Consider the following 278,018-nt stretch of genomic DNA (forward strand, 5'->3'; position numbering starts at 1 on the left):
CTTACTCCAGCAGCTTGTAATATTTCACTTTCTCTATTTGAAACAAAATGTCTTCCACAATTACTTTGACTGCAGACATATCTTCTGCATTTTCTCTCATATGAAAACTTTCCCCCTTTTCTTCTCAGTGAAAAGCACTGCAAAATTGCTTAATTGTCTCTGATTTTTGCCTAATCACTAGTTGGCCATGCAGAGCCCCTAGCAAGATTTTTCTCCAGACATTTTTGATGAAGTACTTACTAGTTTTGATTTCTTTAGCTAGTTCTCCTCAAACTCTTTTAGGATTTTTGCTTTTAGTCTGCCTGACAACACTATTCTTTTAATTTTATTGGTTTGGATACAATAGACATCTTTTTGGAAATTGCCTTTTTACTGCTAATAAACTTGATTACTTGGCTGTTCCTATGTGCTGGCCTCCTTTAATCCATTCTCCGGCCTTTCTCAATAGGTCATACACAGTGGTGTTACGCTTCCAGTCTGGTGTTCTTCAGAAGTTTCCATGCTGTTTGCTAGGATTTCTCTTTGCTGACCTTTCTAGATTTTTTTTTAACAAGCTCCCTCATTCCTGCATAGCTTTTCTTGAAGCAGAGGACAATGGCACTGGTGTATTTGGCCTGCAGTGTTCCTCTAGAGCTGGTGAAGCTGAACCCTCTGTGGTCGCTGTCACAGAATGGAGCTTCCATTAGAAGGGTTAGAGCCACAAAGCTGAGGATTGCCTTTGCTCCTGTGGGCTCAGACCAGATGGTCCATGGAATAATTGCTCACAGAGCCCAAAAACGTCATCTCTCTTTCATCTGCTGGTATGACATTTGTCAGTCTATAGGAGGGCTGTTGATGTCTCCCATTGCTACTGTTTTTCCTGCTTCTCTGATTTCTCACAGTGCATTAGATTCAAGGCATTTTGCTATCCTGGGTCAGTAACATTATCTATCATAACAGTAATCCTCCATTTTAGGCCTGGAATTTCAACCAGCACAGACTTCATGTAACTTAAGATGGTGAACTTGTAAATTTATTTTGATGATGAGCCTTCAATAAGGTGGAACAATACTCTGCCTCCTGAGCAGTTTATCTCTGCATTTTATATCCTGTATTTAGTGTCCCTTTGATAGTCTTCTTTGATGCAGGTTTCCAGTACATGTGGTTGATCAGTGTCTGCACTTTGTATCAAGCATTCTGCTTCCCTATCTCCTTTTTGAGATTTCAAATGTTATGTAGAAGTGAGTGTACCACTGCTTTGGTTCTTTTATGGGCACCTTGTATAAAGTTCATTATGTTTGTTTTCCTTTGCCTGCTGGATTACTTGCACCTTCTGGATTGTGATTTCCTTGAGGATTCAGAACTTTCCCATTCTTTATCTCATAAAGATACTCATGCTGAGCTTGGCCTTTTCCACACCTATCAGCTTACTCCGACTACCTGGGTTTTCCAGCCTGTTGGGGAATATTTTAATTTCAAAATTACTGTCTGGGGCCTTCATTTTGCTAAGAATGTCTGAGAATGTTTTCAATTTACTGCAAGACCAAGCAATATCATGAAAGAGACTTAGATGTGTTGGACGTTTTCAAATCAGCTGGACTTGATGAAATTCCTGCTAGGATACTAGGAAGATTGTCTGAAGCAATGCCAGCACTATTAGCTGCTATCTTTGAGGAATCTTGAGGTACAGAGATAAATGTGTTGCCTCTTATATATTTTTTTCAATAATGAGGGGGCAGGGGAAGCAATAGTTGAGCCTCCAGAAGTCAACGACAAGGTGAGTGGCAACCAGGGTGCATTTATTAAGAACAAATTATACCAAACCCATGTAATATGTTCCTGTGATGGGATTTGTGGCTAGGGAAGAGGAGCAGAAAGACTATTTTAACTTTAGTGAGGCTTGGAATGTTGTCTCATATGAGCTTCTTAGAAGCAAGCTAAGGAACTACTGTCTGTGTACAATTTTCAGCAGCTGAGAGCAATACTGTCAGAAAAATATAATCAGAGAGTAGTCCTTGATATTCAGACTTAACTCAGTGGGTGAGATCTCTTATTGCTAACTTTTAAATTGATCAAGTAGCATGGAAAAAAACCATAACACAGAATATATTTGAAGGGTTTGAAATTACTTTAAATGATCTTGACGACCTAGAGAAATAATCTGGAAAACTTAGCGTGCAGTTTTGTAAGGAAAACAACATTTTCTGCCTTTAGCTTTTGATCACCAGCTGTTCATGAGCTGGACAGCAGCATTGCAGGGAGGAATCCAGAGGTTGCAGTGTGTCCCAAGCTGAAAGCTTCATGCAAAGCTGCTGCAAAACAGAGAAACCCCTCAGTGGAATGTTGCCACAGATCAGTGGGCAAACAGGGCCACAGTGCCTCAGCTCAGCTGCTTCCCCACTCTCAGAGTCCGTGTCATCCAGAAGAATGCTTCTGCAGGGGGCTGGTGGGGATTGGGGCAGCCTCTGATCTCATATTGTGGCCTCTTGAGAGAAAATTCTCTACTTTCAAGAGAGACTGAAGCTCTGCTAGGAGTCTAAACATTAGCAATAGTTTACAAGCCAACTTCCAAAACACCAGTGGAGGTTTGCTTTCCTGAAGGCAATCAGTTCTAGTGTTCCAGAGCCCTAGGCTCAGCTTAAGCACTAATTCAGTCTCAAGGGCAAAAGTAGCCACTCATTTGTACTTTTGAAACCACAGCTGCATTAACACTGAGATTCATTAAAATCTCCTTTATTTTCTGCCCTTCTACCACGATGATATCTCAAGGCTGAGGTGGATCTTTCATGATAGAGATTGTTCTTGACACTGTTGTTCAAAGGCCTCCTTTATATCGTGTCAGTTTTCTCTGACTCTTTTTCTCTGAGCTGAGTTCCTGGATGTATTAGGGTGTCTCTGTCATGTATTTGGGATGGAGTCTTTTTACATCATCTGCCACCTCTCATTATTTTTAGCAAAAAATGAAAGTTCTTCACTAGGTGGTTGATCTCTCAGATTTGAGACTTCCATTGCGCTTAGCCTGACTCTTATCTGAGCTGAAGAAGAGATGAGTCTACTTCTTTGTTTGGAAGAGATGAACAAAAGTGTTTGTCTCCTTTCTTCATCTCAGGATGGAATGGAACATCTGAAAAAATAAGTAAGGAACATGCTGCTGAGTAATGAACACAAAAATACTATTTATCATCACAGCTGAATCAAGTAGTATTGGCAAAATCTGTCTCCTTTGTCTCATTTGAGGGCCAGGAAAGGACTCAGCTGAAAGATCATGTCCAGTTCTTGGTTCTTTAATTAAGGGAGGCTGTTGAACAGCTGCAGAGTCAGAGGACAGAACTTGGGATGACCAGAAATCTAGAAAAGATAGCTTATGATGAAAAGTCAAAGGAATTTGCATAACTTGGTTTAGAAAAGAGACAATAGAGGGGATGACCCATCAATGAACTTTAAATATTTTAAAAACAGACATAAAGAGAAAGGGAATGATGTGCCTATTATGGGTTGAAAATAACTGGAATTACAGGAAGGGACATCCAGATGAAACATCTGTAAATTTTCCTTGTATAATCAATCGATGAAAATGGTTTTCTTTGGAGGAAGGGGCATCTCCATGAGTTGAGACTGGCATGGGTGTAGCTAATTCTGAGTTCAGGAACTGGAGTGGACTAGATGGCTTCTCCTCTCCAGCCTACTTTTCTGTTCTTCTGTGAATGTCATTCAGTGGGTTTGAAGATTTAGTCCTCACTGATTCCCAAACAGTGCTGCTGATAGCAGGATCACTCCCTCTGCAAGTAGAAGCTACTAGGACTTTTTCCAGCTGATAAAATGGAAGGGGCACATCAAGTGCTGAGTACTCTTTGACACAGATAGGGGCAGGTCCAAGGTAGCTCGTTTCTGTTTTTACTGTCCTCTGTGGATCTGAGGGAGCTATGACTTTCACTGCCAGCACCACAGTACTTTAAAAACAAGACAAAGAAGGAAGGCCACAGCTACACAGCCTAGCTGGCCCAGCAGGCCAAAATGGACAAAATAATACATAGCTAAACCTGCATTAGGGTATATCATGATTAATGTCATATCCATCTGCCTCTGACTCCCTGGCTTCAAGAGGGACAGCTGTCCATGGAAATTAAGGTGAAAACCCCAAGATGAGTCATATCTGAGCTCCTCTGTCCTCCACCCTGTGTGAGCTCAGTGTCTTCAGAGACAGCTTTGGCAGCAGCTGGTGACAACAAAAGGGGGTTCTGGGAAACAACTTCTGTAGACCTTCCTCCTCAGTTCTGTTCTTGCTCACCTCACACTTTATCCCTATAAAGTTGTACTTACTATACTTACCTACTTACTATATAGTAAGTATACTTACTATAAGTTGTACTTACTTGTGGAGTTCTTTGTCTGACAGTAGCCTTAGATATGTGCCTGAGGGGTGCTGTATGTTTTCATACTGAGAATATACAGTCATTGTCCTCCCTCCTTCAGCATTTCCCAACAATATTTCAATGACTCTGCATCTGCTCTCTGAAATCCATTTTTCAGATGTTTTGTTATGGTCTGCTCAGCCTGTGACTCCACTTGCACACACCTTCCCTGCCACCTGCAAGTCATCACCCCTCACGTGACCCAACTGGGTCTCCTACATCAGACATTGATGTGATCTGTCCTCCCAGCCTATTTGACTTACCCATGCATTGCTGTTGTCAGAGTTTACAGCTCCAAGTTTTTATGAAGGGGGGTAACCAGGGGAAAGGACTGCATTATTTCTCTTCAATTCCACACAGCACTCCAGATCTTCCTCATCTGAAGAAATACGATGGAACAGGCTTCCATAGTAGGACACAGAAGCATGCTCCTGAATTCCTCTGGGTTTTTTTTTTGGGGGGGGTAGGGAAAGGAGGAATGAAAAAGAAAATTTTAAGGATGAGATGAAAGGAAGGATACCACAAAAAAATTCAGATGAATGCTGAGCATAAATCAAGTTCTCTTCTGGTTTATGGAGGCAGAGGTTTTTGCAGAAAGAACTGTCAAATGCTTGGTAGTCTCCTAGAATACTAGAAAAGTGTGTCACAGGCTGTCCCCTTCTGCCTTTTTCCCAAATTTATCCCCTTCTCTTGATACTTCTACCCTCCTGAAACCCTGCCATCCCAGGATATTCCTTCCTGTTTTGCTCCCACCTGCTCTGTCTATGACCTTGTTGCCTCTGCATATCCCTTCCTGCATGTCACAGGATGCTGTCCTGTAGGTCCTTTTTTGAGCCATTATTTCTCTCTTCCTCCTCCCCTTCAGTGCTCCTTAAAGTTGCATCCAACTCTGGTGGCACAGGGTGAGGGAGAGTGGGGCACAGGCAGCTCTCTGCCCTCTGCTCATATTTGGGGCTGAGCTCCTACGGCAGAAGCATGCTCTGCACCAGGCAAGTCTTCAACAAAGATAACATCTGGATTTCAGACACGCTCTGCAGACCATGTGCAAGTGGAAAGCAGTGATTTACAGCTAGGTCAGATCTGACAGGATTTTCATATGGCCACCAAGTACAGGCTGATGTCTCCAGGGATCAACCCCCACTAATTTCAAGCCCCTGCATGAATCACTGAACTGCAGTGAAACCACTGTAAGATATTTTCAGCATGGGCCAACCATATTTTTCACTAACCTCATTCTTGGAAGTTGCTGACCGACTTTCAGTGAAATCCCAAAATAAGATTCAGCCCAGCACAGAGAAAAAGGATGGAAAATTTCAGCCTAGAATGATTAAAATATGAAAAAATTAAAAGCTACCAAACCACAGATCTTATAATCAAAACCGTTAGGCAATGTTAAGTATAAGATTTGTTGCCCTCTCCACCTGTAACAGAGGCATGGCCATTTAAGTATTCGATTTGGGAAACATTTTCTTGCATGACTGACATGCAAGGAGAAAGCATTTTCTTTCCAAACATGAGGCGTAGGCCCAAGAAAGACATTTGATAAGGAGAAACAGTGGTGACTCTATGCAAACTGTTATGTGATCTGAATTATTTACATTTACATTATTTACATTATTTACATTATTTACATTATTTACATTGCTTGGAGTTCACCAGATTATTCACCAAAGTGTTTTAAAGCCCCAGAGTGAACTGAGCACTAGTGGATGCTTCAGGGAGAGAGATGTCAGCTTGACCCATGGTGATTTGCCATCTGTGAAAAGCAAACAAATAGGACCAACTGGAGGAAGGAGCATTGTGACTGTAATAGGAACTGGAGCACAGATTTACAGAGGATCTTTGTGTTTGGACTCACGAGCCTTTGACTATGTTAGCATTGAAAAGTAAGCTGCTGCAAAAGCCCATCTACACAGATCTGTGCAAAAATTAAGCTTTGGCTGTTGGCTGCTTGACATTCTACCTGCAAGGGTGGAGGCCAGATGTGTAATTATTTCCTACACTATTTTCTTTAGTTTTCAAAAGGAGACAGCTAGGTTTCCAGCAAAGTTTTTAGAGAGTCTTTTTAAGATTTTTACTGTTCTCCAATGAATAAGCTACAGGATTTTAAAATTTGTCTACTTTTTTTCAAGTATATACAAGGGTGTCGATAAAAGATATCTCTGTGGCAAATTTTGACTTTCTCAGATTACAGCTTCACAGCTAAATCAGGAGTATTATTGGTATCAGAGAAAATAGCACTTTTGGAACAAGAAGTCGCTGCTACTTTGATTTGAGTCCATTGCTGAAAGAAGAAAATATATGTAGATGCAAAGTACAGCCTCTTAAAAGCCACAGCATAAACATAGAGATTTTTTTCCCCTCTCCTGATCCAAAATACAGTAGTCACAGACTATTTTTAATTCATGTAAAATGATGATAATCATGAAAGCATAAACTTTATGGTTTGCTGAATTGGCTGAAATGTGCATCCCCAAAGTAGGGAAGTACTGAGATCAGCATAAGGAGAAATATGACAGAGAACCCTGCAGATAACTTGTAGGCTGAAACAAAGATCAGGCCAGACCAGATGTAGCTACATTTATTGCTGTGCTGTGCACCAGAAAATGTTAAAAATAAGGCACAGGGAGTGAAGATTTCCAAACATATTAGCAGTACTCTGGTGATGTGATCCTAGCGGTTTTAAGGCCATAGTGCCTTGAAGGCCAGCAAGTACTGGGTGCTTTTCACTGCTTTTACCAGCCTAGATTGATATGTGTGACCCAAACCTGACATCTAGTGGAAGAAGAACGAGGGCAGGCTTTTCCTTGCCTTCCCAGGGATGCTCTGGGCTGAGCTCGCAGAGAAAGCAATTTGGTCTTCTCCTCGTGAGTGACCTGAAGACCATCTGCTGCACGGCTCATCCTGGGCAGGGAAGCAAACCAAGGAGCTTGTGGGCACTCCAGCTAATTGTGCACACCTTGTCTTCATGACACCTGTATCCACAGCTATCCATGCCAGAAGCCAGTTCCACAGCGCTGTCAGCAGATAATGAGCTCTGAAGGCCGAATTGAAAGGAGTTTCAAAAGACAGGAGTAGAGATGACCATGTCTGGTTGAATTCGGCCAGGGTCTTGTGAATGCATCTAACAGAAAGAATAGGTGTTCACTACAGCTGCACAGATGGCATCAGTGACCTGCAATTTCTGATGTCACGAATGTCACATCTGCACTCCTGGACCAGACCAGCCAGTTCAACACTAGGTCATGAGGCTGCAGCTCTGTTTAGCTTCCAGCTTTTTCCCAGCACAGAAGTTCATTCACCGCCCCATCTGGACTGTTGAGCTGGGAGGCCATCAGTCCTTGGGGAAAGTTTTAACAAGTTTCTGCCTTGTCCTCTGCACCTGCCACCGTAATATCTCATTTCTCAGTTAGCAATTGTACTAGCAATTTCTCAGTTAGGCTTTTATACTTGCATGGAAATGTTGAAGGCATGAACCCTAAAGGCTAAAAGAAGCCAAAACCCAAATAAAACAGTCCAGTGTTTATTTTTCATATCTTGCAAATCAATTTAATCAATATCATAAACTCATTGGTACCTCAGTCCTGATGAGAGCACTTACAGGCCATTAAAAATGGCAGAAGACAGAGAGTATTTTAGTTGTTTATGCACTGCAGGAAGCAAAAAACATCTCCCATATGCTAGTAAAGAGTCCAGGCTTTCTATCTGGGAGTTGTAACTACCCACACTGTCTGTGAATCATCATTTTGGGTGGATGAAGCAGCAAGTTACCAACAGTTTAGAGATTCATTAAAACCCCTGAAGTACTGTTACTTGCCTAAATGAATGCACAGCCATCAGTCACTGCCAAAGATCTCGGCCACAGGGCTCTGTCCCAAGCAATCACAATGCTGACAAGGTGATGCATGTTTTTAGGAGGGATTTTCAATCTCCTGGTAGCAAAACAAAGTTAGTGTTACACAAACAGTACAAAGTTTACCGCAGGATTGAGCTTTAATCCCTGGTGGTTGCTTATTGACTGCAGAAGAAACAGAAGCTACTCATTGGAAAGACTTCCTCAAAATCCTTTTTGCAGGCAAACTTGAAGGAGAGGCTCTCACCCCCTGCAGCTTTCCCTGAAACCCAAAAGTAAGTCTGAACTGAGGTCTGAATTGGAAGACAGGACTGGGCCTGGATTGCTTAAAATTCCTGTTTATTCTGCCATGAGAGGACTTGGTTTGTCATATTGTACTTGATGATTTTAACCTTTCTAAAAGTTAGAAAAGCAGAAGTGGTGATAGATGGTTTAAAGAACGTCACAGTGTATAAATGAAGACTTGTGCTATCAGCACAGTTCTTGAAGTCAGAGAAAGCAGGCTTGGCATACTTGCAACCCCTGCTACCTAATGCCTGTCAGAGCAGACAGAACGACACTGAACAAATCAGTTGCATTTCTTCTTCCTCTTCCAATGAGTTCCTTGTCTTGGGCTCTTTACTAGCAGAAAATTGTGAGTCCTGATTTTCAAATGCAAACACAAGTACTTCAGTCAGTGAGAAGCAGGATACCTGCAGTTTAACAGCTTGCTTCTGTACAACCTGTGTGTACACAACATGTACACAACCTGTGTGTTTATCTTTGCCAAAAGTGACCAACGTGGGACACGTGGGGCTGATTTTGGTGAAGTTTGAAACCCTTGCTAATCTGCAGTGGGAGGCTAATCCTGAAAATTAGGATATTTACTTCTTGTGCATTTTTTAGACAAGTCAGACTGAGCCGCAGCTGTTTTAAAATTTCATGTTTCCACATACCTTGCTAAATACCTATTTTAATCAGGACTGCATAAGTAATTGCAACAAACAATTTAGAAAATTGACTTTGTCTGTGTTTTGTACATGTTTCTGCACACATAGGCATGGTTTGCTAAAACATTAATTTGCATAGCTTTCAGTTCTTGCTACTTCAAAAGTATGTAAGTGCAAGCATTTTCTGGGCAGCATTTATGTTGGTTTGATTAGACATCTGGGTCACACAATTTCACTTCCATTCCCTGAAAGGCTGAGGTTAGTTCTCAGAAACATGTTTCATATTGTGGAATTTGTTTTTTGCCAGTGTTTTCTCATGGTTTGTCCAAATTCTGTATGTTCCTTTTATATTATACATCAGTGCTCCAGCACATAATGCAAACATCCAGAAGATACTTATTACAGAAGAGAAAGTAAGATTTGTAGAAAATGCTTTTTTTTCCCCACAGCCCTGGCCTTGACAGTGACTTGCTGTCAGGGTCTGGACTTAGTTTTACAGTGTTTTCATGCTGGAGCAGGTTAGACGTAGACTCTGTATTTACTTGTTTCCAGATTTCATGATCTTGAATTCCATCACTGTTCTCCATAACTAATTGCTCAGTCACGGAGCCGTCCTTAGGGGTGATCTAACAAATGATGTTCTGGGACAACCTTTGAGCACAATTAGTGGAACAAATAATGCAGTTTGTTTTAAGATAGAACTTATGACAGAATTACACAACTGAAATAGCAGAGGACCTAATATGTCCTCTTCAGGAAGCTGTTTAAAACAGAATGAAGAGAGGCACAGAGATGCAAACTTCCTCCTACTCTCATGTCTGCATGTGCAAGATTTCTTCATACTGCAGTAGAGGATTCATAGACCAATGTGCAAGATAGACTGAGACAACTCTCAGAATCTCTTCTATAAAACAGATGCCTCCAAGTTTTGCATTCAGTCACATTAGAGCCACTGGAAGAGAGAATGACTGTTCAGGGGTCTAATTTCTGCTCCATGTTATTCTTTTCTTCCAGGTTCCCTACACCTCTCTCAGCAATGGCTATGGTGTGTCTGTCTGACTTTGAAGCTTATGCGAAGAAGTATTTACCCAAGACCGCTTGGGATTATTTTGCAGCTGGGGCAGACGACTGTACCACACGAGATGAAAACATCCTGGCATATAAAAGGTAATGTGAGAAGGAAATGAAGGGGGGGGGGGGGGGGGGGTGTACTGGGACCTTTAAAACTGTTTTTGTGCAAGTGTTTGGACTTGACAAGCAAAGACACCTAAAAACCTTGTACTTTCCAGGGGACCCCAAGCTAAATGCAAAACCTGGGTGACATGCACCACATGCTCTGATGCCAGACTGAGTATGACACAGGTTGTATGAGGCTTTAGGGATGCTGAGGGTACAGACAGGTGCTAGGGTAGGATAGGGTACAGTGTGCTATGGTGTGTGGCATTACAGGAAAGGCCATGGGTAGCTCTAATAGAATGAGATGCAACAGGGAGCTCTTGGTGAACAGGAAGCAGGAAGCCTATGTGCAAGTAGGGTGGGATTTGGGGAACATGCTGCAAAGCCTGAGGGCAGGAACACTGTGCAGTGAAGACAGACACAAATGGTGAAGTGGAAGGACCCAGCCTGGCTGCAAGTAGAAGGAAACTGGGGGAGGACAGTGGCAGAACAGGACATGGTGAGCTGAGGCAGGAGATGCAGAAATTATGTACTGTGGCCAGTAAAGCAGGATTAATGAAAAGTGGAAGTGACTGAACTGCTGGCTGAATTGACCTCTCAAAGCAAACAGAAAGGACAAAGAGTCTTTGTTATATTTTCTTTGATTATAATTTTATTATTTGCTGTTTTCTTCATTGGCTCAGATTCCTGCTTTGCAATTGGTGAATGAAGACCTGGTTTCCATGAAACTTCAGAAAACTCACTGAACATCTACTATTCTGAAGGGGTTTTTTTGCCTTACAGAATTCGTTTTCGGCCACGTATGCTGCGGGATGTATCTGTGATGGACATTAGGACTAAAATCCTGGGTTCTGAAATCAGCTTTCCTGTAGGAATCGCCCCTACAGGCTTCCACCAGCTAGCGTGGCCTGATGGAGAGAAAAGCACAGCCAGAGGTACTCTTCTGCTCTGGCACCACGTTGCAAAAAGGGGGTTGTAGAAGAGCCCCAAGAAGCTGACACTGAGAAAAATGTTCAGGCGTGAGGGGGCCAACTCCATTCCCACTTTCTGACACCCTGCATAGGAATCTGTATAGAGGTTGCTCTTCTCTGGCTACCGCCGTACAAAATCAATCCCATGGAGTCTGCTGCAAACTAAAGACAAGGGCAGTGGACACATTTCTCACTCACACCAAAAACCACATGAGTTTTTCAGCCCTGGGAACTCTAAATGGGTTGTAGAAGTGTTGGATGGGACTCTGACTGTGAATTCCTTGTTACTGGTTAAGAAATATCTCCCTTGGAGAAAAGGATATCCCCTTTTCACAAACTGTGTGGTGAGTTTGGAGACCTGACCCCCAGAAATTATTTTTCTTCTGTGTACACTGAGTAGATTTAACAGTACATTCCTGAGAGGATTCAGTCATAAAGATAAAATTCATGCTTTTTCTAAAAATGTAGCTGCAAAATGAAAGCACAACTTGGTTAGGTACCTCTCCCTTTTCTGCTTTCTTAACCATGGGCTAACAAGAGTGCATGGTAAATGCACTCACTGTTTATCCTGGGACATAGATGCCTTGTGCTTTGTAGGATACACATGAAATCAGGAGTTGAGATGGTCTCTAAAAGCAGTGTGTGGTTTTGCATCTGATGTCTGCTAAGACCCTTCCAATGCCTTCATTTCTGATTCCTTTCCAATGCCTCCCAAGCGGCCAGAGCAATGAACACCTGCTACATTGCCAGCACCTACTCCACCTGCACACTGGAGGAGATCTCTGCGGCCGCACCTGGTGGCCTCCGCTGGTTCCAGCTCTACATCCACCGCAACAGAGCAGCTTCCCAGCAGCTGGTCCAACGGGCGGAGGCCTTGGGCTTCCAGGGCCTCGTCCTCACCGCGGATCTGCCCTACACAGGCAAGAGACGCGACGACGTCCGCAATGGTTTCCGCCTTCCTCCCCACATGAAAGTGAAGAACTTGGAACGAGCCTTTGAGGTTTGTAAAATGAGCCTGTCCTTTCATTCACTGTGCTGGCATGCACCACATGAGACAAAAACCACTGGGTAACTGCTGCCTTGGCATTTGTTGTACCAGGGCGTATCTTCTCCCCTGCTGGTTCTGCAGCATCCTGGCTCGACTTCCTGCCAGACTGGGTTCTGTCTTCAAAATCCCCATCCAGCTGCCTTAGAGACACTGATCTCCACCCTCTGATCTCCACTGACTCCTCCAGAGACATGTGACATTTCTGGAACATGTCTGTTGGCAGCTTTGATTAATCTGTTCTAGGGCAAGGAAAGACACCAAGGGACCTATGTATTGTTGCAGCTTGGATGAGTTTTCCTTTTCCTGTTTCATTTTGGCTGTAGGGAGATGACTGGTCTGAGTACGGACTGCCGCCCAACAGCTTGGACCCTTCGGTCACCTGGAATGACATCTACTGGCTGCGGAGCCTGACACGCCTGCCCATCATCATCAAAGGCATCTTGACAAGAGAAGATGCAGAGCTGGCAGTGAGACACGGAGTTCAGGGAATTATTGTGTCCAATCATGGTGGAAGGCAACTGGATGAAGGACCTGCCACTGTAAGTGAGGAAATGGACATCCCACATTTTCCCTGTTTACTGTCTGCACGCTTGCATTAGCCTCAGTATCTCTATGGCCAGGTTTGTGTGTACACTACTGGTGGGCTTGAGTTTGTCCAGCAGCCAAGGATGTGTGCAGATATAGTTTAGCTTTAAACTGGTGAGATCCATGCCTTGGCATGGGGGATACTCACTGAAGTATTTCCTCAGCTTCTAGGGAGGGCTCTGTAAGTACCACAGAACCCACCTAAGTGCAGATAAACTACTGGCCTAAGTCAGGAAGAATTCCTGCCTGTGCCTCCATTAGTTGGTGCAGCTCACTCAAACTCTTTGCGCACTGCAGCAAAAAGAAAACAAAGCTCTGGAACCAAAATTGTACAAATGAGAGCATAATGTATTCTCATTGTTCACATCTGTCAAAACATGCAAAACAATGCAGCTAGATTTAGTGAGAGGTCTGCTTGCATAATTTACAGGCTTAAGTCTAAACGGGAATTTATTGACTTACATGAGCCAGAAAAAGGATAACTTATCTGGAGAAAAATTCCCCTACTTTTTAATTTGTACAAAGAAATAATGAATTGTTTGGACATCTGTGTATTTCACTGGCTTAATTTGGCATCTGTCAGTTTTTCCAATTGCTCTTATTTTACAGTTCTGCATTGCACAGTATCTTATGAAGTTTCTTTTCTCGGTTCTCTTTTGTTAAATAAAAATAAGTACCAGGGAATTCTCTTGTATTTGACGTCAAGGCTGACAACAATGAATTAAAAAAAAGTTAATAAACTCAATGCAAAAGGCATAATAACAGAAATGGCATCCACCTTTAGCTGTTCTTCTACCTTAAAAGTTGTTTCACATACACAGACAAGGCAGTAGATACCTAGTTGGCTCTACTATTCTTCTGGTGCCAAACCCGGCTCTTGCTGAGCTAGTCCTAGAAAATTTCAGCCTGAAGGTTTTCAGTTTGAAATTCAGAAAAAAAAAAAGGGGTAAAAAGGTATAAGGCACTGCAGAAAAGCGCCTTTTGGGTTTGCTCTGGAAGAGAGTCAGTTATGTCCAGTGCAATGTCCTGCCCCTGGTTGTACTGCCTTGGGTCCAGAGCCAGCATCTCTGTGTGGTGCCGACCTGCAATAATATCAGGGGATCTACTCCATGCTGAGCTCCACAGAAAAGCTCTTAGGGAATCAGGAGGCTTGACCTGGAGGAAATGATGGACTGTACTGCATTGCAAATGAAACCCTCCACAAATGCTTTAGAGGGAGGCACTCAGCAAGCGGTCACCAGGATTAAACTGAAATGCAAGGTTAGGTAGTTTAAGCAGTAGAAGTTTGACATCAGCCTTTTTAGCAAACAGCTGTAGGATTCATCATTGTCTCAAATGAAAGTAAAATATTGATGACAGTTTTTCCCATTGAAGTTTATACTGAAAATCTTTCATAAATCTAGTGAAAATGTTACTTTTTCATTAATCAAAAGTGATAGCAAAGAATATCAGGGTAAGCAAACTACTGGAACATGGCATTAAGTATCTGGAAAACAGAACAGGGAGCTGCACATTATTCTGCAGCTCCTGGTGCTGTTCTGTTTCTGATGCATTGTCACATTTCATTTCAAGAAAGTATCCTACTAAAGCACTGCATCCCTGCCTGTCTCTTTGGAATATATCCTCCTTCTCTTGGAATCAAAAGCTGCCCACAAGGTGAGACTGGCTTCTTCTTTGCAGATTGATGCTCTGGTTGAGGTTGTGGAGGCAGTACGAGGCAGAGTCGAAGTTTACGTAGATGGTGGAATTCGAAAAGGAAGCGACGTGTTAAAAGCACTGGCACTGGGAGCAAAATGTGTCTTTATTGGAAGACCAGCTTTGTGGGGCCTGGCTTACAGGGTGAGTAAGGAGCTCTGCACTCCTGTGCCTTCTTCTTACACTCTCCAGCAGCCCTGCAACTGAAGTGACAGAGTTTTCACTGGTGGAGAATATATTTTTAAATGTTATTTTGCTCAATTTGAAGTGGAATCACCCCAAATTGAATGAAACCCTGACATTTCCTCCGATTTAAAAATATCACTGAATTTCACAATTTCCTGTGATTTTGAACGATGGGATTTTGAAGGTGATAGGATTATTTTGTGGGACCTGATTTCTTGCTGTTGCAGTTTGGTGCTAAAATACTTTAGGACTCAGGACCATCAGTGCTTTTGAAAACTGGAGCTGGGCTTGTTTGCCAGGAGGATGAGTCTCACAATTTTATTTGCTTTCAGCAAATACTTGGGAACAATACATGGTTTTGGTAGAACAGTTTCACAGCAGTGCTATGAATTCTTCAGAAATACATATAGAACTCCATCCCACAGATAGCTGAAACATTTTGAACAAGGCTGAGCAAAACTGTGTCCTGGGGGTGCCTGGACTTTCCACTCTCATTTCAGTTTCAGCTTTGCTGCTTCTCAACTTTGGGCATATTTCTATGATCCAGAGTCATGAATTAGGCCTCTGATGCAGGAGGTAAACAGAATATAATTAAAATTAAAATATTATTATACCAGATGGAGATTTTGTTAATTTTTTTCCTTTTTACACTATGGATGGAATCTTTCAAAACTTTAGCAGAAAAGATACATTTTTTAATGGCCCAGATATATTCCCTTTCTCTTAAATGGCACTCTTGTACGGTGTTGTGGATTCCAATAGCAAGGCTTTGAACAAGAAATCACCTGAATCTCCTGAAAAAGCCTGTAAGAGTTGGCAGTACTGTTTCTTTTGGCAGTAAATATCAAAAAAGGGCCTAGGATGATGAAGATGTTCCTGTGAGTTGCCTGCACTTTCTCCACAATGGAAACAGAAAGGAGATGAGATTTTGGGGGGGTTCAATTGTGCTTTGGTACTATTATTACATGGAATATTCTTAAAGATGTATCTCAGTGGCATTACCAAAGCATAAAATAGAGGAAGGGCATAAACAAGTGCTAACATCGTTTGCACCCAAAGCATTAATTATTGCAAGACATAAAAAGAAGATTTAAGAGAAAAAAAAATTAAATCCTCCCAGTATTTTATAGGAAGATAAAAATCTTCTATACATTTTACTGGCTTTTGAGCTTCTTGGCGTCAATTACACAGAGAAAAACACATAGTCTATTATTTGTAAAGATTCAGTCCAGTATTTGAGTAAACTACAGTTTCTGGAGTGGTAACATATATAAAACTCTCATTACTTCATTAAAACCTGTCAGCATCGTAAGGCTTGACATTTTAAACAGCAAGCCCATTGGTGGGGGAAATCTGAAAGCTAAGAAAAAAGAACTGGCTACAAAATGTCAGAAGTGAAAAACAGCTTTGTTTTCTTTCCCTGTTCAGATGTATCCCAAAAGGAAAAGCATCTAAATTAATCTGTGATGAACTGAGCACATCCATCATATCCTTTAATCATTCATCTGCATGAGAGACTGGAATTGGCACGGACTTAAGGGACTATCCCTGCTCTCAGGGTGCAGGCATCCTGCAGCACTGCTCTGTGCCAGTGCTTCTTTTACCCTTTCTCTGTTGGTGCAGGGTGAAGAAGGTCTTCAGGATGTCCTGAGAATTCTGCAGGATGAGTTTCGCTTGTCTATGGCCTTAGCTGGTGAGTATTTTTTTTGTGATGGGCGTTACAGATGTTTCTGCATGCATGCCCTACAAAATCAGGAGTGTGATGAATGGGTCACAAAAAGGGAGTCCACAGGAGCTGTGATAGTTCTAGTTGCTGTAGTTGAAATTCTCTGCTTCCTGTGAAACCACCTGACATTCCAGGCATCAAAGCAATGAAGTTTGCATGGAGGGAGTAGGTTAGAGCAGCTTTGTGACCCAAGTAAAGAGATGAAAAACTGCTAAGTACAGTCAAGCAAAACTTGGAATGTCTGCTCTCCTGGGAAAGGCAGCATATATTTTTCAGTATTTAATTAGTGTTTACCAAGGTAAAAGGCAACTGGTTTTTTTTCTGCATGAAGAGTTCATTAAACTCTTAGGATATAGAATATAGATATGGATATAGAATTTTTCTCTCTGTGTTACAGAATACAGTCTGTAGGTGATTACAACATGTTTTTAAAGCCTTTGTGTCTCCTCTCAGCTTTTGGTTTCACTCTGCATTTCTCACTCCTTCTCCTAGCTGTAGCTGCCCTGTTTGACCCCTCCACCAAACAACAAATTTGCAGAGCCCAGTGCAAGTTCCAGTTTTCCTCTTCTTGAACAAGAGGTTTATGGGCACTGAAACAGGGTCTCCAGGGTTGTGGTCAAAGCACCAAGCATGATGAAGTTCCAGAAGTATTTGTACAGTGCTTTCAGGCACAGGGTGTGATTCTTGGGGTGTCCTGTGCAGGGCCAGGAGTTGGACTTGATGATCTTTGTGGGTTCCTTCCAATGCAGGATATTCTATACATTATGACATGTAGAACTCAAGTGGATAGCAGCACTGACTGAGAGACGGGAGGTGAAACCCTGTCTATGAACTGGCCATAGTTACTTTTTCATGAGTTACTTTTTTAACCAGTAAAGATTCCTGGGTCCTTTCCCCAGCAGACTTTTACAGTTCTTTACATGCAAAAGGGCCCAGGATTCAGCAAGACTAGAAAGTTGGGATCCTTTTGCTGTGGCTGTGAAATTCAGTGAATCATACAATCTTTTAGGTTGGAAAAGGACTTTAAGATCATCAGGTCCAACTGTTAACCCAGCACTGCCAATTCCACCATGAAACCATGGTGCCATATCTACATTTCTTTTAAACACATTGAGAGCTGGTGACTCAACCATTTCCTTGGCTGCTTATTCCAGTGCTTGATAACAATTTATGTGAAGAAATTTCTCCTAATATCCAATCTGAACATTGCCTGAACAGAGGATTCAAGGTGCAGCCCCACCAGTGCCCAGTACAGGGGGACAGTCGCTGACCTAGTCCTGCTGCCCACACCATTGTTGACACAGGCTGGGATGCCTGTATCACACCTGGGTACACAGCTGGCTCATGTTCAGCCACCTGTCAACCAGCAGCTCTATTCCACCCGTATTTGTCCAAATGAAATGGCAATGCAAGTCTTCATCTCTGGCCATTTGGCACACAGCAACCCCTGTCTTTTCTCTGTTCTGCTGACTTGGCTGGATCAGATTGCACCCTGCTCAGCTTGCTATAAAGTTGGGGTTTTTTTCACGTTTCTAACTCTTCTTGTGGGGGGACTCCAGTGCTGAACCTTGAGGCTGAGGATGCCACTGAAGAGTGGAGATATAGAAGTACCAAGCTATCCCAACCTGGCTCATACAAGACCGTGGTCCTGAGCAGGGGAGCTTCCAAGCTTCACCCGCAGACCTTTCTCTCTCACCAGTGTTTCATTTATTGCAGGCTGTGCCAGCGTCTCAGAGATTGGCCAACACCTGGTTCAGTTCTCAAAGCTGTGATCAGCCTCCTGCCGTGCCCACCAAACAGAGGCAGGTGAAACTAAGGTCCCAGCCAGGCTGAAGATGAAAAAGGAGGTGCAATAATTATCTCATAAGGCCTTCTGGAAACTTCTGAAGAGATTATGAAAGGCTCTGTATTAGCAAAGGCTGCACTCTGCTTTCTTTGAGACCAATGAATTCCTTAACAGTTTGGGAAATTGTTACTTGCCTAAATAGATTTGCTTTAAACTGGCTGTTCCACGGCATTACCTATGTTGGGTCTTCCTCCAAAGTTCCACTACACTGGAAAGCCAGCATGTTCCTTGCTGTTCCTCTTGTCCTACCAAGTCCTACTGCAACCCAAGCCACACAACTCTCCTGCTCTGGGACAGTAAGTGTTGCAGCTGCTATCTTCCATAGATTTGGCTTTTCCTGGATGTATTCATTACAGATATAGAAACAAGATGAATCAGCTACCAGGCACCCCAGCTACCCTTTGAAGTTGGGGGGCAGTTCTTGCCCACTGCTTCTAAATGCAAAGCAGTGAAGGGGTGGAGCAGAGTACCACTTGTGGGGCAAAGAACCAGCTCTCAGTGGTGCACACCCCCTGCCTCACCCTGCTTTGGAGCTGCCAGATACCTGGATACCCATTTCCCTGGTGTGTACAGGTACATGCTACCAAAAGGTGACCTTTTGCATAAAGCCTACTTCAGATTGGCCCAAAGGAGGCAGAAGGAAGAAGCTAACCCAGTTTAGAAGCTCATTGTGTTTAGACTTTAATTTCTCTCAGAGATAACAGTGTCTGCAATGATCTTCCAGAGGCCTTCACACGGAGGCCTTCCTCTCTGTTCCAGTAACAATAAACCTTGTCAGCAGACTGACAGCCCGGCAGATAAGATTTGGGAATCACACCACATCACCCATGTTGATGCATTTCAAGGATGCACAAGAAGAGAACGAGACAACTGAGAGAGCTCAGCCCCACAAAGGCTAAATGCAGGGGGAGGGGAGATGCCATCACTGCCTTTTAGTACTCATTTGGAGGAGATCCAGTCCAGCTTCTTGGAAGTGTGCTGTAAAAGGGTGGAAGGCCATGGGCACAAGTTGCAATGAGGAGAATTGCAAATAGAAATCAGTGGGGGGAAAAAAATCACCATGAGGTCAGTCAGACACTGCAAACACTGGGTTTGTGAAACCTGCATTGTTAGAGATATTCAGAGCTTGCCTGGGTAAGGTCTGGACAACACTTCTCAACTGCTGTGAGAAGAGGTTGGCACAGAGATCTCCAGAGGCTGCCTTTAATCTGAATTGTAGGAGGATGTCACAGAATCATAAAATAAGAGCTGCACAAGAGATCTGTACCTTGCCATACCACTCTGCTGCCATGACCAACTACATGGAGCTGCAGAGGCAAAACATATATCTCTGTGAAAGGCTGCAAGAAAGCATTTTCTGAGTGAAAAACAAAGGTATTTGGTGAGTGAACCTAAAGTGAGAGGGTTCAATCAGGATGAGAGTCTATCAAGCCCAGTTTTCCCAGACACTGAAAGTTTTCTATGATCTGGATTAGGCCTAAGCCAATGCATACCAAAATTTCATGCCCCACTGTCTGCACCCAGTTCTGCTTTACGTACTTGCTTGTTATATCTCTGATGCACATTCAAGCAAGGTTAAATCTTACAAATAAACTGTCCTCAAAGACTGTAAACATGTAGGTTAAGGACTAATCAAACCCTGCTGCTTCCCAGCATCCCTGGAGGATGGAACAGAGAATCAGTCTACTTACAAGGCTAGCTTATCTACAAAATGGATCCAAACATAAACATTTTTATTTGGCATATGATGCAAACTTCTCAAGCCTCTAAATATATGAGTTGGTCATAAATTTCAGCTTAGGAAATAGAGTTCTTCCTGAAACTAAAGGGAGAAGGAGACTAAAAGTTTCTAGTTTGTTTCTAGTTAATTGCCCAACTCATGTGCTGTCTTATTTAGCAAAGACTACTACAAGAAGGCCTTTTTGATCTTGGACATAATGTCAGAAATGTTTACAATCACCTTCTCTGTTCTACTGAAAGAATTTTGGTATTACTGAAATAGGAGATATTTGTCAGGTTTGACGACACAGAAACACTGAGGCCTCTTAAGGTGGTTTTCTTCATACCTTGATTAAAGTGATTAAAGTGTCTTAGAACTCTTCTCCACTATGAGAAGTTGCATTTATTCAGAGTCTGCCACAGGACAGTTGCCCAGAAGTTAATTATTTAAATATTTTTTTTCCTCTTGTCAATGTGTAACTAGAAGAAAGGGAAATGTTTCCAGGAGGGAACAGTGCCTCCCACCTTGAAGGGCAGAAGTTTTCCTTGTGTAAATCTACATCTCAAAGTCCAGCCTCTCTCCCAGAGCTGCCAGCATGTAGGCATTTTGAGCTTACAGGCATACGGTGGTAAAAAGATCTTTAATTTTTCACATGAGAAGAAACATGGAATATGTGTGTGTGTGTATGTGTGTGTGTGTGCGCGCGGGTTTGTCTTTTTTGTCACAATTGCTCTACATTTAGAAATCAAAAGTTCCAGTTAAATAATGAGTATGCTTTTGCTTTTCCCTGCTTCAGTTCTCATTGGTCTGGGCAAGAGGCCAGACTTCAGAAACCCCTTTCCTGAATTAAAATTCTTTCTGGAAAAATAGAACTGTTCTTCCTTTCTTAATTTTGGATACCCTGATTGATAATAAAATCAGTTAACCTGATTCCATAATTAAACAGCATTGCCCACTGTAAAAGTACATTTTATCTTACCAAACGTCCGTGCCCTGCAATGTTATTGCACATAATCATTCCAGTACCATGATACAGCTTTTTCCTAATGCTGCTGGGAATTTTCCCTTCATTATTTCTCTTTCTGTATTCTCAACGCCACTACACTCTTTCCCATTTTGCCTCTTGTGACAAGGCTAAGAAAATACATTCTCTAACACTTGCCAGTCATTGCTTCAAAGTATCTGTCACAGTAAACATCAGTAAAATCCAGGAGCAACAGTTCCTGGGCCAGCAAATCAGGGGCATGGCTGGAATGGGACATGGTGCATTCCACACATACTAAGCTATCCACTTAGCCCATGTATAACATTTCTCCAACACTCGTCAAAATGTGCAAGCTCTGATTTTCTAAATGATGCTCTTAGTCATGCCGCCCATTCTACAGCAAAATATCAGATTGTGGTGGCTTCATTTTACCATGATGTCAAAGAGAAGGAAGACATCAACATAGTTAAAAAATGTCTATGCCTTGACACAGCATGCAGAGTTGGTAAACTTTTCAAATGCTGCTCAATTATGTTTTAGTCTGCAAGTCCCCTACCTGTGCAATAACTGAATTTCATCAAGTTGTTCCTGGTGGTCGGGGGTCTGGTGGACTTTGGCCTTGCTGCTCATTGGCACCGTTCTGAGGTGTACAGCCCATTCCAGCATCTGCCTCCATGTCCTTTGGGGAACACCAGAGCTGGTCTTGTCTGCACAGGAGGAGCTGTCATGCCACTCAGCAACCCCAGCAGCAATGTCAACAAGAGACAAGAGGTGAAAATATTGTCTGTAGGTGAGACTGCAGGAAGCCCCAGTAGGTCCAAGCTGGAACTGAGCAAATTGCTGCTCAGTTAGTCTGAGCAGCTAGCCTGTCAGTCTGAACACTGACATTCACACAGAGAAGTTCAGAAGAAGGCTGCTGTACAGTGGTGTATAAAATTCCCTCAGACTAAGCCAAGCATTTGTCCGAGTGGTACCTAAGAGGACAAAGCGCAGCAGCAGTAAATCTCCCTGCAGTCCCCTGTGAAGCTTTCATATTCTCATATAAGCACTACCCCTGCTAAGCTTGGTCATTCTGATAGGCAAGCTTGGTATACAAGACTGTTTTCTACCCTAAGAGGCTATGTGGTATTGTCTGGTTTTACAATGTCTCTTTAAAGCGTTTTATTTCCTTTTTGAAAGCAAAAAGGAAGCCCTGTTACAGAGAATGCCACTTGGAGCAGCAGGGTTTGGCCAGTTATTTTTCCTTGCAAAGTGAACAAAATTAATTTGCAGTAACTTCTGATAAGAATGTACAATGTCAAGGTTCTGACTGTGAAAAGCCAAGGAAAGAAGCACTGATAACATTTTTTTAAAGCTTTGTTGGGGTAAGGAACAGATTTTCAAGGATGCTGGGATTGAAATAGTTGCCAAAGCTTTGTCATCTGTGTCAGCTAGAAACCTTCCTCCTCCAACAGAAATGGTTTTGTTTTCCTCCTGTTTTCCTCCTGTCACATGCAAGACCAGTTTTGCTCTAAAAAAGTAGCAGTGTGGGGATGCTGCTTCTGCAACTTTTCACCAGGGCTCTCTTTAATGAGAGAACAAAACCCATGATAAAATTATAAAAATAAATAAATTTTTAAAAAAGGCTTAGCAGTTAGTGGCACGAATGGCAACAAAGCACTTTTAAAGATCCATTCCAGCTACACCCCAAATCAGGGATCTGTTTTCCAGTGATTTCAGCCTAATTAATTGTGTTGCTGGACTTCTTTGTAACCTCCTTTTTGCCCAAGGCAGCTCCCTATTTATCATCCTGCTTCAGTGGGGATGTCAGCCTATCCTTGTGTGAGAGAGACAGGGAGAAAATACAGCTGCATCCAGCGTGTTATGACAGATCCAGGAGGGCAGTGCTGGCATCAGGAGGTTCAGGCTAGTGCTCTGCCCTGAGCTCACACTACAGAACAGCTTTGCTAGAACTGGAGTAAAACTCTCCAGGAGAAACACCCGGGCATTTTCCCTGCATGTTGTAATGTAAAGCAGTAACGACACAGATCACTGCAGAGGCACAAACAACCTTACTTTAAATAGGTACTCTTGCACAAGACATTTCCAGGGGTGAGTCTTTCCCTCCTGCAGCTTGAATTTAACTTTGATGGTACATTAAACAATTTCATCACTTCAAATGCCTGTAGCACACTGAACAAACACAAAATCCCTGGGATTAGTTTCTGATCTTGCACAGAGTGAGAAAGGCACGTTATAATGGGGGAGCCCAGTATCCAGAAAATATACAGCAGTGGAGTCCAGTCCTCAAACCACTCTAAAGAGCCTGTCCTGCTACTTACATTTCATTTAAATGCTCCTTACCTTCAATACTGGCAGAATATTGGCACTGTGTTACACAAGCAAGTGCATCTAGACAGAATAATGAACGTGAGGGTTTATTCTCTGGGGCTTTAGGGATGCAGGACGACATCTAGGCTCAGACCTCACTGCATCCAGAGCCTTCCTCTTTGGTGGGAGTGGTGTGGAAGCATCACATTCTTTTACAGAAAAGGAGGCACTCAAGAGGGAGGGGAGCAAAATGACCGAGGTGGTACCCTGCAGGATATAAATACAGGCAAAGCTCCCCCACAGTCGTCTGAGTGCTAGAGGGGTGGAACCGAGACTCAAGGCAGACTTTTGCAGGGTTTGTTTGGCATTGAAGTTGATTTTGAGCATTTTCAGATTTGCTAATTGAATTGATTTGTAGGAATGTTTTCTTTGCATGGAAAAAAATATGTAGACAACTTCTGAATAGGAATAGCTAGCAAAAGTAAGACATGCTTAAAAACTTGTTTGATGTAGAGATTGAATTTTATTTTCCAGGAGTCTCTCCTTTTGGTAACACCCTTTGATTTGTAAAGCCTCCAGAGGTTGATGTCATATGTTCATTCCCTCAGGCAGGAGGAGAACCAAGCTAAAGAGACAGTGAATTCACCACTGAGGAACAACCCAGAGCAATGTCCCTGGCTGGGGTAAGCTGCCTGGTGACCGGAGCAGGAGGATTTCTTGGCCAGAGGATTGTGTGCTTGCTGCTGGAAGAAGAGGAGGCGCTGGCTGAGATCCGGCTGCTGGACAAAGCCTTCAGTGATGAAGCGCTCAGGAGGTTTGAAAGTAAGTGCCATTTCATGAGCACTGCCTGTTGCAGCTATAGGTGTTGTTGTCCCACATGGGAAGCTTGGAAGCCTTTACCTCTCATCTCATCCAGCTTTGCAGACAGAGGTTTTATCTCAAGGAAGCCTTGCTTTATCCCTCCCTCTCCCTCCAGCACAGAAATCAGATGTAAAATGTGAAAACAAGAGAGTTTTTTTGTCAGGCCCTGAGGCTTCTATATACTGTTCATGCAGTAAATAGGCTGTCTTCAGGCCGGCTTGAAGACAAACAAAACCCACAGAGCAAAATTAGTGCAAAAAATCTCACACTACTTCTTGGGGGAAAGGAAAATTCAAGCATTGCTATACTGGGTGGGAGGGCAGAGATATCAGAGCATACTGGTCTGGGCTCTGGTATGCGAGACAGTGAAGGCAGTGACAAAGTTGTGGGTGCAAATTCTAATGGTTTTCTTCAGCCTGTGATTAATTTGATTAATAGTGATTGTCTGGCTGAGATGTGGTGAGGTACTTTTAAAACTGCTTTTGTTAATAACATTATTGCAGTTTCCTGTTTAAGCAAATGCTGAACAGAAAAGACAGAACCATTTGCAAAGTGTAAGGCAGAGCCCTGGCTTCTTGAATGAAGACAGCGCAAGTGAGTGATGTGCCCAGTGTCAGAAGCAGTCTGTGGCAGGGAATGCAGCTCAGAGTGCTTTATTTTAAATGTCCTATTAATTGAAATACTGAGCACATCTATAAAAAGGTACATTGGGTTCCTAAATTCAGTCAGATTCCTAAGTCCTTGCATTATATTTACTTAACAATAATTTCCTCATCACATTTTCACTGCAAGACTCCTCTTCCTCTATGCAGAAACTATGTGGGAACCCTTGAGGAATATCTCCATATGATTTGCTGAAGAGCCTCAATCACTCTGTAGAGCATTAAAGTGTCATCAATGAATAGCAACTGTTCACAATAAACCTGGAATATATTGCACAAGCCTTTATCGTGGTTTTACACAATTCAAACTTCTTCTCCATTAAATTGACTCAGCATCTCACTGAGGATTTCTAAATGCCCTTGAGCCTTGTAGCAGCCCTTCCTGCTCTGGTTTCCAGAGAGTTTCCACAGAAACAAGCCCAAAACCTGCAACTACAGTAGAGGCTGGAGCAGCAGGAGTGTGTGTGGTTTAGCACTCCTGCAGCAGTGCAGAGGCTTCTACACTGCTTTGGGCCAGGAGAGCTTTGTGGGGATGATGGAGCATCCTAGGGAGTGAAAACAATTGTTTGTGTGGACACAGTCTTGGCTGAGCTGCAGCAAATGTTTTGATGCTTTAATTTTTTGTTAATAGGCAAGCTCTATGCCCTCTTTCCTTATCCTCCCTTCTTCTTCCACAGACCACTGCACACAAACTCTCTCTCCTATTCTTTTAACATTCCTTCTGCCTATCTGAGCAGCACAGGAGGGAGGGAAAAGTCAGATACCAAAGCCTTTTCTTCCCCATAAACAGCTAGTAGGGACCATAGGCTGACATTCCAGATGCATTTAAACAGATTTGAACCCCTGAACTTTGACTGCAGCTCCTCTGACTTGTGTCTACATCTCTTCTAGTGTCCTGCCAGTCCCTGTGCTCAGGACTACCCAAAATATTTCCCTGCTGTTCTCTTTCCAGCCCTTCTCTAACACAGTGACTCCTATTCCAAGTGCAGGGCTGCTACAAAACCTGTGGGTGGGGCTGGAGCCTTCTGACCTACATTATTTTTGCTACAGGGATTTTTACTTGCTAGCAGATGTTATCTGGATTTCTGGAACAGTCAGGAGCAGAGCTGAGTGAGTTTTATACTCACTAGCAAAGGAAGCACCTTGCATTTACAATATCTTTGCAGAGTCAGGGCTGTGGGTAGTAAGACAGAAAAGTGTGTTCAAGTCACAGGCCTTTGTGCCAGAAGGCATTCAGGGGCACTCCTCTTTCATCCAAGCGACTTTCCTGCTGAGGGCTTGACCATCACATTCAGTCTGCTTAGGACAGTGTCATTTGTGGTCTTCCACAGCCCCAGGGATGATCCAGTTAATGTCGAGTGCTGTGAATTGGAGTCTACTCAGTTACATTGTGTGGTTGAGAATGGACATCATGTTGAACATGGTGCTTTGGTGTCCTGAGTTTCTTACCTCCCATCTCCATGTCAAACTCATCTTTCTGCCTTTCCTGTGTTTCCACTTACACAATTCTTTTTTTTTTTTTTTTTTTTTTGTTATTCACTATTGCATTGGCACTTCTGGAGAAATCAAAACTCATATGTTGTTCTCAAGTTTAGGGCAAATAGTCTGACTGTACTGCTGAGTCAAAAACTGCTCACAATGGGACACTGAACTTTATTGAGAAATCATTGCATTTTCAAGCAAAAAATACCCCATAGTAAGCAGGGAATTTACTTACAACTCAGAGGACACAGAAACCACTGGTGAAGAAGAACAAGTTTTCGAAGTGAGTAGGTACTTTGTCATAATCCCTTTATGCAAAAATGAAGAGCTGAGTTGAATTTATTCTGTTCCTCTATCTCTGACCAACCCACAAGTGTTCTTTTGATGCTTGGGCAATGGTTTATGTAGATGGAAATCAAGTTTCTCTCTGCTGGCCATCTCATACTGAAACCACTCCTTGTCAGTCATTTCTTTCCTCTTTTTTTCCAAGCTCATCTGTAGTTTTTCTCTTCACCCAGAGCAAAACAAGATAAATCTGCTGATTCCCAACACGCAGCTGATGCTGTTAAAGTGAGCAAGGCCCATATTGTACTTACCATGGCAACTTCTGCCAGACAAAATGGGATAGAGGAGCAGACTTCCTGATTCATATCATACACACACCAACTGCAAGCCCAAACAAGGCACAAAGCACCTAGACAGCAGATTTCTTGTGATCAGCTTTAAAAGGGACAGGTTTCTTTTGTACTTTTCCCAAAATTTTGATTTGCATGTGTAAAACTTCCATTTTCCTAACCCTTTCCCAGGCACTGTGATAACTTTGAAGGGGTCACATGTCAGAATTTATGTTGTGAATTCTATTTCTGTCTGTTCTTGGGATTATTACAATCCCACAAAGCCTTATTCATGGAGAACATCAACCTAAGGGCAGTACAAAAACTAATATTTATTAGAGCAAATCTAACTACCAGGTGCCTGACAAAAAAGCCCAGCCCCAGTCTGACACTGTTGCAACCATGCAAGTGGAGCTCAGCATGAAGCTTCTGGAGATGGAATCCGAGGAAATTAATGAAGTCTGTAAAATAAAGGAGCAGAAGAGAACAATGACTGTGCTGGGAGGGCAGCAACTCTAGATTTAGTAACAGTTTTGCAAATGTTTCACAAATCTTAAATCTCAAACCAACTGTCTGTGGTGGAAATAAAAAAGCTCCTTAAGGCTGTTGCATCAAAATAATTGTTAAACTGATACAAGGTTACATTCTTAGCATGCTATAGAGAAAATGAGATAAAACAATTTTAAAATATATCCGCACTCAGTTCCAGATCCAACAGCTCTCAGTGTTTCATATTAAAGTCATGGGATGAAATACTGCATGCTTTGGAGCTGGTGACAAAGCACTAGGATACACAAGATTTCAATCATGGCTGAAGATAAAAGCTGTACAAATTAATTAGGTTCTTCTCTTATCTAAAAGGCACATTTGATTATGCTGGAAGAAGACAGAGGCTCTGCCTGTGCTGCAGAGTCCCTGCCCAGTAGCTGTGCCTGGGGAGCCATCTAGTGCAGCCACAGCAGAGGCTCCCGGAGGACTTGGTGCAATGCCACCAACTCCTTACAAGTTGTGGGTCATGCTGAGAAAGCCCCCTCCTCTCCCGTGGCATGGCTGCAGCCAGGCCAGCTGATTTCCCTGGAGAGCATCATTGCCATGGACTGCACATTTTTCTGAGCGATCATCTGGTGCTGGCTCATGTTTGTGTAACTCTGGGTGGCAGAAAGAATCCTTCTGCCCAGTACAGCTTAGGGAAGGATGGCTCTGAGACCTAGAGCTCCTCTGGGGTCACACACTGCAGCTACTGTGGAGGGAGAGGGCTTAAAAAGCAGGATTTAATCAAGCTGAGCTGAGGTAGCTCAGGAGAACAGTCTTGAGAGTTCAGATAAAAACCAGAAAGAGGTGCAGGCTAAAAATTATCCCACAGCACAGACACTGATACGGGGCCAGAGCAGGAGTTGGAAAAGGTACTGTAAGTCCTGGCCAAGGTACAAGAAAAAGATGTCAGAACTGTATGTAATTTATTAGAAGAGATGAAATAGAGGCAAGGTAAAGGAGCAGAAAGTAGGTATGAACATATCCCTGTGCTCACATGCACTGGGTAGAGAGAGATCATTCATCAGCTTGGAGTCAGGAACATGCAGTGCCTGTTCAGTACGCTTGGGTTAACACATCTATAGCCAGCCAGGCACCAGAACATGCTCTGCTAAAGCTACTCCTCTGTGAACTTTGAACACAGTCACAACTCAAGGAAGCTCACTCACCGTGGAAAAGATTTCTCTTTAAAAAATAAATAGAAATAAACCTGTCGAATATTGGCTCCAGGTCTATGGTAAGTAAGGCAAAATAAACCTCTACAGCACTATAGTTAGCATTTGACAATAGAGTCCTGGAGAAATGCCTTCTGTTTCACAGCTTTAAAATATCCCTGCTGTTCCTGGACAGTCAGCACCTGCCAGGCAGGGTCAGCCCTTCACCACACCTTCCAGTGCTCTTCTTAGGCTGCCTGTAAGGTCTTGTGCTCTGCTTTCTGCTTCTCCTACAGAGTTCAAGGGTAAGACTGCAGTGAAAATCCTGGAAGGGGACATCCGAGATGTGACATTCCTGCACCGTGCCTGCCAGGGGGTGTCCCTCGTCATCCACACGGCTTCCCTCATTGACACCCTGGGCCTCATCGAGAAGAAGCTGCTCTGGGAAGTCAATGTAACAGGTGAGCAGGTGTAGCACATCTCTCTCAAACCCTGATCTCTGTCCTGGTCACTGTCTGCTCAGGAAAGGGAGCACCTGACCTGTGTTTGTTTTGAGCCAGGTTAACTGGGTTGTTCTGCATCTTGCACAGACATACCTAGGGGTGCAAACCCCGTGTCTGTGCAGCTCCAAGAAGCTCTGGGCCTGTCCACACCCAGTCTTCCACCTCAGGGCAGTGCAGGATCACTCATTCTTGTCAACACTTATGTATGCTCACGCTGAGATCTGCACAGACTTCTGCCTTCAGTGATGATAGTCATAAACCTATGCTCCTCTCTGAAATCCCAATGCTCACGTCAGAAATTGGTTCTTAATCTCCCACCCCACATGGCATCCCTGCCATGTACATTTTTCAAATTTTACAAATAATGCAGACTTTGGCTGCAGTTACAGAAATGTTGCATTGATAACATCCCAGAGCCTGTGGCTCTCTCCTTGCTATTCTTTTTCTTCTTCTTCTCCTTTTCCTTCCTTTGCCATTAAGTCTGCATGTGCAGGAAAGCAATTGAGAGGAACAAGTGCTCTCCCACCTTGAGCTTATAATTTAAAATTCCCCAGCAAATTCAGAGCTATGGGAGGGAGAGGTTTCATTGACTCAGTGATGGGATTTCCCTGTCCACTAAGGAACCCCCATTCTTCATGAAAGATCAGATGAAGGGAGAAGGTTTAGACTCAGGAATGGCCTATGTAGCATGACCTACCAGGAAGTTTAAATGTATTTCCTAAAAGAATAATTTCACCCCCTGTCTGTGATGCCAAAACCCTCAGTGCCATTCAGAGAACTGGTACTGCCTAACCTGCATGCACACTGGCCTCCCTGGCTGTGTTGCTTCAACAGCTTGGGGGAAGATTTGGGGAAGATGTTCTTATTTACACAAACAGTTTTCCCAGTTCTTTGTTCCTCTCTGCCACAGACACAGGGTTTCTTCACAGAAAAAATAAGGAACATACCTGTACAGGCATCACTTTCACAAATATTGGCAGCTCACCAGTGTTCAGAGGAAGAAAGAATTCTTTGCAGCCGAGTTGTTTCTTACATGTACCTTAAAAACAGTGGGATGGCATTTTAGCATGTTGTTTATAGTTGTTTTAGCATGGCTCATGGCCTGTACATTAGCTTCCAGACCCTTTCATTTCTGCTCAATCAAAGCCACAAATTGTCAGTGATCAAAACATGACCCCCAGTGAGCAGCCTCTTAGGCCCCTGTCAAGAGGGAAGAGTGGAAAGGCAAGTTCCTGGAAACCTGTGAATTGGGTAATATGAAAACATACATGGTTGGTAGTTCAGAAAGAGGATTTGTAAAGCTCTGTCTCCATGACTGTACTCCCACTGCGATCTGCAGCAGAATGTGCTGCTTAAACACATTTTTCCATGGGCAAAATAAAAAAATAATAATATCAGAACCAAACAAAAAGCCCACAAAACAAAACAAAAACAAACAAAAAAACCCCAAACCAAAACAACAACAAAAAAAACCAACCAAACAAAAAACCCCACCAAACCAAGAATAAGCAACAACAACAACAAAAAAAAATAAATTAAAAAAAAAATTAAAATGTCCCAAACCCAGAAAGCTCTTTAGCTCTGACTCCCCAGTACTCACTCCCCTGCCAGCAGTGTCTGCCTAAAAAAGCCCACTGGGTGGTGAGGATTAGCTGATAACATTTGCTAGAATGAAATAACATCCTCAGTCCTTCTCTCCTGCCCCCAGAGCCAACTGGTCATAAGGTCAGTCAGTGAATACTGCTACCCTCTCTTCCCTGTTTCCTTCCATTTCCATTCTGATGCTCTTCTGCTTTTCTGACCAGTCAGGGCACTGCTATGTAATTCTTTGGCTTGCAGGGTGAAAGTTTTTTTTCTCCTAGAAATCAGAGCTTGTGTAATATAAATGTTTTAAGAATGAGATCTGGATGTTCACGAACCAGGACAGAAGCGAACAAGTTAAACTTGCCATGATGAAGGGCTTTCCTCCATTGCCACACAAGATCTCAGAGAAAAAATATCTTTTTAGGAAGGAAGGGAAGCAAATTTTTGAAAGGATGTGATTTGAGAAAATAATTAATTATAATCTAAACAAAATACCTTCTGTGAACCAGGTCTTCAGCCAGAAGGGAATGCAAATCGTGGGGGCCCACTCATTGAATAAAGCATGTAATATGGTAATAGTTTATTTTATTACATGCTGTATGAAAGAGACTCAGATTCCCATTACTGGAGGACTCTTTAAACTTTTGCATACAATTCTGTTTTGTAAATAAACCACATTTTATTTGGGTGAAATTCATCTTGAACAGATACCAACTCTCAAGATAATTTTGTTTGCTTTTTTCTAAAGCTTGCTATCTCATTTGATTTCATCAAGACCTTCTGCTTTTGATTACTCTCCCTTATTTTCTAAACAGTATAGACAGAAGAAATTAAGCTTTAATTTTAAAACTAATATAATAAATGAATTATTTTCCAGATGACCCAGACTTGTATGTCATCTAAAGAGGATGACTTGTATGAAACCATTTTTCCCATTAATTTATTTCTGCCTGCATAACTTTTTTCAGTGCACTTCCTTCATATTTCTGAAAGCTTCATCCAGATATGCTTTCCATTTGTTTCAATTTATTTCTTTTTCTTGTTCAAGCTTGAAAAGAGGAATGTTGATGCCCTAACAATATTCAGCTCAATAATTCTTCCTAATTTTCACTCAATGAGTCCATATTTTGCTGCCAATATTCCTGGCTCTTCTGAACCTCTTTAATTCATTATATTAGTTTCAGTCACACTAGTCTGGTCTGCATTGTGCTGCCTTTAGTTGTTGCTGTAATAGACTGAGCAGACTTGGAAGATCTTTAATGTGTCTCACTGCTGGTGTTTGATTTTTATCCCCTGGATTTTAGGCTACACTCTTCTGATATCATATCAGACATTTTAATTTAATGCTCCTTTGCCAGAGATGTTTCCAAATGTCATTGAGCTGTGTCTCCTCTTCTGAAGTCACTGGCCTTTTTACACTCAATTTCTCTCATTATACTATGCACAACAAATAAGGTCATTTCTGCCTCAAAGCTGGGGAGAAAAAGAAGATTCTAATTGCAACCATAACAGCACAACTTATAAAAGTATTTATTTCCCCCTTCATTGTGCTTTCCTCGTTAAACTTTCTTGGCTATTTAAAAGACTTTGAACAGCTGACCTCTGCTGCCCCTGATGAAAGCATTAAAGGATATTAAATGTAAGAAATCCTGTACTCCTGTACTACTGCAAGGAACAGCCGGAATATGCCAGAAAAGGATGCATACATATGCAAGCCTCTTTTTTCTCATTGCACTTTATGATCTTTGAGTATGTGTAATCAGGCCTTGCTTCACCATGTTTCTCTTCAAGCCCTTCTCTTTAGTCAATCGAATGCTGGACAGATTTGCACTGGGTGTGAGTGCCCTGATTTTGGAGCAAACCTTCAGGTCCCATAATAATTCTGTCAATTCTTATCAATCACCCAAGACCATCCTCAAGCCTGAAAAACATGGGCTTCACCATAGAGCATGGATGATACCTAAGGAGAGGGGCAGCTTCTGAAAGGTTCTCTGCCTAAAGCCAACTCAATCCAACCAAGAGGCAAAAGTCCCTGAATCTGTGGTCAGATTCATTCGGACCCATGCTAAGTTAAGGAAGGCAAAAATTTGATTCTTGGCATAAAAAACATCCCACAATATACAGTTAGGACCAAATATTCACCCTTGTTTAACTCTGGAAGGCGCACTGATACAACTTAAATACAGATTCAGAGCAGGCTCATCATCACTGAATACACTTCCCTGTTCAGGACAGGATTCTTCCAGCTGCAGGAAGGGAGATCTGGCTAAGCTTGGGCCAGAGATGCTGTTTCTGATCTGAAACCCCCACTTTTTCCTGGTAAGGAGGCCCTAGACTGCCTTTCATGGTTTTTTTTTCTTTTTTTTCTGAAGGTACTCAGTTGCTGCTGGATGCGTGTGTCCGCTGTAACGTCCAGCACTTCATATACACCAGTACCATAGAAGTGACAGGCCCAAACTGTAAGGGTGACCCCATTTTCAATGGTGATGAAGATACTGCTTATGAGAGCACATCCAAATTTCCTTATGCCCAAAGCAAGAGACAGGCAGAGGATTCTGTGCTGAAAGCAGACGGCCAAGTGCTGAAGGATGGTGGCACACTGATGACCTGTGCCCTGAGGTCCATGTACATTTTTGGGGAAGGCTGCCCGTTTCTCCAAGGCCATCTGGATAAGTGCCTGTTGAACAAGAACGTCTACCTGCGCTTCTCCAGGAAGGAGGCTCTGGTGAACCCTGTGTACGTGGGGAACATCGCCTGGGCACACGTGCAGGCAGCCAAAGCCCTCCGAGCCCCGCAGAAAGCCCAGCACATCAGGGGCAAGTTCTACTACATCTCGGATGACACTCCTCACATGAGCTATGCTGATCTGAATTACGAGCTGACCAAGGACCTGGGGTTTGGAATTGAGCCCCAGCTCCCCATGCCCCTGACAGTGCTCTATTACTTCTCGCTGCTGCTGGAGATAGTGAGCTTCTTGCTGCGGCCCTTTGTCAGATACATCCCCTCCACCAACCGGCACCTGGTCACGCTGCTGAACACCCCCTTCACCTTTTCTTATAGAAAAGCACAGCAGGATTTTGGCTACGTGCCTCGCTACTCTTGGGAAGAGGCCAAGCAGGGCACTGGTGAGTGGATTGCCTCTGTGATCCCCCAGAGAAGGTTGTACTTGCAAAGCAGCACTGCCTAAGCCTGAGAGGAGCTGAAACCCAGCTAAGAAAAAAGGCCCTTGAGCCAGAAGAGAGCTGGGTGAGCAGCAGCAGCAGCAGCAAATGACAAAGCATTTAAATGAATTCTTCGTGTAAGAGCCCACTCAAACCCCTCACCCCCAAGCTCAGAATAAATAAAAGTGAAATGTTCATTTGTTTGTTGAGTATGGGCTGATGAAGGTAACTGTTCTGCATAGTTCACACCCACACCTACATCTCTGCAACATAAAGAATTATTTTAGTAAGACTCCACACAACCATGCTGTGAACACTTCAGCCCTTCTTTCACTCCACGCCACCTCCAAGGCTTTTGTAAAACACAACTTGCCCTAGAAATATGATTGCACTTTACAAATGTGCACCACTCAGCTATACCCTATTCACTCAGTGTTTGCCAACCTCACCAAACTGGCAGCAGGCAGAAGCCACCTGATGGCAAAAGCTGTAACAAATCTTGTTCACATTTTCAAGGGTGTTGTGCATTTCATGTTCACCTGACAGTAAAACTTTGAGCACTGTAAGCATTGTGAAATCAAAAGTATACAGGTACACATGTGCTTCCCCTGTGCTTCTCTGACGGCCACGTGAGTTTCTGCAGAATGTGTAACTGGACTTGTGGGCAAAAATACAGATCTTGTCTGAACAAACAGATGTGATCCAGTGTTTGTTTCTTAAACATACATCTCACATGCTGAAAACAACTCTAAAAGATGTGAATTACTCTGTTCTGCTATGGATGGTGTGAACAGAAACATTTTACCTGACACAGTACTAATGTAAGCGAATCACATTTTCAGGGATGCTGACAGCTTGAAGTCTGTGCTGAGTTTAATTATTCAGTGCCCTAGACATTAGACAGCTTCCTTCTTCTCCATCCCCTTCCATGGACACTCTTCCCTCCCCTGCATGCACACTCTTATTTTATTTATTCCACTCTCTGCACACCCTTAGAAAAGAAAAAAATATGTTTAACACAGTAACACCCATAGTTTTTCCAGGCTAATGATATTTCATCCTAATGCTCAGTGAGTGCCAAGCAATGAGTGCAGCCACAGCTGCTCTGTGACTGAAGTAGGAGTAGGAAGGGCAATCCAGGCACAGGGAAACAAGAGCAGGAAAGGAAGAGGGAGAACAACAGCAGCAAAGACGCTATTTAACGGGGGGGAGGGGGGGGGGGAGGGGACACACCTCACACATCAAAGGGCTGAGGTATTAAATATACCAGAAAACTGGGACATCTTCCACAGGTTTAACAGAGGTCCTAAAATATCCACAGATGCTGCCAGAGAGAAAAAAGGACAATTTTTCTTCCACAGTTCAGTGACTTGATTCCCAAGTGCAAGCTCCCATTGTCAGAGCTTTCTTTGCCATTTTTGTTTTCACAGGAAGACAGTGGAATCTTTTCATTTCTCCAAGAGCCTTGCTCCCAACAGTCAGATTTCCCAGTGCCAAACTCCTCCTTTGTTGAAATTTCTCCCTGTGTCTTGCTACCACATACCTTCCTTCAATCCCCATGACAAGCCATTCCCGCTTGCAGGAAGCTTATTTGCCACTTCTGTCCCTCCCTGAGCACCCTTGGGTTGGCATCTGTGATGTCTTTTGCTTCAGGTGGCTGTCCAAAATAGTGGAGTGCCTGCAATAAAACATCCTGGAAGCCCAAGGGAGTGGCTACCTGAAACATTTATCCTGGCGCTCAGAGGCACTGGAGGTGTTGTGTGCTGTTACCCAGTAACAAACACAAGCCAATAAGGATATTCCAAGGACACCAAGAGGGAGAAGGGGCAGACTTACTGCAGAGGGTTGGTTTGCTGCAAGTTTGCACTCCGGTCTACTTTGCAGTAGCTTGTTTCTGTACTCTTGGCAGTTTAGCAAAATGGCCACAAAATGTACTTGATCAGGACGAGCCTTATTGTTTTTACATCAGCTGACCGGGACCATTCTTCTGATTTAATTAGTTTGTCTGGCAATCAGTAAAGCAAACTATTGGTTATCAATGAAGTTCTGCTGTCAACAGGACACAGCCAGTAAGAAGAACTTTACTTCTGTATAAACAATGGAAAAGAAAAAAGCCCAAAACATTAAGGCTGCTTTTCTGGAAAAGTGTTTATTTACCCTTCAGACATGCAGAAAAGGAAGAAATAGCAAATATATATCAGTGATACTTACATGTTACAGGCAAATTAATGACTTCTGGTTCCAGCAGGTACGAAACCTATGTTTATAAAGACCACCATTTGCTGTTAAATATTTTGTCACTGGAGAGGAGCAGAGTTTCGCATGCTAAAAGGGACCAGGAACTATAATAATGCACATTTTGAATACATTTAGGAATAAAGAAGCTCCAGAGGAACAGAAGCCAAAGTGGCTATCATGTCAATACCAGAAATCCATGCCTGGAATTGGTATCATTAATATAGGATACAATCAGTGGAGGACAGGTGGATAGTTAATGCCAATGAGCATGTTTTTGTGAAAAATACTTTTTATGAGACAAACATGACACTGATATTCTGAGTGCATTGCAGACTTTAAATAACAAGAAAATATTTTTACATTATAAAGTTAATGAATTAATACAGACTAAATGATAAAATCACAAAATTAATGTTAACTTTCTCAATTACCATCTTTAAAGCTCTAGTATTTTAAAGCTTTAGCTCAATTCATAGGCTTTGGAAAGAATAACCATGTGAAAAGTTATGTACAGCCCCTGTTACATAGGAAACTAATAGTAACAATTGTTTCATGACCTGAAAAATCTGTCACTTATACATGTAGATATAATAGATTATAGTGGCTGTAAAGCTAATTTGGGAAGTGGGAGTACAGACAGGTACATACCAAAAGAACAATTTCACCACTCCTTGTCATGACCCCTGTAGTCCCATGTAATACTCCTCTCCCTCCTGCAAGCTCTCTATCTGCATCTTCATCTCAGTTCAAAAACCACTGGATAACTGGAATTCATGTATGGCTATGCAATGGATTTCTTGCTCAGACCAATGATTTCTATTTCTAGACATTCCTCATTCATATAACTAAACCTGTCTCATTTCTTAAATAAGATGTGTCTCTCCAGTGCTGGCAGTATCAAGTAGCTCAGGACTAATCTGCAAAAGGGAAAATAACATTAATAAAAAAAAATATTAAATCTCCAGCTTGATCCTATAACAGGTGCCACTCAAAATGCTTAACATGCATCGTGGAAGACCATTGAGATGGAGAAAGACTGAGATATTTTGCTGCCTAAAATGTGGAAACACAGCCTAGAAAGTTAAAAGGAAGCAAAATACATGTGGGCAAAAAACTGCTTTGAAGGTACTGATATACTCTGTAACCATCTCATCCTTTCTTTTTTTTTTTTTTGTAAAAAGAATATAAATTACAGGAATGAAGCATCTTCAGCTTCTTTATTTTCCTTTTCAAATATTCCTGCACCTCAAAATTTTCAATGTGGTGATTTCATCAGAAGCCAGATGTATATATTTTATGATAATCCCACGTGCAATTTTAGCTACAGATTTAGGTTTAATTTATCTAGACCAAAAGCACATTGGATTTTTTTACATACACTTGGGCTATCTACATGCTTTATTTGCAAGTGCTGATGACATAAGGAATGCTGCACACTCACCTCTGAGTCCAAGAACGTTCACTTTCAATGGGGGGGAGGGGGGAGAGGGTTTCTTTTGGTCTGTCTTGGAATTGATATTTCTTGTCTACAGGGCTCTTGAAATAAACTCTGGCACACAGGTATTGCTGCAGCCATGTTCTCTCTGGCCGGTGTTAGGGGTTGGTTCTTTCCCTTTTCCCTCTGTGGAATTTTCCCCATTGTCATGCTAAGATACCTGTTGACAGGGCCCTGATGGCAAGGGGGAGAGAGAGGAGGGAAACCCCTCGATATCCAAACATCCAGAAGAGGAAACAGAAGGCTCTGGCTCATTGCATTTTCCCCCGTGGAGTTCGGACGAGAAGGACGATCACCGCCTCAGTTCAACCTCTGCCATCCCAGCGCCAGGAGCCATCCTCACTGCTGTTGGACCCTGCCCTGCTCCCTTCTCGCTGTAACCTGCCACCATCCAGCACTCTGCTGAGCACCAGGACCCACACCGTGAGCGGAGAGCTCTCTCACCATCTCTCTATCTCTCCCTGGGACAGCGCTGCCATCACCCCCAGCCCTCCTGCGGCTCTGCGGGACCCGCCCGCCCCCAGCACCGGGAACTGCAGCTCAGGGAAAAGGTGCCTGCAGCCAAAAAACACTGGGACTGAGTTACCGTTCTGTTCGTGGGTAATTTCATAGCTGTTGTTGTTCTTGTTTGCCTTGTTAGATATACTAGTAAAGAACTTATTCCTACCCCCATATCTTTGCCTGAGAGCTCCCTTAATTTCAAAATCATAATAATCTGTAGGAAGGAAGGATCACATTTTTCAGTCCAAAGGGAGGCTTCTGCTTTCCTTAGCAAACACCTGTTTTTCAAATCAGGACAGCTGGCCAGGAGGAATAATCAGGAGACGAGAAGTGTTTGATCCCGAACATGGCATGGTAGGTTCTGCCTGTACAAAGTGCTTGAGGCGGTCGTTCTGCAGCGTTCCACTTTTCCTGCCTCTCTAGGAACTTTCCCTCAGCCCCCTTAAGTGTACTGGCAATGTATTTACAGAGAGGAAGTGGATACTTTTACAATGGTCTCATTTAATTTGAACTCTCTGTTCCTGGCATTGCTATAAATGAGGGAAAGGAACCAGGACGACTTCACAGCAGGAGCTGGATCACCTCTTGCATCAGTCTCAGTGATTTACTGCAAACTGAGCGGGAACTCCTGCAGGATACAGATCCCAGCTGGAATCTCCCGCCCGTCTGTGCCTCGTCCTGGGCTGTGGGAGACCCTGGGAGCTCTGGAAGCCAAACTGGGCATCGGGGTGCTGGGGGCAGAGGGCAAAGCTCCCTGATTTACTGGAAAGGCGGGTGGGAAGTGGCCACGGACATATCTGGGAGACGTCCTAGAGTAGGGACCAGATTCGCACTCGGATCTCGCCATCCTTTCACAGGGAAAGCTGTTTTGGGCAAGGGATGTCCTGGAGCGGCCGCTGGGTGGGGTGAGTGCAGTGTAAACCTGGGATTTTCCCTGTGTGTCCCCTCCCCGCAGCCCCTGAGCCAAGGACACAGCGGGCAGAGCGGGATCGGAGCCCGGGAGCAGGACTTGCTTCTCGGTGGCATCTTTTTCTCGGGAAGGGAGGAGTGCATGATCAGCTGTTCGGTGGGACTGACGCTTTGCTCCAAACACAGTTCAGGTCTGCTGGCTCTGCTGGTCTGCGCCTATTACTGCCACAAGATGGTATCTTCAGCGACGGCTTCTCCTCACTTGCTCTGCAAAGCCCAACTTAATATTCCGACTGCGGAGTTTCTGTCTTCACAAAGTCTGCACTTCTATCACCAAAAAAAAAAAAAAAAAAACCAAAAAACCCACAAAAAAAAAAAAAAAACACAAAAAAACCCAAACACAGTGCAAGGTTGCGGGCGCAGGCTGCCTGCTGCTGGGTACGGGGGATCCGGACAAACAGAGACAAATGATCAACCCCGATACATCACAGAGGTTAAGTAGTCACCCCACCTCCTCTCCTGCTAACATTCTTGAGTGCTTTGCAACCCAAGACAACTCCTCTTTCAAGTCAAAATTTCAAAACGTCGCTTAAAGGGAATGGCTTGATACATATATTTCAAGAAAAGGTCTCAGGTTCATCCTCTGAACACTGCTCCAGTGGGAGTGATGCCATGCTTAGCTGTGACAACACAAGAACTACAGCACAGCTGAGATAGTGTCTGGAAGAAGCTCCTGAAACAAGAGTGTCACTGTCTAGCTTTTTGTTCCTGTCTGAGGATAAATTGGTTAATACACTGGAAGTCTGCTGTGTCTCTGTACAAGCAGATAAGTAGCAAAGGATTAAAAAATCCCTCAAATTTCTCCCTTGTTTCCTCCCTCCAGCACTCCTGCAGGAAATGATGGAAGAACCACAGGTGACAGAGTCAAGGTCAAGTGTATGAATCCCATTTATTATTCACTTTGGTGTGGAAAAATTATTCTGTCCCTATAAAGATCAGTGCAATAATCCAAAAGTATTGTGGGGCTCACATTTACATCACAGGGACATTTTACTTGGATGTCCTGGTTTTGAGTGTTATGATTTGTACTTGGTTACTGTGAGCCATCACATTAAAACCAGGATGTTACCAACTGTTTGAACCAGAACAGTCAACATGATAAATTGTGTGGTATGCCCACAGAATGAAGATCTATGTCTGCTTCACATATAAGTTGTAAAAAATCAAAATATTGTGTTTTCTGAAAAGTAAGTTGCCCTTAAGTATTTGTAGCAATGCTCAGGGTGAGCTTAATGCAGCAGTGTCCACTCTTGATAATTCCATGATGCTGGAACTAATGCCAGATTGGAAGATGAACCAAGTTTTACTTTTCCTTTATTTTTAAGGGTGATTGTCACCATTCTGAATAAATAAATAAATAAATAAACAAGCCAGGGCTTGGAAATATTAAACTATGAGTGACACAAAAGCTTGAGATTAAAAAAAAAAATAATCCCACAACTGCAGACATGGAAAAAGATCCTCAAACTCATTATTTAGAAGCAATCTCATAATTCTTGCAGCCTGACTCATCAGTTTTTGGACAATCAGGCTTGTCAAGCAGCTGAAGTACAGCCTTTTCTCAACAGGAGCCAGTTAAAATCTTATGGCACCCGCAGAGGCTACAGACCCTCCACATCAGGTGATTTTTTTTTTCCTCTCCACAGGGAAGGCTCCTCACAGTCACAGTTCATGTCTCACATCACAAATGCATTTTCATCCTTTGTATTGATTTTCTGATCTGTTCAGGGCAGACTGCTGTGCCCCTTGTGCCTGGCTGGCTCTGCTCAGCCTCACTGTCTCCTCAGACTGGGAACTTTGCACATCCTGGTGAGTTACACACACAAGAGGTGGGCAAAGGCTGTCCAGCATTTGGGAGACACTGCATGTGTTTGACACGTGAACCTTATAGTTCAAATGTCACCATTCTGATGGTGACAGATATCAGTCTGATACTATTACTGGAAACAAATCATGACTTACAGATTGTGAGCTGACCTGAACCAGATCACACCCAGCCACATTCTTGCCCGTTCCCAACAGCTCGAGCTGGCAAGAAGTTTCTACTGCAGGGCTAAAAAAAGGACAGATGTGGGCAGAGCATCTTCCTGATGCAGTTAACCAGTGTCTGGCACTGAACATAACCTGTTCAGAGAGAACATCTCCAGGGCTACACACTGTGTTCTGTGAAGGGATGGATGTGTTTTACCCACAGACTTCTATTAAGAAATAACATGAGCAGGATCTGGAGGAAATTTGACGCAGTATATTGAAAGGTTTTCTGAGGGGACACACTTGAAAAAGCAGCATTTGTGTATTATTTAAGCTAATAAAAAATCAATGTAACGATGTCACCTGGATGTGGCAGTGAATTTTTCACCATTGTCACTGAACTCATCAAAGCCTGCTTCGCAGTGAAGCAATTAATTCCACAAGTTGATGGCTAGTGGGTATTCAAAGATTCAGAGGACCCTTTTCCCGTGGAAAATTTCCACTTCAATTGCACAATATCTAATGAGAACCTGAAAACCTAACCTTGCTGCGCTACAAGTAGAAGTACAGTGTGGGAGCTTGGCATAAGGTTCAGCAGACTGTAGTACTGGACATAAATGGTTGTTCCAAGTTACACTGGTTTGATTTGCGCACACTAACTGCAAGAATCTATTGATTCTGTGAAATTATGTGCCCGGCTAAAGCATACAAAGTGCATGACCATGTATCAGTGCAGAGCTAAGAGAACACCTGCATAAATGCCAGAGAACTCTTAGGGAAATCCCTTGATGTGAATATTAATTAGTGTAAAAATAGCCCAGAGGCATAAAGCACCTCAAGTAATAATGGGATGTGCACCCAAATAAAGGACAAGAAGAGCCATCTAGAACTGGGGGCAAAAAGAATTTAAATGCATGCAACAGAGAGTATCTTCAGAGATTCTCTCTTGAGGGTTCTGATGATCTTCACTGATTTTGCTGTGTAAGAATCACTGCATAAAGAACTCTATTTGCAAGCTGTACCACTCGTTTGTTTTAATGTAATATTCTTAGTTACCTGGGTTTTGTTCAGTAACAAACTTAAGATCAAAAGAAATTGGTGTCCCTATGTTGTTAACACTGAGCTCCAACATGCTGCAATCTGTTTCTGACTTCTCCACAGCAAATCCAGTGGTGAAAGGTCATTGGATAACCGTGTTAGAAAACTTAATAGTAAGTATTTTGGTGAATTTCTATCCATCATTACTCAAACAGCATAGCAAATGAGAATGAATAACTCCCATCCATAAAATTATGAAAGGCTTTTTACTTCCTGATTCAATGGCAATTTACACTTGTCCTGCCCTAGAAACAGTTAACAGAGAAAAGGCAAGAGCTTTTGTAAATCCAGCCCTAGATTTAAGCGATCCCACGGGAGCTCTGGAATGCAGGACAGGAAAGGACCTCCTACATCCTTGATTCAGGTGCATGAAACTGCAGGCAAGCACAAAACATCATCCTTTTATTCAGCAGATAAACATGCTTTCTACTCCTAGGACCTCATTGTCAGAAATGATTCAGCCATTGCAGGTACCAGTTTGCGTGGGGCTTTTGTGCAAGATTTGTCCTCCAGGGAAAAGTGCTTTTTTCTCTCCCAGGCTGACCAAGCACTTGATAGATAGTGGACAGCAGTTATTACCTTTTTCAACCTTCCACTTTGCCAGGCTGAACTTCTCTCAGCTCTCCTGATGCCATCTCTCCATTCCCTGGTAAGCCTCAATACTCCTGTCTCCACTGAGACAAGCACTCCAGAATACAGGTGACTAGAACCACACACCAGATCTCAGCACTGTTCACCCATCTCTGCATGGCACTGACACGCTTTCTGTTTCATCAGAAACACCCTCTCAGTGCATGGATGTCTTGCCAGCACCACGAGGCTCTCTGGCAGAGCTTGCTCTGCTCCCTGACAGCCACTATTGATTCAATAAGTGACTGGATCAATTCCAAAGATCAGCCCCGCCTCCATGGATGTCAAGGCCTATTAAATACCAAGATAACCACCTATGGCTCAGGAAGCTGCAGATCACTTCAGGGTACATTTGTGAAGTATCAAAATTCATTTACCTGCTCTTCTGTTGGAATTTGCTCTTGATCAGAGTTGAGTCAAGACATGAGGTCAGACAGACCTTAGTTTTGACTCAGCACAACATTTTTATTTTCACTTGCTTTTTCCACCCTGCATTTGTGATCTCTGTATTATGGCTGACTGTATGTTCCGTTTTCTCTATTACTGATTTCAGATTGAAAACATCAATCAGACGTTAGGGAAAGGTATAGATTATAGTGAAAGGTTTTGCTCCTCGTCCCAGGAGGAACACATTTGGATTTTGACTTTTTAAATTTAATCTTCTGCTCTTCCAGGCCTCAGCATTATCTGATCCTTCATGCTCTCTACTGACAATTCTTTCTAGATTTTTCTACAAATTCTTCTTAATATTACAGACAGACATCATACCTGTCACCTGTGACTACTCATACAATGGAAGCAGTCTAAGAAAGCAAACAGTGACACTGTCGGTACACAAGAACACACGATGCTTTTTCCCTTCCTCCCAAATTCTTCCCTGATTTTTTACCTGCGAGTAAGTTTGGCTATATGAGTGACTGCTCTTTCTCAAACCATTTCTCATGGGAGTTGGCTCAGCCTGAAATATTGTCAAAAAGACTCTTGCTCTTCATATTAAAAACAAAAAAAGCACGCCATCACCAGCCTTCACACATCCCACACGTGAACCAGCACAGAGAGAGTTACACTTCCTTTCCACAGCCCACAGAAAGCCTATGACTTTGCACTGAGAGAAGCCAGCTCCCAGAGCTACAAGACAAAGGCTAAAAATAACCCATTAAAGTATTAATTTCAGGATTTTTAAATACAGCTAATTAATATGCATAGGAAAGGCACATGGTCTCCAGGAAGGAGCACACACAATCACAGTCTTCAAGGGAAGGGAGGGGGAGCGGGTGACATGCAGGCAGAGAGCCAACAGAGAGATAAAAGAAGATATTCCCTATATATATCCCTTGGGCAGAGAACATGCAAAGGAACGTCTGCCTCAGACAAGGTGGAAGCAGAGAGGTGAAGCACTTCACTGTTGAAGAGGCAGAGACAATGCAATGCAGCCACAAAGGACAGGACAGACCTTGATACACCAAGGCAACTCCAGTGAGGCACCTCAGGGGCTGAGGACATCACAGGGACATCAGTGGATGCAAAAGCTGCTGCTTTGGAAGCGACACTGCAGTTGGAAGCTGGGTACAGTGTGAATGTGCCTGTGCAAAAAGCTATAGAGCAACAGCTGGATGAAAAACTGGATCTCAAGGTGGATAGCAGGCAGTACAGTAGTACAGCAACCATGTACTGCACTCAATTATGGCACTTCAGAGGCAATTTCCTCTTACGATCATTACATCCTGGGGTTGAAGCACCCTGGGAAGGTTGGGCATCGGATATAAAGCAAGACACAAGGGCTGGCAGTCATGGCACAAAAATAAGGTACCACGAATGAGCAACATGAGCGATGTCAGACAGAAAGGATTATCTACAGTAATATGAATCAGAAAGCAAACCCGGTTATTCAAAAGCTGTACCGCAAAAAATAGAACTGTAGCAGCAATTCCAGGGAATTTTAAGGTGCATGGGGAAAACAAGCCAAATTGAGGCCATTTCCTCATACCAGTTTCTCTGGGAATAAAACTTAAACAACTGGGGACTTTTTCTATTTCCCAGACAGCAGAGGAATGGATGGACAGACTTTATTACCCAACTCACTGGCTACTTAAGTCTCAAGAAAAGCTGGGGGTTTAACCTGGTGGCTTAATTATTTAATATTACTGCTTGTCTGCCTGTCCCTTTACCCTCATCTAAAAGGATCTTCGAACCTTGTAGCCACTTTCACACAATTTGACTAATGGGGAGAAATATCAAACTTTTGTGAGGTTTGGTGGCTTTCACAATGGCACCCAGGAACAGCCTCAAAGTGTTGTCCATGAAGGGGCATCCTGAGAGCCATCTGAGCACTACAGGGACCTTTTAGAAGCAAGTACAGGGTACAGGGGTTTAATTTTGTAGGTCTGGATAAATGTTTGACAAAGTCCTCCGTAGGGCTGCAGGGGAAAGAAAAGTTGCAGCACTACCAAGCCTTTGGAATAGGGTCAATCAGCACTACAGGATGCTGCTTTTGGAGGCAAAGGACAAAAAACACACCCTTTTCACTTAAAGACATTCTTTATTCAATCTTTTTTATATACAATATTATTTTTTAATCTGTAAAAAGTACATATGCAGGATTCCAGGTCAGAGGCAGAAGGTTTCCACATCAGAAGATAGACTTTTGCCCTTTTATTATTTTGGAGGAAAAAATAATCTGTCAGTTTTAGACAAAGCAAGAATAAAGGCAGAATGCAAATCCAACTTCCACCAAGCAATTAGGATAAAAGGCAACAATTCACTGTAACAGGTCAGGCTGTCTCCTCCGACTTTGGTGGTTCCCAACTTTCCTGGGCAATTACAGAGCAGTTTGTTAGAAGGTGCTGACAGCTGAAGCAGCTCGTGCTTATCATCTCTGCTACAGTTTTACGCACACAACTTGCAAAAGAGCCTGGGCTTCCTCTTTGTATGGCAACTCAAACTCTTGAGTCAAAAGACTGTTATCTCAAAATTCAAGGAGTGAAAGAGGGATGTCTTAGTCAGGGTGAACTGATCTCCCAACTACAGTATGGGTCAAGAGCTTGCTTTCATTATTCTCCGGTATCAAGAAGCCTGTTTCTTATTTGTCCCCTTATAAACATGGGCTAGGCTTTGTAGTGTAAATACCAACAGGGCTTGCTTAGGGGGTGCACCTCTAGCCTTGAAGGATGGCATTACATTTAATTATTGTCACCTTTCAGAACCCAGGCAATGTTCAAATCTTGTAAAATCCCATGGGGGGGAATATATCAGTGTTTGGGAGTTAGAACATGGTGATCAACAAATTTGGAGCAGGAAGCTGAAGGAACACCAAAGGTGTGATGGGCACATGGAACTTCTTGCTCTTCCTTCTACTCCAGGGCACTTGCTACTTTTTATACTTTCCTTGAACATTCAGTTTCAAGGACTAGCTTGTGCAGCAAAATTAACACTCACAATATCATTCAAGGGCTTTGTTTTTATTTAGAGGACAAAGCTAAGAAGTTGACTTCTTGACTGCAGGACATGTATAGCTCCAGGGTTGTTAATGCAAACTGCAGAAATATGGCCTCTTTGAAAAGTCAACTTGCAATTTTTAGAAAAAAAATTTCCGCTGGCAGATCCTGACCAAGAGGAAAGTTTGAGGCTTGGATTAGGAAAAGAACCATACATCCTTGTTTTGACTGCATGCAAACAGGAAATAGACAATTCTGGGATTTCCAGGCTCTTGCCCAAATCCAGTGTGCCAAAAATGCACGATTTTTTGTTTTTCATTTAATTCTGTAAGGGGAGAGGTATTGTAGAAATTGTAAAATTGGACAGCTACCTAGAGAAAATGAGGATTTTTCTTGTTAGAGAGTACAGTGCAAGACTCAGAAACAGCTAGGACTAAAATGTCATTTTTGTGCTTAAATTTACACTCTTATCTTCAAGAAAGTAAGACAGCAGCAACAGAATGAAAATGGCAACATTCTACTGTACCTTATGTACCCAGAGGGAAAACAGTCTGAGCTTTGGGTTGTGCATAATGCCATTTTGCAGATCAGAACCTACTTTTCTGTGAAGGAATCAGAACGAGGGCACATGACTTCAGTCAGAAGTTCCAGTATCTGTGGTGCTTGGTAATTAAGCATGTACCTCAGACAGAACCCATTGCCTCCAAACTCTGCTTGATCTAGGAAATCTCAGGATGAGATTTATGAAAGACACAGCAATTAGTCCTCAAAATGCACTATTTTTGACAGACTCTGCATATCATTAGCTTCCGGAGGAAAAGGACAGTTGGTATTTTAAAGAGTGATGGAGAATAAACTGACTGCTGTCGGGGTAATGAGAAACAAGTGTCCTTAATTTGGTACCTGCTGCTTATTTGCACAAAGAAATAGCAGTACTTTGAGGAGAACACCATCCCATAACATGAAATGGCTTAGTCCTCAATTCAGACATTCTTGTGGCAGTAAGTTAAACCACTGGGATTCACAGAGAAATTAAATTTGAAGGGTTCCTCTTTAATTCACAAGAGGGGGATGGAGGAGGAGAAGCAATGATAAGAAGTTTGCTGTTTCTGGGACTCCAAAATTCTGTCCTTGACCTTTCTCTGAACAGACTGGCAGCCATTCTACACCTCTATTTATCAGGAGGAGTACAGGGATGGGTCTATGGGGCAGAAAGTGCTTTTATTATTTTTTTATTTTTTAAACAGAAGGGCCTGCCTTTCCTCTTTCTCCTGTATACCCAGAAACATGTAGGAGAACAAGGCAATTGAGCACAGTTTTAAACTAATAACAGTTCTCATAGATTCAGAAAAACAGTTTGAAAATACAACATATCTGAACTTGGGAAAATGAAAAATTGCTAGTTCTTCAGTAAGTCACTGAATAATAATTAAAAAAATTAAATTAATGTGGGGCCAGTAGAATAATCCATGTATTAAGCTACTTCTAATTTTAAATAAAGAATTACTGAAATAAGTATTATTTACTGTATCAATTACTTTTTAAGTTCTCAAATTATTTTTAGGATACTGCTGCATATTACACTAACAAAGTAACTGGTATTAAGGTACAAACATTGAGACTGAAACTTTTCCCAAGATCCATGTTTTCTCCCTCTTAAACTAAAGTAACTGTCTGGAAAAAAGCATCTGATAGCATTTTTGCTTAGATCGTATGATGATTTCTATGTCTAAGTTAGTGACAAAGACCAACGAAGAATAATTTTGGGGGGAAACTCTAAAGTCAGATATGTTATAATATGATAAGGAGAAAAGTTTTTTCATAAAAAACTTCATATAAAAGCTTTACTGGGGAGGGAAAATAGCACTCACTCCCTTTAAATCTGATGCTGTACCACTAGAGTTCACGGAAGAGTTCTTCTACTTGCTTCAGTACAAAAGCATCATCAAGATTTTTTAAAGACTCAACCTGTGCACTAATTAGGAAGGAAACCAGCACCTAAAGGCTGTTTTTCAGCAAAGGGGCCAGTCACCATGGCAAAAAGATTTGAGAGCTATATAGCAGAATAAAAAGAATAATTTGAGCTGTAAGGGTTCTGAACAACAGTAAAAAGAGATTGAAAAAGACAGAATTGGGAAGACAAAAAATCTGGAAAGATGAAATTTTTTTAACAAATAAATGAAGACTGAAAAAAAGCTCCTTAAGTGATACTATCCAGCCCAGTCATGAAGTACTTGAAAAAACCCCATGCAGTTAGCAGCATCAGAAATTAATGAAAGAAGAGGCTCTTCAGTTTCTTTTCCCAGTCACATGTGAGAGATGTTAGCCTGTTTCCAAAGATCATGTTGGATTTGTACTGGAGCACCCAGAAGAAAGGCAAATTTTGTAAAGTAAATAAAAGGCAGTTTTAGGCTTCTGTCAGACACATATATACCTGCAAATAAGGTTCTGTGAATAGAATCCAAAGAATGAAAAGTAACAGATTGTGTACAAAAATACAGAGCAGCAAACTCCCACTGCTTAGCTCAAGGGGAGCTTCTTTTAGTTCCATATACTGGATCCTCCTACATAAATCACGAAACAGTTATGCTCATGTTGTCATCTCTGTTTATTTAGCTAAAAGAACCAGGACTATAAAGAGAATGGTTTGTTTTATGTGACATAATTTGTGAGGAAGGGAAATTTAGGCTCCTTCCTACTCCTACTTCCCACTCCTGTGATATGCTCCAGACTCTGATGGAGCCTGCCAAATAAACTAAGCCCACTCTGATGACAGTGAACCACAAACCAAATGCTTACGAATTGTTTTTTCTTTTTGGATATAAGCATTATTTTGAAAAGGGAAAATGAGGAGGCAATACTTTTTGTACTTTAGAGTTTAGCTCTAACAGATTAGAGGCTCTGAGAATGGCTGCCAGTCTGCACAAACAAATGCTCCTTAGAAAATTCAGTCAGGTACAGAAAGAAATTCAAATCCTGATGCTGCTGGTGCAGTGGTGTTGCTTTTTGTTGTTGCTTTGTTCATGCCATCATAAAAAAAAAAAAAACAGAAAAAAAAGAAAGAAAGGAAAAAAAGAAACCCTAGATATTTGGAACCCACCCAGTCAGAAGAAGTGACTGTGTGTTGTTCCTTGCAGCAGCAAGCAGCAAGTTCCTCACCCTGGAAGGGAAAGCCTCTTCCTTGTGCTGCTGCATTTGTATTATCTGTAGATTCCATGTCTTGCCAGGGTTCAAAGCACGTGAAGTCTCCATCCTGCAAAAATCACACTCACGTGTTTTGGTCATGTATAAAACAGAACTTAAAACTTATTTATATGTTGAAGAGCTTCGTTTCCCATGCCAATACTTGCTTGACTCGGGGGTCTAGGTTTACCAAGTGTCTGTCTGTCCATCTCCCCTCCTGCTAAAGTCTCAAGTGGTCCATGTAAACAAAACAGAGCCGAAAACAGTCTCTCTTCCTCTTCATAGAGCTGTTTTTATCGATATGCAGGATTTCCTGACAGTGTGGTGTTGGCTAAATGTAAAACAGGCAGAGGATGAGCTTCTGTGTTAAAAACCCAATTGTCTAATGGTAGAAGATCATCATTGGAGAAAAGCAGATACAAATACCTGGATACCAAGACAGAGATGAAAAACGTTAGTATTAAAGCAGAGCACAGGCTTGCAGGGGCAACAGAGCAGCTCCAGGCCCCACAGTTCAGCAGCTACAGCTCTAAACAAACTACTTGCTTTCAATCTTTGTACAACACACAACCTTCCCTATTACAACGATCTGAAGTAATTTTTATTATGATCAAGCCCTTCAATGCAAAGTAGTTATAAAGACAGCATTTTAGTCTTTCCAAGAAACTTTTGGTTTTTGAGTCTCCCTTCAAAGACTTGGGAGTGCAAAACAAACACCAAGACACCAACCACAAGTATCTGGGGCGCAGGAGAGCAGAGAAGAAGTCAAAAAGCTTTTCTTAATGGAGTAAACCCACTCGGAAATTACTAATCCTCTTTAATCCAAACCAAAGATTTCATGGCAGCACAAGAGAAGCTACTAAACCATGGCAGGTATCTGATTTGCCATCACCATTCTGGAAGCTGGTTCAGCTTCTGGTGAGAGGAAATGGGACAATAGACTGTACACAGGTTTTCACAGATGTCGTACATTATAATACAATGCAGAGGACATGAAGCATAGAACAAAATAAGGGTTACTGGGCATATGCAGAAGAAAGTGTTTATTGTTCCTTTTTTCTTAAAGCACACTTTAGAATGTGGTTGTGCTATAACTGTGTAGGACAAACTGGTAGTAGGGATCTGTCAAAGTTTCCTAACACAACTGCTAAAACTCAAAGGGCATTTCTGTTGTTACAGAAAACCTGGCTGCGTGAGTGCGAGCACAACAGCGGGGCTGCACAGGATCTCCCGGCTCCTGCTTGCTTTCCTGCTATCCAGAAAAAGACAGATCTTGCTGCACTTGACAAGGGTGTCATTCCCATTGGTAGACTCTGCCACATCCAGAATGTGCACACTTGTTCTGCTGTTCCTTCACTCTCTCTCCATCAAACACTGGGAGTGTCTGCTGCTTTCAGCCTTGTTTCACTGCCTGATCAATTCTTCTGCTGCCTTTATTTGCCAGCTCTATCCACAATCCAGTCAGTGGAGCCCTACTTTTCCTTTCCTTCCGCATCTGTTTACTGTTTACAGATAAAAATTAATTGCAGAGATGATTCAGTTTTGTCACACATATCTCATCTCCTCCACACTCTTCATTTGTCTTTAAAGCATCAGGCCCTTCCATTCCTCAATACTTCTGCCTTGCTCTCTCCTGCTGCAGCTCTCCAAGCTCTTTCTCACCACAGCAGCAACATTTCATCTTACTCAAACTCACCTTCCTCATTTGATTCACACTTTTCCTTTGAATAACTTAAGCAACCTATTTCTCTATCTTGGTCTTTCCCACTCAACAGGTACCTTCATGCCAGGTACTGCTCAAAACTCTCAAATTTGCTCTGTATTTCCAATGAACTGAAGTATTCAGGCAGCAACAAAGCATATTTGGGACAGTTACCAAATTAGAATTTGAGAGGAATGAATATGCAGAAGTAATCATAAAAAGCAGAAAAGATTACAGCAAGTATTGCTTAAGACATATTCTATGTCCATCTTCTGAGTAAAATCTTCATTTTCTTCATGACATCATACCCAACCCTTCTGTCTTTATTTTCATTTGGGCTATCTTGCTTGACCTTATGTTCTCTGCTTTATCTCAATGTGAAACCAGTTTCTGGTTTGGGCTATGCCAATTGCATCAATGTCCAAAACATCAAATATCCAGCTCTTCAAAAAACCTGTTTTGTTCCACAAGCAGGAAATGCTCCAAACCAAATGTCAGTAAAAATTTCTGAGTTCCTTCCTAGAAAGAAAGAAATTCCACTGTCTGCAATACGTGTGCTATAGTATATCCAGTTACTGAATGATGCATCAGTGAATTTTCAGATCTCCTTGTGATTATTTAAGATGCAGAGAAGATTCTGGTGATACATCAAAAGTCAGCCTTGCCACCACGAAAGTCCCTTAGGAGCAGATTTCATTCTCTCATTTGGCTTTTACAGGCAGATCAATCATACACCATCAGCTCCTGGAGAGGCACTGTTTCTCTGACCTGACCTGTTTGAAACTACTGCCTCTCTCTTTGGGATCACTACTTTTAGTCTCCAGAAAATGAAATTGAAGGAGTAAGTGAAATAAAATTAAAGAAGACAACAGAGGAGAAATCACTGTCTGACTCTCTTTTTATAATGGTAACATGGGTCAACGAAGTATTGTGATTAGGTAGAGGATTCTGGTATGGAGCCAGCAGAAGGATAAAATAACTGCATTATCCCCTTACACATGATGAACTTGGAGGCCCATTTTCCCAGTGAAACATGCTGTGATGCCTGAATTAGGCACAAGAAATGCCATTTTCAGGACCTGCTTCCTCCCTGTTCCATTTTGTGCACCTAACACTCAAAATCAGTCTTTGTCTCCATTAGATACCTGTGGAGCCACTACATTTTTCTAGAATTTAGATGTGAGCTTTTACAGAAAGATGCAGGAGTGAAAAGGACTTACTTCAAAGTTTCAGCAAGGAAAAAGCTCTGCTGTACATCGTCATATGTAGGAGATGAGGAATAGACATCCTTGACACCAGAAAAGCCACCACTAACTCGGCAATACTTGTCAATCGCCTGTAAAAAGAAAGGGAAAAGACACAGAGAATTTAACTGCAGAATAATACTTGGAAACTTTAAAGCATCAAGCTTGATCAACAAAGGTGGTTCTTTTTGTGCTACATTTTTCTGCTGTGAATCTCTTTGTTGAAGAATGCTCTGGACACTAACAGTTTATACTGAAAAATGAGAAACAGAGACTGGACACATACAGAAGTAGCATCCTTCCAGGGTTATTAGTGACACCACATTTGGCAAACTGCTACATGCTAAGAAAGTATTCTGGGGAAGAACACTTCCTTTCCTGGGTATTTACTGTTGGCTGATACTGATTACAAGACAAGGACTCCGTAGACTTTTTCTCTGAGCTCATGCAGTTCCTCATTGGTGACACTGAGTACAACATCCATCAGTCAAATAAATGCAATAAATGCTGTGAAGTGCACAGGAAGGTAACCAAATATCCTGGTTTTTGGAACTGGAAGAGTCTGAAGCATTATAGGAATTCTTTGACTGGCAGCTAGTCATGGAGACTTACTGAACGAAGAAATAAAATACTGTACTCATTTTTATGGACTGTTTATTTCATCCTGTAAACTCTTCTAGCTGCTGCTTTCTCCCCTCATCTCCTTCTCCTACAGATGATATTCTCAGTTTCCCCTTTATACAACTGAAACTCAAGTCAGCTTGTGTGCTGGACTGCAGCAGAGCTCTTTACCTTTAAAGCATGGAGTTTAAATCCATACATATTCCTTGAAGGAAGGGGCCAATGGTTTCCCCCCCCCCCGCCCCCCCAGCTCCAACACAGTACTGTGAAAAGCACAATGGAAGAGGAGGAGACTGGAAAGAAAGTGTTAGTAGCTCAGAGCACCTCTCACCTACACTTTCATTATTCCATTTGCACACATGACCTTAAGCACACAAGGGTATCAGCCATTAAAACTGGCTCTGAAAAAATTACTCTGAAATGATTCACAGCTTATTTGTGCTTCCCTGCTGCTTTGACTGTGCTTCCTCAGCAGACACCAACTCTTTTAACAGATTCATGCAGGGACAGAAAAGAAGCAGAGATGAAGGAAAATGTTTGTCTTGGGATGTCTGTCATTACCAATGACTGAACATAGCTACCTGTAGATCAGTAATCTATGATTCAGCCTGATAGCCTTGTGTGAAGCTCCTCTCCACATGGTGCTTTAGGCCCACATTTTTGTTAATTCTGATTTTTGCTAGTTATACTCAGCAGAAGCTGAGGGGAGCCAAGGCAGGGGAGCAAATAAGTTTTGAATGATGCCCTTTTTATGCAAAGAAAACAGATTCAATCAAAACTAACTCTTCAAGGATCTCAGTATTGCCTTTGCATACGAGAAATACTGGGGGACAAAGAGGAATTTTCCACTGGCCAAAGAATGGCAGCAGATGCTGTCACTGAAATTAGAAAGAAAAGTTGAGCAGGATACCCAGGACAGTAACTCACAGCACAGCAGGTACTACAGCTGACCTCCTCCTAGAATACACTCTTACCCCATGGAAATCAGACTGTTCATGGACCAAAGAATAATCCAGACTATACAAAGTTCTTTCAGATTTCCAAAAAGCAAGGTTTTTAGAAAAGCAAGTGGAGAGACTGGCAAAAGGATGTTATTGGAATGGCTGTAGCTCTAAAGCCTGAACTTAAGCCAAGAAAGGTACAGTCTTTCTTGGCAAAATCTAATGCTTGCTGTAATTCCTTATTTCAAGCACAGCTTTCTCCAACTTTGGATGAAAACGCTCCATTTTTTTGCTGGAACTTGAGTCTAAAAGGAGAAAGTGTCAGGATGAATTATTTTCAAATTTCATTATTGGTGCAGGCTAGGGCTACACTGAGACTACTCACATGCTAACATCTGGGTTGACCAGATTTTCTCTGCAGTGAAGAAAAAGGTGTATGTGACACATCTAATCCAACAGCACCAAATGCATGGCAATCTCTTTGTCTGCACGCTCTTGCACAATGAAAGTGATGTTAGCAACCACATGGCAGCCAAACAACAACATCAACAAAACAAACCAAACACCACTCTCTCCACACAAAATCAAACCAGACCAATCAACCAACCAACAAAAAGAAAAAAAATAATTGCTTAGCTTCTGAAGAAATAATGCACACACTGTTTACAGAACTATTTGCATATTTCTCCCCAAAACTCCTACAGTCACCAGGCAGGCATTACACAAATAAACACGAGCCAAAGCACTTTTGCTTTTTAGGCAGAAAATGAAGTGCCTGCTCTTGCCACTATCCCCTTTTATAATAGCACAGAACATGACCTTGTGTCTGCTCTGAAGCATGGCAAGATGGAGGAGGAAGCCCCAGTGATTACACCTCTGCCAGAATTCCCAGCATACAGACTGATCAGGAGAGAGTTTCTCTGGTCAACCAGTCAGCAAACCTGATGCTGTGTGCCACAGCCTGTACAGGAGAAACCTGCTAGTGACCATGGCAAAATGAAAATAAGGAATACATAGTACCACTGTTAGGACACCATCTCCGTCCTCCGGAAGAATTAAACCCCCAAGTGAGTGGACCAGACCAAATTTGCTTATTTTGGAAACTGTAGCTAATGGATAGCACTGAGATCTTGCTCTGTGCTGTAGAGGTCTCACACTTGGGTAACTAACCACAACACTGGTGGGACCAGCAGGCCTACAAGCCCGGAGAAAGAAAATGAACTATGAATGTATGAACTATATCAACTTTCTTCCTCCTTAAGGTTACCAAGTTACCTTGTATCTTCAGAAATTTCTCCTTGGGAAGGCAGACTCATGTTCAGAATAGGCGAAGGATTTACCCTAGCTGATTATAGAGTTCTATATAATACAGGTAGTGATTAACTGTACAGGAAAAAAGCCTCTGAAAGATTGCTTTCCAAGAAAGCCATCCAAATAGAAAATTTTAAAACACGAACAAATAATTTGTCCTTGATTCACAGCTGTACAGAACTTCAGGACACTGGCTGAAAAGCCTGGTGCCACAGACAAGCTGCTTAAATGCCACTTGAAATTTTCAGTGTTCTGTCAGCACACAGACATCAGAGTACTTGGTGTAGTGGCTCTGATTTGCCACCCAGATACACTTTTACTCCAGAGCTGAAGACCAGTCTCCCTCATAAAACAATGCTTAATTTTTTGCACCCCAGAATACAGGAAAGCTCCAAGATGACTGGAAGGGTACTGAGGTAACACTGCTACCATTACAAGACATTGGCAGACTGAATAATTTTAGGATGGCATATCTGATGTTAGTTCCAATCATCCATTACAGAGACACATGGATACATGTGTATGTATATGTATATATAAAAATTAGAGGACAACCAATCAGCATGGTTTTATAGAAAACTGTCTTGGTCACAATCTTGATTTCATTCTTTGAGAGCTACAATTTTGACAAATAAAGGTAACTGCAGAGCTGTAATAAATTGAAAAGCTTCTGAGGCAATTGACATGGTACTTTAAGATGTTACAGGAAGACAAGGCAGCACTATACCATATCAGTATAATTCAATTTAAAACTGACTGACAGCGCTCTAAGAAAGAACTGGCAATGCAAAATCATCACAAAATAGAGCTGCTTCTCATAGAGATCCACAAGGAGCAGTCTGATGTTTTATCAGTCACTGTAACACTGCTGCTGGCTAAAATGATATACGTAAACAACAGCAGACAGTGTAACCTGCTGGTAACTGGGTGCCAAACAAAATGAGTTTCATAAAACCAGGCACATAATCCTAAATCTAGTCATCAAGCCTGTGTAACTGCAGACCCAGGCTAGCCTGGAAGGTAGAAACAAACTCTGGAACGCAGAGACACTTCAAAGACTTCCACAGCCACGTAAGACAATTCAGTCTGTGTTCCTGCTGGTACATTGTGGCAGATGCACACAGGGACAGTAAATAGGGAGACAGCAGCAGGGACATAGTGCTATTTTTGCACTGGCTAAACTTTTTTTTTCACTGATGTCAAAACTGGAATATGCAATTCTAAAATTCATTTTTACAGAAGGATGATGAACTAATGTAGATGCAGGCATTCAGAGAAAATGTTTTACAGTGAGAGACAATGCAATTTGTTTAGCATCTTCAGTAGAGTCAGCACTAAGCATATTACATTCTATAAAAATTCTTTGGAAAGAAAGGACATTTTTAAATGGCACAGGAAGTCATAGGAAAACCCAGTGATTGAGAGCTGAAACTAGGCAAATTAAAACGGGAAATAAAACATGTTTTTTTAACAGCAAGAATAAATAAATAATGGAACAAACTACCAGAAGTAGTGGATTTTCTAGTTTCCTTTATTCAAATACAGAATAGAACAGGAGAATATTCAACAGTACACTCCTGCCAAATACACGTGTCTTGACTCAAAAGTGACACAAAGTGGAACTTCTGTGTCTGTAACATACAGGGAGGTCAACATGAACCTAAGGTCTTTGGAAATAAAATTTGATGTACCTCTAGATTGGACCCCAGCTCCCTCAAGTTTCTCTGAGGGTGTTTTTTGTGGCATATGTGACTTTTCTTGACTGTGCCAAGAACATGCCCATAAAAATGTGCCAGATTCTTCACCAGCTGTCGCATTGACAGTTTCTAACCCATGAAACTGTGAAACCATATTTCTTTTACCTCCAACCTATGTCTGGCTCTTTTCTGTCTACTCTTCTTCACGAAGTAGAACCACAGAATGGCTTGGGCTGGACAGGACCTCAAAGATCATCTAGTTCCAACCTCACTGCTGTGGGTAGGAATGCTACTCACTAGAAATAGGATGCTCGGGGCTCCATCCAACCTGACCTTGAACACTTATATCCACAGCTTCTCTGGGCAACTAGTTCCAGTGACTCACAGCTCTCTCAGTAAAGAACTTCCTTCTAACACCTAATATGAATCTGTCTTCTCTCAGTTTAAAACCATTACCTTTTGTCCTGTCACTATCTGCCCATATAAAAACACCATCTTGCTTCTTTTAATAAGTTTCCTTCAGGTACTAAAAGGCTACAATGAGGTGTGCCTGGAGTCTTCCCTTCCCCAAGCTGAACAACCCCAGCTCTCTCAGCCAGTCTTTGTACAAGAGGTGCTCCCACCCTTGGATCATATCCATGTCCCTTCCTGGAACCTGCTCTAACAGGTCCATGTCTTTCTTCTGAGGACCCCAGATCTGGGTGCAACTGAGGTCTCATGAGGGCAGAGAGCTATAGGTCTTTCCACTCCATCTTACTATCAATCCTTAATTTGCCTGAAGTGAACCCAAGCTTCAGGTCTTGTCTATTTATTTTCACTGTTAGTAGAAGCTCTGATGAATTCAGCAGCCTCTGTGGTGCAATCCTACTTAGTGAGACACACAAGTCCACAACTCTTAATTGAACCCTTCATTCACACAGCTCAGATTTGTAATTGGCTTTACATGCCTATTATGAAGTGGTGGTTCTTATTGCTTTCAAATAATTAGCCTGAAAAGGAATTTAGTCATTTTCTGTACTTACCCTGAGTATCTTGCATGCATATTTCTGTAATATTTCAGCCAGCCCCCCAGCATCATCCAATTTGACTGGCCCAATACAATTGAGATGAATGTTGTCTCTAGTGCTAAGTACAGTATTAGGGAGAATTAGCCTTTTTTTATTGTGAAGGAGATAGAGACCCTGTCACAGGAATGTATGATCACTGAGGGAATGTGAGATTGAACTTCCTGTTATTTCCCCCCACAGACACTGGATTTGGAGAGATGTAGCAAAACAGGCCTTGGACAAAGCATAGGATTTGCACTAAAGTGTATAAGTTTTGTCAAAAAAATATAGATAATAAATCTAAGTATGCTTCAGAGGTTGGAAAGCAAAAGGAAGACAAATTCAGACAGTGCTGTACAATAGCAGTAAGCCAACTGCTCTGCGTGTCACACCATATTCTTTGCTATTTATAAACGATAGAATAAACACAGCCAGAGCTGTGTGTGATAGGGAAGAAGAAAAAGTAGTGAGTAGGTGTGAGGAATAAACACAAGAACTTATTATCTCTATGCAATGAACAGAAAATCCTGGGGAACAAAAAGCTTCAAGCTTCTGTGTCAGTATGATAGTGGGGTAAAAGAATTCCTAACTGTGGGAAGGAGGGGTTTGCAAAACCCATTAAACCATTTATAAAGAAGTCAGAAATATTTATGGCTATGTTCGATAAAGAAATCTTCTGTCAAGGAAACAAGCAGAAGAAGGCAGTCTGTAAGGACAGAGGCAATTAAACATACAGGCTGCTTGATTTACAACTTCGATGGAGGTTTACAGAAGGATAAAATCAAATCCTACCCCGCACACAGAGAAAATTGGAGGCAGGGGAGGAGGAAGGGAGAGTTTGTTTTGAAAACATTAATGGGGACCAAGATAATGGAGAAAGGAAATGGAAAAAACTGAACAAAATGCAATTAAAAAACATGCTTTGCAGTGTGCTTAAGAGACTGGTCCTGGCCTGAAAACCTTTAAATCTGTAAGTTCTTTAACCTATTATAAAGGACCCCACCTCAGCTTGGATCATCCGGCCATAGCTTCTGAAAGGAGCGGGTGTTAGACCAGCAAGAATTTGTAGTATCTACACAGGCAAGGAGCAGGTTATTGACTTTGTCATATTAGAAATATGCTAGTTTAGGCAGCAGGGATGATGAGATGCAATGTTTGATGTTTCAGAGACACCAACAACGTATTCTGGAATACAAATGCTACAAATGTGGCACCTGTCTCTAGAATAGCATAATTCTAGTTGGAACAAAACAGACTAAAAGGCAAAACCACATTAAGACACAACTGCAAAATACCTGGCCTTTTCTAGGTGTTGCAGCTGTGCTGAAGGATGGATAGTAATGATCGTGGCTAAATATTCTGGAATACAGGCATCTCAACAGATCTCTTCCCACCTTTTCTTGATCTCTTGCTTCTGGAGCAAAATTGGGTTTCAGCCACAGAATAAACTTATCCAGTCTCCTGGTGTGTCTCTTCCTTTGCTTTTCCTTCATCTCCTTTGGCAAAATATTTCATTACTAACTTGTCATCTTTAATGTTTATTCTCATCTCTGAAACTGACTTTGAGCTGTTTCCAAAGACTGCTGGAGCAATAGCAGGGAAGTAGAGAAACTCTCAGACTGTGCACTACTGACAACAGTAGGAGTCATGACTAGGAGGTTCTGTTTCCACGCCTAAAACTCATGAGCTGTATAATGCTGAATGCACCTCTCACCTGAGCATCTGACTCAGCAGATGCAAAACAGCAATAACTGCGTGCACTCTCACGTATGCCCGGGTTTACAGGAACCTGTGAAAATCAATTACCACTCAAAGTGTTTCAGTACCATGAGACTGAAGTGGCCTCAAAGGGCAAATAGACAAAACTAAATTACTAACAGATAATTAATATAGTTACCTGTGTTGCCTCCCAGCCCCACTGCCTGTACTTGGGATCGTGGGTGAATCTCCACATATACCAATAGGTCTCAATCACCTCTGGCCTTAGGATGTAATACTTCTCATTCTGCCGTACTGCCACCGCTTCCACGCCACCATCAAATTTGAATGCTTCTGGGCCCAGCTTCAGTGCTGCAGAGGAAACAAACAACCAAAAAAAAAAGCAAGAAAAAATTTGTTCCATACCTATCTTGGCAGGAAGAACGGGGAAGAGACTGCTATATACCAAGCTTGTGAAAAAGATCAGAACCTAGCTAGTCTTTAAGCAGTCTCATAAATATTTCCTACTGTTGAGGCCTATAATTTTTCTTATGAATAATTTATCCAATTCCTGTGAGAAAACTACCATTTTGACAGGACTACAGTAATCCTCTTGAAAACTAATGAAACGCTAAGAATATAAACACACTAACACATTCAATTATAGGATAAAATTGAAGTGACCGACATCAGTTCTTTACAAGACAAAGCAAAAAGAAAAAAGGGTCAACACAGGTTTTGATGTCCTTTGATCCTCCCCAGCACATCAGGAAAAGATCTTGGAACTACACCAAGTAGCATCATGCCAGATAATCTGTATCTTTATGCAAACTGCAACTGATGTGCTGTGATCTTCAAGTAAAGGGTTTACAACTGGGCAATGAAGTCTTAAGTACACCTGAAAATATCTCTGTGAACTAAGAGATTCACTATTTAAGCCCTTAAAGGAACCTGTAAAGGCCTTGTGCCAGCACCTGGAACAACACACCTACAGAAAAACTTTCTATAATATGAAGTTGTAATTAGACATATTATGTATTAGACAGCTGCACATTGGTCCTCAAATTTAACATTAATAATGTACTCTTATCTACAGCTGCACCCCACCATTTGTTTTGGCAGAGAATTTTTAAGGCACAGAACTCTGAAGCTGCACTCAAGCTTTCAAAATTATCAAAGCAATTAATCATGTAATTCCTATGGGCCAGAGATTCAAATTAACCATGATTTCATGAGTCTGAAAGGGGAACCTTTGAAAACTATAATGAAAAATACGAGCAACTCTCAGTGTATGTCCCAGCAGAAAATCTTCAAAAGAAGTTCCTTAATCTTTCTGTTTCAAGGGACTATGGCTTTGGATGCCAAAAGAAAAAGCATCACTCTGCTTTAGCCACATGAACGATGAGGGAAACTCCATCAAGAAATGTTTATTCCACTTCTTTCAAAATGGACCACTTTATCAGTTTCACTTAAAAAATTAAATAAATCTCACTATAAAATGGAGGAAATAAGATCCAAAGTTCTACCTATCCAAAATTCTGCATATAAGGATGGTCATACTGGACCAGATGGAATTCTGTCCACACCAGTATCACATCTCCAACAACAGCCAAAATCAGACATCGATGGGGAAATGGAAGCAACCATCAAGTATATGAGATACCTTTTTCCATCTTTTTTACCAGCCTCTACATTTTTGAGCTCAAGACTTCTCCCAAGAGAGACATACTTTTTTAGGTGGTTAGTAGTTCTTAATAGATTTATTTCCAAAGTACTAATCTGGTGCTTCCTTAAATCTGTGTAAGCCTTGGGCATCCAAAGCAACACCTGCTAAGGAGTTCCATGTCTTTAATATATATTTGATGCAGAACCACTTTCCAATGTGATTTTGCAAATCTGCTGAATCCCACCCAGAAGGTCCCTTTTCCACCCTGAATAATACTATCCAATTGGCTTGAATGGAAACTGTTCCATGCCTTTAGTTAATCTTCTTGTCCTTCTCTGTAACTCTTCCAGTTCTACTATATCCTTTGTAAAATGAGAGAGGACCAGCAAATACAGAAAAAAAAGTGCAGATGAGATTAACACAGTGACATAATGATATTTTCTATTTTGCTCTTTCTCATTTTGTTTTTCCTGAGTGCTACTGAGTTGACATTTTCATAATCTCAGAAGCAATTTCCTGAATTACAATGGTCAGCTAACACTTGTAATTTAATATGTGAGGTTAGAAATAATTTTTTCATATGTGCCTCACTCTACATTTAACTACACTGGATTTAATTTAGCGATCTATTATGCAGTTATTCAACCTCAAAAGGTTCTTGTGTAGTGTTTTCTTTTGCTGTTACCAGCACACTTATCTTACTGTACCTGCCCTTTTCTGATCATTTATATATGTGTATGTTTTATTTATATATAATACATATTAAAATATAAAATGTAAATATACTATACACTTATAATGTGTACAAATATAGTATACATTTCACACACCTGTACACACATGTGCAAATATATATCAAATATATCAGAGTACTGGTGGTTAATCAGCATTCATCTACTGCAAGAGTGGACTATTTATCCTGTTTTCTATATTATGCAATTTTCTTCCACCATGCAGGTACTTGCTGCTTACTTAATGTCCCTTACAGGCCTTAGTAAAACACTTGTTAAAAAGCCTTCAGGAAATCAGGGAAACATGACAGCTATGTTAGTCTTATCCACCAAAGAAGCTTGATTTCAGGCAGTTCTGGTGATCCACCATCTACAGAAGCTGTGATGTCTTCTCTTGCTTTGGAGCCTGCTCATGCATCAAATCTTTAACTATTTAATCACACCTACTCATAATGCCATTGTGCACTACAAGAAACTAAACTACCCAAGGATGGGTGACCTCTGCATATTGTGATGATTTCACAGAATTCTTATCTGAAATTAAAGATGTAAGATTAATCACAGCACTTCTAATAGCTGACTAAAGAAAAGAAGCTGTTATGGGCACAGTACCTTTCAGGGGCCATCCTTCTAAGCCAAGAAAAATCTAAAGCCATTTTACAATGCTACAGTGGTCACAGAATAATCAAAATATTTTCACATTAACAGCGTGGTAGACTATAGTCTAGGCAGGGAGAGCAGATGAGAAACAACTTCATGCCAAAGCAAAACTGCAAAGCTGAACAAGCACCATTTAAAAAGATTTTAACTGATATAAAGTTGATTCAATGAGAGCTGTATTTAGTACTGCCAAAAAAAGAAAGGGCAAATCCTTATACTTTTAGATAAATGTATTTCTAATTTTAGAAATACTTTTGCAAATATTGTTGTATGTTTTGTATGTTCCTTTAAGACTACAATCAATCTAGCAATAAATTTCCTTAAAGTAAGAAAGGATTCATTAATTATAATAATACTTGCTAGGCTCTAACTCATGCAAAATTGGAGGAAGATAACAGTCAAGATGCTTCTGTTTGAGACACTGAATGATTCCATCAAAACTCATTGCTATTTCATATGTCTCACAAAAACATGTTATTCTCATTTCTTCAGCTTTGTCTGTTTAGCTGAGAGTCCCAAGGCTGAGAGTCTTGGGACAGAGACAGCATCAACTCATATCCTTGCATATGTCTCAACTGAAATCTCAATCATCTGGCTTATTCTGCACTAGAATTGTCACACATAAAAACCAGCTAAAGCTGTACTGCGATTTTGAGGACAGCTCTTGTCAAGAAACTTTAAAGAAGTGCAAAAAATTTCATCCTAAAATAAGCTCTCTGTAGTCAGTCAATACTTTACACACTATCAGCTAATGGCTAGGAAAATTCTTACGCGTAAGGGATGGTATAGCGTACTAAAAATATTGTGTGCTACAGATCAGCACACAGTGCTGTCTATACAGATAATTTTGCTTAGTTATTTAACCTCTTCAATACCTACGAAAGCTGATTATTCAGGCTGCTCTGTTAGTGATCCTTCCATTATTTTGATTTGACTTCTTTGTTGTTGCCATCTACAGATTTTGCATTGCCGATTATTTTATGCCTGTGCCATGTTTCACAGTTGTGCACATTAAGCAAACAAAGAACTAATAAACAAAGAACTAACCCTCAGAAACTGGAACACCTCAAGATGTGCACATGTATCACATAAGCTTAAACATCAAGAAACCTAGTACCATGAGCTGTATTTCTGTAGCCTTACCAATGCCCGTGGACAGCATTATGATTTCTTCTGCTGGTAAGTGGGCATACAGATCAGAACATGCCTCCTATCTTTGTTTTTCTCAATCTTCTCTCCAAACTGAGAGCACAAGGGATCACAGGAAAATCCTGAAATCTCCTCTCACAGGATGGGAGATTTAGGATGGCTGCAGCATTAATCTATTGATAGTTTATGGTACAAAAAATAGTAGAGTTGGTAGGAAGCAGAGTCATGTGTAGACTATATATCATAAGACTATTCTGGTTACAGTTAAGTTTTCTCATTAAGCATCAATAAGCCTCTTCAAATCCTCGGTGTTTCTAAGGGGTGCCACATGCATTCACAATTTCCAGAAGAGGGGAAGAGCCTTGGAGGTGGCTCTCATGCTGCCATATTCAACAGATCCTGGAAACACAAACCCCTTGCTCAGAGGCAGACCAGAACCACGACTACACCCCGTGCCTTCACCTTCCAAAGACCATCAGGCTCCTCCAGCTGCTGAATTAGAAATGCATTCTTTGAGGAGTGCTACAGGAGACTGATCCTCATCTTAAGCAGAATCTACAAGGATTTGCACAGAGCCATGGCAAGGGCCCAAGCTTCCCACAACATACCTAGTCACTTCTCCAGCCTGACTCTGGAGTCTAAGGTCTTCTCTCAGATATTCCTGGGGAACATTGATACACCTATCACTGATAGGTGTATCATTGATACACACTATCATTGATACACCTATCAGTGAGACTATGTCCCTGCATAAACTTCTCGATTACATGGCAGTGATGCCAGCTGCCACTGGGACATAATGCCCAAGAAAATACATCAGGAATAGTTTCAAGGACTTTCTAGCTTCTCTGTACTAGTCAGCACTGAAATAACCAGCTTTTGGAAATACCATTTTTTTTCAACAGGCTTTCAAACCTGCAATATGTGCAACAGGTTGATGACAGTTAGCAATATAATGCCCTCATTTTCCAGAAATGCTTTTATTCTGTGAAATTCTTTTCAGATTTTGCTGATACTCAAGCTCAGCTATGGAAATTTGGGTTGCTTCATAAAGTAGTATTTTCATACTAAAGTATCACATCACCAGGTACATACTGCAGTTTATTGCAAGCAGCTATGGGATGACACAAGGAAAGGGCAGCTCTGCTGGTTTATCTAAAGAAGGAGCTGCCTATTCCCTGCACACAGTCTCTGCATCCTTCTCTCTTCTGAGGATGCCAAATGGGGCAAGTTCTCTCCCAAGTCCATAGGAGAGAGAAATCAGGCAATCCCCTTTGCCTGCTGAACCATAAACCTGTTAGCTGAACCAGGATGACTGTCTGCCCTTTTAAAGATGCTTTTTCTGCCATCAGCCAGTTCTGCCATTAAAGTGTACAATGATGCTCAAATTCTGCTATTAAAACGTAACGAAGAAGTTGACATTTTGCACGTATAAGCTCTTAATTTTCTTTGAAAAATTGGTCCAGAAAATTAAAACTAAAACATTCAAACAAACAATCCACATTCCTGAGACTGCATGACTGAACAAAAGAAAACAAGGGCATTGCAAATTTATAGCTGTCTGTACAGTTTTCAGTTTTTCTTGCTCATGGGTTCTTGTACAGTCATTAAATATGTAATCAAAACTTTTATCTCCCTCATCTTTTGACTCATTTAGGGTACAGAATAAACATCTGAAGGAATAAAATTAGGTCTGCTCAAACAGCTGTAAATTTAATATTGCTTATTTTAAAATGTCAAATTAAACATTTAAATGCAATTTTTCAGAATACAATAGCTGCTACATCCTACCTTTTTCTCTTAAGCATACTCATATTTTTTCTTATCCTTTCCTAAAGCTGTTGCTACCCAAATAAAATTATCACTTGCATGACTGAATTGTTTAAAAAGACAGGCAACTATACCATGATGTGATGTAATCCTGTGAACAAATACATGAATTCTCATTTTAAAACTGTTTTAGTAAGCACTATTTCTATTGAGAAGGTATTTCAGAAGCTCACTTCTCTGACAGCTATGCAAAACCATTTCCAATTTTCAATCTACATTTATTCACAGCAAGCTTAAAACTCCTGCTTTTGCTACAACTGTGCTCTTTTATATCTTAAAATAACTAATTCTCTTCTGTGTTTGCCCCTTGAGATGGTAATAAATTTGTTCCTTTCTTTGGTATTGTTTTTCTAGCCTGAGCTGGCCAATTTCTCATATTTTCCCCACTGTAAGATAAAAGCTCTGCCACTCCATTCTGTTGGTCCTTCTCTGCATTTGTTCTGCTTGAAATTCAGATTTATACAGAGTATTCTGGGTGACAGATTACACATGTCTTCTAAGGCAGTCTTAATATAATCTAATCTCTGCTGAAAATTCTTCATCTGATACAGATCAGGACATTTTTCAACTCCCAGTTCAGACAAAGAGCTCCCAGCTTTTTCTAGTGAACTTCTTACTTTTGATAGTCCAGTTGTCAAGATGATCCTGATTACTATTCTTAAACTCTTCCATTTTAATTATGTTTTACAACTATATGGGCATCCTAAGCATAATCAGTACACTTCAAGCATCAAGGTCACTATAAAACAATCCTGGTCCAAAAGACTGACCTTGAGAAACTTCCAGCCCAACAATGAAGTCTGATGCTGCCTCCTCACCAGCCAGGCCTTTGGCCTTCTCACAGTCTGCACAGTAGTCTTCATCCTCTCTTGCTTAATTGTACTTACTCAGAATGCACTATTATTAAAACCAGTAAAAAGTCTGTTTACAAGTTTTTCTCTCTACTTTACTGTAAGAACAGTATCTATGAAATTAGAAACTTCCCTATATATCTGTGAGAACAAGAGTTCACACAAAATCCCTCCTCCCTGTACCCATATAACCTATCTTAGCTGACTGACCCAAAAATAAGGATAAACATGCATGAAGGAACCATAAAGTCTGGGTTTATATTTACTCACCATGACGTAGAGCAGAAGTAAATACACAGATGTTAAAAACTCATAAAACCAGTGCATGTCAAACAAGGTCCATAACAAATCCTACAACCAGTAACAACAGTTGCTGTATGCCACCTATTGAAATAATTAGATTAACAATAGGTCTTACTTGTCCTGTCATACGACTCATGACATGTATGTGCAATTTCAGCTCCGAGCTGCAAATAATGTCCAGCTTTATCATCTCTGGAACCATCTGCTCCAAGGGCAAACATTCCACCTGCAAAACAGGTCAAATGGCCCATCTTTCTTTCAAGATGCCCATTCTTCCACTCCCCAATGAAGGTCAGTCCTCCATTGGACTTTCTGATGAGATGTTTTTCTATGGCCTACAAAGAGATTAAGAGAACTTTCAAATGCTGTTTCACATGCAAGTTTTACTTATTAACATTCCTTTATCAAGCAAAGTTTTCAAAACAAAAATAGCTTTCTTTTTTCAAATTCACTTCTACGCATTACAGGAACAGACAGCTATAAGAACAGCATTTCACAGCACAAAAAAAAAAATCTAACTGCTAAAAATGCTAATGACATCCAACAGGAAAATCACAACACAGACAACTGCACTTCTACTTGAGAATTCAGCACTTATTTTATGACTCAAACAATATTTGTCTAACTGTTAACTCTGAGAAGTACCTATTTGTTGCTCTGTGCACTCTGAGTGCACATCCATGTCGGAAACTTTGGTCAGCAACATATGCAAACCCATACCCTCAGTCAGTCTTTAATAGGAAATGACAGGAATGCTCCAGCCACCTTCTAGCTTCTCCATAGCAGCTTTCTAATTACACATTCTCAAATGATGGGTGTTAGAGCAGCTGTTCACAAAACAACTTTATTATTTTATACATGAGGCAACTGCTGCTTTCTTTTTGCACATTTGTACCAATATATGCTGTTGCTTGTGAATTATAAATGGTATCCTTCTCTTAGAAGAATAGCTGACCTAGCTTCCCAAAGTTTGCAAACTAGATGGAACAACATTTGCTTAAGCCTCCTTCAGAGAGGATCACAATTCCTGCCAACCTACTGCAGTATTTACTATGTCTAGCATTTCACAGCCATAAAGTAATGAAAGAGAAGTGCTGGTCTGCACTCCTATTGGTCTGCACTCCCCTTCACTAGTACCACTGACAGATCTGAGGTTTGTGCTCACGGCAGGATCCAGAGGGAAGGCAGAAATAACTGACAGAGCAGAAACCAGCAAGTCTCTGACAGCTGCCAGGCTGGTTGTCTAAACATCATGCAAATTTGGCATTGACGACTGCCTTCTGCTGCTAAGGAGCCTGATGTGGTAAACTGTACAAGCCTCATTTACCTGAAAGTACTGGTACAGGAAATACTGGATCTGCCGAAACCTGCCACTGGAAAGGATATTAAGATCTGGAGCATTAACTCTGTTGATTCCATTATTCTAGACTGTGACAAAAGAGACGTTTTTCAACTATATGGTACGTAAAAGCTGAGCTCTCTTTGAAGGAAAGCCACTTTAACTATGAAGAGCGGGAAAGCACTAAACCATATGGATTATTTATTTCCTAGAGGAAAGCATTTTTTCCAAATGTTACGTGACATTTCCTTTCAAATTGTACCTTCCCATAATTCCATAACTGTTAGGGAGTAAATGGTTGCAGAAGCATTTCCAGTGGGACAAAATTGCTGTGGTTAGCACCAGGATAGCCAACAAAGGCCGAATTTATATACTTCTCCAAGAGCTACTCCTCTACTCCAGACTTGCTTTCATGGTTTTTCTAAAGAGCATGTTCTAGGTGCAATATGCTTCTCTTCTGAGCAGAAAACACATATTTTGAAATTGAAAAGAACTGCCTGGTAGAAGGGGTAATTTTTGAAGTCTGAAACTCAAGTTGTATCAGCTACTTAATAACTAGGTTAGATCCTGAGAGTCACAAAGGAAGCACCTCAAGAATATAAATGCAACTCTCTCAAAATACTTAATTGTTCAACAACCGCTGCCTGCCAACTGCAGAAAATTGGCAATTAATATTTACAGTAATTAACATGGGACAGCTGGACATTGTTGGAAGCACTGCCCAGTATATAAGAAACGCTTGTGCAGGTGTGGATAGATGTGGCATTTGTATCCCGGGCTGTATGGCTGAGGCCACAGCGCATTCCAACAGGAATGCAAAGCCATGACATCCAGCTGGACTTCAAGGAGTATACATGTCCCAGGGTAGACGTGTATACCCAAACTCCCAAACAGAAGATTTAGTTCACATCAGCTAAGAGAGTAACTAATGGAAGGAGCTTCCTTAGCCTGTGAAATGCCTGAAAAATAGGGGTGGTTGAGGTCACTTGGTTTGTTCAGCCTGGAGAAGAGACTGAGAGGACATCTCATTGCAGTCTTCAACATCTCACAAGGGGCAGCGGAGGGAAAGGTACAGATCTCTTCACTCTTGTGACCAGTGACAGGACCCGAGGGAATGGCCTGAAGCTGAGTCAGGGGAGTTTAGGTTGGATAGTGTGAAAAGGTTCCTCACCCAGCAGATGGCTGGGCACTGGAATGGGCTCTCCAGGGCAGTGGTCACAGCACCAAGCCTGACAGAATTCAGGAAACTGTTTGACAACACTCTCAGGCACACGTGTGACTCTTGGGGCGTCCTGCGCAGGGCCAGGAGCTGGACTCAAGGATACCTGAGGGTCCCTTGATATTCAAGATATTCTGTGATTCTATGCAAAACCTGCATTCTCTCCGAAGTTCGTGTGCTTTTTATGACTACAAAAAATATAATTTTCTGAGCTGTCTTGCAGCAGTACTTCCTATGTTGTGACAGTCAAGCACACTGCTGAATCCTTCTTTTAGCTACATAATGCTGTGCAGTAAGAAAGAGTGAGGATCAAATTTATGAGCCTAACAGATTAGGCTACTCAAGGCAGCAGATCAAAAGGAAGCTCACCTATCCTCCAGCTGATGTGAGAAGGAAAAAAAAGACACTTGAGACCAGACTAGATGGAAGGCCCAAATGATGATGTTGAAAGCAAAGTTAAGAGGCCCATCCTCAATTTTTATCATCACAAAAAATTCCCAACAGGTTTCACAATTTCAGGTTTTATCACAGCTGTGAATTTCCATACTAGGACATGGCAATGAAGTGCCCTTTACAATGGAAGACTGCACCCATGTTTATATATATAGAGGGGTTATAGATATACAACTTGTTTGTATTCATGTTAGGAAGTATGTGGTGACCTGGATAAGGCTTCATATGCCATGGTTCAGAAATCATGACATCTGAAGAACAGATGCTGCGTTTTTCTTCCCCGTAATAGCTCCAAGAAATGAGGTATCACTGTCTACTGGAAGACTTAGGAGTGAGGTTATGTTGTCCATCTTCCACTCACCCTGCTGTAATAAGACAAGGGAGTGAAGTGTGACTGGACAGAGATGTTCTTTTAGGCTGGTGGGTGCTGAGAACATTTCCAACTCTGTGCTGTGAGTGGGAGGAATGCATGCTACACCGTTCCCCTTCTGTTTGCACAAATGATCCAAAGAGCTTCTGCTCCACATTTTGAAAAACAAAGAATAAGAAGTGTTAGCTACTGAGGAAGACCTGTATTATAGGCAAGAACAAAAGAATAGTAAGGGAATGGGCTCTTTAAAAACATTCAAATAAAAATTTGAATTGTAGTTATGCAAAGCAAATCCTACTTAATGACTCTTTGCCTGTATCTTTCAATGTCAAGTAGGACCTGGGAGAGACACAAACCCTGAAACAGAGTATTGTTCCACAGCACATAAATCTGTACAATTCATACAGATTCATATGTACAGGGTGGGTTTAGCTGAGAAAAAGCTAAAGGAACCTGCTTATGCTTGGACTGCAGGACATATCACACATGAAGCAGGAGCAGCTTGGCTTTTCCTCCCTCCTATACACAGAGTGTTTTCACCTGGTCCCAAATTCGCCCTGCCCTGTCTCCATTCAGAGATGTACCCATACAGAATGTTTGTGAGATGGTTTACAGTGAAGAGGATGAATAAGAGAGCTTATTGCCTCTAATTTTGAAGTGTTCACAGTTTAAAAATCAGAGTAAAATATTTCAACAGTAACCACAGTGGAAGCTAAATATCAACTGCTAAACATCTTTAAACCCACAGGACCCCATAAACTGTATTTTAACCTATTAAAAATACACAACTAATGTTCTGAACTAGTAATGTAGAATTTAACAAACCCTGCAAAGCTAAGGAAGTTCAAAAGGACTGGGAAACAGCCAATGCTTTATAGGTAGTTTAAAAAGTACATACAACAATGATATGAAATGAATGATGTGGTTTCAAAAATAAATTCTTGATTGATATGTGTATGCTGATACTAAGGATACAAAGGATTTCAATAATTTCTTGGTATTGTACAAAATACTAGTCCTAAACAAATTCAGGGCAGCACATATGAAGTGGATTAAAAGCTGGCTTGCTAGAACAGTTCAAAGTAAAAAAAAAATTGTGAAAAAATAAAAAATCCTTATCCTATGAAGATTCTGCACAGATACTTTATTCAACATTGAGCAATATTTCTAACAATGATCTCCAAGAAAAATGCCAGTAAAAAATTGCAGATGACACAAAAATTGATGGAACTATAGATAATGATAAAGAAAAAGTCAGTTCTGTAAAATCACTGATAGCAGGTGACAAAACAGGTTTTGCCTGAACAATGTGTTCCAACAGAGATAAGTGTAAGGTCAAACACAGAGGAATCGGGAATGTAAATCAACAGGGGTAGGAAAGCAGTAAATCAAAAAGATTACAACCAGCTTCAGAATAAAGCAACTGGAAAGTGGATGATGGTTTGAGGCAAAGGTTAAGAGTGCAAACAGAGCTCCTGGCTGGCTGAAGAGGATGAAACCAAGAAGGAATCAGTTAGAAGAATCACATTAGAAAAACCATTACATTGCTGTCTCCATACTGAAGACACTGGAAAATCCATTAAAAAAAACTTAAGAAGTAATTCAAAATCTGTCTTATATTGCAAGACCAAAAAAAAAAAAAAAAAGCATATTTCCTTCAGGAGAGAATGTCTATTGTACATTTGATAGTAACCAGCTATATGGTGCAGATAACCCTTTAAAACAATGTAGAGAAGGAAAAAGTCAAAGCAGCTGGAAATCAAATGTAATCAGATTCAGGTAAGAATAAGACATATTACAGCTTCAAAGCAATTTTGTACTAGAACTTTCACTATATATCTTTTACAATGTGCATTTTGAGAACTCCAGGTGTTTCACTTTGGAAGACCAACCACACTAAAACCAAGCTTTTAAAATTTATGTTGAAAGCAACACGGCATGCACAGAGTCTGGAACACATCAGGCACTAACCACACACCAGCGCTGGGACAAGACTACACAGTCCCTGCTGCTGCTGGGACCACAGCTCATGTGACTCAAACCAGCTCAGTTACTCTCTCTCTGTGTCTAAAGTGCAGCAGCAGAATGGTGGCACAGCGGCCACCACTATGAGAAGCTGCTGAGAGAGGATGGGGAAACTGAGAAAGTTAGACCTGGGCAGCAAAAAGCTCAGAGCCACGACAGAAAGACCCTCACCCCAAATCCTACTCAACCATCCTGCAGTACTGACCCACTTGGGCAAGCACTTCTTGGTTTGTGACAGGGAGTAAGACCATAGCACGAAAGAATCATAGAAACAGGAATAGATATGAATGACATTTTACAAGGTAAATACGGAATATAAAATGTAAATGCCTTAGAAAATAATGCAGAGAATAACACTATTTGTGACTACAGGTCCTAGAATGACGAATTCTCAACACTGGGAAAAAGTGACTTGGTTGTTCTGCACACATCTCAAGGTTGCTAGATCACCTTCTACTAAATTAGGACTTGAGCTTTTACATTGTACCATTTGGGACAAGCTGATTATTTTTAGCACAATAATCTGCATCACATGTATTCCACAATAATACTTCTTAAACTACTCAGGGTGAAAACTAGTATTATTCATCACTTGATTTCTTGTAACTTACATAATCAAAACAAATCCTGTGGTTGGTGGTGGTTTTTCTGCCTAGGGTTATTTTTTTTAATAATTTAATTTAATTTCCTTAAAATCATTGAAGATGGTTCCACTGTATTGGAAAACTCAATGAATTATAATCACCTCAATTGCATCGTCGTACATTTTCCTTGCCTCTGTGTCCATCTTGTCTGACATAAGCCAGGCTTTCAATAAATATTCATAAAAACTGTCTCCCAGCCCGCCCACGGATGTGTGATCTGTAGAAGGGAAAGAGGGAAGAAAACAAAAAAAAGGTTGAAGTTATTATGCAATAGCACCTTAAATTTATTCAAAACATAAACTTATGTTTTCAAGGCCTACTGCTGTAGAATTACAAACATTTTTAGCCTGTTTAGCAGGAAAAAGCTGCACTGCACTCTTTCCCCTCCAAACTTACATCACAGGCATAGAACCTTCTGTACGCGTTCCCTATTTGTCATTCTGCAAAGGCTATGCCTCATATAAAAATGTACTTTAACCTCTGTTTTTACTTCATTCCAAAGAACCTAACTGTTGCGCTGCTAGGGCTTGGGGGTTTTAGTTTTTGGTTTTTTGAGGTATATGTGAAAAAAGCATGTAGAAAACCTCCTAAGACCTCTGTACCCAGGATGTAATCAGGCCACGTGTCTGGCTACAAACTGCCAGCCATGAACTACACAGAATCCAATCTTTCCAGCAGATTTTTATTTCTAACAGGGTAGTTACCCAACAGACTAACAAATTCCTCAAACTAAATGTTCTTATTGAACTTATTTTACTCTAAAGGGAAGCAAGCTCCCTTTGCAGTGTATAACACAAGACCTGCTCTGTTTCAGTGTGCCTGAGCAGCTATGCAGAGCTGTGCCATGTGTCACAAGGTAAGGCTGTATTAGAATCCACCAGTGCATAAACTGAACCTCCTAACACACAGATTTATTCCGTCCCCCCCACCCCCCATTTTTTTCCCCTTGTAGAGGTTGTCTTTCACAAATAGTGTCACTGCTATTCTGTGCTGACAGACCACTTGAGATCTATGTATGTTTCTTGTTGGCTGAACTATCATACTTCCCCACAAAAAGCCTACTGATCGTCTGGAAGCTTTCGACCAGGGTAAGCACTCACCCAGCACACCCTTCATTCAAAAAGCAGCACTCTGTGAGACTTAATAAGTGACTCCAACCAGAATACACATAACCTTCCCTTTCCTAATGTTACAGCCCTCAAAACAGTGGCACCAGAACAGTCTCAGACTCCTGAAGCTAGGCGAAGGAAATGTTTAACACCAACATTGTCAATGCCAGAAATTCACTGCCCTAAGCATGGCTGGTTGAGTCACGCAAGCACCCTTTTACTGGGTGAGGAAAAGATATGACACTTCCTTCTACAAAATACCTCAAAAAAGTGGTATTACTCACAGTTTTTCTGGGATAAAGGTGCAAAAGAGAGGCTGAACTCTCCTTCTGTTCTTTTTTCCTCCAAGCACCACCCTACCACAGCATGTGTGCTTGTCTCTGAAGATGTGAGTAGGAGGCTAGAGCTGGTAGATGCTGCTACCCTAACTCTTCTAGCTGCCTCTTGGCTCCTCTGTTACTTAAAAATGGATTCCTAAACAAAGGAAGGAGCAAGTAGAGAGCCTGTAGCTTTCCCACTTAGTTTCAAGGTGTGAATTTGAAGTAAATTACTTCATGTCCTTATCTTATACCTCACAATCTCCTCGACTGTCTTCTCACACCCAGTTACTCAATGATTATAAGTTTTCATAAGCCTTCTCACTCTGAGCTGTAAGAGGACATTCAGGTCATGAGTCACTTTCTTACACACACGCAAGGGCTAGAAATTACTCCTTCAATTTCCAATTACATTCTGAAGTAGACACAAGAAAACAAGGGTCTGTGGTTTACAGAAAAAAAAAAAACGAAAAACCAAGAAACAAAACAAAAAGAAAACAAAAACAACAAAAAAAAAAACACCAGAAACTACTCGGGATTTCAGAGTTACAGCTCATGCCAGCACTGCTCAGGAACTAACTTCACAAGAGACAGTTCAAAACTACTTCTGTTAAGCTGCTGCCTTGTTCCCAGCTGAGCTCTGTCACTTGAGTCAGGGATGATCCTCAGCCAGATGTCCTTGACAGATGCACTCAGGTCCCAACAAGGGCAGGCTATTGAACCCTCAGCAGCATTCTGTAGTAGCTCCAGCTGGGTTTGGGACAGGAAAGAGCAGGAAGATGAGTGGAAAAGGTTTATTTCCTAAACAGAGAAATCCACATTCCAGGTGTGTTTCAAAAGTCAATTATCAGCAAAATGTCCCATTTCATGTCTACTTCTCCAGGCAGTCATTTGAGAAGTGTCCTTCTCTTCTGTCAGCAGCTCTTCTCCTTCACACTGCTTCTCATCTTAGACAAGACTATAGGGAACACGGGCACCAGAAGTATCAGGGGATACAGGACTCAGAGCCATCCTCAGACAGCCTTTTTTTCACCTTCTTCGTGCAGAGAATAGGGCTGCTCAAACTTCTCAGATTCAGATCCTCCTCCCATTCAGCAAGTAGAGAAGCACATGATAAGAAACTAAGGCCTTTCAAGGGCCTTGCAACTCCCAGCAGCATTTTCCTTGCTTCTCTTATGCATACCTCACTCCAGCTTTGACCAGCCCAGAGTTTTCAAAGCTCCTCTCTCATCCAGCAGTGGGCTACTCCACTCCCCAGCTGATGCCTTTCACAGCTGGAGCAGAGGGAAGACCTGTCAAAAAAGGCAAACGGATCCTGTTCCTTCTCTTCAGCAGCAGAAGGACACATGAAATATTTCTGGTGGGAACATATTATGGTATTTCAGGGGTAAGATGCAGCTGTCTTTATGTCCCTGTCCCCTCCCCACCCACAAAAACAGCCAAAAGAGGATGGAAGTGAAAAGGAGGCCAACATAGCAGCTGAATTGAGGTTTAAACACAGTGAGTTGTCCAACTTCTGCAGCTGCATTAACTGCACCCTGGCAAGGTCTTCTTCAGGTTTTCTGCTAGTGTCTGAAGGTGTTGCTGCATTTTATAAGAACTATAAGTAGAAATTACTTGAAACACAGTTTGTGACAGATTGTGGATCTTTGACAATTTTCTCTCACCTACAGTGGAAATGCTAAAGAAATATTTTCCAAGATTCCTTGGCAAATATATAACTGGTGAAAACTGTAGATTTGGGTCATCACATATCATTCTCACCTAAAAACAAAGTTCCCTATCCAAACTTATCCAAACGTCCATGGTGGTTATCACTTTCTCCTGCTATTTGAGCTATAGCTCAGATGGATTCAAAGATTTAAATCAGTTCAACTCTGAATGTTTTGCTCAGAGAAATGTTTTTTCACATAAAATTTACTGACGTTTTCACACTGGCCCTAACCTTTCATGACAATCCAGAGTCTAAAAGGGAATAACTTGTGATTTGAATAACCGAGCTTACAATAGCACCTTGACACTGGGTACTCCTCAGTAAACAACTGAGAAGATAAGCATTAAGCACCAGCATTTTGAAAATTTTAAAACTGATTCATTATTTCATATTTGATTTACAATAATAATTTAATTAGCTCTTTGTCACTGAAAGGTTTTTATTTTGAAGAGCTCTTTTACAGTGAAATCCTGAAGCAGAATTCATTCCAGATTAAGACAAATATAGCAGAAATAACAGAAGTATGATAGCACATTAAATGTGGCTGGAGCCACATGTTCTGTTAAATGTATGTCTTTTTAGAACATTCATTCCTCCAAATCAAGATAAATTTGGGTAATTTCTTCATTCCACATTTTTTCAAACGTAGGCCCAGATGACTTGGCAAACTTAAAAGGATTCCAGTCAAGGATTGCTTTGGAATTCTTTTCAAACTGAAGTAGCTGCAGTTGGAAAGAATACCTTCAACTTTTTGCAACCAAAAGCAATTACAAGAAACCCTGTACTTTTTCTGGTTTGTCACATTTGAAACATATTGTGTGCAAACCTGTGACCTGTGCAGTTAGTCCTTTTGTAAGGATTCTTCTTGCCAAAAAGAGACAAATAAAACATTAACAGAAAGACAATGATACTCCCAAGTTCATAGCAACATTTTGGCTCAGCTACTACAAAGGATTTACATCCTCTTAAATACTGGCATTTTTCTTCTTCATATAACAGCGCTCAACTGTAAATAAAAAACTCTCAATGAGCAACAAACCAATCAATCTCAGAGCAATATTTTAATGAGTTTTTAAAGTATCAATAGAAGATCTATATAGTAACACACGTCTCAGCTAATATGCCAAAACACAGATCTACCTCATTCCCACAGACTGAGGAGGGGCCTTCTTTTACAATCTCGCGCCATCATTATCTAATATTCCTAAAGACAGCTTCACTCCGAATGATCTTCTTGGTATCAGCAATGATACCATGAGCTCACTGCTGACACAGTCTCCCCAGACATGAAGCAGGACAGCACTAAATCACAGCAGCAGGCAGGAGGTCAGACAGGGCGCACACAAGTCTCACTGAAATGCCACTGGATCTCAGCCCCAGAGAGGCAGGGAGGGTCTGAAGAGCTCTGGTGATCTGTTCTCTGCAAGTGAAACTGCTTCTTCAAAAATCTGGGGAGACAAACTTTTTTTTTCCACAAACAGCTATTCAAGGCATAGGCAACAAGGCTCCCCCTCTTCAACGACAGGTGACGCACTGAGATAGATCTGGCTGTTCTTTCTCTTCAGGATTACTTTTTGGGGATGGCTGTAGGTAACAGGGATACTATGCATTCACACAGCTCATTCTCATTTGTCATATGCAGACCTACCTAATATCTGTAAATAAATTTCTCCACAGCAAGCCAACTTCCACATGAACAGCAGTGGCTCCTAAGCATACAGCTATGGCCACAGACAGCAAGTTCCGAACATGTGTCACTTCCTTTGTTTACAGGGAAAGTTTGGTTCAGTGAGCAATAGCGTGTTTCCCACAACAACTGACAGCTCCTTAAAGATAATGTTATTAATGAAGCCTATTCTAATGAAGGTCTACCTGCTCTCTAGAGCAAACTTAAGATGTGCAAATTATTTTTAAGCAGATGGCTTTAAGTAGTTAACAGCAGCTTAATGAGGCAAATTAAAAACAGTTCATGATTTGCTAAACCCTCTCTGCTTTGCGCCTTCATTGTTCAATTGTCATTTCTTGGCAGGGAGCAAGAATAAAGAAAGAAGCCAGGCATTGTATTAAAGGCAGCACGTCATGCCAGAACTGATGCTGCAGTCCCAACACCTGAGGGTGAGGCTTCCTGCTAGCCGGGAGCAGACCGGGAGCGAACCACTTCTCCTCCCTGACCCCAGGGCACATCCGCCTTCGGCACAAAGCTTCTGCATCGCTTACTGCACACGGAATAAAAGAGAAGAAATACAATACTGGGCAGAGCTATGTTTAGCATGCACAGGCTGCCCTGCTGGAAAGCAAGACGGTGAGATAACATTGGAACAGTGCAGAAGCACAAGCAGGTGGAGATGAGGATCAGCTATGCCCACAGTATTTTTAAATCACAAATTGTAACTACAGCACTGATTGAACATTTTAAGCTAGAGACGGAGAGAGAACAATCAAGCGAAAAATTACTAATTTGGCTACTTGTAAACTCAAATCTCGGAACTGTAACTGTTACTTTTGACTTTAAAATAAAGCAAAACTCACTAAAACCTGTGCTATACTCAGTAAACTGGAAATGCCAAGATAAACAAACCACTGATTCATTTCAGCCAAGAGCAGCAGTACAGAACTACTTTGCAACAGAAGAAAGGAAGCAGTAAAAAGGGAGGCTGATCTTCCTCAAGGATCACAAACTGACAAAGTGCTATTGTAATATGTCAGAGGAGTTCAAGAGTGGAAAAGTTAAGTGACCAGGAGGGGGTAGCAAAGTGATTAAGCTAATACTGACTTTCATTAAGAAACCCGCATACTCCATCACCATTAGTTGTTCTGGCCTGCCCCAACTGGCCTTACACTGCAGGAGCCCTCTTTCTCTGTGCAGGAAACTTTTGAAGAATTGTTTTTCTGTCTGTCTTCAGGCTGGCTCTGATTAAATTTCAGTTCAATCTTTACTTCATGTAGTTGGACTTACTGCTCCTCAGCTGCTCTAAATAGGTGCAAGCTCCCCTTCTAATCCTTTAATCCAGAAAGCTGAGGCCCTGGAAATTGCAGCTGCTGCAATTCACAGCAGAAATTCAACCTAAGGATGTCATAAGCCATACTGGCTGGCTTAGAAGTGCAAACACTCGTAAATTAACTGCAGCAGAGGCAGCCCTGATAAAAGGAGGTGGAGGTGCAATATTTAGTCAGATATAAACTTTGTATCACTAAGAAACACATTACCAGCACCAGAATTTTTTCAGAAAAAAATGCAGGTTTTCATATAACAGAGCCACATTTGAAGAATATAAGTTAAGCACTTATCAGCTGGGAGGTAGCTGAACAGACACTGCTGCCCATTCTATTGTCTTGGTGCCACAACAGAATGCAGCAACCTCACTCAGCTCCTCCCAACCTGGGGGTGCCTGCTCAGCACACACAGCTCTGGAGAATGGAGCAGCTGGACTCTAAATACTCCCGATGGAGAAACTAGATGTGGATATTTTAACAAAGGTTGAAAAATACGGATGGTTCTTGAGTTCTTTAACTGTACTCTTTGAAAAAACAAACTTTAATCTGAGTAGACTCACATTCCATTTCTAATTTCATTTAGAGATGGCTAGAGCATTTTTGTCCAAGTTGTTTAAAGAAACCCCAACAGAACAGCTTGAGGCAGACAGAATATTCCAGTTGGAAGAACTAGTCTGGCAGCTACAAGAAACTGAAAATGCAATCACTTAATGGAAAGTATTAAGCAATCTTAATTATAAGTGCTACCAGTTTCTTATATAATAAAATTAAGGAAAATTACTTCCTAGAACTGTATCAAACTAAAGATTAAAAACAGTTAAACTTGCCCAATTCAAGTGTATCCAAAGACTATAGAAATACTTTGAAACAGACTAGCAAGTATAACTAGCCAACTAATACACATATTTAGGTAACGAATGTTTTTAGAATCAAAACACTTATTCAGACTGAATGTAATTTATGATTCTGTAATGTCAAAGGAACATCCTAATTTGGTATCTTACAACAGACTGTACTTTCACTCTCAGGAATTCACAGCTGGAACAAATGCTTTCTTTTTTCTTTCTTTCTTTTTTTTTATTTATTCAATCTTTCCTGAAACATCAAAACATTCCTGCTATTATTTATAATTCTGGAAAGATTTAGGTCATCTCTCAGAAGACATGTTCAGGAGTTAAACACCAATCAGCTAAATACATCAAGTCTACATGCTAAAATTAGAAACACATTAAATCCTTATGTCAGTGTGTTTACTGAGAAGTAGCCTTTTATCATCTGAAGTTGTCTTTTCAAGGTTGTTAAACTCACCCACAGAGCCACCCAAATGAAGCACACCTGCCTCTCAGCCAAGTTTGGAATCTCTGTAAATTCCAATTGTGTAGGCAGCATTAATGAAGCCGCTGGGATTAGCAGTGGATTGATGGAAAGTTATGTGCATGTTTGTCTCTGATGACTTTTTTATTTTACAAGGTGGCTGTGAAAAGCAGCTAAAAGGGGTAACATCACCTGCTGCAAACAATACTGCTGTAGGTATGTGCCCAAAACCCAAAGAGTCCCTTTTGAAAAAGAGTTCATATATAGAAGGATTGACAAGCTCTTAAGGTCTTTACACCCTTTAGTTTATTCAGCTTAATCTTCCCTGAAGATCTCAATTCTCCTCTTGAAGATGATAAACAAGAACATGGGAGAGGAAAACCTTTATTACATTAAATCTACTCCAACACTCATCTGTACCAAATCAGCTGGCAAAACCACTATCAAAAACTTCACCCTTCAAGTTGTACCAAGACATGGCAGATTACATATTTACATACATATGTATATATATCTCTCACATGGAAGCTGTCAGTCAAAAGTGATTCCAAGAAACAAAGAAAGACACTTCCTATTTTTGATGCACTTTTGGATTACGCCACATGCAATATAAATCCAGACTACTCTGACTGTTTCTTTCTCCTAAACTTCAGTCTATGTAGCTCTTATTTTTCTTCCCATGATAGGTGCCCGAAATGGCACACACAGTCACCTGAAGTTTTGATTACTCTAAGTGCTGGGAAATTGTGCTGATTCTAAGCATGCTGATTCCATGCTCTGTGACTGAGACTGAGCTACCACACCATATGTGGACTGCATTCATCACCACCCCTCTCTTACTTCGTATATCGTATGTCATATGGAACCATATCTGCAAGATCACACTGATCTTCAAGTCGAGACGGTATTTTAGCTTTATGCTAGCAAGGATAGTCCCAGAGGAACTTCAGGAATAAAAGAAGCTATTGGTAAGACACATTCAATGTTCACTGAGCAGAACTACAGACCCTCTCTGCTCCATGTCACCAAACTGGAAATGTTTCTCACGTGACTGCCAGCAGATACACCTCCATACAGAACTCAGAATATGAAGTCTCACATACTGAAGACAGAATAAAAAGAAACAGATATCAGATGTGACAACAGATGTGTCATCCATCTAGAACGCATTGACAGAAATACTTAAGTGCACAGCTTCCAACATGTTACAGAGAAGGAATAAAATAGATCCAAGGAAGTTTAGTAAGGCTGTAACAAATTTGTCACTGGACTTTGATAGGCTTCCCTTTCATAAGAAACTGGTAATTCAAGAATGGTTCAAAAATGCAGCTTTAGGCATAAAATTATGAAACAAATTATGAGATTCCACAGGGAATCAAACTCTAAAAACTCACAGAGCATCTGTAAAAGAATGACTTTTTACTCCCCAGCCATTTTAAACTGATGTCTTCAAAGCCATCAGTGTAAACTCTCAAAAATATCAGGTGGTACCCTAAACATGTCAGACTTTGTTAATACAGATGAATTTACTGAATTCACAGTGAGAAAGATAAATGGAAAAGCTGCTGTGGGACAAATCACAAATTCTAGCTATTGATGCACTCCCCACTAAGATCATGCTCTAAAAGTATAGCTTGGTGGTTCAGCAAAATGAAATATTCATCTCTTTGCCTAGTGATGTATGCAAGCATTCTTGTAACCCGAAGTTATATCACATCCAAATCCTTTATTTAGGAATTATTTATAGACACTCCTTTTCAAATACATAATTCATATACATGTTTAACCTTCCAATAACACTAGAATCTTTAACACATTAAACAAAGCTTTTATTTGTTCAGCATCTTTTTCAGCATCTTGCTCAGCAGACCAGCAAAATGTCTTAACCTTGTAGTCTTATAAAAGCATATTCCCTGTAATGCACAGTTCTGTTGTATTTCATGAAATTAAAGTTTTAACAGTTTATCTTGCTCTTGGCTTCTAATGAATAAACAAATTTGAATGTAGCTTTTTCTTGGAACACAGACAATTAAATTTGTACAAGGTTGTAAAGCAGAAGGGCAAGGGGAATTCCCCAGCAGAGATTACACAGATTATTTTCTATTCAAAACACATGCATGTTCCTAAGGACAGAACAACACAAAATAAATTGGAGAGTAAAATTAAGATAGCAAAAAAAATTAAACTGCAAAGAACCACCCCCACCTCCTCATATGCAACAGCATGTCTACTGCTGGAAGTCTAGAAATAATGCTGCAATTTTTTTTTGTTCATAGTGTAATAAACTGAAAGCAGATTTCAAATAGGAAAACATACATAAATAAATGCTTACACCAATGTCCAAGCTACCTATCACATCGATTACATATCTCCAGTTCTATAAATGATGTTCTAAACACAAATTTAGAAAAGAAATTTATTTGCTAAATCAAATAAATGTGCAAAAATGCAGTCAGGTTGCAAACTACTCTGCAAGTACTTTTACAATATGCAATTATTTTAATTCTGCACCATTTCTATTTAAGAGAGAAAATCTTTTCCTCATACTGAAGGGGAAAAATAATCATCTGTGAGTCAAAGTATTAGAAAGTATTATTCACAAGTCGAAATAGAAAGTAGTTATCTGATGAGTTTTGGAAAATACTTTGGAATATGGAGACTTACTTGACCCAATTCTCTTTGCTTCCTTTTAGGTTACAGATATTTTGCCAGAACTTAAGATTACATTTCACTTTTATTTTTCCTGACTCATGGCATTGCTAGTTTCTTTATTATAGACATAATTTAAGATATTCCTTGTGCTAAGGAAGGGTTAGAGTAAATAAATAAGGGTAGGAGAGAGAATGTATAATACCTTCATAATTAAAGGAGATTATGAGCAGCTTCAGCTGGCAAAGACTTTTCCAATATTAGCATCATTTCACCATCTCTAACTACACTATTAACCTGTTAATTTATGCTGTAATTATATTTTTATCTGAAATATGTATCTGCAGTATTTCTTTAATCTTTTGAATGACTACTTCATTCTTCAGGATTATTCACTGCACCTTGCCATCCATCTGCAAGGCTCTTCATCTCCCAGAGGCAGGTGTAAAAAATGAAAGGGTTTCTTGCTTAATCTTAAAAACGAAAGGCCCAGTAACTGATAAATAAATCATGTTCTGGATTTCTATGTCTGCAGCACCCTTGAAAGCTTGCATTCAAGAGAGCCACTCTCCCAATGGATCAGATAGAGCTCACACTGTCATGGCAATACCATTCAGCTGACATGCTGATTTTTCTCACTGTTAGCATTCTAACAAGGGGATATGCAGAGTGTGACCTTCATCAGCTCCTTCTTGATCAAAAAAGGTCTGGAGATCATAGGGGCTGGGAGAACTGGCTGGTAGAGCTCAGAGGCTGATGGTGGGTCATACAGCCCTAGGTTTACATGCCAGCAACTGAAAACACCTGTGTGTGTTTGCTTGTCCCAGTGAATTTAATCCTGAGTGCATGTGTAGTTCACTACCAAACTCCCAGCTGGATAGCAGGAGTAAAGAACCAAGCTCTGTACTCGTGGCTGCACAGGTACTGGACTGAGAGCCTCTGCTCATATTTGAAGAGTCCATGAGCACGAGGACACTTGTGAAGGGCGCAAGCTCATACATCTATTTGACAATGAACATAAGGAGGAGGATCAAAACCTGGCTACCTGTGGATAGGTTGCAGGTGAATTGTGGAGGACGACAGAGGGGTGCTGCACAGGCAGGGCTGTGGGTGGCTCTCTGTGTGGGCAGCTGCATCAGTGTCCTCTGAATGCACATGTGCACCTCTGGAATATGTCCTGACTGCAAATGGGAACTTCAGCAGTTACATTCATCAGATGAGGATGGAGACACTTGGACCTGGCAGGACTTCAAGAGCTGGGCAGGAGGAATCCCCAGGTCTTGAAGTCTACTGAATGCAGTGATTCTCTTGCTATCTTTAACCATGTTATATACATATATAACAAAATGAATATATACATATAAACAAATATAATATACATATAAACAAATGAAAATTTATTTTCACTGTTCCTTTAAATTCTGAAAAATAAATATAGACAGAGAGTGCTATGCATTTGATACAATATCATATCACAAATGAAAATAGATAGGATGCACTGCTCATAGTTTGTCTGTTACCTGCAAGAGTTTAAATTAAGCAGTTCGGTTAATTAACTAGCTCAGCCCAAGGGCAATAGCCTCAGACCAGCTGTACAGGCACGCATAAAAAAACCTGGAATATTTGTTCAGTATTTCCACTAATTTAATGACAGTAATTTAGATTTTTTTTTTCCTAATGTTTGAAAATTGCACCATTTTAAAAGAAGTGTAAATCTAATACAAATAAATTAAATCCACAGATGCCTTCTCCAAATAGCATTTTAAAATCAAAAGTGCTTGGTTTAATTTAAGCAGTTATTGTTGAAAATTAAAGACCACCTGAAGAAAATGCAATATGCACATCCATAAAGATATTTGCTTAAGTTTATTTAAAGGCCAGTTTACAGCACAACCAACTGGGAAATTGAGGTTATATGCTTCTCTCATTCAGCCACCTGGATTGTGCCTCTACCTACTCTGTAGTAACAGGTGCAGGAAGCTGCAAGAAAGTGAGAACATCACCAGAAGGGGCTAAGGTAGTGTAACAGGCTAAATACCTGCATGAATCTTCTTATTGTCTTTAAAGGATAGCTATCACTTTGACATGGAAGACACCATTTAAATATAGTGCATTTAATACTCTTAACCACATATGATCAGTATCACACTGTCAGTGAGTCCCTATAAAGATGGTGACAGAGTGTCCCCCACTGGGCTTTTAATTGGGACTACTTGCAAGTCTGAGTCAGGGGGTTGTTTTCCGTAAGGAGACATGAATAAAGCAGCAGAGAATAGACTGCAGCCAGAATGTTCCTCACATCAGCATTCAGTGGTGACAAATTCAGTGTTTGCTGCTATATTCCTAATAGCAATGCTCAGCTCATGCACTCTAAGTTCACATGCAAGCTTACTTCACAGCAACTTGTTAATGTGCCTACATATCACTAAGGTATAACAAGAATATAAGATTAACACAGAATGAAATTTCTGCTTATTTTCTTGTGTATGGAAGTCATATTTGGCCTAAGCCCCAACTTTAGTTAAACTGACAACTCTCTTAGTAACCGATCTGGGTAACTCCATAGGTAGCCCAGATGCAGGAAATTAGAATTGAAGCCAAGAGTAATTACAGTTCCCCTTCCATAACATTATTACTTGCAAGAGATGTTGGGACCAGAAGAAATTAAGCAGCTTATTTTCAGTGTTAGAAAGCAAAAAGGAAGAATGCCCAATTTGCAGAATTGTGCAAATGTGACGTGCATGCCCTGACTTTACAATAACATGCAGATTTGGCATTTCTTTTGCTATTTTCTTCTAGTTGGTATTCCCATCTAACATGTTTGCAAATGCAAATTAAATTTTTCAATATATTTTAATTTTTTAATAAATGACTTTTCTTCAGTACAAATCAATTTCCATAATTTTGAACACCCTCTTTAATCAACTTTTTGTTACATCTGCTTAGGAGGCTTCTCTTGAAAGCACTGTTACTGCTTCTGAAAATAATCTAAATTAAAAGTTCTGATGCTCACATCAATCCAACTACTCACTATGTGTAAACAAAAAGCTGACAAAGTCAACTGAAGGTTAATGTGAGAGGTTAGAAAATCCTTCCTGCCAGCTATTTACCTTTCAGTCTTATAGAAACTGACATCCCAAAGCAGAAGTATTGTAAATAACTTGTTTCTACTGGACCATCACCTTAGCCCATAAATAAAAATGGAATCTGTCAACATTCCTGTGGGCATTATAGCTCTGCTTTCTAGCAAGTGCCTCAGTGAGCCCCAGTGACAAATCCTGAGCTGAACCCGTTCAAAAGCTGTCTGTCATGACACCCAAGCTGTAATAATACCTGCACATTAAAAGCTTAAACCCAAATATTTAGTCATAATTTTTCTCCTCCTGGGTATAATGAACCCCTTTGCTGCTACACAGCATTAAGTATCCAGTTGTATTACAAAACATCTGCATTGGAAAGGATGAGGATTTAGCAATGACCAGTAAGCCATTCACCCAGCCGTTTTTAGGATTGGGGTTTACAGCATTCAAGTGCAAAGAAATAATGGGATGAAGTAGTAGTCCCTGCTCAGTCCTGCCTGCTGTGGCATCAGACCCTGGCTGCTGCTGCTTCATTGAGACAGGCAGAAAAAGAAAGTCATCTGTCACCAGAACTCTTCTTCAAGGGCTATGTCAAGTGCATTAAATGTAAATGAAAATTTATATTAATTAAATCATAATCACTTCAAAGACATTTGCCTGTTTTCTTATAGATTAATGTCACACTGACATAACGATTTGACTCATCTCTACAGCTCGTTAAGAACCTGGAAGCAATGGTCACATCCCTCTTGATGAAATCATTATTACTAATTGGTTGGTAAGTTACTTCACTGATTATAACTTTTCAGGAAACATCGACTGTTTTGAATGCAAGTGCATGTCTTTGTAAGCTCCAGCAGATGAACAAGTGAAAAAGATGGTCTGCACATCTCAGGGCCGTGTCTCCAGCACATCACTCCCAGCAGTGAAACTGCAGAACATGCTATTTATACTGAGATCAAAAGGCCTGCACTCTGATAAATCAAATCCCACCAGAAATGACTCACTGGACCCTGCACCCTCACATCAGAAGGATGTCAACAAGACTGCAGCACATCACATACACCATTCCTCTTCTAACCCAAAAAGAGCACAGACCATATTTTGAGCAGACATTTAAATGAGGCAAAGCAGAACAAGACACAGCAACGTGGCCTAAGATCTATGGAGGCTAAGACAGAAATATTCCGAGGCACAGAAAAACCCCATAACTGCTGATCCCCAAAAGGCCTGAAAGACCTTTACAAAAGCTAGCTCATCACCATTCAAGAACCCCGGATATGTGAAAAGGACAGGGAGGGCCAATGTAACTTTGGTTAAAAGCCACAAAATTAGGGTGTGCAGACAGCTCTGAGAAGGTATCAAGATGCTCTATGAAGTATCAAGGTAGAAGGTATCAAGAATTTTCCACAAGGTTCTTTTTGCAAGTAGACATGGATCCAGTTTACAGCCCTATAGGGCCACATCAAAGCCACAAAAAATACTGCTTCCCCATTCTTCCACAATCTTGCAATAGGATTTTCCTTTAAATATTCAATTTTACCTATCAACTTGTTGGAAGAAAATTAAACAGAACAGCAATACTTCTAAAAAGGTAGAATTTTTCTTCTATTCAACTTTTGCATATTTTTTCTGAAAAAAATAAATTAAAAAGCAAAGACAAAATATAACTGCTGAGAAAACCTGACCTAAATTAATTCTTCCACTATATATTTTGTCTAATACTAAGAATTAACTCGCAGTAATAGTATTAATTGGTCTGACTGCTAAGTTCACCTCACCACTGATGTTTTTATTACTTCAAATGCAGGAACTCACCACTAGAACGAAGGGTACAGAAACAGAAAATAAACCCACTGCTCAAAAGATGCTATATTGCAGCTATATCCCATAGTTCTCCAGCAGTGTATTTAAGTATATATTTATGCCAATTTATTTTATCTATTTCATGCTCCTCATGACTTAGTTGCAATACTGTACCGATTAACAAGAAAGCTAACTAGAATTGAACAAAAAAAAAAATCCAAGCAGAGAAAAAATTGTTGAAAGGAAGAAAGAAAAAAAAAAGAAATTAAAGCAACACTAGAAAGGTCAGAGTGAAGAGTTACTTGTATCTAGGCAAATAAAGTGTTCCGAAATAATTCTCAGAAACTATCTGCAGAAAGTACTTTGTACGAGATAAGATGCATCAAACTAAAGGTCGCAGCAAAGATGAAAAAGGCAGCTTTCTCAGAAGCTGGAAAAAGTTATGCTTTGATACTCTTTCCATTGTCTCAGTCCTTCCACTACAAAGGTATATAACAATCCAAATACAATGCTCTTTGAAATTACCTTCTGAGGGGAACATAAAAGCCTTGCCTGCCCCTAATACCAACCATGAGACTCAAGCCAGTAACAGTGTAGGGAACTTAGACACAAGTCCTCTAGTGAATTGGGATGTTGTGTGGGAAGGCATCATCCTTACTCGACTCACTTATGTGTAGCAGCACAGAACCTCTGCAAGGGAGAAAGAAATTCCTGCCTAAGCCTCAGGTACTCTATCTCATCCATCCAGTGTTTCAGACCACGCACTCCTTTACTGTAACTTCTTAAATTTTTGCAAGTAGATGTACTGAAGAGTGATCTACCAAGGATACAACAGAGACATTTTCTCATCACTCCATCCAGGTTTCTGAAAGGAAATAGAGAATTATGGAATTTTGTTATCCTACAAAATCAGTATTAGGTTTACAATTGCTGTTTGTCCTTGTTTCGGCTGAGACAGCATTAATTTTTTACACTAGCTGAGAGGGGGCATGGCCAGACCCTAATGTTATTCAATACCATCTCAGGTCATTGCCAGAGGCAGGGAAAATTACTCCTCTCAGGAGAAGGGCATCCTTTCTGGTCAGGAAGAAGAAAGTGGTTGGAAAGAACAAGTCTTCTGTGTAAATTGTTTCTTTATCTTATACCTTTTCTTATAAATATTGTTGAAGTTACTGTTCATTTTCTTATCTCACTGATGTTTCCAGTAAATTGCTCTTATCTCAACCAGTGATCTCTGCCTTTTGTGCTTCCAACAGGAGGCAGGCAGAGGGCAAGTGAGAAGCAGGTGTGGTTTTAGAGGACTACTAAATTGGAGACTACCATCCTAAACCATGACACTGTTGCCCTGGGAAAATCGTAGAAATATTACCAGAACATCTGAATATGCATTTGGAACCTTATTTGTTGAAAAAAAGAAAACCCAAACCCCAACCACCAAATTACAGGAAATAAATTTATGACTCATGATCAGCATAGAAAAATTAAAGGCTCTATAAATTTAGATTTCCTTTTATCCTCAAAACTTAAGTCTCAGTTTGTAATCCTAAATTTGAATCCTAAATGTATCATCTTTCAAAATCCATTTAATAGTATGTTTGAGCCCCACCAAACTTCTGCAAAGTTAAACTTTTCACTCTATGATCATTTTTAGTGATGAGGAGAATTTTAGACCCAAGAGATATTAATTCTGTGCATTGTTATTACAAGAAAGCTGGAGAGGGACTTTTTACAAGGACATGTAGTGACAGGACAAGGGGAGATGGATTCAAACTGAAAGAGAGCAAGTTTAAATTAGATATTAGAAAAAAAATTCTTTACTATGGGGGTGAGTGAGGCACTGGAACAGGGAAGAAAAGTTGAATAAGCCAAATCCCTGGAAGTGTTCAAGGCCAGGTTAGAGGCTTTGAGCAACCTGATCCAGTGGAAGGTGTCCCTGCCCACAGCAGGGGGATTGGAACTAGATGATCTCACTGCCTCTTCCAATCCAAGCCATTCCATGATTCTATGAAACAGCCTCTAAAGAATCCTGGTGATACGTCACATTAGACTACTTTTGATAAAGCCAGCACAAACAGATGGTTAGGAATTAAAAAAAAAAAATCAATACAAAAATTGTTTCAAAGCAACAATAAAAAATTGTCTTTTGAATAAATAACACCTGAGTATTTGTATTTGCCTATTTTCTTATTTCTGAATGTGCTGTTAAACTTAAAATTATCAGGAGAATTTATCCCATCAATACGTTTGCCCATCTCAGATGGTGTCACAATCCACTCAAAGACATAAGATGCTTTGGAGAGAATTTTGGCTTTAAAGATGGGATCAGACATGTATTTCACAATGACTGCAATGACAGCTGTATTCATCTCCCTCACATACCAGATTCAAAGTCAGATGCGGATTCTCAGTTTGCAAGCCAGAACATGTTCTGCTGGATATTTACAGCCAACCACTGAAATCCCCAAAACCTATCAATGATGTCAAACAGGACAGAAATAGATCATCTTGGTTGGTTTTCCTAAATAGACCTGCATTTATAAATGAAATAGAAATAGAACGCTTGAAGAAAAAAATTCTCTTTTATCACCACCACCATCAAAGCACAAAACCACTCAACCTTTTTTGAAAGAACCACTTCAAGAACGGAATCACGATTGTGTCTCTCTCTTGATGCTTTAGCTCTCTTCTTACATTGTCAGCAACAATACCTGCTTTTTCTTTTCATTCCAAAGCTTTTTTTTTTTACATCTACAAGGAGGTTCATCATGCCATTTCACATGCCACTAAGCAGATGAATTACGTTTGTAGATGTCAGCACCTAATACAATTTAACCACCACAAACATGCATTAAAGCACCTCACCTTACAATAATCCACTTACCAGATGGTTTGCAGAACAAAACCAGAACAGAATCAAAATGAGGAAATACTTCCAGCCTTATTCTTTATTACTGAAGACTTTATTGACTGATAAACATAAGGATAGGCATCAGATTAAGTAGGAAGCTGTTTTCAGAAAGTACCCTAAAAAGTGAGCTCTGTGACTTCAGGCAGTGACAGGCAAAGATTCATTTCAGGAGACCTCAAGTTCAAGCAATCCTTCTCTATTTTATGTTTTCAAGCAATGTGCCCTACAGAATATATACTCAGCAAAAGAGTAAGAAGTAGACTTCTAATTAGGAATTAATAAAATAAGAATACTTACGCTGACCCCACCGGCCTGTTCTTGGATTCAAATAATTTGGATAAAGTCCATTAGGACGATCCATTTTTTGAAGTAACTTCCGAATGTGCATGACCTAAATTAAATAAAGAATCAGGTTCACCGCTAACAACGTTCGTCTGCCCTCTGCACAGAGTTAAATCTAATCTTTTGCTTTTTTTTCATTTTTAGTACAAATTTTATTAATCTGAACCACAAGCTTTCTTGAGGGCTTTCCTCAGATTTATATGTTTTTTGTTTTGAAGGACTGCTCACATAAACATGCTTAAAAATCATGATTTTTATATGTATTCTGAAGCAGATAAGAAAACCTGTGTTGTCATATATTTCTACTTGAAAAAGACATCTATTTGGTAATAGAAATACAAACACGAAAATATTTACCTGCTATCAAGAATGGAAACAGAATGCAATATAGAAAGTACTTCCCCTTTAATGCAATTTATGATAAGAATTATGATAAAAATAATGATTTTTGAGACTCACCTTGTTGTAATATACAGGGTCCCCTGTCAAATAGCTGAGGTGGACAAATTCCATGTGCAGAGTACCAAACTCAGCAAGGATGCTGCTGCCAGCAGAAGCCCAGCCCCAGTTTCGACCAACACCACTGAATTTCAATAAATATGCATGAAGAAAGGGAGAAAACAACAGAAAATTCAGAATTACTGCACACAGCACAACTACCACAGCCAATTAAACAAGTAACAACAACATTTTAACCCACATTTAAGATTACAGGAGTTGTGATTTGATTGATGAGTTGGTTCACTGGCTGGGTCTTTTTGGAATAAAGATACCCTAACCTCATAAAAAAAAAGTCCTATGCTTAAATAATGAAATACCATGATACCATACAAATATTGTGACTTAACACTGGGCTCAATCAGAGTTGTTCTTTATTTACTGCATGTTCCTAAGAACAAGAATCAAGATAAGACAAGGTCTGAAGGTGGTGGTGTTTGCTGCCTTGTCCTGCTGATCTGCTGTGTTCCCTTTACTTGTATGGGATGTGCTTCCAATCTTGTGTCTACATAGGAATATGGAATGTTTACCATTGACACAATACATTAGTTCCTCAGGCTCACCTAAAGAATCAGCAGAAAGTGTCACATGCTTCCTACCTTTTGCATTCTAAGTGATACCATCTTGCTAAATCCTAAATTACCTCTGATTTAATCTAATCTGGGAGTTTTCATCACCTTTCAGGATTGGGTATTTTAATTTCTGTAGTTAACTATTTCAGAAGATTACTTCTACTTCCTCTCAAAAAAGATTTCAGTTATGAGTAAGTGTATGCACAATTTAGACATACATCCCAATTCAGCTACTATTTAAGGACATAGTGAAAACGTAAAGAATGCTTTGCATCAAAAATGCTCTCTCAAAATCTGAGGGAAATCCTAGCACTGAGCAAGCAATACAACAAATATTAGACAAGGCAGCTGTCTTCCATGATGCAATGCAAACCATCTAAGTTCAGTCTGATCTGAACAATCATCTAAAGGAGCCGCTCCAACTGCACAGACCACAGTTGACTTCAGCATGTCAGACTTTATACTCAAGCCAAAATGTAAAATGAAATAATGACTTCAGAGTCCCATCATCTTCTCAAACGCTAGGAATCTTCTAAAGGTAACATACAGCTCACACAGTACAGAAAACCCAGTAAGTTCAACCATGTCCTGCAAATAATTTTGCTTTTTAATAGATTTTGCAATGGCTAAAGAAATAATTATTAAGCTCTAGAAATAATACACTCATAGTGGTCCACTGGCAAATTTAATGCTTACTGCAGAATCATTTAAAAAACCCAGGATCAAAATTTATTGCAGTTAATGAGTTAGAATGTGCTGAACTCTATCAAAATTATTCTAACATGCCAGGAATGACAATTTGTCTGCATTTTATACAGTTCCACTACTAAGAAAAACTGATGTATGCCATTATTAATTTTAAGTTGGAGGGAGGGGGAGGAACACACTTCATAAAAGAAAACTCATTACCTTTTCAGATTCACCATTGCCCATGGTATACCTGTAGGCGTGTTGAAGGCTGGAAGAAGTTTTCCTGCCAGTTGCACTGCTTTGATCTTGAAAACCTAAGATAGTAGGATCAATTGCAAATAGTTACAAAGTCTGATTTATCTCCAAGAACTGCAAAGACTGAAATTTCCTTGCCCCACCTATCTCTTTTTATTTAAAAAGCTTTACATTGTAAAAAATACATTAACTTACAATTTTTTGTCATTTGTTCACTTTATAACTTTCAGTTAGATTTGAACATGAAAAGCAAACTTGTCATTTTGATTTCTTTCCTTCCAAGCTCTCCAGCAACAGTTCTTAGATTCCTATTACAGGAGAATATCAGGTCTCCTCCCACCTCCCTCCACCACTAATAGGAATTTAAAGTGCTTTTAAAAACAATCTTTAAATCATACCTTCCATCTTTCAGTTAAAAACCAAGACACAACTCTCCTACCCAAGTACTTTAACTTTTACAAACATCCAATTTCTTTTTAATGAGATTAGTGCAGACAGAGTTCCTATTCTTTTATAAACACTGTCTATGCAAAACCAGGTATACAGCTTCCTCTAGTTTTTCCTTCATTGATACTACATATGAAAAAATGATTAGAGGGCTAATCTTCCATCACTAGTATGATCCCTCACAGAAATCACTGACAGGACAAAATCTCAGTCATTTCTAGTGCTATTTCTACTTACTTTTAGAACATAAATCTGTAATAGCCTTACTCAGAGCCCAACGTTTATTAGACAGACAAGCAACTGGGACAAAGGTCCTTCTAAGCCTACCTGAAGCATATTTTCCAAAGGCATATTGGGTATATCCCCATGCTATGAATCTGCTTTTACCAGTTAGTTACTAGCATACATTTTAATTAATGCACTCAGTATTCACTACATTTCTAAACAAGTACCTCCTTAATCTGGAGATAACATTATTTACCAGTTTGATGCACCATGCAAACCAGTTACAAAAAGAGCTTCCACATCCCAGAATAACTTATGCAACACAGATGTAGTACAGCAACATCATCTCTTTGGTGACCAGCAACCGGACATAAATGAACAAATCTAAATGAAGATGCATAAGGGCAATTTCAGACAGGGAAAATGTTCTTCACCAAGAACAAAACAGCACCAAACCTGTCAGAGCTCAAGGAACATGTGGATGATGCTCTCAGCCACATGGTTTAGTTTTAGCTAGATCTGAGAGAAGTAAGGGGTTGAATTCCACAATCCTTAAAAGTCCTTCTAACTTGAGACATTCTACAATTCTGTTGTCAACTACCTGACCAATACTCCGCAATCAAAATGAATAAAATCTTAAAGAAGGACGGCAGGGGTTGATTTGTAAAGTCCGTGGAAGAAACTGAGGAGATGCTCACTAGAGAAGCAAGCTGAAAACTAAGCAATCAAGAATATCCTTGATTTTCATATGAAGGTGGGAAAAAATCAATATCTTAATGTTTGAGGAGACAACTAGTGAGACATGAAATGAACCAGAAAAAATATTAAAGATGACATCTAATTGTATTTGATGCAGTGGAGTATGGAGAGATGGAGGTGAATCTGAAAGCAATGAGCCGGGATAAAGAACTTTTAAAGAGGTTCTCCACATGAATTGTAAGATGGGATATGTCTAAACTGAAAAAGGATATACTTGAGAATATGTTTTGATAGAACTGTGAAGCAACAGAGGCAATAACGCTTGAATGATTTTTAGCAAAGAAACTGACAAGAGACAGTGTTTGAAAAAACATGCAGAAATTTAGCAGTAAAATTCATATAACACTCTGACCTTGAACAAGGGACCAATTCAGAATAGGAAGGCATAGTATAAGAGGTATAATACAGAGACAATCTATGGTAATTGGGAAAAAAGAAACCCTTAAGAGAAGTAAAACCTCAGTCTTGGGCCCAGTTGCATAAGAACTACCTCATTTGCATGTATAAATAAGCGTCAAAAATTCATGTTGAACTTTCAGAATTTGAAGTAGTAGATGTGTTAAGACCAGACAGAACTATCTACTGGGAGTCATCTAGAGGGACTCCTACAGTGCAGACAAGCTTCAACAGCTAATCAAGAACAGAATGATGACTTCCAGTCAAATGGCAAATAGTTTAGAAAGACATTTGTAACATGAGTTTGTTTATCTTCAGCTTTCATATCTTGCACCCTCTTAGAGTGCTATGCACTATCATATTGTTTATTAATAAAAGATACTGAAACAGTAGGGTGAGAATATTCAATGGGAGAACATACTAAGAAATATCCTTGGTCAAGAACATTCTTAATGGCTAACTAATTACATTGCTAACCAGCTTTTAACCAGTTTGAAATGTATGGTATCTGAGAAAGGAGTTTTTAGCTAGTCTATGAAGTAAAGGTTGAGCTGATCAAAATGTGCATGATTTCTGGAAAAGACAGTTAAAGCAAGGCAATCACTGAGCCATTTCAGCATCTGAGCACCAGCAGGAACTGCTAATTCCAACAACACTCCCTTCTCTATATGCCTCTCATCCAAAACTGAAAGTACAGGAACAAAAAACTGGTTGAAGACATGCCTTTACTTTTTATTACTGCTATTTCAGTCTGATTTCACTGCTACTTCTGCATAAAAAACCAATGAGTGCTTGGCACAGTGTTTACCTATGCAGGCTGGAGTAAGAAGCGGGAGACAGTTGCATAGGATTCTATCAGAGCCAAGTGACCACAAGAGCATTTTTGCAGAGAGGGAGGGAAATGTAGCAAGCAGTGGTGAGTGAGGTGCTGTTTATGGCAAACTGCAGATGTGTCCAGAGAGTTCTGCTGAGCTCATTAAAGTGCCTTCTTCATCAAGTTTCAAACTTACTATAAGAACAAGAGCAAAAGCCTCAGGCTCTAGCTTATAAATAATGTGCTGGTATCAGACAACGTGGTTACTTATCATGCAATATTTTTACTTTAATTTTTTTTAAATGGTTAACTCATAGATTCTGCTTCAGCCCTGGCAGATCCCTGTTAACAGGCTATGCATTTCAAAAATACATAGGCAAGAACAGAACAGAACAAAAATATGAATGACTGCCTTAAAAATAGAGCTCATTAGGAAACAGTAGAAGAAACGGGGTTATTTAGTCTAGAGAAAAGATGTTAAAGAGAGGACAAGATAATGACTTCACTCTAAAAAGGCTAACACAAGTAAAAGGAAATAATATTTTTCCATGGACTTAGAGAACAGAAAATAACACCAAAATGGACCAAGAAAAAAGTAAGTTAGTTATTAGGAAAAACTTGGTGATAAGAATAACTACTAATGCAGCATGACTGTGATTGCTGCCAAATCATCATTACAGCTTTTAAAAATGCTCTGTACAACACATACAAAGACTTAGATGATTTAACTTTGCCAAGGAACAGAAGAATAACAGAGAATTACTCAGCTGTCTTACCACTCTTCCAGTCATGATGCTGCATTTTGTTTGAATGGCAAGGTTTTGGTCGCAGTGGGCCACAAGGATGGCTTCTGTGAGAAGCTGCCAGAAGCTTCCCCTTGTCTGCCTGAGCCAATGCCAGCTGTCTCTAAGACAGACCAACCATGGTCAACACTGAGCCCCTCAGTGACTGTGGTAGAGCCTCTGGGATAACATAGTTAAGAACGGTAAAACAACCAACCACAGAACAGCAACTGCTGCTCTGCAACTGCCAGAGGAGTGAGAATATGTCATAGAATCAACCCTACAGACACCAAGGTCAGTGCAGGAGGGAAAGGAGGTGCTCCAAGCATCAGAGAAGAGATTTCCCTGCAGCCCATGGAGGTCCATGGGGGAGCAGAGACCCAGACCTGCAGCCCATGGAGGAGCCCAAAATCAGAGCAGATGGATCCCCAAAGGAGCTGTGACCCCATGGGAAGCCCACACTGGAGCAGAGTCCTGGCAGACCTGTGGCCCTGTGGCGAGAGGAGCCCATGCTGGAACAGGTTTGCTGGTGGGACTGACAACCCCATGGGGGACACCCACTGGAGCAGTTTGTGAAAAACTGTGGCTTGTGGGAAGAACTCATGTTGTAGAAATTAATAGAGGGCTCTCTCCTGAGAAAGGGACCCCATGTTGAAGAAGGGGAGAGTGTGGGGAGTCCTCCCCCTGAAGAAGAAGGAGGAGCAGAGATAATACGTGATGGAACCCCATTCCCTAACCCCCTGTGCTACTTTGGGCGAGGAGGTAGAGAAGATCGTCAGTGAAATTGAGCCTGTGAAGTAGGGAGGGATGGGGGGAAGGTGTTTTAAGATTTAATTTTTATTTCTCATTATCAATTAATTACCCCTAGTATAGTCTGTTTTGCCCATGACAGTACTTGGCAGGTGATCTCTCCCTAGCCTTACCTTGACCCATGAGTTCTTCATTGCATTTTTTCTTTCTCTCCCCTGTCCAGCTGAGAAAGGGAGTGGCAGAGCAGTTTTGGTGGGCACCTTGCATCCAGCCAGGGTCAACCCACCACCAGTCCAAAGTATGAAAAGGCTTGTGCACATTCTGTACATGTAAGAGGAAAATGTTTTGCCTCTCAGGTACGGTATCTACTTTGTTGACACACACAGCACCTTTCACAAGTAATGGAAACCATCTATCCCCAAGTTCCTTTGCTAGTACAAAGCTGTAAGTATGGGACTGGTCAAAATCTTCTTAAATGCACCATTAACAGCAGTAACAAGACATCCTGCTTTGAAGATGCAAAAACACTGTTCTAGGTAAATGGGTATTAATCCCATGGTATCTGTTCTGTCCACTCTCAAAACATGGGCATTCTTCAGAAAAGTTTTAGAAGCCACTGTAGACTTGGAAAGGTGTTTCCATTTTACATAGCAAAATATAACACATTAAAGCCATCAATTTACATGGCCTTTACTAGGCTAATGCTTCTTTCTGCAAATACTGTAAAGCAATGGAAGGATTTTCCCCCTTTCAAAAACAAATCAAGCTGTTTACAGCTAGAAGGAAAGAGAGTGAAAATTGGCAGAAAAAGCAAAATCTAAACCCCAAATCGGATAAGTGGATCCCTCATTAAGATGAAAACAGCAATCAGTATTTACAAACTGGTATGTACAGCAGACCAGCTGTGAGGGCCTGAATAATTTTCACCCATTAAATTGATGCTTAACATATCAAACCTGCCACCCACCCCACAGTATGAAAGCTTGCTCCTGAGCCTATTAATCCAAGCAAGGCCTTTAAAACATTCAGCAGAAAAGGCCTTAAAGATGTCAATGATTCTTCAAAAGCTTCATTGACGTATCCAGTGACTGCTTAGATGCATGGCCGCTGCTCTCAGAAGACTGTATTATGCTAATGCTGCTGTTAGGTGTTCCCTTCCAGCACTATGGAGGGCAAACAGCACCAAACAGCCTCTGTTCCTAACTCTGAGAGTGATGATAGATGTTTTCTACAAATAAGGAATCTCTTTCATTTATGTGCACAGAACAGCCTTTGAATCATTCTTATTGAAAAGTAATAAATGCCAGACTTCTTTCTAACCTCATGGTTATTAACTAGTGAGAACCTATGGCCATGCAAAGTGGCTGCATCTGTAGGCTTGATAGCCCTGGATTGTTGAAAAAAACATCAGACAAAACAGACATACTGCACAAGTTCACAGAAATTTAGCACTTGGTTCACCATCAGTACTACTATTGGTATCAAATCCTGAACGTATTTCCTTTGAACACTCAGGATGAAGATGATGGGGGAGACCTATCTAATAATTAAATGTAGGTTGAAAAACCAGAGCCCTTGACAGCAATACCAGACTCAGATCCTTGAGGAAACTATGTGGTATTCCAATCAAGAATAGTTATCTTTCTACATCCAGACTTCAATCTGCAGCAGTCAGCTCCTCACTGCCTTTTGGTGGCTAAAAACTCATTTAAAGGTCAGCTTCTTAGAGAGGACTCTCTGCATGAGCAGAGATAAAGGCTCATGGTGAAAATCAAGGAGCATTATCACCAAAAAAAAAACAAATTAAGAAAACCAGGAGTAGCTTAATAAGGATTGAAGGTTTGAGGACTGTTTATACGTAAGTCATATGCATAGGAAAAAGATATCTGCATGCTAGATGAATAGCTCTAAGGTCCTCGATGAATGGCTCTTAACTTCCAACTCACTTTGCCCCTGTAAAGTTTGGGGGCTTCTGGGTTTTACACTATTATGAGGGCATTCTCCCTTGCAAGTGGGGGCCATCTTGCTACCAAGAAATGGATAAACAGCTCCCTCTTTACCCATCTGCTTCTAGTAATTTTCATGGATGTAATTACAAAGTCATCTTGTGAGATGAGGGAGATGTAATAAGATTCTGGTAACATTTCAGCTATCCTAATATGAAATTAGAGTGGGAGAACACTTGAGGTATATTTCATAGATGTTTGTTAGTGATGATTGAAGAGGTATGACACATCTAGAATTGGTCCCGGAGAATGTAAATCATGTTCATGTGAAGTTTTGCAAGGCAGTTGCAAACTATACTACCTATAGAGGTGAAATGATGTAGAAATACATAAATTCAACAGCACCTCATCAGCACTGCAGATTTCTTGAGCTGCAGCAGATGTTCAAGGAGGGAAAATTTGTAAATACTATAAAGACAATGCCATAGCTGAGGTACTATTGCTGTCCTTGGCGAGCTGCAATGATTATCGAAGTACTTGATGAACAACACTTAGCATTTCCAAAAGACTAAAAACCCTTTAAACAAGAGAAGACTTACTCTGCAAAGGGAATGCTCTATGAATTTATATTGCTTTGTGACAGAAAAAAATTGATATGGAAATGAAAAATCTAAACCCATCCCAGCAGTCAAAGATCAGAGTTAAAAAACCAAGAATCAACTTGAATCTGGACTATGGTGACAAGTTAAAATGGCTATGATGACAGTTTGCTCTACTTTCTTTACTTACTCCCTCCAGATATTTGCACACAATGATGGGGTCTCTCCTGAGCCTTTTTTTTTCCTCCAGAGACCCAGTTTTTTAAGCATTCCCTCAAATGAGAGAAAATCCAGTATCTTAACTGTCTTTGTCAGTCCTTTGCTGGACTCTCTCCAGTATGTTCCTGTCTCTTGTGCTATGGAGCCTAGAACTAGATACAGCAAAAGGTAAGAACCATCTCCCTTGACCTGCCAGCAAATTTCCTGATGCACACTAGGATATCATTCACCTTCTTTACTGCAAGGGCACATTGCTGTACATGGTCAACCTGGTGTCCACCACTTTTCTGCAGAGCTGGGTGGTCCTCGCATGTAATGGTGCACAGGTTTGTTCCTCCCCAGTGTGGGACTTTGGCCTTGCCCTCACTGAACTGAATGGCATTCCTGTCAAGCTCATTTCTCCATCCTACTGAGGTTCCTCTGCTTAGCAGTTGCTCTTCTTGGTTTGCTGTCATCAGCAAATTTGCCGAGAGCGACACCTGCCTCATCACCCAGATCATTTGTGAAAACATTGAACAGGATTGGACCTGGTGTACACCACTAGTTACTGTCCTCAAACTGTATTTTGCACGGCTGATTATCACCCTCTGAACTTGTCTGCTCAGACAGTTTTCAATCACCTCACTATCTGCTCATCCAGCCCACACTTTACCAGCTTCTTTATGAGGATCTTGTGAAATAGTCAGTTTATCGTATGTCATCAGGAATGCCTTGTTGTTCATGGGGAGTAGTTTTCTAAATTAGTTGCTCCACCATCTTTTCAGGGATAGAGGTAAGTCTGGCCAGGCTGTAGCTCCCTGGATGCTCCTGCTTGCCCTTTTTGAATGTAGGAGTGATCTAGGGACAATGCCATCATGCTCATCTTGTGCATTAGCTTTGGTGCCCAACGACACTCACTTAAACCTTTGGCTGCAAAGCTACTAGACCTCTGCAAGACATTCAGCTGTTACATGTCAGGTAGCTTACACAGGCAGAGGGAAAGAAACTCTGCTTAAGTCTAATTTTAAAACACTGCCAAATTCACCCCCATGGAAGTCCAGGTCTGGTTACATCTGCTGCAGCAAATGTAACCACTCCTGTGCTATGAGAATTCTGGTCTCTCAAGAGCAACAGGATAAAGCAGATAGTACTTCAGCCACAAATATTACATAACTTGATGATTTTCTCATTTTACAAGGCAATAAATGCTTTATGGAATGTTCCTTCTTTGTGGAAAAAAGAAACTCCTTTAGTTTTCAAAACATGTAGACTAGGCTGACATTTTCTTTAACCAGGAAAATCACAAACGACTTGTACAAACACTTTTACTTAAGAAAGTCACACTGGATTCCTCCCTGAAGGATACACTTTCGCTGGCAATTCTAAAGAACAGTAGGAAAGGCAAGGAAGGCTGTCCAACTTCAGGTGGCGCATGAAATTAGGTGACGTAACGCCTAAACTAAACTTCATGGCTACACAAGTTCGGCTCTACTTAAGTTTCTCTGCTTAAGGATCCAGAGATTCACCTTGTAAAAATTTTCTAATGCGGTGTATCACAAGTATCATGACTTCCAAGGTAAAAACTGCAACTGTGCTCTGTACTCTACTTCTGAAACCAAAAGCTCAGTAAAGCCCACAGGACTGGACAGGTCCATTCATACATCCAAGTTGCTTCTTTCCTAGAGGCTCTATACTGCTTTGAGATGAAAATACAGGTCATGATTTTTTTTTGAAATAACAAATACAGGTACAAAGACTATCAAAAGAGATGGAAAGAAACTATCCCATTATAATGATCTAGGAGAACTATCCTAATGATAGTTCCCAAGAGTTGTGCTGAAAAGCATTAAAATGCCTATTTGTTCATGTTGTTCAGCTACAATCTACAAATGAGCTGAAAAACAAACACACAAAAATACTTCAACTCCATCAGTTAACTGCAGATAAGATTGATATTGTCTGGTTGACTACAACTTCCCCTACTTACATTTTACAAATTAGCAATTAAATATATTCAAATGCTGCTTCTTAGATAAAAGATAAATACTCTGGTGATTCTCTACCATCAGCAGGGAAAGATCTGCAAACAGAATTCTTAAGTGATACTATCTTTATCTTCTTCAAAAGTTTTCCAAAGCTTGTTTCCTGGACAAGAGACACGAGGAATCCAGTTACTGTTGACTGAGGCATCTCAGAACGTAATGAAATATTCATTGGTTTCACACTACTGATATTTCTGAAAAACCCATATGAGAAAGTCTGTGCATATATTAGCTTATTAGAAATATTCAACATTTTTGCTTTAGAAGATCTGAACATAAAAATTTGGCATGCACTGGACAACCAGCTAATCATATTTGAACTACCTGGCACTAGCTAATAATACTTCAATTAAACGGCATAATTTCCATTTACTTCAATAGCTGTATTAGCTTCCTTGGCACAGGTTTCATGCATTTCTGAGTAGAAGTGTTACATGTTCTCAATTTTTAAAGGGCCTTCAAATCCAAGGCACTTTACACCAGTCAGTCAACATAAAGATGACTTAAAATTCAGAATATATGTGATGAAAATCTGGCATATAAATGCCTCCTAAATCTGATAATTCCAGACGATGCACACTGCTTCACATCCCATCTAACTGAGCCAAAAACCATGGTAGTCGTGAGTTAATTTTCTATTCTGCTATTAATATTAGAGTAGTAGGCAATTTTTGTGCTTCATCTTTCCTGCCTTTCATATCTCTGTCTTCTTCAATCTAAGCTTACCTGCACAAGCAGTATTACCTGCCAGTTTTGTTACTTTTGTAAAAAGTGGTCCCTGGACTAAAAACAACAATCATGAATTTACACAATACACCAACCACAACCACTCATGCCTAAGCATAATCTCTTCTTTCTGGGGGAGTTACTGCAGTAGCAGAGAGCACCAGATACGAGAGCATGGACAATGTCAGGCTTCTGGTTTAAATGCTCCCCACTAGTAGCTGGCACGGAGAAAGACTGATTTGAACTGTGGAAAAAGGGAATGGAGAAAGAGAAATGAGAAGAATGAATATGAATGGCCATCAGGAAATGGAAGAAAAGAGCCACTGAGGGACAGAAGATGAGCCTGGAGCTTTGCCAGTGGGGAAGCAGAAGTGGTAAAGGACAGAGCTTCCAGTTCCTTACCTCCTACAAGGTGAAGTGTCAGTGAGAAATGGGTAAAAGAAGGGAGCATAAATAGGCAGTGAAGGGAAGAAACAGAAGCATCAAGAGAAAGGACAGGGAACGAATGGAGATCTAAAAAAGGTAAGACATAAAACAGATGGAGTGCCAAAAGTACAGCTGTAAGGAACAGGATTATAAGAAACATCTTGGGGAATCTGCCAGGGGAAAAACACTTCCTCTCTCCTAAACATATTCCTAGGAAGTAGAACTGACTCTAATATATCAGTCTTTCAACATGCTTTCCTAGCCAAACACATCCAGGCAAAGCAAATGGTATCAATTAATCTTGGGAGTGTTGTTTTTTTTGTTTTTCAGGGTTCTTTCTATTAATCAATGATCTTTGGTATTTTGGTACTACCAGCTGTTCTACTGAGTTGAGTTACAGACTGCATTATGTACCTGAAGTTCACAACCAAACTGATGATCAGTCACTATGTAGTTTTTAAGAAGAAAAATCTGTGTTAGAAACCTTAAGAAATGGTTTTGAAGGCAAATAATTAAGCTGTTTGTACTACGCTAACAAGTTTAATCAAAATCATTTTTGTGCAATAGAAGTTATCTGCTTCCTGTGATTATTAATGTCTCTTGACACTGATTTTCTTTTTGGTAACGCCTTTTCCTAGAACCTTCTCCATTCATTAAAAGTATCTCCTTTATTTCTCATATATTTTTCTATGCCATGAAATATATTTCCCATATATATTTCTTTTTTGTCTTTCAGCTCTGTGCTTAGATTGTACTTTCTTTCTCAGTTATTCCTCTATCTCCCATTGCTCTTGAAGGTGCTGCCAAACTTTCAATTTTAAATTTCATCTTGATTTCCCCTTTAGTCTTTGCCAGAAATGACTCAATCCCTTTTAGACTGTATTTGCCTTTACAAAGAAAAGTTAAAGAGAGATTAAATTGCATATTGTTTACACTATGTGCAGTCATTAAACACACAGCCTCCCTTCTCCCACTGGTATAATGTGATAGGTTACAATGCAAAAATCACAGTCCAGAGGGGAAAAAAAAGTAAAAATCATACAGCTTTTAGATCCTCAAAAACATATGCCTGACACAATGACAGATGCAAAGCACATTACATTGCTCCTGATTAACGTAAAGAGTGTTTGGTTATTGTTTTTTGGTTTTGTTGGCTTTTTGGGCTTTTTTTTAAGGAACTGCCTTGTTTTCCCCAATCAGATATGTTGCTTATCTACAGTTTATTTTTACATATATATATAGGGACTGAGTTCTGAGAGAGAACTTGTTGGCAAACAAAACCTATGAGCAATGAATTAGTAAGCACTGAATCTTCAAAATTGCATAAATTTTGCAAGGCACTTGAAAAACCAGACATTTATTTTGACAAAATGGTGAGCTAAACATCCAGACTCCTCCTAATTTATAGTTTTCAGGATCAGAACTATAGGATAAAAATGTTGTTCTTTTACGTCACACAAACTAAAATTAAAAAGGTTTAAGAGAACAATCTGATCATCTGCATAAAGCAAGGAGTAAGTGTCAAGACACCTTTCCAGTTACATCACCAAGCAGTAATTAAGCGAAAGATCCCTTTCAGAGATATCTGGACTGCACCCTGTATCATCCTGATTATTCATGTGTCCAGGAGGCACAACTACCAGAACCCTAACTTTTCACGACTTTCTACTGCTTCTACAAATTCTTCTAAGAACATGTTTACTAAGAAGCTTTCAGCACACCAAGAACAGTCTTATAGGTCTTATTAATGACTTCAACAGAAATAAATTCCTCCTCATATTTGAAGTTTCTATTTATAAACCCAAATGCTCATAGGTCTTTTGTCACAAGATTTCATACCAGAGGTTCAAGCTGAGCAGCCTCCCTTTTCTGAATTTCACATACTCTTCCAAAGCCACAACTACTCAAAATACAATCCTTCATTCTGACCCCATGTTAGTCTGTTCAAACTGGGTTGTTCAATTTTCTTCTAACTTCCAGTCTGCGCCTACACCTTTGGCAACACTAAAATGTATTTAATTTACACAAGCCTAGTTGAACATTCAATTAAATTTCTCAGGAGTTTTCTACTTATCTCCCATCTCATCAAGTGCAATCCTACAGTCAGATAGAAATTCTTAAGACTTAGATTGTCAAGTCCCTACTGTACTGATAATCCCTTGTTTTCCATTATGTAAATTTCTGGGATGGGCAGAAGAAGAGAAAGCAGACTATCTGGCTCACAATTACCCAGGTCACCTTAAAAGACCTTTTCTTAAAATGCACGTAGTTGCATTATTTTGATATAGCCACTTATCTTCAATCTTGTGTTTTGAATTGAAAAAAACGAAATCACAGAATCACAGAATATGCTGAATTGGAAGGCTAGAGAACTTTTGGCCATCCCTTTAAAAATTTGTTTCTTGATTATCCAGTCCATAAATGATAACAGAATGTTCTGGCAGACAGCATCCTCTTGATTCCTAACAGATAAGTTCACCATCTTTATCATGTGGTAGGTACACACATCATTAGAGGCAGCATTTTTTTGTTAATATTTTTCCTAGATTCTAGTGGGTTTGCTTAGCAGTTATTGTATCATTCCTGGCATTTATTTTTCTTTCACCATATCTGTTCTCATCTAGCATGCAAATTCCTCTTCAAGACAAAAATATGAGAGTTAGTACTGAATAAGAACAAGTTCCAAAAGGCAAAGACAGCCAAAGATAACTCGACTTAAAAGCAGTATCATGTTCAGAGTTGTATTTTAGTTCTGTTTCAAAGTGAAAAAAATCCTGCTGGAAGAACTGTGTTTTCAGCTGACAAAAGACAATGCCATACATCCTTTCTGGATCAGATAAAGGGTGAAAACCATCAGGAGGAAAGAACAGTAAAAACTCTGTGGTAAAAACTAATGTGTTACTGTGTCAAGAGTAATGCCAATAAATGAATGTCTGGAAAAACAACAGGAAGGATACTGTGCTTGCAGTCACTGGTGCTCAACAGCATCAATATGTTTCTTAAACTACTGAAGAGGGACAGAAAAACTAAGAGACCTGGTCAAGAGGAGATGCATGACACATGAAGAATAGTAACCAATAACCTATTCCTTCTTAGTTTTTACAGCCATCCACAGGAACATGACCAAATAATGAGATTTAAGAGTAGCTACCACTGCACAGCTATTGTATTTTCTAGTGCTAAAACAGATTGTCCTTCATTTACACCAGTTTAAAGTATATTATACTAATGGGAAAAACCTATTTCCAATCAGAGTGAAAGAAACAAATTTGTAATGAAGTCAGTTTTCTCTGCTTCAGGTGTTGTGCAGCACCAAGATAAAGCAATAAACTGGGCTAAGTGTCCTTTGCCAGTGAAGAAAATGTTTACTACAAGCTTGGTAAACAGAAACTGCACAAGCATTGCAATCTGCACTGCAGTGAGCAGTGGCATCACCCAATTATGAGAGAGTGCTTTAAAAGTCAAAGAAAAATAGAGGGTTTTTTTCAGGTTTTTGTGTCCTGTTAAGAGACCAGTGAGCTGTCACAACCACTTATGAATAAGCAGTTCATCCCCTGGCAACAAGCTTAAATCTCATCTTCATTGAAGAGGATGTACATAATGCTGTTAACTCTTCTGAGATTTTCACCCTCTGAAAACTTAATTTAGATGAGTCTTAAAGCTTTAATTTAGGTAATTTCATCAGTACATCTAAGAATTCTGTGTAATACAGTACACACAGTATTGTCTTACTTATTGAAGACCTGTATTTTATATATTTTAGTTGGTTGTTGGGGATATCCATTGACACATACAATATAATTTGAGTAATCAGTTTTCCTGAACAGAGGAGATGCTGCCTGTCAGATTCCTGGAAAGGATTAGTTTGATTATCTCTTAATAGAGTATCAGGTACTTAACATCCCTCGTGCTCTACTTTAAATGAGATTTGAGGCTGGATTTATCCACACAAATGATACTACTATTTTACCCAGAAAGATATGTCATTTTGATGGTGTTTAAAAAGATGAAAAAGACAGTCATGTAAACTAACTGCTTTATATTTGAAGCTGGCAAAAGTAAACACAGTAAACTATTAATCTTTTTTTGTTTATATTGCAAATACCGTAAATAACTTTGCTCAACAAAAATAAAACAACAAGCTACCCTTTCTATTGTATTAATAAATCAACAGCAGACAAGAACACTTTGTCATAATGGTATAAGTGTCCTCCTGCTGCTATCACACAAGAGATATTAGAATAATATTCACTTTGTTTTCCTTACTTGATGCTGTTCCTCAAGCACAGCAATGTATGCTGTGCAACAAGCAACCCTCTATCCATCTCTGGGCTTTTGTCATTCCATGCAGTACTTCTAGCAGGAATATTTTATTTCCAACCGCCAGTCATACACAAGTTTTAATGATTTGTGAAGCTTCACTTCATGAAAAAAAGCAAGCAGTCAATGGGTCATTTGTGCACTCTCTCCTCAGACATATGCTGCTCATACCAGAGAAGCTTAGTTACTCCAAAGGCAAGATGGGGTCAGTACTGCATACCCTACAAATCTCTTATGGACTGCTAACAAAGGAGCTCTTGGCAGAGCTTGTAAGTATCACTTACTTAGCCCAATTCTCAGTCACTTTTCCTACAAACCAGAACACATGCAAGAGCTGGAATCAACCTTCAAATTCTGCTGCAAAGAGCTGCAGATGAACTTTTGTGGGGAGCAATTCCAAAGCCATGGGGCTACATGTTTGGTTTTGTTACAGACTTTCTATCAGATACTAGTCAGAAGAGTTAAATCCAAGTTTTAAGAATCAGTGTGGCATTCCTTTCTCTAGTTCTTCTGGCTTCAGGAAATGTGCTGAATTGTCAGAAGCATTAAGGACGCTGATCTGTGAGGGCCACAGGCACTTGGAGTGCTAATTGCTGAGAAAAGGTAATGTCATACTCCTGATCACTGAAACACTCCAAATCCAGTTAACTATCTTCAGTATTTTTTATCCTCAAGTCTATTCACTTTGCAATTACTAATGCCTGAAATGAGCATGACAACACACACTCTCACAACACCGTAAGCGTTCACAAACAGTGATGGGACATATGATGGGACATATGCCCAGTGCAATTCCACAGAGAAGATCAAGAACAGGAAGTTCACCCTGGGCGCTCATAAAGACAGGCAGCACAGCACGTATGGGTGAGGGCTAACTAGCTCTTCCTCTGTGACCACCCCTCTGCCTGAGCTTGCACTTCATGCATTTGCAGGACAGAGCACTACTTCCCAAGCACCCTGGAATGCAGTGACCGTCTCAGCCATGGAACAGAGGAGTGCTGATAACACAATATTAGTCAGCACATACACTGCTTTGGGGGAAGCCCTAGCTCAAAACAACCAGCTTGGCAGATGCATTCTAGAGCCTGTGATACAACTTCTAAAAAAAAAATCACAGAGTAATCACATCAAAACAAGCAATGACTTCTTAAGGATTCAGAAAATTAAACAGGCTTACTCACTGAAATGACCATTAAAGAATTTTGTTTGTCTGTATAGATGTGGGCTCTATTTACATGTTTTTGTACTATTTCTTCTTCAATGTTCAGAAAGACAGGGGAAATACACACATTTAAAGGATCCATATTGTTGTGGATAAAATCTAGGTGCCTGAAAGAAAGACTGCAGTGAAACAAAATAGATTCATGTAACATCACGTTCCTCTGACTCTCTTAGGCTCAGTTAACTACACCTCCTCAGCCTCCTGACTATGACATGCATTTTGCATCCTGCCTTCCCCTACTTGGAGACATAGCTCCAGCAAGTGCCTGGGAATGTTTGCTCCAGGTACTCTCTTTCAGTGATAGAGGATTTTATTTCCTGCTCTCCATATTAACAATATCTCACTTAACACATATCCTAACACATATTATGAGAAAACAGAAAATAATGCATGTTGGAAACACACTGGGGAAATACCAAAATCCATAACCCAGGCTGAAACTGCTATTTGAGGGAGTTTACCAGCTCCCACAGGTAACACCAAGCCCCAGAAAGAGTCCATGATCATGAGGGCTTGCCACTACAGCTACCCACCAGTTAGCCATGCAGTGTCACAGACCTGGGCTGGGCTGTAGCCATGGGGAAGGGACAGACTTAATGTATAGAAGGTAGAATACTCCCTCCCCTCTTGGGGAGATGCTGATAACTCTGTAAGTATCAGTGGATGGGGCCCTTTTCTGCTTGGCTAGGACTTGCTGTGTACGAAGTTAGTATGCCAAGCCACTCAGGAAAGAAACTTTTTTAAAGCAAGAAGTGGTCCCACACAGAAACTTTTTTAAAGCAAGAAGTGGTCCCACAGCATGGAGAAGAAATAGTACTCAAAGATTATTAACCTTTAGGGAAGAAGTCAGTATCCAGAGAGAGCAGACATGCCTGTGACTGGGATCACTGTGAAGAGATTAGTATTCTTGTATATTTGCTCAAAAAATTGGACTTTATCTACCTATTTTTCAAGAAGTTGGACAGACATTTGGCAGGCAATCACATTCATTCTAGCAGTGGGTATCATTGGTGCTGGAGGCTATTGGGCAGGAACCATAGAGGAGCAGTGACAGCAATTCATCAAATACAACTGTAAAAAAAAATGGATTTTGAACATAGAGCAATAATCTCTGGTACAAGATTGTTCTTTATTGCTCCAATGATCATTCCCTGTGTTCAGTTACAGGATGATTATGTGTGTACGCAACACTTAGGCTCTGCAGATGTCTGTCCCTCCCTCCTTGAACAAATTCCCATTTGGAGAGCAGAAAGTTTGTTTGCAGTGTGTTCACAAAGACTTGGAAGTAAAAATATTGCTCATAGGGCTCAGTATCTTCACTGCTGTCTTTTGGATGGGTTTCAGAAATGAAGAACAATGGATCCTGCAAGATGCTCTAGGAATCACCATGGGCCTTTATGAGCTCAATACTGAAGGATCAAAGCCGGTTTCTTCTGGCATTGTCATCTGTAAAGTCTTCCTCGTACTGATTTCTCTTCCAGGTCTGGGGACAGCATAGCAGAAATTACAGCTCTTGGACCACTTGATGAAGCACACCACAAGAAAATCCAACTTCTGTTGAAGATTTCAGCGTGATATCCTACATCAGGTTGCAATAGACCTTTCACTGTTTTAGTCCATGAGGACACTGTAACTCCTGGTCTCCTGGTAGCCTACTCTCACAAATTCTACATTCAGACACAATCATCATGGATCTATTCTGTAAATTCTCCTGCATTTTATCACTGTGGTCTGTTGGCAAGCTTCATTCTTTCAGCATTAACACAGAGAGATCAGCCAACTCATTTCTGCTTTGTGCCATTCATTCTTACTGCTTGCCTGCTTGTTGCTCTTTTGCACCAGGAGTTAAAAGCATTGAGGAGAGGCAGAGATTTTACAAAGCAGTGCTCCTATCCTCCCTCAGAAATCAGTATCAGGCTACCCACTAATGCCCAAAAAGACCCAGATCCACAGGTGTAACTGAAAGAAGTGGAAGAACATATAATTAATCATATAAATCAACCAAATAAACATCAAATAGATAATTTGTGCTGAAAAAAAGAAATTGCCAATGCCAACATCCAAACTGAAGAGAAAAGCCCCATGTTACCCAGAGGAAAACCAAGCACCAAATCTGGTGATCTTAAATAAAGATCTGATCTTAAATAAAATCTTGAACCACAGAACCAGATAGACACCACAGGAGATCAAAGAATTACAGAGGTACATCCTCAGAAACCCATACACTATGGGCTCATTTCCAGGTAGCCTCCCTGGAAAATGACTTGAGGAGACTGTACGAACAGATAGATCCAATCTAATAAGCACACAACTTGCAATAACGTCCTTTTTTTTTTCAGAAATACAAGTAGCTTTACCTTGTTCTAATCTCCTTGTGTAAATGATACTCCTTCATTAAGCATTTCTATCCTGATGCTGTTACACAGAAAAGAGTGATACCAAGATTTTTAATTTTATTAGTGCTGGATACTAAGTTAAAGAAAATCATAAAGAACACAAAACATACAGTAAGTCTAGGGAATTAACTTGGAATAAACAAAGAAGCCTACTGGTCTGGGGAAAATGCTAAACAGTGCCTCACTAAGCATCAATGAAAACTATTAAAAAAACACATGGATTCATAACTAAAGACAAAATTTATATTTGTGCCAGTATGATGCACAAAAGAAAGAAATTCCCTTAATGCAGCCACATGAAAAAAAGTTGCTCTTTTTGTTGTTTTGTTTTGGGATTTTATTGATGTGTTTTGTTTGTTTGTTTTGAAAATCATGTAAGGCTGGTTTTCATCCTAAGGTTCCATACTCAATGTTTACTCCAAACTAGGCTTGTGGAAAATTTAATTTCCACTTACTTCTGTTACACTATCAGCTGCATCACAGTGTTGTCCTCCACCCCACAAACATAATGAAGACTGTATGTAGTTCTTACAGAAATTAAAGGATTGCTGCTGGGATTACTGAGAAACAGTCTGGCTCAATTTAGATAAGAAGCCATTATATATTTTACCACAATATGTTATTTTGGACTATTAACTCAGTTTGACAGATGCAAAAGAAGCAGCACAGTGGTGCCTCTGAATTCAGAAGGTGGTAAACTTGCAGTTCACACACTTTAACTACAATCCTATTTGATGAAAATGTACAATATGAACATGTTATCCATTCTATCGCAACCTGGGGTAGAAAATAGGAGTGTCTAGTTTTCACAGTATGTCTCCCAGTCACTCACAATTCTACTAAGTAACTCATAAACCCTATACCTCAAAAATATTTAATTAGGGGCTCCTTACTGAATATAGGCACAATGAATTTTGCATTTCTTATTTAGTTATTTAGGTACCTAGAGATTATACCTATTAGCATACAATTTAATAAAGAATAACAATGAGCAAACACTTTGCACTGACTGCTTACTGGAACTGGGAAGAAATCTCTGTCATACAGCAAAATACAAGGGAGTCTGCCTGGAGAGGCTGAACTCTATTGTCAAGGTCTTTTCCAACCTAGATGATTCTATTATTTTATGACACACAGCACTCCCAGAAGAGATCATGTTTCTTTCCTTCATTTTTTATTGAGTCTCTTTTTCTTTCACAGAATTGGTCAGATTGGAAGGGACCACAGGGGGTTATCCAGTCCAACCTCCTCTTTCTTCAGTTTGGCAGTATAATTTCAAAATAAATGTACTAAACCCCCCATTTATACTGAGGACGCTAATACTGTTTGCAGCTTTGGGGTCCCAAACAAAGAAGAATGTGGACCTGTTGCAGCAGGTCCAGAGGATGGTCACAAAAATGATCCAAGGGCTGAAGCACATCTCCTTTGAAGGCAGGCTAAGAGAGTTGAGGGTGTTCAGCCCAAAGAGAAGGCTCCAGAGGGACCTCACAGCACCTTCCAGCACCTAAAGGGAGCCTGGCTTCCAAGAAAGATGAAGAGGACTTTGTACTGTGGCCTCTAATGACAGGAGAAGGGACAACTGTTTTAAAAGCGACTCAGGGTAGGTTTAGAGCAGATATTATCACAAAACTGTTTAGGTTGAAAGAGACTCTTAAAGATCATCTAGTCTCAGCCCCTGCCATGGGCAGGGATGTTGGAGTGTGTGAAAAAGAAGCCTCTCTGAGTCCCTCAGAGAGAGAACAGAATGCAGGAGTTAAATTAAAAACCTGTAGAGAAATTAAAGTATATGAAGCCACTCATATATACAGGTATAAGCTTAAGTTTTAAGTAAGTAAGTAAGTTTAAGTAAGAATATGGTTTAAGTGCCTTAAAGAGCAAATGCTTTAGAATCTAGGGTAAGAAAACAAACTGCAGTGAGAGTTCAAAAACATAGTGCTAGACATCATAAAAATATAGCAAGACTATAGCTTTCATTCTTCAGATAGGCTGTATGGGCAAATTATACGTAAACTTTTGTATTATGGAACCACAATCCTAATATGTTTAGAAGAAATGCTTCAGGTTGGTGCTTTTAGCTCATTGGTAATTTGTAAATAAGAATCTGTGTATTGGAGTGAGAGCTCTCTCGCTCTCTCTTCCTCCACCATCATCACCATCACTACCATCACATGAAAGAAGAAGAAGAGGAAGAACAAGAAGAAAAGAACAGAAGAAGAAAGGCCAGGGAGCATCTGCCTCTCAAGACTCTGTACCAGGCCGCAGCTTCTACCTCTTGCACTGGGAGCTGCTTCTGCTTTAATCAGGACTTTATGTCAGAAAGCTTCAACACAGACTTCATGGCCTTGGACTCCTTGCCTTTTGAGACTAATGTGCCTTCACAATAAACAACTTCACAGGAACCAACAACTGCTCTGCTCTTCTGAAGATAGAATCCCACACAGACCCCGACACAGGGACACCTTCCAGCATATCAGGCTGCTCAAAGCCCTCTTAGGGCCCTATTAGGAAGGCATTTGTTACAATGAGGGTGATGAGGTTGTACTGCCCAGGGAAGCTGTGGACACACCATCCCTGGCAGTGTTCAAGGCCAGGTCAGAATAACATGTCTGCTGAAAGCTGTCCCTGCCTGTGGCAGGGAGGATTGTACTAGATGATCTTTAAAGGTCCTTTCCAACCCAAACCATTCTATGATTCTATATTCCACTGTTTTAGCATATATTCATTATATATTTCAATAATGGACCCTGGAGAAAAGTGACTCTCTTAGAGAATCTCAAAATCAATGACAGATTGAGACCTCCTTTCTCTGTGGGAGCTGAGACAAAAAAAAGCACACTCTTATGTCTGATAGTATAAACCTAGCCAGACACCAGAGGGCCTGTCCACAATCAGCCACAAAAAACATACTCCGCAGAGAATTTAAACAAGGACCCCACAGACTGCAGACCTACAACCCTGCCATCAGAGATGTATCAGTGTTATTTCAAATTCAGAAAACTGAAATAGAGTGCATGGGCAAATTTTCCACTGTGTCAAGGTTTGCAGTTGTATCTCGATTATCTTCTATTCAAAAGGCATGCTGAGATGGAAAAACAGAGAGAGATCTTTCACACATCAGGAGAACTGCCTGGTAGACATGGAAGCAATTCGGTCTCCCTACTTTAGGAGAAAGGTACAGCAAGGCAAGACAGCCACGACATTTGCACCAGAATGCATCCTTCTCAAGCATTAGCTTTACATCCTCATCACTCATGAATGTCCAGCAGAAATTCCCACATGTGAAAGGCTGAGCTGTTAAAAAATTTACAAGTGTCATGTTTCACAAAGAAAGGCCTGTGACTCAACACTGGACAGAACAAGCCCTACAGCATTTTCAGCCAAGCTGTCAGATGCTAAAACCAGCAACTTTATTTTTGGTTGTATGGGAGATACAATTCATTATTCACACATTCACTGCAGTGAGTAAGAGGAAACCCTTACTGATAAAAGGACAGCAATACTCACAATCTTAACACAAAAGGCTTAAAATTCTACCATTAACTATAATCAGCATTATTAAAACCATGATCTCAGTTGATGCTCCTCTAAGTAACAGCAGTAATATGACAGTTTAAATACAGCATGGAAGCTACAGAGTCATGCCACTAGACATGCTAAAAAAACTTTAAAAACTAACAGGTCTTCAAGAGAAGCATTAAAAGTGACTATTAAATCTAAATTAATAATTGTCTGTACTTGAAAACTATGGTCAATAGCTACCATTATGAATCAATCAGATAAAATCCTATCAAGTACAGTTACCCTCTTACAAAGAGCACTGTAGATAAACCACGATGACTATAAATTCTCCAGACGTGGCCATTTACAAATGATTAAAGTTCCACAGCTGATATTGAGTCTTGGACACTGTTAAATGGTGTTCCTACAGCACCTTTATCAACACTAAGTGATAGGAGTCAGAATAAGCTTAAGTAAGAACAGTTTAAAAGGAGAAAAATTGAATTAATTCAAAGTAGCAGTTCATTGTACTAGATCTTACTTTAAACAAATCAAGCAAGACATGCAAAAGTGTGGAAAATCAGTATGAAAACCTTCCAAAACTAATCTAGCAACAATCTTGCAGAAGCAGAGGCTTGGAGGTAGGAAGATAGGTAGGAAGACAGAGGTAGGAGGCAGGAGGACTGGAATATCAACAGGGTGCGGTAAGTGAAGATGATCAAGTAAGTGATGGCTTGATGAACAAAGAAAGGTTACCTACCAGGAGACAGAGACTGCCTTAAAAGTTTAAGCCCATGGCACATTCACAACCTGATCAGGCAAAACACCCAAACAGCTGGGAACAGGCTTTTCTGGCCTTAATAACGTTAGACAGTGTCTCCTCACATGTCTGAATGCAGTGAATAAAGAAATCAAGTATGCCTCAATCCTGAGCTAAGGAATACATTCCCTTCTTGGGGAAGAGAGAGGACCAGATTGGAAATCACATCTCAAGCAACCTGTTTACAACTCCAAAGAGTTCCCAGACACAGGTGTCTCCCCTGGGCTCGGTTGCTTGAAGAGCCTCAAAATCCCCTGCTTGTCATATCCACAACAACAAATTGCAGAGAAACCCCATCCAACTTGGCATAAGAAGCAGTCTCTCAGATACCCAAAGGAATCCTAGCTGCCATACTATTTTGAAAGAAATGCAGTCTGAGAACTCTTTTTAGCAGTTCTTTAGGAAAATAAAGATTATACATATGGACATTTGACAAGAATAATCTTGTATCACAAGTCTTGAAGCATTTGAAGTCTTTTGAAGAGAATGATGCCAAAAAAATCTTAAAAACAAAAGACTGAGCTGAGCCCAGCCAACATTTAAGAAAGATGCTTTCTAAGAAGGAAAGAAATTAAAACTATTTAAGCAAAGGAACTTGTTCTGACTCTATCAATAGGTTAGAAGCAAATCTAAGAAGGAATACTCTGCTTTACAAATGCAAGAAAAGCATACGTTTTGGCAGTGCTTGGCTGCACCCATCTGCATACTGGGACAAAAAGGTTCTTTTTAAGGGGCTTGTGAACAAGTGCAGTATCAATCTACACAAATAATCCAGCTATGAATGTGTGATCCCTGCTTGTTCTCTGAGGTTTTTCATATTCACTGTAGCTGCCTTCAAGGAACATGTTCCAGTTTGAAGAAGGTGAAGCAAGAGCACTGGATGGAAAATAAACCACCCATTTCTTTCAAGATGTACACAGGATTTTTGCTTTGCCAATGAGGTCTTCTTCCTAAGAGAAGACACTCATAAAATAGAAAATTCACAGATCCCAGGAAGATGCCAAAGACTTAGAGACAACAAATTATGAGATTTCTCTTGGTTACTTTTAGGGCTGCAGTCTTAAAATCCCCAAGAACTTGTTGATATGGATGTGGTGCTTCCCTAAACAAAGGAATAAGATACCTAAGAACACCTGAAAGCTTTAAGCCATGTAACATGTCTGGTAGTGGGCTACAGAATAGTCATGAAAAATCAAGGACAAACCAAAGAATCAAAGACACAGAGAACAGGTTAAAGACAGGTAGGTCCTAAGACATGGGAAGAGCTGGGGGTCAAGCTCTACTCTTGTTAAAGTTTGTTAAGTAAGAGCCACAGTACTGTGACTGCTGGACTAAGGAAGTCCATTGTTGCAAGTCTCTGGGGACACGCATCCTGTCAATCTAGGCATATGTCTACACCTTTTTTAACAGAAGTTTCACAAGTTGAATAAAATTGGCTTGCTACTTCTGTTTGTCACCAAGAAAATGGTAAGACTGAGTAGCACTTTGATGAAGCAAACCTACAGACTTTCAGGACAGATGACAAAGCTATTATTTCTACCTTCATGGAGTTACAGAATATCAAAGCAAGTTATTGTTGGCATGAGAAGGTTGACATTTCACTTGACATTTCAAGCTGATGCTTATTTGAGTGGATATCTTCTGAAAACATCTTGATAAAAAAAGCTTTTCAAAACTGTAACCAACTCCTAAATGGCACGACATCTACTCAGAAACAAACTTTAAAGATTCCATACTCTAAGAATTTGGTCATTTTGGACAACTGACTACTGTGAAATTAGTTTGCAAGCGACTGAGAAATCAAGATTCTAGAAAAGTCTCCAAATGCCACATTTGCTAGAATACACTGAATTTCAGACACCTTCCAATTTCCTTACCTCTTGTCCTGAAAGGTAGTATGCTGCTAGAAGACCACCAATGAAGCGAATATTGACCTCAAAAACAGACACTTCAGAATTCTAGAACAGAAAGAAAACAGTAATAAATAATGAACCAACTCCTTAATCAAGGAAGAAAAAAAATTGTCAAGAAGAAAGTACATATCCTAAGGCAATCCACATGCAAGGGTTGGTACTGTTGTAGTCTCTAGCTCTAAACTGAAATTCTAGTGCACATCCTTGTGACACAAAATGACAATTCCAGTTAGAGCTTCAGCCGATTTCATTAAAATCAAATTAGTTTTCTCCTGTCCTCTAACCATTTTATCACCACAAAGTGCAATTACAGTAATTTGGGGCTGGTGGGAAAGAAGGCAAGGACTGCACATTTCTATAATTCAGCATCTTCTCTTATGCTTCAACAGAACACCAAACCATCTAGGTTTAAAAGAGTAAGTAAATAGATAATATATAAATATAGAGAAAAAACAAATAGAGAATGACCATAATACATATTTTTAACCTGAATTACAAAGATCAAATTCAGAGCTCTACTTTAACATAATTTTTGTCTCGGAATAGCCCTTATATTATGACAAGTACTACTGCAGGACCACTGAGAAACTCAAGAGAATAAACTATTTTATTGCCTTCTTCCACATTATTATCCTTAGGTTAAATTCAACAGTATCTTTTGACTCATTTAATCCAAAAAAATTAAGAGGAGCCAGACAGTTTTAACAACTGACTCCCTCTGTGCCCCATTCACTTAATTTTCCACATATACTCCATCTGTCACACCCATAAACTTCTCTTCAACCTATTAGACACAGAATGCAGTTTTATTAAGAGATTTTGAGATAGGCAAGACTCTTCCTTTTATCCAGAAAAGTCACTACAATGTGCACTGAACAAGCTGACTCACCAATCTGCACAAAGCTGAAATGACATTTACAGGTACATCTTTCCTTTCGTGCCATTTCTATGGCACCTGCAGTGTTTGGATCAAAACTAAATGCATTTTGCACATATTATATATTTCAGAAAGATTTCTTGAATAAAGATTTCTTCAAACAGCACTCATTAGAAGTTGGAAGTTTTAAATATTCCCAAATGTTTTTAGTAAAAGGCTTTCTCTTTTCACATAGAGGTGATACAAGAAAAATAACACCAATGCAGATGATTCCACTTAATACCTATTAAAGTCATGAATCACACATGCAGTGGGACAGTGTAAAGTGAAACCAATGATTTCCATTTCCCAGTAGAAGAATCCAAGAGGATCACATTCATGTATTTATTTATAAACTCCAAGCCATATAAGGAAATTATTCAAGTCTGGTGTATTCACAAGACAACTCATCAGCCTTCAGAAATGGTTTTTGATACATAGGAAGATGTAATTGAGCCCCAGAGGGTCATGTAAATGTCTTCTATCCTAATCCTAGATTAATATTGCAAATTTATATTGAAATTGCCTTAGATCAGACAAAAGTTATGGAAGCAATTTAGTTCACCCTCATAATGGTATCATTATGTCTGCACTGTCTATGATATACTTAGGATCCTCAGTTTTAGACTGAATAATTATCTGGCACTAAATGAAAAAGCAGAGTAAAATTTCTTTGATGTTTGCCAGACAGTCAAGGTATAAATCAAAAGGAAAAAGCCCAAACAAACAAATTTTGAAAAGTAGGTTAAAATATAGAAACAACAGTAAGCATTTGCAGAATTCAGAATATACAACTATATTTCATTATGTGCATTTACTGAATGAAAAATTATTTTTGGAACCATAGGGCAAATCCAAGGACTGAAATACAAATTCCATCACAGAGTCTGTGACAGTCCCAAAATTAGTACTAAGAACACTAATCAATAAGACTAAAATAGAGCCATTTCTTCCATTTAATGCTTCCAAACTCTTAAGCTGTCAGATGCTGTATGACCAACTGGGAAATTCTTGTGATACATTAAGAGTCTCTAGGAAGACTCAAGAATTCAAGTGATATATTTTATGTTAAAACTCTTCAGAAATGGAAGAAGAAAAGAAATTGTATTCTTAAGTAATTTAAACACTGTAGTTTGGGGGAAAATTGTCTTTCATAGATCAGTTATTTGCAATGACTATCAGCTAGCAAAACCTCAACTTTGTATTCATTTCTGAGGCCTGATTGTTTCTCACAAAACACTTCCCCTTACTTCCATTAGCCAATTATAATTTGCACTCTGAAAATACAATATATGGATATATCTTAAGGGTTGGGCTATACTTTTTTTTTTCTAAAACAAAATTAGATACACAGAAAATGTCACTAAAGTTTACATCTGACACTTTGATCTTTAAGTTTGATTAAGTTTCACCTGAAAGACCTATTCTGTCTCCCCCCAAGATGAGCACTGCAAAAAGGACTAGAGAAATATTAGGGCAGGCTCTACTCACCACACTGAAATCAAGATTTTTGTCAATCCATTCTTGTCCTTCTCTGAATTCATCGTGAAGGCCCATGATATAAAGAGTATCCAATGCATCTACTATGGTAGCACCCATTTGTGAGTTTCCTACATGCAAAAAAGAATGGTTTCTATTACAAGTGACTATTTCACTACTTTTCTTAAGCATCACAAACACGAGAAAATAACCCAAGCAGTAGCAAAGCAAAATTATTACAAAGATGTCAGCACAAAAAATAATCAAAATGAGCAAGGAATTATCAGGTACAAAAGAGGATTCCCACTTCTCTTTCAAAGTATCAATCCTCTGGTACATTTTGGCTTCTGGGGAAAAAAGAATACTAAAGGTAGAAAGAAGAGCCCTTCTCATCTGTTTTCCTAACTTGAACTTGAGCAACTGTACTTTTACACAAAAAAAGAAACCAAAAAAAACCCAAAAAACCAAAAAAACAAAAGTCCCACAAAAAACCCTGAAGGACAGAAAGACATTCAGCTTCACAAAGCTTCTAGAAATTCTAGGACAGAAGCATTAGGGGGAAAAAAAAAGTCATATGTAAGATAAAGCAATCAGTACTTGCAGCAATGCCTTGCATTTCCCAACATTTACTTCTGAAATATTCAAAGTTTTGCAATTATGGATGCCACCTAATGATTGAAAAGCACGGACTGATGAGCAGGGAAGCTCTGGACTGCCAAAGCCTCAGTCCCAAGATGCTCCCCTTAGCATCTGCAGGGACCCAGGCTATGAGCTGCTAATGGATTTCTCAACTGTCACCACTTCAAGTGCAGCACTGAAAGCCAAATAAAAATCAATGGTGCTTTAAGCTAAAATGCTATTCACTTGAAACAGCAGCAATTTAGAGCTGATTGATGAGTGATTCATCGGTCTGTGCAAGGGAAGACAAGGTGGTGAGCCATGGCCCATGATAGCCCTGGCTTCCCTAGGCTATCCCAACACAAACTGCTGTCCTCAGTAGGCACAGATCTCGGTTTCCAGAGGAAATAAAAAATTAACATGGGTTCTCTGTTTTCATGGAGTGTATAAAATTTCACGTGCACCAACAAAATAGCCAAATTTCACTGTTTATACCTGCAGTCAATCTATAAACCAGAGCAATAACTCTGATTAGCAATTTAATGACACTAAGTTTCCTAACAAGTCAATTTTAGGGTTCTTTTAATGCGTTTTTCACCCATAAAGGGAATCTCTACATCACAGTGTTCCTGCTTGGTAGTTTGCATTCATCCATTTCTGACTTTCACATGGCTAGTGCTGTATTTTTCCCCACAAACATAACAGTAACTGCATGAAGCCATTACTCCCACTGTGTTTCTTTCACACACCTAAATGACTGACATGTAAACTTAGTTCCATTTTCAGGGACTTCTTTCCACAGATAATAAAAATTAAACACAACAGTATCCATGACAAGCTAACCACCAACTAATTTTTAAAGAATACCCATGCATCGGTTTTAATTAATTTCAATTAGAATTGGAAAGCCTAAAGTTGGTGGTGTTAGGAAAACTCAAATACAGATTGGGACACACTACCTTTTGCAAGATTAATCAAAGACAAATCCTGTGACAAATTGTCCACCAGCTATACCTGTAACTCTCAGGAAATTAATTCGCTGTGGTGCTTAAGTACTGTAAGGTTTAATGCCTTCAGCCAAATGACAAATTCCCCTGCTTGTGCTAACGTGGAGGCTGCTTTGAGCAGAGTCACAGCACTGCACTTACCTTAGCACCTTCTCAAAAGCATAATGTGACAATTATCTAATTTATCATTTCAAAAATGTGCAAGTAAGACCATGACACAAGGACTACCTTCAGTACCAGCAGACAAAGTATTTTTAACATGAAGTTGGAATGCGTTATACTGCTTCCACAACATGCTCAAAGTGATTTCTGTTCCTTTATTTAAACCACAGTGATAAAATTTTCAAAAACACCAAGTGTTTGAATGAATAGGGATACTTAAGTCTTGGAAAATCCTGGAAGTTCCTCTTGCAATAGTTTCAAAAAGTAAAACCTTTCCAACTTTAACACAGTGCTAATCACATCAGTAAGCTCTTGTACTCTTCAGCTGGCATGGGATGCAGAGAATACATTGCACGGAAATGGACTGGTGTGTCATTGTCCTCCCCTCTAGCTCTCCACACCTACTCCAAAGAACTTCAGACACCCCAGTACAATCTTCCTCAGTTTTCTAGATCTCAGAACTGCAATCCAGTGTCCACAACGTGGGAGAGAAGCATGCTGGAGGCAAGAATATCTACCTGCCAGACAGCAAGAAAGTATCTTCAAAACCATAAACTTAAAACTACCTTTTGCATTGAGGTCTCTCTGCACAGAACCATCACAGAAGGGCAATGGAAACAAAAAAAGCACATAACTTCTGCCATCTCACAAACCAATAGATGAATTCAGAGAGAACAGAACAGAGCTCTCTCCAGAGCTGATCAAAAGGGTTCATAGTTTCCCCAGTGCACCCCATAATGATTGAACAATATGACTGCACCAAATAGACAAGAAATTTGCTATTGCTGTGTTAAAAGCAAGCCCTCAACTCTATATACAGAGACCCCACCTGAACCAGTGGCCCCCAAAAGGGATTGCCTACAACGCGTTTCACACCAGCTCCTTTGGCTGTTTGCAGCCACAGAAACAAATGCAGCTTGTTCAGCAGTTTTTGTCCCTAAGAGTCAATTAAAGGCACAGGTTCACATTCTGAGATTTTTTTCTGGGCCATACCCTAATGATTTGTTCAAGCCCTCCCTCTGGCTGCCTTTACACTCCTTTCTTTCACCTTTTATCTTTTCTAGAACCATGAATATCCAACCAAACATTACTGAGAAAAGCCCCTTCTACTCTCAGCAGCAATGGACACCTGTTCCTGAGGCACAGATCACTATGGTTATAGTTTCTAGACTCCATGTGAGAGCCCAGCTATTTTTTATCCCAATCGCCTAAGCATAGCATACACATCCCAACCTATAATAAATTATTAGTTCAGCTTTTTTCATATAAGCAGGCTATTTCAACCAAATTTGAGATAATTTTCTTTTTTCTACGCATGAGTACTTCTTCCTTGAGAATGACTTGGAGGAACAATCTTTGCATTTTCAAATCCTTTTAGCTTAACACATTTCCAAAAGGTCAAGAGATGACAAGTCAAAATTTTGCAACAGATTGTTTGCCCAGTCTTCTTCCTTTAGTGTCAATCGGGCAGCAGGAAGCAAGCTAATGGCCTCCTCATGGGTACTGAGGTAGAAAAGTCCAAAATGCAGAATTCACACTCAGAAGTCTTGTGCCTACAAGAACACAATGCAATACTGAGTGCAATACACATGAACACCTTGGCTGTTCCATACTGCAAGATAAGTACAACTTAGAACCATTTGTGGGCTACATTATGGTTGGTCAGAGAGTAAAATGAATTAATTGCTCCCAGCTTCTTTCTTCAAGGACTATGTAGAAAGGATGTCATTCTTAATTTGTTCTTCCACTGAATTTTTCTGTATCGACAGCTTGACCAAAACAAACAGTGACATTGTTTGTAATAGCTGTGTTCATCTTAAAATGTACTGCACTTCCAGCAAGGCATCGACTGAGAACTAAAGAAGGAAGAAACAGCAAGTGTTCCAATCTCTACCTGGCATTAGGATCATGTGTACTGCTATAGGTAAAGCAGAAATGGCAGTGGTACTTCCCCCTACTGATGCTGATAGAAACCATTCATCTAAAGTCACAAAGTGAAACAATTTTCCATTCATAATAGAGAATGTTCTTTTCCTCCCTTTCACAGTCATGCCAAGAGCCATAAATTTTGCCTTAAAGGACAAGGAGATAACTTTCCTGGAATTAAACTGCAGAAGGTATCATTTGAAGTGCCACAAAGTAACCCTAAATAATGAGATAACAGTTTACAGTATACACTTCTTGCTACCACCTCAAGCAGTCTATTACTGCTCCACATACAGAGGGAGCAGATGTCTCATAGTGAAAAAAAGGGCTATAAAACAATTAAACTGTAATAGAAAATAACACTTCTGCTAGCTGAAGGCACTCCTCCCAGGGTCTGCCCCCATTCAATACAAAGGCTCAGCCAGACATGTTGCATAAGATAATAACCAATTCCAAAAAGGCTCAGTTTAACAAACGTCAGATTAGGAAGTTTCCTCTCCATATAATTATATTTCTAGTTGATTGAGCTCCAAATTTAATGAAGTTTGCCTAATGAATGCAATGCTCATTCTTCTAAATAAAACAGAACATCCATCATGAGCTAATGGAAAGAATTTAACAGTGAAATAGCTGAACTATTAAGAAAATCAAGCACACACTCATTAAGCAAGAGTATTATTTCAAAGGACTGCAAAATGGTAACTCAGATTTGTAGTTAGGTAGACTACAGTTTCCTGATATAAGCCAAATAATTCTTTCACTTGATACCACATAAATTTACAGTTTGAAATTTCTAGCAAATCATATGACTAAGTGTAAATATCAGGGCCTCTAAAAGAAGAATGGTCTTCTTATCTAGAATCCTTTCAGTATGCCAAAGCACTAAATGAAGAACTGGCTTATTAGTACCATTTGAAAGTCTCACAAGAGACTACCAAAGTACAAGGGAAACACATCATTGTCAAGTGCTCCATGACAAAAGGAATATGAAGAAAATAAATAGCCCATTTTCATTATACCATAAGAAAAAGTGTAGAGATTTACAATGCCTGATACTAGCTCAGAGTTGTTTAGTGTATTTATTATGTGGAAGCAGAAGAGACTATAATTGGTGAAGTACTAGAGAAAATATGTGAATAGATAAACTATGCATAGATCAATTATGAACAGAAAAGACTCAAGATATGAGACACAGACAAGATAAATAAGGAACACAACAACAAATTAAAACTCTGCACCAGCAAACTGAAGTCATGCACTAAGCTGAAAGGTTATCATCAAATAGGTGCTTCACAGAAATTCTTATTATTTAACATCTCACCCATACATCCTCCTTATTTCAATATGTACACACACACACATCTCATTACCTCTCCTGAAAAACTCTTCCATAAGGGCTTTCATTGGCCCAAGTGGAGGGTTAGGCAGGGATACTGAGTCTGGATGGCAGTGAGTTAATTTTCTTCACAGCAGCTTGCATGGTGCTGTGGTATTTGGATGTGTGACTAAACCAGTGTTGGAAAGACACCAGAATTTTGTCTATTGCTGAGCAGTGCTTGCACAGCATCAAGGCTTTCTCTTTCCCTGGCACCCCCGCAGTGAATAAGCCAGGGGAAGGCAAAAGGTTGGAGAGAGAATTTCCTTCTTACCCTTTCTCCCTCCACCTGTGCTCCAATACCTCTGTGCCTCAAGTGAATGTCTTACAACACACTTGGCATTTACCCAGAGACTTGCTAGAGGAGTAACAAACCTGAAGGAAATCCTTCAGATTTGACAGATCAAATGGATCTGTCATTACCAAAATGTACACTGATGCTACGAAGTCAAGTAAACCAGCCTAAGTGGAAAACTTACTGAGGCCACTATGCTTCCAAGTAAGTCATATAGATAGGCCTAACAGGTGCATGTAACCATTCCTACTCTTCTGTCTCAAGCAGTGACTGAGAAGGAAGCATTTTATTTTTCCTCAGAAAAGACAGCAGATGACATGTCCAAAAGCAGGACGCTCATCAGTCCATTTACAATCAAGGTGGAGTCTTTATATTTCCTAAACCAGTGACAAAATCACACAGGAATCCAATAAATACTCACTCTCCTTTGCGAGGACAGCTGGCAGACATCATCATCAACTACCTTTTGAAGAAAGCTAAGGGAATTAGCAAGATTGAGGAAGAACAATAATTGGGTACAGTAAAAGTATTTGGGCCATTACTGAAGGCAACTGTCTCTACATCACACAAAGAGCAAGTATCTCTGTGTTACAACATCCCTGCAATCAAAATAATTTATTTTATACTCTAGAAAGCAGACTCATCTTTCTAAGCAATAAATAGCTGTAATCCAGTTAGTTACGTGCAAAGACTAGAGATCTAGATGCAAGAAAATAGTTTTCACTCTCAAAACCGTTTCCCATGGCCAGTGGGATGATAATACTGATTGACAGAATCATAAAATACAAACGGAAATAGTGCCAGAAATAGTATTGGTCTCAGCCTGTCTCACATCCAATTTGTTTTTTGCCAGGCCCTGGACAGACATCACTTAGTAGAAGCTGAACCTACTCCTACTGGTGCAGACTATGCTTGATTACTGGTGTTAGGTGCTCGGGGATGGAGGCAGGATTAGCTTGCAAAAGGAATGTAACAGGACCAAAGCCTCTAGGGACAATTTACTGTAATTTCTAAGATAAATTTCCACTGAGGCAACCTCAGCTTCAGACTAGCTCAGCACTACTGACAGAGCAACCCAACCACTGGGGTGTACACAAGCATAGAGCAGATCCTCCCTTTTCCACCACAGTGATTCCAGAAACAAAAGAGGAGATGCAAAGCCTCCCCAAGGAGGAATATATACTCTCTCACACTCTGAAGCTAGAAATTTATTTATTTTTCCCACAGGCAGTTGTTTTAATTCCTAGCAACTGAGTGAAAATGCTTCCTTGATAAACTCAGCCTGACATTAAATACAGAGTTATTACAATCTTAAAGAAAACAAATATTCTTGCTATTGATATTCTTGTCTGCCCAGATTGATAATCGCTGAAAAATATAACCTGGGCAAGACTGCACTATATATTAGAAAATATACCAATTTCTACTCCAAAAGATTTAAGTAATCCAAGTTTTCAGACTGTAGCAACAGGATTTCTTGATGTGGCAGACAATTAGAGACATGGTATGAAAATATGCAACATGAAAATTAAAAGCAAACAATTATCAACAGTTTTCGGTATCTCTAATGAGGGTCTGGCAATAAAGCTGCCACTGCTGAAGCATACCACTTGCAAAATATCTTAATGACTCACAAGGAACAAGATAACGTTTAAGAAAATTAATTAAACTTTTGAACAAGAGAGTTTAATTTCACTAAGAAAACAAGTGCTTCAAAATTAGTCAATGAAACTATACATTGCATACAAAACTGCAGTGTATGATTTCAGCTCAGTCATAAAATGCAATGAATAAGCCCGTAAGTATCCATGAAGAAACCAATTGTCTTTAACATTTCAGACTAATTTAAAAAGCAGAACAAAAAACTAAGCGTGTTGATTGCTTAGTTCTGTTAAATTGCTGATAATAGACAAGATGAAAAGGTCTTAATGTTTTATACCAGACAATAGAGTACTTTAGCATATAAATAACATTAAATGATCAATTGTAATGCTTTCCTTAATTTCATAACTGAGGAAGTAATAGGAGTAGAACACTGAATTGTATGTTAGACTTTGAACCTATTAAAAACTGGACCTGCTGGTATTTGTTAATCATCAACAAACTGCTGCTTGAATACCTATGCTCTTAAGACTTGAATTTTAAAACTTTGTCTGAGAATCTATACTGCAATAAACCTTCCTCCTGACTGCTCTTCACTTGATTACTTTACTTTGCTCCCTAACTAAATCTTATATGGTCCTTCAAATGAATTCAAAATTCATGCAAGCAAGAGCTGAATGCAGTCCCCTTAGTACAAAGCCTGAATATCCTCAGATTATTTCAATTTTCTACATTTCTTTCCAATTTCCTCCATATTTTTTGTTCTTTTATTTTTAAGCACAAAGATGAAACTAAATTACTGTACAGGACTGTGTGCAGACCATAATAAAGATTAGTACTGGAACTATGATCTGAGTTAGTGAAAGGTTAAGATCTGGTGATAACTGAAAAGCCACAATGTCAGGAGAGAAAGGTTAGCATGGATCTTGGAGCAGGAAAGGAAGGAGGGAGAGAACATGGCATTGAGTAACAAGGAGGCCATGGAAGCATATCAGAAAGAAGGCAAGAATAACGTGTGAAAAGTGAATGATGATGGTAAATCTGCTGCACACACGAAGCAGTCAATCAAAACTAAGCAAAAAATACAGATCTGAACTAAGTCCATTTTGAGAATACAGGAAGTGGAAGACTGAAGGGAAAAAGTATCTGAGAATGATGGCCTGGAAGTAAGAAGAACCTAAACACTGGCAGCCATCAGTTCCACACAGAAGCAAGCAAAGCAAGACTAGTATTTCAGAGTAAATAAGAGAACAAGATGTTATCTGGACTTGAGTACAGTTGTGTGACCTGATGTGTGAAGCAAGCTAAGTACAGATCTTCCAAGACAAGACAGAATCTCTCACAGATAACTGTAAGCTAAATTACTTTGTCAGCTAGACAGTAGGAAAAGCATACAAAAAAAGCCCCACCCACCTAAGAGCCATCATGGCACACAGCCTTTTCTATCTTTATATTTGGGCCACTTCTGCACATTTTGGTCCAAACCACATTCTAAATTTTCTTTGGGACAGCGTAAGAGGAGCAGATTTTCAGTGGGATAGCTATAGAACTTCACCAGAAGGGTGCAAAACTTGAGTGAACAGTATCAGTGTATTAGGCACAACCACAGTGCTCTACTCACATGGTTGAACTGTTCCTGAATTCCAGCTGCCTCGTACATCTGCTGGCTTCAGATGACAGCAAAGTGTACCCACACCTGACTCCTTCACTGTGCACATGCCCATGGAGCTGTCCTCAGCAGATTTAGAGCTCAGAATGCTAATTCTTACTCAGCTATCATGCCTGTTCATATCTTAACACAGTCCAAAACAAGACTGCATAGCCTTAACTTCATTTCCTTATTATACCCTCTGCTATACCTCTCAATTCCAACAGATAGGAAATAAGTTTAAATTCACAGATAGCATTCCCACCTAAATAATTCACACATCAAAATAAATGTTGTCTAAAAATTTTCAACAGGAAACAATTATTCTTTTTTCCTCCTCGGAGCAAGCCATCTGGTTTATACAACAACAGGAAGAGAATGCTACTGGAAAGAATCAAAATTCTCAGTCTGAGCCTCAGCCCTGAACTCTAGTACAACTCAATTTTTTCATTACCTTTTCACGCAGATGTTTACCTCACTATCCTACAAGGCAGGTTACAGAAATGAGGTGTTCATCTAATTCCACTTTGCATTTCTGCATCTTTTGTTACTTTTGTGGGATTTTCTCGTTAAAGCGGAATTTTTAATCTTCTGAATAGGATTTAACATAATTGCTTCAGGCACTTTAAAAAGTCACTGAATACAACTGCCCTAAATGTGTTGTACACAAACTAATACAAACTGTGAGAAGAACTTAGTACAAATATTGTATTATTAAAAAGAACAAGACAACAACTGCTCATGGTGAATTTTCCTGATATGCATAGGCACACTTGTGACAGTTTGATGAAATATCAGTGACATTCAAAAAGCATTCTTAGCTAAGCAGTTGTTTTTATCTACAGCACCAGTGCTGTAAAACACTTAAGAGGGAACACACACAGATTGTATCCTGTCTGCACAAATTTGCAAGTTTCAGAGAACAACAATATTCTGAGTAAGCATGGCACACACTGCAGTGAAGCAAAACAGTGTTAACAAATCACTATTTCCCAACTGGCAGCATCAATCAGAACACAGATTTAAATCAGATTAAAAAAAAAAATCAGAAATTTTGTAGAGGGGTCTTTTTCAGAAGTGAACTTGCACATGGCCAGAGAACATACACAGAAGGGATGTGAGACCAACCCTTAACAAAAACTTTAAAGAAAACTGACCTGCCACATTGTTAAAGGAAATTGTTCTCATGCAGATGAATAATGGCTTAAAAGATAGGAAATGGGATAAGGTCAAACAGCTGTCAGTGTGAGGTAAAATCACCAGTGGGATCCTACTGAGATGATAGCTTGGGCAAAAGCTTAAATACGAAATAACTGAAAATATTAATAACATTAGATTTATAAAATATATCAGTGAATACAGTGTATGAGGATTTCTAAAAGGAATGCTACTGCAGAAAAGCTATCCTGTACTGTGTTTGTAGACTCAACAAGGAGCCTAAAAGACAGAGAATACAATTATTAGGAAAGGAACAGCAAACAAAATAGAAAATGGAACGAAGTTTTAGTCTTCTTCTCAAAGACCAAAAAATAATCCAAAACCACCACCTTGAAAATATATAAAGAAAGAGGATAACAACATATCAGGTAGGGAAGAATGTAAGTAAAAGAAATTAGTTTACAGGCTAAGACCCTCCATGCAGAACAGCAGCATTACTGAGGGCATATGCATTTTTAAAAACTCATGAATGGCAAACAAGAGATAAGCAAAGGATTTTTTTTTCCACCAACACCAAAACTTGTAATTCAGGACAGCAAGCAGACTTCAAAACTAAAAGGTTTTCTACATTACATCAAACGAAACTATGGAACCACTCATAATGGGTTATGTTGCCTGTTAGGTCGCCCAGACTCCAAAGCAGTTTAGACAAAATCAAGGAAAAATAAATTAGAAGTGATTAAATAAAACTTGCTGCCTCTGACCACAAAAGCACTAACACTGCACAAACTTCTGTAAGGCTGTGGAGTACTCTGAGACAAGCTCACTATGAGCTTTTCATGCTCTTACATGCTCTTCTCTACTAGGTACCTGCTGTGAGAAATTTTTGAAGGCTGAGTAACAATCATGTTTGATCTGTTATCTGACCTGAAGGAACTTTTCTCGTGATATTAGAACACTGTTCTAGTTTCAAATAAAACCAGTAACTCAAGAGTTATGCTCTTTCTCAAAATTTTCTCTTTCCAAAACTTGTGTTACTGGTCAAAAAAATACACATTCAATGTACCTATAATATTCAACATTATCTCACTGTAGTCATTCATTACTGAGTTTGCAGAGGACACAGATGCATAGGCCTGTCTTAAGGCTATTTCCATTTATTCTAAAATTGACTTGAACCTGAAATACAGAGATTAGGCTGAAATTTGCATTGTGAAATTACCTATCTTTCCCAGTTAGCATGAATGGATTTTCTTTCCCCTTCCATTTGCCACAGGAAAAGGCAACAATGAGTAATTACTTGTGCATATACAGTTAAAAGATAAGAACTACTGTTAACCAGAGGTGTTGGGGTTTTTTTTATTAAGATAACATATAGTCATGAACATTTTTGTTTACATATATACCTCATATTCCCTTTTTGTTCTCATTTATCCTCTACATGGATTCAGAGACCGAACACACGCACAGAAAAAGGATGTTGAGCAGAAGCTGTGTTTTCCATCTGTCTTTTTATTAGGATTTTACAGTGAGAAGACACCAGAACTTTTTCTGTCATATTTTTAAAAGGTTATTCCAGTTTTTAAAGTGTATCATCTATTTTCTTTCCAGTAAAAGTGCTTGTCTCCATACTGTTTATAAACAGGTATTTTGCCAGCTAAAAAACAATCAAACAGACAAACACAAAAATACAAAAGGCTTACTAAATCAGATACCCTTAACACTCAGTTAACGTGAGTTTCAGAAGTAAATTACAACTAATCAGGTGACAACAGATGATAGCGTCAGAGCAGCTCAGGTGGCCCAATAACTGCTACAAGGAGAGATAACAAAAATGTCTTAAAAACAAGTATTTCCAAGGATAAGTAATAATAAAACAATTTGTTAGTGTTTTCTTGTAGTGCTTATAAGAAATATTCCATCTCTCACTTCAGGAACTACAAAGTGGACAAAGAAATTGCATTGCTCTCCCAAGCCATACTGTACTTGTCAAAGGCTCCTCTGCCTGACTCAGCTCCTTCTTACAGCAGCCTCCCATCCTTGCAGTCTTGACAGATGCATTTTCTTTGGGAGTTTTGCTGCTCCTGCTCTTCAGCACAGGAAGAAAAGATCTCCACTGCTTAGCAACATAAGGAGCTGCTGCAGGAGTTTCTTGCACTACTGCAGCACCAGGCACTCATCTCGGCAACTTTCTCCATGGCACGAGGGCTCCTCAGTGCCACTGGCAGCAAAAGGCTGAGGCTGGCTGTGTGCAAGTCAGCCACGCTCAGTGATGTGGTACAAACCAAGGAATATTCAGCACACAAGCTGCCCCACCTGAATCCTCAAGTTACTCCCTTGGACATATCTTGCTCACTAATGACAGTTAAAATGCCAGACAAAAATTCCTCATAAAAGAGAGGACAGATTTAGTTGGTCAAGTTTGAAGGAAGAGATAAGGCACAGCATTGCAGCCTTGGGGCTCCACCAGGAACCACAAATGCAATCACAATGTGACCTCACTGACAATTCTCTCCTCCCACTTAGAAGACAGCATCCCAAGAGAGAGCTGGCAGGCAGCTCAGGTTAAATTGACTGTTTGGATGGCATATGAGATGAGAGAACAGGAGAGGCATGAAAGCACTATCAATGAGTGAGACAACTCCAGTGTCACAAAATACTGACTTTATTGAATCTTTGTGCCTGAGAATGGGTATGCAAGAGTCTACAACTTTAAAACTTGATAGTATTAAGAACTGTCCACATAATTCAAAATATATCTAGACATGTAACTGTTTATGGGTTACGTACATGACCAGATTGTCTTCATATAAATCAGCTCATCTCTAGACAGAATACATCCAAATGCAAGGTTCAGAAATGCACTGCTAGTAATATGGGAAATTTTCATTTTTTCAAGAGTTGTATCAGTACTTTGCCATGTACTTATTACTTGACAAACTGCACATCTTCACTTTATTTTTAGGCAATTAAAACTAGCAAAACAAACCAAAAAAACAGCCACAAAACAACAAAATAAAACACACCACAAGTCAGAACTTTCATTTCAGAAAAGTCAGGTTAGGTGACAGCCCACAGTTTCTAGTTTTGTTGAGGACAATGTTCCAAATTGCCCAAGGACTGTCTATTTTCTTTATCCTTAATGTAATTCAGGTTCTCAAATAAACATTGTTTTAGAAAAACAGATATTGAAGGACAATGCAAACTAACTAGTACTAACTTCTCAATTTAACTCACAATAAAGTATATTTACAGTTTATGCTAGGGTAATAAGTTCATATGATACTGGAGTAAAAGATCCAGCACAAACACATAATAGTTTAAAACTGAAACATATCTGGACTGAATGATTTTAATTGTGATTTCAGGAAATGTTCACCTATGGATTATCAAACAAGTGCAGAGACAAATCATCTTCAAACAGCATGTTTCAAGTGGTTACTCTAATCCTCAAAAGCAAACCCAGTCAGATTTCATTACAGGAAGAGAATCCAACAATGTCATCAACTACTCTGGCTTGTGCTAAACTCCGAAACCCTCCTGAAGCAAGCTCAGTGTTTGTTGTCCTTGCTCATTATTTTACATGGATCATTTTCTATCAGCCTTTTCTCTTCACCCTTTGTGTTCTAGTGGAAACTTGACCGAGATCCCACACAAACCCACTCTGCAACAAAGCCCTGCAGTTGCCATCAAATTTTTTCACCAATTTAAGCAGGCCAACAAAAAACATCGATTTTCTGGGCTTTTTTTTTAGCATAGCTGCTACAACCTTCAGCTGAGCTGCAAATAAAAATTTAAACTGGAAAGAAAATTTACACCTCTCTGCCACAGTTTCTCCTTGACTTTTACATTTCATTTTACAGGATAAGAATAAATGCCAGGCTTTTCAAAAGCAGTTATCACCCCATTTCACCAACAGAGAAACTATTAAGGTTTGTTTCATATATCATCTAAATGTAAGCATCTTTAGAAGCTCGCCCACATGCAGTCATACTTTCCCAAAGCAGTACCATACTACTAATGCTGTGACCCAGCTGTTGAAGAGGTGTTATTTAAGATTACTACTACTGTCAAACTACACAGTTTGAAAGACAGTATTTTAGCACACTCTCCTTTACAATTTACAGTCAGACATCTCAAAAAGACGGGCAAGAGTTTCTTGCCATGGGCCAGCTAAAGCAAACTTAGAATGTTTTGTTGTAAAAGTCAAACTAATAATTGAGGAAACCCATAAACATTCTTGCTGGAATGCTTCAGTGAGGTATAGAGCATCTTGCTTTAAAGTTTATTAAGTTTATCCTTCCTTATATTTTTAATTACTCAAAACTAAGATTTATAAGAGCAGAACAGGCCACCTACTCTCCCTTTCTCTGACCCCATAGTGAAACCTGCTAAATCTTGCAATGTTAGAAACACTGGTGTTCTTGGCATAGACATAGATAAACACTACTTTAGACAAAAATGGAGTCCAAGGGAGAAGACTAATGACGCATTTGTCTCCTAAATTGAATCATGTTTAACCTCACTGGGGAGTTATCAGCAAACCTGATTTCCCAAAGATTCATGCAAAGAGCTGCCGTTCAACCAGCGATACCATCTCCTTGCAGGATCGCACAGACGTGCCATGTGCCAATTGAAATGGAAGCAAAGTAGATTGCAGTAACAGCTGAAAATAGTTTAGATCAAATCATCTTTGAGATGAATAATAAAGACAGATTTTGCTGAGTGTTTTTTTAATTAAAACTAGCATGAGGTTTCAAAAAAAATCAAGCAACTCTTCTATAAAGGCAAATACTGCTGGGAATCATGTCAATAGGGGTAATAGAGATTGGTAAAGAGCTAGGAATAGCAATACAGCCTAGACAGTTCTTGGACCAATTTCCACACACACACATTCCCTCCATCAACCATCCACCAAATGAACAATAGCTGATTCTATTTTAGACTTGATATATGCTGAAGATTATGTGTTTCAGAAAAGTTTTTCATATGAAATAGCCTTGAATAGAGCAATCATGACATGATTTGGCTAGGAACAAAATGGCACAAAATAGCATCTCGATTTTTAAAGGACAAACATGTAGGGCATTGGCTGCTAGAGTTAACTAGAACAAGAGGAGCAGAAACTTTAACACAGACAAGGCCTGCAAATGCTTTCAGAAAGCAAAGCCAAAATTTCAAAGAATAAGCACTCCACAGAATAATCATTGCAAGGGAAAAAAAGCAGAAATCCTCATTAGCAAACATGTTAGAAGTAAGCAGAGGAGGAATGGAAAGAAAAGGCTACAGTGAAACTGTAATTCATAACTGCTTCAAAATATCATGTCAGTCACATTAAAAACAAACATCATAAAAATGTCTTCCCACCACATGAAGGAAAAAAACTTACTTCATAGAGTCTGGGTTACAAACCAAGGCTAATCTAAAATTACACATGGCAAATTACAGAACAAAATTGTAAGCAGCAAAGGCTACATGATCATAGAGGTGAACATTAAAGATTTTTCCCTGTCAAATAAAACTTCATCAGCTGGAAAAATATAAAGGAAAGCCATCCATTAATCATAACTTAAAACTAAATCACAATAAGCTTCAGAAGAGATTTTTCTTAGCAAAACTTAAGGCACTGCATATGTACGAGATAACAAAGTGCCTAAGAATACTACACAATGCTGTCCTGGTATCTAAAAAATGCCCTTTTGTCATGGAAGAAGCCTTTTGCTCCAGTGTTCCCTTCAGCTCACACTCTCTCCTTGCACTGTGCTAAGTACCACTGGTGAGGCACTGGCACAGGTTGCCCAGAGAAGCTGTGGGTGCCCCATCCCTGGCCCCATCAACACGAGGCTGGATGAGGCTCTGAGCAACCTGGTCTCAGGGAAGATATCCCAGCCAATGGCAGGGGGTTGGACTAGATCAACTTTCTTAAAAAGGTTCCTTCTGACTCAAACTGTTCCATGATTCTCATGGAATAAAACGTGAAGATCTAGACAAGATGAGATGGGTTTTAAAAATATAACACCCCCCCCCCCACACACACATTTATATTAATTGAATCTCTAAATATAACCAAAGAAAAACCCCATAATCGTATCAGGACTTTCATTTACACACACACGAAGCATCAGTGATAGACACAGCTTAGCCTCTGCAATAATAAGAACATACTACTTCCAAAAAGAAAGGTTAATAAAGTAATTCAGTGAAATACCACTGAAATAATACATTTCTGTCACTCACACTTCAAAAGATTTTTTATTAAACCAGAGTTTGCTAGAAAGTTTGGATAGACTTTCAAAGATGATATTTGGACAGAAGTATTAAATCACAAACAAACCAGAAAAGGTAGCCTACCAAATATGTTGGTGGAATGTCCTTTCCGGGCAATTGGTTTGAGCTCATTATGTCCCCATCCATATTGCCTGTAATTGTCCCAGGCATGCTTCATCATCTAAGAAACAGAAAAAAAAAAATAGGATTTGATTACATTATAAAACTACTCTCCATGAATACAATATTTTACTCCTTATTTGAGACTTCATCTTTCACAGGCATCCCAGCATACCAATTACTTTGTCACTGCTTCTATCTGTTACAGAAATCAGATTTTACAGCATGAATAAATTTTGAAAAAATTTCAAGTCTATTTGACTTGAGCTATGGAGCCTAATGCTCTGCATTCAGCTGTTTTCTTGTTCTTTCTTTTACTTTAATATATATACACAGACATTTAAGAATGTAAGCATTAGGAATGCAGTTAAGTATAAGGAACTGTTGTGAAACACTGGCTAATGTCTTAAGACGCTAACTAAAAGAAAAACATATCTACTGATGCCTGAAGCATAAAAATTATTTATTTACATCGGTACCTCTGAGTAGGACTCAACAATTTTGCAAAAGGCGTAACAGATTTCTCATTAGCAACAGCTACTTGACAAAGGCGTACCATCATACAGCCTCCACCAAAAGAAATTCCAAAAAGCTTTGCTTTTTAGAAAGCATAAGGAACAAAGCAGTATAATATTATAAATATTTGGTACACAAGACATTTAGCTTTTTAATAGCTATTTCTATCACCCAGTAAGAAAATTACACCTAAAAACCCAAAAGGTCTTGGTGACTAGTTGTACACATCAGCCACTAAGCAATGCTCTTATGGATTTGTTAAAACTCTTCAGACTCCTTACTTGCTGGGAATTCCACAGCCACCAAATTGCAAAGTGAATACAGTTTTAAATAAATAAGTATTATTAGAACCTAAACAGACAAAAGCAAGTAACAGGAAGAAATTAGATAGCTTGTGCCCCATACACAAGAACAGTAAGAAAAAACCTTTAGAACAACAGCCATGTGTCTGTACCCACAACATTATACATATTTTATTTTTAAATTTCGTTTTAAAATAGTATTAAAATAGTGTTAATAGAAACAAAATCCCAAAGAAAATGTATAGGACTTAAAATCATAATTCTCACAAGTTTGATAAATGCTTTCTTAGAGGAGAAACTATGTGAATGTAACCAAGAGGACAATATTAACCCTTTAAGAAACTGAGGCAAGGCAATCTGCTTTCACCACGATTTACATGACTGTAATTTTCTTATTTTAATCAGAGTCACCATACTCACAGAAAATGTGAGGGAACAAGTAGATGCTGGCTAAAAAATGAGATGCAGCCAGCCACCTTACCAGCACTACCTCACATCTCTCCCCTTACTGCCTCTCAGATCCCGCCTTCTACCAAATTCAAGATTTAGTGGAAGTCAGGATCTGAGTATCCCAGATCTTCCAAACTGCATCTAAACTACCTGCTGAGACATGGAAAACAAAGTGTCTGCTCTCCCTACAACCATCAAGAGATCCCTATCCAAATTACAAAGCTGCAATTCCTTTAAATGTAAACTCCCTCCAAATTTCCCATGGCTCATGGTAGTTAACTCACACCTAGACAATAAATGTGAACCCCACACACAGCCCCAAGAAGCTGGGGAGCACTTCTGTGTTAAACTGGCACCAGCCTAACCACAGCTGCCCCTCACAAGATGCCAAAGTCCCACTCCTACAGCTTGTCATTCAAAGTCAGCTCACACGTTGCTTTTAGTATTTGCACCTATTTTGACACCTGATTAGGTCATAATACTATAGAACTTCTTTTCGTTGTCATGAACTAGCAGTGTAAGAAAAAGTGGATGCAACTATATCAAAAGAGGAGAGAAAAGTCATTTCCCTAGCATTCACGAACTCCTTAGTGTTTACACAGCACTTATCAAACCGGCCAATTCATAGCTATTGGAACATTAAGTCAGGTAAAGGGATCCTCTCTTGACAGATAAGAAAACTGCAGCATGACAAATCTGGTCATAGGCAGTAAGCACAGAAGTTCCTCAGAGAGCTCCCGCTAATGTTATCCAGAACAAACCTACAAGCTTCCATATAAAATTGTTCATTAACTTAGTATCACAAAACTGAGACTCACAGCCTCATTCAGATGGGAAGGAAACTCAGGATGCCTCTCCTGTTCAACCTCCTGCACAAACCATGATCACTTCTGGGATCAGACTGGGCTACTCAAGGCTTTATACAGTCAGGGTAGACTTAAGGGCTGGGGATAGCCAAGGTTTCTTTGAAGGGTCCCGCTCTAACCTGCAGCCTTCCAGTCCTAAAAACACTACTTGGGAAAACAGACTTAAAAGTTTAGAAAGATCTAGAGAATGAAACTAAAGACTGAACAGTGCAGTCTCTGTGTTTGAAAACAGATAGACGACTAAACAATATGACCATGACGTGGCAGATCCAACCAACTGGCTTGCACATAAAGAAAACTGGGCTTCTGAGATCTTTGGATGCCCCAAATAAATATTTCATGAAGAAGAATCAAATAGCCATTGACATTCTAGCTTTGTAGAAATCTGATGGTATAGGCAAATACCAGAACAGATCAAAACTAGTTAAGTCCAGGAGAAGAACAATTTGTTTCCTCACAGCAGAATGTTAATTGTGGAATGTTTCACTGTCCTAATTTGTTATGGTTCTGGGAGGAAGGTACATATTTTATTACAGAATATTCAGTTCTGAAGAAACCCCCTAAAGTATGCAAATTACAAAGGGCTAAAACAGAATACATATAATTCAAGATGTTTCTATATATATAATTTATCTTAAGAAAATGTTATTGAAATAGAAACTTAAAAGGAGTAAATTTCAATGGATGCATGAATTAATGCAGAAGCAACTTAAGAATACACTAGTGAGACCTGAAAGTCTCTTGAACACAAGAGACTAAGCCACAGTTGACTGCAACAACTAAGACTAAGATAAGAAATCTATTTTGAGGAGACTAAACTGCTTTGATAACCACAAACACATCTATTCTGCCTCTCTGCATACCCTAAACACTAAGAATATGGGGGTTTAAGTCCTCAAGAATCATACTGATTTTTTCTAGATGAATGCTGATCATTACTCTGGCACACAATTTGCTGCTTTCCTCCACCACAAACCAAGCAGACTTCATGATATCACGTTAGCAGAGAACTGCACATTATATGCAAGTGAGAAGCCCCGCAGCTCTTGAAGTATTAAGTTTTGTAAGGGTGATAGGTCAAGAGATACTGTAACAATATAGAGATTTTTGTTACTGCCAGAAAAGGTAGCATGTTATATACTATAGACAGAACATCTATACTATTGGGAGCAGTTCTGTACACAAAAGCTTTGGAGAAACACGACAAGACAGACGCCTCTGACAGCTACAAAATTTAACTGAGGATGGCATTTTGGCTCAGAAAGTACAAATAACATGAACACCTGATTGGAAAAACAAAATTATTTCTAAAGGTACACTAGGTAGTGCTTGCATAGTGGAAGTTGGAAGTGCTGAAGAACAGCTGCAGGGACAGACAGGCTTTTCCTAAAACAAAGCTCTGTCTTAAAGAGGAAAGTCTCAGAACTGACTGGAACATCAGCACTACAGCTAACAGCAAGAAGGTAAAACTATTTGCAAAAAAAAAAATGTACCCAACCCTTAAAGAACTCAAGAGAGGCTCAGTATAATGAAAATGAGAGGCATGGATCAGTAACTGTGAAAAATGGAAGACATGCACTTCCATAGTTGAAATTTCCATACCTGATAGCAGTTTGTCACAGGAAAAGATTGGAGCTTGGGCATATCATATATCGATCTTGCAATCTGGCCACCAGAGAACAAGCAGTTTTGGCAATGGACTTTTTACTAACACCATTAATGACAGATCTTGCTTTTGAAAGCAAAATCATTTATAGTTACCAGTCTGTTGCATACTAATCTTGAAAATGTTTATTATGGGATGCAATGGAAATAACAACAAGTAAGATGCTGCTGAAAATAAAACTTGGTAATTCTACAAAAAAACTAATTTGGACTCTGTTCTAAGACAGGACAGAAGCAGGACATGCCAAATGAAACTGCTTTTGCAGGTATACCATTATCTATTTGGGTTTGCTGACTTTAGAACACGTTCATGGGATCTAATCATCTACAGCCACTGGAAATCAGATTTTTATAAATCTGATTTTATAAAGTATTTTTAGAAAGACAGAGTGGCAATGATGTCTTTTGACAAACAATAAAAGGAGGTTACTATTATTGGAAAAAGATTTGTAAGGAAGTTCTACCACTACAGCAACATGTCAGAAACAGTAATTCAAGCCAGGGATTGGCTCAAAAAGCCCTTTCCAGTCTTAAAAACAGGACAGGCAACTAGCAAACAAAAAGTAGGGGTCCCGAGAAAAAAGCAAAAGAACCAATTTTCCATCGAATTGCTGTATTTACTGGTTCCTGCCATTCTATCAGGAACATGCAAAACAGACAGCAAATAGGTTTTGCTTCCAAAGCAATGTATTCTGCTTAAGGGTACAATTCTGAGAGATTTATATAAACCACCTTCTAACTCTGCTTTAAAATTAACCAAGGACATGCTAGACAAAATTACTGCTCAATTGGCAGATTAAAAATTAATAACCATTTTCCTACTGTCTGCAAAGTATACTTTTTGGATGTTAATTTTAAGAATTATCTTTTCCTTGTATACTCAATACAGATTTTTGATGAAACTTAGAAAACTCATACCTTTTTTTTTATTTTTCTGGGAGCTCTATCCCAAGAGAAAATATTTCAGGCATCAGTTCATGCCTCTGTCATGCATTTTTGAACACTGCCACTGGAAAAGTCTGTTTGGAATATGTTCCCAACACACCAGAACACTGGGTTTTCTTTTACTGTCAAATCTGGTAACAAATCCATTACTAAAACAAAAATGCTTATCAAATGGATGCAAAGTGGGAAACTCTTTTTGCTGGAATTAAATACTTGAAGCCTTATTAGACACCTGATGAAATTACATTGGAAAACCCTTCAGATTGGTGAGAACTGGAACAGTAAATGTAAAGAGCCTAAATTTGGAGAGCTTGCAGCAGCAAACCTTGCTCAAAAATGTTCAAGAAAGCCAAATATTTTCAATCCAAGATAATGCAGGTATTTTTGACCTTGTTCATCACCATTTCAAGAGAATAAGGTATTCACAAGATTGACTGGTGCTGTGTTGTTCAGAAAAGTAGAACCTCTCGGATCATCTTTGTAAGCAACGACAACTGCACATCAGCCAGGAGAAAGAAGTTCCTATAATTCCTTACTTCCAGTCTTGTCCTTTTAGGCATCAGTCTAAACATATCCATCAGCTTAGCCCTACACCTCTGCCAGTTTTATCCTATCCTTTTTGAAGCTGAAAGACTAGAACTGCGTGAAGCTTACAAGATGCAGGGGCACTTGATCTTCACAGGCTACCGTAAGAACCTCATCTGTTCTCTGAAGCGCTGAATATCTGCTCACTGTCTGCTGTTTGAGCACTACAGTGACATTTCCAAAGAACTATACAAAACACAATTTCTCATTCTCAACTGTACTAAGTCACCTCACAGCTTTTCATACTTAGCATGAAGTTGGAATCTCTCAATCTCCAGCCCCAATATGCATCATTTTATATTTAGCTGAGAAATAAAAAAAAAAAAAAAACGAAATTATCACTCAGTCCCATAAGGTTTTTCTGCAATTCTTCATGTTGGCAGCAAAGCTGTCATACCCCTACTCATCCATTTTCAAACTCTAAATAATTCATTTGTATAATTTAGAGCATGGATGCCCAGCACATGTCCTCTGTGGCCTCCAGACTATTTATACATACTCTCAATTTCCTGCCTTCTAACCAATTTCTCCAGGCAAACACAGAAACTACCCTCCATCCCATGGCTGCTTAGTTCAACACATAGTAGCACTGAACTTAGCCAAGTATTATTTGAAAAACTTTGTATCCAACCATCTCTCCCTTGTTCACATCTCTTGACTCTTCTGGGGATCTTCTACAGCTTTGGAGACCACTGTATCAATAAAAATAGAGCATGACATCTTTTATATCTGTATGCTCAGTGATTCTACTCCCTATTCTGTTTTCTGGTAATCTGCAGTTCATTCAGCAGGGACAGGGTTCTGCAGTCCTTTGACTTCCCCTCGAATCCCTTTAAAAAACTGATGCCTTGTCAGCCATTATTCCTCTGGTAACAAAGCAGAAAATAAGAATAGATGCCAGCAATGCAAATCAGGAATCCAGATCTCAGAGCAAGCTAATTAGAGTGAACTGTAGGGAGTTTCAGGTAGTTCGGTACTGTATGCAGATAGTCTCTGCCTTAATGGAATGCACTGTGAGTGGTTACTCATCGACGACCAGTGGCTCACATGGTGTATCAATGATATCATTACTATCAATACTTGAGAGCTAACACCATCAGGAAAACTGCATGTTAAGAACACAGCGGTATATATTCTATGGAGCTGCTCCAGCAAACACAGAGGGGACTATAGGAGAAAATATGTAAAGATGACTAACAAGAACATCACAGGATGCTCTGGCTTTCCAATCAAAGTCTCCAGAGGTGAGAACGCACTACTGTCACTTGTATAATAGATCATGTGTAATTTAAAATAGAGATCTCTTCAATCTAGCTGTAATTCATGATTTCTGCTACCAGCATTTCTGTTTTACAGGAATAAATGGCATATAAAATACAAAATTAAAAAAAAAAAAAAAAAGAAAAAAGTAAAACCTAGCAGTACAGTCAATTAGATTTCATGGAGCCTTTTAATTTACCCAGTTCTGAAGATAAGAAATTCACCTGGAGTTTTGCTCATTTTTTTTTGGCTGATAATATCAGGTAAGTGAAATATTTCCCTATTTCTTTGATTTTAATTTGCCTTTATGAGCTTTAAATACTGCAAATGTGCTAATTCATTGTTGAAAGACAGGTGGTTCTCACAATGGTCTAGGAAAAAAGACATCTTTAATAACGAACACCTTCCTGAATTTTTAACACACTTCCAATACCGCATGAGCACTGGAGAATTCTGCAATTTCTACAACTTGACTAAATTGATTCATTTTTAAAATACCCTCAAACAAAAACTTGCATTCTTCATGAGTAGCACATTTTAAGTTACAAATCAACATATCCAGGATGTGCAGCTGAAGTATTGCAAATGAAGCTCCACACTAGGAGTTTTATTTCCATTCTCCTATTCCAGTAAAATAAACATACCGAGCTGCAAAGCTTCTCACAGACATAAATGACTGATTTAACAAATGTAAAATGAGTTCTTTATAAAATCATTCCAACAAGCTGGGGCACAACTTTGTTCAAGGCCACTCCTAACATGCCTGTACTGGCCAAAGTGTCAACTGAACAATATTCATTCTAATATAAAAATGGAAAATGAGCTTAGTAACAGGCTCGATCAAAAAGATTTTATCCTTAGTTTACAGATTTCAATAATTCAGTAAAATTAAGATAAGCTTTAAAAGAATGTAGTGAAACTAACTGAAAGCCAACTTACCTGTTCTCAACTTGTCAAATTACATTGGAAAACCCAGAACACAGAGAATCCAAATAGTCTGCAAACAAAACCAACTAATAAACAATGTGTGTGTATACACATGTATAAATAGAAAAATTTTTATATGCACACACTTACATATAAAATGCATGTGTAAGGATTTTATACAAACATTCACACTGCAGAGAGTGTTACCTTAAATACTGAAAAAGTTGTATCATGATACTTACGTCCTTCAGTTTCAGGAAGTAACTGAAGGAATGTAAGCCAGGAGCAGTGAGCTACAAAATACAATGCAAAACCTTTAACAGGCATGGATTTTTACAAATTAATGTTGCAACCAACTAGAAGTCCAAGTAAATTTGACCAAGGAAACCAAGACTGTAAAGTGTCAGCAATAAGAAAATTGTTCTAAATTAGTTTTAGATGTTGAAAAAAGTTCCCCCAGTCACAGAAGGCAGCTTATTTGGCTAAATCAGAAGCACTGCAATAGAAACAATAAATGAAATTAGCATTGAAAGTTGTGTGAACAGTAACTATAAAAAGACGACTTAGGCAGCATGAAAAGATCTCTGGATGATCAAGCAATTCTTCTACGCCACTCTTTTCTCAATAAGCACACAAAACAGAACTCAGGTAAGGGGCATTTACTATTTTTAGCCCAGTTTCTTAAAAGAATGAGGCTCATGTAATCTTGCTGTCTGTACATCCATCATTTGACACATACATTCACAGTAGCCTTTTAATCCGTTCTCTAATTTCACACTTGATTTTGAAGAGCTGGAGGAACCAGATACTCTACTTTTTGTGTTGAGGAAAAGAAAAAGTATCTGTGGCTACATAAGGCAGACAGACACAAATTGGAACCCTGACTGAGACAAAGGCAGTTATAATTCAACCCTTTATTCATTCAGGGGGCAGCATTTAGCAGACCAGTAGCTCTAAAGAAGGCACAGGACATACTGCAATTCATGCAGTCGAACAGGAAGGTAAGAGGATATTCACAGCAACAAGTGCATGACAAGCAGAAAGTAGTACAAGGAGATGTAGGTCAAAAATCCATAAGAAACCATTAGTTTACTGCTTATAAAACAGCCTGTTACTACTCAACAGTATTAGCAGCTCTTGAGTATCAGCCAGAGACCATGACAAAAGTACATTTTAATCACTTTTCTTCTTGGCACGTATCTGTAAGTACTTCTGACATTGCTTCCACTAATATTAAATAAATAATTTCCTACATTCCCTTCAAAGAAGCAATATATTACAACTCCAATTTTAAAAGACGATAAATGGAAAGTTTTGCTGAGGGAAGTTCACTGGCACAAGAATTCAAGTCAGAACACCCCCAGCTTCCCAGACAGGCTTGTTCCTCACTTGTGAAAAGCATCCAAACATAACTCTTTCTACAGGTGTCATATGTCACAAATGAACTTCAAGTTGGGCTAGGTGACCTTTACAGATCCCTTCCAACCCAAACTATTCTATTATCCAATGACCTTTAACTCTGGCACCTCTACTTCCTGGATGTCCATTTCACAACAACTTTTGCTTAAGCGTCTTCTTCACTTTTGTTTTTGTTTTTTTATTTCAGAAAGCTGTGACACACAGGAACAGAATCTGAACTCTGCTATGTTGAGAACAGCTTTTCAGAAAGGTATCACCTTGTCATCCCATATCATTAAACGTAAGAGCTTTTAAATTGCACAAGCAAGAATGGTACAGCCAGCAGCTTCAGTCACTTCATAACTCTACCTTACCTCTGTGGACACCATACCTCCTTTGAACTTAATTTTAAAAAGTATATTTACAATTAGCACCATGTAATTACACAACTGCATATCACAACAAATACAGAACAAGTAACAGAACAGAAGCTCCAGAGAACTGAGATTTCCCAATCTATCTGAAACCTACAGCATTATTATTTAGCTGTTAAGTTTGCCATGTGCAGTCGTGTAACATTCTGGAGAAGCTGTCTCCCAACTGACAGGCTTAGTCAGCAAATATTATCCTACCTGAGAATAGTTGGTGTTGGAAGGAACCTCTGGAAGGTATCTGGTCCCACCTCCCCAACCAAGCAGGGCAATTTAAAACAAGCTGTCCATGTCCATTTCCAGTCATTTTATGAGTATTTCCAAGAAAGGAGACTCCACAATCTCTACTGAGCTGGTAGGCCACCAGCTCCAATGCTTGGTCACTCTCACAATAAACAATGTTTTATGCTCAGACGGAGCTTCCTGTGTTTTAGTTTGTGCCCACTGCCTTTGTGCCTGCCACTGTGAATCACTGAGAAGAGCCTGGCTCTGTCTTCCTCTCATCCTCCCTCCAGGAATTTTGTAAGATTCCCTCTCTTGTCCAGCCCAGCTGCCTCATCTTCTGCTCAAATGAGATGCTGCAGTCCCTTAAGCATCTCTGTGGTCTCTCACTGGACCCTCTCCAATATGCCCATGTCTCTTTCATACTGGGGAGCTCTAAACTGAACAAAGGACTCCAGATATGGCCTCACCAGTGCTGAGTAAAGAGGAAGGATCACCTGCATAGGATTAGGAACATTACCGGATGAAATACACTATTTTAACAAGTATCCTAAATGAGTGCTGGCAGTAAGAGAATACTGTGACATCTTAGGCAGATATTAAAGAAAACATGAAGCCTGAATAGAGTGAAAAGAATTGCAAAATTTTCCTTATTTGACTGGGTAAAATTTACCTTCCTATGGAACTAAAACTCACTATAGACCACAGACCACTATGTAACAATTACCTTTAAAGTGAAAGGAAAAAAAAATACTCTGAACACCTTTAAAGAATACAGTAATGGAAATTAAATGCCAAAATTCCAAGTGGTCAAGCAATTTATAGCTAATTAAACTTGGAAAAGAAGCCAATGACTTTCAAAAGACAAGATTTGTTCTTAATTTCTCTGCATTAATCACAATGAAAAGACACATCTTAAAGTCTTGCTGTAAAATTATATAAGTTGCACTTACAATCTTAAAAAAGTATTTTCTCTTTTCAATATTTTTCTTTTACGTAGAAGAAAAAGCTAAAATATTAATACAAAGCTAAAGTGTAGCAGCAAGAAGAATTTTCAATGTGTTTGTTCTTAAAGTACCAGTTAATTAAACACCAAAGCATCTTTTAAAAGCCTGAATAGCAAGCTGGTATGTCAGAGAAGTTCCATAAAGCATGTATGGCAAGAAAGTGGAAAACCTTTACGTCTCAGACTTGTCACTGTGCATCTAAAATAACTAGCCAACTCCTAAATGTTCCTTATTGAAATAATTAATAACTTCTTAGAAGAATATAGACAGATTATACAACTGTGCAAATTAAACTTGAGAATACAATGTAACACTAAATATAATTATCAGAACCAAAAGACACACAAAATCCAAAACAGTAAGATGCAGATTCGGCTCCCAGTTGTATTCTGTGACCTTAAGAAGCCTCCCTCTTTGAGTTCAGCAAACATTCCTATTATATAAAGCTTTCAAATGTTTTGAAAAGCTATCTTAAGGGCATTACACAACTTCTTTTTTACTTCTATATGCACATTTTTCTAAAAATCAAAATATGCCTTTTAAAAATATTAAACTACTGCCAAACCACTCCTTATACAGAGATGTTTCAAAACCAGCCTTCATCAAGTTGCTGTTTGGAAAGAAAAACTGGTTTTATATTTTCTGCAAAAATATTAGAATGTGGATCCTCATTTGAAAATTTTCCAGCCTTTCTCCCAAATGTAAAGACCCATGTGTTACAAACAGCCCCCATCATTCCACCCAATTCTATACAGTTTTTCACCATTTAATAGCAGGTGAAATAGGCTGTATAACATCATTTATTTTGTGAATTTGAACAGTCTAAAGCTCTTCTTTGAGAGTGAAGTTCCTCAAATATGTATCAGGACAATTCACAGTAAACCAAAGCAGGTTAAATACTGTCTTGAGACCACCAGGAATTCTGAAGCCAGATATGCAGCCTCCAAAGAGTCAGTAGCTTCTCTGGGCTATTTTTCAGGCCTCAATCCTCAATCATAATGTCTTACATGTCAAAATTTACATGTATATATATATATCGTATTGTTTTATATATATATATATATATATATATATATATATATATATCAGTTGTGGTCTTACATCAGAGATACTGTCTTCTGGAACTTGTTCTTTTTTTCTGCTAAGTCTCTATCTACAAAAACTATTTGTATTATTAGACTACACTGGTTACATAAAACAGTGAGGGAGGACCTCAGTAATGAACATATTTCACAATGCACTTCACATCTCTGAAATCGCTGCAGACTTCTGAGACATCTGATGCTGTCAAAAACAGGTTTCAGACAAAATATTATTCATTTGACACTATTAATATATGTTTAATCTCAGCCACATTATTCCATCCAGCATTACCATTTGTCCCTTCTCCCTAGCAGACCTCCCACTCCAGTGTTCATTACCTTCACACATCTAGCTGTAGAAGTGACAATCTCCTACCCTGCATGAAACAAAAATGAAAAATTCTGGAGATCACCTGCTACCTACAATAATAACATGACTGAGTTAATGAAGGCAATTCACAGAACAAAGAATTTTCAGTCATACTCCCATAATCCTAGGCTATTACAAGCACAGGTGAAAATTTCTCAAGACAAAGGCATTATTATCCTAACTGAAGGACTTACCCACCTAAAACATAGTCCCACAAAAACCTATGGTCTGGTAATGAAAAGCTACACTTCAGAAACCATAATACTTTCATCAACAAGTTATGCAATAGAAAAACAGCGTGTCAGTGTGACTCACACATAGGCTGATCATCAAAAAAAGGAGCAAGCCTTTTACAGAACAAGGTGTGTGGCAACTGCAGCTAAGGATCACCACCTGGTGATTCTTACAAACTACCCTGAATTCCTTACAATTTGCTATACCTTCAGATTTAGATCAGCAAGAATGGTCCAAATTTTACTACTTTTTCAGAGACCAAGAAAAATGCCATTTTATACTAACCTAAAGCTTATCATCTCTCAGTCTACATTCTGAACAAACAACCTCAGAAATGCAAATACTAATTTTCAACACCCCCCCTCCAATTCCAGGCTTGGTCTATAAGAACATTGGTTAATTATTTCTTCCAGCTAGTTCTTCACTGTTAGCTGTGCTCAGTAATTTTGCATTACTTGGTAAACTCAATTTTATTCTATGCATTAAATCCATCTCAGAGGTATTTTGCTACAGTAATCTGTAGTAAAAATTAACAAGTGTTGACAACCATGCTGTTCACCGTTCACCCTAAAAAAACATTTAGAAAAGCAAAATGCCCTGTATATTCTCACTTAAAACATTTGCAGACATATCAGTAGAGCCTTTTCAAATCCACAATTAAATGCTGTCCCTTTGGGAAGCAGCCCTAAGCAAGCAGGGTCAAGGAGGTCCAGTATCCCAGAACCAACTTCCTAGGCAAAAGTACTTCTGCAGTAATTACTAAGAAGGCACATCTTATAGGAAAGGATTTCACACTTCAGATATTCAGATTGTGACAGGGCTCTATATGGAGTAACCACTACAAATAATGACACAGCTCCACACTGCATCACTCATATATAATAAGCAGCTGCTCATTATTTGATAAGAGTGGATTCCATCTAGCCATCATTAATACTCAAAGTAAAATTCAAGCTTGAGCGATCAACCCACAGAATGGCAGGCAATTCAGCCACAACTCATTCCTATGACAAGGACAGGTGTATGACTGATTTCTTTTTTGGTTTTATAAGCTAATTAAACTCAGATTACAATTCTAAAGTAGATTTACCTGATGTAAATACTAAGTGTTATTGGTATGGACATTCTTTAGTAAGTAACAGTCTTTGCTTGTCTGCATCTGGCCTGAACCATTCCTGCTTTGCTAAACTTATTTTTTGGCATAAAACAATCAGAGTGCAGGAAAGGAAAAGAACAGTATGGCTGTACAAGGTTTCTGCCATACTAGTTAAAAATACAGACTCAGAGATATGTCGGGCAATAGTAACAGGAAATTGGCATTGCCAGGATGAAAAGGGACAATGAATCTCACAGCCAAGCAGTAGTGGAGAGGATAAGACCACAAACAGCCATTCCCAAAGTGTAAGTTACCACAGAAACAAAAGCCTAAGCAAAGATATTAGTTTGCCTCATTTACCTAAAACATTCAATCGATTTAAATTTTATTTTGAAAAGCATGTGATAATTTGGTAATTTTCAAATATAAGCAGGTCTTTTTCATCCTTATCTTTTCAATCTAATGTTTTAACATCTAAAAATATCCTGTGACACAGTAACATCACAAAGTCAAGCTCTACTTTAAAGATACTCTTGTTACTGTTCCATGTGTTAATGACAAACTCACTCTGAATCCATACCACTTAGCTGAAGAAATTCCTTAAAATAATTTAAAGTTGTTATCCAGTGAAACATTAACACTCCAACACCAGGGAAAAAAAGACATGCAATAATTCTGATGCTCATTAATACTTGCGCACTTTTAGTTTACTAAATTGTTTGTAGATCTGTTTTTCTTTTTTAACATAAATCACAGCAACATAAATAACTGCTGTTAAACACAAGAACGGGTTGGACCACATTACCATCATCATCTTTACCTCTTTAACTTTGTTCCTCTTCTCTCGGATATCCGGGTCTGCTGGTTCTCCACTGTTTATCCCTATCAGGTTTGGTAAAGGAACAAGGGGCAGAGGCTTGCTGTCTTTCTTTTTCAATTCTTGCACTACTTTGTTCTTTTCTGTCTGAATCTCAGCTTGAATCTCATCTCGTGATTTCTTCAATTTCTCCTTAGCCTCTTCCAGAGCCTTTTCATGATCTGCTCGGATCTTATTTCTCAGACGTTCCTCTTCTTCTCTAGAGACACAAATGCTAGTCAGCATCTCATTACTAAAATCATATTGCTTACAAACAAACTGCTGCTTCAACTGAAGCCACATCCAAAACTGGTTTTCTCTAGGCAATACTGATGATTCAGACAAGTTTATTGATTTATGTTAGTGCACAGTCCTACACTATTTTTGCCAGGAATCCCAAAAGAACACACACATCCACAACACTATTGTGGAAAAAAAATTATCATGGGAATTTTTTAGACTGTCTTAGCACCTTTGCTTGTCCATTCAAGAATTTAGAGAGTTTTACTTCAACCACAGGATGTGTGCAGAGGCACTTCTAGCAATAATTCAATATTTTTTCTAAGATCAGAAGGGCTTTTCTTCACTTTCTCCAGAATAAATAAATCATACACAACTTGACAAGATCTGAAGTAACCACTACAAAAAAAAAAAACAAAAAAAACCCACAGTCACTTTGTTTATTAACAACCCCCACCACAGCATGTCTTCCCTTCAATTCACAACTCATTGTTCCAATCAGCACAGTCCTTAAACCACCAGCCCTAAAAGCAGAATTAATTATAAAGCCATTTAGGAACATAAGAACTTTTAGTAAAACATGATTTTGAAATTGACTTTCAACAAGACCAACATCATCTTGGTTTTAAGCAGTATCTGACAGTGTGATCTTTAATGATCAGTTAAGGTTTAAAGATTTGCACACAGAATGAAGAGTACTATTCTAAAGCTTGGCTTAAAGAGGTTATTCTAGTCCTAAAATATTTCAAGGCATCAGAAAGAAACACATCAGACTCTCAATACAGCACCATCTTTTCAAGCTTCTTTAAAAAACAGAGTAGCTCAATGACTAATGTAAGCCAAAAAAAACCTGCAGGCATTTAAAACAAACATTAGATTTTAAAAATGCATGTTACACAAAGAGTATTTTATTAGCCCTCACATTTTTCCAAAGCGCTATTATGTTTGCATTTAAAATAATTTATATGAACATTATTATTATTATTGTTATTATTATTGCCTTCAGTATATCATTACTAGAAATACAAAGCAACATTTTAATAGATGCACTGATGAAAACACTTTCAAGCTGAAGTTCTTCAGCCACTTTTCTCAACAGGATTCACACCATATCCATATTTTTTTCCAAACAATAAAAAACCAAAGGATTGAGCTCCTCAATTTGACTGCCAAATGCAAGGTCATTAATACTGTCTAATGGTATCAGTGCCTCTCTCCCTTAACTGAGAAACAAAGAAGAAATTTTCAAAGCAACAAAATACTATTCTAAAAAGAGAAAATAAGCAATACCATTTAGGATAACTTTTACTTCTACTATGACCTACTTATATGAGAAAACAACTTCCTTGTATTCCTGCAAAACCTACTCATACTCTGTTGTGGCAGCAATATCATGATCAAATACCAATAACAAAAGCAGACAAAAATTTCTTCCACCTGGAATTTGAATATTTTGGAAAGTTTTGTCAAGGTTAGCAGAGAGCTCTGCATAAGATGGAACTAGAGAGAACGAGGTCGCCAGAACAAGACATCATTCCCATAGTCATGCTCTCCCCAGGAGACAGCATATGATGTAAAGGAGCCAAAGAGGTGCTTGACAGAGAATGAGAAATCTGGAATGTTCTCAAATGTCCTCAAATACAATCCCCCTGTGTGAAAAAGAATTATGAAGTTTGAGTGGCTACAGTGAGCTATAGTAACTTAAGTGAGTTACTGTTGATGTTCTTTGTGCACCTTCACAACTTTGCACCATCAATATCAAGCGCCAGGAAGATTTTGCTTTTACCTTTTTTAAGTTTTCAGTTCCAGGTGCTGCATGTAACAACCAGTATAAGCTCCATCACTCTACAAACTTCATCTGTTTCTACATTCAGACTGCATGAAACAGCCATAAATTGGAAAACAAGTTTTGAACTCACATCTGTCTACACTGCAGGATCCAGTGCATAAACACACAAAAGCTATTCATTTCTAGAACACTATAATCCAATTAGAGTCATTAAGAAAGTTTGAATGGCACAGTCTGCTTTCCTTCAGTCACTCAGAACAAAATACACAGACTCAATAGAGATGAAAAATCCCAGTGCTAGCTGTATGTATTATCAGCTCAAAGCCTTTCTTCCAGGAAGTGACATTTTGAGATAAACATAAGAAAACAGTAAGATGAAGAGAAAGGTCAACAGGTATTTGAGGGAGTTTACAGGAGATAGCACAAGAGCTTCTTCTGCAGACACATATTCTCTGTGCAATTGCCAATGATGGACAGCATGAGCTATGATATGTCAAACTCTACGTGCCAGCTGAAGATATATTTTACATATTCAAGTATACGACCCTGATGGAAGAAAAATCACATCCCTATATAACAATACCACATGTTTCTTCTGAGTTCTCAAGCAACAAGAATTGAGTGAAAATACAGAATAAAGTTAAGCGAATAAGAATACTGATTATGGGTGAGCAGCTGACACCCCCTCAAGTCAACAACATGCTTCCTGGCCAGCAGAAGAAAGAATAAGCAACAATTCAATACAGAGAACTCTATTAAAATACTCATAATTAGAGACCACAGAAGGAGCAATCTAAGAATATAAGATTGGAGAGAATCCCAGCATAAACACAGATACCAAAACCTGTCAAACTGTTTCTGTATCCCATCTCTGCTTCCAAGCAACGTAAGCAAACTCTTAAAATTTAAAGTATTTTGAGTAAATCTCCAAAACCTTATCTAACAGAAAGGTACTTTCTTCTAGTCATCCCAAAAGCTTATTCAAAAGTCTCAAGAGAGGTTCGAGTACCATGAAACTACAGCACTAGCTACTTTAAAACAAGCAGCGTTATTAAAATAACCTGAGATTAGACTGTTTTTGCCAAGAACCATAAATAGATCTAATAATTAGAGTCTGAAACTAAAAACAGGTGCAAGCTTTTTAAACAATCACTGCAATGAGCTATTGCAGCTGCCTATGCAGGAACACTGTATGCTTTCAAAGTGTCCACGATCTGCCTAAATATCATTCAGAGAAGACCACAAATTAAAATGCTTGACACCCAAATCACCAACTGGAACTTAATGTCCTTTAATTATGCACAAAGTAGTGAGTATTCGGAACAGCTTCCAAGCCTCACTTGTCAAGACAATGACTTTTGTTAAAAGTCTTTCCTATCTGCTATAACACAAGAGGCTCTTTAGAAAGCAAACTGCAAAAAAAAACCTCTAAAAATTTGTTAAAATTTCTTTGTGAGATTCAAGATCAAAAAAATAGAAATAAAAATTAGAATAGAGTCACAAAAAGCAACCAGGCCACCAGCAACTGTCCTTGCCACTAAAAAGTAGGCCACTGGCTTACTATACCAAAAGGATGCACAGTTTATTATCTTTTGGATTTTCAGCATATGGATAGACAACTGTTAGAGGACATAAATAGTTGTGTACACCTATCATTCAGAAATAACCTGTGTGAAAACTATAAACCTTTATCCTTTGGTCAAGCTTGATCTTCAACCAGATGCTACTTTCAGAGACAGTGAAACAAAAAATAAAAAAAAATTAATTTTTTTTTTATAAAAAGGCACTAACTAAAAAAAAAAAGTTTGAGAGTCAGCACCTAAAAAACATTTCACATGCTAACTGCATACCCCAGTCTTTCAGCATACACAGTTTTATAATATCCCCACATATCACAACCCCATTAGTTCTCTCAGTATATGGTGAATATACATTCATGGCACACAAGAGGCATAGAGACACATATACTGCCCCTCACATGTTTGGAGGCTGAAGGAGGAAGAACTGCAAGAACAGAGCAGTTGTGCTGGGTTTTGTTCTTGCTGGATCACCCTTCCTGTATGGATGGCTGCATTACTCTCTACTATCAAGCATGTACCGAGAAAGAGGCTTGATTATTTTTTCCTAATGTTTGGTTTTTATCATGATCATCCTGCAAAAGTGACCACTTTCTCCCAGTTTGCTGGGCTGCTCTGAGACAACAGAATTATTCTCATGAAGGAGCAGCACAGCTGTATGTGTCTGTGACAGCTGAAGAGGGAAGCTTCAACATTAACAGGGAGGCTGTTACTTAGCAAGAGTTTTCTCTTTTAAGGCAAGTTAAAGTTGTATTTATTTCACTATTTTTTTTTTCCTTCAGGTAATGAACTCGGTCAAAGATCACTGGTTAGAAAAGAGTATTTTTACTGGAAAATAAATGAATCCTACAGGCATGAAGGCAACTTTAGTATATCAGAAACACTAGGTATTGGTTATAAAGATTTCCCAAAGAGACTTTAAGAGGAATCTTATGCATGTTTTCAACATAATGTTTTGTCCCCAAATCATCTGATATTGTTTGCACAAAGTGCTGTTTCTAAATATATTTTCACCTTTGCTTAAAATAACCTTGCAGATGGACACAGCCTAAAACTCGAGCACAGGCAGAGCAGATAGATGATAACTTAGTAGGAAAGTCTTTGTTATTAAAAAAAATTGCAAAGTCCAACTGTCCTTTGTGAATGTTCTAAACTACTTTAAGAACATTATGCTTTTAGTTATCTGCAAGCATCCTACCTGCTCACTGTTTTCCTTAAAACAGCAATACCTACATGTGCTATATACACACACTATACAGTTGTGCCTGTATTTAGGAATGAAATGGCCTAGGAATGAAATGCTGAAATGCAGAATATTCCCCATTTCAACCCTTCTTCCCCCAAGGGAGTTAATAACAGTTCATCATGGCATCAGAAGAGAACATATCTAACACATTTTGAAAAACTGTTAAACAACTTTTCCATATACAGAAAACCTGTGGAGAGGAATATGGGAATCCTGGTCCATGGTAAGTTGAATCTGAGTCAGCAGTGCCCTGGCAGCCAGGAAGGCCAGCTGTCATCCTGGGGTGCATCAGGCACAGCATCACCAGCAGGGCAAGGGAAGGGATTGTCTTGCTCTGCTCTGCACTGGAGCAGCCTCACCTTGAGTGCTGGGGGCAGTTTTGGGTGCTACAATACAAGAAAGACATAGAGCTGTTAGAGAGTGTCCAAAGAAGAACCATCCTCTGATGATAAATGGTCTGGAGAGGAAGCTCTATGAGTAGTGGTGGAGGTCACTTGGTCTGTTCTACCTGGAGAGGAGGAGACTGAGGGGAAACCTCACTGGGGTCTACAACTTCCTCGAGAGGGGAAGAGGAGGGGCAGGCACTGATCTCTTCTCTGCAGTGACCAGTGACAGGACTGAGGAAATGGCCTGAAGCTGTGTCAGGGGAGGTTTAGGTTGGATATAAGAAAAGGCTCGTCACCCAGAAGAGCGTGGTTGGGCACTGGAACAGGATTCCCAGGACAGTGGTCACAGCACCAGCCTGACAGAGTTCAAGAAGCATTTGGACAATGCTTTCGGGCACAGGGTGTGACTCTTGGGGGTGTCCCCTCAGTACCAGAAGTGGACTCGATGATCCTTGTGGGTCCTTTCCAACTCAAGGTACTCTATGATTCTGTGATTTATTGCCCAGAAAATTACCCCAAAAACCAGATTCCTTGAGTGATTTCTTTTAGACATAGATGACAGCAGAATTTATTTCTATCAAGTGGTTAGATTTGCCTATGACATGAGCACTGCTCCTCACAGAGGGAACATGTTCATTATTCAACTCCTATCCCTCTCCATCAGTTTTAGCCTTTTTTCCTCTTGCTGTGACACTTCCTCTTGGTCTCCTTCATCTTCCTACTTCCTACCTTCCTTTACTATTATTTGCACCAACCTTCACTAGCTTGCTTCAACAAGGGCATGGCCACCACTCTGGATGCCACCTCCTCACTATAATCATTTAACTTACTTGGACAATGCTAGAGAGAAGAGAGAATTCACTGAGCCAGGCACTCTCCTTGAATCCTAAATACTCGTGCAAAGTCTACGCAGACCTTCTCCAAATAAAATTTCCTTCCACTCCTCTGCAAGAAATGATGCCCGTAATTGATCTTGTTTGCAGCCCAAATCTCAGACCAAGAATCTGGGCTTTCAGCCACCTTCATCACTGCCCTCAAGACTGCTCATCTCCATGATGGAAGCTCACAGATCCTGTTTCAGAACTGGTCTCTTGTTTAAACCAAAACCTTAGCCCTTGACATTTCTTTGTAGATAGCTGGGTATCACCTTCAAGGCAAATAAACTGTAACTTTTAATCTTGCTTCCATATCTTTTGTTTAGCAGTGGAAACTTCTCCATTGTCCAGATTGCCAGTGTCTGGGCATTCTTCCCATTTTCTAGAACCTAACTGCACATAATTTATCTGCTTCATTTCCAGGTATTTTAAATTCAGTCTTTCTTAACCCATACCATTAGAAGCCCTCAGAACTTGATCATGCTCCTTTCATCCAGCAATTGCACCAGGAAGACAAGCCATTTAACTACTGACATCCTTACATTGCCTTTCTGTATTTTTCCCCTGCAACTGTAATTCATTATATGCATTTTTTTTTTAAAGACCCGAAAAAACACGTCTACTTCCAGAAGACCAGTATGTTAAATTTGCAGATTTCTGTGCTGGTCATTAGAGGCCACTTCTTCTTGTTACTCCTTTACTGCCTCTACCTGTTTTCCTTTGTCTTGTAATTTAGCTGTGGGCCTTGGAAACAGATCTAGAAGGACAAGCAAAATTCTGGGGGAAATGTATTTAGAGAGAATTTCAAAAACACAAATCTAATGGGCTCACAGAACTTGCAGAAGGGAGTGCATAGTTGAAGCACATCCATTATGCATGAAGTCCTCTACAAAATTAAAAGACACTGAGTATTCCTTGCTACCTTGTACAGAATTTTGGAATATAGCCAGGACCTTTGTGAATCTTCATATGCTAATAATTTATTAATAACGGATGTTCACATAAAAAACAACTCATGGGGTTTCTTTACAACCATTATAAAAAGAACAAAACATATCTTCTAATTGAGAACAAAACAGTACAGCTAACATTATCAAATGTGGAACACGTATAGCATCTAAAAGAAGAAGGAAAAAAATACATCCAGGTAAGTGATCATTATTAGGGAATTATTTGCTTCCTATATTATGAATATTTACATGAACAGAATTGGTAAAACTTCCTTTGAGAATCTGTCAAGTGGTGTGACCATTAGCAAACAGCCATGTGATCTCAAAAAAACAGCTTTAAAAAGGATGAGGGTGTCAGCCTCAGGAAGCACTGCTATAGCTGGTATAGTCAGCTCAAGTTTTACTAGGAAAGAAAAGTAGTTGTTTTCTACAAACACTCCTACACTTGCACTTAGATGAGCAGCCAGGCATTTGTCAATGCTAAGAAGGGTCACAAGAGACTGTGTAAACATTTTAAGCTTAAATGAAATTTCTTTGTTTTGTAGTTACAGTATCAGCTGAAACAGATTTTCAGAAGAATGAGATCAACTACTTCAGGAAGAAAAATAATACTTTTTAAGACTACAACAGCAATGAATGCAACTTTCACTGCTGGTGAGCAAACAAAAATACACATTCTTCAACTAGATATAAGCAAGCTTGTTCAATTTTTTTGTGTCAATGTCATTCAGGTACAAAACCACTTCATTAGAAAAAGCAATAGTCGCACAAAGTTCAGGAATTGTAGCGTTTTCAATCACTACACCTCTATCAAACATACATATTTTCTATCTCTTCTGCTCCTCCAGTGTAAAAGAGAATACAACTGCATTAGCCTCAAGGCACTAATACAATCAAAAATAGGCATTATTTCAGACTTTGGATGATTAAAGGAACTTGAGTTAACATTTGCAACTAATTACTTCTGGCAGAATATTAAGCCTCTGCAGAACAAGGTCTTAAGTCTGTTAATGCTAATATAGAGGGGAAAAATATATCTTTTAGGAATCAATCTTATGCCCAAAAAAGGACTCTGAAAAGTCTACTAGAAGTTCAGGAAATTTAGGATTTCTTCCTGTTTCTTCAAGTAAACTGAATGAGAAGAATGGTGGTACCTTGCCTTGTGCAAGAAACTGTAAAAAAAGAACTTACTTCCCCTATAAAAAACTATTTTAAATAGCTTCCTGTGTCCTACTACCATACTGACTGGAGCATTAGATCTTCCTTTCCAACTACCAAAATTTTTTTAAAGTAATAAAAATGAACAAACTATACAAGAAATTGGAGCAAAAAATACATATAGATTATGGGAGTAAGCAACAGAAAAAGAAATCAATACTGGACAAGAGAATTGGGTCGGATAAAAAGTTACATTTGGAAATGCAAGGTTTATTTTGATGTCGGTTTCAATCCACCAAAAACCAGTAGGATTATTTTATTTAGGGTTAATTTCAGAAGCCCATTACAATTAACAGTGTCAAACCACAGTATTTTCTACTACAAATCACTCTAAGTCACTGGAAACATTGCTGTCATACAAATTTAAACATGTATATAGCAATGAATTTACATTCTACTCACTCCAGTCAAGTCTAAGACAGCATGGACCAACATCTTGCATACTGTATTATTTATTGACACAAAGAACAGTTTGATGAAGGCAGAATAATACATAGCTGGTCCTGTGACACTGAGGAAGTAATGAACTGGACTGTCCTGTAAGACCAATGCATCATCTCTGCTTCCTATTAAAGAAGGAATTTTTATAAATAAGCACATTTACATAGAGAACAAGGCAGTCCCACTGATGCTGATGGCACAGATCAGATACTGAAGCATATACTCAAGCAGAACTAAAAGGAACCAGAGTACTCCTACATACAGCATTAAGTTCTTAAATATTATTTCTAGTCTACTACTATTGCCCAAAACTAGGTTTCCAACAAGAAAAAAAAAATGCAAATATTTAAACACATCAACACAAGCCATAAAGGAAAATAAGAGGGGTACAATCTATTAATTGGCATATCTCACAGAAGTTGCTGCAGAGTCTGAAACATTACTGCATTTTCCATATCACTCCAAGCTCATCTTTTGCAAAGGTCACCTTGCTACAATCTTCACAATCATTACTTACTTTTCTTCATTCTATACAAAACTGAGTATTTGTAAACTCAAGTTTTTCACTATGATAAACAAAGATGCTTTGATAGAAGTTTTTCTGGGGAAAAGTTGCTAACTTAGCTACCCAACATTAAACAGAATCCTAAAATTAGACAGACTTGGGTAATTTTAGATTAAAAAAATAGATTAAAACACCTAAAATCCAAAAACATCACTGGTTTCTGCTACACCTTAATTTTCACCCTTTCAAGCACATGCAGACCCACAAGCTGCATGTGCAACTACTGTTCTATACAACATTTTAATATTATTTGGAGTGAGAAGAGTTTGATTTTTTCAGAAACATAGTTCTTAAATATTTTCTTACCTAAGGAAAATCCATCATGGGATCCATTTTGTATACCACCAGCAACTGTTTCAGCATATGCTCTACAGAAGCTTGAATTACATGTTCAGCACTACAGCAGTACTGACTTGCTGCTCCTTCACCCTCTGTACCACCTACATTGCCTAAAAGCTGTGCCAAGACAGGATGCTGGGCTCAAAACCTCATATTTGCACAGGAATTTTGGGAGGATATGGGGACAAACACAAGAACAAAGTGACAACAAAGAAACTGCAATTGAACACATGTGTTGTACACAATATCTTGCTCTTCCTCCTCTTCTGATTTTCCATGACCCCAGAATTATAAATCTCTCCTTTAACATATGATACTACCAGAGGAAAAGAAAAAGTCTCTGGAGGCACAGCAAAAAATCTTCAGGAGTAATGGAAAGGACCCAAATAATAGCCTCCAGAAACTGAAGATCTGCACAAGAGCTTTAGTCAGTTGAAAAAATTTCTCTTGCTTCTGCATATGTACATGCTAAAGCAGAGGAATTTTTAGCACATGTATTGATGGGCATGTGCCCTCATTCAGGTTGCTTAGCTCAATAAGAGAACAATATTTGTTTCCCTAGTAAGGTATGAAAAGCTTTTGAACATTTCACCTGACATACAAAAACAGCAATATATGAGAATCTTCAAGCAAAAGAGAAACAGGATTTTGCCTGTCACCTTCCTAAGATTATAGCTTGGAAACTTTTATTTAGCAGGTATCAAAAGCTTGCTGCAGTCACTGTGTAAGAATATCACAGTGAAAGCTACATTAATTCCTTGCCATGAGAACTGCTTAATACAAACATTTAAATACTTAGTAGAACAGGACATCCTCATTCTCCACACATGTGGTAGGACAGATGTTTCTGTGACATTCTATACAGACATTATAAGCTTGTTCTAAAATGAAAGAACAAGAGGGGACATACTTGAAAAGAATTTGTCAAAAAAACCCACACTAAACATCTGATTCCAGGATGAAAAACAGCAGAAAGAAGAAAACTCCTGGTCTACTCATGTTTTAGATAAAAGACCAAGTAAACCATAACACAGACCAAGAAAACTTTTCAAGCAACACAGTTAACAAGCAAACACCTCTATCAACCCCCTTTCTTGATTTTATTGTGTTAAGAACAGTGTTTGAAAACTATTTAGTTTCAAATAACAACCAGAAAAAGTTAGACACCAACTGTGAGAAGCAATATCTTCCTGACTTTTAGAAGTATCAAGCAAGCAACCTTCAGAACAGAACTTGAGACAACAGAAAATAGGCTGACAAAAGACATTTGTCATATAGAACTGTGGCTTGGAGTAAGGGTGTGGTTTTTGAAGAAAATCAAGAAGCAGAAACCACTAAAAATTATGAAAATAATTTCAATATTCTTATGTTTCAAAACTGAAATCCTGGAGCTTCTCATCATTAAGAGAATCCACCATTTGAGCTGATATCAGGATGCTGTCATCCTCTATCTGTATAAAAAACAGAGGAAAATACCTTGACAGGGTTTCACATGTATCAGCTTGCAGTGAAAAAAAAATAAAAAGAGACTTCAGTTACAGCTGCACATTATATTTAAGCTGATTAATACCTAGCTACTGACAGGTGAAATGTCCCAACAGCAATAAGGCAAGGATCTGCTGGAAACTGAGGACTACTGGATAAAAACACTGTGAGATAAATGGTAACTGGACAACCAAAACAATACCTAGAGCACAGATTACCACTGTATGCACAAGTCTTGGCAAGTTAAGCTTTGGGAAGCTCTTCTCTGACAAACTGAGAGGGGACCCATCTGCAGATAGAGAAGTGACAACACTGCCTTCACTGCTTACCTCAGATTGAGAATTTAACCTGTGTGGTAAAAGGCTATCCCAGGGTAAGTAAGAGTTGCACAACATCAGCATGGGTCCCCTCTTGCTGTTCACCAGACAAAGCCCAGAACACAACTTCCCTGGCATTGTTGCAGCCAGTCACCTATGGCTACAAAACTAGCACTTCTGTAGAAGCAAGTCAACTGGCACGTAAGGATTGCTTGGATGTCCATACATGCTGCTGATTTAGCAAGTTAAAGATTGATTGCGTATGACTGCAGCATTACTAGAATGATCAACAGTAACAGCTGAAATACTGGTTTACAGATAAAGGATGTCATAACCCTATATTCCTTATATTGCTCACCATCTCTGTGCAAATCATTCTTTTCTCAGGGCTTTAGTGGCCCTGTAAAAGCAAGCTCACTTACTCCTTATGCTAGTACTCAGGAGACTGGGCAACAAGCCATTCAGCCAGTGGTGAGCTGAGCCAGCTGAAAAATTACAGATCATTTCAGGCCAAATCAGGTCTCCTAACTGGCTGACTGCCCAAACACTGATGTTGGGGCTAGAATAAAGTCATGATTAAATGTCTGGGGACACAGCAGAACAGGAAATGAGCTTCAAAGTGTTTTAGACCTGCATGTTCAGGGGTGTTAAACTAAAGCCCAAGGTACAAGTAGCGTGTTTTCTGCACACAAATTCACATGGCCATTAACCACTACCACCATGGCCATTCCTTACTACCACTTCTATCTACTCCATCACTCAGCCATACGGTTTTCTCTTCTCTAGTTTACCCCACCGATACCACTTCTTCCATCAGCAAGAGTCACTACCTACCATCCTAAATTTTATTTATGCCTTCCCAACTACCAGCTTCCTCCAAATGTTTCCTCTCTCCAAAGCATCTGATTAGTCTCTGGTATCTCCCTCAGTCAATGCCTGCCTCTTCTTACACCTGGGACAACAATAATCTTTCTCTACTTAGGGAAAAAGGGAAGGAAACCAAAAAGCACTATTTCGGAGTTATCCTACCCTCATTTATTTTGCTCCAAGTGCAGTTTCCATCTCCATTTTTCAAAGAAGCAAACTGCTGCTTCTCACCACCACCAAGGTCCTCTGCTAGCCCTGGCTCAATCTCACCCCTCCGCTCCTGGTTCCCATTCCTAATCAGTTACTTCCTTCCCTTTTCCCACCTCCTATACTGGGAAAATGGGAACTATATTAACTGAAGGAATATCCTCTTCCTGATGTCTGTATTCAAAAGGGGTATCACAGTAAATAAGACAGCTCCCTTCTCTTAACGTTGAGTCTCCTGGTATCCCGATCTCCAGCAGTAAGCACCAAAACTCTCACCAACAGAAGAAAAGTAGCTGGAGATAGTTAGCAATTTAAAGCAATAGCCGTGATAGTAGCATGGTCTTAGTATAAAAGTTCTTATTTGTTCAACTACCAAGTAAGTTGACAACAAAAAAAACACATGAAGTGAGAATGATTGTTACAAATTAAAAGTATAGCAAGTGGCATATAATGCAGACTCAGAGATGGCAAACTTTCAGGTAAGCAGATGGTACCACGCTTCTCTGCATGGGAAACCCTCTGGCAGGTCCTACAGAGCTCTAAGGAAGTAACTACCCTCACACAGATGTTCTGTCAACTCAAGCTACCACATTTCCATAATGCTATTTTAATCACCCAGCCAAAGCTGCCTTGCACATCCCAGAAGTAACACTGCTTTAAATATCTGACTGGAAGTTCATACACACTGCTCAGACTTATCTTCCTCCTGTACCAATAATTGTTACCGTATGTCCATTCGGTAAATTGACACTGGTCTGTCAATGTGTTTAAAATCAGAATAGTACTCAACATGCATGGTACCATAAGCCCCGCACTGAAATGCTGTATGGCAGCACTTGAAGAGAAAGAGGAGGGGGACTATCCTGGGATCTCCCATAGGAAAGTGAGACAAAGCTCCTAGTTATGGAGATCAACACTACTAGGGGTGTGCAGCTCTGTCCAAACAAAGGCCTAGAACAATTTCTCTTGACTTCTTCCTCTCGCTTATGATATGCACAACCCTCCTGGCTCACACAGCATCAGTGCTGCTCAATTTGCCTCACTGTGGCAACACAGCAGCACTGGATTTGTCTGAAAGACAAAGATCCTTGCAGGGCAAGATTGGCAGGATCACTCCCTTCCTTCTACATGCCAGCAGTTTAAAATGTAGCCCTGCTCAGCAGAAACTGGATGAATTACAGGGTAATAACAACAAAAAAATTAGTTTGAACTCAAGTCTCCAAATATCAATAGTTTCCAAAAGGTACTACATGACATGTCATGAGAAAAGCTCTGACAGGAGCTGCAGGCAATGCTATGCTCTTAAACACAGTTGTCATTATTTCAGGGGGAAAATATATACACACACACATACCTATAGCACATAGGCTGTGATTCAAAAGGTTTTCATATAAAATTACACAGACTACAGTGTGGATATACTTAACAGTAATGTTGCATTAATTAGAACAGAAATACAAGTTCTTCTCCCATTCAGTACCACTGGGACTAGTCAGAAAAGAACACCAAAGTTTTATACCTCTCCACTTAGCAAATCATGCAAAACAGTAACTAAAGATAGAGCAACAAAATACCTTGCAATCATGACTACGGTCTAATCTGCACTGTTACCACAGAGCTAAACTCTGTCTCATTACTCCCAAAGTTCTTTAATCTTGTCAGTAAAGCAGAGGATAAGAGACAATTATATGACAAATTATTTAGCCTTCCAGGTGCTTTTAATAAGTTTCCACATGACAATAATCCCCCCACTGCTAATAAAATACACAATTTTGATTCAGGATACAGATAACTGGATGTTGTTTTTTTCCCTTTGCAAAAAGGCCAGAAAAGCAACACTAGATTAGTAACTCCCCATCCAAAAAAGCCTAACAATGCAAGGCTCAGACTACTCAGTACATCCATGAATAACAAAAGCAGATATTTGCATGTCAGATGAGAACACAGAAAGGTTGAGGGGGAAAGGGGTCTCTGGAGGTCATCTGATCCAACTCCACTGCTCAAGCAGGGTCACCTAGACCTGGTTGCCCAGGATCATGTCCAGATAGCTTCTGAACATCTTCAAAAATATAGATATCATTGCCACAAATTATGCAGGGGTTTGCTCATTTGCTCCATTCCATGAGCAAACCACACAAAACATGAATAAGCTTCACTCTCAAAAGATACCTTCCTAACTGCAATGTCTTCCCAATTGAGTAAACAACACTGTGGATAGCCATCTCAGTTACCAAATTCCAGGATGTAGTTTAAAGAATCACTGACCCATAAACAATGTAAGGATGTCAGCATCATGACAACAAACAGAATACAAAAAGTACAAGAGAAGAAACTATGATGTGTAAACTACTCTTAACACATCACAAATAATTCAGCCAAATATGACTTGGCATTCTTCAGGAACTGCTGAGCAAATCCTTGTTCACATATATCTGCAATCAAAATATTGTCAGGACACAAGAAGTGAAACAAAAGACAGCAAAAGAGCAATGTTTCAGCAGTGTGTATGTTTAGAACTACCATGTGTGCTTTTCACAAGCCTATCATAATATTAACAATTACACTAATGTAATGAAATGCTGATTTAAAGCTATCAGTGCTATTTCCAGTATGAGTAAAATACTTCAATAGTAACATGTTTTACAAGCTACATATACAGGCTTTAGATGTATGCCACAGCAAATGAGCTGGACACAAACTACTCTTGACATAACCAAAACAGAAAACACACAGAAGTACCACAGCCCAAAACATGAATCTGAAACAATGGGAGAGCTGGGGTTATAAAATGTCTCAGCGATCTGACCTTGGGATTGTCTTCATCAATAGAATCTCAGGTTTTTCAGAAATCTTTAGAAACAGTACGTAGTGTACAGCATTGTCTTCCTCCGTTCATTTGCAGAATAAAATAACGTATGCATCCAGCATGGAAACTATAATTTCTTCCTTCTCTACCACCACCACATACAACTACCTGAATTCCCAACAACAAAATGCAGCTCATGGATAGTTGTAGTCACATGTTTGATTCCTTGAAGATTAAATTAAAATCTGTTTCACTACTTAAAATTATTACAGCCATATTCTTACTTCTTTCATGGAAAAGAGTTCATTTTATTAACAAATACATCTACACTGTAATGGCACATAATTAAGGAAGGTAATACTAAAGCAGAAGAACACTGTAGATTTGACTAATGAAAGTTTTGGAAATGGAAAAAGACCCACAACCCTTTCATTCACTTCACTGGCTGTAGGCAACAAAGTCATGTTTATTTTGAGGTCAGATCTAATAGTTTCAAATACACTGTTCCAGAGTAAACAATCATACAGTCCCAAGATCACCAAAACAAGAATTCTACTCCTTTACAACTTAAAAATGCAGCTCCTCCAAAAATAAACTGGTACCTTGTAAGGGGATTCTCTCATTGCTGTAAACCACAAAAGGTAATAAAAACAGTGTAACTGATCAGACATTAACTTAATTCAAGAGAAAAATATTGACTCAAAGAGGCATAAAAGCTGAGAAAAAAAAGTGGAGCTGGAATATGTTGACTCAGTAAGATCAAGAATCAACCCACCCCAAGATCAAAGGAGGCTGGTATTTTCCTTTCTTATACCTTCCAGGCCAGCAGGGACTCCTTGAGCTGGTAAGCACATTAATCCACAGTAAACTGCCTAACTGGCTAGGATCTCTCCATGAGCCAGTAAACAATTACTGTGTATCTCCCGCTTGAAGAACCTCTGTGTATGGTAGAAGATGCCAAGCACTCACCCACTGCAATTTTAAAGACAGACTATTTCTCAAGACTAATGGTCTGGCAAAAGGTCATATCCTTGCAGCCAATGTCCTGCATGGGTGATAATATTAGCTGAAGTTCTTTCCAACCCTAAAGTAAAGATACTGCAAAATTAAGCACTCAGACTAGGAAATGGAAGTTTTATTCCCTCCCCTATAAATATTGTGTCACCATCAGTCATTACCATTTTGGATTCCAGAAATAAGATATGGGGCAAAATAAATAACACAAAACACGGTATTTAAGATGGCTGTCAAAGCCTAATGTAACTTACTTTCTTGATGATTGCTTTAGTTTTATGGAGGCTTTTACTCATTCCTTCCAAGTTCAGTCATTATCAACAGGTTAAAAGAAAAGACAGTATTACCCATTGCATCACCATAACACCTTTCAGGACCACACCTAGAGTTTGCAGGACAAAAGGCTGGGGCAAATGCTGTGATGTGAAAATCATCACGGCTGTCCTGGTTTAGGGCAAATTTAGGGAGGAAATCTCTCAAGGGGTACCTCTAAAAAACAAATTCTAGTGGCCATTCCCACACACAGTCCAGGAGACTAAAATCTCCTTCCAGAAAAGTGGAAAAAACCCGTTTATTTAACAAGGAAGTAGCCACAAACATGAAAAAATTAAAAATATTAAACAATGGAACCTCTCACTGCTCTGAAGAGATGGCAAATGCAGAAAGTCCTTTTCACTGGGTGTAGCTGGGCTCGCTCAGTCTCTCTCAGTCCTTCCTGCTGGAAAATGCCCTGTCCTGGGGCCCCAGTGGGCCACAGGTGTGAGTTCCCAGTGCTCTGGATTTTCAGGGCAGAGCAAGGCTGATCAGTTTCAAGAAAAGAAAAGCCACAGTCCAGGGAACTTCTCTTCCTCAGCTAGCTAAAAAACAAAAACTTACTAAAAGCAAAGGAGAGCTCTCGCCTGCTGTCCACATTGCAGACAACAGTCCAGCAGCAGGAAAGCTGAAACTCTTATCTATATGTTTTTGAATACAGCCTCCTCAGACATACCACCGCTTCTCCTTCTCTCCCCCTTCACTCTCAGATCCAGTTTTAAAGGTTCAAAATTTATTTCTGGGCTAAACAGACAAATGGAAATACAATTCAGCATCATAAAGCCACCCCAGAGCACTGGTATACAAGTGTTATATACAAAAAATACAAGGTTATATAAGGAATACAAGAAAAATTTCTGGGTTACACTTAAATCCAACTCTTCCTCTCCTTTCCTCCCTTCCCAGCTTTTCCATCTCTAGAAGATGATGCTGCTGTTTTAGAAGTTATGGACCAGAGAGTCATTGCATAGCTCTTGCCACTTCACTGCCCTGTTTTATTTCAACTGTTGAGCACTGAACTGAAAGCACTAGGGTCAAATTGCTAAAAAGAAGCGAACAATTCTATAAAAAGGAAAGGTAGAGCAGAAACTGAAAATAAAATATAAAACCAAAAGCCATCTGCCACAAATGTGTTTGAACAGTTTGATGTAAATGTAAGTTTCTAAATCTCAAAAGACATCCTATTTTAAGCATTACTGAATACACTTTAAAGCTACAAAGAGCAAGGTTATGGCTGATGGAGTTTAAGGCAATTTTTTTGAGACAGCTTGGAAGAACTCTACTTAAAGTCTGTACGGGCTCCAGGATTTTTTCTTCTTAAAAGAATTCAGATACAGAAAAATGAATTTGTTAAGTGTCATATTTAAGGAGTACTTAGATTTTTTTATGCTCCCATATATTTTCTAGTTACTAAAACATTAGAGAATATTACACAGCTTGCTTTTTTTCCAAAAATTCCACACTGTGAATCCATGAAGGTTCAAAACAAACTTGCTAGAGAACCAAAGCACAGCAAGTAATTACAACTGATTCAAAAGTTACACTGCTTTGGAGTTTGGGCTAGTTAATTTACTCATTACTGCATCAAAGGAAGCTCCATAGATGTTTCCTTGGATTTTTTGTTTCCTTTTAAACTCAAAAGGTACTTTAAATTTTCCCAGGATCACCACCACGAAATTCTAGTGATTGAAAATTTTTTAACAAAATTAAATACCTTAATGGACTAAACCACAATCTTGTGATGGGTATTGATCAAGTGGCTGTTGTCAGTGTCTGAACCTCCCAGCCCAAGCAGGGGTGGCATTTTCTTTGCACTGCCTCAAGTTTCCCCTGCAAGTGCTCCTGCAGGTTACATGACCACTTGAAATGTCACATATTTCATAGTGCCTAATGATTCAGGCATCTTGCCAAAATGACACGAATATGTCAAGCCTCATTTTTCTTTGTAATAGCAGTAGATTGGATGATCTAGTCCCACAGTAGCATGATGGCCAGATGCTATTTTGAGAAAATTATGTCTGAAGAGGGGAGACAGGGTGTCAAGCAAACGAGTGCAACACCAAATCCAGCTAAATAAAATGAGTGCTCAAGCGATTTATGGAAATCAAAACAAACATATCAAAAGACCACAGATGTATAAAACCCAGACCAAACCAAGGACCTGGGGCTCACATGGAGTGTTTATAACACAATCACAAAAATTCCACTGTTTCACCAACACACACAAGAACAAAATCACCATTAGGCATTTGGCTTAGTGAGTCAATAAAATGCTCCCATTGCCTACTCTGGCCAGTAAAACTCAGTTGTCAAACACTGCAATGTCAACATGGGGCTAAGTAAAAGCCACTCAGAAAGAACAACTTAAAAACAGTGGTGGAAGAGAACCTGGAATCTTTTTCATATTAAGGAATATTAAGAATGATGGAGTGATGGCAGGGTTTATTGCTTGGTTTTGGGCAGGGATTTAAGTGGATTTTGGTTGTTTTCACCAAAGAGCTTTCTTTGGTTACCAATACAACTCTGAGTTATTTCCAATCATCATGTTCACCAATATCATTTCAAGAAAATGCTAAACAAAGTTCATACAGAAGCTATTCATAAAAACTGCCAGTACAGTATCAGTCATCTCCTTAGCCACTGGCTTTGAAGTTTCACATTCAGGTACTTCAGGGATGGCAGTGACAACTGATTACTGACCTCACTAGGCAATTTATAGATATCACAAACACAGATACCTTGGTATCCTTCCATACGTATCAGACCCTCAAAATAACAAAGATCCCAGACATGATACAAAATTTTAAAAATTCTTAGTTGTCAGTGTGACAGCTACTGAAGAACATTTAAGTTCCCTTCCAGCATCCGGGATTTGAAAAAGTAACTCAATTTCAGGTAAAAACAGGTGCAGTAGTGAAACTCTTTCAACTTTTCACTGCATGGATCTGGAGCAATTTAACAAGTGCAACAATTAGCAGATCCAGCTTGACTGTTTTTAACTATCTAAATCAGAACAGTTCCCAGTAACAACCAGCTAAAATAATGTGCAAGACAGCAATAAAACTGAAGTTAAACTTTTGTTTAATTGCTTGCATTATTTCACATTTGTTCTGAGTTTTTCTATTTATTGGAAAATGGCTGTATTACAGACCCATTAATATTTTAACTGTCATGGATTCCACTGTCTGCAGAAGGTGGAATTATTCACAAATTAGAAATCTGAATTTCCATTATACTCCTTATAACATCAGAACTCCGTGATGCAAGGAGCCTCTTACACCTCTGCAACATTTTCTTCTCCAGAACACAGTACATTGTAATTCAGAATTCACTACATGTGTTACTTAATCACTTGGAGAACACTTTCCACTCAAATAGAAGCCAGTGATAACAGAACAGATGTCTTTAGGAAACTAAGGATGTGCGATTACAGTACTGGAAAAACAGATACATGCTTGCATCATCTGCAATTATTAAGTTTAGAATTAAATAGTCATCAGTGTTTCCAAGATAAAACTGATTAAGAGATTTAAACGGTCACTAGAAACACAATTCTGAATCAAACTAGTTCATGCTATCATTTTTTCAAGACAAAATACTTTCTGTGAGATGAAAAAAAAAAAAAAAAAAAAAGAATGGGGGAGAAATACTGTATCTTAACCAGGAAAATAGGAAAGCATCTTTCCCACTACTGCCATCTCAAACAAACCAAGACAGTGGCAGGTAATTTTTCAAGTTTTGTTTTTAAAGTGTACAGCAAATTGTATTTCATAAAAGTAATGAAAACAAACAGGAATTTTGTGGTCCAGAAAATCAGCACTGGATTATGATTCTTTAAACATACTGCAGAAAGGATGCAAGTATTCTGGAGCTAAAGTAGATCCTCTACCTTGCATTAGGAAAACAGCAAATAGCCCTCAAAATGCAATACTTCGATAACGACAGCAACATACCCAGAAAAATCTGCTGAGGAAACTGCACATGGCTGTAAGCTATTCTTACTAGCCAACAAAACTAAACCAGGAATAGAACCCAGAATATTCACCACAGGTTTGTTTATCCAGCAGGACAGTCAGAGCAAGATGATGTGATCTTCCCATCCCCACTGAAGGATTTAAGGGATATACTGTTCCCACAAATTATATGTCTTTCTCACCCTTTTTGAGTACATTCAGGTTGATCCAATAAAAAGTAAATTGGATTAGTTTGAGTTATCACTGATGGTCACCTGCTCTTAAGTGGCTTGAAGTACACTTCAGCCTTAAAACATGTCAGCAGGTCACAGAGAGAGATATGATAACAAATTACTGAAAAAATAAGTTATGCAGCCAAGCATAGCTGTACAAGCTTCAAATGCCTTGCTGGCCTGCAAACAGTGCTAAAAGTCAGCTGAGATGAATATCATCATGGAAAAGACTTCCAACTGGATACTAGCATACAGAAAAAGGAGGAGCACCTCTTTATGAAGACAGGCTGAGAGACCTGGGGTTGATTCAGCCTGGAGAGAGCTCCATGGAGACCCTCTACCAGCCTTCCAGTACCAAAACAAATCCTATAAAAAAGCTGGAGAAGGACTTCTTTACAAGGTTGTGTAGTGATAGAATAAGGGAGAATGGCCTTAAGCTGAAAAAGGTTTAGATTAGATGTTAGGGAGAAATTCTTTACTGTGAGGGTGACAAGGCATTGGAACAACTTGTCCAGAACACCTGTGGATACCCTATGCCTAGAAGTGTTCAGGGCCAGGCCGTATGGGGCTTTGAGCAACCTGGTCTAGTAGAAAGTGTCCCTGCTTTTGGCAGGGGAGTCAATTGATGTTCTTCTAGATACCTTCTAACCCAAACCCTTTTAGGATTCTGTGAAAATTGACAGCTCTGCATGCTGGTGTTAACAAACAAAGTAATCTCACTGAGGAGCTCTTAAAGCTTGATATAGCAAGAAAATACTTTCATCACATGCTCTCCTTCAAAACTAATTTTGCTCATGCCATGCTGATCAGATTACATAATGTTAAGCCAAGTGAAAACCTCAAACTTGCTCTCTCAAATAGACTCACAGAATATAGCTTGCTGGCCACTGGAAGCTGCAATGGCAGCACTACTGAAGCTGGATTGAGTTAACTAGCAAGTAACAGAGCACATCAAACATTAATGAAACTGATGATGAATACAATATGCAAAGTAATCCAGTTCATAGGTGTGCATCAAAAGATTATTTAGAAGAACAAAGAGGGCAAGACAGAATGGCAAATATGATTCAATGTTTGGGCAAATAAATCCTCTGACAAGCAGAACTAACACAGTCCTGCATTTCAAACATGAACGGCCTTTAGCTTTCTGTCCCAATGTTTTCTACTACTTCAGTAAACGCCCCCCATTGCTACTGCTATCCCACAAGACCCAGGTTTTCCTTACCACAGCATTCATTTCTAACCACTCTTCTCTAACAATCAGTGAAGAACAGAAGACTCATCCTGTGGCTGGCTCAAAATTACACTTGTACAGACTGACTAGCAGCAGCAGAAGTATCACAAACTACTCTTTGACTCTGTGATCCTTCAGCACTGGTCCCAATTAAGGTCTTCCCTCAACACCAGGACACACACAAGATACAGAAATGTACTTATGTTAACAGGTCACACTTTGCTACTGATTGACTGGGGAAAAAGAGGGAATAGAGAACAGTGAAGGATCTGTGAGAGCTACAACGTGTCCATAACATGCCCACATAAACTTTGCTGGCTTATGAGACAAGGCCAAAAACACTTTTCAAAAGCAGTCTCTATGTAACAAAGGAATATTACAGGTTACTTATTAACCTATCTTCTCGGCTTTTTTTCTTTTTAAATTTTAGAAACGCCAGTGTACCTGGTTAGGTACTCAAGAAAACAAGAATGGAAGTTAGCAGGGAAAGTTATCTCACTCAGTATTTATCATTTAGTATTTACAGAGTTCAAAAATAATACAGAACCTCCACATCCTTGAGTGAATGGATGAAGTTACATAATTTATTCTATAAAGGGCACTAGATTAGACAAAAGGAATCAAAAGCCTACAGATTTTATGAGCAAACATATGACAAGAACTTAGTCACCAAAACTTCTCCCAATCTCTCTCCACCCCAATGAATACATGTATTCACTCTAAATAAAACAGTTACAGGCATATGGGACATTTGGAGCACTCCAATTTTTTATTTAAAGGTTTGAGGTAGGCAGAAAAATGACCTTTATTTTCTCCCTTTCTTGCTCCTTACTGGCTTATTGTCGAACACCCTTCTCCCCAGTTTACTTGCAACAGAACTTTAAATTCCAGTGAAAAAGTGATAATCTAGTTACTGAATTAAGACAAATGACAGCAGACACTTGAGCCTGCTTCTGAAAATGAAGGGAAAAGAACAAATCCCACAAGCTAGACCCAAACACGTGTCCCAAAGTTCCTACTCTGTTAGTCTGAATAACTACTGTGAGAAACAGCTGCCTGCCCATGAGACCAGACTTTTCTCAACATCAAGAGATGCAATCATTAAAAGTGAAGGATTGTGGAATAAAAGCACAGACCAAGTTTAGAATTTTACAGGCTTCTTAGGGATGGACATAAGAAGCAAGGCATTACAAAATCTCTCCTCTTTGCCCATATTCAGCCTCAGTTCAATTGTAAAGAAAACATGAACACATACCACATATGTATGTAAAACCAATTACAAGTTTGTTAATATCTGTTGTAAGGAAGAAAAAACCCATAACTCAGAACTAGCCCAGAAGGATAGAGATGTTTGTATTTACTACAGAAAACTGAAAGGCTCAGAAAGAAGATGGGGGGGGGACTCTTGTAGTGCAGTATGCCCACAACTAGCCATACTGCTTACTATTGCCTGCACTGCTACCATCATCGAGCAACCCACATTTATGCTAAAGTTCTTCTGAGATTTTAATCTACAAAACTCCAAATGAACCAAATTGCTACTGCCTCCCACCCACTAGCTGGCCTAAATCCAGCCAGCAGGCTTTCTGCAGTTTTCCCACGCTTGATTGTTTTCCAGCATGTAGACAAAGTGTAGGTCATGGAGAAAACCAACAAGTTCAAGCTTTCTTTTTTATGGGGTTTTTTGTGGGCTTTTGTGTGTGTGTGGTTTTTTGGGGGTTTTTTTGTTCTTTTTTCTGGAAAGGGTAAGAACTGGAGAACACTAGCACCCAACTCCTCTCTTTCATAACACAGGAAATACTTTGACGAACTGGAGTACAGCATGAGAACACGAAGAAAGCAGCATTCTACATATGATGTAGGCTGCTCAGCAGATGGGGGGGGAGGAGGGAGGACATCTAAACAGATGGTCTAGAATTTGCATTTTGCATTTCAAAGTTGAAAGCATTTCTCAGCCTACAACATAAAGTGCTAATTTCAGCGGAACCTTAGAAATAATCCAAGAGGGCACTTCTCCCACTGTCCAGTGCAACTGCAGGAAAAATTCCAATTAAGTTTAAGGTTATAATGTGGGCACTCCAGAAGTCATCAAATTCTTCAAGTACCAGCATAATCTCTCAAGTCTCTTCTCAACATAGGCTCCAGAGAAAAGAATAACATGTGGCTACTAAAAACTCCAGCTGAGAAAAGTCTTCAAACAAAAAGGATCAGTGCTCTTGCAAAAGCTTCAGCAGCTGAAGACTGACACCAAGCAGTTACACCTCAACTTTACCCTAGACATACAAGATGCTTCTGAAGCCTGACTTGGAACATGCTATCCTGCCCTCACTGGCTGCAGAGGTGTCACCAAGAGGACTTGCATTTCCTGAATGTGGCACTCCAGAAAATCCTTGTTTCTAGATCAAGGATCTCAGCTTAAAATCAGTGCCCATATTTGAGAGAGACTGGGGAGTCTGTCTGCTCTGAAGACAGGCTCAACCTTATGCACTGAAAAACTGAATGGAGAAGGAGCTGGGGTACAGACACAAGAATGAGTCCTGATTTTTCAGGGAAAAAAAACCCAGATTCCCAGAATCACAATAGCAAATACTCTTAATTCCATTAATGAACTGTGCCTCCAGTAAAGTTGGAAAGGAAGAGCAAAGAGTTTTATGCACTTTTATACTCAATGGCATGGCAAAGGATGACAGATGACTCTGATCCCACTGAGTAATAGAAGTGGAATTATCTCTTCTGCCCACTTTTACTATAGCTAATTAAGTCATATAGATGAGAAAAGATAAAGGGATTCAAAAGAAGCATATTAAGCTTTTCATGTTTCCTTAAAAAAATGCAGAAATTAAAAGAAGAAATTAAGACCAAAAGCACCTCAGAATAATTTTTGTTACTTTCACCTCCAAAGAGTAGAGACATCCACTGCTGCTACCAAAGAGACAGCCACATACTGAGCAACAGCAGAAAGAGCACTTTTAGACTATTGCCACAGAGCTGCTGACCCACAACTCAGACTGCAGAGCTTCCATCTTTGCATAACACAGCAGTCAGTACTTCTCAGCATTCCAGAAACAGAGTCAAACCATGATTTAAGCTGATCTATACCCACTGCCACACAGAGGCCAAAGCCATTGAGGTGGGCACTTGTATTAGCAGCAGCTGCTGTCAACCTGATGACTTGAGGGCTGGTGAGTTTTGGGTTTTTTTTAAACACACACAGAAATTTTGACTTGAAGCAATACCCAGGAATTCAGCAGCTGAAGATACATCTTCACAACTTCTGAAGGACTGAACTGTTTGCTCAACAGCAGTCCAGTTGCTGCTACAAAGTAGCTATGAGCTCATAAAATTACATTATTCGTTGCCTCTAAGATTAATGTACTTTCACCACAGAAATAGCATTAGCTGTTGTCAAGTAATATAGAGCTGCTTGACACTAAAGAAACAAGATCATTAAAGAAACAAGTCTTCTCAATTTTCACAATGCAGATAATCCTGGTTTTAAAAAATCTGAGAAAACAAGGAGATTACAGGGCATTTGCATTCTCACTCATTTGCATCAGATGCAAAGAAGCTAAAATAATGTTTTGATTTACTTCCAGTCTTATCTTTCAGATCTCATACTGAAGAATTAAATACCACAGACACTTGAAAAGTAACTGGGTAGTAAGAAACACCTTAAATATCTTTGTGTGGCAAGAGATGCAGAAGTTTGGGAAAAATTACAGTCACCTAAAATCATGTAACAAATCTTGGGTGCTACATAAGTTTGTTTGGCAAGGTAAATCTTCAAAAGCACACAGCTCTCATTTCAGAACCTCTGCAATATCCTATTTGAAATGGAAAGAAATTTATCTTCAGGAAATGAAATTGATTTTTTTAAAACTGTATGTATGCATATATCTTCCTAAATCCTGGACTAATCCTATCCACTCTCCTTCCTCTCAAAGCCAAAACTTTGTGGTACTCCTTCCCAACATTACTCACTCATTCCCCACGCACTATCCTGCAGGACGAGCTTACAGACAGAATGAACAACTGAAAGTGAGTATTACCTTGTAATAGAGTCCATCTATCTCCCATAAACAAATTGCAGTTTTACTCCAGATTTTAACCATCTTCTTAGAGGAAATGTGTTTTTCTCTGGAGATAGGCAAGAACATTGCAATTCTTGAATAAATATTTAAGACCATCAGGAAGGGAGTAGGGCTTTCCCCCCATCTCCCCTCCCCCCCATTTTTCTGCCTGGAAGGAGAAATTAAAAGAGGGACAGGAGCAGTAAAGAAAACAATTTAATGGGAGATGTAAAGTTAACATCAGCAAGGGGTAACCACTGTAACAATAAAAATAAAAGCACTCAAGAATGTCAAGGGTGCCCAGGGGAAGAGGTGGGAAAGCAATACAAGGAATACAGAGAAAGTCCAGTGGGAACCATTGTTTGCACACCCATCACTGGTTGTTACAATGATTTTCTACCTACATCCCCGCTGCATTTTTCTAGAAGATAGAAATACAAATATTTTCCAGTAGCCTATAAAACTAAAGATTTGAGTAAGGCAAAATGAGCATCAAAATATTATACACCAAGGGAACAGTATAATAAGATGTGTGGTTTATCATTTGATAGACATCAATGCCAGCATTTACAGAAGAAACACTTTCCTTTTTAGTGATTAAATCAATACATCTGTAATTTCATAATCAAGTGTATACTCCAGATGAGTCACCTTTGATCCAATCAGTTCTGAAGCCCCCTGATTTCTGGAAATACAGTTTGTCAGTGCATCCTCACACTTCACATCTTAGACTGCATCCTCCTTCATATTGGGATTAGGGTTAATTTCTCTTGACTTTTTGTACCCTAACTCCTCTGCCTCACCCAAAAAACAACACTTACAAAGTAGCTGATGTTTGACTTTTCCCCTTGATAGTAAGCAGAACAAATCTTTCCATCCCAAACTGAGACAATAAGTAACCTAGAGCTCACCACTGAAAGTCCTACACTTTCTCAAAACACCATCTGTCAATGTCCCTGCAATCCAAGAGCAAGAATTCAGACATGCAAATGTGTTTTCCATTATGGTAAACATCCAGATCAGCCCCAAGCTGATGGCAAATAGCCCATTGATAAAACTGTGGTAATCAGCCAAAGAGGTTTCTTCAAGAGTAAAGCACATAACCTTGCTTCACAATGCGTATTTTGCGACATTTACACAAAGGTCTTACAAGCAGGTTAAGCAGGCAGGCTTTTTAAGTAGTTAAGATATGCCTGGTTTGCAAAGCTAAAACAACAGGAATAAAAACTATTCTTGCTGAAGTGAGAACTCAAAACATGAGCATGACAGGGAAATTTTGGATGGAGGGCAGGTGGGAGGTACAGACAGTCCTAGCAATACAGGAACCGTAGGACAGTTAACTGACGTCAGGATAACCACTGTGTTTAAGAACAGATCCCAAACAACCAAAATGCATTTAGCTCTGACGGTTGTAAGGTATTTCTTATCTACACGTGACACACCAAAAAGCATGTACTTCATTCCTGAAGCTGTGGCCTCAGTAACTAAAAGGGGGAACCTGGAAAGGATTCATATGAACTACCACTATCAAGAGACTCCTTTTTTCTACATCCCATCTACTGGGCAACACAAGGTACAACAGCCACAGCTGGAGTTTTGAGCATTTCCAAACTCTTCGTTTTGTTTCAGCTGGCCTATATTTTAGCAACTTATTTTGACTGCATGTGCCACAGGGTCACACACACACAAAAAAAAAAAAAAAAAAAAAAAAAAAAAAAAAAAAAAAAGTGAAAGACAAGAACTTCAAAGGCTTATTAGAGACTGTCTAAAGCTATGTTTAATGCAGTATTTAATCACACCAGCAATTAGCATCATCGACAAAATAAGTCCTTGTTAAATATTAAGTACCCGTGCCCTTTCAGATAGGGAGAAAGGGCTCATGTTAAGTGCCCCAAGACATCCAACAGCGAACACGCCTTAAGGAAAAATACCATAGTATTCACGTATTCTTTATAATTCATAACAGATTAATAAAAGGACCTAAATTAAACCCTCTCCTTTTAATCTCATACAAACAACCTTTAAATAATTCTTATGCCAGTAAGATATACTTAAAGCTATTTTCAAAGGAACACTATCAGCACAAGTAACCTTTTTTTAAAATCGCCTGCATTACTAATTTGAGCATAGAAAATCAGGTATTTCATCACCCATCATCATATTTTAACACATCTTTGACAGTGAAGAGAGATCTGTCAGCCTCATTAAGATCCAGGCAGCAGGGTAGGATTTAGGCAACTGAAGTACGTTCGAAGCAAACATACTGTAAAATCATCATTTAAGGTTTTTTACCTCAGTTTTGAATGTTTAACTTCACATGATCCAGTCCTGAACATTTAGAGGCTTGCACCACACAAAGCTTTAGGCGGCCCCAGAAAGCTGTTGATACAGCATATCTACCCTCGATACTCTTATTTTATCTGTGACTTCTTTACACTGGCATATACAATTAAGGAAACTCAGCCACCGGCACCTTCAGTCTCCTGGATTAACATTAGCGCAAGTGATTTTAAGGGCCAGAAAAAGGCAATTGTACCATCTGCACTAGTTCTGTGCCCTGCGCGTCATAGGCTGACAGCCTCTGGATCACAGCATGAAGTCTTTTTCAGATCAAAGTTCTTGTGCAACAAGCAGCTGTTTTGAGTAAGCACATAATAGCTGTAGACGAGATGCGGCAGTTTTTCAGTCACTTATACCATCTCCACAAATACCATAACTTAACCTCCTTCTTTCCATGGCTGATACATGGAATTGGCTGCGGTGAGAAAGCGTATCAGTCGCTGGAGGACAACCCGTATTTGCCCTTCCCAGCTCTCGCTCGCCAGAAGGCTAAATTCACACTGGAGAAGGCAACATGGAGCCACAGCTACATATGGCAGCTGGAGGACACAAGGCTAGCGCTCCGAAGTCGCTACACGTAGGGGAGACACGAGGATGTCGGTGAGAGGAGGGACAGCAGTATTTTAGGTCCGGGAAGGACCTATTTTAAGGATCTCCCTGTCACCCAGTCCCGCTCCCTTCCCGGCGAGTGAGGCACCCACCTGTGCCGGTGCTCGTCGTGCCCTTGCCCGTGGATAAGGAAGCCGCCGAGGTTCTTGCCCCCTTTGCTGGTGTCCACGTGGGGAATGAGCACATCCTCCAAGCCCAGGTCAAAGCGCTTGTGCTTCGAGGAGTCGGGGAGGAAGAAGAACGCCCCGAAGCACAGGGTGATGAAGGCACTAAGAATAAGGAGCAGGATAAATTTTTCGGAGAGTCTCAAGGTAGCCCTGTGGTGCGGGAAGGCGGAGGCCCCCAGGTTCAGCGGAGGCAGCCTCCGCCCGGAGAGCGGCAGCAGGGCGGGAGTGGTCATCCTTCCGCTAGCGACCCCCCGGCGGGGCACGGCTCATCCCCTCAGCCCCTGCGGAGGGCGACCCCGGCCCGGCTCGGGGGCTGCGGGCGGCTGCACCATCACCATCCTCCCCGCGGGCGCCGGGGGAAGGGAGGGCAGGGGGGGAGGCCGGGCCGCCCCGACGGCCCCCGCCCCCACGGGGGCTCGGGCCGGGGCGCGGTCGCCCAGCTACCTGCGCGCCCCCTTCCCTCCCTCCTTCCTTCCCTCCCTCGCCGCGGGACCAGCCGGGCCCGAGCGAGCGACTCCGGTCAGCGGCGCTCCCCGAGCTCCGCGGCCGCGGGGCTGCGGGACGAGCGGCAGCGGGGAGCCGGGGGCCCGGCCTGGCGCGCGGCGTCGCTCCAGCCGCGTCCCCTTGTCCGGGCCGGGCGGAGGCGCATCCCCCTGGCCGCGCCGGGGCCCCGCTGCCAACGACGCCGGGAGCGGCCGCCGCGCGCGTCCCGCTCCGGACCCTCTGCCCGCCCCCACGGCGCCTGCGCGGCGGTGGCGGGCGGCGCACGCGCGCGGGGCGCGGCCGGGGCCCGGGGGCGGGGCGGGGGCGGGGCCGGAGCGGCCTCCGCGGGGAGCGGGATCGGTCGGGAACGCGGCTGGGAGTGGGAGCTGGGAACGGGACCCGCGCGTGTGGGTGCGGGATGGCCGCCCCGACAAGCGGCTACGGGAGAGGGGCCATCGGCGGCCACAGAGGTGCTGAGGGGACTGGAGCATCTCTCTTCTGGGGGACCTGGGCCTGTTCTGTCCAGAGAAGGCCGAGTGGGGATCTCATTAACCCGCATAAATATCTCAAGGGTGGGTGCGAAGAGGATGGTGCCAGACTTCTTTCCTCTGGTGCCCGGCGACAGGGCGAGGAGGAGTGCCCATAAACTAAAACAGGACCACAACTTCCTCACCTCAACAGGAGGAAGAACTTTACACTGAGGGTGTTAGGGCACTGGAACAGGCTGTTCGCAGAGATCCACAGAGTTTACCTCTCTGGAGACATTGAAAGCCCACCTGGATACATTCCTGCTCTATTATTTGCACCTAGTAACCTGCTCCAAGTGACCCTACCTTGGCAGGTGGGTTGGACTAGAGGATCTGTACAAAGTCATCCTAGGCACCCCATAAGACAGAGCCCCCTGTACAGGGTTTCATGTAGAAACAGAAGGGAATGTGAAAGGAAGGTCTGGTCAAGGAGTCAGGTTCAGTGGAGGTCACAGAACAAAAGTAGGTGGATAAGTTTAGGAGACAAGTTGCACCTGCAGCTTTTTTCAGGGTGAGGTGTTTTCCACATTTTAAAAGTTTAACTACTGCACTGGAGACTCAGCTAGTCCCAGATTATGGAGACCAGAGTCTTGTTTAGTGAACCTGAATTCAGCCAAATCTGAATCACAGCTGAGGAAGTATAAAGGCAGGGGAGAGAACGGGTCAGTTCAGCCTGCTGAAGTAAAGCTAGCTGGGCTGGAGAGGACTTCCCAGGTGTAAGGTGGCAACCCCAGGTTTGGGTAGAAGTGACAGGATGAGAAGTGAAGCACCTGGCAGCAGCTCCCTGCAAGAAACCTTCCTGCTGAGACAAGCTCCAGAAGGAAGAGGAATCCCATCTAGAGGTGTAAATACACAGAGAAAGTGAGAGAGAAAGCATCGAGACACATGTCCTGCAGGTAGACAAAGCAGCCACACAGCCAAGAGTGATTTCCAGTACGACAAATGCTGCCAATGCCCCTGAGTGGGGTGCCCTTGATCCCTGTCACAGCAGCTGGAATCTGAGCAATGCAGGTTTGATAACAGCAATCCCAGGCATTTAGGTTTGTTATCTGGCTTATACTTTGCTTTATATGTTTTGAATTTGTGGAATTGTGCTGGCCTGTGGAAAAAGAAGTCCAAGTCCAACTGAATGTGCTGAATTAATAAGGGTTAGTTCTCAGCTTCTCATCTTGAGTATGGTTTACTATAAAAATTAAGTCCTCAAGAAAGGTTATTTTGGGAGGTTTCCAGGGAAGGAAAGCAGCTGGGCTAACAAAAGATACTCTGACAATCAACATAGTGGTGCAGGTGTGGGTGCGTCAAAAAAATCCAGATTAATGAACAGTTGGGGCCATTCAGGTTAGTTGAAGTTAACTGCTGAGGGTAAAAGAGACTCTGCAAGATTAACTTGTCTGCTCTGACCACTCCTTATGTCCTCACAACCAAGCTATGAATCCCACCTTGCTGGATCTTACTGCATATCATAGCGGAAATGCTGGCCTTTCCCATCTCTCCTCCCAGCTAAACTCTTCCATCAACTTATTTTGCTTCCTCTTCTCTCTTTCCTACAAAGAGAACCTGTGACAATGCCATGCAGGAGACAACTGGGCCCTGCTCAGTAATCTTGCACTAGTGAAAAACAGAATAAAGTGAGAAACTGCCATGAGGTGATAAAACCCAAAAAAGCCAGTGTGGGACAGAGATACCAAAGGGAGGGCATACAAAAAGAGCTGTATTATCAATGATACTTCAGTGCACTCCAGTCAGTACAGCAACTAAACCCAACATCTAATGTTGTTAGAACAGGATCAACATGTTTCAACTGGTCTGCTGGTCATTTCAACTCTTCTAGTTTTGATCCAGTAAATTATCTTCAAATATGCTCATGTCTTCACTTGTTAAATTGCTTTCACACACAGTCTGGAAAACAAAGATCAGTCCATGAAGACTTTTGTTCTTCAGTCTTTTTGCCTTTTGCTTCACTGTTCTCTGCCAACTGCTAGTTTTTACTTTGCTTTAAAAGACTGAGCAGAAACTTCCTATTTCTTTATAAAATGTTTCTTTGTGTTTAGCTTATTGGAAGAAAGTGACATTTCTGTAGGTTTTTTAGTTTATTATGACCTTTCCAAATTCCAAACATCTCTGTCTAAACCACGATGTTTTGTATTTTTACAATTTTGTGCTTGTTTTGACTTCCTTCCTTTTTACCAAAGTCTAATAGTATTTTTTCATCCATTGGTTCTGTCATACTGGATAATATGCATATCCCTGTAAGTTTGCCAGTGATTTTCCATGCTGCAGTGGTGTTACTCTGCAGCTGAACATAAAATATAGAACTATATTGAATTAGTTGGTTTTTGTGAGCCTGTGTACACTATACAGATTTTGCATCTATTAGTATTTTATCACAGATGCCGAGAACAGTCTCGGAAATGTCCTAAGCTGAAACCTAAAGGTCTTCACAAGAACCAGGAATTTCCTGTACTCACTGCCTTGACTTTGATCAATTGCTAAGGTAACTGGGAACTTGAGGTCTAAAAGCGCTTGATCATCAATACTAAAGTCACTGTATTTCCACAAGCTAACATTTCTGGAAAGCTATTAGGGGAGTTCACATTTTTCAAACGTACACAAAGTAAGTCTTGTAGAAGTACAGATCCATATCAATCTACTACTTCTTTCTTCTTGAAACTGCAGTGATCCTTTCCAGGATCACTGTTTGGGCACACAGTCTGGATTCATTATTTGCAAAGCCTCTTCTTCAGTTTCCTCTCCAAAACTGTCCAGTCTTTCCAGATTCCATGGAAAATCCGATGTAGCTTGAAATAACATTCATATTCTCTTGGATTCAATGGTGACTGGGGTCCCAAGAGAACATTCTGCATGAAATCTAGTCTCTAGACTCACTAACGTCTCCTGTGACTGTCTTTATGTTTTTCCCCTATCCCTCCAATCACACCTTCTCTGAAAAAGACTTTACCCTTTAATCTTGTTCATCCTTAATGTGGCTATAGCAGGATGATTAATACTGTCCTAATCTCATTCTCCTCCTTCCATTTTCAATCGAGGTGAGAACATATTCTTCTCCTAACTCAGATCCTGTGCAAAGTCTTCTGCTCTGAATTCTCCTTATGTCCTCACATCCGAGTTACACCTTGCTGAGTTTTTTCTGTGTAGCATATAAAAGAAATTAGCTTTCTGATCCATCACCTCAGCCAAACTATTCCACCGAGGTATTGTCATGCTTCCATGTCGCTGGTTCTGAAAAAGGCAGTATTGCACTTTTCATGTCCATTCAGAGTGCTTCTGGAAAGGCATTTTCTTTGTGAGTGATTGCCCTTGCTGTATCACTTCAAGCTTTGCCTCTTACCAATCTTTCCTGACATGTCTTCCCCCTTTCCTAGCATTTCTGATTTGTCACTAAGACACCAGCTCCTCCTGCACCCAGTTGGCCCATAATATCAGCCTCCAGCCCCTATTTATTAATGTTTCAAGTACTTCCATGCTTTCTTCTGTGCTTCCCTAAGGCGTGAAAGGACTTGTACATCAAAAAGAAATTTGCGAACCATGAAAGTGTATTAGACTACACCAGAATATTTGCAGCTATGAAAACTGAACTTACTTATGGCAGCTTCTGTACAGAGACACAAAATGGGCATAAATACCAGATTGTAAGGGAAAATGTGTTATCTGTGAGTGTGTATTTGAACCAGCAGCAGTAATGCCATTCTTTGGCTGAGAAGTGAAAATAAGTTTTCCAGGGATGGTCAGAAAAAAAGAATCAAGAGCTGCACAGCTTCAAGACCTTGAAACCAAATAGTTGCACTGTAGTAGCACCAAGTAGTTTGCACTGGGAAGACCATCCCTGAATTATTGCAGCTTGGTAAATGCATGGAAGAGATTGTGTAACAAGTTAAATATATCACCTGCTTAGTGGTCTGGGTTTGCATATGGTGGGACTTGATGGCTGAGGTTGTCCCTGGAAATAAAAACCAAGCTGGTCATTCAGATGGACACAAATCTCACAAATTTGATGTTCGATATCCTAGCACAATCTTCTTTAAAAAAACCCCAAGATTTATGCCACATTTGTGCAATCCTAAAAATAGAATTGCTAAGACATCTTTATGATAATGGAGATGAGAAATGTCTAAGTAAATAAATTATAGCTTCCCATTGCCAGAAGTTTATTACAGAAATTAGTCAAGATAAAGACTTTCAACTTTATAAAAAAAAAGTCAGAGTCCTCTTTGAAACATAATTAGAAAAACCTGTCACCATTGCCACAGGCATACTGACATGAACAACATTTAACAGTGGCAGATCAATCAATGTTTGAAAGGGTCATGTTTTTCTTAAAATCCTATCCCTAGTTCTGGTGAGCACTACAGGAGAGCATGAAAATCAAGTTCATATTTCATAGTGCAGCATTCTTCCATTCTGGAGAGGGCAGATTAAAATTTAGCTGGAAAAGAGAGATTTGCTCCCTTGCAGCTGTGTTTTGGAATATCTGCATGTCTCCTCTTCCTCTATGCAGATCTTCATGCCTGTCTCAATGAGCCTTCCTGCAGGCATATGGGCCAACTGCACTGATTACTTTGCAGAACTGGGGGTTAGAAATTACAAAGCCGCATGCTTTATAATTGCAAAGTCACTAACTTATCCCAGTCTCGTTCAATCTTCTCCTTCCCAGCAGGGCCCATCTGTCACCATTTCACTAACTCCATGTTTTAATGAGATCCAATTTCACTCTTTGCTTTCAAGTGTTTTTATTCTATATCTGTACATCGAAAGAAAAAAAAATGTTTTCTATTAAAAGAAAGTCAGCCATAAATATGTGGAAAACTGAAGGGCCCCTGCATATATTGCCATTTAACATTTTATCATTGTATTACTGATAGTTTTGCATTATCTTCATTCAATGCCTGAAGAGCAATTAAAATATGTTTCACTTTAGAAAGAGAGGAAAACATGAAGGAAAGGTGGACATTCAAGAATGAACTGCCTGAGAACTACAACAAGCTGATAAGCAAGTCCTTTGGCAAGGCAAATCTTTGGGTAAAATGTTCTCCTTCAGTTCATGCTACTGAATGAGCCTTGGACCATGAACAGTGAAGACTTTTGCTGTTATCAGAGAGTATACCTTTTGATGTAAAAATAACAGCATTAGCTCTCATATTGTTACCTCCCTTCATTAGCCCAGCCACAGATCTGGAGGGAAGAAAGGTTCTACACAAATTGGAGCTCTTCCAGGCTTTACCTATTTTACCTTTGTACCTGGGTTCTCCTAGGCTGGCTCACCCCTGAGGGTGGAGCTGAAGGCATCAAGACAAATTGAGCAGATGTAGTAGCTGTCAATTCACAGGATAGACTGTGAAGTTCATGTACCAATGCTTCTTTGTCACAAATGAATTTTAAAAAGCCAGATCACCTACAGTGGGCAAATACATGATTTTGTTGCATGGATGCAATGCTCAGCCAATAAATGTCTGTCAGACTGTTGTCTGTCCTGCATTTATCCAGCCAGTTGCAGAGTGCTATGCAGCTGGGAAAGCTGCTGTGCTGTGTCCCAAGCAGTGTGCTCATCCTTGCTACCCTGTGAAGCCATTAGGATGACTATCAGGACTGGTAACAGCAAGACAGTGATTTTTCCATGTGCTTCTCTGCAGATTCAAAGTCAAGCCAGTGGAAATGGAAGATTTACTCATCCAAACACAAGGCTTCCTCTTGATTTGTTAGTCTGCCCATTACACTTTTCAGTAATCCTGCCCTCATTTATCTAACACTTTCTCCCACTCTCCCATCATTCCTTCCAAGTCACCTAAAGCCACCCAGCCCTCAGGAGGCCACTGCTCTTCCTACCCACCATCTTTTAGCTGAGCTTGTCCATGGGTCTGTAATTACACATATCCAAACGTCAGACTAGCACTGCAGGACTTCCCTGCAGAAGCTGCAATGGAAATGTATTCAGCAAAGACCCTAAATTGTATCTCCAAAGTGCCTCTGGTTAGGAACTTCTAATACCCTCCCCCCTTCACTGCATGAGGCTTTCTAGCCACAAATCCCATGGGTTCCCTGCATGTATTCCAGCTGTGCCACGTGAGCCTGAGTGGCCTCCCACTGCTGGTCTGGGATTTCCCAGGTATGGGAAGGTATGGCTGAGTAGTAAGCCTGACCTTTTTGATCATGCTGCATTTATTAAGGTATGAATCAAAGTCATACATACACAATGAACCCAAAATTTGCTTAAAATGCTATTCAGGCTCCACTGGCTGAGCAGCAGACAGAAAGTAATTGAGTCCAGTGCATCCTCATGTCATAAGCTCTACTTGGCAGGTATGCAGCAACTGTGTGAGGTCTGTGTTTGAAGCCACCCTGACTTCCAGATACACAGCCCCCCCAGCTGGAGCAACTATGCAGGAGACTTGCAGCTACTTGGATCTACTAGATACACTTAGAAATTCTCCTGTTCCAGCAAGTTTGAAATTCTGGATAAGGAAACATAACCTCTCTGATGAAATCTAGGCATGGGACAATGGGTGAAGACAAAAGGTGCTTCTGTGCCTGCTTCTACTGGTTGTGATGACGGGTGTTGCTGCTGTTGATGAAAATGCCCAGAGACGGGAGACTGGGAACTTCTGCTCTAATGTTTCTGTGATTATATACCTTCATCATCATTATACATTCTCTTCTTTCCCCTTCCAGTCACACCCACATGTGAGTGCACACTCTGAAAACTAAAAACACAGAGCTGTGTCCCCTCAGGAGGAATGAAGTCAACTTCATTCCTTCTCTCAAGCAGGAATAAAAATCTGCTGATCTTACCTGAATGTCTTCAGAGCTTTACATTTAGTCCTTTCATGCCTCAGAGAGCCTATCCAGCCTCCCTATAAATGCTGCAATGGAAGTTTATGTTCCATCCAATAGTTAAATAACTGCTGACAGGTTTTTGTGTTATATCATTGCTAGATATTCACATACTCCTTCAGTGACAGTGCCAAGTCAAAAGCTAGAATAAAAGATAGCAGCATGAATACTGGGTTTATGCTTGTGGTTTTGTTACCTAAAATTTGTATCTAATAGGACTTCAGTGCATTAGATTCCTTAAAATGGAAATCACAGGTCCCAGTAAATACAGAAATAAGATCAAGACAGTGAAAGATGTTGCCAGATCCTGCACTTGAGTCATAACAACCCCTTGCAACACTACAGTCTTGGGGAAAAGTGCTTGAAAAGCTGCCTGTCAGAGAAGGATCTGGAGGTTCTGTTCAACTGAACATAAGCCAGCGTATGCCCAGGTAGCCAAAAAGGCCAAGGGCACCTGGCCTGTATCAGCAATTATGTGGCCAGCAGGACCAGGGCAGTGATTGTCCCCCTGAACTCATCACTGGTAGGGCCACACCTTGAGTGCTGTGTCCAGTTCTGGGCCCATCACTGCAGGAAAGCCATGGAGGGGCTGGAGTGTGCCCAGAGAAGAGCAACAGAGTGGGTGAAGGGTCTGGAGCACAAGTCTGATGAGGAGCAGATGAGGGAGCTGGGGATGTTTAGCCTGGAGAAAAGAAGGGTCAGGGAGATGTTATCACTCTCGACAGCACCCTGAAAGGAGGCTGCAGCCAGGTGGAATTTGGTCTCATGTCGCATGTAACAAGCAACAGGACAGGAGAAAATGGCCTCGAGTAGTTGGGGTGGTTTAGACTGGATATGAGGTAAGATTTATTTCATGGAAAGGGTGATCAGGCATTGGAAGAGACTGCCCAGGTAAGAGGCTGAGTCACTATCCCTGGAAGTATTTAAAACACATGAAGATGTGGCACTTAGGGAGGTAGTTTAATGCTGGACTTGACAGTGTCAGGTTTATGGTTGGACTTGATGATCTTAAGGGTCTTTCCCAACCTAAATAATTTTATGACTCTAAGATGCTAGAAGAAAATCACTAACCTTGGTAGAGAAAAATCACAATAAAAGCAGAATTTCAACCTCTCTGGGGTGGCCCTGCGTAAATATGTGGCAGCTTTAAAAATTATGAGATGCTGATGAAATCTTGAAAAAGATCAGATTCAATCAGCACTTTCTGTTGTACATGAAAGTCATTTAGGCTTGTAAAAGAGATGACCATTAAAGGAATGGCACTGATTTGGGGAGTATTGGTTGCCTTTTGTATAAAGAGATAAAAGAGAGCATTGATATGAAATGCCTTTGCAAAGGTAGGAAGAACATTGTGTTCATAGGAAGAAATGTCCATTTTCTCAGAGAGAGTTCTGAATAACAAGAGGAAGTAGGATTCCCCCCCCCCATGAAGAGTTTTGTTTTGGGACATAGTATATTTTGGGTTGGTTGGTTGGTTTAATCAGAACTATTCATTAATTACCAGAAAACTTGTGATTCATTGAAAAATAAATATCTGAGTCACAACTGAATCAAAACCCCAAAGGTCTTTAAAAGCCATGGATTACATGATGCTAAACAACCCATTTAAAACTATTTCAGTACAGACTAGAGAAAACAAAAAGCTAAATAAATAAACATACCAAAAAATGTCAGCAAAACAGCAGCTGACATTGTTTGAGATGATACAACAGAAAATGTTAAAATACCAGTGGTTGTAGTGGTAAGCCCAACTAGTTCACGAAGATGTACATAAAAGGCAGGAAAATATTTGGGTTAAGATGGAATAACTGGGAGTAAGACCCTTGTAACCAGTAACCAGGATAAAGGGGAAATGTGCAATTTCTGAGAATACCTAACAAAACCAGGCACAAAAGTTTCATATTCTAACATATAGAACACCCTTAAGGAAAGTGAAAGCAGAAATGGAAATAACTGAAACAAAATTGTTATATACATGGAACAAGCTTGAAATGTCAAAGAGTAAAATGCCACACTGAGGGAGGAATTCCAGAACTGAGTATCTGGGCAGCATCGATTCAGAGAAAAGGCAGAGTGGTGAGATAAGGGCACAGGGGTACACCCAGGTAACCAGTGAGTTTCCATCAGAATCTCAGGGGAAGCACATGTGTTTGGCCTTAATAAGGTGCATGTAACTACAGAAAATCAGCTTCCTTAACAAACCTGACCCAGATCTGAGCAAGCTGGTTGCATCACACCAAGTTGTATTTGCAGGAAAGAGATGTCTCTCAGAGACAAAAGAATATTTATAGATGGCCTTGGGGATCACTGTAACTTGCAGATTTTTTTCCCCAGTACTAAAGACTTGTTCTCCTCATATGTTTGGTAGACACTGCCTCATAAACTCTTTCATAGCATGCTCTGCAGCTGTGACATTTCTGCACAGATACAAGGACCTGCGTAGATATTGCCAGGCCTGGTTTCCACCTCCTGCTTGCTCCTACTCTGCCTGCTTTTGCATAGAGGAGCAATTCTGGCAGAAATCCTGTGGCTGAAGTGACACATTCCCTAGCCCATCATTCTCCCATCATCATGTCTATCAGCTTCTCAGTTTATCGGCTGAATTTTTATGAGTTTATGACATACCATACCCACGTTTTCTGCCTCCTTTGTGCTATATTTGATGCAACCTCGGTTGCGTCTACATCTCAGTGTGCAAGAATGTTCCAGAAATTAATTCTTCAGTGATCAAGGTCTTCCAGCATCTGTTTTAAATTTGCCTGGACTAATTTATAGCCATTCATTTCTGCTCAAATGCTACTGTTAATATTCCACCATTCAGGTTTTATGATTTCTTGTCATGAAGAGCTTGAAATTTAGTTTTGACTGAATTTTTCTCATGGTAGAAATTCAGAGATTGTTCATGGATATCCCATAATAAATAATGCAAATGTCTGTAACATTTAGTGTAGATCTGTGCCTGGAATGGTTCTGTTTATGCTATTTCATTTTTTTTTCATGTCTATTTACCTACTTAGCAAAAGGTAGAAGAAATGTACGGTTTACATTAGACAGGAGGCTTTCGAGTATGGCTTATAGCCCTAAATTTCATGTACAGCTAATGACAGCACATAAATCTTGGATGTTCTCTGTCATCAGCTACACTTCATATCCCTCACAGACATTATTTAACAACTGAAATGTATTAGGAAACTAATTTGATGCACTTTAAAAATAATTTTAAGGTACAAAAGTACAAAATAGTCTTGGCACAAAGCCTAGTAAGCAAAGGAGTGAAAAGTTTGGGCAAACAACCTGCTTCTACTTTCCACACCTCTCCCAAAGGCATATGCATTGTGAAAGTTACCTTCTGAATCAGCAGCTCAGCTTCCCATCTGCATTTACCTGGGGACTCCCCATTACCTGGAACACCAACCATATTCCACCCACATGGCACAGCACCAAACAGCCATGCAGCCAGGCACAGACAATTCTTTAGTCCCACTCCCCTTTTGGTCAGCTTTCCTTGGAAATGTGCTGGCTCTGCTGCACTCTTCGCTCCCTGACACGAGGTATGATTAATGACAGTTCTTAAAAACTTCAAATTCCCTTTTTGTCAGCATGGCCAACAACCGGAGTTTCTCATGCTAGCAGCTTCATCAGTCTTCAAGCAGGGAACAAATCATGACACATTCCCCACAGGTCAGAATGAATGTTCCACTGTGGTACTTCTTTATTATTACTGAAAGAGAAATGCACCTAAGGAGAAAGCACCCAAGATTCATTCTGAAAAATCCTTCCAAAATTCCCTTTAATCTGCCTCTGCTCAGTGCTCACAGACACAGATTATGGGAAGCAAAGAAATATGTGCCTACACTGAGCTCCTTCTTAGGGGGAAAAAAAAAGTTGAAAAACTGGGGCTAAACAAAAGATACATAATCCAAAATGTAGTTTTATTGAATCAGTAATGCTCATTTTGGCTAGGATGCATAAGGGTTTAAATTCAACTCTCTTGTTTACAATTGCCTATAATTACCCTCTGACAAAAATTTCCCATGCCTGGTTTATCCAGTTACTGAATTTCCTTCTGTTAAGTTTAACCAAAACAAATTTCTGCCATTCTCAACAGGAAAACTGGGGGAACTCCTGTTGTGTTACAATCTTACCTCCAAACAGTTTCCAACTTGAACAATGAATTTGAAAAGGAAAAGTTCTGACTAAATTAGGTAAGAAAACTGTGAAAATACCTTTCTGGGGCATTCCTGCCACAGTCACAGAGGAATCAAGTTGGCTTTCCTGCTCAAGAAGAGCCAGGCCATGGCTATCAGTCCCTCTGACATGATTTGTACGAAGTTCCTCTGAGCTATTTGTCCACGTGCATGGACTATGAGCAAGAGTCTTCCACTCTTTTGCCAAGAAAGTGGGCATTTCCTTTCAAAACCATCTGGGGAAGAAGCCATGGTCCATTTATCTATGGTTTTGTGCCAGACTTATCACCATGAGAATCCCCTTGGGTTCCTCACAGTTGGTCCCGTGGCACAGGGATCTGCCCCACAGCACGGCCCCGCTGAGCACAGCCCCAGCCACCAGCATGTGCCCAGCCACGGCATGGCTGCCCAGAAGCAGTTTCAGAGGAAGCCAGAGCACACAGCACTGACAAGCCCACTGCCAGCTGGTGCTCACTTCCCAGGAGCAAAGCACAGTCGCTCAGCCACGGCTTCTGCTTTGCAAATAGGTTCTGGGAGCCCTTGTTTATCCAGTTATTAACCCAGTTTTTGTGGGCTCCCTTCTCAGTGCAGTGTGCAAAGTTTTGATCAGTGTAATGAGGTAGTGAATCCACCACCTTATAAACATCTGCATATTGTGTATCAACGGGGTTGCCTTTATCAGTGTATCTTGCTGTCTTCCCAGCACAAGTGTTTGATCTGACTCATTTCCCTAAAAACATGCTAACTGACATTAATTATAATCTTACCCCTCAGGTCTTTCTCAGCTAATCCCTTAACCACTTTTCCTTTATGCTACTGTGGCTGAATCAGGCTAAGTTATAATTAGCAGACACAACATTATCACTAAGACATGATTCTCTGGGCTGTTTTCATCATTCCCATATTTGTTAAAATTATCAAAGGCGCAGAAGTCAAGTTGGCCAATACTTTTACAACTCAAAAGAGCAAATAAGCTGGGCCTGCAGATTTATCAATGTTAGCATCTGTTACTTAACATGCCAATAATTAGTGGTCAGAAAGTGTTTCATTTGATATATGCGTATCACACCACTTTCTTCCAAATATAGTAAGGAAATTATTATTTTGTCTTTTCTGCACCATTAAAAGCAATTTTACCAACTTTTTCTAGCTATAGCCAAACATTTCTGGGGCTTGACGGTGAGGTTTGCTGAGATTTTCTTTTTAAATATTTATGCTCTTAGCTTTATAGTCCCTTTTGACTTTCCAGTCAGGGATCTGCTTTGCAGACCTTCTTTCCCATATCAATTTCCCAAGATTTCTGGCTCCTCATTCGACATTCTTCTGGCCTGTATCCAGTTTTTTAATTTGTTAAAAATTGCTTCTTTATTTCTGATCTTAACAACTGAAAACAGTACCAATGTTCTTTTCTTTGACAGTGACTTTTGGACAGCTAATAAATGCTCCTCAAGAGCCATCATCTTCCATGTACATTGTTCTGCCCAGATATATTACCCAAACAGATTTTCCTTATAACTTTCCTGAGATTTCATAAATTAAAGCTTTTGAAGCTGTGTTTGAGACTCTCGTGTGATTTGCCACGCTAAATATAATCAGGCTTGAACGCTGGTCTCTTGGTAACCAGCAGCTTCCAATTCAGCAACTTTCATCTTTATTCCTTGTAGTGAAGTCCAAAATATTTATATTAGGATGGTAAGGCTTTTAAGTTATGTAAGTGATATTTTACCAACTTTTTGGGGAAAGTGGTTAGGTCACCATCCCTTTGAATGCAGAAGACAAGATTAGATCTCTTTTTAAAAAGCATTCTTTGATCTAGTTCTGAAAAAATTTCATTCAGCCTCTGCATGGGGAGGGTCAGCCTAGGTGAACAGGGAGGTCCCTTCTGTCCAGAGAATCTGAAAGTCTTTGAACAAAAATGAGTCTCTATTGATGTTTAATTGGTAACTGCAAACCTTTCAGTTTTTAATTTCCCCATGACAGTGCAGATTTGAGTCCTGCCCATTACAGAAACTTGGTTAGGTGTAATTCATCAATGTAATGGCAGGTTTTCTAACCCTTCGAATGGGTTAGCCCTTTTAATATTTCTCTTATTCTCCCCTTCCACCCTGCTGCCTCATTGTATTTTCCAGTGTTAGTTGGCACCCTGGTCTACAGGCATTCAGGAATCTTCACTTTTAATTCATCTCTTACTGCAGCTGCGTAGCAATAACATGAGAGGCAAAAGACACAAGCTAGAACTTAAAAAAATTCAATTATAGATCACCTTTTTTTGGTTTGCTTTGGGTTTCTTTTTTGACATTGAGACTGGTCAGATACTGGAAGAGGTTGCCCAGAGAAGTTAGAGGATCTACTTCCCAAGAGGTGTTTAAAACTCAACCAGAAATGATCCAGAGCAACCTGATCTAATTATACTTACTTTGAGCAGGAAGATTCCCCAGATGACCCCCAGAGGTCCCTTCCAACCTAAATAATTCATGGCTCTATGAGCTATGGACCTAAAACAAGGTAATTGTGTCTTCACTGTATAGTCCTACCTCTGAAACTCTTCTTTTCCTGTCTATCTGTCTTAATCACATCATAACCAGAGGTGTTAACATTCACATCATTAACATCTCAGCAGGTCAATGTAATTGATAATGTCAGTGAAATTAAAATGTCTTTTTATTAAGGCTGTATCATTTCTTCAGGTCTTTTCCTCACCAGACTGGAACCCAGGCTTTATGCTTCATAAAAACAAAATCCTTGATAACATGTCTTATTTCAAGTGTTAGTATGCCAGCGTAGTACAGTACTCCAATACTGTTCCTGACTTTTTATAGCATGTAAATAGTACATAACAGAAATAATGCATTGAAGGAGGTGTTTGAATGGTACTACACATAAGCAGATACATCTGCCTCAATTAATGAGGTTTTGATGATGCCATTCTTGCACAATATTGGTTTTGGTACATTGCTTCCTTCATTCCTATGAATGCACTGGGCAAGGAAGGTGGAGTATTACAATATATGCAGGAATTTCTGAGTTTTGAAGAGCCTGCCTTTGCAATAAAAATTTAAATCTAGAATGTATCAAAAACATCTTTGTCAATTGTATAATCATTTTTTGGCTTATTCTGATGGAGTAAATATTTACAGCATTGGTAATAAACTCCACAGCTTTTCACTTGTGTTGGACAGATCTGTGATGAGGTACCAGAAGCACATCAAATCACCTTGAAGAATATTTCAGGATCCATCGGCTGTTATAGATAATGCAAATTCAAGGTGAAGTGCTTTGAGTTCTAGAAGTTACAGCAGATAAAAAAGTAGAGCCTAATGGTGACAGATAACAAAATACAGTGGGAACTGCAGTGTAGACCAAATAGAGTTTTTGGAGACCATAATTGCACAAACAGTCCATTAAACCTTCTGAAGTTATATTTAATTAGAAATAGCTAGATTTTTTATATTAACATACCCTGTTAGTATAATACTCACTGACACACAGGTGTATGTAGGCATCTAAGTGCTAAAACGTAAGGTAAGCAAATGTCTTACACAGAAGTGTATAATGTACTGTGAAGAACACAAGTACACATCAAGAGATAGGGATAAATATTTACTAGCAGAATTACTATGGCTTTTATAACCTTACTGCATTTCTACAAGGGAAAAGCCCTATGCCTGAGAGCCTTTAACAAGGGTGATTACCTATTAATAAGCTAAGAAGCCTAAACCCAATATTAGCCATTAAGCTAAATAAAATAAAGCAAGATAGATCTCAAATTAAATTACAACTGCAATAAAGTGAGTTAATATACTTTTAAGATACTGCATGAAGTCAACAGCTGCACTTCATATGAGCATAAGTGGGATTCAGATTGTGAAATTACCTGTCTGAGACTTAAGAATGCATTATAATGGCAGTATAACAAACATAACCTTTTCCCAGCCTCTTTGAGGCAGCTGCTAGGCTTATCAGAATTGCTGTTTATTGAGCAACTTATGCAATTTTCCATTATTTAACCTAATTGCCCTTGTTTTATTCAAAATGGCTTAAAACCCTCTCTTTCTCATTTTGGCAAGCTAATACACTACAAACACAGTCTCCAACCCTAGCAATGCAAAATGATCTAAGGCAGCAATTTCTACATATTTGGATGTGTACAAGTTGTTGTGCAGACACAATCAGAGTTTCTAAAGGTTACAAATACTACTCACCAGTAGTATAGGCAAGTTTGCAGAGCCTTGAGCTGACAACTGCTTTGGACTAGCCCCAGGACAGCAGTAATCTGCATCGTGTTGGTCCAACAGGAAACTTCCTGTGCTGCTTACCCTTTATGGATGGGATCCTTCTTTCTCTTCAGCTGCTCAAATATACTGAGGGATGTTACAACGTACATCTCTGAAATATACTATTCCCTCTCCTTTTTCTGCACACTTCAGCTTCAGGGGATTTTCTTCAATTTAGCCCCATGTCAACCCCTGTAAATTGAACTGTTCTGCTAGCAGTTTGCATACTGTCAACCTCTTTTAAAGCCATGGTAGAAGGGTCTCAAAATAGGAAGGTTTCAGGATAAGGAGATTAGTGCACAGCTCTTTTGTCAAATCCCACATAGGATAAGAGTTGAATTGATGATGCTGTCAGTTTCTCCCACTTCCTCTGGCTATTTAGTTTCATTGATGATCTAATTCACCAATATTTTCTATGACTTCATTGATACTCCCATTGCACCTGCCAGTATTTTGTACTCTCTCAATGATTTTTAAATCATTTTTTGTCCTATTAGCATCAAAGGGTAAGGAGAATTAAGTAACTTTATTCACCTTGACCAAAGGAAGGTCATCCCTGGCAAAAGAATTTTTTGCAGGTACATTAATAAGGAATTTAGTTAAGCAAGTAAAACCAGCATTAGAAGAGCATTAGATAGGAGAGTATGGAAGGACATCTTTAAATACATAAGCTTTGTCAAAGGAGTTTATTATTTTACTGCTGTCTCCAAGCAGTGGCTTAAAAGAAACTAACCATTCTCAGTATTTATTTTTTTTTAAATGCTCAGAAGTGATTGAGAAATTATAAGTTGTCAATTTATGTGATTATTTTCATTTTTCAGCAATGAGTTTAATTTATTTTAAGGTATATATAAAAAATCCTCAAAAATATTTAAGAGTAAAATCTTATATTTCTCCTTTGGTAATATTTCCACACAGTGGACTTGCATTGCAGAAGAGGCTGCAGTAATTTTCTTCCATTTTCAGACAGTTTTTGTTTTATTTTTTTATTAGGAGGACTGCCAGATTGTCTCATGCTTGGGGGGGACTTGAACTGAAAAGGATATTCTCTCTGCTGTGGTCTTAAATGTCATAATTCTTCCAGTCTGCATTATACATAAAAAGAGTGAATAAGAATATAGGATGCATGGGACAAAAACACTTCAATACATCAGCATATATGCAGAGTTAAGTATTTGTAAACTCCTTCCCTGTATTTAAATTTCATGTATTTTATTCCCTTGCATGTTAGTATCACTTCCACATCAAAGAATCACATTTTGTTTAAACAAGTTGCAAAACCAGATGCCATGAGAATGAAATCTTTTCCAAATGCACTGGATGCTTTAATCTCCGTCTCTCAAAATGCAGGCATTATATATCAAATAAACTTTGTTCCCAGTGTAACTGGAACATCATGTAAGATCCAGTCCATTAAATAAACTTAAAGCCTGAAGTTTAAATGTAGCTCCCTTGCCTCATAATAACAACTCCTTTCTCTGAATCAAAACTAAGCAGGGTATGCCTGAGAGTTCTCATTCCTGGACAACTGTTAGGACTTACCAAAATGGGCCCTGGGACCAACAGAATTTTAAATCTCGGTATTTTCTTAAGGATAGAGGGTTTTCCCAGGCACTGCTGGCCATGTCTCCAAGGAAATGTAGTAGGTATCTTCTATGATATTTCCTTTAGTCTCCAGGAGTTTTTTCCATGCTATGGGTTGAGAATATGTGGGTTGTAATTTTCAGCAGACATTGGTACTCGCCAGTGATCAGAGACATAACAAAAAGCAGTGCAGGAGCTGCCCCTGGCCATGAAAGGAGAGAAAAAGTCTGTCCAGTTAGGACAAATCCACTGAAATCTCTCAGCACTTAGGATGGCTCCTGGGCTGGATTTAAGGCATACAAACACAGATTGACAAAGATAAAAGCCCCCTTTCAGCTATTATTTAGCCTAAATTCTTTGAGCTCACAGGACTTCAGGTTTTCAGGTGACAAAACCTGAGACGCTTAGAGACAGTTTACTAATTCAGGCCCTACTAAGAGCCAGTCCTAGCCTTTCCTCTCATTTGATGGACTTGACGTAGTTGGTTGTCTCAGAACATATTTATTGAATGAGTCTCTGCACAAAATTGGATTGCAGGTGCTTATTCTTTTGGAAATATGGTTAGAGGAATGAGGTCTCTCTCTGCCAATTGGATTGGGACTATTTTTACAGTTGCTCAGTGGTTAGAGTTCTCATTCAGAGGTAAGGAGGCACCCTCCCATGCCAATTCCCTGTCCTGCCTGTCAGATGCTGGTGTGCTTCCAACTCTCACATTATGGAATAGCACTGTAGACAGGTATTCCCTAGTAGATGGCAACTCTCAACCTCTCCTGAACCTGTGAGTTAGAAAGGGGGAATATTGCTTTAGCTGCATGATGCAAGCAATCTCAAGGAAGAAATCATTCCTGGTCTTCTTTTCACAGCCCCAACCACTGCCCGTGCATTTGGCATAATAAAACTTAACACAAGACTCTTAATACAGTCCTGGGGGCAGCAACATGAATGCAGAGCTCTCACATCCCACTTGAAGCACTAATAAATGGAGGTCATTATGCTCCTTCTTTTTCTGACCAAGAGATTTCGTAACTCTTCTGTGCAAAGTGGAGCTGGTTCAGAAGGGATTTGGTCTTAATACTGCCTTTAGCCTGGCACACAAAGTAGTCCTGAAGTGTGAAAAAGTAAGTCAGAATCTTCTGATGAACCTGAGCCTCATAAAGAAGGGAAAAGGGATTTGCTTGTGTCCTTATGACAGAGTGGTGCATCCTTCTTTTTAGAGGAGGTAATGAAGGCACCTATTAGCAGAACAAGCTTTTAGACTGGAAATCCTGAGGGAAATCTGGTACCTATTAGCATAGAATGAGAAAGCCATATCCTAGAAAGTGGTCAGATTGAAGACATATTTTTGCAGGCTTCTCCCATTGACTCATGTGGGTGACTCCCTCCTCAGTGTGCTAATTTCCAAAATTTCCATTTGGAAGCATTGTATTCTCCTCATGAACTATGTTTGGAATTTCTCGTTTTCTGGATGTGGGCATTCAAAGCCTTAATTATAATAGTAGTCTTGTAGCCCGGATACTCTAAATGAAGCAAGATTTTTAGAGAGATCATGTTTCCTACTATATTTCATACAACAGAAAAAAAGAAATCAGCTATCAGGCATTTTTAAAGACTTTTGAAGATCCTCCTGTTTTTTCTGCCAATGTTTGGATTAATAAAAGGTATTTCTTTTTCTACAAAACTTACCTCATCAATTCATGGTAAAAAATGCATCACCACCTTCCCCAGATTTTAAGATTTCTCCAGTACAACCCATTTTGGTAATATTCTAATGCCTTTAATTTCTCAGAGTGAGCTGTGACTGTGGGAGCAGAAACAAGACAGCTTGGTTTCTCAATCTTTTTTGTGCTTTGTATCCTCAAGCCACTTAGCAGAGGTTTTGGCCTTGGTGGTACCCAGAGACTCGAGGGGAATTTTGCCAAAGCAATTTCCTAATCCTATCTCCAGAGTCAAGATACCTCCTAGCAATACCTCGGGTGCTTCCCAGTTGTTTACTGTGACACACCTTTGCATGGAACTCATCTTGCTTTTTAATCACTCAGGCATCATTCCTGCACCAGCATTTAGTACTCTGGGGATAATGACGAATATTTTGCCATCCTTTATGCCTTTAACAGAACACTCAGATCCTACTTATGGCTAAAGGGGTTCTGTCACTGTAAAATGGGTGATCCTCTTTGCCACTGATGCCATCACTGTAGTTTTGGGCTCTTGGTGATTTCTCACCTGCCTTCCTGGTGGCTACTTCAGCCTTAGGCACTGGATCACACAGTTCCTCTGGAAGCCTTCTGGGGTTCCCAAGGAAGGCAGCACTTACTTTCAGGCCACACCATTTCCTAGGGCAGTAAGACCCCTACCTTCAGGATGTCCTTTACCTCCTTGCCAGTACAATCAATACCAGCTTTCTAAAAAAAATCCTCTCCACATCCTCACATGGTTCAGTACACGAGTTCTGCTTGCCTTTGATCGTTTTATCCTCTGCTTTTCCTACTCTACTAACTACCTACAAAACATCTGCCTACCACAAGTAAAATTTTTCTAACATTAGCTGATAAGTAGTGCCTGTGTGTACAAAACTTAAGACTCCAGGCATCCTCACTGTGTCCCTCTGTCAGCTTGGAGTGTCTGCTGAGCATGTCTGGGCTGCTTGCAGCATTCACACCCGTGCTGTGGGTGGCAGGCTTATGTCCCCAAATGCTTCAATCAGCCTTTGACACCTACAATCCTATCATAATGTAAGTGTATTGCAATATCACAAGCAGCTCCAGATTCCCAAGACTTTTTAACCTGCAGCCCCGATGCACTATTGTAAATTTCAGTGAGGTCTGTGCACACCACAGCATCTTGTCCTTGCTGCTACGTATCTCCAAGGGAAACCTTTTCAGAGCTGGAATTTGGACTACAAGGAAACATCTTTCCAAATACCTGTCAGCTTTTAGGGTTGTGCTCTATTAGTCATACACACAGTGTTTTGTTTGACCAAGTTTCAACAAAGAACATGTTTCCTTTTTCTATATGTGCCAACTTGGAAATTTGTTTTCAATCCTTACTTTGTTATCTTTGTTATTTCTTCAATTTCGACTCCAAGGTCTTTCTTTTAGTAACAAAGAAGTGGATGAAATTCTGATGAAAATTCACTCTTAAGCCTAGGCTTTCAAGTTCACTCTGTCTTTCTGAATAATTGCTTACCTTTTATTTATGATCTACCATGAAGTATGTTTCCCCCCCAAGACTGTTGGAGTGTTCTCACTAAACTCTTCTTGAAAACCTTATCAGCTGCTAACTCCTAATTCTATTCTGCAAAATCCCTGCCTCTCTATGATCTTCTCATGTAGTTTTTATGTGTTCCAGTTAAAGCCTGATCTAGTTTCTCTTTCCTTGCCTACACACTGTCTCTGTCTTGCTTCAAACTTTTTAGATTCTCTTCTGATTTAGACACATTTAGTTTCCTATTTCAGATGTCACCCAACAAGTTTTTAAGAGAGCATCACAAGCAATACATTGCCAACCCAACTATCTCCATTAAATACATATTATTATCAATAAAAGCATAGGTAAAGCTAACTATAAATGTATAGCAAAACTTTCACCATGAGCTAGGAATCACATCCCAGCTCTTCCAAAGTTAGAGTCATACAAGGAGAACTACCTTTTAATCCAACTGCAACCAGCATGGCTGGTGAGTGGTTTGGCTCAGATGAAAAGTGATCTCAGTAGGTTTGTATGACATTCAGCATAAATGGTGAGACTCTGTAGGCAGAAAGACAAAGAATATTTAACATTTTCAATTTAATTTCTTCCAGTTTAAGTCCCATGTTTAGGTCTCATCCATCATTAGTTTTGGTGACATCTTAGAGTGGGAGGAGGATATTCCATTGTCTCTGAAAATTCTATGCATTTCTCCTGTTTTTCATGTTAACTGCGAGACTAAGTTGCATGCAAGGAAAAAACACGAAGCCTGTAAATGCTCCTAGGTTTTAGATTTTTGCTGAACATGTTTGGGAAACACTTAAATTAGGTCCAATTAGTCTTCAATCAATCTAGTTGAAGAAATTATTCTTTGGCTGCATTCACAGGAAACTGTTAAAAGTAAATTATAATTCTCTGATTGCTACAGACTGGAGAAAAAACTTCCTCTTCTTCACTCCTAACAGCCTACTTCTCTATTTTTAATCAGAGCTGTTGAGTAGTTCGTCCTGGGCAAAGAAAAACTTGCAAACAGAAACTGATTTGGAATTCATTTCTAATAATAGGCAACAGATACAGATGCTTAATAGGCAAAGGGTACAGGATGGAATTTTTTTTTTTTCCCCAGACAGCCCCTTTTTGAATGCCATGTATGAAATGTGATTCAGACAGAAGAGACTCAGGTGTGAATATTGTTTGATCTACAGCTGGCAAGAGCAACTGCACTCATTAAGCTGGGCTTTTATGAGGCTCACCGCATTCTCATAAGCCAAGTTGGAACAAATCTAAATGGATAATAAAATTACAAGTTTTACTAAGCTGGCAGAATTGTAATGAGGTTACAGGAGAAATCAAATTCAATGTAAATAAATTGGCAGTACAATAAAATGAAGTTACCAATTTATCAAAGAATTATATATATAAATAGTCAAACACATCACAACTTCTTTACTCAGTCATATAGAAAAGTCAATGAGAATATGACTAGAAAGGCAGCTGTGGCAGAGATATGGTCTGAAATTTCTTCCATTTACCAAAAATATTATGGAGTCAATAACAATATCACTGTTCTTATATAAAAATCTGTTCAGATGTCTTTTTACTGTGTCATCAGTTCTCAAATTAACTTGGTGACTTTCAGCAGTGGAGTGCTGGGGAAGGACGGGCTGTTTTGCAAAATCTCATTGTAGTAACTTCAGTCTTTGCTAAAAAACTGTATTTTATATTTGAAGATCCATTTTTCTTTAAACAAAGAAAAGTGAATGGTATTTGCCAGAAGAACTTGGTCTTCTTCAAAAAAGGGTTATTTCCTTCAGGCAAAATCCAAGCAAAGTTTTCTGTGAAGGCTGGGGCTACACAGCAGCTCAGGGACACTGTGAATAACACTGACACTTGTGGGAGAATTAAATGTGCCTTGAAAGGGGAATTTCAGCTTAAAAAGAGGAAGCTTCTTTTGAACAGAGACTGCTTGCTATAGGTAGCATAAATCTATTTATAATAGGAAAGGGTGGATTTTCTGTGATCTGGCCTTTTTGCACAGGGTGGAAGACAGGCACTGAGGACAGAGAAAAGGATGAACGTTTCTGTTATCAAGCAAGATCACTACTGGAGTATTTTGTTCCCTGTGAGACGGGAACACTGGAGAAAGAAATAAGGCATTCCCCAGTATTGTAGTAATCATTTTGATTAAGTGCTTTAGCCTTTTTTCTTTATCTGTTAACGATTTGGACAATTACAGACACAAGCATTTGTAATGATCCTATAAACAGGTAGGAAAACACTTTCATAAAAACATAATTGCTCTTAGTGAAATGACTCCATAACTACTATCTCTTTCATTTGAGCCACAGCTGCTATCAGAACAACTTTACACACATTCCTTGCTTCCTGGAGCAAGCTGACCAGGCTATAGCAGAATGAGCCAGAGTCCATCCTACAGTGGCATCAGCACAATAATTTCCTGAATTCCTGGAGCAGGATGTTTATAATCCGGACCTAGGTGAAAGGACCAAGATGGATTTCCAGGGTGTTGTCTGACCACACACATTGTAAGAGGCTGGTCCTAATTTACACCAGTGAATACAAGAATCAGGTCTTCACAGCTCGGTTCTGGTGATTGAAGGGAGAAACCAAAACTGAAAGGCAGAATATTTTCCTTTACCTTTGTAAAGTTAATGTGCCATAAGAAGCACTGTGAGAAAATCAGTATGTGTCCCCAGAGTGATTTCTGCACGAGAGCAGAGGCTTAGCTCATTTAACTGAGCTACTGAACATCACATCTTCATTTAATAATTGAGATTAATTTATTGCAAGAAAAGTGGCACCTGATCAGTGATCCTTCTGTTTGAAAAGCAGTATGAGGTTTGTGTCACGTGTCCAGCTGATTTTGAGAGACTCCTACTGAAATTAAAGAATGTAACACCTGAGGACTAGGCATAGAATATATTGCATGGCAGATAATCCTTGTTGATAGCTAGGAATCAAATACAGAGTCATCTTTCTGCATACAGCACACACCTTGACACCAGAGGTGCCCTGCAAATTGCTATTTGAAGTTATGTGTTCTGCTTTGTGTATCCATGACGCCATTTCCAGCCAAAGTGTCCTGTGCAGAAATAGGAGGCTTGGAAGAGGGATAGCCTGGGAATGGGCATTTACATTCCCCCTTCTGTACAATGACTCTTGAAGAGTCTCCAGCAACTGACTAGCCTGTGAATCAGCTGTCACCTCTAAATTGTGACCTGTGTGAGAACAGGGGTGTGCTCCCTTTCTGTTTTACTGCAAAGTCAAACAGGCTGCTTTGATTTGGTGAGACGTGAACTCAGCAATTGCTACTTCCCAGCAGACCAGTTTTCTTTACTAACCTTGATGCAAGTGTGAGAACTGGGAAAGGAGGACAGATGTCACCTATTGTACCTGTGATGCAGAAGTGGTTCAACCAACTTGCCAACTCTGAGGACAGGTGTCGCTTAAACTGTGGAAAAAATATGTACACTTGACCTGTCCTTTAGTGGAACTCAAATACCACAGCTAATCCAAATGAATGTCTAATTTTGGTTTGATGACGTTCTTCCCCTCTGAATTTCCCCCACAGTTTCACTTGAAGGGAGAACACATTTGTGTCCTATGATTTGTGCAGCAGGACTCTGTGCTGTTAGGCAGCTGCTGTGCCCTCTTTCAGAGATACCTACCCCAAGTCATGGATGAAGGATTCTGTTTGCAGAGGCACTGGAAAGCTCCATGATCTCTGGACCAAAGGTACTATTTAAACAACTGGTGTTTTTAAATTGTGATTGAAAGAGGACTATCTAGATGTTAGAGCAAAGTGATCCCAGAATCATAGGGGAAGTAATGGTTCTCTTGAAGATCTTAGATAAATAAAAGGATATTGCTGAATGGGAAGGGATACAGAATACATTCAGAAATCAAACATTAGGAAGACAGAGGGTTGGGTTTTCTTCATGTAATAAAAACATAATTAAACAACAAACCCAGAATTTTTAAATGTAATTTGTAATGAAAGATTGTTATAAAAGAATGAGCAATAGAAAAGCTTTGCAATTGATTAAAACAGTGACACTTTTCTGACTGGGGAAGCACATAGGAAACACATGTTGCCTGAGTAATGCATGTTTTTAAAATATATCCCTTTTTGGATAGCTATATGGTCATACGGCTTAGTATTAGGGTGAAAGGCATCACAGAATCCTCTGAACTTGCCTTGTTAAGAAAATTTTCTTAAGGTGTGATTTCTTTTGATAAGACTTGTACAAATCAACCTGTATTTACAACATGGGACAAGGCTAATAAAGGCATTTTTAGGATAATTTCATTGAAAAGCCCCTGGGACAGCTTCCAAGTCAGCAATGGAAAGTCTTTGTCACAGATGTCCTGCCTCCAGGAAGCTCACAGCACTTCAGCTCATGGAGCTGCTCAGTGTTGCATAGGGTGGAAATTTTAGAAAAATTCCCCATACTAGAAAAATAAAACTAGTAATTTACTAGTTCAGTGTTTAGTTTTGTTTTGAGTTCAACATGGGGCAGGAGAGTCTTCCCATAGAATATGTGCACCTGTTGCAAGAAAACAAGCTAATACCCTCTGGGAATAGGCAAGAAAGGAACATTTTGGAAGGAACTTAAGGGTAATGAAGGAACCTAGGAGATGTTATCACAGATGTGACAGTGTCTTTCAAAAGATAATGACTACATCCAAAACTGAAAACAGCCAAAAAGAGGACAAATGAAAACTCATGCAAGCATACCTGATATACCTGATACAAAGCTCTTGTTTACTCCAAGACCTTCATGCTTCACTGTGCCTATTGGGGTTTTACATGCTGGTTTCACATGCTGGATTGGGAGGAACAGGAAACAGAAAGCCAATCTCAGTAAGTCACACAGGGCTTTCTGGCAATTTTCCTCTAAGTAAAGGGAATGAAGTTGCCTCTTTTTCCCCAAATACTGATGTTAGAGTTTTTGCCATCCAGAGGGACCTTGACTTGCTTGAGAAGTGGGTTAATGCAAATATCATTCAGTTCAACAAAGCAAAGTGCAAGGGGCTACACCTGGGTTGTGGCAATCCCAGGGACACCAGCAGGTTGGTGAAGTGATTAAGAGCAGTCCTGTGGAGAAGGACTTGGGCATTATGGTTGATGAAAAACTCAACATGAGCAAGAAATGTGCACTCACAGCCCAGAAAGCAACCATTCCCTGGGCTGTATCGAAAGCATCATGGCCAGCAGGCTGAAGGAGGTGATTCTCCTCTCCTCTCCTCTCCTCTCCTCTCCTCTCCTCTCCTCTCCTCTCCTCTCCTCTCCTCTCCTCTCCTCTCCTCTCCTCTCCTCTCCTCTCCTCTCCTCTCCTCTCCTCTCCTCTCCTCTCCTCTCCTCTCCTCTCCGAAACCCCATATGAAGTGCTGTGTACAGTTCTGGTGCCCTCAATGTGAGAAGGACTTGGAATTCTTGGAGCAAGTCCAAAGGCCACCAAGTCGGTAAGAGGACTGGAGCCCCTCCCATAGCAGCATTCCAGTATCTGAAGGGGGCTGCAGGGAAAGGGATTCTTCATCAGGAACTGTGGTGATAAGAAAGGGAGGAATGTGTGCAAATTGCAAGAGGGGAAATTTAGGCTGGATATTAGAAAGAAATTCTTTACTGTGAGGGTGGTGAGACACTGGAACTGGTTGCCCAGAGAAGTTGTGGATGTCTCAACTCACAGTATTCAAAGCCAAGGCTGGATGGGCTTGAAACCTGGTCCAGTGGGAGGTGTCCCTTCCCATGGCAGGGGGCACTGGGACTCGGTGATCTCTAAGGTTTCTTCCAACTCTTAACATTCTATAATTTTATGATTCAGGAGAGGAACTGCCCTGTACTGAGCCAGGTGGGAGCTGCCTCATGAGTTTTCTCAGACCGGTTTGGACCTAACCAAAGCCCTCATGAATCAGGCCTGTAAAGTGCATATGATGCTCATATGGTTTCTTCTCCTTTCAGTGATTACACTACAGAGATAGTAAATAAAGGGTTGAGTGTGACTCCTGACTGCATACTGACATGATTTCAATTAATATACTCTCCATTTTCATCTCTTGACATCCACACATGATTTGTAATTGTGAGTCATGGAGACACCTCCAGGTGTGGCTGAAAAAGCTCCAAAAGGGAAGACACACCATGTATGTTAGCTTTATTTAGCAAGGGAAAATGTTTACCTCCCCATGGACTGACCCCACATTATTCAGGATGTCAGAGATAATTTTAAAGCCTTAAGTCTTCAAACCACTCCCATCTCATCAGTTATCACTGGCACTGTGAAAAAGTGCCATTTCCACAGAAGGATGCACTCAGGTTGTGAACAGCAAAACTGCACATGCACACACAGACGCACAATTTCTATCTTTCCTCTCTTACCTGGCCCCCTTTGACTGCTGGTCAATTCTGGGGCACAACAAGACTTTCAATGGCCTGTGGATATAAGAAGAAATTAAGTACAGAATTTGAATTGAATGTGCCAAGGGAGTGGTGTAAGTAGCCCACAGTGATACTGTGTCATTTCCCTTATTCTCTTCCGTCTTCTGGACACTGGCTGCAAGGATTTGCATTTGTTGGTTGAAGGCATTTTATAAAAAAAAAAAAAAAAAGAGAAGAAAAGCTGCTTGCAGCACTCAAGTTCTCTCAGCCCAATTAATGATTCAGCAATTCTCTATAAAGCAGCTCCCATGAGAGAAGTAGCATGTCACACACTCAGTGACAACCAATTCCTCTCTGCAGGGAAGGTGGGTGTACACCCCTCTGCAGACTCACGGGGTCCTTCTTCATGCCACCACCCCCAGAAACATGCTTTCTCCTGGAAGATGGCAGCTGGGAAACCATGTAGAAACTTTGAGACTTCTGTCCTCACAGCTCCAAATCCAAACCATAAAGAAAGGCATGCAGTGGTATTTGGTATTTTTGCCTGGGTTTTCTCTCTCTCACTCTCATTTTCATTTCTGGTTTTGGTCTTTGCTCCTGTGAGACAGTCATTACAAAACATGCAGTACGCTCTCTCTACTTATGTCAGTAGTTGCTGAATTGCTTTAATTTCCCCTCTTACACACTTGCACTGAATCAAAAAAAAATAGAGCTATCCTTTATTTTTCACTTGACTGAATGCCAAAATTTTTATTTATAGGATGGAAATATGACTGCTGCACAGTAGTTTCTGTCGTTTTCAGTAGCTTGGCACAGGCATTTTTTCTTAGGCAGTCAGTTGTCTGGTTTAGTTCAGTGAGGCCTAGCCTGAGAGGGGAAAACCCCTGATAAAAAATTGTCATGCAGTTGGGTGGCTGGAGCAGAAAAAGAATAACCTCTGTCTATGACAATGGATTCTGCATGAGCCCTACCTCCCCTCTCACCTCTTCTGCTATGATAGGTGGATCAAAAGAAAATTATCTATATCCTCCAAGCCACGTGGACTTCTTTCCCCCCTTTCCTAAAAAACAGGATGAAGTTGGAAAAATACAATTGTTAGTCCTGTACATTACAATCCACTCACAAAACACATCAGTGGACTGAGTGGAATTCTGTATTAAACAGAAGACACCAGAGACCTGGAGTAAAGGTAAAGACCCAAATGTACCAGCCTAAAATAAAACATGGCAAAAACTGGGAAACCATCCATCAGGAAAGTGTACTACTAGTGAGGACAGCAGACAGAGATCTCACTGGTTTTAGGTAGTATGAGAGCTGGATAGTTTTATGTCTGCTCCTGCAAAATAGGTTTCCTTGGAGCTGTTTGAAGGAGGAGAGCAAAGGACCTTTGGCAAGGGTGGTATGAAGGCTTCTCTCAAACATATGGAAAAGGCACACAAAAACCACAAAGGTGCTGCTAAAATGCAAAGTAGCAAACACAGACCAGATGCAGGTGCCTCTGTCAGTGTGCATGGGAATGGCATTTGGCTGTTTACCAGGACTATGGGTCCGTACACCACATGAACCCAAGCAGCTAAAGAGGTGTTTTTCTAAGGAGACACAACATAGGGTTTTTTTCTTGTTTTCTAAGGAGAAACTATTCTTTTTTTACCACAAACTATGTGTTGTTTAGCATGAGCTCTCTGTATCATAAACCATCAGATTTCTCTGTGTTATCCTTTGCTGTTGTTAAGGATAAGTTCCTGTCACAAAACTGAAGATCACTCACTTCATCACTTCTGGTAGCTGACATCTCCCCCACTGAGACGTCCCCTCCACCTCTTCCTTCTTCATCACACTCTCCTCCCCCTCTACTTTCAATTCCCCATCTTCTCCCCGACACTGCCAGGCCAAGCATGCTCCTCATTCCTCTTTCCTTCACTCCAGGCATTTTTGGTACTTATCCTGCCCTTTGGACCTCAGGGACACTCTGTTCCTCCCATGGCATACACAGTCTGCAGTAATCTTGTACTGTATCGCCTTCTCTGTAAACCAGAGATCTGCCATGGCATGCTAGTTGTGGTTGCTAAAGGCTGGGAAACACATAGAAGCCCTTGCCCCAGGCTATGGAAAAAGGTGAGATTAACTTTCCCAATACTATCTCTCTTGCTAAAACTTCTTGTTTAACGACTTCTTTGGGAGTACTGGAGTGTTTTCAACCTCTAATATATTTCTTTCCTTCTTACAGTGTCATGGAGGTCTGCATATTTTTCCTTTGTGCTGTGGTATTTCTCCCAGGTAAAAGGCCTATTTTTAATTGTTAAAACTATTTTGATTGTGTCCTGCTATGTGATACTTTCTCATCCACTAAGAAGCTCATTCCTTAGTAGTATTAATCACTTCCATTGCACAATCAAGGTCATATAGCCTAAGTGACATGTACTTAAATTCTGTGCAGGGACTCTATAAAATATATATAGTAAGTACTTTCTCTCTTCAACTTTATATCTTTACATTACACTTATTTTATGTTGCTCTTAAATTCCCAATTTAAATCTGTCTTTAAAATGTGTGTGTATCACCTGTGTGTATTATACAGAAGAGCAGTACTAAACTGAAAACTGGCAGTTTGATATGGGGCAACTGGAGTTTGAGGCAGCCACAGAGATAATTATGCAGTCTGGTGCTCTGGAAGAACAGTCAAAACTTTGCAGCAGCAGAGAGACTGTAAATCTTCTCCTCCTTTTGAACACAGCAGAGATGTTTATATCTTCTGGGACAGAGGGCTGTATTTCTTATTCCAAGAAAACACAGTCCCCCCACACCACCACCACTCATAATAATGGACACTTGCATGGGGAAAAGCAGGAGAAAAATCATCCTGTGTGTAGTGCTCTGCCTTCGTTCTTCGCATGAATGCATAATTGTGTTTATTGACCATTTCTGTTAACAAGATCAGCAACAGAACAGTTAAATCTGACATTTACTCTGTCATTAAATTCTAAATTAATTACAGAACAGTTAAATCTGACATTCAATTTGTCATTAAACTTTAGATTAATTCTTCATTGAGACTGAAAGTGTTTACCTGCTTCTGACCTTCTGGTCATGCATTCCCTAGATGCTCACATTTGCCACACAGTGTGTACTTCACTGTTTCTTCAAAAATTTAATGCTGCATTATTTTCTAAGGAGAATTAATTCAACTTTTTAAACAGAAATTGTGCAACTATCTTCTTTGTGGCAGAATTTCATTGCACTCAGGATTCTACAAGCAAGAATTGTTTGGATCTTTGGCATGCAGATAAATCTTCTAAAATATGGATGCTCATGATCTCTCTGTGGTAGGCCTTCTTTGGAAAGTAAAATATAGGGAGAAAAGCAAGAAACAGTTTTACAACCTAAACTACACAAGACTGAATTAGTCAGTTTGAACAACTATGTGCCATGTCATACCTAGTGAGAGAATTTGTGTCTAACTGCTTGCATTTTTATTTCCTCTGTTGTTAAGTGTTGGGTCTCTTGAGTACAGCTTGGCATTCTTTTGTGGCTGGTGGAAATCTTAATTTTTCTCTCTCTCTGTCTAAGGTATTGCTGCCAGTGTGCATCCGGTGAAGGCATTTCTCCATCACACTGTACACCTATCCTGCCATTTTCCAAACTCTCAGAAAATTGATGTAAACAATTTAATAATTTTTTGGCAAAAAGACACTATTAAAGTGGTGCACGAAGTATACTACGGCCAAGAAAAACATGAGAACCTTAGTCCTGAATATATAAATCGCACCAAGGTGGACATGGGCAAATGGACCTTGCAGTTGTTAAATGCAGGAGTTGAGGACGAGGGACGCTATCAGTGTATTATTATGCAAAAAATAACTGAACGATCAACAGAGGTCATACATAAATCTGAGTGCTCACTGCACATCATTGGTAAGTAATCTCTTCCAATTGCCATCTGGTCTGTGGGATTCTCTGTGATTTTGCTCAGTCCACAAATATGGGTCCTGTCTCCAAGGCCTTGAAAATATGGCTGCTCTGGAGCAGAATTTCTAAAGATGGATAAGAGACCTGCTTCCTGCAAGTTTTATGGCTTTTAGGACTCTGGAAAACAAACTTGTTTATTTGCATCTGATAAACTACCTTCTATTAAAAGTAGCAGTAGTTATCAACATTCGTGGCAAATCAGAATTGAAACATAGCAAGATCTCTGCAAATGCACAGCTATTTTATTATCATATAAATCAGAGGGAAAATAAAGAAAAGGACAGCTCACACGGAGGAGTAGAAATTCATATGTTCAGTTAAAGGAAGGAAGAAAATACCTTTGAAGAAAAAAATGCATACCTACATTGATGAGATTCAACCTGATTTTTTGCATCAGTGAATTTTTTGTAATCAGAGGAAAAGGCAGTAAATCTCTTAACAGGGAAATGGAAGTGAGGCACCAGTGTTTTCTTCATGTTTTCTCATTTTTTTTTAAATTCCTAATATATAATCCTAATATTTCTCCATTTTAAACTATTCTGTTAGTAACATTTATCTTTATGCCTGTGTTCTGTCCTCCACTGTGATGGTGCTAATCATTTATAAAACAGCTTCTAACTTGCACTGGTGTTTTCAGGCTTCAGCATACTGCTTTAATAGAAAACAGGCCAAGTGCAACAGCAGCCAAAAACAGGGTACCGGGATAATTGATCCTATTTAGCTTTGTGCTACTAGGAGGTGTTTCCTTGATCCACAGATAGAAAATGTAGATTGTTAATTTTGATTCTCACAGGATCTACTGGAGAAGCATTTTCAGAGAAGTTTCGGAACTCAGAAGCTCATAATGTGCACTCAATATCAAGGCCCTCAGTTTAAGAAGATGTGTAGCATCAAATGCTCAGTCAGTTCAAACAGTTGAATCAGTTATTAGCTTAGCTAAAATCTGAGCAACATGTTACAGATATCTCACACTTAGGACTAAATGTCTCCTACACCATTTAAGATTTAGCTTAGGATGACAGTTTTAACAATGTGCTGTTGTCTTCCTTCCAAATTACTCTCCGTTTAATAAACTCCCAAAGGAAGGAGCAATGTAAAACTATATTTTAAAGAAACTCAAGCTCTTCAAAATAATTAGATGAAAATTACAGATAGTGAAATGTACCTCTGCTTACATGCTGCTTTTTAATTACATCTCATATCATATATGGAGGGATTTTTGTAGTTTAGTGTGTCCCACTTAAAATGGGCATAAATAAAACTGGAGTCTGTACAAGAATGACAGGGCAGTCATACAAAGCTATCTAGATCACTTGGCGTCAAAGTGTTCAAGAATACTGGACTACCTTTGAATACAATTTAAATATGTTATTTTATGTATTACATTAGTACAATGTATCAATAGCATGAAACTGTGTCAGGGGAGGTTTAGGCTGGATATCAGGAAAAGGTTCTTCACGCACCGGCAGGCGAGTGATCAGGCACTGGCAGGTTCCCCAGGGAAGTGGTCACAGCACCAAGCCTGACAGAGTTCAAGAACAGTTTGTACAACACTCCCAGGCACATGGTTGTGACTCTTGGGTGTCCTGTGTGGGGCCAGGGTTGGACTTGCTGATCTTTGTAGGTCCCTTCCAACTCAAGAGATTCTAGGATTCTGTATGTATATTAGGTGCATTTCATACAGCCATGATGACTTTAATAACAACAGACTCAGATCCTTCTCCAGAAAAAAAAAAGGAAGGTTTCACAGTGGAAAACTTCGCCTCTTAAAAATGCAAAGTAGGGACCATGGTGACAAGCAGCTTAACTGGAAAGTCTGCTGTTGTGGCATGTCTGCAGTGCTTCCTCTGGATAGATCAATAAGGGAAGTTGGTGAGACTAGGGAAGCTGTTTCAAAATATGCACTACTCAAAGTGTTGTGACTGAAATGATGTCACAGGAGAGACTCAGAGTTGCTTGTTTTAAATGGGATGTTGAAAAACTGAAAAGTGTGGAAAAAGCTCTAGTAGAGTTGGGAAAAATACAGTCCAACTAGAAACGTTAAAACAACAATTTGATAACCTAATAATGAGAAGAGTTTTGTTTCCAGAATGTGGGAACCTAAAATGCATGTAAAATACTGGATATCTGAAAAACAATAATTTAAAGTCTAATTAATTAATTCAGTGACAGTGTCTGGAAGGAAGTAAGGCAGATGGTCACTTAAGAAAATAGAACAAAAGCAAAGTGATTAAGCCATTGAGAAAAAATATTAAGGGCTTGATGGACTGCTGTCTCTTGAGGTATTTAATCTAATCCCAAGGCTTTTTTGGAAGACACTGTCTTCAAATACAAAAGAGTTCCTGAAATGTGCTTTTCTGTTAACAAACACAAAGCCCATGTACGTACGTACCCCACACCCAGCAGGCAGCCAGCATCACTTTTCAGTAAATTGAGGTTCCAGAAGCTATAATAGAGAAATTCAGGGTATATTCCACTATTTCCACTTGCTTACTGTCAATAAGATTAAAGCCCTTAAATCACTTGGACGTTGTGGCAAGTTTCAAAGCCATGAATTATGTTTCTGCCATCCCTATGAAATACCAAGGAGAGAATAAATACTCCAGACCAGAAGTCTGACAGCAGTCAGCTAAACAAATCAGACCCTGAACTTTCCTGAGGAGCAACTTAATTAAATTATGGGGTATAAAAAAGGTGGGGTTTTTTATATTTTGAATTCATATCCATTGACTCTTGGGGGAATTTAAGTGACTAAACTAAATTCTATGCATTGTGTATTAGGATAGAAAGAAAAAGTAACATCATGTTTCTTCATTCATCCATTTTAAGAATTCTCTAGGGCAAGGATTAGATCCTTGTTCCAACACACTGAATGTGTGTGCAGGAGACTGAGAACCTCTTAAGTCTCACATTTTTGTAAGAACCCTTTTTCCCTTCTCAAATACTTCTCTGAATCGTCTTTAGTCCTATTGGCCCTAAAATAATGAAGCTTTTTCAATGAAATCTTGAGTGTATTTCTCTGGATTTGTTTCTGATTTTTGGGAGGTTGTTGGAGTTTATTCAACTTGCTATGTGCCAACTTGTGGTCAATATTATGTTAGCATTCTCTCATTCTTTTTTTTTTTTTCCATTATAATCTACTATTTTTACTATGAATTTCTAACCAAACAAATCCTGGTTGAGAATATCTAGATTAATTAAGAGAGAATATTGGTTAAAACTTCCATTTATCATTTATATTTTATGTTTAAATAGTTCTTCCCAATCCTGTTTCACTACTTCTTGCATAGGAAACTTAGCTTTTTAAAGCAACATTTTAAAGCAAAGGTGTGTTTTTCATTGATTGTGATGAGTATTCAATGACACAAAATAAAATGCCCTTATGCTATAGTCCTTTCCATCAGAAAATCTAAGCTAAAAGAACTGTACCACAAAGTGATGATGTTTGCTTACAATACTGACAGAAACCAGGGATATTTCTACTTAAGACAGCCCTGCACTTTGGACTTACCCCATCCGAATTCTCTGAGATGATTTCTTTCTTTCCGTTTCAAAGTTAGAAGTTTGTGGTTTTCCCCTTACCCATTCAGGAGGCCAAAGGTAGGGAGTATTGTGGTCCCTTCCCATTTTCTGCTTAAGTCCTTATGTGTGATCAGTCCAGATTTCACTATTCTGAGATATTAATATGTCTAAAAGAGGTGGGAGAGACAGAGACACATTGTCTGACTGATCAGACTTGCATCCTTGAAACACCCTGAGAACAAGAAGCAGCGAGTCTACATACATACCAAAAAATGCCATAAAAATCCCTTCTTGGAATGCCCATTGTCTTCCTGAAGAAAATGGTTTAAACTTGTTTCTGCTGAAAATCTTAAATAACTGGCAGGGGCTGTCACAAATGTGGTGTGGCTGACTAATGATACTTTGTCTTTGGTCTATTTCAGCCAACTATAGTCAACCTGAGATAGCAGAACTGCACTCCGGGGAACTAAAACCCAAAGGATACTTGAATCTTTCCTGTTCTTCCAGTGGAGGTTATCCAGAGCCCAAGGAGATGACTTGGCTAATTTCATATGAGAACATCACCCACAGTAGTACAGCTCACATGGATGTCTCACAGGATGCTGTGACAAAGCTGTACAACGTTACCAGCAAGCTGAATATCCTGGTTCCTACAAAAAGCCACACTAATATCAGCTGTTTGCTTCACCTTAGGGAGCAGCTGGGAAGCCTTGTCTCAGTCCCACTGGGCATAGGTGAGTCTCTGTTTGCCCATTACGATTTCTGCATGAGTAGGAGCAGGCAGTACTGCAGCACAGCTGATCACAGACAGCAGCATGGTCAAGGCAAAGAATAAACTCTAAGTAGAAGTTGGTTAAAAGGGTTGTATGTTCTCCACCCTGTTCACCACTGAACTTCCTCTCTTTTCCGCAAGGAGAGGGCACAGTGAAGGAATTGCTACACAATCCAGAACACAGCCCTATTGATCCCCTCCGTGGAAGATGCTGCAGTAGCAACAAAGCAACCTAAGAGTCTGAATCAGGCAACAACCACTCTCTGGAGGTGACAGCAGTTGGGAGAGGTTGTCACTTCACAGAATCAGAGAAGTGGTGAGGTTGGAAGAGGCATCTGGAGATGATCTCGTTCAAGTACTCTGCTCAAAGTAGGGTCAACAGGTAGCACAGCACTGTATCCAGTTGAATTTTAAACACCACCCAGGATAAAAATTCCCCAACCTGTCTCAGCAAACAGTTCCAGAATTTGACTACCCTGATAGTAAAAAACGTGGTTTTTTTGCTAAACTACTTTTGCTGGTTTAAAGTGCTTGAACTGCTGTTCTTAATAATTCATTAGAAAAAGGCAGAAGGCTAACCAGAAAAGTCCCGTGGACCATATTTGGCTCACAAACTGCCAAATAGACTATACTGAGTTTAAGTGTAAAGACCATGAAACTTAGACTAATATTAGAAGCATTCCTGGTGGTTTTTATAACATTTGGGAGAATGAAGTGCACATTCCGAAATCACTATTTGGGGATTTTTCTGCTCTGAGACTGTGTCTTTTCTCAGACACTCCTTGCAAGAAGAAGCTGGGGACCTGAGTTCCATTATGACTTTACTGCCAGATTATCTCAAGGTTACACACGGCTGATCCTTTCATTAAACTAAAACAGTTATTTTATTTATCTTCTGGACCAGGGCAACTATTTTTCACTTTTTTGTTGGTAAGCTATGGCAAAAGAACACCAAAATAAAGACAATTCCCACTTTGGTCATAAGTTCCTTTGGCTTGCATATGTCTCTTTTAGACAATGCTGAAGATGGAGAACTGTGCTTCATTTAAAAGGAGCAGGGAGCCAAGAGGGAATGCAGGAAATGTAGTATGTACTATAAGCATGCACCTTACTACTGCAGATGTAAAAGAAATTTGCTGCTTAGTCTGAAAAAGTTCCACAGTGCAGTTTCCTTAATATAGATTCAGCTAAAGGGTTAAATTATCAACATCAGGTATGCCAAACTGCCTCTGATGTCTTTGCATTCTAGGACTTTTAAATACTATTAAAATACAATCCAGAAGTCTTCTAATGTTTGTTCAGCTCTGCATGTTGCTTGTGAGTCTTGAAATAATTATATTAACTATAATGCTGAATCTTCCTCTTCCCTCTCCAATTCTTCTCTCCTCTCTGACTTTATGAAAATAGAAACCTGACAAGCAGTGATGGTGGGTAAGAAACCAGGAACTCCACACAAACAAGTTTTATTTGGCAATAACTGAAACTCTATCAGCTACTAACCCTGCCAACCAAAACCTCAAAAACACAAAAACCAGGAATAGAGGGAAATTCCTTTGAATTCCGTGCTACTTTCACATCCCTTACAACATTTCACTAGGCTTTGACCATCATTTCCAGCAGACACCAAGTAGTAACATGTTCCAGGTTCTTCCAATTTGCGCTGTATCACAGAGCAGCATTGGCACAGTAGCTGCCTCATAGGCTCTTGTATGAATTAAGTTGCTGATCTTTTGCATGTTACGCAAACCTCAGAAAGAGTGTTTTTCTGTACTGCTGTTGAAGAGACCAGTAAGACCAGACTAGTTATTGGAAAGGGAAATAAAACAATGTGTACAGTGATTTATTAATACTATCAAAGCAAAAAGGGTGCCAGGGGTCTCAACCTAAACTTCTATTTCATGTAACTTTGGGATAGAGCATTTAAAGTTATTGTCACCAAATTAAATCTTTTCTGTGATTTTCTTCTCTGTTTTCTTATTCAGAGATACAAGAGAAAAAAATGAAGCAAGCAGAGATAAATTTCTTTGGCCCACTTATAGCTGTGGTTGTGGTACTGATCACTTCTGCACTTCTTCTGGGTTTTTTGATATTAAAGAAGAACAGAAATATCTTGTCTACCAACCAGAGTAAGTTACTATCTGTCATTCATTTCTACCATCCCTCAGCTTACTGGCTTTACCCTTCATAATCATCCCTTTACCTACTTTCAAGCTACTGACAGAAAGTTAGGTTTCATGTTGGACTTAAGGTGAACTTCCTAGGACAATTTAGTTCCTGTAACAACTTAGTCCATCCTGCAGCAAGTCAAAGCATCTTTATCCTGTCTCATCCTGGAATGTATTTCTCCCTCTTTTTTGTGCTTTGTGAGACTGCCATGGTACTATCTTACCACCTTTTCCTGTAGTTTCATCCTTCTTTTTTTCTGGGTTTGGGGTAGATTTGGCTCTTAAAATCATTGGACTATATAAATCTTTCTTGCCTATCACTACTTATAAGAAAGGTGGAGTTGGGGCAGGGGTGAGATGAACTTACATGAAGTGCATGGAAGGATCTCTATTATCACAGGGTTGAACAGTCAAGGCATTGCTCCACTGCAAGCTGCCCACACACTGGGCTGAAAGAATCATCTTGTACTGGGGACAGAATTTGATCTTGGCATTTCATTTCTCTATTTTGTTCTGAGACTAGTTCTTAGTAGTCCAGGATTTATTTGGCACTGAATCATGCTGACATCAGAATCTATTTCCTTGTAGCAAGAGGGCAATGCATTTCTCAGTCAGTCCTGTTTCTCTATACAGCCAAGGGTCTTGAGCCCCACCTTGTTTTTTTCCTCAAATCCTAAGATAATTGAACTTTTACTATCAACCCTTTTAGAGCTATTTTTTATTTTTTGCATTTCTGTAAATCACATATTGATCTATTCTAGGTGTCAGTCTAGCAGTCTAGAAGCTATAAAGCTTGAAACTGTGGCCATCAGCCAGACTGCTGACTGGGAACCACCTTTACACACAGCAAAGCATGACCTCCCATGTTTTTAGAGGTTCTTCCGATACAAGAATCCACCTCAGAAGTCCTACAGAACAACATGCAACACTTCTGTGTATGGCTGAAACCTACTTCCTGGTGTTCTCTGCTTTTACTTTTGCTCCAGAATGGTAGTAAATATGATGCTCTGCCTGTCTGCATGACGACCTTTTTGTTGTATCTTTTATTATGCACTGTGACCACGTAAAATCCTGAGAGACAGTGGAGAAAGCAGAGCTGCATGGGTCACAGAATGTCTCAGAAATAGAGTTAAGGCACAATATGTGAATCATAACCATCACTGCAAACAGAGGTAGGCTATTACCCATAGAATCACAGAACCATGGAATCATAGAATGACTTGGGCTGGAAGGGACCTTGAACGTCATGTAGTTTCAAAACCCCCTGCCTAACCATGAGCCATAAAGGCTTTTGTCAGAGACACTGTGGCTTTGTACCCATAACTTGCTTGTAAAGCTTCACATCAGAAAAAGGAACTTCGGGGCACTTCCCCACCTTCTGAGAAAAGTCATGGAATTCCTATCAAGCATTTGAAACTAGAAATAATCAAAAGGAAATACTTGCTTTAAACATAATTTGTGATTAACTTATTTTTTTTAAATATTATCAAGCTTAATATACTCACACAGTTAGTACCTCCACACTTTGTTCTTCTGTATTCTGACTGAGAGTTGTAACAGTTGTTCAGGTGGATGCAGCGATAGAAAATGATAGCATGAGGTATCATATCTGTGTATATCTAACCATACAAAAATAGGCTGAGCAGATAATGAAAAAATATTACATATGTCATGTTCCTTTTTGGTTGACTATGTTCTCCTTTCTTAATTTTACTTCAGACCTTGATGATAGAGCAAGTCATACACTGTGGTATGTTCAGCCATAGGAAGGAGTTTTATCTTTCAGAAAAGATCCTTTGTTTCGCTCAAAATGTGTCAGTTCTCCAATCTTGAATGATTTCTGTGCTTTATATTTTTCAACAGCACTGACATCTTTCAGGAAGAAGAATGCAGACAAAACTGAGATAAAATTCTTCTGAGATCTTGATTGTTTTTGTAGGTCTGACACTTTCAGAAAGAGCAGGGACACCAGCATCATATTCTCAAGGCAAATTTCAGCTCAGAGTTGCAGTCTGGGGACATAAATTCTCTACAGTTGTTAGGTAGAAATATTCTTTTCTGTTAAATTATGTGAGTTGCTCAATTTTTACTCCATTTTCAAGCGTGTGAGAGAAATGCATGTTTGAGTTAGCTAAACTATTTGGGAATCAGTTTATTAAGCTATTACACTAACATTCCAAGTATTTTTATTCAGATTAATATTATTTGAATGTTATTAGAAGGTAAAGGTTTTAAATTTTTGTAAAAACTTATACTTTCTAGCAAACTTATTTAATGACAGATTAAAACATATGTCTTTTTCTCTGTTGCTGTTTTTATTCTCCTTCCATTAAAGCATCATGTTAGGAAATACCAACATTTGGTGTTCTCAGGGAGGAAAGATTTCCAGAATTACTTCTTGGAAGCCAATGAATAAAAAAGGTATTGCTGCAATGACTGAGAATGGCACAACTGGAGGTTTCATATGTACATATGATAGGTACATCAGTAGCTTTAACTAGTGGAAAAGGCAACATGGTGGGTTAGGTTAATGCTTTGACTACTCCCTTACATCCTTAATTTGTTCCTAATTGGTGAAGTTGTTTGTTTTCTCCCTTGCCATCCCTCTGCTTAAGGCTGCCAACTTCTTTCTATTAACTGCTCAATTTCTCTACCTCCTCTATTCTTTCCCTTAAATCAAGTCTAATTCCTTCCTGAAGGTAAAGATTTAAGGGGAAAAAAGCCGATGGGCTTCAGGGAAAATCTTAATTTGTCTCTGTGTATTGAAACACATTACTCGTCTGCACTAGCAGGTGTAATGAGCACAGTAGCAAGGCACAGGAAAAGCATGGCTGAAGTGCTGACATTTTTGTCCTCCATACAAAAGCATTTCAGATTTCCAGGCTATCACCTCACACACTAAATTTCTTTCTTTGTCAGCTTTCAGTCAGTTAGTGACTCCATCAATGTGGAAGCACATGAAAGAGTGTGTACACCCACTATGTACCACACCATGGAACAGCTTCACTCAAAAACACCATTCCTTTATTTTTAGGCAAAACATTTTGAATTTCAGAAAATGTTAACAAAGAAATGCCAAAGGTGTGTCAAACTCACATCCAATGCCCTAATGTAAAATCCTGTTACCAGAATCAGAGCTGTGATAATTTGCTTCAGGTTCACTGATTAACCAGCACTGAATCACCAAGTAGTTGAGATTGGAATGGATCTAGGGAGACTGTCCAGATCAGCCGTCCTGCTCAAGCAGGCTCACCTGGAGCAAGTTGCCCAGGTCTACGTCCAGACGGTTTGTGAATATCTCCAAGGAGGGAGACTCCACAGTATATCTGGGCAACCTGGTGCAGGGCTTAGTCATCCTTCACAGTATAAAGGATTTCCTGGTGTTCAGGGAGAATCTCCTGTGTTTCAGTTTGTGCCTATTGCCTTTGGGTCTGTCACTGGACACCACTGAAAAGAGTCTGGCTCAGCTTCTTTTGCACCCTACCTGTAGGCAATTATACACAGTCGGGAGGTCTCTCTGAGGCTTCTCTTCTCCAGGCTGAGCAGCCCCAATGTACTCAGCCTGTGCTCAGATGAGAGATGTTCCAGTCCTTTAATCATCCTTGTAGTCCTTCACTGAACTCTCTTCGGTTTGTCCACGTCTCTCACATACTGGGAAGCCCAGAACTGGACGCAGGACTCCAGATGGTGCCTTACCAGTGCTAATTAGAGGGGCAACACCACGTTGCCTGCTGGCAACACTTTCCCTGATGCAGCCCAGACACTGTTGGCTGCCTTTGCCACGAGGGCGCACTGCTGCCTCATCTTCAGCTTGTCCACTAGGCCATCCCTGTCTTTTTCCGCTCAGCTGCTTTCCGCATGGATTGCCCCAGCCTGTATCTGTGCATGAGGCTATTCCCCTCAAGGTGCAGGACTTTAGATTTCCCTAGATTTTTTTCTTAGGTCCCTCTCTGCTCGTTTGCCCAGCCTCTTGAGACCCATCAGGATGGCCACATATGCAACTGTCTGGGATCCATTCCTCCAAGCCTTTTATCACCTTAAAACTTGCTGACAGTACGCTTGCTCCCAGTATCCAGGTCACTGGGGAAGAGGAAAGTCAGTTTTACTGAAAATTCCTTAATGCCAGCCAGTGCTATTGCAACAAGCAGTATTTCCCTATTAACAAGTGGAACAGTGGAGTGTTGCATTTCCAGAATATTCTTCAGTTACTTCTGAGAAGATTGATATTAACAAAACACCCCATGGCAAGTATGCCTTAGTGCACTTTTCCTCTTCCAGGTGAATTATTTGCTACTGGAGGTTACACTCAACCATGAAAATATAGTAACCCTATTAAATAAATCTATCTGTGTTTTGGTTTCAAATTCTTCTTCTTCCTCCTTTCCACTTTCAGAAGGCAAAACATAAAATTATGTGTATATATATAAAATATTTCTTTATACTGGAATGCCAGGCTGTCATAATTTGTAACTGATCTCTCCTTGGTTTTCAATCTTCTGCACTTGGAGGACCATAATGGTGGGACAGGGAAGGATTTAAGCAAGACATGTTTTCTGATTTCAGGATGGACTGCCATAAGGCTTTCCAGAGGAAAACTACAATTAGACAGGAAAGCTGGTGAAAGTTGAGAAAGTTGGAAAATGGATGAGGATTGAGAAAGGGTAAAGAGATGAGTGATACACCAGGCTGGCTGGCAACAGGAAGTGCACATGCATCAAGTGCAGAGCTGCTTCACAGACTCCAGGAAAGCTGGGCAAGGCTTGCCACTAGCAAGGAGAGATTCTGCACAGAGGTCCAGAAATTCAGAATATTCCTACAGACATTGACTTGTCATACCTCCTCACATACTTGTGAAGTTTATGGCAGATATGCAAGCTCAAATTATCCTGCACTCAGTGTGTTCTTGATATTGAGACCAGCATATCTTTTGTCCATTGCTTTTGTTAACCTCTTAAAACAAACAAAATTATTTTTAAAAACCTCATATAAGTAATAAAAATTATAGCCAGCCACATGTTTCTAATAAGCAATGCTTATTATTTCAAAAGGGCACAGACCTAGGAAAAAATGGAAAGATGAGTTAAGAGTAGCTCAGATTGCAGTTACATACCTATGTGCACAGCTGGTGCACCATGTATATTGCCTGCCCTCTTCCGAAACATACTTTTGGTTTAGACTTGTACAGGTGTGAAAATGGGATTATGACAAGAAGAATGGAGAGATCTTCCTTCTTTACCTTGCACTGGTAATTGCACCACAGTACCCAGAAACATAAGTCATATTTTTAAAAAAATATTAAAATATTAGAATTGGAGAAGTGAAAAAAGGTGATTAAGTCTCTAGAAAGCAAGTTTACAATGTGGAGTTTGTGGAGTTCAACTTAGGCAGGTGATGAAGAAGACGGAGAAAGTACCTGATGAATCTGTCCAGTATTCCTACACTTGAAATGACTGATTAAATAAGTAAGGTGTGAAAGATGCTTCCAGCTAAGCGATTCTTACTGGGGAGCCCAGGACTGGACACAGTACTACAGGTGTGGCCTCACCAGTTGTTGGGGGTTGGGTTTTTTTCCCTCTTCCCTCTGTCTGTGGAATTTTCTTCCCATGGACATGCTAGGAAGTACTGATAACTAGTGATAGGGGGAGGTGGAGGCTCCCTGTTCTTTTTTGGAGTTTCGCTCGAAGGGCAAGGGGTGGGGAGGGGGGGGGGGGGGCGTGGAAGAGGGGGAAGACCACGAGATCAGGGGCAGGTAAAGGAGAGGTGTGGGCAGCTGCTCGCTCTCTCGCTAGTTTTGACTCTCGGAGGAGGACGGTCGCTGGAAAACCTCGCCCTGTCATCCCGACCCCGGGGGCTGCCTCTTCTGGTGTTGGACCTGCTAGGACACTCTCGTGCCTCAGCCTGCAGTCTCAAAGCATCATGTTGGAGCACCGGGATCGACACTGCCCCAAGCATCCGAGAGCAGCGTCTCGCCTCCACCCTTCCCATCGGGACACGGCCACCATCACCCCCAGCACTCCTGCAGCCACGTGTAATCGCCAAATCTGCCCCTGCTCACTGGGAGCTGGCCGGCACTGCCTGCCAATGGGATGGGAACTGCACCACAGGGGAAAGGTGTCCACAACCAAAAGAACTGCTGCTGGGTTCCTGTCCTGTTCGTTGTTCATTTCATAGCTGTTGTTGTTGCTTGCTTTGTTTTATATATATATCTGTAAAGAACTGTTATTCCTATCCCCATATCTTTGCCTGAGAGCCTCTTAATTCCAAAATTATACTAATATAGAGGGAGTGATTTATTTGCCCCATTTCGAGGGAAGGCCCTGCTCTTCCCTAACATACACCTGTCTTTTTTCAAACCAGGACACCAGTGCTGAGCGGGGGAAGAATACCGCTCCTAATCCAGTCCAGGATACCATCAGCTTTCTTTGTCATTTATGCTCAGCTTGGTGTCCACCAGGACTATTTCTGTGAAGCTGCTTTCTAGCTTGTCATCTCCCAGGATGTGATGCTTCATGGAAGGGAGATGAAGAAGTTGAGTTGAAAGAGTCAGAATAATCAGGTTTCTTGAACATATATGAAAGATCCAGCATATAATACATTTGTACTGTGGAATAGAAAGGGATTCATTTAACAAAATATGAGGGGGAAAACCAATTTTGACACCTAGCAAGAGATTCTCTGTGGAAAGAAAAGCCAAGACAAAGCCAAGGAAAGAAAAAAAGATGCTTGGTATCCTATTCCTTTATCACTAGATATTTTCTTAAAGGAATTATGAATAGCCACAGCTTCTATTTCTCAAGTTGCCTATGGCAACTGAGCATATTGTGAGTGAGGTAGAACCCTTTCCTAGTAGATCAGACATCCAGAAGCAGATTATCTTAAAACTGTGAGAAACTGTGAGATCTTATTTCTTCGGAGTTTTTTGGGTTTTTTTCTGTGCCTGAGATACTGTGCAAGATCCACTGTCCAATTCCTGCTTGGAGAGTGACACAGCTGAGATTGGATTGGATTGGATTGGATTGGATTGGATTGGATTGGATTGGATTGTCTGAAACTGGCAGAATTATGCTGAGGGATAAGAACAGGTCACATGGCCAGTCATCCTTGTCCAGCTGTATTGGAAAAGATAATTTAAAATAATGAACTCCTCAATAACAACTTATTCCTTCTTCTGCTTTAATTCAATCAGTGAAAGTTTATACGTAAAAGGCAAAGGTATTCCTTAAGAACTTTGAAATCATGGGAAAGCAGGCTAGAAGTGCTCAGGAGTAAAAACTATTTTGCAGACCTAAGCCTTTATAGAAATTCAATTAGACTTTTAAGAAGGTGTTTTTTTGTTTTTGTTTTAATTGGGTCAGTGGTTAAGTCCCTCAAGATTATGTATGTACCTAGGGCAGAAAGTGAGTAAAAACAACTCAGTACAGGAATATAGAAGGTTTTATCAATGAAAATACAAAAACGCTTGATCAGCATAACACACTGAAACATCAAACCCCAGCTTTCCCTAAAGTGATGCAAAGCAGCCATTTGATCCCAGAGCACAGAGTTAGGAACCATGCCACTTACTTATCTTCTCATATCAGTTTTACCTCTCCTAAGCTTCCTCTCACTGGCAAAAAGTGAGTGGAAGTCTGGATTCAAGGGTATCACATCCCAGACACCCATCAACAGAGGAATTTCAGGGTGCTGACTGTATCTGCCCACTCTAAAGCCCAGCACAAACACCTGCAGTGGCTGTACACCACAGAGGGGAAACATAGTTATGTCTTCTGATGACGGTTCCCAGTCAGGCCATTGGGTTTGGGTCTTTATTTCGTATCCTTTTTCTTTCCAGCAGTCCCCACAGACGCCCAGCAGGACTGACGCTCGCCACCCGCCCCCCCCTCCACCCCCCCCCTCCGCCTCGCTCCCCAGACTCCTTGAGGCAGGAAACAGGACTGAACTGACATCCTGGGACCCTTTGGTATCCACAACCATTTCACTCGAATTCCACATCAATTTTATTCCTTAAAAGCCGAGGTTGCGGCGCCACCGCCACGGGCTGAGCCGCGAGGTCCCCCTGCCGGCTCCGGAGGCCGCTCCCTCGGCCCGGCGGCCGATGATCCTGAGGGGCTGTGAGGGGATTGTGAGGGGGCTGTAAAGGGCCGTGATCCTGAGGGGATTGTGAGGGGGCTGTAAAGGGCCGTGATCCTGAGGGGATTGTGAGGGGGCTGTAAAGGGCCGTGATCCTGAGGGGATTGTGAGGGGATTGTGAGGGGGCTGTAAAGGGCCGTGATCCTGAGGGGCTGTGAGGGGATTGTGAGGGGGCTGTAAAGGGCCGTGATCCTGAGGGGATTGTGAGGGGGCTGTAAAGGGCCGTAATCCTGAGGGGCTGTGAGGGGATTGTGAGGGGGCTGTAAAGGGCCGTGATCCTGAGGGGATTGTGAGGGGGCTGTAAAGGGCCGTGATCCTGAGGGGCTGTGAGGGGATTGTGAGGGGGCTGTAAAGGGCCGTGATCCTGAGGGGATTGTGAGGGGGCTGTAAAGGGCCGTGATCCTGAGGGGCTGTGAGGGGATTGTGAGGGGGCTGTAAAGGGCCGTGATCCTGAGGGGATTGTGAGGGGGCTGTAAAGGGCCGTGATCCTGAGGGGCTGTGAGGGGATTGTGAGGGGGCTGTAAAGGGCTGTGATCCTGAGGGGGCTGTGAGAGACTGTGAGGGACTGTGAGGAGCTGTGAGGGGATTGTGAGGGGCCATGAAGGGCCGTGAGGGGCTGTGCAGGGGCTGCCTTCAGGGCGTGCTGACCAAGAGCTGTGGGGTCACGGCGCCATGGGCTGGAAGCGGCACCAGGAGTCCTCCAGTCCCCCCTCACAGTCCCAGCAGTGTCGGTGCTGACTGGGCTGCCCAGGGCCGTGTCCTGCCAGGTCCTGTAAATAAAATCACGGGATCACAGAATCAGTAAGGTTGGAAAATACCTCTGGGATCACTGTGTTCAACCTTTGACTGAGCACCACCACATCAACCAGATCAGAGCACTGTGTGCCACATCCAGTCTTTCCTTAAACACCTCCAGAATAGTGACTCCACCACCACCCTGGGCACCCCACTCCAATGTTTAAACCATCCTTTCTGGGAAGAAATTCCTCCTGATGTCCAACCTAAACTGCTCCTGATATAGTTTGAGACTACATCGTCTCCTCCTGTCACTAGTTGCCTGGGAGAAGAGGCCAACACTACATCTGGCTATCCTTTCAAGTAGTTGTAGAGCAGTAAGGTCTCCCTTGAGACCCCTTTCTTGCAGGCTAAACACCCTCAGCTCCCTTTGCCATTGCTCATAGGACTTATTTGCCTGATCCTTCCACAGTTTTTTGCCCTTCTCTGCACTCAGGGATGGAAATGACACACTTTCCAGGGGCCCTTGTTTGCTCAGCTGCTTGAGTGTCTTCTTAGAGAAAAATTTTTACTTCGCACCAAGCCTGAGCTGCTCTTCTTTCAGTTTCTGGCTTCCATCTCCAATCCTCTCATCATGCACCACTGTGGACAGCCTGGCTCCATCTTCTCAATAACCTCCTTGTGGTTGTTGGAAAGATGCAATTTGGTATCTCTTTTCCAGACCAAACAGAGGGGGCTCCCTTGGCCTCCCCTCACACAATCTACTGGCAATGCTGCTGTCAATATAGCCCTAGCTACCATCAGCCTTGTTTGCTGCCACTGTTTTGTCATAAGCTAGATGGACAGAAGTCATCTCACCAGCATCTTCCCCTTTCCGCCTTTTCCCCACAGCAGCTACAACACTCTGGGACATGAGGCATGGAGAGCCTATGCATTCACTCTGCTGGTGTTTAATGTTGCACTGTAGTTTCCTTGTCACGTCTCTGCCTCCACTCAGGCCTGCCTCATAATTAATCCCACAAGTCTAGCCCACTTTCAACAAATTCTTTGCAATTTGCTCCATTCTCATTCTGTGAAATTTTCATGTAAAGTTAGAAGAAAATACAGGGAAAAGGAGAATTCATGTGAACAGAACCCTGAGGCAGTCGAGGCAAAGATGATATGGGACAAGAAGACTGATCAGGGTTTAGAAAAGAGGGGAAATTAATTATAAGGTGTGTTTGAAAGTCTAAAGCTATTCAGACAACTGAATGCAGCAGGAAGAATTGAATTCATCCAGACAAATGAGAATATGGATGAGAGCGCATCAGAGAGAGGGACAGAGTGTCTCTAAGGGGAGAAGTTCCTATTTAATGAAACTTGCAAACCATGCAGGTAAAAATTGCAGCTGATAGAAAGTAGTTTTCCTTCCAGAGAAATCATTAAGTATTTAAAGTATACTCTTAAAATGGAATGATGAAAAAAAATATTTGTAAAACCTTCAAAAAATCTAGCCAAAACATTTCATTTCAATAGTGACAGTGCAATACCATCCAAAACTGGGAACAGAATGAGACCATATCAAATATCTAAACAAACCTTTTACATTTTTAATTATTTACTCCTCCACCCCCAACTTCCAAAGACAATCTTTTTTTTTTAGCATTTCCAAGAGAAATTTAAAGATGTGTTGAAAGTTTCTGTTCTAATACCAGAGTCTTCCCCACACTGAATTTTCTTTATGGGCTGACTTAAACTGACCTAGAGAGAAGCACTGGGAGACCGATCTACCAGTGAATAAAGAGACCTGATAATTTTGGTTATCAAACACGGGCCATTAGGCATGTATCAATATAGGTATATGATAGGTTTTAAGCTGCATAGTATTGTAAAACTCTATTGTGTATACTCTTCTCCATCAGCTGTTTCCTAAATGTTTTATAGGTGTGAATAAATAGAATTTCAGAAACAAGTAACAATATGAAAAGAAAGTAATACCACTAAAAGAAGGAATGTCAGGCAATAAAAGACAATGCCAGACAAAAAATCTCCATCAGACAGGACTGTGAGAAACTAAGAGGTGAAGTACCACTCATTTCAGTTTACATTAACACTCTATACTTCTGAGACATGGAAATCCATTCTTTTACATGCCCCTGACAATTCCCAAGCATTTAAGTGAGTTGAATATGAATCCTAAGGGGAAGGCTCCAGTGTCACAGTTATTACACACCTACAGTGACTCCCCCTATGCAATGTGGAGTGATGTTGACAAAAGCGTTAAGCTGGGTAGGGATGTCACAATGACATTTTGCAAAGCATTCTTTGCTGCATTTCTTGGTGAGTTTAACCCCTTAAGGTGTAAGATAGTGTTATCATGTCCTCACATGATAACATAATGTTACAGTGCACAAGCAAAGGAGGTGAAGGAAAAAGTCTAGTGATTGTGGATTTTTAGCAGCCAATTTTTTGCATCCACTGGGCATTTTTGGATGTAATCTTTGGAGCACACGGAACTTAAAGGCTTTGAAACATTGCCATAATTACTTATTGACTTTATATAAAGATGTTACTTATCTGTCCCTGATCTTCTCTGAGACACTTTGTGTACATTCTTGCTCTTCTTTTTTTCATCTCTTCCTCCCTCTCACATGTGCAGGAAAGAGGAAAAAAAGAAAGAGAAATAAAGGAATGTCCCACCCTCTAGTCATGGCAGCATCTCTGCACGTTCCAAGAATACACAATATTCTGGACGAAACCCATTGTTATCACCTGGGTTGTTCTCATTGACACCTTGATTTTAGTAGGGGCATCTCTTTTTTTTTAATTTTCACTATAAATATCTGAATAATTTAAGGTAAAATAATCTCTGTGCTGATCCTGCCAGCTCTTAGGTCTCTTTAGCTCAGAAACAAGTCACTGGGGCCTTTGTGGATGGAGAAAACATTACCTGAAGGCAAATTGCACAAAAGCTCAAAAATATATGCAGGAAAATCATGCAGAATAGTACTACTCCTGATTCAGATAAACTCCTTAAAAAGCCTCTGATAAGTTTGTTTACAAATACAGTATATTGGACAGCAGGCAACTGCACTGGGTCTTTGCCCTTCTTTCTCTTCCATGTGATGTAAATACAACGAAAATGTTGGTGTGAAAAGATGAAGAAGACAGCAGATCACCATAGGCTTCTGAGGATTGTACTTAGATTTTGGTGCATTAGCACCTTTAAAGTGAGAAAAAAAATCAGAAAAAAAATATTGTGTGTGTGATGGCAATACTGCTTCTCAGCATTCAATGGGAAGATGCACTGCTTTTATTTTAAGCAAGTAGTCCAATATAGCTGGTAGAAACACAGTTTCAGGAAGAAATAGAGAACACAGATTGTTCTGACCTGTGTGCCCAGTGGTTAAAAATGCCTGTTATGAAGAGGAACAAGCTTACTCTGTTCCACCTACTGAGAGCAGGGAGCAGCTGATGTGATTAAGCAGCTGAGTGACAGGGTTACTCTTGACTAATCTGAAGAAGATGTGTGAGAAGAGGTAAAATTGTGGAACTTTGAACTAGAAAATATAATGGGCCCTGGAAACAATCCTGCATGAACCATGCTGGCTGGGAATTAGAAGAAACATCACAGGCTCATCTTTCTGGTAAGTACACAAGGACTAGTAAAATGAGGTGAACTTACTTGTGTGTATTTGCATATTTGGAAATGTGAGTGTTCTGTGCTTTTTTACATGTGAAAGAGTAAAGATGTTCAAAGCTACATTCTATTCAGCAATTTCTACAGCAGAATTCTAGGTACAATTGATTTCAGCAAAAGAGGGGTTGTTGCCATGTTAGTCATCCAGCCTGATGTAAAATAAAACAAGGGGATTTTTTTTTTTTTAACTGAGTAAAATTTCTTGATTGGTAAACTAAAGGAGGAATCTGTGACTTTAAGTCATAGGAAAAATACTTGCAGGCTCATCCTCTACAGTGTCCCTGATGGGAGAGAAAACCAAGTCACTGGCTTTGTGGACCTCTGCTACAGTAATACATTCCAAGAATGAGCTGCAATGGCGTCTCAGACACGAGGAAATGTACCTGGGAGATTGTTACCTTCAGTGAGGGAGCCATGTCAAGGCTCTAGCTTTCTGTGTCACATTTATTCTGTATAGAACAAACTCACTACTGAAATGTCTGACAAGGACCATGGCAATTTTTTAACATTGCCTACAGAGAAATGGTTCAAATTAAATTAGAAGAATGGCTGACTTGTTGAAAATTCCAAGAAGCTTATTTCCTGCATTTGAGAGTAGATAGGAGAAAATAAAATGGCTGTTTCCATTAGGTACAATCTGTTTTATAATCTGGCATAAATGAAACATTTTAGCAATAAGGAAAGCCTGGAATTGAAACAATGGAGCTAAATAGTTCCAAAGAAAACTGAGAAAACACTAACTTTGAAACTGAGAAAAAGTTAACTGAGACAAGGCATCTATGAGGGTCCTGGTATCTTTGTAGCACTGAGGTTTATGTCAGAGCAGATACAGAAATTGGCATTGGAGTTATCTAGACATTCAGGTGCTTTATTTCTCAGCATCACTATAATATACAAGCATTTCCCAAGAGAAGTAGACAAGTACCATCATGCTTCAAAAGGACTAAAGCACAGAATTAAGCAATTTGACCGAAGTCATTCAGGAAAGTTGTGAAAAAGCAAGGTACAGAATCTGATCTCCTGAGAATCACTCCACTCTGATCCACAAGGCCATTCTTCCTTGTTGAGCCAGCTGCTCAACAACTGATCTCAGTCAGTGCAGACCACTTTTCCAACAGGAAATCAACATTCTGGGCTTTGCTAGAACTGGGTTAAAAAAGGATGTGCTTATTTTTGAGTGAATGTTGGATAACAAGCATATTTAGAATCTGGGCAGACTTTGAACTTCAAGGGAAAAAGAGCACAATGGAGAAAACAAGTCAAGTTAGAGGCTTGCAAGTAGCAGATTGACAAATGTGGACTAAAGGAAGTATTGGTTTATTGGTTTAATAACCCCATATTCTTGTCAGAATATGCTTTTGCACTATCTAAAACAAATATCCCTGCTTGTCATTCATCCAAGTGAATACACTTAATCTTTTATTAATAACTTTGTTTCTTAAACAAGCCATTGGCATTTCCATGGCTCCTAAATCCTAAAATATTGTACATGTGCAATCAGTACACAGTAGTGTTAATAGATGTTTCCATAATAATCTTTTCATAGTTGCTTACTTCCCAAACACCCAAGGAAATGCATCACATCTGCAGTACAGTGCAGAGACTGCTAGTGGAAAGTGCCAGGAAGCTGGCAGCAAGCAGTAGGGAGCAACTTCCAAACCTGATCAGGAGTTTTTGACCTTTACCATGCTGAGGCCCATATAGCAATAGACACATTTCCCGGCAAGTTATTTCATGTCTCATTTGCAGGCCACAGAGAACAAACTTGCGTGCTTATCCATGTGATTCCAGTAATCCCAGCCTCTGTTAAAAAAAAAAAAAAAAAAAAACTAAAAAAAAAACCACACCAAAAAAACCACAAAAAAACCCCCACTCACTATCATCTCCTCATCTTACTTCTTGGTCAGGCCTCCTACTCAGAATACCTGCATCAGCACCTTTTTTTTCTGTGCTGGTCTTGCTGACCTGTACCTTTTGACAGCTGTTGATAAAAAGCTGGTTACCACCAGGTGATATGTTTGTTACTGACAAGCAGAATGGGCTCCCGGGCCCCCATGTGAGGAGTTTTGCATTGCTTTTGAACACAGTGCCTCTTAAAATGGTTATGGCTTTTCTAAAGTAACACTGTTTATTAGGGAAAGCCAGTTCTTTGAAGTCAGCCCCGCTGGTGAGAAAGTGCAGCTTTTTTATTAATAGACTCAGTAAAATCTGGGGAAGAAATTATGTGGTTATGCTATCTGAATTTAATCTTTTGAAAATTAGGCATTCTTTTTCAACTGGAATACCTTTTGGCTTCCAAAATTTGTGTTTTAAAAGGTTTAAAATATTCAGAAGTTGAAAAAAGAAGATGGAAAAACTGGTTTTCAAAATCAGTGTAACAATATTTCAAATATCCCCTATTACACTTTCCCCACTGAATTTCCATTCACTATTTTTGGTAAGCTTAGGGTCTTTGTGAAACTTTAGGAAGAAGAGATACTTCAAAATCAGAACTTGACAGAATCCAAAACTGCTTCAGACTTCTCTGTAAACTGCCTACCCAGATACTGCAAATCAGGCACTCTTCTAAAGTGGTCCTTACTTTGCCAATAACTTTGCCTATTTTCTGAACACCTGCTTGTGTTTAGTGTGGTTCATTTAAAATCACAGACATTTAGCAACATGAATACTTTCCATCATGCCCTTTCCTGTAGACATACCTGTACTATGGAACTCTAGGTGTTATTTGGATTTTCTAGATCAAAGAAACAACCACTTCATATTTTAATTCCGGAATCTACAGTACTGTAAGAACAATCTGGTCTATCTGTTCAATTGTTCAGTACTCTGCTATTTCAAGTTTCATTCCTGGTTGATGAGGGCAAGCGAAGAGATGTGTAAGCACTTAAAAGCATAAATCAAGTCTGAACTTGGAGCACTGATGTTTAGTAGAAACACAGACAAAACATGCCTTGCATTGCTGTTGACAAGTTCTGTGTCCAGAAAATATTTTCTTTGATATTGATGGCATCAGTAACTCAATGTGCGGTGTCCCAGGTGGAGGAGAGTTGATACTTAGGGCTCAGGGACAAAATCAGAGCCTGCAGGAAGGCTAAGATGACAGCAACAGTGTTTCTGCTTTGTCTAAAGGTGTGTGTTTTGGTATGTGAGCTCTTACAAAGGTGGGCAGAGTAGAGGTAGAAGTATCTTTTCATCCATTAGAACACAAGAGTGAGTGTTGAGTAACTCATATTTTAAATGGGAATAATAATAATAATAATAGTAATAATAATAATTCATTAACTGCATAGACATTAGTCTTCCCTTTGGTAAATCACAGTACAAAGAAATATTTTGATAGTCATTTAGATATAGGAAGGGTTAGCCTGGTAACAAACACACTACTAAAATATTATTTGGCCTTTTATAAATTAAATCCTTGATGTTGTAAAAGCAAGGTCCAAAGAGAAAGGTGCAGTCTCCACTTTGCCAGCCCTTACTTTCTGATTGTGTGATTTGACTTTGCGCCTCAACTCTCTGTGCATTAGCGTCCCTGATTGTTAGATAAGGTAATGATCCCCAGAGTTACGAGAAAGCTTTAGCATCCCTAGACAAAAGGAGAGGTACTGTGGGAGCACAAAGAACTGTTTACATAAGTTAAAAAATAACTTTTAACCTTTGGTCTTGAAGAACTATTTCATGTGTGCACCATATGCTCAAAGACCTGACAGCTTCAGCTTCACCTTTTTTCTGTGGATGCACTCTTTGACTTCATAGCCCTTATGCTTTTAGCTTGATGGCATCCAAGATGTTTCTCAGCAATCATATTCTGCTAGCAACACACATTCTTTGCTCGTCAGGATCTGGGAAATTTGCTGCATTCCTCTCTTTTCCACACTGTTCTTCAGAGAAGTTAACCTCTGAAGAAACCCAAGCAAACAAACAAAAAACCCAAAAGCATAAGGGATTTGCAGCATGTTGAAAATGCATAGGGGTGGAAAAACAACTCCGTAGTTGTCAGCTGAACCTGATCCAAACAATCTGATCAAAGATGATAACTCCACTTTGTTTTGTGCAGAAAGATCTTTGTTTATACATTAGGTGCACAACAAGGGGAAACCATCAGCAACATTGAAGTAGCTGGCCTGGAATGAAAAATGTGATGGCTGGAAGAGAGGAGCAGCAGCCTGCAGAAGAAACTGTTTTTGCAGGGCTTCTGGTGACAAAGGAAATCTTATGGAATGTGTAAGGTTTATTTCAGGGCAGATATTTTTTACCTGATACCTTTACTCTAATATTTGATTTATGGAATGTTATGTGTCTGTGAAAGGAGCAGGAACACAAACAGGCATGGTCATGAACACCTTACTTATATGATAACTGTGCTGAAGGATTTTTTAAGAAATAAACTGCTTGTCCAAGCCAAAGGGTCACAAAGAGAATGTTAACATGGGGAAGGTAGGAAACAAGACAGCAGCCTTGTAGTAAAAACTGTGAGCTAAGCCACTTGAAAATGCAAGAGCAGGAGAGGAAAAGGCAGATTCTTTCCCCACTCTCCTAATATCTGCCTTTCCTGTCCAACAGACAACTAGCAATCACATCACTCAGCACTGTCTCACGATGACTTGATCTCACATCCTAATGCATCCAGGCTTCTTCTCTACCTCTCCTTCCCTGGTTCCAGGCTGCCTATGCAGGTGAGAGCAGCCGTCCTCAGTTGTACTGAAGGTCCACTTAAGAAGGCATCATACTGCCCCTGTAGACCAGTGACAAATGCTGAGGGAGGGAGTAAATTAACAGTCCAAATGTAGTTCAACTGTCTCCCAGATTCTAAAATCCACCAGTTCTAGTCCTACCTGAAAGTCAGAACAGTCCTGAGGGAGGCACTGAATTGGCAAATTTATATTTTACTTTTTCCAACCTATTCATGATTTTTCAGACTTCTGCCATTACATATCTCAGCTGCCTCATTTCCAAGATGAACAGCATATTTAATCTCTGCCTGTACATGAGGTATTCCAGTTCACTGACAATCCTTATTCTTATTCTAGTTCCAGTATATCCTGTTTTCAGTGGGAAAGATCAGACCAGAGGATGTGGATATGATAGGCTTTTAATCTTCACATGGCATCTCCTAACCTACCACATTCAGCAAGAAGCTGAAAGGTAAACAGCTGGTAGCTGAGATGGAAGCAGTTGTAATCACTGTAAGTCCTCTTGGACTGCATAAGTACTTCTAAAAACAAAGAGTAAAATAAATAAAAACAACTACCATTAAAATAAAAAGAAGAAAAAAAAACCAATGGAAATTACAAATTTTTTGCCATCATGCAAAACAAACCAGCAGTTGAAAAAAAAGTTTGAAAAATGTTACTAACATCAAGTTACAGTGCGAAGTGTTGTCTCCTGTCTTAACAGATGATGGATGAGAGGTTTATTTCAAACTCCAAACAAAATAAATTGGAGTCTGGGAAAAGTTAAAAAATTAATAACTGTAATATTTTCTGAGGGCTGGAAGTGATACTAGAAAAGCAAAGAACTCAATGTAAGCATAAAGATTAGAAGAGAAGGAAAACAGTGGAAGCAGTAAGTGTAACAACTACTGATGGAGGACTATGTAATAATCAAATAATCAATAAAGAAAATTGTAGAATACTAATATTTTGGCTCTGGAACACTTAAAATAGTTTCAGGAAACCTCGAGGAATAGAGGAATACTTTTGGGCCACTTTTTATAGCTATTGCTCCTGGTTCTGGCAGATTCCCTTTCTCCCCTATCCAGCCTCTTTAGTCATGGTGATACCAATATTTGTGGGTCTGTATAGGAGACAGGACCAGATTAAACACATACATATTTTTAATTTTGACTCTTTAGTCAGATCTATTCCCTGTTTCCTGTCCACCTCCACAGTCAACCACACACAACAAAGAAGGGTAAACGGGTGTTTGGGTCTGAGGGAGGCAAAAGGAATCCCTTGACCTTGTGGCTCTGCTAGGAAGATTTTCTTGGAGCCATAACTTCAGATTCAACCAGATGATAAATTATACTCATCTAAGTATCTTGTTAGGCTCTGTCTTTTTGATAAAAATCCAGAACTATTGGGGTCAGGCCCTTTTGTATTATTTCAAATGTGACTTAGTTATTGAATCACCCACCAGGCTGAGGAGTGCGTGTGCCTGTGGCATCAATCAGGTAAACTGGCCAGTCACTGACAGATAATGAGGTAAACAAGATCGTACCAAGACTTGTTGGACACAGTTAGACCAAGTCACAGCTTGTAAGGTGGAAAGGTTTACAAATACCCAGCACTAAAGGCCTATGGAATAAATCAATGCCCAGCAGGACAGAGACTGTTTGTTTGCAGAGTTCCTCATTCTTGTAACTATCTGCAGTTTATCTCTGTAATACTGAACAAGGATATGAATTCAAGTGAGCTGATTCTTGTGTACAAAGGAGAGGCAATACATAAACAAGTGCAGTTTTGGAGCAAAGAGCTTTCCAAGAAGCAAAATACTTCCTTTAGTCAAAGCATCTTGTCATGGAAACTATTAAGACTGATTTAAAAAAAGAATGTAATAGGACATATAGCTAAATATGATTACCTCTTTTCCCCTTGCTCTTCAAACACAATGTCAATGTTGACCAAAACACAACTATTTAAAATCCAGCCCAAAATTTCTCATTGTCCACAAAACCTTGAAGACTCACTCTACCCAAGAAGCACATTCTAAAGCAGGATAAGTGTGGGAAAGGGTATGACAAAAAAATAGGTGCAATACAATAGCAACATTTTAAATTACTTTTTATGCTTTTAAAAAGAAACACAATGTATTTTCTAATCTACATTTTAGATATAATATCATCCCATTAGCAACTGTGACACAGAAGACAAGAGGAGATTAATTATTTCCTTTCTATAATGAGTAGATTTATTCAGTAATGGCTGAATAGTACGTGCGATCATTTCACAGGAAAGCAGAGGTGGTTAATGAGAGCTTCATTAAGAGTGATGATCAAACAATATGGTAATGAAAGCATAAATTCAGAGGCTGGGATATTATAAAAACAGAAGCATTGTGAACATATAGTTTGACTTCCTCTGTAAGAGAGAGTGTTAGATTTGGTATTCAGGTCCGACTACTAAAAAACACCCAGCTGACTACTAAAAAGCCCCCAGTTTTTAATAGAAAATATTTTCCATGAGTAATTGTTGGTAATTGCTCTGACAATAATTTGTCAGCAATATTACCAAATTTACTTGATTTCAAGTCTGAATTTGCCTAAATTGAGGTTCCAATAAGTGTCTCTTGCTGGACTCGGTGTCTGGGTGTAAATGCAGGCAAATAGGTGTCTTTCCATATCTGAGGAGTTAAGAGCTTACCCATCTCTTTCTGCCTGGCTTGGAACACCAAGCAAGAAAAGTTATTTAATTCTTTTCCTTTTAGTACCAGAAAACTGACTCTGACTTTGAAAGTGAGCTCTATTTACCACTTTGCCCACCATCATGTTGGTACTGAATGGCTGTGATAAACTCACACCTCCATCTTCCTTTTCATAAACTAAACAAATCTGTCTCTTTCAAATTTTCACTTTTTCCCCCCAAATCTTTCATCATTCTTATGTCCTTTTTCTTGCTCATCTCCAGTTTTAAGGCAGTCTTAAAGTAAGAACACTTGCACATGATACAACATTCCATATGTTGCCACAGTAGTGCAAAATCAGAGGCAGAAGATCCCCAGTTTGCAAATTAACACTTTTCTGGGAAGCATTGTTTTGATGAAGCTGATGTTCATCTACGCATCCATTGAGATGTCCAAGTACTTTCATTGTAGTTGAGGCCTAAGCCTTAGTGAATACATGCACAAATGTCAATGTGTGTGAATTTCTTATTATCTCATTTCTCACTCAACATCAGCTAAAGTGGTTAGATTTTAGTGAGTGAATAGAAGTGCAGAGGGAAGACTGATGGCGTTTTGTGTGATTCTGAAAAGGTATGGAGAATTACATTAATCCTGGTTTTAAGATATTTTTTCATTCAAATTTTAAGATCCTGGATGAAGTATCTTGTTTAAAAGCAAATATTGCCACATGCTGACTCTTTACTGCATAGAGAACCTTCAGAGGGCTGTTCAGATCTTTCGATGGGGCCTTATACCTTCAGACACCTCCTGTTATGTTATCCTGAAGGATCTGCTTTACATCACTGCTCACTCCACCAGTCCTTCACATCTATTGTTATTAGATAAAAATAGGAGACAGTAACTAATTTGTAGAAAGGCAGATCCCTGTGAATTATGTAAACAGTGCATTAGCATTCAGTCTTTACTTGAGTAAAAACTTGACTTACAAAGATTGTAGAGAAAAATAGCTATTAACTTTCATCATCATTAGAGTAATTAACCACAACAGCAGCTGAACTTAAGATTCATCTCAGTTAATGTTTGTCAAAGCAGATAATACCTGAAATGACCAAAATCAAACACAAAACCTACATCCAGCCAATCTGTCAAAATTTGCTTACATGTGCAATCACATGAAACAGAACTGACTGTTTGAATAAATCACATTTTAAGATTATAATTAGTGTGTGAGCTAATTAAGATTCTTCTGTTCTTACAAGGCAGTTTATTATTCAAAGTGCAAATTCTCTGGGAATGCTACAGTTTTTAGGCAGATAGTATACACAACTCAAAAACAGAATAGAAATTACAGGAGAAAGGAGGTGAGAGAAGAGGCCCAAAAAAGCAAGTATAGGTACATATGGCTAGAAATCTGGCTGAAATGCAACACTTCTATGACTCATTCTCTTGACAGAAGAGCAACAGAATAGGAAGGACGGGAGCTAAGGAGCCGTGGGAAACGTAAGAGAAGATCAAGAGGCATCCCAAGAGTAAATGAGCACTTACAGTTCAGTTTTCACCTTGAAAATTTTCAGTATGTACATATAGGTGCTCCAAAAGCCCTTCTAAATATATTATGGAAAATACTCCTGAAACTTCAAAAAGTCTTCTAATTTCGATGCATTTCTGATTTCTGTGTTTGTTTTTGATCTAATAGCATAACTTTTGCTTGGGTTGCTTGTGATGAAGAGATGTTTGGAAGCCTCCTCTGAGGTAAAATTTGATGGTTTTCCATCCCAGCATTTCACTAACTGCAGACTAACACAAAGTGAAAAACATTTACAGACTTGCAGACTTAATAATCACTATTGCCTCAGGCTGATGTGCTGTTTTTGTGCTTCAGCCTAAGGTAAAAAGGACAGGGCAATGTGTGCAAGTCTTTTCTGTAGCTGACCTGAACCAAATTATGGAAATACAGAGAAGAACTATAGATGTGGAAATAAAGGAAGACAGTGATAGAACTAACATCAGAAGAAAAAAAAAATTAAAATTATAAATAAATAAATAAATAAAAACCAAGCAAAATTTAAACAAACAAAGAAACAAACCCACAAAAACAAAACAAAACAAGCAAAACAAAATTTACCGAAGAAAGATCAGAGAATACAGGAGGAACCTGATCGAGAAAAGCAGACAGCCAGACACTAGTAAATTTTGCCTTCAGTTCAGTTATTGTGCTCATGCTGGAAAGCTTCATCCTCAGTGGCCTGTTTTGTCACACTAGTTGTCTCTTAATTGATGATCAAACAGAGACATTGTTAACCACGCTGATTCCTAAATAGTTGTTAACTAAGTTTAAAAAGTTGTTAAAAGGCTCTGGAGCTGAAATGAGGAAAGCAAGCTCTACCTCTTGGATTATTTTTTTGAAGCTGGCAGCTTTCTGGTGCAGATATGACCACATCCATTTCACCTGGCTCACGTCTTGAAAGTTTTCTTTGCAATCATAAAGTGTGGACATGAAACTGTCATTTTATCCATGGCTAGCTCCTGAAACACAAGATGACTGTCATGAGGGAAAAGAGCCAGCTCGCTAAGATGGCCCAAGTAGGCCAAGTGTAGATCAAACCAATGCAAGGACTTGGTAATAAACAAAGAAACTTCAATAGTTATAAATAATATCTTAAGCAGAAAATTCCTTGCCAAAGAATTATAACAGAATAGGATTTTAAGAAGAGTATGCTTGGCTGTGTTTAATAGAGGGCCAATGTTCTCTGTGTGCTTCTGCTTTGATATTCAACAAATACCTTGGAGATTTTGTTTTGGTTTTTCATACTCCCCAGGACAGGATATTCCAGGGTACGGTTGCTCAATAAATAACTGCTCAAATGATATTGCTTGGGCTGCTTGCATCTGCCAGAGTAGCCCTGCCCAACTGCGCAGAGCCTTTTAAAAAATCTAAGGAGGGAGAAGAAACATTTAAGGGTAATCAAATAAGAAATGCCTGTGCCCAAAATAGGAATAGAAGAACAAATAAGATGAAGAGGGAAAGGAGTAAAGAAAATGTGAGAATAAAGATGAAGGGGGAAAGGAGGGAAGGATACATGAGAATGGGCATCACCAGCTACTTCCAGATCTGTATGCGAGGAGCACAGACCCTCGCCAAGAAAGTAGAACATTTCAAAATTAGTTTGGAGGTGGTCCTGGAAAATGTACAAGCAGAACAATTCAGCAGTGACAGCAGGGGGCATGGACTGGATGTGAACTTATTGGGTCTCTTCCATCTCCAGTTTCTATGAAAACAGTCACCATTCTTTAGCGATATGATAAATATTTTAAAAAATCATAGATACAAACTAAATAAAACATATTAAATAACAAGTGCAGCCAATTTAATCATGACTTTTCAACTTTTTAAACCAAGACAGCAGGGAAGAAGAGGGAACAGGCTTGAGATTTTTAGTCCTCTTTGTTTAAGGCTAATTCACATAGGACACACCTTCATGAGACTTGTTCAATAACATTTGTGGAGCTGGGCTGGAGTTGTTGTTGGATTGTTCTCAGTCCATGGGGCTGCTGGTTTTATCCAATGCACACTGGGTGCTGTCTCTCTCTAGCAGCTTTTAATTCATATTTTGCCTTGTTTATGTTTCACTCCTAGCGGACCAGTAGATTTCATTTTGGATACTGCAATACCAGTCTAATCCTTAAGCATTTTGTAACCAAAAGCTGATTCCTTTCTTCATTCCTGCACTGACCAAAACAACATAAACAGCCCTTCAAGAGCAAATCTCCTCCTCTGTAAGGGATCCATGTGTTGCAGATACACAAACTTCATGTTCCTCAGCAGGGGGAGAAAAATTTTTGGCTTAAAAAACATAGAACTCATTATTTGAGCACGTGGTGTATCCACAAAGTCTAGCTGCAGCAAGGGGACTTGTGATCTAAGGGACAGCCACTAGACTGTGATATAGCCACATCTACACAGCAAAAGCACACCCCTCTAACAGCCCCAGTCTCTCTCCAGCATTTTCTTCACAGCCTAGGAGCTCACATTTTCTCTGAATCCCTATAAAAACTCATCTTGCATGTTTCTCCTGAGTACTCACCATTCAGTCGCAGCAGAGAGGAAGGCTTTAATAAAGCCTTTTCTCCAGCACAAGCTGAAGTGGAGGAACATTCTAAGGTAGAGGGAGACAAGGATATGCCTTGCTTGTGATGTTCAGTTTGTACAACAGAAAGAAGACCTCAGCCTTCTGGGATGCCAGTCTTCAAACTATCAGTATAACTTCTTTTATTTGCAATAAAAGTAGTTTAAGAAGTTGAGGCAGACATTGTCTTTCTCCTGGTTGCATACTTCCCTGAACTTAAGTTCCAGAACAAAATAATGGTGAGCCTGATTTCGACCTCATTGTATAATTCTCTTCAGCATGCCAGGCCTTGGGACAGACTCAGCCATGAGTAATTTGGCTCAGATTTGGGCTTCAGCTTCCCAGCAACTGGCTCAAGGCACCTATATACACATCCTCCATATGAAGTATACCTCTGACAAATACTGTTTGCATGGAAGAGGCTAACTTACAAGAACAGGAATCCTGTCCTAGCACCAGTTCATATGCCTGACAAGGACTGGGTGAATCAAGCAGCTTTCCAAGTCCTTTTGGAGTGCTGCCTGACTTGAGAGACCTTGCCTGAGAGCTGCGGGAGTTCTGTTTGGGGCGTGGCCTACATTTTTGTCCAGATGATGGGAAGAGTTGCCTCTCTGAAGAGTTTCTGCAGGAAAATGCCTCTGTGGGATTAGTTTGTCCTTCACAGCTAAAGACAATCAATGTACAAAATGTCTGTATGCAATGAGGAGCCTTCAGTACTTTGTCTTACAAGCTGTCACCTGCCCTGCTCATGTCAACACAGGACCTCACCTCTCCCCTCACCTCTGTAAGACCCCATCACCTCATGGCATCTGCACATTTCCTACTCAGGCTACTCACTAGGAAATTAACTAGGAATGGAGAAAACCATTCACAGAGCCAGTGTAAGATGGCTGTGCAACACCCATCTAACAGAGCCATTATTCCTGACCAGGAATCATCAGAGACATCATCAAAAGAATCATCAGCCAGCATAACTTGCCCAACTGTGCCCTAAAAGACAGTCCATGAGACCCTATCTGCCTTAGTTCTGCTCAATATATACATAAATGCTGGCTAGGTCCAGCTGATTACAGATGCCACTCCATCAAATGAACTCTTCCATTAGTCCTTTCCAGCAGCTGCCATCCCCTCTCCCAATCTGCTTTGGACTGAGATGCTACTACATCTGGGCATCTGATGGGATTCAACTGAAAACCGTTAACAGCCTTTCAACCAAACAAAACCCTTACAAGCGTAAAGTAGTTGTTTCTGAGCATCCTTCTGTCATTCTGGACTCTCTCCCTGTTCTTTGAGACTCGCTTGGTAGCTCCCTGAAGAATCTGCCCACTGACACCAAAGGTGTCTTTCCATCACAAGGGACCTGCTGCAACTTGGCAGACTGGCCTGACAATGTAGCCTTTGATCCTTTGAGATCAAATCCTGAAGGCCAAAGTGCAGAAGAGGTGACCACATGTCTTCCTTCTATCATGGAAGCCAGAGAAGTCTCTTACTACCTCAGCTTTTCTCTCCTTTATCCTTAGGTCTGATATTCCATCTCAGCCCTTCCCAGCTTTTCCTTCTTTAACAGCTTGTAGTATTTCCAGGAAATATTCAAAGGTAGGCTTGACTTGTAGTTTCAAAGGAACCAAGGTTCAGTAGTTCAGTGTATTCCTTTTCCATTTGCTCTCATATGTGCCTTTGAAGTAGAAGTGATTCTGAGTATTTGTTGGTTTCCTCCATTCACTGGCATTGTATCACTGAGTTACTGATGCTGTTTAGTAATGCAATAGAGAAGGAAATAAATGTTTTTAAAAGATTTTTTGCTTTTACTTGTTATTTTTATGCTGTATTTAATGTGTTTGCTGTATATGGCAAAGACAGAGAGAAGCTGAGATATAAGGACTTCCAAATCAGGTCACTACTGAAACTGGTTTGGGTCCAGAGCCTCTACTAAAAATGTCAGCTTCAACTGAAAAGAGCAATAGAGTCAAACCTGCAATTACTGTCGTTAGCACAGGACTCATAATGTTAGTATTTCCCTGGTGTAAGTTGCTTACTCTTTCTTTTTCCTCCGACATAATTTAAAATAAAATAAAGACATGTGAATCAAAATGAAAGATAGCATGGGTTTGAAAAGAGCAGCATAGGTAATTCTTCCTCTGGAATGCTCCGTGGTCAGCTGTTTAGGCTATTTCCATGCTAAGTGAGAGATGTGGGTTCAAATCTGCTTAGAAATGGAAAGAACTGAGCATTCTATACCTGGCTGGGCTCCCCAAAACACAGGGATCTGAGGGCGCCCTGATAAAATGCATTCTGGTATGACCTGCTTGAAATCTGTAGGTGAGAAAGAGGAAGAACGCCTGCCATGCTGCATAGGCTTAAATACAAGGGCTCTGGATGGATGTCATCCAAATACCTTGGCTTGTGTTGCTGAGTTCTAGAAGCCAAAGAGCTGTCCAGCAAGATCAAAGACTGTCCCAGTGGGCTTGTCCCACTGCCTCTTCCTTGTCCAAGTTTTATTGCTGGAAACAGTTTTTCTTCTGTTGCTACTGTCATGGTGGAAGAAGCCATCACAATGTGATGAACTCACAGATAATGAGGAGCTACAATTAATATTGAGAGAAATTAAGAAACAAAACTTTCTGTTACATCGTTTTCTGTGTCATATAACCATGCATGAAGTACAGGGACACAAAAACCCCTGTGGCATAAATAGCATGGTTGGCTGTATGGGGGTAGTGCAGCAATGAATATAGTAGTAGCTGATTTACAGATTTTGTGGAAGAAGTTTGGGGTTTGCTATTTTATAGGTTTTCTTTCATCTTTCCTGTCTCTGCTCCACAGCTACAGGATTATTTAAAATAACCAACTTCCTCTTCTCCTCAAGTTTTTTCACAACAAGAGAACAAACTTAACAAAAAAATAGTTTTGTTTCATTGCCATGCTACAGAATAGCCCTGAAGGGCCTGAGTCCAAATACTTGGTGTTACAAAGAAATCTGTACTGTTTCTTCAAACAAGATTGTATTTTGATTTAGGATTTGAAACATTAACACTTGACTGCTGCAGGGAAGTGTTAAGTTTTCTTGGGGCTGTAAATCAAAGTTTAATACAACATTAGGAGGGAATTCTCTGGATTTGTAAACCTTGTATCTGGAACCATCTCAGTTAAGCACGATTACAAATTAAGAAAGATATTCTTTCACCTTTGGAATCAGTATTTTTTTATTTTTTTTAAATCTGAAAAGTATCTTCTGGCATTTTATTATGATTGTGCAATTATATTGTGTTAACTACCAAAAGGTTGATCTATTTCTTGAAAAGTTAGTGCACTGCAGTAGAAGTAGGAGAGGGAAACCAATTATTTAGCAAAATTAGCTGTATCCTAATACATTAAATGCCATTTGGGTACATAAGTGACTTCAGGTCTGTGGGTAATTCTGTAATAACACATATAATAAGACATAGACTATATATTTACTAAAGTTAGATCTTATGGATCTCCTTCAGAAATAAAGGTCTTTATCACCTCTTCGAGGTAAAAATACAACACACTTTTAATATATTCTGTCACTCTCACCAGTATATTGCAATTCTAACAACATTTTATTTGTTATTGTTTGGCAAAGATAAACTGTGTGCTCAGGACAGATCCAAACCTCTAAGGTTGGGCTGTAGAATGGTACCAGAGTCTGTGTATAGGGCTACATGCCACTTCTCCTTAAAAAAAGCATTTTATGAGGTTAAGACTTTTCAAATATAAACTGTATAATGATCCCAAAAGACTGTTGCTCTCAAACAGTGTTGAAAGATTTTTGGACTTGGAAAGCAGTGTAATAATGTAAGTGCTACCATATAATAATGAAAACATTTTGTTCTCTGCATTTTAATTCTTAAGATCCAAATCAATTGGTGGGTATAGCAGATATGTAGCTGTAAAAATATGTGTAACCACACCAAAATTTAACTGCACAGAGCAAGATGAGGATTTTCATCTTCAAGAAACACCAGGTCCCTGGTGTCTATGGTATGAGCTTCAGGTACTAGAGAACAGCATAAACCAGGACGTCAGACTTTTTCGTTGAGAGCTGGAAGAAGACCCCAGTCTCGAAAAGAAAACTGAGCAAGCAATGATTTTTTTTTTTTTTTTTTTTCTTTCCCCACTGTAGAGTCCTGCTGCAGGGTTAAGTACCCGTGTGCCAACCTGTCGAGTGCCGCTGCACCGGGAGCCGCGTGGTTAGCGCCCCGAAGCCCGGCTGCAGGGAGACTCATGGAGAGGTACCCGACTCCCCTGCGCCTCCGGGGCGGTCCTCGCGGTGCCTGCCCGGGGCCGCCGCTACCTGCGGGGCAGCGCGGGGCGGCGCGGAGCGAGCAGCGCCCGGGCGGGTCCCCGCGGTCGCCGCCGCCGCCCGCCCCGCCTTGCGTGGCCCGTGGGAGCGGACCCGAGTGCCGGAGGCGGCGGGGAGGGCTGGGACGGGGCCCTGGCCAGGGGTTTCTCTCTCCCCCACCCCCTCCTCCCCTCGCCGCCGGTTCCCGTGAGGCTGCAAGTGCCGCCGCGGCAGCTGGGGGGCCGGCGGGGGATGCTGCTGCCGCCGCCCTGCCCAGCGCCGGAGTGAGGGCAGGCGCTGGTGGCGGCAGGAGCAGGACGAGGTGAGCGGGAAACGGAGCGGGCCCGCGGGGCAGGTGGGTGCGCGCCCGGGATGGGAGCGGGACCGGGGCGGGCAGCGCTCCCGCCGGGACCAGCCCGCCCGCGCTCGGGGCGCACGGGGGAGCGACGGACGGGGCGCAGCCCGCGGGGTCTGAACGGGCGGGGAGCGCTGCGCAGAGCCGGGTCTGCCTTTGGGGTGCAGAAACCTGGAGAAGCAGAGCCCCCGGCCAGGCGGGGTGCGGAGCGAGCCGAGGGCGACCGGCAGCTGGGGGCACTTCAGGCTGAGCCCGGCCGGCCATGCCCGATGCAGACGTAATTCCACGGCGGGACCCCTCCGCCTCCCCTCCCCAAATCTTGGACGGGGTGGTTTCTGATACATGTAGAATCAGGCTAAAGGAGAAATTTCCGTAGAACTCTGAGGTGTTTTCTCTGGCTGAAGTTATCTAGAAATAATATTGAGGGGGAAAAGAACAGTAATTCATAACAAAACTTTAAAGAGCAACAAGTTGTTTTACTGAAATCACACACGCTGGGAAAAAAAATCACCTCACTGATCCTGGTAGAAAGTGGCTAATAGCAGTATCTTGAAAACCGATTTGTACCACAATTATGAGTTTCTGAAGCCTTAGTACTATTCAAAACAAATTTCACCATATGTCTGAAGAGAGTTTTTGAGAAGTCCTGAATCTGCCCTTAAAATCTTAATTTTTACGTATATAGGATATGGTACTTAGAATTATCTTTGTATTTATTTGAAGTGTTTACCTTTTTCACTGATTTTTTTTTTCCTACTTGAAACAGGTGGTCAATTTTGCACCACCCTCCTGCTCCCTCTCAGGCTCTGCCCACCAAAACCGCCCCTGTGTGCCTTTCTGTGCAGTCATGGTGCAAATTAGATTAACCTTGTTGGACACTCTGGGCTGGATTCAGAGGAGCAGAGGAGGGAGCTTGTAGCCCTACATCTCCCAGCCATGGCCAGTACAGTTCTCCTGTTTGGTCATGTATCATGGAGGAGAGTGACTTTGCAGGCTTTTCCCGATTTCCCCTTTTGAGTAGCGTCCCTATCACTGTTGGGACTATTTTGCCTCCTACTCGAGTTTCACCACCCGGTGTAAAGGAAGAGAGGATGTGCTGGGAGGGGCAAGGTCAGGGGAGTATCAGTGAGGCGTTGCTAAGGCTATTTCCCAGGCACAGTAGTGCCCCTTGAAAATGCTTATGCTAATTGTGGAAATTAGAGCCCTTAACTCCTGCGCTTGATTTAGTCTGAGGTTGGGCAGTAGTGCACTTCTTTTGGCTTACTGTTCTATGCTTTTCCCCCCACCATGCTGCAGGACTAAGCTCTCTTTGCAATGAAAAATAGAAGTTTCAACCCCAAGAACCAAATCTGTTTCTGTGCTCTGTGCATTCACTGGGATCTGGCCATTGATCCCTGTGCTGTGAAGACCAAAATCTTACATCTTTTCTAGCTATGAGAGTGGAAAAATTAGTTGGATGATTATTAGGAATATGTTTAACTGAGCAGTGGTGATGGCTGTTCAGATGAAATACTATTCCAAAATCTACTTTGCATTTAACTGATGTAATTGAAGTTGTTGAAATGTAATTACTTTTAAAGAGGATTGATTATAGCAGGTTAGTGACTAGAAACCATACAAAGCATCCCAAAGTAATTTCTTTTGTTCTAGGACATGACGAGGCTGATGTTTGGAGACATCCATAAAATTATTAGGGTTATCCTAACTCTGTGCTCAAGTGTGTGTCAAATCTCATTACAGTACTTGACACCAGACTGTCCTACCCTTAACTTCTCAGAAAGGCCAGTGATGGAGTGGGTAAAAAGCAGGCAAAATTTCTACATCATTTTCAAAGTGTCAATAGACCAATATTGACAGAAAAGGTTGAACAGCTACCTCCTGTGTTAAACTTTATGGCTCAGTGGTAGAATTCAGATCACAGGTCTGTCAGCCTGACACCCTTTATACCATTCTCAAACCTCAATATTTTCTTTGTATTTGATAAGATTAATAGGATTACCTTCTGAATTATGAGCAAAAATGTCAAGTGAGACAGGGAAACCTTTTCAGTTCATTCTCATTCTATCTGCATGTTGGTTGCAAGCTGTTGCATCTATTGTTGGTTGCAAACAACCTCTTCTGCATAAATTGACAGCCTTTTTCAGTCACTTATTAACTGCAGAGTTCTTTACCTGCACTAATTTGTGCCAATGATTTTGAGAACATTATTGACACCAAGTAGACTGAGGGAGAACATTGACAGAGAGGTGGTAGCTTTAGCTCCAAAATCTTCTCTGCAGATCTTTCAAGGCTAATTCCATCTAAACTCAGATCACAAAATATGTGAGATTATAATTTCTTCATGCCTACATGAAGTGATGGTGAAGGCAACATGAACTAGTGACTGATTTGAAAAGACCATTCCAGAACCTGTTCTGGGCTTGGACACTGATCTCAGACAAATCATTTTCTTTCAGTTTTCCAGTTTCAAAAAAGTGAGGATAAGAACTGATTAGAAATACTTTGGTTAGAAACATGGGTTTCTAAGGCACACTGGAATATCCATGCAAAAAGCTTTGCATTGTTTTATGGTACAGTTGACATATGAGAATAGGCAAAGCAGAGGGGTTCAAAAGTATCTAATCCTTTTCCCCTCCATTTTCAGAACAATTCAACCAATTTTTGTGGTGAATAGGGTTGGCTGACCTCTGATCTGCAGTTGTTGTGTGGTCTTTATAACTAGAACCCCAGTGTCTGAAACCAGCTTTACTGATCTAAACCCATTTTGGAGTTGGAGAGAAAACTTCATGCTACTGAGCTTTTAGTTTTTATTGGTTAGTAGTTAATTTGGGGCACTTGGGGCTGGCATATTAACCTGCCTCTGCCTCCATTGCCTGCAATAGAGACTACTTGGTGTTGAATACTTTGGTGGACGAGACACAGAACACCTGGGTCAGTCTCTGATATGGGTAAAGCAATTAGTAAGCGCCTGGGTTTTTGATTCTTGAAAAATACTGGGGTGGAAGAAAGGGGAAAGAAGTGTTAAACCCAGCTGTGACATTGCAGATATAAATAAGCAATATTCTCTTGAGCAGAAAGTGAGGGCCATTGTACTGTGTCCTCAGTTTGGAGACAGATTTGAAACAGCGCTCCTCTGGAGCTGTCAGAATGCAAGTACTTGTGGTTAATGGACGTGTTACAGGGACCATTGCTACACAGTGCAGAGAGTGGAATCTGTGATGATACGTACAAAGAGAAGGAAAGGAAGTCAGAGAAAATAAAGAAGGATGGGGAAGAGAAAAGAGACAGGAGGCAAGGGTGGCAATGATCCTAGCAAAGGGAACATTTTCCAGTAAGCAGTTCTGAATGTGATGTAAAAAATAACAACTGAAAGTTTTATTTTACTACACAGAGCCCAAATTCTTCCTTTGATCTCTGTACAAGCTTCCTTTTGGCATCTGTGGGAGATCAGTGGAGAGTGAGGAGTCTTGAATTTATGATGCAGCCTGTAGCCAGTCATGAAATGGAATTCAGTCCTCTCAGAAAATGATTACATAGCTGTGAGTCAGCCAGAAGGTACGTGCATGGTTCTGAAATAAATGATGAAAGTCAGTCAACACAAAGACATCTCATAACCAAAATAGTAGGTAAGTTATGTGAATACTCTGATCATTGCAGCTAAACTGTTGGCGTCTATTTAAAAAAAGTAATCTTGGTGTCCATGCTAGTATCTACAGGAATTCCTTGATGGACTTTTTTATTGTAAAAGTTTGCACAAACACACTATTTTTGAGACTTGTGACAGGATTCAGCATCTAAAACCAGGTATTTCATCTTAATAAGTTAGAAATACATTAAGTGACCTCTAATTAATAACAATAAATTCACTACACTTTCTTAAAAAATGGAATCTCTTTAGTAATTTTTCCTAATTACACTTTCTACTTGAAAATAGCAATTGAGAGCTTTAAAGGATAGATAACAGATGCACCAACCTGTCAGAGCAAACCAAATACCCAGGAAATCATTAAATTTAAGACAGTTGATTTCAGGATTTTTTTTATATGATTAACATGAATAACCAATGTATATATAGGTCTGCTAATCTACAGAAAGATCACTTTTACTTGTAAGAATTTGACCTTCGATGCTTCTCTTTGCCTATTGGGCTGCAGATATTCTTGGACACTTGATATCTTGAATTAAAACTTTGAGAAACTAGGGGTTTGAGGGTTCTCTACATATGTACTATGAGAAGCAGAACATTTAGGAGCAAACCAAAGTAAAATCTAATATTGAATTGTCGCCTTAAATCAATCCTGCTGTGAGCAGCTCTGCTGACTTTCTGCCTTCAGTCAGCAAGACCTACCAGCACAACTACACTGTTCAGAGTCTGTTGGGTTTTGCAAGTAATGGGGCTCCTGACCCGATACTTGTCTTCACGTAGGAGAACATGTTATAAACCAGAATAGTGGTCTACAGTATACTATGCAAAACAGAAAAGAGAGCTGGTGCCTGCAACAGAGTGCTGAAGTTGTCTTAGGTTAGGTTAAGGAGATGAAAGACTCATCTTTCAATTTCATGTCATCTCCTCAAGACAGAGCTTGGCAGATGTTGTCCTTTCCTCTAAGAAGTACTATCTAACCTGTATTTTCTGCTTTCTGTCCTCTCTGCTTTCTTGCTACCTTGTAGCCCTAATCTTCCTGAAAAGGAGGACATTAATTCCCCATTCCTGTTTTTCTATCCTCTGGCTCACCCATGGCCTGGCACCATTAATTAAGCTTTTACTTGTGAAACTTGTTTTAGAACTTCCTGTGTAAAGGAACATTACTAAGGACAAGCTGTTGAATTAATGTAATACTGTGGGAGGATTTCCTCTAGCCCCGTTATTCCTGGCTCCTCTGGTACCAGCTAGACATGGAAGCATAAGGTTTGGGAGCAGACTGATTGTTCCAGTGAATGCAACAGATACATGTCTCTTGTATTTGCTGTTAGTGTCAGTGTCCACCAAACTCAGGAACTCCATGGAACCATCCACTCATGGCTGTGTTCACATGGGCCAATTGCACAAAACTCAACAGTGATAAGGGAAAAGGGAGATTGAGGTCTGGTGGTGGAGTTCATCAGTAATTTACAGATTAGGGGCCTGGGTGTCACACAGTTTTGTTTGCACCCTTTCTTCCCAGAAAGATTCAAGTACCTTTAAAACTTTTAGTGAGTGCTATTTCAGGTGCACAGAGTACATCTTCTGCAGGTCCTGTGTCACCTCTACCAGATGCTGCAGTTATCTCTGATATTCTAGCAAGGCACAGTGCAGGCAAGTTTAAATGTGTCTAGTGTCTAAATGGACTAGTGTCTCAATAGTAGGTGCTTGTGGCAGGGATTTTTTCCTTATTCCCATCTTCCACCTTTCACCTCACTGCTGTCTTTGGCACACACAGTGCACATTTCTGCTCAGTTCTTTGACACTACTTGAAACCTTATTGTGGGAAGCTGTGACTGAATGGGTCCACAGGTACCACATTCAGTCTGCTATGGTAGTTCCTTCCAAGATGACCAATTTAGCTCTATATGTTTTTAAATATTTTGAACGTATTGTAATTAGTACTCACCAGGACCTTTTGACTAATCCTGGGCAGGCCAGCTGTCCAAGACTTGCAACAAAGATCATTTTCAGATCTCTCTGAGAACATGTTCTACATTTAGCCTTTGAGAAGAAATTTAACTAAGCTATACCCAGTCAACACCAAGCAGTACGCTCTACACAAGATGCCATTCTTTCTGTATGAGCATTCTGTAAGTATTTTGAATTGTGGAGGTAGTTCCTTACAGGAATTTTGTGCTGGAAAGACAACAATCTGCTCAAAAGACAACTAATGTATGCGACACATAAATCCCACAGATATTTTATGCCTTCTTCATAGCCATATATTTTGTAAGACTGTCATATTCTTACACAGATTAGAAAATGTCATACCCTGCTGATTAATTTCCTCTGTTTAGTGGCCTTCAGTGTGGGAAAAACACATAGATTTATAAACCAAGCTGTAATACTAAATCTTCTGCTGCCTGTATTTATTATTTCAAGGAACCTGCCTATAGTCCTTATCCCATCTTAGAGAGGCAACTGTGATTTTCCTGGTTTATACATTATAGATTGAAGGGGCTGGATCCAGTTAGTGAGTGACAAACTGAATATAAAAGTCTGGTTTCTAAACAACAGAAAGAGGTTCCACATTTTGTGCCATGATGCCTTTTCAGTACACTCTCCATATGATATCCTTGTCTAAAGCACTGTAATCAGGTTACAAACATAAATATCATCAGTGATGTGTGAATATACATATGCGTGTATAAATGTGAATTCTTCACATCGTTTAGACTTCTGTCTTTAATACACATATTGATAGCATATTGTACTTCTTTTACTTCCCAGTATAGTCCTGGGTTGAGTAATTTCAGCAGCTATCTGAAATTACTAGGGTACAATTATTGCTGCTTTCGTTTCTTGGGAAGCAGTGTTTACATAGTTAATGGTCTCTGATGTGTCATGTCCATTTTCATATCAAAACCTTCTAAAGCATCAGTCAATCAGAAAGCTGAGTTTAATCTTAAACAGGCCTTTACCCTCTCTCCTCCACAGTTAGATCATATATTTTGAATACTCTGCCTAGGAGCTTTCAGCTGAGAGATTTGAGCCAAGTCTCTCCATGCAGTGGTGCAGGATGCAGTGTCAGTGTACTGGCTTGCAGAGATGAGATCCCAGTCCTCCAGGCTTAAGTAGCAGCTGGTTGGCACTTCTGGGGGTGGAAAATTCTTTGTGCCTAAAGAGGGTGATGAATATCTCAAGAACTTTCGAGGACCTGAGCTTTAGCTCCTCATGTTAGTAACTGCAATCTCTTCCTCTTCTGGAGCTTCTGCAACACTTGCTGTATTTGTTTTACTCTACGTAAACACTGAAGTTTTGGTTCACAGCCATGAAAGGCAGAGGTGTTCAGTTTAAATTGAAAACTGAAGTTCAAATGAAACCACATGGTGTCTGATTACCTGAGTCACAGGTACATTCCTGCTGAGATTGTACTCTGACCATGGGTGCATAAGGAACTCTGTGGCTGGAATCTGACACAGGCATGATCAGTTGCCGTATATTGGAAATAGCCAGAATGAAGTAGATTAAGTATTTGGTAGTTGTTTTGCTTTAGTCATTTTCATGGTTTCCATGGAGTTTATTTCAGTATTCAGTTGGTAAACTGAGGCATTTTATGGAAGATAATAAAAATTGGACACTCCTAATGGAAAGGAACTCAGTACAATCAGAAATATCCATAAATTCTGTTTGTTGTCATAGCTGATAAATATGGAGAGAAGTGCAGTGGTTCTCCATGCTGTTGGACTTCTTGTGTGCAGTGACAGAGCTGAAGGTAGGGGTGTAGGGGCCTGGATCCAACCATTTTCCCCTGCTTTTCAAACTGGAATTACTCCAGTTGATGTTTTATCATCAACACCACAGCTGGCAGCACAGTGAAATGAGAGATGCTGCAGGATTAGCACTGAAACCAACAGCAGTGAGAGGTTCTGGAGCACATGGGGAGACTTGACAAGAGGCAGCAGTGGGGTGGGAATTGATGCACACAGAGAGCTGGCACTGTCTGCTGTCTTACAGACCTGCCTAAGGGAAATGTGGGAAGAACATCATCCCTGTTGGAGTGAACAGGATTAAGAAGATGAAACAAGGGACTGTGAGGTTGAGTGCTCCCCTTTTGCTGTTTGTATGAGGATGCTTTCCCTATATAATGTCTGTTTTCTTTCTCCTCTAATAACTTATTTCTTGCATTGACCATCAAACTGTATTTGTAGAAATAGACTTATTGCCTGCTACTGACACTGAGGTATAGCACTTAATTTTCCTACCCTTCTAGGTAGGAACTACTGCTAGTTATAGTTGCAGATGATTGTATTTCTAAGAACCTTTAGGTTGGCGACAGTTCCTGGCAGACGACACGGAAAATACCAATGACATCCTGCAAGAAGACACCATTGACAAGAATTATTGTAGAGGAACAGATGATTTTAATGTCACTATCTCAAAATAGTGTAAATTACTCTGAAATTACTTATTTTTCCTGAAAGTTTTGGAGTTTTGCCAAAATGCCTTTCCTACAAGCAATGCCACGACATTGTTAATATTTGCAGCTTTTAAATTAAAATCTTATTTTAGGAGGGGATTTGTAGTGGTCTCATTTTCTTGCTCAATAAGTGTTTTGTGATGTTTATCAGGGCAATAGCTGCAGTTACTGAAGTCTAAAAGTAATCTCGGTGCTGTAGTTTCTATTAACATTGCAAAAAGGGGAGAGCTGACACAACAATTTTTATCCTCTCTCCTTGTGTACCTCACCCAAAGAATTATGGACATGTAACTGAGAATTGTTGACAGTTGTGCCAACAATCTGGGGGAAGCAGAAGACTAGGTGATGCTAAGGGTGCAGTTTGTCCTCACAATTTCCTGTTGCTGTTAGCAATCTGCAAACTGGCAGGTCTGGAGGGATGTCCATTAACAACAATAACATCTTGTAAATTATAAGGAGTACACTTGCATGCAACATGTGTGGACTATTACAATTTTGTTATTATAGGCAGTGTTTGAAATAACCGTGCACTATATGGCCTTGTTTGAAAGGTCTCTTGTAGTAAATCAAAGCATTGAAATAACTGTCTCAGAAATTCGAAAGATTGACTTGATGAAGTTTTAAACCTACAATTCCAGACAGTAAAAATGTTGGCAACAGCTTGGCATCCAGATATTTTGTTTCATTCAAAGATCTGAAAGAGCTTTTAAAAATGTCTAATTGCAGTGTAACAAGTTCCCATTTTTGTATCAAGGACTATTCAAGTAGAAAAAATGCACAACTATAATTTTCAGGTTCAGGTTTCTATTGTTGGGTACTTGCATTCATATTCATGTCCTTGATCTAAGTATAGGTTTAGATGGCAACTTACATTCAATTTTGAAAAATGATCTGATTTCTAGGCCCAGAGATTGAAAGGATTTTTTACTAAGCGTATGAAACATGTAAAAGCCTAAATATTTTGCTCCTCACTGGGGTTCATCCTTTTTTCTTCTTTTCTTTTGATGATTTGTCCCTGGATTTAGACAGTAATTGCCAGTTAGTGTATCTCTCTGATGCTCATACTAATATTACACCACCTTCTTCAGAAGCAAAGCAATAAAAATTATTCAGGTATCTAATAACCTCAGAGCTAGGTAGGAAAGAGAGTTCATAATTCTTACTTAAGCATGTAATGCAGCAGTGCTGCTGTGTACCTAACAATGCACATATCCTTCCTGGGTTAAGTATTTTAGATGAGCAAGAGCTCACATCCTGTTGGTCTCACATCCCTCGTAAGGATTATGAGAGCTATATCTGTTAATTAAGAGAACATGATTTCACCAAAAGAGCTAGCAGTTACATATATATGCCATAGTCATAGATATATATGAGTTAGATAACTCATGGCTCTCATCTTTTCCTTTCAATGCTGTGGGCTGATAGAAATTGAACACAGTGACCTGTGGGATCATAGAATGGTTTGGGTTGGAAGAAGGCTTTGAGATTATTGGATTCCAACCTCCCTGCCATGGACAGGGGCACCTTCCATCAGACCAGGTTTCTCACAGTCCCATCCAGCCTGGCCTCAAAGCAGTTCCAGTGATAGGGCATCCACATCTTTTCTGGGATACCTGTTCTAGTGTCTCACCACCCTCACAGGGAAGAATTTTTCCCTAATACCTAACCTAAATCTCTTTCAGTTTAAGACCGTCACCTCTTATATGGTCACTGCATCCCCTTATAAAAAGTCCCTCTCCCTCTGCCTTGTAGTCCTTTTTTACTGGAGGGCTGCCATATGGTGTCCCTCAGACTTCTCTTTTCCAGGCTTCTTAAGTCAGAGGCCTCAGAGCTCGATGCAGCACTCCAGATGGGCTCTCATGAAAGTGGAGAAGAGAGAGAGAATCACCTCCCTTGACCTGGTGACCAGCCAGAATGTGGTTGGTTTTCTAGGCTGGAAGTGCACATTGCTGGGTCATGACAGTCTTTCCATCCACCAATACCCCAAGGCTTCCTTGAGCTGCTCTCAGTTGCCTTGCCTGTACTCTCTGCCTGTCTTCCCTGTATACTTAGCCCAGTTTAAATCAAAGTGCTCTGAGTTAATATTATGGCATTGTTTCATCCAAAAAGTTCACAGAGGAGAGTTTCGCTTGAGTTGCTTCTAAGATCCAGAAACATTTTGCCTTGGTACCAGCCAGCTCACTTAATGTTTCCTGTGCCTCGGGAAAACATCTGTGAGAATTAAAGTTCACCTTCTCCCCATGGTCCTCAGTTATCAAATACCCTTCTGGAACCACAGGCAAGTGGGTCATAGACAGAGCAGTCCTGTAGCTACACCATGGCATGCAGGGCTGGGGCTGGCCTCCCTGTGTGCTACTAGATTTGGGCTACTGCACGGATAACATCAAGCTATTTTTGTTTCACCTTTGCTGGTCTTAAGCCAAGAACAGCTTGGAGAACCTTGGCATGACTTGCACAGCAATGTTTACTTCTGTGTAATTGTTTGCTGCAGCACAAAGTCTCTTCTCAGTCAACTGTTTAAACTATGGGTGGTAACAGATGCTTAGATTCATTGCTTTCTGCTATCTTTAGTTTTTATTAATAAAGCAATAAAATCCTTATCTGCATGGATTGTGTAAATTTTAAAGAGGAAAAAATAAACCTCTCTCCCACAGTTTATTTCATTTGTAAAGCCCTCTGCAGGCCTGACATCTGTTTAACATGGTGTATGCTTACAGTACAACTTATATGATTAAGAGGAATACTTATACTTTAAAATATACAGATGCCCTCATTCTGAACAAAATTCATAAATGTATCAGATTGCAAACCTTATCCCAATTCTTACTCGCTATACCTCTGTTTCTCCTGAATTAAGAAAGAGCATCCTGTGGTTCCCCGGCAGATTGATAACTGAGCTGTCCTTCTTATACTATCTTCTTGGACCATTTCCTCAGAAATATTCTGCATGTTCCAAGACTCTACATCAATACATAGAAAACTACAGTAACAGCTGCTTGACATGATATCATTCTAGGAATACTCTATGACTATGTAAACACAGATTGTGTGATAAAGCGAATCTCAATTGAAAAATCGAGAGGTCATTCTCGTTCACTCTGTACTGAGATGAAAAATGAAAAAAAATGGATGAATAGAGCAGCACAGACTTGAGCTCATGTTGTGAAGCTGAACTAATTATTTCTTCAGCTCTGTCCTAAGTCATGTGTTTCCAGGACAGAAGTTATTTCAACTCATTTATATAAAATAGCAAAATAATAATTCACATTCAGTTGTGGTTTGAGGAAAAACTCCTGCTCCCTAGATACATTGTGATTTAATCATGCAAAAGTAATCAGGTAATTACAAAAGAAATATTGGTAAAATTGAAAGCAGATTCTAAAATTTTAATTAGCTTTATGCAGATTTTAATATTTGTTTAGAAATTTGTGTTGGGAATCAATTTAGTTTGCAGTTCTTCAAGTAATATTATCTATTTCATGGTCTTAAATTGTTACTAGTTTGGAAATCAGAGAGCATGTGCATGACTGTTGGATCCTTTTAAGATCACACAATATCAAGAGAAAGGAAGCTCATCAAATGTTGTTTGTCTGGACATCTCTTTTGCACTCAAAAATTAGAGTGGAATTTGAACTTTTATTCAAAGCTATGTCCTCTTTTAATCCAGCTTCTGGCTTCTGGGGCTGTGTGTTTTCCCTACATTTCCTGTTGTCTCACTTTCCCCACACTGCAAGTTTGATTTGATCCTTTTGCTGTGTGGTCTGACATTGGCAAAGCATGTTTGGAGGTTCGTGCTCTGCAAGTGAGATATGTCTTCTTCAACCCGGGTTAAAACACCAGTTTTTGAGACCTGGGCCAGGCGTCTGAGCAGACTGCCAGCATGTTCACAAACAAAACAGCAGATGTTTGTGGTTCTCTGTGAATAGGGAAGAGGAGACTGAGGATATTGCAGATTATACTGCTCCAAAGAGGAAGTGAGGGTAGGATTTGACAGAGAAAATGAAATTATGTAAATCAAATTGTGGAAGCATATAGAAGTTATATAGGGAATTTCATACTTTCAAGTAATTTCTAAATTTCTTATTATCAGTCATTGTAGCTGTGTTTATTCAGCAATGTGTTTTTCTGGAGCTCTACTGGAAATAGATCTATATTTAGAGTTCTACATATTTAAGCGTCTTTATAAAGCACTCTGGCTTATGGAAAGGTGATCTAAGTGCAATGATTGATCCATTTCAACATGTGTCAAATGCATTGACAGTAAATTGTGCTTAAAGAGGAACCTGTCTCAAGGCCTGAACTTCTTAAGGTGATAGACCTATGTAACCATACTGGTTTGGAATCTCTGCCCTTGCAAATGAGACATTGGGATTTTTTCCATAAAAACTGTGTTGTGTTAAAGTTGCAAGTTTTGCTCAGCTGCCATGTTGCAAACTTTACTCAACATGGCTAGATCCCAGAAGATGCAACAAAGTTGATAGGGAGCACCTAGGCTGATAGCATACAGGCAAACAAACACACAAAGGCACACTGACGGGTTTATGTGTTTCTAAATATATGAAATTCATGAATATAAACATATGTTAAAAATTCAGAAATATTAATCACCCAAATGCAAAAATATGAGCAATGGTGGTATCTGATTCATAGCTCTCAATAGAATGAGATAAATGGCAAACCCCTGTGGTAAGGACAATTGGTTGAAAAATTGCTCACCTTTGAAAAAGGAAAAGGAAGAGTTGAACTTTGGTTCCTGGATCTCAGCAGAGCAGTCCTCATTTTCTGTCTCCTGAATACAGTTTGAGCATTGATTCTTCCTGATGTCTTAACATGTGTACAGTAATATGTTTGGGAAACTTACCCAGTAGTGTCCTTCAGTCAGGACAGACTGAAGACAGAAAATCAGTGTGGGTTTTTAAAAACACCCTTGATATGTATGTCAGTAGGTATGTCAGAAAATTTAAATACCAGTGAAAATTGACTGGCACAAGAATACACCAGGAAAAAATGGGCTTTTGAAAAGGGATCATGTAAGAATATATGATGTAAGTCTTTGCAGTAAGAATATTCATTGTTAATGATGACCCATGCTGACAGAAAAATTAAGTCCTTTTGCCTCAGTGCTTAACAAAATTAAAACTGTTAGAAATGATGGTGGGACCTGAGGTGGGAAGTTAACTATCCCAGCTCATCGTGTCTTGTTCTGAGATGAGCAGTGGTGATTTCTGCTGGAGAGAGAACCCAGGCAAGTTATAGATAGGTGAGAGTATGTTCTTTTTTTTCTCTGTCTGCACATAAATTTTGGTATACACTGTAATATTGAGAAGCTACTAATAAAAATAATACATTCTTGTAGTTGTCACCTCTTAATAATCTCTCTCTAAAACAAATATTAGAATTTTTCTTTGTCTCTCCAGTAAGCTCTTTGCTGTTTTCCTCTAAACTCTGAAAGCAAGATCCCTTGATACTGCTGTTCCAGACAGAGCTATTAGATCTGAGCCTCCAGACAGAGAAATTGAATTTACAGGCTTGATGTTGTAAGGCTTCAAAGAGCCAAAGGGGTGGAGAGAGACTGGTATGAAATAGTACACTTTTCCCAGTTTCACTTTTGGGAAATTAAGTAAACATTCAGAAATAAAATAATGAAAGCATTTTTTAAAATTAGATGTGTAAGCGTTAGCTGTTCATTGCGTTCTCCCACTTGCAAACAAATTGTAGCAAAGTATCATTTGTCTTCAAAGAGTGTGGTGGCATGGATTAATTTAATGTTTATTAGGAAGTCTTAGATCCCATGGAGAGAATCGATGAGAGGTGTACACAGATCATCATCATAATGTTATATATATTGTGTTCTTTCATTTTGCTGAGGAACAATTATTCAGTTCCAACATCCTCCATCCTCCAGAAAAGTGGTCACAGCTAATTGTTGTCTATTTATTGGCTAGGAAAGCAGAGATTTCTTTTGCTGCATTCAACATTGCATGAGAAGTAAATGACTGAGCAAGAAATGAAGCTGACAGAAATTAGGCATATGCACTGAACACTTGAAATCTTGCTGATGCAGCTGTTTACTGAAGTTCCTCCTATTGCTGTTTTCTTAGCAATGTTTCTGTAGCTAATGTAGCTCAGAAAGAGGTTACCAACGGTAATGGTAATGGTAGTTTTGTGCTCTCCTTGATTCCTTGCAGAAGGACCCACAGGGGGGTGCTTTGTTTTGTTTGAAATTTTGTCTTCAGCTTTGTAAACAGCAAAAGAGGCAAATATGCTGTCTTCTGAAATTTTGGGAGCAGTCTGCCTTGACCCTTTTAATTTGGAAAGGTGATATCATGGAGCCTCTAGGACGACCCTTTAACAATATTGTCTGACAAAATCAAGGTAAGCAACAACAAAAGGGTTGAAAGATTTTATTGTTCCCAGTCACTTTGTAATGTTTGTTGCCTTGACTGTTGTGGTGTTGCTTTTTTACTGCCAGTCTGCTGTTTTGATGGTTTTCTAGTTTACAGAAATCCAGATTTGCTGAAGTGCATTCCTATGTTACAACTTAGGTCTGTCTTTTCAATAGTGGGAAGGGAGATTCATGGATAGGTTAATTTGAAGAGTATTCCCTTTCACTTTGTAACATATTGCTCCTTAGATGGCTGCAGATCTGGTAGGTTTGCTCTTAGCAAGGGCACTTTTCAAGTATTGAATCTGTACAGTTAAAAGCAAGAGAAAGTCAGACACTACTTTAGTGAGGGTTTGAGAATGCATTTCCAGGTTCAGGGTTTGCTTTTCCCTTTATAGGTGTGGGTCGCTCTCTAAAAAGTGAGATATCAATGAAATAACCTCTTGCTCATCTGTATTTATTCTCCTTTTGAGGCCTTGTCTTTGCTGTCTTCAGTGAGTAAGTCAAAACAAGGCATCACACCATTGCTAACACTGCAGGTTTAGTCTGCTATCTTGAACATCAAGCCAGGCTTGTTCTGCTTCACTACAGTAGTACCCACAGGAAAAGGGCTCTAGATCTGGAACTTATCAGGGTTTTCTGTTTATGCTTGAGACAAGTATACATGTGACCTAGACTTCAACTTCTACTGTGCTGACATTATAGGAAACACTTTCCTTGTCAGTAAGCTGATCTGTCAACACCTGAAGTAGTTCTAACTAGTGGCTACTTTTTAGCCTATTTTCTGGTCATTTTGATTACATGGACACTAGGACGATTGCTGTAAACAGCTGAAACGTCTAAGTGGAGGAATTCCTCAACAACGGAATTCCTCAACAACTGAAATTTAGATGATCTGCAGCAGAACTTGGTATCACATTGTTCTCATTTTATGCCCATGGCACATCTACAGCACCATCTATACACACTTTCTCTCCTTATGCCCTGAGGCTTGTGTTGTGTCCTGAGGAGCTCTCAATACAACTGTCATGAGACACACAACATCTCATATACCCTTCCCTTACCAAAACACTATGCATGCCTTCTGCCCCACATTGACTCGGGAGAATCGAGCCAGTCATTGCATCCCCTGAAAAAATATGTCCTTCTTTTATTTTAAGATCTTGTAAGTCTATTAAATCTCTGGGGTTAAGTTTGTTATTTGCATCTCCCTGTACAAATCTAGGGAGATGAAAAGAGAAAACAGTGAGTTAGTTGCACTTGGGATTCTCGCCAGTCTTTGTGAGATGGAAAATTCCTTCCTAATTCCATATCTGACTTTAAATTTGACCCTCAGCGTGTGAGTAAGTTAGACCAACATACGCACTTAAGAAAAAATAGATCCTTTGTGTCCTAGCAGGACACTGGTGCAACTTTTTCAGGGTCTCAGTCTAGCTGCTGCCAATCAGTGAAGCTTTGTCTTCCTTCAAGCATCCTAGAGCATGCGGGTAAATTGGGCATCAGAAAAAAAGAGCAGTCCTCTCCCGCCTGCAGGCTGTCCACAGAAGGCTTGAAACATGAGATTGAGTTATGGAGTTATTTCAATGCAGAGCCACGAGGAAGATGAGTATGTTGAGCACAGCACAGAAAATCACTGGTGCCCAGGGGAGAGTTTAGTTTTGTACATGCCAACATTAGTGATCAATCATACATGAAAACTGTCTTTTTCACTTCTAGCTTTTGTATTTGTATCAGCTTTTAACAAACATGGCTTCATTTTACAATCTAGAGGACTGATTTTAAAATATGGAATAGGTTCAGAATGAGATTGATCTCTGAGTGGTGTCTTTAGGAAATACTTCTCTCATTGATATCATCCCTTAAACAAAACCTTTAAGATCTATCCATAAACTAGTTTTAAATCTATTAATTGCAACTTTTAATGTGGTAAATCATATACCTTGGACATGTCCATGTTGTACTCTATATAATTGTCTTTATTTAGTTCATTGTTTCATAAAAAGATCTGTGGGGATTTTTAAAAATAAGGTTTGAATTAATAATATTTTATCCTCATTGATTTTTAGAAAGATTGCTGGCTTAACTAATTTCATTATTGTACCCAGACTAATATTGGGGTATGGTGTCTATAATTTCCTGGGCCTTCTTTCTTTAGTAGTTATTTAATAACTGCATACACTTGCAGTTCTCTGACCCTTTGAAATTTTCTCATTTTTCCATGAGTTGTTCAGTATCAACACTAGTGATTCGGAGAACTCCTTATTTAGTTTATGTTAGACTCCAGGCCTGTTGATTTGAAAACATTTAATTTTAGCAGATCTCGTCTCACATCTCCTTTTATTACCTACGGTGAATTTTGTTGGGCTGACGTAATATGGGATGATACTTTCTACAGCTTCATTCCAAGGACAAAACAATGTGCGAAGGACAAAATGTTTATTCGATATTTCCGCCTTTTTTGGATTGTCATTTACGGTTTTATCACCCGCATCTAGCAATGGGCTCATGGCCAGTCTCAGGCATATTTTATATTTATAAAAATATAACTTGTGCCTCTTTACCTCTGTTAACTATTTAGTACTTCCTTGATCTTATAAACCTCCCTCATAAATTCCCTGCATATTTAGACTCTTAGCATTTATTAATGGTTTTTACTTTCCCCTTTCTTCACTGCTACAAATAAGTGGTTTTTAGAATTTTTACTGCCAACTTTTTTTTTTTTTCAGACAGCTTCTGGTTTGGTTTAAATATTTTTTGTGCCTAGAAGTGCATTTTTGGTCCATGATTGGATAAGCTTAACACTTTAATTTACATTTCCCGTTTGATTTTACACTACCAGTAAGTGGGAATAATGATTTTTAAAGTATTTCCTATTTAAAGCTCCAAGCCTGGTTGAAACCAGCCCCCTCTTACTGGCTGAAGCCACGTTCTGCTTGAATATTGTAACCACATCACCAGTATTGGTATCCAGGCAATTACCAGATGAAGGCAAGCGCTAAAAATTTCTAGTCCATCAAAAACTATTCTGTGGCTAAGCTGATTGAGCTCCCACAGGGAAATTTTTATGTTACCGCTGGAGCCCTGGAAAACTTAAAAATCATCTTGTTGCTGGCCACTTTTCAGGTACAGCAATTCCCCCTCAACACATTTTTTTCAAGTTAGCAAGGAAATTGTAATAAGAAGCAGGCAGGAAATGTGAGAAAAAGGTTATTAGGAGCAATTCCCAAAGGAAGCATGAGAGGTTGAAAATCCTTGAGTTCTTTTTCCTCCTATTGACTGCTCGTACTTGCTCCATGCTGTTTGCTGTCCCTGCTGTTGTGTTGCTGGAAATGTTTATAGGGCTGTGCTGTAAATAAGATCACCAAGACCCAATCAGATTTTTAAAATGTCAGTGAGGACATGTTCTGATTTACAGCAGGATCCTCTGGAACTTTTATCAGCCAAATATCTATTCTTGGAAATACGAGACATGAATAAAACACAGCATATTTTGTACCAGTCCCCAAGGAAGAGAGCTAAAATAGATATAGGTTGTCCTTTACACAGTGGCAAGTATAGAGCGCTTCTGTGACTTCAATGCTGTATGAGCAATTTTGGCTCCAGCTTAAAGGAGACTCTAGTCTGAGATAATATAAGACTCCCACTCAGAGAGGAAAGAGAGGAAACAAAGTCAGGTAAATGGCTGGGATCATCTAGGGATGATGAGAGCTCTTAAAAAAAGACCATCCAGAGGGAAAGCTGTTCTTTCCACTGTGAAGTAAATTTTTTTGGTTTATCACTTTAGGTGAGGAGGAATCTGGTTCGTTCCCTGGTTTTGCACTCTTCTTGTTGCTGAAAAACAGATCTCTAAAGGAACAGGTTCCTCACCTTCTGAAACTTACAAACGGGTCTATATTTCTTTCTCTTTTTCTGAGATTTTCTGAGCCAAGGGGTAGCATTTCATTCTTTGAGTGGTTTGTGGGGTGCCAGAAAATAAAATTGGAATAATTCAAAAGAGGATAGGATGGTTTTCTTTGGGTAGGTAGCAAGATTCCTCCCAGGAAAGGAGAAAGTATGTCTGAGAAATGGTGAATGGCCATTTGGCTAGTGGTATGAGCTACTTTCTTTGCTGTTCTTGAAATAGCCACTTTTGTCACCTGCCTTTCCTCTCACCTTTTCTCCCGCTCACCTTTCCCCTCCCACTTATATAAGGAGAGCAGCCATTATCTCAGCCCTTACTAAGTGGGGATGGAGCAAGGCCCTGGGGGTAGGGGTCCAACTACTGTAGAAAATTACTGGAAGTGGAAATGCTTATCCAAATCTGGCCCTCTTCTGGTATTCCTTCATTTGATACTTTAATCTTGTCACCAGCAGAAATAGTCAGCATTATACCCCATCATAAATAAAACTATACACATTAAGTACCTAGTCAAGGTAGAAAATATGGCTTTGGTGGGTTTGCCCTTCTCTTCTCTCTCTCTTCTCTTCTCTTCTCTTCTCTTCTCTTCTCTTCTCTTCTCTTCTCTTCTCTTCTCTTCTCTTCTCTTCTCTTCTCTTCTCTTCTCTTCTCTTCTCTTCTCTTCTCTTCTCTTCTCTTCTCTTCTCTTCTCTTCTCTTCTCTTCTCTCCTCTCCTCTCCTCTCCTCTCCTCTCCTCTCCTCTCCTCTCCTCTCCTCTCCTCTCCTCTCCTCTCCTCTCCTCTCCTCTCCTCTCTCCTCTTTTCTTCTCTTTTTTAACACCTGTTGAAATAAGCACAGCAGAGCTGTTTCTTTATCATGCTCCTGCATTTTTCCAACCCAATTAGGCCATTACCAGGGCTAAATGAGGCATAAAGCCTCCAAAAGTCACACCGTCGTCCCGGAGATGAAGCACATAGAGCTGCAGAGCTGGCAGGCAGGCAGGGTGGCTGGGGCTCACCAGAGTGTGACCCCAGGTGTTTTGCTGCTCCTGAAAATCACCTTGAAAAAGGAGCAAGGGGGAAACTCAGTAAAAGAATATTATTTAAGAAAGTGCTATATTAACAAGAAGCGTCCACATTGTGGTCAATTAACACAGCTGTGTTTCTCAGGGATGCACAGAGGAAGTGCGTGGCCACAGTGTCTTCTGATTTCTGGACCATGTGTCAGAACGGGCCATGAAGACCATGAAAGCTTTCACATGTCTTCCAGTAGTTCTGGTATTAGTTTTTTCCTTGCTGGTCAAGAACTCTTTCCCTGCCCTTGGATCCGTAGTGGGCAATTCCATTCTCCTGACACACAGCTGATATTCCAGCATCCAGGTTCCCTATCCAGCTGAGAGCCTTCAATCATTTGTATCATATCAGTCTGTACAATAAAGCATGATGCTCTTCCATTCTTTCAGTGGCACAAACCCTGTATTTGCTTCTATTCCCAAGCTCCTGGGAACTCTGTGTTGGATATGGAAATTATGCAAAGGAGGAGGTCATCTCTCCTGCCCTGAAGTTCTGGTATTCCTCACCAATCATGCTTAAATTATGAACTGGAAAAAATTATGATGCAATACCTAACACAATGGGAACAGGCCTATTTAGAAAGGCGGATGACTCAGAGCCTAACAGTTCAAGTCATTAAAGCCTGGGATCCCCTGCTTTATTTCAGAGAGAAGCTTTGCCAGAAAAGATAATAATTTTCCATCATATGCTGTTTCAAGAACATAAGGTGTTTTGTGCTGAAAGAAAAATAACACATGCACTCTTATGAATTTTATTTTTGTACAGTGAAGATAATGGATTAAGTCCTTTGCTGTGAATTCTGATTCTTTTGGAAGCTAAAGAGCTTTGCTTGCCCCTAACTTCACTTGAGTTCTGCTGTCTTTACTCTCACTGAGCAACACCTTAGTTACCAGCTAAAACCATATGAAAATTCCTGAAGAACATGGTAGTAGTAATACTAAATTCACCAACTAAATAAATCTAGAAGTGAGAAAGTGTTGCATCTGTTTGTTGTTCGGGGTGACAGCAAGTAAGGAAGCAGGAAAAGCCTTTGCAGGGGTTACACAGAGATGTTTATTTTAGCCACACGCGTGCACTGTCCATGGTTCAGAGAACAAAAGGCCAAGAGGGGCTGAGAGGGTCCAGGTTAAGAAACCTCAGAGACCAATTACCAGGGGACATGGGGGTGTCACAAGGGTGGGCTTAGGGCAAGGGCCAACAGGGAAGCAGGGTGGGAGTGACCGAAAGGCTGACGGAACGGGACAGGGCACAGGGCTGGAGGTCTCTCATTTTCCTTAAGTGGGAATGCTGTTCTGGGTCTCCACAAGAAAGATACAATTCCTCACCTTTTTCTGATTTAACAGCATGATAGTGGACCTGTTGAGATCGATGTAGTCATTTAGGATTTAGTTATTTGAGGTGCTAGTCTAAACAGAGCATGTTCCTCACCTGGGCAGTCTCCCCAGCAAGTGCCATGCTCCTGGTCTTCCTCAGTGCCAAATCCAGCTGATTTGGTTAATTGCATTGTCCCAGCAGTTTAACCTAAACTGCCAGAAATTGCAGAAGAAAACTAAGGTGAGGGTTCAAGATCTATTTTGATGACTCTTTGAAGCTCCTGATGACCTCCAATAGTGATGCAATAAAAAATCACAGTGACATTGTGATACCTTTGGTTGTTGTATCAGCTGAGGAGAGAGACAGGGAAATTCCAATAGGGGAATAACTTGTTCACAGGAGTGTTTGATTTTTTTTTTTTTTCCCTTTCATAAAATTAGGGCTGGTTTTCATAAAATTGTGTCCTATTTGCTTAGGACATTAATCACTTGCTAGATTGATTAGGAGCTAGACATGCTCTTTATTAGACACTAGCCCTATAATTGTCAAACGCAACATTTTTGAAGCAGGCATCACTGGATACTGCTGAAGGCCAGTTCTTATACTGAATGGACTGTGATTTGAAACTGGATGGCGATTTCCAGCATCCTCTTATATTATAGGGCAGATAACACGCACCGGTACCGTTCAAGATGAATTCTGTAAAAAATTGAGAAAAGTTTGCAGTTGTCCACTTCATCTTTTACAAATCATTGTGGAAAGTTTGCTTCCTACAAATTTGTAAATACCGTGATGTATCCCTGAAGAGGGCAGGTGGTGCAATAGGGGAGAGCTGGCTGCTGGCTGCTTGCAATAGTCTTGCTACTTGCCAGTACTGGCTGCATGTCATGGGTCTGTGGTATCACCTTACTGACATCTGCAGCCACAAAGTGCAGCCACACAGGCCCAGCCAGCATTTCTTGGGTGAATAAAATAAATAATCATAATGGATAAACAAGTTCTTGCATATCACATTGATCTTTCAGCGTGTTGCATAGGCAGATGAGGGTCACTGTTCCTATTCCAGGGGTCAGTGTATAGCGTACAGTATTGTATACCTCCCTGTGCCCCATTCCATGGGACATGCTAGCACAAGCCAGCTCTGCAAAGAAAACTCAGCAAAACTTGCCTTCTCTCACTGTAGGACTAAAGTGGGACATATGCCTGTCTGTGCCCATAACTCACCTCCCCTCACTCTTCCAGTTCTACTCTTGAATTTCTTCTCTGCCTTTCACTGATCTATTTTAATGATTTTATGGGTTTAGCTAGATTTCAATATTTCTGATGACCTTTCCAAGACTCCCTTTACGTTGAATCTGTTTTCCTCTCCTGAGGACCCTATTCAGTCCTGCTTCTCTAACAGGAAGAGGTTACACGTCGTGTACAGGCAAAAGAAATACAAAAATAGAAAAGAATGTTTTTGTATTAAAATGAAAGGAGGAGAGAGAAGGAAACTGGAAAAGGAACAATAATTATTCTGTTCAGAAAATCATAATGAAGAGAAAATAAGAAATGGCAAAATGTTTTAAAAAGAAAAAAAGAAAAAGGAAGCCTGTGACAGTGGAGAGCTAGAAATATAAGAGAAAGTATTAGGGGGAAAAGGCCACAAAAATCCATAAGAATTTATTAATTAATCATGTTGGACTCAGTATAAAAAGAAAGTATCCAACACAAAGACAGTGTTTATTTTTTTTTAATAATAGTATAAATGAAAAAGGTACAACCAGCCAGAGGAAATTTTAGTCTCTGATTCAGCAAACCACTAAAGTACATGCTAAGCTTTTCAAATCTTCTAAATTTCATTAAAATCTCACTAAAGCTGAGCACTTACTTAAGTGTTTTTTCTGATTTAGATTTATGTTGAAACTGGCTCAGAATTACATCTGTCCTTATTGTTTGGTTCACTAGAGGATTCTGCAGGGAAAAAACCGTGATAAAAATAACACATTTTACTTCAAGTGCAGATGTTTTTTAAAAACAAAATCATGTGAAATTAAAAGAAATTACTAAGCAAAATATGTTTTCCCCTTGTAAGCAATTGGACAAAGCTGGATTTGAAAGCGTCAGTTCTCAGATCTGTATTTTAATTTTTTGCTAGAGAAAAGCCTGAATCAGCCTTGATTCAGCTGATACTCAGTTTGACATCTGTTGACATGGACGAAGCATAGTTGCAGTACGTTTCTAAAATTATTTCTGGACACTATTATAAGATGGGAAGCGAAGTCTCAAAGTAATTGACACATGGCTGCCCAGCAGTCAGGATTAAGAAGCAGGTATAATGTCAAGGGTCCTTCCCCACACCTGCTGTGGGAGAACACCACTTCCAACAAACCTATACCAAATTGTAATCAGAAACATGTTATCCCAGTTTATTTAAAAGCTGCACTTAACAGGGGCAGTTTCAGATTGACTCTTCTAGAGGCTTGCGCTTAATCCTGATTGATCATAGAAGGTTTTGGAAATAAGAATTTTGCTGATACAAATTAGATTCTTCTCATGTTTATTTGCATGATCTGAGCTTACTAGCTCTTGCTGTTTTGTAGAGGAATGATCAAAAATTGGTTGATTAACTGAGAGAAATACAGACAGATAATTATGCATTGCCTTATTTTAGTATTCTTATTCTGTTATTTCATCTTCCCTGACCTTTCAGTTTTCTAACAAATATCTGTTAACCAGCTGGTTTAATGCTAGCCAATAAAAAAGTGTGGCATCTCTTTTGGATAACACTCCACTAAATTGTGTAATTTTAACTCTAACTACTCACAAATGACTGACTACTTTGACACCTCCCTGACCCCTCCTCTGTTCTTTTCTGCCTCACAATGTAGAACAGAAAAAAAAAAAGCATTCAAGATGTCCTATCCTGGTGACTAGTCCTTCTAACCTAATGTTTTCTAAAGAGAAGAGAGAGAGACAAAAAAGAGAGAGAAATGTACAGTATAGAGCATCCAGGAGTTGATAATAATGATAGTTCCTCCTTATTCTTTCCAGACAGACCACAGCAACACAGTTTCATAAATTGTGTTTTGTGACTGGCATTTTTTTATATTAAAGAGCTGAGCTGAAGACTCTTCATTTTCTTGTAGAAAAGTTCATCTTAAAAATAGTGGGTTTATTCAAAGAGCATAACACAATCATGTTGTTTTATGGGCATGGTAAGAAAAAAGGACTTTGCTAGGGGGATTCAGTCGTTTCACCAGCTCCAGAGATGTTTCTTGTAAGAGGGAAAGAAGATAGGTAAGAAGCTGGGAAAGGTCATTTCACAGTGGTGGACTTCACTTCCGTGGGCTGTGAAGGCAGTACCTGTTAACACTTCTGTGTTTCCTAAGGCCAGACACAAAGAAAATATGAACTCTGCAAATCAGAAACTAAGAGCAGTTCGGTTGGGTGACACTCACTGGCAAAGCTCCTGCATTGGAAGTCCAGGAAAGAGTTGAGTTGCTTGAGGTGCAGGAATGTATACATATGATGTTCAGGAATGTAAGGTGTCCTGAAAGGCACACAGGGTGAGTGCATGGCTGTTTCACCTGCAGGCAAAAGTCTGAACAACTCAAATTTCACAAATCACATCCCGGTTCCATATGAACCATGCCACAAGGATGTAGATTGTCTTTATTCTCCAGAGCATCCCCCAGACATTCTTTCTCCATCTGTTCAGGAGGGTCTAGTCACATCCCAAAAATATAGGATGGGATAAAATATCTCTGACTGAAATGCACACTCATTAGCATAGTTAGCATGGTTGAGACTTTCTTTAGGAGCAAGGAAAGCCAGAGAAATCAATTTAATAAAAAACTTTACCTTAGCAAAGTATTTCACTTCCTATTTCATTGCAGGTTTTATGGGTCTCCCTTAATCTCCTTCCTATATAAAGACAAAAATAATTTAAACTACCAAGAAGCCTTTAGATTGATACAATATCAAAGGCTTCTTTTCATCCACTTTAAACAATTGATAAAATGATGTACTTTTTAACTTTAGGTAGGAAACAACCAAGTTAGCAAACCATGGCACAGCACCAGAAGGTCAGAATCTGGAACACAGAGAGGCAAAACAGGACACCTTTAAGATGTAGGCAAGATGGATTCCCTGGTACCTGTAGTCTCTAAACCTGAGATTGCCCAAGGGTGCAACGCAGCTCCCAGCATAAATTAGAGTAATCAATAACCAGTGGGTTTATGTGAATTTCCCAAAAGGCTGCTGCTGTGGCTCTGGAACTCCCTAGGACTTGGAAATCCCTCCAAGCTCACCTGTTCTGCATGGTTCCTCTTTGGTGCTATAGCTCTTTAATATGTCTTAGCTGCTCTAATGGATTTGTTACAGGTTGTTTCTCATCCAAGATGCCTTGATCAACTCATGCATTCCAATGTCCCCTTGGATGTGCAAACACATGCACTTTTCACACTTTTACTGAAGAAGGCACAGGAGTGGAAAGATGAGGAGTTGTAGAATTGTCTTATTCCCTTCCAGTATTTGTTTCAGAGGTTTGTGATATGGCTTGTTGAAATGAGCCTTAGCTCTTATTGCAGAAAACACTTAAACCCTTCAGAGGAGCAAACGAAATCACGCCTGTGAGGTCCCTGGGGCTGCTTCTCAGCCTGACTTACAGCCACACCTATGAAGAAATTACTCCAAAAATGTAAGTCACCCTCCACATGGATTTCCACCCAGCACTCAGCACTCAAAAACCACTTACAGCTCTGTGTTTGCTAATGGTGTTCGCTGAGTGCATCCAATGTCTCTAAGGTATTTTCTATTGCCACTTTTCATGTTTTGCTTCCTGCCATCAGCAAACAGAATTATTTCCGCAAAGGGATGTCGCATCCCAGATCGCACTGATCTGGGATATTGAACATGGTAGTGATGCAAGTTACTTGAAAAATGTTATGTAATCCCAAAGCCAGGAACAGTCCTGATGGAAGGGTGGCTGCCACAAAACTGTACAATCACAGCTGCATGGCATGGCATGGGATTGTGTGCACTTTGTGAGCCTGTGCTGAATGGGAGGGAGACCTTGTAATTCCATGTTAAATCCACACATGGTCAACGCTTCCTGCGGGCAGGTTTGAATTTTTACCTGGTTATGCAACAGTCAGGACCTGATGCTCTTTTGACTACTGTTGCTACAACCAGATTTGTTTGAGACTCTGTGAAACAAAGTGTTCTGATTATTTCTGGTTCCATTCTCCACATCTGCAGTTCCCAAGAGGCTGGGACATTAGCCTCTGACATTTTAGGCTTTCTTGATCTCAAGTTTCTGTGTTAAGCTGAGTATCAGCAGTGGAATCCTAGGCATATATTTGTCACTCTGGTATTTTGTAGCGCTAAACAGATCAGGGTGGGACTCCACACTTTCGTGGTAGGTTCTGTATTATTTGGACACCAGTATACGACTTTATGAAAAAAGGAAAGGTAAAGATCTGGCTGCTATGTAAAAATAATATTATAGATACAAAAACTCTGGAAACCTCAGGTGAATCTGATGATGTTGGGTATATCAGACATAGAAGAATTAAATGTTACAATTGCCTGGTTTACTGTGTTGTTTTTAATGTTTAATTTATCCTGGAGAATTGGGAATTTAGAACAAGTGATCAGATTTTTCATGACCAGACTAGCTTCTTTGACCTACATTTCCTCCCACAGTCTTTTCCTCCCAGTGCTACCTATATGGCTTTCTTCCTTTGAATTGGCCAAGTCTTGTTATGTTGATCAGTCTGTTATGTTAATCGGCAACTGTGGCTGATTTGTGTGCTGTGGTTTTGGCCTCCTCTTAGCTTTTGCAATGCCAGGCGAGACTGTAATACATCACTTTTAACATTCATTTGCTGTAGTATAATAGTATTACCATAGTATAATAGAATTACCATCTTGATTTCTGCCAAAAAAATACCATCTATAACAGATAACATTCCCTTAAGCTAATAGCAGGACATGGAAATACTGTCCTGGTGACCCTAATGGTCTTGATGATTTTGCAAAATCTTTTAATTGGTTAAAGCTCTTAAATTCATGTTCTATATTTAGCTCAAAACCAAGTGTGTGGGCAATGTTTTTAGAACAGAATCATTATTCTTGATCTGGATTTTTCACTACACTCATCTGAATACTTCAGATTTTTTCAAGGTTGAGATCCCATCTCTCAATCATGCTATTTGTCCAGATAAAAATCTCCTTATTTTAGGCAATGTGTTGCATAAGAATTTTCTTTTTCTTCATAGGCAAAGAGTTCTTCGTAGTAAATTTTCAGTTACCACTTGCCTTTTTTAAAGTTGGAGCAGTTTAATTCCACAAAATGCAAGCACAGCTCCTCCATTTGAGCACCCCAACACTCTGGTTTTGATTGCATCTTTTATGCATTTGTCCCTCATTTTGACCAAAGAGGCGCAGGAAGGTTGATCTAATGCTTGCTCTGATGACAGATGTGAACAATTTATTTTTTTTCATATTGTTGTGGTACCTAAGTATACTAGAAGGCTGGTATGATCTTAGAAGTATGAATACTTATATTCTGTGTCCATTGTCCATTGTCCATTGAAATGTCATTCTTTACCTTCCTGGGGGTATCCAGGCCTCCCAGAAATAGAACAAACCTGCTGTGTGGGAGGCCAGGGTCTTCTTGGGTCTGGGACAACCCTTTTTCCACAGCTGTAACCAGGAATCTTCCTGAGCTCTCTGCTGTGAAAAGGTCCTGAAAGCCCAGGAGACTTAGCTGTGCTTGTCCATGCTGGTTCCTGATTGGTGCCCAGGATGATCATGTGAAATTTAGCAGATTCTACCTTTGAACTGAATGTGAGGGAAAAGCTTTTGGAAGATGATAATTTCTTGTGAGGTTTCATGGCCTTGTGAATAGAATATAAACATGCTGAACTTTGCTTTGTGTTTAGCTGATAAGTTACCATAAGTTAACAATATCATGCTGTTCCAAAAAAGACAAATGCCATGCTGAGAAATACAAACAGGGCTGTAGCCTGCAAGACACATGAAGCAGTTCTACTACTTTGCTCAGTGATTGTAAGGGCCAAACAAGGACACTGTGTCCATTTCTGGGCACTGGTCTGCACTAAATGTAGAGACATGCTGGACAGAGGTCAGAGGAAGGAAACAAGAATAATCTGAGCTCAGAAAAGCAGCTTTATGAAAAAAATAAAAAAGTTATTTTAATTTGCTTGGTCTAAAAAAAGAGTAAAAGGGGAGGTGAATCAAATCCCACATAAGGTGATTATGACCAGGGTGGTACTGGCCTTCATGTGGTAGATGGGAGAAGAAGACTGGCTTAAGCTGTATCAAAAACCACTAAAGTTAGATGTGAGAAAACATTTTCTTTGGTGAGAGCAAAGAAGCATTTGAAGGAGGCTGCCCTGAGTGTCTGATTGGTTTTCTTCCTGACAAGGTTTTAGAGCAAATATGCCAGGAACTGCATTACTATTGCTGAGCCCTTCCTGGGCTAAGGGGTCAGCTTCATGGTATTAGATGTACCTGAGCAGGTGCTGTTGAGAATTGTGGTTAGTTACTGTATGATTAATGTTTACTTCATAAGTAATGCATGCCATGAGTGTGCCATTCAGCTTCCTTTCATCCAAAAAAACCAAAGATTTATTGAACATTTCAGGCTTTTCTGCTTGATTTAGTCTGACAACTAAAACTCTCATTCAACGGACTAGATGGTACCAATTGCTGCAAGCTTTTCAAATACCCACAGCTGTACCTGGGTACCATCCCTCCCCACCTCAGCTACTGTTCCTGCCATGGCAATGGTTGCCTGATAGCTTATCCTGTTCCTGGAACCAGTTCAAATTCCTCCATGGAAGCTTAGAAGAAGCTCTCTTCCAAGACAGTTCAGAAACAAAATGTCTGATAGTTAATGAAACAGAGTGGAAAACTATTGAGAACTATTTTTGGAAGGAGAAGAGGACTAAAAATCGGGCCATGACAAAAAAAAATATATACAATTTTTTTTTATATATTTTTCTTGCAAAAGTAATATTATGGAATTTTATTGGCTGAATACATGTACAGGGAAAAGGTGTTCTGCATGGAAGAGCTCATAATCAAAGAATTTATGTGCTAATACTAAATAATGTTTTAAGTGTAAAAACATTTGCAAAGGAAAAAAATAGCAATGGATTCCATCTTAATTCAGCTGTTTGTTAATTTAATCTTTTTTAATTATTATTCATTAGCTGAAAACTGCAGGACAACATTAATTTGTTCTATTAGTAATACAATTTCCACCTGTGGTATGCTAAGTTTTATGTCTGGAAGCCTACATTAGGTAATTAAATCATTGACTGTGTAATGCTTTCCTTTAATAAGGAAGAAGCTCATAATCTTATTCTAATTAAAGAGAACTGAAGGAAAATTTGCCACAACAGAAGTTGATTCTAGAGGATATTATCTGGGGCACTTGCAGCAAGCTCACAACTGTTTGTTCATTGGGAAATCGGTGTCTTCAAACATCTTCATCTTCAGGTGTGCAGGGCACTTGAAAGCAGCTGTGAGTCCTCTGTCTCCCATTAAATGAGTTTGGTTTTTCCAGCTGTAGCTGAAATTTAGGTATGAAGAGTTGTAAATTTGGAAACTGAGATTTATGAGGAGCTGAGCATATACTTAGTTTTGCTTTTCTGTGCCAGCACATCTTTGGACATTTATCCTTCAGTTTACTGACTCAGAGGTGTGCTTTATATACACAGCCCATCTTGTTCCCAGATATCACCTCTGATGTTACTTCAGTTCTGTGTCCTGTCCCTGAGAACTGCTAGTTCCAAATTATTCAGGGAGATGCTAATTAATGACCTATACCATGAATGAATAATTTTTGTTTTCATTGTCATGCTGTTGAATGACAACTTGGACTACTAAGTGCTGTAAATGCTGTCTTAAAATTTACTGTATTTTACCAGTTTGGATGTTTTGACTTTGTCTATTGTGAGAAAAGAAAAATAAGAATGAGAATTTACTTTTTCTACATTTCATACTTCAGCCATGTACTGTCTTGTGAAGAGTTCCTAAATACTCAGTAGCATCAGAGCAAACCCCACCACAGCAACCTACCAAACGAAATTATATTTTCTGTCTGCTGCTGATGGAAACAGTTTCCTTTTTTATAATTGAATAACCCCAAAGGCAAAAGAAAGCCTTATTAAAGTAAAAGCAGAAAAATTGAGTAGTAAATCAGCAGACTGTGGTGTTCCCACAGCAGATGGAGAAGTCACTGACCTCATCCCACCTTGGTTGAGTTCCACACATGGTTCCTTGCCCAGACTCCGGGGACACCATCCCTGCACCTGTCAGAGCATGCAGTCCCCCAGGTCCCTGCCATCCTGGAGGGAGCTGGGGGAGGGGGTAAGCTGAGCTAAAGGCCATTAATCAGAGCATCCCATGTCTTTGCAGCATCTCCGCAGAAATCACTCGCCCCGTTTCAAACGTCTCACCTCTAAGTGCTGGCCCTGCCTGTGCTGGTTCTCACCTCAGGACACTGCATCAGCACTTCACTAGTGTTTGTATCTTTCCTGAAACCACATGTGGTGGGAGGAAGATGACATTTCTCTAACTGAAATATGGAAAAGTGTTTTGTTCTTTATTCTGTTGGGCATTGAAGAAGTCAAAACCACCATCCGTCTGCCAGGATAGATCAAAACCCAAACACTTCATGACACTCACTCGTTGCACTGCTCTGTCCCCTCCTAATCCTGGTTCACCCTCTTAATCCTGGTCATCTGGCTGTCAAAGGACCACATGCCAATACTTAGACATATCTTGATATCTAGCCAAAAATTTGATTGCCCTTGCCAAAAAAAATGCGCTTGTTCAAGCCAGAGCCAAAGAATAGTTTAGAGTGGATCCACTACAGGGAATTGCAGTGTCTGCCCAGCTAAGTGCAGTGAACACAGAGGCATGAGAACAACAGGAGGTTTGTCTCTCCTCTCTCATTGACTGCTGCACCCGAACCTTCATTGTAATGATAATGTATTAAATAGTTCCCCATGCTTGGTGGTCATACAGCATGCATGATTATCCAGACTGGCTAAGAGGAGAAGCCTCATGATCACAGTTTTTCCCTGCAGCAGCTCTTTTTTTTGACCTAGGTGAAGATCAAATCCATATAGCTGCATTTAGTGATAATAAGTCAGCCTCATATAAAATGTTCTCAGCAGTTAAAAACTCTTGATGACTTCCTTTAGAAATTAATTGTCCTCAGAATTAGCAATGTATGCCTTGCTTCTACTCTAAATTTGACTAACTTCAGATTCTTACTACTGGTCCCTGTTTAAAATAGGCAGAAGAGATATTAATTGTGAATTTTCTGTGCTATCTCCTCTCCTGTAGCCATAGCCATTTTCAAAATTAAGTTAGTTCTTCATTTGGGAGGCCTGTAGACATGCTGCAGGGACAATGTATTGAGCATGGAGAAGCTGCAGTATTTTTCATCCCCAGGAAACAGTCTTCAAAGGCTGCTATAGCTAAGCTTTCAATGGCGTGATTGCCAAACCTTTCAAGCCTTCATGATTCATTATGGAAAAGTATCTTGGTTTCAAATGCTTCTCTGGAATTAATTCTCTCTTTTAATGCAAAAGAACTCTTTCTGGTGACATTGTTTTATTTTTAGCAAGGATAAGTTCAAAGTTAGAGGGTTAAGAATGATCAATGAACAGGAGAGGATGGACCAACACCTAAGATTATTATGGTTATTTGCTTAAGAGTAAGGCTAGATTCTTACTGTGTTTGATGCTTCCTCATTCCCTCCTCACTGCCCACCCAGGTCTCACAGTGTGCTCTCTGTTCATGGGCACCAATCAGATCACAGGTTTTACTGCATCTGCTAGCATCAGAGTCACACACAACCATAGGAAGATTAAGCAACCCACCTTAGGTATGTGGCAGAGAATCAGGCATCTGACATCATTTGAAGAGGTGCCTGGATGACTTTGCCAAGGCTGTGACATGTCCCAGGTGGCTTGTTGAGTGGGGGCAGCTACAGGGGCATATTGAGGGCTTGGCTTGAGGAAGTAGAACCATCATGGTAATGTGGGGTCCTGGTGTATAGCTGGAATCACTTTTCAAATATTTCTCTTACAGTTCTCCGAGATGGG

At 40.0% G+C, this 278,018-nt stretch overlaps 5 protein-coding genes across 8 annotated transcripts; 3 read left to right on the top strand and 2 right to left on the bottom strand.

Moving 5' to 3' along the window:
* Window positions 1-10,209: 10,209 nt before the first annotated feature.
* On the top strand, window positions 10,210-18,332 carry HAO2 (hydroxyacid oxidase 2). Of its 2 annotated transcripts, XM_062513169.1 has the most exons (7): window positions 10,210-10,340; window positions 11,133-11,284; window positions 12,037-12,320; window positions 12,692-12,907; window positions 14,634-14,792; window positions 16,458-16,527; window positions 18,277-18,332. In XM_062513169.1, the coding sequence occupies exons 1-7, from the start codon at window positions 10,210-10,212 to the stop codon at window positions 18,330-18,332; spliced, it is 1,068 nt and encodes a 355-aa protein (XP_062369153.1). The 2 variants fall into 2 exon arrangements, with proteins under 2 accessions (XP_062369153.1, XP_062369162.1); XM_062513178.1 differs by lacking the exon at window positions 12,692-12,907.
* A 5,742-nt stretch (window positions 18,333-24,074) lies between these two features.
* Window positions 24,075-33,999, top strand: LOC134056406 (3 beta-hydroxysteroid dehydrogenase/Delta 5-->4-isomerase-like). Its single transcript, XM_062513191.1, has 3 exons — window positions 24,075-24,243; window positions 29,022-29,186; window positions 33,185-33,999. The coding sequence occupies exons 1-3, from the start codon at window positions 24,090-24,092 to the stop codon at window positions 33,997-33,999; spliced, it is 1,134 nt and encodes a 377-aa protein (XP_062369175.1). The 5' UTR covers window positions 24,075-24,089.
* An 11,401-nt stretch (window positions 34,000-45,400) lies between these two features.
* Window positions 45,401-179,846, bottom strand: MAN1A2 (mannosidase alpha class 1A member 2). Of its 3 annotated transcripts, none has more exons than XM_062515529.1 (13): window positions 179,470-179,846; window positions 150,269-150,524; window positions 136,057-136,153; window positions 119,927-120,045; window positions 117,484-117,564; window positions 93,205-93,299; window positions 91,685-91,808; window positions 91,181-91,274; window positions 73,094-73,209; window positions 67,058-67,277; window positions 59,952-60,124; window positions 52,415-52,530; window positions 45,401-49,823 (listed from the first exon to the last, which is right to left on the bottom strand). In XM_062515529.1, exons 1-13 carry the CDS (start codon window positions 179,775-179,777, stop codon window positions 49,772-49,774), a joined length of 1,851 nt encoding a protein of 616 aa, XP_062371513.1. In that variant the 5' UTR covers window positions 179,778-179,846; the 3' UTR covers window positions 45,401-49,771. The 3 variants fall into 3 exon arrangements, with proteins under 3 accessions (XP_062371513.1, XP_062371512.1, XP_062371514.1); XM_062515528.1 differs by having other exon boundaries at window positions 45,401-49,918; XM_062515530.1 differs by lacking the exon at window positions 179,470-179,846 and adding an exon at window positions 143,621-143,678 and having other exon boundaries at window positions 45,401-49,918; window positions 150,269-150,342.
* A 29,229-nt stretch (window positions 179,847-209,075) lies between these two features.
* On the top strand, window positions 209,076-217,479 carry CD86 (CD86 molecule). Its single transcript, XM_062514879.1, is given in 5 exon segments — window positions 209,076-209,146; window positions 209,259-209,308; window positions 210,599-210,943; window positions 214,942-215,253; window positions 217,274-217,479. Coding segments are annotated over 5 exon segments (984 nt in total).
* A 7,952-nt stretch (window positions 217,480-225,431) lies between these two features.
* LOC134057833 (basic proline-rich protein-like) lies at window positions 225,432-246,393 on the bottom strand. Its single transcript, XM_062514880.1, has 2 exons — window positions 245,639-246,393; window positions 225,432-226,356 (listed from the first exon to the last, which is right to left on the bottom strand). Exons 1-2 carry the CDS (start codon window positions 246,391-246,393, stop codon window positions 225,432-225,434), a joined length of 1,680 nt encoding a protein of 559 aa, XP_062370864.1.
* Window positions 246,394-278,018: the final 31,625 nt, after the last annotated feature.

This window comes from Cinclus cinclus, chromosome 2 (assembly GCF_963662255.1).
Source record: "Cinclus cinclus chromosome 2, bCinCin1.1, whole genome shotgun sequence".
NCBI classification, from domain to species: Eukaryota; Metazoa; Chordata; class Aves; order Passeriformes; family Cinclidae; genus Cinclus; species Cinclus cinclus.

Bases quoted from the DNA above. Each gene is read 5' to 3' on its own strand.
- LOC134057833 (XM_062514880.1), bottom strand. From the start codon at position 246,393: ATGGCCGGCCGGGCTCAGCCTGAAGTGCCCCCAGCTGCCGGTCGCCCT. The intron at 226,357-245,638 runs GTACTTAACCCT...TTTTATTTACAG, and splicing joins CTCGACAGGTTGGCACACGG to GACCTGGCAGGACACGGCCC.
- LOC134056406 (XM_062513191.1), top strand. From the start codon at position 24,090: ATGTCCCTGGCTGGGGTAAGCTGCCTGGTGACCGGAGCAGGAGGATTT. The intron at 24,244-29,021 runs GTAAGTGCCATT...CTTCTCCTACAG, and splicing joins AGCGCTCAGGAGGTTTGAAA to AGTTCAAGGGTAAGACTGCA. The intron at 29,187-33,184 runs GTGAGCAGGTGT...TTTTTTCTGAAG, and splicing joins CTGGGAAGTCAATGTAACAG to GTACTCAGTTGCTGCTGGAT.
- HAO2 (XM_062513169.1), top strand. From the start codon at position 10,210: ATGGCTATGGTGTGTCTGTCTGACTTTGAAGCTTATGCGAAGAAGTAT. The intron at 10,341-11,132 runs GTAATGTGAGAA...TTTGCCTTACAG, and splicing joins AACATCCTGGCATATAAAAG to AATTCGTTTTCGGCCACGTA. The intron at 12,321-12,691 runs GTTTGTAAAATG...TTTTGGCTGTAG, and splicing joins ACTTGGAACGAGCCTTTGAG to GGAGATGACTGGTCTGAGTA.
- MAN1A2 (XM_062515528.1), bottom strand. From the start codon at position 179,777: ATGACCACTCCCGCCCTGCTGCCGCTCTCCGGGCGGAGGCTGCCTCCG. The intron at 93,300-117,483 runs GTAAGGAAATTG...CTACTATCTTAG, and splicing joins ACTACCTTTCAGGACAAGAG to GTTTTCAAGATCAAAGCAGT. The intron at 73,210-91,180 runs GTAAGTATTCTT...TCCCTTCTACAG, and splicing joins AACAGGCCGGTGGGGTCAGC to ATCACACATCCGTGGGCGGG.